At 43.3% G+C, this 288,358-nt stretch overlaps 1 protein-coding gene across 2 annotated transcripts; it reads right to left on the bottom strand.

Annotated features, from left to right (window-relative positions):
- Positions 1-90,381: 90,381 nt before the first annotated feature.
- On the bottom strand, positions 90,382-216,635 carry LOC146805461 (protein-lysine methyltransferase METTL21C-like). 2 transcript variants are annotated; one of them, XM_085622693.1, is made up of 4 exons: positions 216,325-216,635; positions 134,392-134,546; positions 114,050-114,167; positions 90,382-93,547 (listed from the first exon to the last, which is right to left on the bottom strand). In XM_085622693.1, the coding sequence occupies exons 1-4, from the start codon at positions 216,377-216,379 to the stop codon at positions 93,135-93,137; spliced, it is 741 nt and encodes a 246-aa protein (XP_085478819.1). In that variant the 5' UTR covers positions 216,380-216,635; the 3' UTR covers positions 90,382-93,134. The 2 variants fall into 2 exon arrangements, with proteins under 2 accessions (XP_085478819.1, XP_085478818.1); XM_085622692.1 differs by having other exon boundaries at positions 216,274-216,501.
- Positions 216,636-288,358: the final 71,723 nt, after the last annotated feature.

The raw sequence follows: 288,358 nt of genomic DNA on the forward strand, positions 1-288,358 counted from the left end.
CCCTCTACAAAGCGCTAACTTTTGATTTCTCCCAACAAGCTGGATGCTTCCTTCTAAAATTTGATCACCCAAAATTTTAAAAAAAAGTTAGATTTAAGATTCTGCTATCTGCAGTAAAGCTTTGGTCGCAGGTGAGCCGTCTTTTAAAAATTCCCTACTACAATGATATCACACCAGTTTGGGACTCTCCTGGGACTCCTTTGTGTCAGGAGGATGCTCTTGCAACACCTTTGAGGAGATATGGAATTAATACCTGGGGTCAACTTTTATTTGAGGCGGAACTTATATCCTGGTCCCATATATCTGTAATTTGCGAAGATCAGGTATCAAAGTTCAAATACTATCAACTGTCAAGCTGGACAAAATCTTCTAGAAAAGAATTGGAAGGAAATTCGAACTTGGCCTTAAAGATATCCACTCGACAAACACAAGTAAAAGAAGTGGCAGAATGGTACTAGCTACTTGTCCAAAATGGGGAAGAGGAGCAGGTCTTATTCATGGAGACATGGAGGAAAGACCTACCGGATAAAGACCTCGAAAATAGTGGGCAAGTATCTATGTCTCTTTTATGGTCTTGTATAAATGCTGCGCCCTTAAAAAAGAACCATCTCTTTACAGTCCATAAGGCTTACTGGACTCCTCGGAGATTATCGAAAATGGGAAGCCGTGAAATCAAGAAATGCCCTAAGTGTGGAGAAGAGAGGGCAAATGAGGTACATATGTTCTGGAGCTGCCCAGTAACACACGTCTTTTGGAATAATGTGGGTAAGATTATATCAGATATTATGGGTTTGGATATAAAATTAACAACTATGTCGGTCATTTTTGGGCTACTCCCAAGGGAAGTAGTTGGAGGGGTATTAACAAAAAGTCATCAAGCCTTGTTTTTTACTTTGACTCTACTAGCTCGAAGGGAGCTTTGTATTAAATGGATTTTGCCTTGCCCTCCCATGAAGGAGGAATGTATTCATTCCATTCAGAGGGTATCATCCTTAGATCAAGCTGGTAAAAGTACAAAAAAAACAAAATATTGGGAAATTTGGGATAAATGGATAGAGACAGAAGCTAGATATATATAAAGTACCTTTTTTTTTTTTTTTTTTTTTTTGCAATCTTATTGTATTTTCATGATATCCTCTCTTGTTTGTGATCTTTGGGTCCAATGATTAAAAATATGCCCCACAAAAAACCCTAGGGAAGGAAAAATTTCTCCCTGAGGAGGGAATTGTGGCTCTGTCATACTCTCAAGATAAAGGTTGAGGCCCATATGAGTATTTGAAGGTTCGGTTCTGGAGTTATAAGGCACCCTTTTCCTCCCCTCGGGGTATGACCAGACCGGTAAAAACTTGCCTTTAAATGTTCCAAAATTGGGTCAGAGAAACCTATCTATGAGTTGGAGCATATTTTGGTTAAATGAGGACTAAAAAAAAAAAAAAAAAAAAGATGCAATCTTGCCAAATTGGTCTGAATGACAGAAACCAAGTGGTGTTTAATTCTCGTAGACGAGGTAAACGAGTTGGACGATGCGCTCACGACACATCATCTGCAATAGAGTTCTTTCCATGGTGAACTGGGTATCGCTGGTGATTTGGCTTGCCATATCGCAGCAGTAGGAGAAAAAATAGTATCCCTGCAACGAGTGCTAAAAGGAGCGGCAGTCCGCCAAACACAGAGTGCATGAAATTTGGAAAAATTTAGAGGACTGCTTGAAAAGGTGCTAACAGTCCTGCACACACGTTCTTAAATACATGTACATTACCGCTCGTATCAGACTTGTTTAAGATACGACCTAACATTTCTGAGAAATGCACAGGGCAGTTTGTATATAAAAGGGTATGTATCTCCGCAGAAGTCCTTGAGACTTGGAGAGCATAGGTTTCCTTGGCAGAGGTCAAAGGCACAGTTTTTTTGCGAAAGAATGGCTTTCATTCTGCTTCGAGTATAAACTCGTATAGAAGAGATATTTAGTGAGGGCCATAAAGGCGACTTCCTGACTAGGTCCATTTGTGGAATCAAGACTTGCATACAGCAAGTGACCCTGGATGTAACCGTTACTAGATATCGGATACCTGTCAGCATGCCACAGCAGCTGTGATCATTCAACATAATGTAACTCCCGTTTGAAAGTTGATCAAAGATTGGATTAATCACTGCTGCCGGTGAACCGTGCAGGTGGCAGCATAAGTTTGTAGTGGAACTATCACAGGCCCCGTGTAAGGTAATACCCTGACAAAAGAGAGAACCGCTTAGTGCGTGTTCACAGTTTTCACTGCTAAATAACACTTCACGTCCCCCACTCCAACATCTGTGTGTGTAAGGTAAATCCCAGGATGTCTTGATGTATTCTTTACCCAACCTTTCATATTTGCCTGCTGGTATATTTTTTAGGCAATACTGAAAATTGAAAGTCGTAACAGGCAGAGTAATCTTACCATGTATGATCTACTCAGTAGCTAGTTTTTCTACCACCGTGAATGGTAATTTCTCCAGTTTTTTAATGCTCAGCACCGTATAGTCTGCTCCTCTTTGTGCCAGTTTGATCTGTCTGTCAGTGAGATTGAATTCTGCAAACAGTGAGGTAGTATTGATTAAACGCCAAGGCACATAGCCGAAACGCAGGTTTTGAAGCGTCCAGCCTAATAGCATGATAGAACGTAGTTGTGACTGACCATGTTGCAACATGACCAAGTCTTGTTTCATGATGTCTATGACAGAGGACACAATGCTGTCCAAAAAATATATCCTGGACGACAGAGTCGTTAACCCATTGTCTACTACAGAGAGAGATTTCTCTAAATTAATACGATCAATTTCTCATATTCGTTCTGCAGTCTCCGCTTGGGTGACCTTCCATGCTTCATTATAAGCAGCGTAGATACCGGCATATATGAAGCGTTTTTGACACGGTTTTCTTGATCCTAACAACAATTGCCTAAGGTCTGCGTCTTCTTGAAGTAAAGTTAAGTGTTGTTTTACATCCTCTTGTGTAGCTTTCTGTAGCCAATCAAGGCAAAGTTTCCCTACACTGCCCCCGGATGCTGTCTTTGGACATAACGTGGGTCTGACCTATGAAAGGTAAAACCTTGTGTTTTGTTCGGGAATCTATCTTGACAGTTGTTTGTGTCTACGGGCCAGAGCAACCATTTTTCCCATTCAGGATCTGATCTGTTGTGATGCAAAATAGTATGTACGTCGACCTCCCCCTTTGTAGTGCTTTCACTTTGTAGGTGCAGGTATAGACGGTGTGTTCATGTCTTTTATCTTCGCTAATCCAAGGCATGATGTTTGTTGGACAGTGTCGTTCAAAAACATAATTTGCTCAGGGATGATACAGTTTCTAAACAAAGCTTCTATTCCCTGTACTTGCCACTCTTTAGTACCCCAGACAGTTTTTGTCTCAATATTGTCTTTCCAAAAGTCGTAACCCTGTCTAGACAGTTGGGCAATAAAGGATGCAGAATAAATCTGTTTGGTGTTCGTTAACATATTTTTCATTCCTGTCTTGTTGATATTTTTAAAGTAAAATGTTTCTGCATTTGATACATTGAACCCTGAAAAATATGGAAATTTCATTGCACATGTTTTCAAACTACCCTTTGGTGGCGTCAGACAATGTTCCCATTGGTTATACATAAATACATTTCTGGGCATTGCAGATTTATGCAGGAAATGATGACCATAGTTGTTATAACAATACATTTGTTCATAGTCTGATTAACCTTGTAAATATTCATTATTAGTGAATGCAGTTGGCATCATTAGATCAGACATCATATTATTAACAGTCTCGAAGTCCCAATCATCAGAAAAGGTACTGGAGGTAATAAAGTCACTTAATGAAATTTTAAATAAATGTGGAATCTTCAATAGCTCCGACGGGCCAAAAATGTCATATTTGGTTTTGTCCCAAACTATACCATCCGGTATAGGTATCGCTGTGATGTTCACTGCTGACAAGTCTCTTGCTTCACGATGGGATGATTTGGGTGGCTGGAGAAGTAAGTTCACTCTTGTACTTGCTGTGTCCATTTGAATATATCTTCCATTAATCAGCGTACCCAGAGTTATTACCAGAGCTAACCAAAGCAGAAAGAAGATTATTCCCAAAACAATCCATAGTTCAATCCATGGTGAAACCAGATAAGTTTTTCCAGTAGATGAAAAAAGTCTGTTGCTTGTTCTTTGAAAGTTCTTTGTACTGACTTCGTTTCAGGCTCACTGGGATCCTCAGAAAACGTATCAAAGTTTATGAAATAGCCAGAAGCAGTTCTGTCAATGGTTGGAATTGCATCCGTAGTTGATGAAATTGCTTGAACCAGTTAATCACTTGTTACTTCGTTGTAGACAGGTGTGTCTGGACGAACTGTTATTTGGGTCTCAAGAGGTACAAGGTCCATAGCATTGTTGCTTAGTCCTCTATTTCTTACTGACGAATCTTCAAAGGTGATGAGCCTCTCAGTTTGAACCTCTTGGATTGTAGCTAGAGGAGTACGTCTGCTACATTGGTGGAGTCCACTTGGCCTACTATTGAGTATCAGCCACATAGTGTGGTTTGATCAGGTCGAAGGACACAAATCTTTTCTCCTTTTTACCAGCAAGGGGCAGCAAAAGTACTGTTCTTGATCCGTGGATTGCTAGGACAGGTACAGGTTGTCTGTACGAAGGCCCAAATTCCTTCTTATCTGCGATCTTTTCTCTGACTAGATCCCCAAGCTTCGGGATCCAGACAGGCCTTGCTGGGACAGCTGGATTATTCTCAGTGGTGGTTGGCTTCAGGACCACGTTACTTTGTTGTTGTCTTAGGTCATTTAAGTCCTGTAAAACAGCCAAACGATCTTTGATATCAAATTGTTTGTTTTCCACCACTGTGCCTTTCATATCTAAGTCCGGAACCAACATTCTAGTCCCAAACAGGACCTCATATGGAGTGACACCCCCTAGAGAACTTCTTGGCAAGTTGTTTAGTGCGCGCTAGACCCCATATAGATGTTTGACCCACCAATCACCCGAACCTAATACCCTAGCTGTTATAGACTGCTTTATGTCCCGGTTTTTTCTTTCCACAACAGAATTTCCCTCAGGATAGAATGGAGAAGAATACCGCAATGCTACGCCCAGAATGGCCATGGCTTCTTTGTAAGCCCTAGATCTAAACGCAGGACCCTGGTCAGAATGTAGTGTGCCTATTGCGTATGTGCTGATAAAGACTCGCAAATCTTTTATAACAGTTCGAGCGTCAGCTTATTGTTTTTGGGATTGTATTTGTCCATGAGGACGCATGCATATAGTTAGTCTAATGCTGTCTAATAATGGTGTCTGAACTGGGCTGGCTATTTTGTGGTCAGGTGCCTGGTGGCGTTCTGTACTGCGATCTCTATTTCATGCTATACAGTTATTGATGAAGATGTGTATGTGAGTATTCATCTATGGCCACCAGTACATCTCTTTTAACTCTAAAATTGTCTTTGAGATCCCCTGAGGTATCAGACCCTCTCCGAGATGCGCTTCGTAAATCAAAGCTGCTCTACGTTCCTTGTTTGGAATTACTCTATCCCCCACTTCAGGGATTCAAGCAAACGGAACGCCATTTACATCAATTATGTATGAGTATTTGAGTGGAAACTTTTTGGTTAATGCCGCACCGCTGCCTTTGCTTGATGCATTGACAGCCAGCATTATTTTGCTGTCTATTTTTGTTTTTGAACGAGTGATTGCAGCTACGGAAGCCTTTTGCACAGCCCTTTTCGCGGCTTCATCAGCCAATGAATTCCCTTCAACGTGAACGCCATCACGTTGGTGACTCAGCGTGTGTATCACGTGAGTGTTTTGTAGTCCGTTTCGCAACTGAACTACTTGTTCCCAAAGCAATTTGTGCTTAATTGTGCCACCTTTTGCATCTTTGAAACCATTTTGAATGCAATTCTGTAAATATTCATTGTAAGACTGAAAAAAAAGAATCGCACACTATCAGTGTGGGGAATTCGCGATCTGTATTTTCAAGTGCCATCTTAACCCCTTTGATGCGAGTGACGGAGCGGTTCCGTCATGCGCGTCGGTTGCGCTGTGCGCATGACGGAACCGCTCCGTCATGGCCCCGCCCGCGCACGAAACCTTCAGCACAGCGCGGTAATCCGCGCCGCGCTGAAGGGGTTAAAGGCTTATAGTTCAGCTCGCTGAGCTGTACAATCTCCTAGAGATTGGGTTTTTGTGACCATTGGTCTGAATTTGCCATCTCGCATGCGACCTTTAACGATAGCACACACTGCACTGTAAGCTTGTTTACTCACCGTAGCGGGCTGTGCAGATCCGTCAGTATAAATTATAAATTCGTACTGGTCAAGAGGGAGAATTTCAGTAGGCAGAGGACATTCGTGTTCATACTGCAGGAATGCTTGTGTTTTTAAATATGGATCAAAAACGTATTTAACATCAGTTGCAGCAAGAGAATTAACCCATTGCATCCATCTCGGATGTAAAGCTTTTGCATTTGGAATGCTAGCCTTTGTAACTGCTTCTAGGGCCGGTACAGGAGTCACAATCATAATGCCTGTGCTAGGGCTCTTTCTTTTGCTACAGCGGTTTGAACTGCTGTCAGAATTTTTTCTGTAGAAGTGAATTGCATTTCTGTTTGTGTATACAAGTGTGATTTGTGTGCAATTGGTACTTTTTCACCTTCGTTAAAAGTTAAGTAGGTGAATCCGCATTGACCCGGAATTATTCGGATCACTAAGTTGCGTACGTTTACGCATGTTTGCAAGTGTTTCGTTGCTAACATGTCTGTTTGGAGTGAATGCAAAATTTCTGTGTGATTTTGTGTCCATTGTGTGATCTTAAAATCAGGTTTGATTAATTCGTGGAGAGGTTTAACCCTTTCTGCATAATTTAAAATGTAAGTTCTTCCAAAATTCAGGAAACCTAGAATCGACTGTAAATTCTTCATTGTTTTTGGAGGTTGGAGCAGCGCACACTTTTCTAAAAAGTTGGCTGCCGGGCTTTTGACTTCACTTGATAGTTCATATCCTAGGAAAAGGACGTTGAGGTGGGCAATTCTTGATTTTTTAAAATTGAATTTGTAACCCCTCTGAGGCGAAGCCCAATATTATGGTGCTCACCCTGTTCAATTGCCTATCCAGGTCATCGTCTGTCAGATATATATCATCGACATATGACAATGCCTCGTCATCATAAGTTTGTAGTAACTCTGTTACCCTTGCTGAGAATAACCCCGGGCTGTTTTTGAATCCCTGGGGCAGTCGACCAAATTGACGCTGAGTCCCAATTATTGAGAAAGCGGTCAAATATCTGCTTTCTGGTGCAATATTTTGACAAAAGAAACCATTTGAAATGTCTAAAGTGGTTTTATATTTTTTACGCACAATGTTATTCATTAATGCAGTACTGTGTGCATTTTGCACTGCAAATGTTTTGCAACAAGAATTTAAGTGTCTGTAGTCCAAAACTAGACGATATGTATTGTCTGCTTTGGAGACAGGAAACAAAGGATTGTTCATTGATGAGGTGCATGTTTCAATCACCCCCTGATATTCAAGTTGATCTAAGATCTCCCTGACCTGTTTTTTAGCTTCTTGCTTAATTGGGTACTGCCTTTGTGCAGTAGGTTGACGTTTTAATTGAATTGTATGGTGAGGTGAGTCCTCATCCCATCCTACAGGATTTTTATACAGTGCTGGGGCTTGAGTTACTGCCCTTTTCCTGGCTAATGTATATTTTAAATGAACTGGCACGTGGTTGGAGAAGGCAGGCATTATGATGGCGTCGCCATGTGGGCACTCCCTGACAAATTCTGGTGGCCAGTCCTTTTATGCTAGAAGTATATCATAACCCCTTGAAAGATGCTCCCAAAAGAGTGCTTTCACTTTTCTTGGTATGTCTCCCTCCATCTGGAGTGTTATTTCATATAACCTATGTGGAGAACTAACCCTGGTGTCTACAGTCTCAACTTGTATTTCTTCATTCAAGTCCACTGTCTCCAGAAGTCCCTTCAGGTTCTGGTGAGCTATTGTAACTTCTGCTGCACTGTCCAGCATGATCTGGGCCCATTCTCCGTTCCTGAGTTGGGTTCTCAGTATTCTCGGCATGTCTGATCTTCAGACCTGCTACCTTTTTCTTGGTGAATTGAGGTTTTGCTTTATTTTTCTGAACGTGTTGATCGTCTTTGGACTTCACGCGTTCTTCCTTGTTTTCTGACCGTCCTCTTCTTTCGAATGTCTGTGACGATATCTGAAAGGTACGAGAGGAACGTGTATCATTATCTTGATATCTGTCAGGTTTTCTCAAATTATCCCTATTCCTGAGGTTTGACCTCCTTTCAGAGGGCTCCTTCTGTGATGAAGACCTGCCTCGGGAATGAGAACACTTCTCTTTGGAATGCTGTTTACTATTTTCCCACTTCTTTTTAGAAGTGGTAGGAGTGTTTTTAGGAAAGACCTTATCAGGACTTTCAGACAGTTGTGGTTTAACTGTATATTTCTATTAACTTTTGTATGTTATTAAGTAATTCTTTGTCCGACATTGATTCAATGTCAGGGTGAGGTGTATAGCCGGCTAAAATCGGCCACGTTGCTCCTGGTCTACCTAGTGGACCGAGCCTGGTAATGTGATTGTAATGTTTTAGGGCGCCTTTAAACCAGAGCTCATGCTCCTGGTATGTGAGTGGAATTTCAATATCCTCGAAAGGAATATATTCCTCAGGTGGTTCATCTTCTTTGTAGAAGTGAAACATATGTGTTACCGGATTTGATTCTGGGAATACTATCCATGAATAGAATACCTCTCTCTGGTGAGATTCATGTGCCTCTATCACAAAAACTGCTCTTCCACCTCTAGGTGTCAGGCCATGTTTTCTAAATTTTAGAGTGATGGCTCTCCTTAAATTTGGTGGAATGTGTATAACACCCAACTCGTTTTCATTAGGACCTGTAAGGTCAGTCGTAGCTTGACTGTTGTCGGCGACAGCATTTCCGGTGTCGGACATTGTTTAATGAAAAATTGCAGAGCAAGTTTCAAGGAAACAAAGATAAGGTGCACAATATTTTGGAACACTGTATCCTTCAACGTTGAACAAAAACAAACAGCTGATGCATAGGACTTTTGTCCTATTCAGCTGTGGCGAATATTATCCCTACCCACTCCAGACGTCTAATGGAGTTTTATGAGTAGAGGGTCTCTGAGAAAAGCACGACTGAGTTACTTCAGTATCTAGCGTTAAATTAACGCCTTACCAAACCGTTGGGTGCCATGTAGTGTAGTTCCTATATCCCTGATAGGCTCTGCGCATTGAAATAACATACACTATAGATTTGACATAGGACTAAAGTCAGTATGTCTCTATCGAGTATATTAAACTTAATTACTTGTGTGTGCCAGCTAACTCAGAGGTCACTAAAAAACGTCTCGAAATTACAAGGGATTAGTCTCTGACAACCGCATAAACATGACAACTTTGTTTCCCTTTAGAATCGGAACAGTCTCAGAATCGTGGAAACAATAGATAACAGTTTCACTCAGTCAATCGTGCATGCTTCGTTTCTACAGAGTTGCACAGAAATAGAGAGACAGGCGTTTTCAATAAAAGGGTTTATTGAACAGTCTTATTTCTCGTGCAAGAGATATGAATTGCTACAATCGTAAGACAGACTGCGAAGTACAATATGTACGAGGTTAGCAGTAAGATAAAATAATACTGCAATAGCATGGTTTGTAGATTTGACATATATCAATCAAAATACATACATAAATAACGTGCTAAAATGTGATACTCATCTGATGCTTCTAAATTGTTCTACCCCAGTGTACCTAACCTAAGTGCAGTACGAGGTTTGAAGCTGGTGCTATTTCTAAAGTATAGCTGGCTATATTTTAGTTTAGCCAAGAGTTGCCAAAAGTTTCTCTAAGTTCTAGTCCGCTCCATACCTGAGAATGAGAGAGGTTGGAATCTCTTTTCTGGACTCAATAGTCTAAACCCCCACAAGGGAAGTCAGAGAGCACTGGAGCTGGATTCTCTGCGAGGAGGATGACCGCGTCAGGTCAGTGCATCAGGCTGGAACTCGATTTCCTTCCGAACTTGCCGTGGCAAACCGCGTAGTCTAGGTTGGATCGAATCCTCCGGGAACCGCAATTTGACAAGGCAAGTGCTGGTATATTTATACCTTGAAGGGGTCTAGGAATGCCAGTATTGATGTAAAAGTCGGGCAGAGGAACGTCATGAATGAACCCCTAAGAAATAGATGTTCATGCATACTTAATGAGTTCTTGGAGAAATCAATATTCAAGCTGGGGGAAATTCCTTAAGGCTTAACAATCTGGTTTTCCAAGAAATCGTTGTGACGTGGATGGACGGATGTAGGTGGCCATGCCTGTATTTGGTTTGTACGGACAATGTCTAAATAAGGGCCGGATTTCTATGTCCAAATAAGGGCAATGTGATTTGTACCTATATAAGGGCATAAATCGGGATACCTATAAACGGAATCTAAATCTGCACACAACAGAGTGGCATAGAGTGGAATAGCATAGAGTAAAGTGGCGTAGAGTGAAGTAGAATGCAGAGGAATAGGGTATAATTGTGTGGCGTACAGTGGAGTGGATTGGAGTACAGTGGAGTGGCTTAAAGCAAAGTGGTGTAGAGTGAAGTGGCATACAGTGGAGTCACGTAGACTGGAGTGACGTAGAGTTAAGTACCGTGTCATAAAGTAAAGTGGGGTGCCAGAGAGTGGAATACTGTACAGTGTAGTGGCATGGAGTGGAGTGGTGTTCAGTGGAATACTGTAGAGTGGACTAGCATAAAGTGGAATAGCGTAGAGTGGAGAATTGTACACTTAAGTGGCTTAAAATGAAGTGGCGGAGAATGGAACAGAGTAGATTGGTGTGACGTAGAGTGGCGTAGCATAGAGTGGAGTAGTGCGGAGTGGAATGACATACAGTGGGATACCATACAGTGAAGTGGTGCAGAGTGGAGTGATGTTGATTGGAGTGGTATAGAGTGGAATAGCATAGAGTGAAGTTTCGCACAGTGGAAAAATGGAGCTTGGAGTGGCGTAGAATGGAATGGCATACAGTAAAATATCAGAGTGAAGTGGCATACAGTCAGAGGGCATATAGTGAAGGGACGTAGACTGGAGTGCCATACAGTGAAGTAGCATGTCATAGAGCGGATTAGAGTTGTGTGGGATGCAGTGGCGTGTAGTAGAGTAGGGTGGAGTGGTGTACAGTGGAGTGGCATAGACTGAAGCACCCTACAGTCTAGTAGCTTGTAATAGAGTAGAGTGGAGTGCCATAGAGTGGAGTGCCATAGAGTGGAGTGCCATAGAGTGGAGTGCCATAGAGTGGAGTGCCATAGAGTGGAGTGCCATAGAGTGCAGTGGCATAGAGTGCAGTGGCATACAGTGCAGTGGCATACAGTGCAGTGGCATATAGTGGATCACCATATAGTGCGATAGCATAGAGTGGAGATGCATAGAATGTAATAGCTTAGAGTGGAGTGGCATAGAGTGCACTGGCATACGGTGGATTGCCGTAGAGTGCAGTTGCATTGAGTGAAACAGCATTAAGTGGAGAGCATACAGTAGAGTGGAGAGACATGGAGTGGATTAGAGTACAGTGGAGTGGCGTACAGTGGAATACCATAGAGTGGAGTGTGTAGAGTGGAGTGGCATGTTGTTGAGTAGCATGTTGTGCAGCACAATAAAGTTCCATAGAGTGGAAGAATACTGTAGAGTTGAGTGGCATACAGTGGAATAGGGTAGGGTGGAGTGCTGTAGAGGGAAGTGGCATAGTGTGGAGCGGCGTAGGGTTAAATAGCGTACAGTGGAGTGGAATAGCGTAGAGTGTAGTGGAATAGCATAAAGTAGAGTAGAGTGGAGTGGAGTGGAGTACCGTGGAGTGGCAGAGAGAGGAGTGGCATAGAGTGGAATAGTGTGGAGTGGCATAGAGTGAAGTTGCCTACAGATGACTAGTGTAGAGTGGAGTGGCATTCAGTGGAGTGGCGTAGAGTGAAGTGGCGAACAGTGGAATAGGATGCAGTGGAGTGACAGAAAGTGGAGTGGCATAGAGTGAAGTGGTGTACAGTGTAGAGTGGAGTGGCATACAGTAGAGTGGTGTAGAGTGGAGTATTATAGAAGTGAAGAGCATAGAGTTAAGTGGCGTACTGTTATAGAAGGGAATAGCATAGAGTTAAGTGGCGTACAGTGGAATAGCATAGCGTGCAGTGGAAAGCAGTAGAGTGGCATAGAGTGGGGTGTCGTACAGTGGAATAGCATACAGTGGAGTGGAGTACAGTGTCATAGCGTGAAGCATCATGTTGTACGGGGGAGTGGCATATAGTGGAGTGGCATGTCATACAGTAGATTGGAGTCGCATAGAGTGGGGTGTGGTACAGTGTCTTAGAGTGGAGAGTTAAAGAGTGGGAGTGGCATAGAGTGAAGTTGGATGCGTTAGACTGGAGTGGTGTACAGTGGAGTGGCATGTCATAGAGTCGTGTGGCACATGTGGTAGAGTGTAGTGAAAGTCGTACAGAGTGGTGGCGTGTGTTAGAGTTGAGTGGAGTGTTGTGTCACAGAGTGGAGTGGCGTGTCTTAGAGTGGAATGTCAGAGAGATGAAAGTTGGCAGGAATGTAGAATATGGGGTGGATAGGGTACTTTCTTTGTAATCTAAAATGATTAAGTATTGTTAAAGTTATAATTCACAAAACCATAGGACCAGATTTATTAAAATGTCATGTATTGCAGCAAGACACCTTGTGTGGCAGGGAGCGGGCACGAATGCTCCATATCTGTCAAGATATGGTACATTACTGCCCATGCTCAATCCTTGGAATGCCTTCCCAGGGCAGAGAAACGCAAGGCAGCAACTTGCGGTGGCTCGAGTTACTCAAGATTTGCCAAGCAACGCAGGGCCATGCACAGTGGCCTTGCTTTGCTTGGTAAATATGACCTAAATATTGCATTGTGCATGTGGCAACATGCGTGATGCAAGGACAGCGTGATACAATGATAAATGTGGCCCTTAGTGATATATTGGGCCACAGTATGCCACGATAACTTCATAGTATAGTGCAGTACATGCTGATGTTGAGGCAGTATATGATTGGCTAATGGCTGCGTTTACAACAGTAAAAGGCAGCCATATTGTTTTTACCACACATTGACTGTGTATTGGATTAGGGCCTTACATATAGGTAAGTTGTAGCTTTTTTTGTTGTTCTCTATCCATTACCACTTTATTAAAGTGGTACTAGGTAGGGAAATGTATTCATATTTTTCAAAATATATTTTTTAAGTTAGTGTATGGAGTACCGTGCTAGTAGTATCTAGAAAGTATTGCAGTAGTTACAGACACCTAAAAAAAAACTATCCGAAAAATTTGAAATACACTGTAGTATACTCTATTAATGTAATATTGTGTAGTACAGTGTATTTTACATTTTTTAACAAATTTAATTCACATTTTTTTTATTAAGTAGCGCATTATTTTGCAGGTATTTCTGAGGAACTCTGTAGACTTTTCTGTAAAGAAGTAAATATGTAAAAAATTGAAAAGACACTGTAGTACAGTATGTTCATGAAATATGATAAAGTACAGTGTATTTTTAATTCTTTTTTTTTTCTTAAGTACCTCAGTACTTCCTATGTAGAACTATAGCCTTTAGCACCTTCAGGTCTTGGGTATTTGTAGTGAATTGTGCCTCTTTAGAATTTGCATAGAGTGAACACTGTTGTTAGTAGATACTTTTTGATACTCTGTGTTCTGTTTCTCATGAGAGTTTTACTGTCTGCAAACTCTGTGGTACAGAGTAAACTGTCTCCATGGTGTAAACAGTGTTTACAGTACCCACTTTTCTACTCTTATCCACTTAAGTTTTCCCTGTAGGTTTGGTGGCCTTAGTTATGCACCTGAAGCTGGAAATCTAGATGAACTTGGGTTTCCCTGAACAGTTGAATTCAGATTGAACACTGTGTGCAGTAGGGGTTACCTATCCACGTGTGGTTGACTGTTAATATGAATTCACCTACCCATGAAGTGCATGATATGGGACCAATGTTGCACAAAACACAAATATGCATCACCTAAGGGGTTTGTATGTCTGATGGCATTAATGATGCTTCATATTGTTCTCAGCTATTTTGCACTTACTTTTATACATCGAAGGACACACTTGTTTAGAGTAATGTGTAGAAAAGAAGCTTGGATCATGTCATCAGTGATGTCATTAATGATGTCATTTGAGATGTCAGTGATGTCATAAATGATGTCATTGGACATGTCATGAGTGATGCAATATATGAAGTCATAAGCAGTGCATGGCAGGGGCTCAAGTTATAGTAAGCTCTGCTAACTATAACTGGAGAATTTTTGTATTTCTTTTAGTTCAAAACGTTAATGATGTCACTGACATATTCACTTAACTATAACGTCACTTTAATGTTTGTTTTTTTCAGTGTATTTCAAAGGTTTGTTTTAAACAAAACCAGATCTTTTTAACACACGTAACTAACCCTGGGCGTAGTGGGGCTACGTGGAGCATCGTGTAGTGTGGCCAAATCTACGCACACTCGCACACTCCGCGTAGCCCCACTACGCGCCGCCCGCCTCCTGCCTGCCCTCATTTTAAAATAAATTAAAGTATTTAAAAGTAAGAAAATAGCTTACCTGAGGCGTGGCGTCCTGGGGCTCCCAGTTCCTCCTTCAGCGGCAACTTCTTCCACTCAAGGAATGGGGTCCCCTGAGTCTTTGAAAGCTTAGGAGGGGTCCCCTCTTCCCTTCATTGCACATTTTGACCCTCGGCGATGGGCTCCCCTGGTCATATAATAGCCCAGGGACTGGGGCCACTCATCCCTCTCCCTTATGGAATGTGGCCCCGGAGAATGGGCTCCCCGGTGCTTGGGGAGGGAGGCCATGCGTCCCCTCCCCTTAATTGAAAAATGCAGACCAGGGGAATGGGCTCCCGGGGCATATAATGACTCGGATGGGGGGGGGCTGCGCACCACCAACCCTTAATTAAAGAATGCGTTCCCAGACGATGGGGCCCCCGAGGACCAAAAGGGGCTCTGGGAGGGGGACCCCATTCATGCCCCCCTCCCAACATATTCATAATAAAGAAAATGGTGCTCACCATTTTCTTTTTTGTTTTTGCCGCGATCCCACGGACGTTCAGAGGATCGGAGAAAAAAACACCAACTTTGTATTATTTTGGCCCATGGGGAGGTTCCTCTGGGTCACCATCTAACATGGCCTGGGGGTGGGCAGGGTAGAGATACCCTACCCTCTTATATTTATTTTTTACAGTTCAGGACAGTGGACCATGTCCCTGAGTCACATAATGGCTGCCAGCTATGTTTGTCATGTTGCTGGCAGTCAATCAGAGTGCTCGCTCCATGGGAGTCTGACTGCTGGGGGAGCAAATTGGCTCATGAGAAAAAAAGCTCCATCGGGCAATCAGATTTCTCAATTTTTTCAAATTGGGTTTGAGGGACTCTTGCAAGAGTCCCTCAAACCCAACCGTCCAGATGTACAAATTTATTTAAACCGTAATATCTCAAAAACTGATTTACAGCAGATCCCAAAAAATGTTTACTTTCAGGACCAAGATCTAGCTTCTTGCCAAATTTGGTGTCATTCCATTCAGCAGTTTTGGCAGTAGCGCTGTCCAGTAAGTCTATGGAAAATGCATAGGAATTTCACGTTTTGGGGTTTTTCAACCCCCGCTTGATGGATCACCCCAATACATTTCATGCACAAACATGGCAAAAGAGAGCACTGTTTTGGGAAGTTTTGGGAAGATTTGTCAAAAGGCGGCCAAGTTATTAGCAAATCAAAAAAGGCATTTCGTATGGAAACACTGACTTAATTGTAACTACACAATTCCTATATATGTATATATATATATATATATATACAAAGTATCACCGTCCCGTCTATTCTCCAAATTCCGGAAAAAACAGGTACAGACCACAGCGTGTTGGAGAATTCAGTGCAGTTTTATTGCTCAAAGTTATCAGCAATTTTGGCTAAGTAGCAGCATAACGCGTTTCGACAGTAAACAACTGTCTTGATCACATGACATGCTTGCGGCCAATCAGAGCTTTTATATCGGTGACCAAACAGTGAAAACAGACATTAGTTGCCGCCAAATTTTTGAAATCTCATATGTAACCATAGTACAAAATATTATTTAACATATTATTGGAGATTTTACAAATACGTATTTGTATACGGACAAATGTGCAAGGATCGCAGTTTACAATAAAATAATAAATATGTAAACATAGTGAAAGTGCAAGTGCTAAAAATCTATTAGTTTATAAAAGATTAAATTCAAACACCGATAACAATAATTAAAATACATCTTGATAAAATATCCATATTAAAATCATATGAAAATTAATCAATGTAGAGAAGCTAAATGCCTATACTGTGCATATATGTATTATATAGAAAACTCATACAAAGGCAAAACTGGAAATGAAGTAAATAAATAAATGAGACTGAACGTTGCTCATATTCTATCTGCCTCCTGTGAGGTTGTGATATATACTTCACATACCAGCTATGTATATCATATAACGTGCTAGTGCTATAGAGATATATTTTGTAAAGTTGATAGTATAACGTGCCTATAGAGAGTTTACAAGTAATTAATACGCACAGATAATAGCAGGTGCTACATAAGTATAGAGCCAAATATATCTGCCTGTATCGGCGATCATATCATTAATAGATTGTTTAAAATCCTAAGTAAAACCGGAGCCCCAGTAAAACCTATGATAAAAAACACATCTAAAAATTCAATAAAAGCCTGATAACATAGCACAATATAAGGGTTTAAAACATGGATGGCAGATATACATCAGGGTATTAAGACAGTATTAATGTCCCAGATAAATAATACAGGAATAAGTTACAGGAAATGGTGCAATTCTTCACTGTTATTCAGACCATTAGGCATTTTGGAATCTAGAGTCAAGATGTAATATGACTCTAGTTGCCGCAGTTTTTTCTCCCTATTGCCCCCTCTGATGGATTTGGGTATCATATCTATGACGAAGTAGCTAAGGTCATTAAGATTATTGTTATGTACATGTTTAAAATGACGTGCTACCGGGTAACTGGGGTCTGAATTAACTATTGCTCGCAAGTGCTGTAGGATCCGATTGAAGACTTGGAGTTTAGTACTTCCTACATATCTGAGTTTACAAGTACATTGTAAGACATACACTGCAAACTCAGTACGGCATGTGAGCATTTTGGAAATAGTGATAGGATTAGATGTCACCATTCCTGTAACTTCCTGAGTATTGATGCCGAATTTGCAAGCTCTACATGAGCTGCATTTAAAGAAGCCTTTTTTGGTAGTGGTTAGCCAGTTGCTAGTGGCTTTGGTAACTTCTGGACTAGATCTTACTAATGCATCTCTCATGGAGGGAGCTCGCCTGAAAGTAATTTTAGGCAATTCGGGCACTAATTGGGACATAGTGAGATCTGTTTTAACAATAGGCCAATTTTTATAAATAATCCTTTTGATTTGTTTATTTTGTTGGCTGTAGGGTGTAATCAGTCTAATTGCATTTTCAGATTCTGTCTTTTTAGTAGTGGAAATTGTTTCATTATCTTCTACATTAGCACTGCATGTGTTTGCTTTGTTCATAGCTATGAGGAGTTCCTTTTTGTTATACCCACGATGGATGAATCTATTGAATGCCTCACTCTGGCATATCTTGAGGTCCTCAACAGTATTGCATATTCGTTTGATCCTCAAGAATTCTCCATAGGGGATGCTTTTGATCAAATGATAGGGGTGAAAGCTCGTAGCATGTAATATGGCATTACCCGCAGTGCTTTTTCTATGTAGTTTCGTATGGATAGAGTTGTCCCTGATGTAAATTTCTGTGTCTAAAAACTGTGTAGACTTTTCATTTATATCTGCCGTGAAATTCAGGTTCAGAGCATTGACGTTTATAGTTTCAACAAATTTGAAAGCTGATTCTTCGTTTCCCCTCCATATAACAAACACATCATCTATGAAACGCCACCATCTAATGACATGAGTGTCAAACAGCTCCTTGTGGGTGGCTCTGAGGACACGCTCCTCCCACCAGCCTACATGGAGACAAGCGTAGCTGGGGGAAAAACACGCCCCCATCGCCACCCCGCGTAGCTGCTGGAACACTTCCTTGTTGAAAATAAAGAAGTTGTTTGTTAAACATATGTTGATCATGTCAAGTAACATAACATTATGTTGATAAAACATACTGGGGCGTTTAGATAAATAATAATGATTGGCAGCTATTCCATCGGCATGTCCAATGCTTGTATATAGGGAACTAATGTCCATAACCAAAAAGATATATTCTTGATGCCATTCAATGGTATGTAGTTTGGATAAGAAATGGGTGGTGTCCCGAATGTATGAATCCAATTTTTCTACGTGTTCGTGTAGGAAAAAATCCACATATTTGGACATGTTTTCTAGGAGTCCCTTTTGAGCTGATATTATGGGTCTCCCTGGGACTGGATTGATCATTTTGTGTACCTTCGGGATAAAATAAATTACCGGGGTAATAGGATGGTCATTTTTAAAAAAATCAAATTAATTTTTAGTTAGCAGTCCCATTCTTTTCCAATTGGATAGGTCCTTGAATATTTTTTCTTTGGGTTTTTTCAAGTCATTGAAAGTTGCTTTGACATAGCATTCATTATCTCCCAAATGTCTGTGTGCTTCTGCCATATACATTTGCCGTGGCCATAGGACAATGTTGCCACCTTTGTCCGATTTGTTAATAATTAGATCTTCATGTGATTGAAGTTTTCGCATCAATTTGGAGTATTGTACTTCTTTATACTTTCTTTGTTTGTTTGTGCGTAAAGTTTTTAAATTCAATTTTTTTAAATCTTCTGTAACGCAGTCATTGAAAATATCAATCGCATCCCGAGGCATCATCGGGATAAATGATGAAGGTGGTCTGAAAGGTGTTGGGATAGTTGCATTGTCTCGTATGCCCATAGCTGACATGTCTTCTTGTGTTGTTTGAGTGGTGTTAAGTTCTCCTTGTGCTAGGGCGTGTACAGAGCGTAGTAATGGAATATCACATACTTGAAAGAGTGCATCAAAGGAGTTGGTGGTTTCAGTGGTGGTGATTTTTTCCAACATCTTGTTTTGTTTGAAATGCTTTTTCAGTTTCAACTTTCTTATGAATTTAAAAACATCAACTCTTGTTTGTGGGTATTTAAAACGTTCGCCTGGACAGAAAGATAGACCCAGTGAAAGTAGTTGTAATTCTGCTACCGTTAGTTCAATGTTGGATAGATTTATAACGGTGTTATCTGGGGCTGATTGATTTGATTCCGTTATTGCCATTTTCTCCCCCTGTTCCCTCTGCCTCTTCCTCTGCCTCTGGGCTTTTCTCCTTTGTTTTCTCCTGATGTTGTTTTCCCGGCATTTGTTCTCTCGGGATCGTGTGAGCGTAATGTGTGGTGGCGATCGTCTATGAGAAACCCCAATTCCTCCGAAGGGGTATAATCTGTTGGGAGTCTTGTTAGGTGGCTATTTGAGGCACTATCATCGGAATCACAATTACTGCTTGCAGGGCTAGTATCTGTGCTTGGTGTGTTGTTCCTCTCTTGGGCTTCATTGTTAACAGTACTATTTTTAGCAGTCAATGCTTGTCTTTTGGCATTGTCGAATTTTCTTGAGAAAGTGAATACCCTTCCGGTTTCATAGTCAGTTTTGTCCCTTGAAAACTTCCATATTTTTCTTGCTTTGATTGTTTCTTCGTGTTTGGTTAATCTCGTTTTTATGTCCTCACGATATTTTTTAATGAAATCCTTCTGCTCATGTGCATCCAATGTGATATTTACAGATTCAATTTTCTTTAGGATCTCATTTCTATCAATCTCCGCGTACTTTATTAAGATTGATACCATGTTCATGGATGCTTCCAGATTATTATTAGCCCATTCTTTCAGCATTGAGGGATTAGGGTTTTCAAATGAGGGTGCAGTTAGTATTCTAAGACCTCGTGGGACACGGCCCGCTTCTCTATATTTCTCCAGGCTTTTTTTCTCCCACCATTTGGTCAATTCAGTCTTTAGTAGTTTTTCTAAATTCCTTAACATCGTTTTAACGTCATGATCGGCATCTGAACCTTCCTTGTTTCCATTATGAGTTATATCGGTACTAGGAAGACTTGCAAATAGAGCATCTGCTGTAGCTTCTCTGGCTCGCAGCGCGTCTGCTGATGTAGCCATTTTGTAATATTAATGCTGCTGTGTGTGGCAACAAAGTATCTGCACTCCTGCGCTTGTTTGTTGTTGTGACTGAATTGCACTCAGCGCTGATGATGTTACAAACACGAATCTCAATCACCCGCTTGTGAGCCACTTGTGAGGTGTCGCTAATGCCGCTTACCCTTCCGGAGTCACTCCTTCTCGTCGGCGTCCTCCGACCTCCGTTGAGTCGTTGGCTGAGTCCGGGAAGCAGGGTATACGCGGGAAAGCGTTGACGTGCCTCTGATTCGGCTGCGGGGGGCTGGCTTGAAAGAAATACTCCTTCCGAGTTCCTTGTAAAATGCTGGCTGTAAGATTCTGCCAGCCCGTTACGAAGAGAGGGTCCGTAGAGAGGAAGACGGCCAAACTTCCCCAAAATGTATACAAAGTATCACCGTCCCGTCTATTCTCCAAATTCCGGAAAAAACAGGTACAGACCACAGCGTGTTGGAGAATTCAGTGCAGTTTTATTGCTCAAAGTTATCAGCAATTTTGGCTAAGTAGCAGCATAACGCGTTTCGACAGTAAACAACTGTCTTGATCACATGACATGCTTGCGGCCAATCAGAGCTTTTATATCGGTGACCAAACAGTGAAAACAGACATTAGTTGCCGCCAAATTTTTGAAATCTCATAATAATAATCTCTATATATATATATTCACTGAAAAAACCATAGGTTTCACACATGTTATAGTTAGCTGGACATTTTACTGATAAAAAAACCTATAAAATTCCCCCGTTATAGTTAGTGCAGGCAACTATAACTCACGCGACCGCAATCCTCTGCTGATGCTAATACTGTATTTAGACACTTATTTGCCCATGTCTTCTTCCATTAAATTTTAGCTATACATATATTACAAATATTTTTTTTTCATAAAGACACATATGTCATCAGCAGAGGATTGCGGTCGCGTGAGTTATAGTTGCCTGCACTAACTATAACGGGGGAATTTCATAGGTTTTTATATCAGTAAAATGTCCAGCTAACTATAACATGTGTGAAACCTATGGTTTTTTCAGTGAATTTGCAAGGTTTTTTAAATGCTAATTCCTAACTATAATGTGTGTGAAACCTATGGTTTTTTCAGTTAATTTGTACGTTTTTTTAAATGCTAAGTTACTTTACGCCATTCGTGGCGTGCGCGCCCACTTAACGCAGTTCGTTCCGTGCGCGCACGGTGCGCTTCGCGCACCGTGCGCGCACAGTGAGCACGCGGTGCGCTTCGCACACCGCGCGCCCACTTTATGCAGTTAGTGCCGTGCACGCAAGGTGGGCACGCGGTGCACTACGCGCACCGCGTGCCCACGTTACGCTGGATGGGCCATGTACGCACGATGCGCTTCGCGCACCGTGCGCACATGGAGGGCATATTACGCGCTTCGTTGTGCAAAGTAAACTTTTACATTTTCATTGAATACATATGCCATGCACAAAAGGTGTCCTTCGGCCACCATTTGCACACGGGGTGGGGAGAGTATGGTTAATTTTTTTTTTTTAAACATTTAGATTTTCATTGGTGATATATGCCATGCACAAATGGTGTCCTGCGGGCAGCATTGGGACATGGGGTGGGGAGAGTGTTGTTAATTTTTTTTTTTTTAATTATTTTTTTCCGTACGGTAAGCGTAATCGCCGATTTTTAGAAAAAAATAAATATTGACTTTTTGGCCTTGGGGGTTCTTTGGGGACACCTTCATCAAGGCTAGGTGGTTAGGAGCAGTCTAAACAGCTCCTTTATATGTTTTTTCCCTTTGTTTTTCCTCCCCCCCTCAGAGTGCGAGAGAGAAAATGGCGGCCGCCGCTTCCTGGTTTCGACCGATTCGAATGTTTACTAAGATCTAACAGCCAATCAGAATCGCGCTCGCGCACGTCACCGTACGCGTACGGTAAGCTTACCGTAAGCGCACGGTTAGCGCACCGTAAGCTGCCACAGATATATATATTGATTTAAATGCTATTTTCTCAGGAACTACTGAACAGATTTACACCAGACCTACAAAAGGCACTTCCTTGACCTGAGGACTACCTCTCTGCCAAATTTCAAGTAACTCTGTTCAGCCGTTCGGGCTGTAGCTGTGTCTAAAGGTCCTATGGAAAAATGCATGGGAAAAACGCGTTTTGGGACCCCCCTTTTTCCTCAGCCCCCGCTTGACGAATCCCCCAGAGACTTTCAGGGTAGGAGCGGAGCGTAGCGCCCCACCTATTTTGAAAAGTTCGCGAGGATTCGTCGACCGGCGCCAAAGTTATTCCAAATAGAATGTTGCGGATTTCCTATGGAAACAGGGTCCTAACTATAACTACCTACTGGCGACCGCCAGTAGGTAATATGTGTATGTGTGTATGTATATATGTATGTATATATATATATGTATGTATGTGTATATATATATATATATATATATATATATATATATATATATATATATATAACCTACTGGCGGTCGCCAGTAGGTAGTTATAGTTAGGACCTTGTTTCTATTCAAAAACCATTTTTTCATTTCCCAATAACTTTGGCGCCGGTTGATGAATAATCGCGAAATTTTCAAAACTAGTGGGGCGCTCTGGTCAGCTCCTGTCTTGAAAGTTTCGGGGTGATTCGGCAAGCGGGGACCGAAAAAAAAGGGGGGGTCCCAAAACATGTTTTCCCCATGTTAATTTCCATAGGAAACTTTAGACACGGCTACAGCCCGAACTGCTGAACAGAATTACACCAAATTTGGCAAAAAGGTAGCCCTTGGTTCAGAAAGAGACGCTTTTTTTTTAATGGTGTAAATCCGTTCAGTAGTTCCTGAGAAATTTAAAAAATAGAGGTCGGAAAATCAATTTCCCATAGGAAACTTTAGTTGCTGAGAAAATCAAAAAATAAAAGTTTCGATATTTAGAGGCACGGAGGATCCGCGGACCCTCCTGACCACGAGCTTTATTCTAATTGGCTGTCAACACTCCAAACCAGGAAGTGCTGGCAGCCATGTTGTGCCTCGGTAACCGAGGCACAAGAAAACAGGGAAACTGGCGCAAAAAACAAGAAAAGGGGGCAGGGTAGAAACACCCTGACCCCCTAGGCCTGCTCAGGGGGTCCCACAAGAACCCCCAGGCCCCAAAAAAGCATAAAATAAAAAAAATATGCAAAATGCGTGTTGGATCCGCGGATCCTGCAGTGAAAATTAAAAAAACGAAGCTCGGGCTACCGCGCTTTGTTATTAATTAGCCCCCGGGTGGGCCAAGTCCTGGAGGCAATGTTTATATTGTGGATGGGGGGCCCCCAGCCCCGGGGAATGCCACCCCGGGGCTTTCCTTACATTTTTGCGGGGGGCACATGGCCCCCCCTGTAGCCCCGGGGACCGCCACCCCCTGGTGCTTGTATTTTAAGTGGGTGGGGGCCTCCAAGGCCCCCCAAGCCCTGGGGACCGCCACCCCCTAGGGCTTTTCTTAAATATTTGCGGGGAGCACATGGCCCCCCGCAGTCCAGGGGACCGCCACCTCCCCGGGGCACTAAGTATGTAAATTTGGGAGTCCGTTACAGATCCCCAAGCCCCAGGGACCACCACCTCCCCGTGGCTTTGCCAATGTTGGGAGGGGGGCCACGCGGCCCCCCTCCTAGAGCCTGTTATGGCCCTGGGGACCGCCACCCCCCAGGGCCGGCTCCTGCAGTGTCCCGAGGTGCCCACCCCCAGGACACTGCTGTTTGCTATGGCAGGGTGGGAGCTTCGTGGCTCCCGCCCTGCCATAGCAAACTGTGGTTTGGATGTTGGAAGAGAGAGCAGGAAACCTGCTCTCTCTTCCAAAATCCAAACCACATTGCTTTTCCACACGGGGAGCTGCATGTCAGCAGCTCCCCATGTGGAAAACAATGCCGGCTCCCGCAGGAGGCGGGCAGCCGGCAGGGACCGTGGGGGCATTGGGGCTCCCCCCACAGTCCCCAAAGGAGAGGGCCAGCCCCGGGGGATGGAGTCCCTGGGGCTAGAAGAGGCCCGGGAGGGGGGCCACGCAGCCCTCCTCCCCTGTATATTAAATACATTTAAAAGAAAGGAGAGGCCAGGCCCCGGGAGATGGGGTCCCCAGGGTTATATTTGGCCTGAGGAGGGAGGCCACGCGGCCCCCTCACTAAAAAAATTAAAAAAGATGGCCAGGCCCGAGGGGATAGGGTCCCCGGGGCCAGAAGTGGCCTGGGAGGGGAGCCACGTGGTCCGCCTCCCACCCGAAAAAAAAATGAAATAAAGGCGAGCCCCGGGGGATGGGATCCCCGGGGCCAATAGAGGCCTTAGGAGGGGGGCCATGCAGCCCCCCTTCCTATAAAAATCAATATGTGTGGCCATGCCCCGGGGGATGGGGTCCCTGGGGTGGACTTGGCCATGGGAGGGGGGCCCACGCTAGGCCCCGCCCTTTCCCTGCAACACTCAGCAAACCCGCCCCCTGGCGCATTTAAAGTTGGGGAATTAATTCCCCTTGAATACTGAGGGGCCCTGGGGGCCAACTAGCCCACCAGGTACCTCCAGTATGCGCCAGGGAGCTGAGTTGCAAAGAGGTGTTCAGAGGCCACGCCCCTTTTTACACCGCTCTGCAACGCAGCTCTGTGGCGCTTACTGGAGGTACCTGGTGGGCTAGATGGACCCCAGGGACCCTCAGGATTCAAGGGGACTTAATCCCCCAACTTAAAACGTGCTACGGGGCGCGTTTGCACAGTGGTGAAGGGAGGGGGCGGGGCCTGAGGTGACATTTATGCAAACACACCCTGTGGCGCGTTTTAAGTTGGGGAATTAATTCCTCTTCAATCCTGAGGGTCCCTGGGGTCCAACTAGCTCACCACGTACCTCCAGTAAGCACCACAGTGCTGCGTTGCAGAGTGGTGTAAAAAGGGGTATGGCCTGGGCCACCTCTCTGCAATGCAGCACAGTGGCGCTTACTGGAGGTACCTGGTGGGCTAGTTGGCCCCCAGGGACCCTCAGGATTGAAGAGGAATTAATAGTGAAATGTCAAACTAACTATAACTTTCCCTAAAACCTATGGTTTTTTCAGTGAATATATATATATATATATATATATATATATATATATATATATATATATATATATATATATATATATATATATATATATATATATATTAAGGCACTAGTCCGTATTTACCCAAACTAAGTCGGTGTTGATATTAAGGAAATGTATTTTGAGCATTTAACCATTTTCATGAAATTATAAATTATAAATTATTCGTAAAGTAGTGGTACAAATTACGCACTAGTCATAATATACATTGTATTTTTGTAATTTTGATTCATTAATTATGTGACACAGGGCCACAGCGTTCACAACTGTGTGAAGAGAACAGTATATAATATTGAGAATTACTTATATGCTTTTCATAGCACATGCCTATAACAGTCTTATCATGAAAAAGGACGTATCAGTTCCGCTATGTAGTGACCATTCCAAGATGGTGCTCGTTTTGCCTGGTCAGTTTGACTAAAATAAGCCGCAAGTGCATCATCTATGTTTTGTACAGTTCATTTATACACACTTGTTCTTCAGTGAAACTATCGTGTGAACAAGACACCAGTGGGTGTTGAAACGCGTTACGAAGAATAAAAAAAAAATTGGGCAATTCTCTGTATCCTGAGTGCGCATCTTACTTCAATTTGGATTGTGATACCGATTTCCGGCGTTGGGGTACCTGCCGGTAATGCGCCACCCGACCATGGGATTAACCCCGGAAGGACCCTAAGAATCTTGGATATATATATGGATTTAACCTGCCGTGTGTGACCTTCTTACCTGGAGGCAACTCTTTCGTTTGTGATGTTTGCGGCTTGCCTAGCCGCGAGAGGGTCCCACTGCTTACTTTGCGGGACTACAGCACCAGTGACAAAGAGGTGCTGCAAGTACGACGGGTCCGTTTTGAGGATGGTTCATGGCAAGGCTTCGACCTGGGCACCCTTAACACACCCACTGGGGTTAAATATGGATATTGTGAAGGTACTGTGGCGCCCATTGTGGTTTTATTAAAATGTTGGACTACAAGAACCAAGATTCATAGCGCATACGCCCACTGGGGCGGGGACATTTAATGCGCGTAGCTCACCTGCCGCTGCTTCCTTCTGGCCAGTGATCAAGGGCGGGAGTACGCCCGAAACGCGTTTGGCTTTGTTATTTGTGTGAGGAACGCCAGGCTGTTTGCTTTTGTCATCCTCAGAATAAATGGATTTAACCTGCCGTGTGTGACCTTCTTACCTGGAGGCAACTCTTTCGTTTGTGATGTTTGCGGCTTGCCTAGCCGCGAGAGGGTCCCACTGCTTACTTTGCGGGACTACAGCACCAGTGACAAAGAGGTGCTGCAAGTACGACGGGTCCGTTTTGAGGATGGTTCATGGCAAGGCTTCGACCTGGGCACCCTTAACACACCCACTGGGGTTAAATATGGATATTGTGAAGGTACTGTGGCGCCCATTGTGGTTTTATTAAAAGGTTGGACTACAAGAACCAAGATTCATAGTGCATACGCCCACTGGGGCGGGGACATTTAATGCGCGTGGCTCACCTGCCGCTGCTTCCTTCTGGCCAGTGATCAAGGGCGGGAGTACGCCCGAAACGCGTTTGGCTTTGTTATTTGTGTGAGGAACGCCAGGCTGTTTGCTTTTGTCATCCTCAGAATAAATGGATTTAACCTGCCGTGTGTGACCTTCTTACCTGGAGGCAACTCTTTCGTTTGTGATGTTTGCGGCTTGCCTAGCCGCGAGAGGGTCCCACTGCTTACTTTGCGGGACTACAGCACCAGTGACAAAGAGGTGCTGCAAGTACGACGGGTCCGTTTTGAGGATGGTTCATGGCAAGGCTTCGACCTGGGCACCCTTAACACACCCACTGGGGTTAAATATGGATATTGTGAAGGTACTGTGGCGCCCATTGTGGTTTTATTAAAAGGTTGGACTACAAGAACCAAGATTCATAGCGCATACGCCCACTGGGGCGGGGACATTTAATGCGCGTAGCTCACCTGCCGCTGCTTCCTTCTGGCCAGTGATCAAGGGCGGGAGTACGCCCGAAACGCGTTTGGCTTTGTTATTTGTGTGAGGAACGCCAGGCTGTTTGCTTTTGTCATCCTCAGAATAAATGGATTTAACCGGCTGTGTGTGACCTTCTTACCTGGAGGCAACTCTTTCGTTTGTGATGTTTGCGGCTTGCCTAGCCGCGAGAGGGTCCCACTGCTTACTTTGCGGGACTACAGCACCAGTGACAAAGAGGTGCTGCAAGTACGACGGGTCCGTTTTGAGGATGGTTCATGGCAAGGCTTCGACCTGGGCACCCTTAACACACCCACTGGGGTTAAATATGGATATTGTGAAGGTACTGTGGCGCCCATTGTGGTTTTATTAAAAGGTTGGACTACAAGAACTAAGATTCATAGCGCATACGCCCACTGGGGCGGGGACATTTAATGCGCGTAGCTCACCTGCCGCTGCTTCCTTCTGGCCAGTGATCAAGGGCGGGAGTACGCCCGAAACGCATTTGGCTTTGTTATTTGTGTGAGGAACGCCAGGCTGTTTGCTTTTGTCATCCTCAGAATAAATGGATTTAACCTGCCGTGTGTGACTTTCTTACCTGGAGGCAACTCTTTCGTTTGTGATATATATATATGTATATATATATTTTACCTACTGGCGGTCGCCAGTAGGTAGTTATAGTTAGGACCAAGTTTCCTTAGGAAGAGCATTTTTTGTTTTGCTTATAACTTTGGCGTCGTTTGATGAATCTTCATGAAATGTTTCAAACTAATTATTTGTTCATATCAGCTCCTATGTTGAAAGTTTGGGGGTGATTTGTCAAGGGGGGCCGAGAAAAAAGGGGGGTCCCAAAATGTGTTTCCTTGATTTAGACATCAGAGAAACCACTTGCACAGGCTTTAAAGCCAAATCCAAGTATATTCCAACTCTAGCCAAAGACAATATTGATGTTTTTAGTGACTTGGTAGCACAAGATTTTCTTGAGCTCCTTAAGAGAAAGAATACACAGAGTAATAATTTGACCAAAACTCAGTGGGGGGCGGTTAACAGTTTACAAAATGATCAAGAAATAGCGATTAAACCCTCCGACAAGGGAGATAATGTTGTCATCATGACGAGGGCCATGTATACAAGAGAGGCACTACGCCAACTTAATGACCCGACCTGCTATGGTAAAGTAGACCGAAAATATATAAGTGAACTAAAGAACATCTATCATGATAAACTTCAGGTATGGCATGACAAGAGCCTATTATCGTGGGATGAGAAGCAATTTCTCAAAAACAATACTCCCACTATCCCGACACTCTACCTTCTTCCCAAGGTACATAAAGACATGACTGAGCCTCCAGGGAGACCCATTGTCTCCTCAAAAAATAGTCTGCTTGAAAACACTAGCACGTATGTCGATCATTTCTTATTCCCTTTTGTGAAAGATCTCTCGTCCTACCTCAGAGATACCACCGACTTCCTACAAAAAATTAGGGATGTGAAATTGGGAGCAAATCACTGGATGGTATGTTTGGACGTTGAGGCATTGTATACTAGTATCAGACATGATGACGGTATAAAAGCTTGGCAAATTCTTTCTCAAAAAACGTAGAGTCGAATTTTTGGAACATACTCTTATGCTTTTAGACATGATAACGATCTGTCTGAAGGAGAATGTTTTTATGTTTGAGAGAGAGTTTTACAAGCAATTACAAGGTACTTCAATGGGCACCTGCTTCGCTCCCAGCTACGCCAACCTCATGGTGGGCTGGTGGGAGAAGCAGGTGCTCTGGAACAATCAAACTGAACATTGGACTTTATGTGTATCTAAATGGCTAAGGTACATTGATGACATCTTTTTTGTATGGGAAGGAACTGAGAATGAACTCAATTTGTTTATTAACTGTCTAAACCAGAATTATGTCAATTTAAAATTCACTAGACATTATAGCCAGGAATGTGTTGATTTCCTAGATCTGAAACTCAGGAATGACAACGGCAGAATCAGTACAAACCTTTTCAGAAAAAAGACAGCAGGAAATTCTATCCTGCATGCCGCCAGTTCTCATCCACCAAGTTTCAGATGGGGAATACCTTATAGTGCATTTTTGAGAGCGAAACGCAATTGCAGCACTACCGCAGCATATGAAATCACGAAGCAGTAAATGAAAATAAGATTCAGGGAAAGAGGGTACTCTAAGAAAGCAGTATCTCAGGCTGAAAAAAGAGTGGAGAGCCAATCAAGAGATGAGATTCTCAACAAAGCCGAGCATACCAAGACTAATAAGATTACTCCCAAAAAAACAGTGAGGTTCATTACCAAATACTGCAATCAATCTAACCAAATGCGTAGCATCCTGAAAAATAGATGGGATATCCTAAAACAGGACCCAATTCGAAGAAATGAGATAGGGGCTACTCCATCTGTAACATTCATGAGAAGCCCATCTCTGAAAGACATGCTGGTACATAGCCATCTTCAAACTAAAGAAGCAAGCTGGCTCCAGCAAATGAAGGGTTTCCGAAAATGCGGGAACTGCAAGGCATGTAAAAATAGCAGTAATGTCTCAGAAGTCACACTAGAGAGAACAAAAACTCTCTGGAAGATTCCCAAACTCATCACATGCAATACTGACTTTGTGGTATATGCAATAGTATGTCCCCGCCAGTTCTGGTATATCGGGTCGACTACCTTTCCGATGAAAAAACGCTTCTTGGAACATTGGCGAGCGATTACTAATTGCGATCAAACCTACAGCACGGCAAGACACTTCTCAAGGGAACATGGGGCCGACTGGACCAAAGCCAAATATTTTGGATGGGATACAGTCCAACCCAAGAGGAGGAAACCGCATTGCTGCTTTACGCAAACTCGAATCACGTTTCATCCTCCTAGCAGGCACCAAATTCCCAGATGGCCTGAATCAGGACGAGGAACTATATTCCCACCTTTAATGAGACATAGCCAGATACAGAAACATCAAGACCTTGGTGGGCTATTCACGCCCGACCCATAACTCTCCCCCTTTTAAAGTAATTTTTAATCTATAGTTGCACCTTTTCCCTTTTTTACAATCAAATGTAACCAGTTAGAGCTAAATATAGCTGTGATTATTAATAGTTTTGTTTTTGATAAACTATGTCGCTAATCAAATCTGTTTTTTCAATTCAATATAGGAATACCACCATGAACCTTCTTGTACTTCACATCTGTGCTAGAATTACGAGCACCGGAGTCACCTTCACTCCAAGTCAACATTGAATATATGTTATGGGCACTAGACCTTTCATCACATCGATTGTTCAACTTATGATTTACTGGAAGGTATCCTCCAAACCACTTAAATTCATCACATAGCTTATCAGAAAGGCACTAGTCTTCTATTGATAATTCAACACAGTCAGCAATGCACTCTTGCGCAAATCACCGACTCTACCCTGCTACAAACAATCAATGAAATATAATTGTATTGTCACGAAATTACCTGTGTCATTTGAATTGTATTTTGTAATTTGAATTAATATGATTTGTATCACTGTATGGAGTAATCCATCAATTAAGTATTTCTTGTATGTCTATGAAAAAAAGTGCACTTACCTTGTATAAAACTGTGTAATGGAGACAATGGTCATGTGACCAAGACCACGGACGTGGTCGAAACACGTCGTCCCCTTCTGCCTTTTGAAAAATAAACTGCCACACTGATCGAGGGGGCTCGTGTGGGTGATTCTTTTCTGACTGGGATCGACATTGTGTGAAATATATATATATTTTACCTACTGGCGGTCGCCAGTAGGTAGTTATAGTTAGGACCAAGTTTCCTTAGGAAGAGCATTTTTTGTTTTGCTTATAACTTTGGCGTCGTTTGATGATTCTTCATGAAATGTTTCAAACTAATTCTTTGTTCATATCAGCTCCTATGTTGAAGGTTTGGGGGTGATTTGTCAAGGGGGGCCGAGAAAAAAGGGGGGTCCCAAAATGTGTTTTCTCCATGTTAATTTCCATAGGAAACTTTAGGCTACAGGTTAAACGGGTGAACGGAATTGCCCCAAATTTGGCAGGGAGAAGGGTCTTGGTCTAGAAAGCACGCTTTTGTTTATTTGGTGTAAATCTGTTCAGTAGTTTTTGAGAACTATCAAAATTTACAGATATCGATATTTGGTAGTTCTGCCATCTGATTGGCTGAGGCGTTACGAGCACGAGCTTGCGGCTTATTGATTGGGAGCGCTGCGAGCGGTTGCAACTAGGAAGTGCTGGCCACCATTTTGTGATTCTGTCGAAGCGAGTAAGGGGGAAAAATGGGCAAAAAAAAGTAGGAAAGAGGACGGTTGGAGCACTGTAACCTCTGTGGGGTGTTTAGGGTGTGCTATAGAGGGGGTGCGAAGCGAACTACTCATACCTACCGGCCTGAAAGTGCTGGGTACGGAAATTAAGTGAGGTATTGCGTAGTCTAATGCTGCTAAGGTGAGCTGCTGCGCGAGTCAGGGATGAAAGCATGAGCCTAAACTGTGTGTATTATGGTGTGAAGTCATGTGCCCTGGCCGCTGCAGCACACCTGTGGAAGTAGTGTCAGCATGTGTTTATACCTACTAGGACAAACTACTGACTACTACTGGTTTGAAAGTCCTGGGGTACGGAAAATATGTGAGGTATTGTCTAGAGTCTCATGGTGCTAAGCTGAGGTGCTGCCGGAGTCGGGAATGAAAGCGTGAGTCCAAACTGTGTGTCATATGCTGTGAAGTCATGTGCTCTGGCCGCTGTGCCACATCTGTCAAGTAGTGTCAGCATGTAGTTATACCTACTCGGAGGAACTTTTGTTTCGACCATTGTAACTTGTGTATGGTGCTTAGGGGGTGTTGTACAGGGAGTGCGAAGGTAAATTTGCGCGTATTAAATCAATACGGTATTTGTAAAGCGCAAACTACTCACCCCTATGGGTCTGATGGCCCTCGAGGCCGGCGTGGAAATTATGTGAGCTATTGCCCAGAGTCCCATGGTGCTGAGCTGAGGTGTCCAAAGGTGTCCTTCATAAGCATTTCCAAACCTACCCCAGTCAATGTGCCTCGGTCATTTCCATCACAATGCACAATCATGAGGTCAGGGTGTGGAAGATGCGAAGAGGTTTTAACCAAAGGTAGCAATTGGTGCCACTTCAATCCTCTCTGTGCAAACTATTTAATGTCCACATTTTGTAAACCTAGGTCTAAGTCAATACGTCTGTGTTCTGCATACCTCTTGCACCAGAAAATATATCTATGTCCTACGATCCACACTAGCATTTTGAAGGTATGGAAAGATGTCTGTAGCTCATGTAGTTCCTTGGTAGAATAAGAGATATGTTTAAAGATGGGGAACTACTTTTTTTTGCCATACAAAACGATACGTGATTGGGAGATGAAAAGCATTATTTTTAAAAGTAGGGTGCACATTCGTTTTGTGGAAAAGCATCTTTGTGATTGGTTAAGAAAAAGAAGTTTCAACGTGGACTACATATCATAGGATAAAATTTGCTCAACTGAACCACACCTGCTACTTGCATTTGGAAGGCACTGTTCGAACTTAAAACAATCATGAACTTTTAACCTGCACGTGCCGTTAAATGTTTGAGAAAATGTTGCAAAAAAATAAAGTTTAAAAAAAATTGATGAACTTTTAACCTGCACGTGTTGTAGAATGTTCTAGAAAGTGTGTTGATAGAATACGTTGCACTTCTGATTTCTATGTGTTGTTGAATATAAAAAAATACGGTTTATATGGAAAATTAAAAAGAAACCAATAGAGAGAAGTTTTAAAACCTAAAAGAATCAAGGAACTATTCTAATTTGTTCTTCACGTGTATTTATGTCTGGAGCAACAAAATTATAGACACAACAGCACCAGGAAGAGGAAGAAGCAGGGAGTGGGGGGACGGGGGGAGATGGGCAGAATGACACTCATGCACATTTAAGTACAGCACAAGTATAGACAAACAATGGCCAAAATGAAACACACCAACAAGGAGCACAAGTCACACAACCCGCCAACATCACACCACTGAACGAGAATAGAAGTGAAAACCATGCTGCATTCATACAGGATGTGTACAAAGGCCGGTTGATGGTGTTGTGGGATGTCTGCGACCGTGGTCATCATGGATGAGATGCCCAACACGTGGCACATGGGCGAGTTCACTGTGCGTTACGTTGCCAAACAGCTGCTCCTCCCTCCCACGAGCCCCCACACTTTTCTACGGTGAGCTGTTGTATCTCATGCACTCGTACGGCACACCATTGTAATGCCTATTCGCGCATGTCCTGCTACATTCCAAACTACACCATCACAGTGCCGTTTGGACATGGTGCATGCCACTTTACAACATTGAGTGCTGCGGCTCTTGTGGCAGGCCATACCAGAACACAGAGACACACTTTCTCCACTTCCTGTACATGGACATGTCCGAGACACCCCGTTCCCCTTGCCGGATAGGCACACCCCTGCGCTGACCTGTGCACCCCAGACCAGCACATGCCGGTTGTGCATGCAGGAGGATGCATGCGTAGCTACATGTCCAGGCTCACTGACAACACTGAGGTGACAGCACACTGTGATGTTGCAGGGCTTGTGCCTATCATGTTAAGACAACAACCACAGGGACACACTTGCTCAGATGTGGGTTTGGGGGGCGTTGGCGGTCTTGGAGTTGTTGTGATGTGTCTTGTGGCCCTCATGGGTATCCCTGTATCATGCTCATTGACTCTATGTCACCTGTGGGTGTTCTGGTGTGGCTCTTGGCTGTGTTCCCTTTCATGGTGCAGGTAGTCGTCCTGCTTAACACCAGCAGAAAGCAGGTGTAAAATCCTTGGGGTTCTAACGTGGCTTATCGCTGGAATTTGTTTCGCATTGCAGTTGGTGTGAAAGTTGTGATGTGATTTTTTTCTTGTGCAGAACAATATACGAACTGAGCAGTGTCTCTCGTCAAGATCCAGCACCTGACGCACTATTCCCAATCAATATAAATACAATGAGATTTCTTAATTGATTTTGTGTGTACACTGTAAGTGCAGCCACTACCTCAGTGCAATTCAATACAGGATTTTAGTATTTAGAATAAATGGCAAAGGTGCACCTTGTGTCTTTTTGCACAGTAACGGCTAGTCTGCATTTCATTATCAGCACTTTAATGGAAGTAAAATTGAGATAAATCTAACACACTATTCAGAAGTTGGTGCAAACTGCAGACATCACCAGTATTCCGCCGATAAGTGTCCCAAAATTTAACACCATGGTGGACTCCATCAAATAACAGTAATAAGAACAAGAAAGAGTCACACAGCAATTAAGAGAACAACCAAAAACGGTATTCGTTTTTTTTTCTCCAAACTTTATTTTTTTATAAACATATATATATAAACGATAAACTGTTTTCAAACTTTATTTTTTTATTAACATATATATATGAACGATAAACTAATAAACAAAATTTAACAAAATTATTAGAAAACAACAAGGCGGAACACCCCTGCGGGGACCATGGATGTCGACGACAGAGCCTGGAAAATAAAGCACAAAATAAGGACGTGTGTAATGGGCATATCAAAGGAGAGAGAAACAGAGAAGGGACAAAAAAGCCAGAGAGAAAAAGAGAGGGAAGGAAAGAAAGGGAGTGAGAAAGGGAGAAGGAAGAGAGAGAGTTAGAGAGATAGAAGGAAAAGAAGGAAGAGAGAGAGAAAGACAGATAGAGAAAGACAGACACTGCCGCCCCTGCACATCCATGAGCAAATAATTACCTGGTGCCACCGGAGTGTGCAGCAGTGGGCACTCCATGTGCCCGTCAAAACTCTGCACATCCAAGATATGTCGCTGAGTTCTGAGTCATGAATGGGGGAGACCACATCAGCTTCTCCGCGGATCTCACAGATGTCGCTGAGTCCTGAGTCATGAATGGTGGAGACCACATCATCTTCTCCACATCCCGGCGTATCTCACACATGTCGCTGAGTCCTGAGTCATCAATGGCGGAGACCACATCAGCTTCTCCGTGGCCCGGCAGATCTCACACATGTCGCTGAGTCCTGAGTCATCAATGGAGGAGACCACATCAGTTTTTGAGGCCGCTAAGCCTGTGGAACTCAAGTCAGTGCCACGTGGTGGTAGGCCCCTGATGGCCATATGAGCTTAGGGTGGTACTAACCCTGTGCATCTGAAGTCTGCGCCAAGGGGGTGGTAGGCCCCTGATGGCTATACAGATCAGGGTGCGACTAACCTTCTGCGCAACTTTCCAAAGACTCTTTATGGTTGAGACACGTGGAGCGTCCGCCATCTAGTCAGCACCGGCAATAAAGGATGTGACGTTGTCGATCTATTATATTTGCGTGGTCACATGGCCTGTGACGCATGTGCCGGATGGGTGTGGTGTGTGTGCAAACCTGCCCTGAAGGAGTGGCCGTGAGATGTTGAGAACTAGACCACTGACCTGCACACCAACAGCGAGTACGCCTGCGACAGGAAGCTATGTGGGGCCAACGTCGACCCATAATCGGAGTGGCGTGGCGTACGACTGAACAGGGCAGGGATAGCTACAATGACGCGGACTGCTTGTAGGACTGCATCTGTGAGTCGAGTGGACGGGCCGCAGCTGGCCCTCTGTGAGCCTGGGTGCGAACTGTTCATAACTCACACTACATAAGCATTGAAAAACCATTTTGTGATTCAGTCAGTCAGCTGGCATTTGTCCGAGGCATTTGTGGAAAACAATCGGAGTTCTTTCTGTGATAGATACCCCTTTGAAGCTGCCTCTCCCCACATCAGCAGGTAACGCACCCTCTTCCCACATTACCATCATACCCCCAACAATCTTCTTGGGCCTGGAAGTGTCCCTGTGCGGTTGGACAAAGAAGAATCTTAGTCATGTATAGATTTACATATAAAAAAAAATATTTAAACAAAAGAACAACAAATAAGACTGAAAGGAGTCTGGTGCTGTGGTCGGCTTGTCTTAAAGAGGGTTAGTAGGACTACGTGTCGCCGGCCTTGCATATGGAAATATGCCTCACTGATCAGAGGGAGTCTGGTCCTGTGGTCGCTGCCATGGACTTGGGCTGACTGCTATTTAGGACTCAGGACACAGTTACACATGTGGGATCAGCTTGTGTTAAAGAGGGTTAGTGGGACTACGTGTCGCCGGCCTTGCATATCGAAATATGCCTCACTGATCGAAGGGAGTCTGGTGCTGTAGTCGCTGCCATGGACTTGGGGTCACTGCCATTCAGGACTCAGGACACAGTTACACATGTGGGATCGGCTTGTGTTGGACAGTGTTAGTTGGCACCACATGTCCAAAATTCAAATTGCGAGGTCTGCTGCCCGCAGTGTAGACTGCTGAGTGTTCGTTTGTACTTGAAAATGAATTTGGTGATTGTACTAAAGCTATAGCTGATATAAAAAATGTTCAAGAAGAAAGGATACTAAAAGGATATTATGTAGATTTGAGGCCTTTAATAGTTACTTGCCTAGTGGACTCTGTAGTTAATGAATGAAGAAATAATTTTCATTGTGAGCCCTACTGAGTGCAGTGTAGGTGTATGATGAAAAGCTGCAATAAGTATAGAATACATTGACAAAGTGTTGTATTTTCTGAGTACAATCTTGTTGTTAGAAATTAGCATTTAAAATTGGAATTGCGAGCTGTACTGCCTGTAGTGTAGACTGCTATTCCATGTTAGTTTGCATTTGAAGATTAATTTGGTCATTGTAGTAAAACTATAACTGATATAAAAAAAAACGTATTGAAGCGAGGATACTAAAAGGATTATATGTAGGGCGTAGGACTGTGATAGTTAGTTGCCTACTGGAGTCTGTAGTTGCATATGGAAATACCCCTCACTGATCAAAGGGAGTGTGGTGCTGTGGACGCTGCCACGTACTTGGGGAGACTGCTATTCAGGACTCAGGACACAGTTACACATGTGGGATCGGCTTGTGTTGGACAGTGTTAGTTGGCACCACATGTCCAAAATTCAAATTGCGAGGTCTGCTGCCCGCAGTGTAGACTGCTGAGTGTTCGTTTGTACTTGAAAATGAATTTGGTGATTGTACTAAAGCTATAGCTGATATAAAAAATGTTCAAGAAGAAAGGATACTATAAGGATATTATGTAGATTTGAGGCCTTTAATAGTTACTTGCCTAGTGGACTCTGTAGTTAATGAATGAAGAAATAATTTTCATTGTGAGCCCTACTGAGTGCAGTGTAGGTGTATGATGAAAAGCTGAAATATGTATAGAATACAATGACGAAGTGTTGTATTTTCTGAGTACAATCTTGTTGTTAGAAATTAGCATTTAAAATTGGAATTGCGAGCTGTACTGCCTGTAGTGTAGACTGCTATTCCATGTTAGTTTGCATTTGAAGATTAGTTTGGTCATTGTAGTAAAACTATAACTGATATAAAAAAAAACTTATTGAAGCGAGGATACTAAAAGGATAATATGTAGGGCGTAGGACTGTGATAGTTAGTTGCCTACTGGAGTCTGTAGTTGCATATGGAAATGCCCCTCACTGATCAAAGGGAGCGTGGTGCTGTGGTCGCTGCCACGTACTTGGGGAGACTGCTATTCAGGACTCAGGGCACAGTTACACATGTGGGATCGACTTGTGTTAAAGAGGGTTAGTGGGACTACGTGTTGTCGGCCTTGCATATCGAAATATGCCTCACTGATCAAAGGGAATGTGGTGCTGTGGTCGCTGCAACGGACTCGGGGTCACTGCCATTCAGGACTCAGGACACAGTTCCACATGTGGGATTGTTCGGCTTGTGTTGAACAGAGTTATTGGCACCACGTGTCGCTGCCGTTGCATGTGGAAATATGCCTCACTGATCGAAGGGAGTCTGGTACTGTGGTTATCTCACGGATTTGGGGTCACTACCATTCAGGACTTAGGACAGTTCCACATGTGGGATCGGCTTGTGTTGAAGACGGTTAGTGGCACCATTTGTCGCCGGTCTTCCACAGTGTAGGCCAGAGGTAGCGGTGAGCAAGGGCCCACAGCCACGTGCATATGTTGGTGGCCCCACCGGCCTGCGTAGTGCAGGTTCAGTGACACCACGTGTCGCCGGCCTTCCATATGGAAATACCCCTCACTGATCGAAGGGAGTCTGGTGCTGTGGTCGCTGCCATTCAGGACTCAGGACACAGTTGCACATGTGGGATCGGCTTGTGTTGAACAGGGTTAGTTGGCACCATGTGTCGCCGGTCTTCCACAGTGTAGGCTGGAGGCAGCGGTCAGCAAATGCCCAGAGGCAGGTGACGTTGACTTGAGCTGCACAGATTGAGAGCATTTGGTCTTCTTAACCCATTATAGTCTCTTACACAATTTGTGTCGCTACTTATCTTGAATTGTGAACCGTGTAACCCCAGTGTAGGGCGGAGGCAGCGGTCAGGATGGGCGCACAGCCATATGGCATTGAGTTGAGCTGCACAGTTAGTGGCACCTGGAGTACTCAGCGTGTGCGCACCCTGCGATGATACTTTGTCCCGGCGGGCCGCACTGGGAGCAATGTGTTTTGTCTAATGAATTCTGCCTTGATGAAGCCACGTGGCGATGACTTATGGTGCAGTGAGTTAGTAGCACCTGAAGCACACAGCGTGTGCGCACCCTGCGATGATGCGTGGTCTGGGCGGGCTGCACTGGGAGCAACGTGTCTTGCGAACTGGACTGTGACATCTGCAATCGCCACTGCATCTGAATTGTGAGCCCTGCTGTCCGCAGTGTAGATCAAAGACAGTAGACAGTACAGACATAAGTCTGCAGTGCTGTGCCGCTGGGTTCACAAGGGGCCTGTGTCGAGGAGGCCCGCAGTTATGGCGGCAGCCACGTGCCAGGGTGAGGGCTGCCGCTGTGACAGACTCGTTGGACTTCCCTCAAGTGAACCACGCCTAGGGCCTGGCCTATTTATTCATTCTCCTACGCTGGAGTGGTGTACGTTGGAGCAGCCCACTCCGCTTCCGCTTCCAGGGGGGGACAATGCAGCTACATGACCAAGATCTTCCCCACTGCCTGAGTTAACATGGTTGCATCCACTGTGCACTACACTACAAGTATCAATAGTATATCTCCACATGGAGAGGTTTGTGCTTTGCATAGTGAGGTCTGTGTAGCACATCAGCTTTACACTTGGCATTGTGTGCTTTATTGTTGATGGGTGACTTGCCTCCTTCATATATAGTTGGTTGCCACATCTCCCAACATTCAGCTATTGTGTGGCTGAGGGGCAGTGCGTTTTGGGAATGTCCGTTGTCCTGTTTTGCACTGCCTTGGTGGTAGTAGGGGGGAGTGGTGTGGGGGGGAGGTTCTGGTGGTGTTGGCGCTGGGTGTTGTGGTCTTGTTGCGTGTCAGACCTGCATGATCAGTAGCTCTATCACGTGTTGGTCTTTAGATGTGGCTGTGAGTTGGGTTCAATTCACGGAGTAGATAGTCGACCTCCTTACACCAGTTAAAGGTTGATGTTAATTTGTTACTGCTAACTCGGCTTATCGCCTGCTTTTTGGATCGCATTGCAGATTTGGCTGGTCGTGGAAAATATGGGGAAGTGGTGTTTTCGTGTTTATTTTGCATGGGAACGCCTACTTTGCATTTCATTAGCGTTAGTTGTGGCTCTCGTTTGTGGCGATTTTGTTGGCGTAAGGTATCGATGGAAGAGTGGTGTGATTTGCAGTTTTCACCAAGTTGAGAATGGGTTGATAATTAAAAAACACAGAAAAAAAGATAGGTTTAATGAACATTATAATTAGAAATTAGCATTTGAAAAACCTTTGAACTTCACTGAAAAAACCATAGGTTTCATGCACATTATAGTTAGAAATTAGCATTTAAAAAACCTTAGAAATTCACAGAAAAAAAACATAGGTTTCAGGCACGTTATAGTTATAAATTAGCATTTAAAAAACCTTAGAAATTCGCTGAAAAAAACATAGGTTTCAGGCACGTTATAGTTAGAAATTAGCATTTAAAAAACCTTTGAAATTCACTGAAAAAACCATAGGTTTCAGGGATGTTACAGTTAGTTGGACATTTCACTCATAGAAAACCATAGAAATTCCCCTGTTATAGTTAGTTGAGATAACTATAACTTGTGCCCCCGCAATGCACTGCTGATGATGTCACATATTACATCATTCATGACATGATCAGTGACATCACTGATGACATCTCAAATGACATCTCAAATGACATCACTGATGACATCATCCACGTCAAAATCTGATGCACCTCATCAGACCCTAATATAATACTTGATATACCCACTCTAAAATACAGACTATAATTTTCGAAACCATGTACACACCAATACCAGTTAGTACATATCCACTCACTAATTCCTAGGTCTACACACACATCCATTCATTCACCCATACAGTCACTCATACATACAGTCAGCCATCAATACAGCATTATCATATCCAGTCACATATGTATACAGACACTCACACCCCGCCTCTCATTCATAGAGTTATTCACACACCTAGTCAGTAATGGAAATAATCAATCACACTTCCATTTACTCACCTGTACAGTTATACACATACCACGTCACTTATTTAAACATATACTAACACATACTTACACTCTAATACAATAACTAATGCAAGCACACACTGATCCATACAGGCACTCTCACAATCACTCACTCTCACATATAGTCATTTATACAGTCCAACACTCATATATACTGTCTTTCACATATGGAGTTACTCACTCACACATGTACCACTGAGGCATCCATTCACTCACCAAGACACTCATACACACACTCACCCAGCCATACAGCCCTTCACAGATACAGACTTGAACACTTATACCCAGTAAATTATCCACTCACACATCTATACACAGAGTCACACCCCCTACCCACCTACACAGACACTCAAGAACCCATACAGGTACTCAGACAAGCAATCAATAGCTCATATAGATCCTCATTTAGTACCTAACCAAACCATGGAACTGCTTACACACCAACTGACAACCTAAACTGTGTGAATGTCTGTATCAGTCGCTAACACATGAATTAAGCAAGACACAATTAATCACTCACTTATACAGTCAGTCACACACCTACTTAATCATTCATCATGACTCTTATACACCCATTCATTCTTCAATACACCTTGGCATATATATATAAAACATATTTACATTTTATAGAAACACTAAGCCTGGGTAAAGCACTACTCTATGTTTGCGTAGTTTGCGAAGTTTGCGCTACTTCGCACTACGCAAATTGCACGTAGCACAGTGCAAACACGTGTAGCGTAGCGTAGCGTTACGTAGTGCAGCGGTCATTTTTTGCTTGCTCGCGGTCCTCAACGTCAAGTTGGCGACCACGAGCAAGCAAAATGACATCCCGGCGAGACTTTTTCCTCGTTCGCGATCAGCAACATCAAGTTGGCGATCGCGAGCGTGGAAAATAAACCTCCTGGCGAGATTCTCAACAGGGGGAGGTAAGGTTTCTCATTGCGACCGCTCGCGATGAGAAACTACCAGTCCGCGTTGAGAAAGCTGCCGCTTGAGTAAAAATCTACTCGAGCGGCAGAAAACTACAGCTCGCACTGTGCAAGATGCCGTTTTCAATGATTGCACAGTGCCGGATGCTTGTCCGCACTGTGCAATCATTGAAAATGGCATCTTGCACAGTGCGAACAGGGTACTATGCAGTTCGCGAAGTGCTACGCATAGCTCGCGTAGTGCACTTTGCGTAGCTACGCGTAGCGCTACTTCGCGAACTACGCCTAGGGTTAAGAAACACACATTCACTGGATGATGTTATCAGTGATGTCATCAGTGATGTTATTTGAGATGTCATCAGTGATGTCATCAGTGATGTTACTGACCATGTCATGAATGATGTAATATGTGACATCATCAGCAGTGCATTGCGGGGGCACGAGTTATAGTTAGCTCAACTAACTATAACAGGGGAATTTCTATGGTTTTCTATGAGTGAAATGTCCAACTAACTATAACATCCCAGAAACCTATGGTTTTTTCAGTGAATTTCAAAGGTTTTTTAAATGCTAATTTCTAACTATAACATGCCTGAAATCTATGGCTTTTTCAGTGAATTTCTAAGGTTTTTTAAATGCTAATTTCTAACTATAACGTGCCTGAAACCTATGGTTTTTTCTGTGAATTTCTAAGGTTTTTTAAATGCTAATTTCTAACTATAACGTGCCTGAAACCTATGGTTTTTTCAGTGAATATATATATATATATATATATATATATATATATTTTATCTACTGGAGGTTGCCAGTAGATAGTTATAGTTAGGACCTATTTTCCATAGGAAATCCGCAACATTCTATTCCCAATAAGTCTGGCGCCGATTGACGAATCTTCACGAAATCTTCCAAACTTTTGGCCAGCTCCGCTCCGCTCCTACCCTGAAAGTTTTGTGGTGATTCGTCAAGCGGGGGCCGAGAAAAAAGGGGGGTCCCAAAAACGCATTTTCTCCATGCAATTTCCCATAGGATCTGTTGTCGCAGCTACAGCCCGAACTGCTGAACGGAATGACACCAAATTTGGCAAAGAGGTAGTCCTCAGTTCAGACTCATGCCTTTTGCATAAATGGTGTGAATCTGTTCAGTAGTTCCTGAGAAAATTAGGGTAAAAAAGTTAGTGATATCTATGGCCGCGGAGGATCCGCGGACCCTACACCCACCATAAGCGCACCCTCCCCGAACCGAGCGCGCACCCTCCCGATCGCATGCTGAATGCTAATTGGCTGTCGAGTGTCTCTCTACATTCGAAACCAGGAACTGTTGGCCGCCATTTTCTGCCTCGGTAGAAGCGAGGCTGAAAAAGCAAGGGGAATAAGTGTGTAAAACATATAAAGGGGGCAGAGTGGAAATACTCTGACCCTCTAGAGGTGCTTAGGGGGTCCCAGAAGGACCCCCTGGGGCCCCCTTTTTAAAAAAACCCAAAAACGGTGAAATACAAGCACGGTGCGCGCATCCTAACGCGTTGGGTGCACGGATTCTCTCGCGTGGGGTGCGCGGATCCACAGCAATGTTTTTTGAAAAAAGACAAGAAATCATTGGTTGTATGACTACTTTCTACAGTGAAAGGTAGGGTGTATATTTCTGTTTTTTAAAGGTATGATTCTTATTGGTTAACAAAAACAGATTGTAAGGAACATTAAATATGATAAGCTGATATGTTGAAAAGTCAAGCACACTTCCTGTCTTGATTAGCAACATTGTGTGCTGAACTTGTGACTTGTGAGCTCAGTGCAGTGTTCCATGACCTGTTTCTATGGTAACAGGCAGAAGGCAGATTGGGGGAAGGGTTGAAATGTATTTCAGTTGGAAAGGGTTGAAATGTTTAACCAATAGAAATGTGTGTTTGCTTTTGAGTTTATGTGTGAAGGATTGTGATTTGATGTTTACATGTATATGTGTGGAAAATGAAAGGAAAACTTTTCCATTCTTTGTTTTTGCTGAAAGGTGCACAAGTGCAGAGATTCTGTAAAAGAAAATATGGTGAGTGATTGATATACTTCTTAATCTACAAAAGAACTTGAAAGATGAGTTATTTAATTGTGAGGGGATGTATGTAGACTATTTTGATTTTAATCAGACTAATGTGTTTCTCCTGCTGTGTAGGGAGTACTTTTTTTCTCTACAATGTGTGTGCATGTAGAAAACATTCCGTGATAAGCATTTGTGTTTTTCATGTGTTTGTAGACGGATAACTGTGCTGTTTTTATATTTTGGTAGAATTAGACACCAGTCATTGTTTATGAATTTGTGAAATGAGTTATGTTATGTTTCTATACTAAAATGTAGTACTACTTCTGGATGAAGAAATGTGTTTTGGTATAGTGCAAGGGATAGTGTTGTTTGTCTAGAATCACACAGTGAGTCTGTGTGCATTTGGGAGCCACTGTGAGAGAAGCATTTGGTAACATCGTGTATTTGCTGACAGATAACTGTTTTAACTTGTCATGTTGTGAAGTTTTAGTAGCATTAGAAGACAGTTATGGCATATGATTTGATTAAATGAGTCAGGCTTTGACAGAAAAGTGCAGTCCTGAAATATGTAGATTGTGTGCAGTTCCCTTACCACTTCCACAGTAGTGAATGATTTTTGGTAAACTCCTGGGTATAGTGGTTGTTGTCTAGAATCACAGTGTGTGTGCATTTGGGAACCACTGTGAGAGAAGCATTTGGTAACATCGTGTATTTGCTGACAGATAACTATTTTAAAACCTGTCATGTTGTCAAGTTTTAGTAGCATTAGAAGCTAGTCATTGCTTATGCGTTGATTAAATGAGTCAGGCATTGACACTAAAGTGCAGTTGTGAAATATGTAGATTGTGTGCAGTTCCCTTACCACTTCCACTGTAGTGAATGAGTTTTGGTAATCTGCTAGGGATAGTGTTGTTTGTCTAGAATCACACTGTGAGTCTGTGTGCATTTGGGAACCACTGTGAGAGAAGTGTTTGGTAACATCGTGTATTTGCTGACAGATAACTGTTTTAAAACATGTCATTTTGTCAAGTTTTAGTAGCATTAGAAGACAGTTATGGCTTATGCTTTCATTATATGAGTCAGGCATTGACAGTAAATTGCAATTGTGAAATATGTAGATTGTGTGCAGTTCCCTTACCACTTGCACTGTAGTGAATGAGTTTAGGTAAACTCATAGGGATAGTGGTGCTTGTATAGAATCACACTGTGAGTTAGTGTGTATTTGGGATCACTGTGAGAGAAGCATTTGGTAACATCATGTATTTGCTGACAGATAACTGTTTTAAAACCTGTCATGTTGTGAAGTTTTAGTAGCATTATAATCCAGTCTTTGCTAATGCTTTGATTATATGAGTCAGGCTTTGACACTGATGTGGTGTACTTAAATATGTAGATTGTGTGCAGTACCATTAACTCTTCCAGACTAGTGAATGAGTTTTGGTAAACACCTAGGATAGTGTTGCTTGTCTAAAATCACACTGTGAGTCTGTGTGCATTTGGGTAAGGATTGTGAGAGAAGCATTTGGTAACATCGTGTATTTGTTGACAGATAACTGTTTTAAAACCGGTCATGTTGTCAAGTTTTAGTAGCATTAGAAGCCAGTCTTTGCTTATGCTTTGATTATATGAGTCAGGCTTTGACATAAAAGTGCAGTCCTGAAATATGAAGATTGTGTGCAGTTCCCTTACCACTTCCACAGTAGTGAATGATTTTTGGTAAACTCCTAGGTATAGTGGTTGTTGTCTAGAATCATACTGTGAGTCTGTGTGCATTTGGGAACCACTGTGAGAGAAGCATTTGGTAACATCGTGTATTTGCTGACAGATAACTAATTTAAAACCTCTCATGTTGTCAAGTTTTAGTAGCATTAGAAGCTAGTCTTTGCTTATGCATTGATAAAATGAGTCAGGGTTTGACACTAAGGTGCAGTACCATGTACTATTCTGTTCACTGTGGCAGAACTGAAAATGTAAAAGTTTTACCTAAGCACTGTCCTAGAAGTAGTCTTATTATTTAGTCCGTTTCTAAGTACCAAATAGATTGCTTCAAATGTCTATGCAGTATGCATGTAGTGTTCTAACATACTATACACTTGTCTTTTACACCTTCAATTCCCTAGTCAGTATCCATACACTTCCAGGAAACATCCTGTCACTTCCTTTGCAGTCTTCTAGAGACCCATTCAACAGCATATACTAATCCATTCACTGTGCCAAAACCCAAACACTTATAAATTCACCAAGACACTCTCTTTCCAGTACTCTAATGATTCAGTCACTGCCTAAGTATTCATGCACTGAGCCAGGTCTTAGCACATGGACTTCTTCAAACCCCTATCCACTATGCATGCAGTCCTCTAACCACCTACACACTTGTCTTTCACACCTTCAATTCCCCAGTCAGTATCTGTTCACTTCCAGCAAACACCCTGTCACTGCCGTTGCACTCCTCTAGTGACCCATTCAGCATCATGGACTAATCCATTCACTGCGCCAAACCCTAATAAATTCACCCAGGCACTCTCCTTGCAGTACTCTAATCATTCAGTCAGTACCCAAGTACTCATCCAGTGACCCAGGCCTTAGTATATGGACTGCTTCATACCCTTATCCACTATGCATGCAGTCCTCTAACCACCTACACAATTGTATTTCACACCTTCAGTTCCCTAGTCAGTATCCATACACTTCCAGGAAACATCCTGTCACTCCCTTTGCAGTCCTCTAGTGACCCATTCAGCACCATGTACTAATCCATTCACTGTGCTAAAACCCAAACACTTATAAATTCACCAAGATACTATCTTTGCAGTACTCTAATCATTCAGTCAGTGCCTAAGTATTCATACACTGAGCCAGGCCTTAGCACGTGGACTGCTTCAAACCCCTATGCACTATGCATGCAGTCTTCTAACCACCTACACACTTGTCTTTCACACTTTCAATTTCCTAGTCAGTATCCATACAGTCCACCACTTGTCACTGCCTTTGCACTCCTCTAGTGACCCATTCAGTACCAAGTCCTAATCCATTCCCTGTGCGAAAAGCCTAGCACTTATAAATTCACCTAGGCACTCTCCTTGCTGTACTCTAATCATTCAGTCAGTGCCAAGTACTCATGCAGTGAGCCAGGCCTTAGCACATGGACTGCTTTAAATGCCTATGCAGTATGGATGCAGTCCTCTAATCACCTACACAGTTGTGTTTCACACCTTCAATTCCCTAGTTAGTATTCACACTCTTCTAGCAAACACCCTGTCACTCAACCAGTGTGTCTCCTTATAGCACTGTAATCATTTAGTCAGGTAGCATGTAGTCTTTTAGTGAGGTAGGCTTTAGGGCATGAACTGCTTCAAAGTAGTATGCACTATGCATGTAGTGTTTTACCGATCGTCACACTTGTGGTTCAGGGCTATAGTTTCTTAGTTTTTATATAAAATGTGTTTGTACAGTAATGGAATAGTATACATTTGAAAGTTATTAATATACATTTATTTGTGATTCTTTTTTACAGATACAGAACAGGAGTGTTTCTCATCTGTTTGCACTCTTCTCGTGCAAGATTGTTTGGATGAAGGGTCCTTAGGTGTTTCATCCTTCTTGCTGTGCCGCACGAGTATTTTTTGTTAGGATCCCCTTGTAACAGAACTGTTTGGCAAATCTTGCGAGTGACGAAGGTGGCATTGGTCTTTGTTTGCCCATTGGGAAAAGTAAAACATTTCCTCACCACTGAAGAAAAACGTGGGCGTGGTGCCTTCTGCAAAAAAAAATCCTCAGATTCGGTAAATTTTTGAAAGCGGCAACATTTACAGTTTTTGTAAGTTAAACTTATAAAATGTTGTTAGCTGTATGCATTTTATATATCTGTGATTTGTTTCTTGTGGTATTTTGTTGAGAATACCATGTTGTTGTTTTTTTAACAATCTTTCTGATTTTCCAGGTCTGTCGTCGACATCCATGGTCCCCACAGGAGTGTTCCGCCTTGTTGTTTTGTATTATTGTTGTTACATTTTGTTTATTAGTTTATTGTTCATATATATGTTAATAAAAAAATAAAGTTTGAAAATAGTTTATCGTTTATATATTTATTATTATAAAAAATAAAGTTTGAAAAAAAAATTAATAACGTTTTTGGTTGTTCTCTTAACTGCTGTGTGACTCTTTCTTGTTCTTATTACTGTTATTTGATGGAGTCCACCATGGTGTTAAATTTTGGGGCACTTATCGCTGGAATACTGGTGATATCTGCAGTTTGCACCAACTTCTGAATAGTGTGTTAGATTTATCTCAACTTTACTTCCGTTAAAGTGCTGATAATGAAATGGAGAGTAGCCGTTCCCGTGTAAAAAGACATGAGGTGCACCTTTCCGATTTATTCTAAATACTAAAATCCTGTATTGAATTGCACTGAGGTATTGGCTGCACTTACCGTGTACACACAAAATCTATTAAGAAATCTCATTGTATTTATATTGATTGGGAATAATGTGTCAGGTTCTGGATCTTGACGAGATACACTGCTCAGTTCGTATATTGTTCTGCACACGAAAAAAATCACATCACAACTTTCACACCAATTGCAATGCGAAACAAATTCCGGCGATAAGACACGTTAGCACCAGGGATTTTACACCTGCTTTTTGCTGGTGTTAAGCAGAACAACTACCTGCACCATGAAAGGGAACACAGCCAAGAGCCACACCAGAACACCCACAGGTGCCATAGAGTCAATGAGCATGATACAGGGATACCCATGAGGGCCAGAAGACTCATCTCAACAACTCCAGGACCGCCAATGCTCCCCAAACCCACATCTTAGTGTGTCCCTGTGGTCATTGTCTTAGCATGATAGGCACGAGCCCTGCAACATCACAGTGTGCTGTCACCTCAGCGTTGGCAGTGAGCCTGGATGTGTAGCTACGCACGCATCCTCCTGCATGCACAACTGGCGTGTGCTGGTCTGGGGTTCACAGGTCAGTGCAGGGGTGTGCCTATCCGGCAAGGGGAAATGGGTGTCTTGGACATGTCCGTGTACAGGAATTGCGGTAAGTGTGTCTCTGTGTTCTGGTGTGGCCTGCTGCAAGAGCCGCAGCAGTCGATGTTGTACAGTGGCATGCACCACCTTCAAACGGCACTGTGATGTTGTAGTTGGAATGTAGCAGGACATGCGCAAATAGGCATTACATTGGTGTGCCGTACGAGTGCACGAGATATAACAGCGCACCGTACAAAAGTGTGGGGGCTCGTGGGAGGGAGGAGCAGCTGTTTGGCAACATAACACACAGTGAACTCAACCATGTGCCACATGCTGGGCATCTCATCCATGATGACCACGGTCGCAGACATCCCGCAACACCAACGACTGGCCTTTGTACACATCCTGTATGAATGCAGCGTGGTTTTCACTTCTATGCTCGTTCAGTGGTGTGATGTTGGCGGGTTGTGTGACTTGTGCTCCTTGTTGGTGTGTTTCATTTTGGCCATTGTTAGTCTATATGTGTGTTGTACTTAATTGTGCATGTGTGCCATTCTGCCCATCTCCCCCCCTCCCCCCACTCCCTGCTTCTTCCTCTTCCTAGTGCTGTTGTGTCTATAATTTTGTTGCTGCACACATAAATACATGTAAAGAATAAATTAGAATAGATCCTTGATTCTTTTAGGTTTCAAAACTTCTCTATTGGTTTCATAGAAGTCAGAAGTGCAACGTATTCTATCAACACACTTTCTAGAACATTCTACAACACGTGCAGGTTAAAAGTGCATCAATTTTATAAAATTTAACGATATTTTTTTGTAACATTTTCTTGAATATTTAACGACACGTGCAGGTTAAAAGTTGATGATTGTTTTAAGTTCGAACAGTGCCTTCCAAATGCAAGTAGCAGGTGTGGTTGAGCTGAGCAAATTCTATCCTATGATATGTACTCCACGTTGAAACTGCTTTTTCTTAACCAATCACAAAGATGCTTTTCCACAAAACTAATGTGCACCCTACTTTTAAAAGAGAATGCTTTTCATGATATCTTTAGAGATAAGTTATAGATAGGAAATAGCATTTAAAAAACCTTTGAAATTCACTGAAAAAACCATAGGTTTCATGCACGTTATAGTTAGGAATTGGCATTTAAAAAACCTTTGAAATTCACTGAAAAAACCATAGGTTTCAGGCACGTTATAGTTACAGAAGTGACATGGATAAAATTAGTGATACGGTTTGCACCAAACGAACCGTTCTTTTCAGGCATGCTTAGTGCTAGAACAACGATGTCATACTGTGCACTAAACAATGGTGCAGTCACTATGTTTGGATAGTGAAGTGTGTTTAGGAACTGTGATCGGTGCTCGGCGTAGGCGGCGAAAAATAGAATAGGAGCTATCACCATGTTTTAAACATGGTGATAGCTCCTATTCTATTTTATAAACACACTTCACTATCCAAACATAGTGACTGCACCATTGTTTAGTGCACAGTATGACATCGTTGTTCTAGCACTGAGCATGCCTGAAAAGAACGGTCCATTTGGTGCAAACCGTATCACTAATTTTATCCATGTCACTTCTGTTCTAAATTTACATGCCTGGCCTCGTATTTACAGTGTTTTCCCTTCTCTCCCTTATTTTTTTCCCAACAAATGTCGTTTGTATGTAGCATGAAAGGCAAATTGTTTATAAATCCAAGACAAACATGATTTATATATTTGTCCTGAAGATGATGCCATTTATTTTGTTTTTCGGCATCGAAACGTTGTCGACACAATAGGATCATATGTACTGAATATGCTTGTGAATGCCATGCACAATGGTCACTCAAATTCAGTGACGGCCCGTGTAGGGCGTTTTACCGGGGCGGTGACGTGGCGCAGAGGAGGGGCAGGGTGGGGGGTTGCAAAATGCGGCAAACGGCCGATTTCAGGTAAGTTACGAAAAAAATTAATAAAACTAATTTTGTTGCGCGCGCTGCATTGCATTTGGCGATGCAGCGCGCGCAACGAAATTCTATCACCACTTTTGATGCGTTAAAGTGGGGTTAATTCGGAGATAAATCCTTGTGAATATGCCCCAGAATTGTTTTAAAATAATTATTGTCAGTGTCTGGCTACGTCTTCGCTTCGAGGGTCAGTCAGCCAAGCCCTGTACGGCAGCACAAATAATGGTTTTTACGTATGGCACGCAAGATATGATGCCATGACGCAGGACTTACCTCTTTAACAGCCCTTTTGTACAATCTAAGTGGAGTTGAAATGGTTTCAGCGCCTTTGCGCAGATATACTGTAGCCCCGGGGCGTGGCAATGCACAGTCCTGTATGAGGCCATGAGTCACGTCAATCTTCAGTTTCCATGCAAATCTGATCCTGTCTAACATGGTAGTCACGCAGGCGGCCCGAGGTCTTCCTGCTTCCGGACTCCTAGAAGAAGAGTGATCCCAACCTGCCCAACTGGACTGGTGCCATCTGCACTGATTGTCAACCTGCACCAGCTGGACATGGACAAGCCTCATGCCACGCTGATGCAGGCTGGTGGACGCCATGCAGGACACATAGGCTCTAAGAAGGCTATGAAGGGCAGATTCTGCTTTGGAAAGGTCAGTGGGGCCGGGTCAATGAAATGTCACAGACATTCAAGAGGGTACCAATCTGAAACTGTCTCTTAACTTTACTGGCAAACAACGGATTGTTTTCAAAATATGCAATGTGGAAAGCGTCAAGGTAACCCTAATCAGCGATTTAGTTGTTTTTTAATATTTACATCTTTTAGTTTATCCTGCATTCCCTAAGAGTTTTAACTATTTGCAGCATGTATATCTCCATTTATTTCCGAGTAGTGCATTACCCTTGTGCAGTGCATATTTTGACCTCAGTGGCCTCCTGGTGTTTATAATGGGCCACAGGGAGCTCTGGAGTTGGGGCTGAAGGCTGGTACAAGTTTCTCACTGGGCCTGTCGGTCGGGCATAAATTAGTTCAGAATACGCACACCTTCATTCATTGGCCTCTTTGATGGCGCACAGAACAATTGTCATGTTTTCCAGTTGAAATTGTGATTCTCTGCAAATGCATGTGAAGGAAGTACACATTCGTCAATATATTGACAAGGCAAAAGTAAAAGAAAGTACAGTGCTTCCAGGTAAGTGGGTGTGTTGTGCGCTTGAGATTGGTGATTTGAAAAAAGCAGCATACGCGACTCACGAGACCTCCAGACTCACTGACATAAAAGCCTGCCTAATCAACTGCAGGTCTCTACCTAAGCACGCGGACAATGTCTGCCAATCCCTTGTGGACAATGCATGGGATATTATGCTCCTCATAGATACTTGGTTAAGGTAAGAAACTAGCCCTGATGTGGCCCTGGCGATTCTCCGAGGCTATCGTATTGTGTGTGCCAACAGGGGCGGAGATAGGTATGGGGGTGGGATGGCCGTTATCTTTAAGGATTCTTGGGAGATTTCCACTTCCAACCGGGGCCAGATCGGCAACATCCAGGGCCTAATATTTTGTATTAAAATATCCCCCTCTTTCTCCTTTGCTGGGCTGTTGCTTTAAAGGCCTCCAGATTGCCCACACAGCCACACAACGAAATTGGCAGGTTTAGAAGCCCAGATATCCTTATGCTTTGCCAATTTTACAGTGCTGGGAGATCTTAATCTCCACGTCAACGACCCCAGCTGTCTTCTCTGTGTTCATTTTGTGTCAGCACTCAATGGTTGTAATTTAGCCCAGCTGGTCACTTCCCCTACCCATAAAGTTGGCCATGTGCTAAATCTTATCAGCTCAAATATGCAGGAGCTGAGGGTCGAGGAGCTGCTGTGTATGGTTTGGACTGACCATTTTTTGGTTCTGTTTAGGCTTAGTTTTAGGGTCAAAGATGCAACAAATATAAAATTAACTGAAGAAGAACTGGAGCAGGGTCACCACTAACACCTTGGGGCTAGTTCTTGATGGATCAAGGCCTAAATTATTTGACAATCCTGATCGTGACGCCGCCTGCTTTAATGCTTGACTGACGTCTGCGCTCAGTACGATTGCCCCACTGAAGTTAGTTACCTCGTCCAGATCTCCTCTGTCCCTTGGTTCTCGGAGGAGATTGAAGAACCAGGATTTTTAATCCCAGCGGCGCAGGGGACATGCCCTCAGTCTTCGGGTTCACCTGTCTTAGAGTACAGAGACACGGGGTTCTTCTGGTGACATCAAAGATCATATTTATTAGCTGCAGCCAGTAACAGAGATCCTAGAAGTACAACACGGTGTATGTTCTCAGGAGACTGCTCAACATAACAGAGCGGAGCGTCGTCTTTTATGCCAAAAACCACATTCCTGGCTAGCATCAATTACTCACAAACTTGACCAATCAGAGGATGATATTTACAGAGGCATCACAGAACGACAAAGCCACTTTCAGTTATCCAACCCCCCGCCAACGACATGGCATAAATCCAGCATTCTTGCTCGAACAGGCCGGACGGGCCCATCATAAAAGACCTCAACCCTAATCAATAATTAGGCCATAAGGTCATAAAAGTAAGGAGCAGAAATAGATGAGGAGAAAGATAGAGGGGTGTGTGCGTGTGCCATAGAATAAATAATGTCCTGCTCTTTGATCTCTATCTGACCAGCTGCTTAACAAGATATTGGCTCAACAAGTTTAGCCTCGGGCAACAGGGTCAGTTGACTCAGGTCAAACTGAAGTCAACACGAGCTCAAACTAAGGTGTATGCGTCCCTAGAGGCTCGCTTGGCCACAGTCATCCTGTAGTCGTTAGCCTATGTGAGGGCAACCACAAAATGGCGGTTATAAACAAAATGGAACCCATGGGTGCAGACTAGATCGTTAAATACACAGTGAATCCATCGGTGTAGCATGACGAAAATGCTTACGCGTACCGCACTTGTCAGTCGCGGTTCGCTGATACCAAAATCATCACGATACGACAACCTTCATTAAATGGGTTCAGAATTCACGGAACCACAGACCCTACTTTTGCCCTTACATAGGCAATAACCTAAATTCACGTCAATCTGAATCCAGGTCTATGTTCATCAGATCATTGAGATGTTGCTGTAGCATCATCCTGGTACTTAGTAACTCTCTCTGGACAGGTCTCCTCGAACACGAGGTAGCAAAAAGGCCACATATTACGGGAGCACACTGTACACAAAGACAGAACAGGAAGAGGGTAGCTAATACCATCCCAATGACCATCAGGATCTTCCATCCCCAAGTGGATAACAATCCCCAGAACCATTCCATAAACGACCAATCTCCTTTGTCTACATGTATGGACTCGGAGATCTTATGTAACTTGGAGATGGCTTGGAAAACTGTCGGAGCGTTATCTGGGATGAAAACACAACAGCTCGATTGGATCAATTTACAGACCCCCCTCTATCTGCAAGTATGACATCCAACGCAACTCTGTTCTGAAGAGTCATAAGGCGATCCGACTGGAGCTCAGCAGTCAAGTTACTAAGGGCGCCGGCAGTTTCGACTATGGTGGACTCAACTACTCTCGTCAATTGCCGTATGTTCCTGCTGTTAACCATAGGTCCCCAAAATGGCAGAAACCCCTTCACGGAATCTCCCAATTCTTGTCCTGCAGTATCTTCCTTACTGAAGACACCTCTAACGACTCTCGTTTTGTGGTAATCTGCCGCAGCGGTAAATGTAGGAGGCAACAAGAACGAGACAAAACATGTGCCCGAGAAATCAGGGGGCAACCATGTATATGCTCTGTCATGGCAAATGAAGTAGGTACCCTTAGCTGCTAAAAACGATGGGGAAGTCTGGGATGCAAAAACATATGTCTCAGTGCAAACACTCTTCCCTAGCTGAGCTCTAGGATTCTTGCCATTTCCTTGCAGACAGTAATGACCCCGATGGGGTACTATCCAGATTGGGGAGGATCTCTTCGTTCGCTGGTTCTCACTCAGACTAACTCCATATCCAGTGACGTTCCATCCAATATACGCTAGTGTCTCATCTCTCGGGATAGCCTCATAAGAGCTCATTCCTCTAATCATGTCGACTATTCCCTTGATCAGAGCACTATTCTTTGGGCTATCTTTCAGAGAACGTAGGGGGTTAACTTCACGGGCATAAATGAACATTGTTCTGTATGCCCACACAGAACCATTGTAGCTAAATGGCAGGACCAGGTAAGGAATACCTTTCTCGGCAGTATGGGGCATAAGGCCACACACCCAACAATTAGTTGTGTTCACTACTAGCTGGTGTTGGTGCACAAGCTGAACAAAGGAATTATTAGCGAATTCCATTCTCCTAATGGACTCATGTTCAGGCAGAGGGTGAAAAGAATGCGAAGAAACAGTAGGAGGAGGCATAGGTTGTGTAGTGGGCATGAATGTCGCTTGAATAGAGAATGTCACATATCCAATTAAAAACATTATTAAACTCAACAGTATAAACAGACATAATATTAAAAAACGTTTTCTACTCATTATTATACACATTTTGCTCTTGAAGCTCATTCTTTTAGTAGGTCTCTCCATCTCGAAAAACTCCATCCTCTAATCGTGCTGCTCGCGGCGGATGGGTGTTCTGTGCTAAGGAATGCGCCTGTCGGTCCAGGGAACGCCCTGAGACCAACCAGAACCGTCGACCTAACGTCTTCGGCTTGCACTCCAAGGACTTCGCACCGCGACCCTACAGCTGAACCCGGATGGTGGTTCGAAAAACAAAAATCAAAAAATAGTTTCTCGGAGGGGAGCCAACCAAAAGAATAGCAAAGAAGGGACTCAGTTTGTTATTCGTCCCACGACTCTCGGTCGCAAGTTATAGCGCTCTTTACCAGGCAATGTCTGTTCTGGGAAGAGTAACTCAGGTTCAAAAGTGTTCAAATGATTTGATGGAGGTACAAATTCTTGGAGAAGTTTGTCGCTTTCTGGCTCAATGTTTGTTCCAATCAAACGGGCATCGCTAAAAGGCAGAAAACGAGGCACGGTCTCAGTCTCAGACTCAGGAAGTCCTCTTTGGACCCACCGGTCGTACGGCAGAGGTAAAGGGACCCTCTTACAATGTACGCCGTGAATCCAGTTCTTTTTACCGTGCACACGTACCGCAGAACGGGTGGACAATAACACCAGATACGGTCCTATCCAGCGGGGCTGCTCGTTCCGGGTTCGCTGAAAGTTCTTCACGAGCACCCACGCTCCAGGTTCAAGGGTGTGCCCTGGATCTTCAGAAACCTGTGGCAAAGTATCATGAACACGCAATTTAGCCGTCAATTCGTACAGGTAGTCAAGCAATACAGGGTGTTCTATCTCACTAAATTTTGTCGGCCGCGGCACTCCCCAAATACTTGCCGGGCTACCGAACACAACCTCATAAGGACTCAGGCCCATTCGCGAATGCACAGTTATTCTTGTGGACAGAAGGGCTAACGGCAAAGCATCAGGCCATTGTAGACCAGAGCTCGCTTGAATTTTGGCCAATTTCAATTTTAACGTGCCATTGTAGCACTCAACTAGACCAGCTGACTGGGGATGATTGGCTGCGTGGAACTTCTGCCGGATACCCAACCCATCACACACTCTCTTCATCACTTGACCCACAAATTCACTCCCATTGTCATTCCAGACCACCCTCGGCAAACCAAACCTAGGGAAAAATTCCTTAATAAGGGCTTTAGCTGTGGACAAGGCAGTGTTGTCCTTCAGAGGGTAGGCTTCCACCCATCTAGAAAAAGAGCAAACAACCACTAAGACATACTTCAGGTTGTTGCACCTCTCCATGTGGATGAAATCTAGCTGCAAAGCCTCAAACGGATACGTGGGGGGAGCAAAATGACCAGCTGGAGTTGGAGTTCCCTTACCAGGATTGTACATCAAACAAACCATACAGTTCTTGACCAAATTCTCTGCACACTTAGGAATGCCAGCATTTTGCCATACTGGGGCCAATGACTTACAAATCCCTTTCACACTAATGTGAGCCATCCCATGTGCCATGGTAACCACTGGAAGTACATACGCGTCAGGCAACAACCATCGCTGATGCTCTGACAACTCAACCCAACAACCATTCGAATCCAATTTACCCTTGCTTTCTCTCCATTCATTCACCTCTTTCTCTGTAGCTTCAGCTTGGATGGATTTCACACTCTCAATTGTATCTTCACACATACTCCTATCTGGAATCCATCTCGCTGGACCCGCAACATACATTCGACTCATCACATCTCTCGCAGTCTCTTTCGCGACTTCATCTGCAAACGCATTACCACGACCAACATCGTCCGTGACTTTCTTATGCGCACTGCATTTCACGATCGCAACTTGCAACGGCAAAGTAAGAGATTCAAGAAGTTCATTCACCAATCGACCATGTTGGATCTTGGTCCCATGCGAAGTCAGAAACTCACGTTCTCTCCACAATTGTCCAAAGCTAAAAGCAACACTGAACGCATACTGGCTGTCAGTGTACACAGTCACTCTTTTCCCTTTCGACAACACACACGCTCTTGTCAATGCAATCAATTCTGCCGCTTGTGCGGAGTTGTGTGGGATACGAGCAGCTTCAACAATCGTATGCAAAGTCGTAACCGCATATGCCGCAGTCGTATCACCGTTCGGAAGTTTAAAACACGAACCATCAACCCATAATGTACCATCACATTCTGCAAGGGGAGTGTCCCTAAGGTCTATCCTCCCTTTCGTTTCTTCCTCAGTCCTGAGGAAACAATCATGCTGTTCTGTATCATTTGTCTCAGTTGAAGTCGGCAACAACGTGGCTGGATTCAACGTGTTGCATCTTTTTATATGTACATGACTTGCTTACAAGGTCAATTCGTAACCTGACAACCGAGCACTAGTTACGTGCTGTGTCTTGGTACGGTTCAACAAGGTATCCACTGCATGTGGAACCATCACAGTCAGTGTATTGTTCATCACCAGACCAGCGGACAGTCGGATCGAAACAGCCGCTGCCGCTGTAGCTCTCAAGCAACTCGGCAACGCTCTAGCTACCGGATCTAAAGTTGACGAAAAATAAGCACATGGACGTTGCCTATCGCCAAACTGTTGAGTCAAAACTGACAATGCACATCCCTCTCTCTCGTGGACATACAATGTGAAATGTTTACTGTAATCGGGAGTACTCAACACAGGAGCTGAACAAAGGGCGTCACGCAATTCTGAAAAACTCTTCTGACATTCGTCAGTCCAGGGAATAGGATTCGGGGTATCCTTAACAGTAAGAGCTATCAAAGGTTTTGCAAGCAAGGAAAAATTAGCAATCCACTGTCTACAGTACGATGTAATACCTAGAAATGCACGCACTTCTCTCTGTGTCGTAGGCACACTCATTTTCGCAATCTCTTGGATTCTCTCTGGGGTCAATCTTCTTCCCTCCTTCGATAAGAAGTGACCTAAGTAGGTAACTTCTTGTCGGCAATACTGCAACTTTGACAGAGAAACTTTATGATGGAATTCAGACAAGTGATGTAACAATGACATAGTAGCCTCTCTACAAGTCTCTTCATTTTCAGCGGCGACTAAAAGATCGTCAACATACTGAATAAGGGCAGCGCCATTGGGTAAAACCAACGAATCAAGTTGCGTCTTTAAAGCTTGACTATAGATCGATGGACTCTCACAATTGCCTTGAGGAGCGCGTTTAAACCTGAAGCTTCGGCCTCCTAAAGAGAAGCCAAAAATATCTCTACTCTCTGCGGCAATCGGGATGCTGAAGAAAGCATTCTTCAAATCGATCACCGAAAACCACGTGGCTGTAGCCGGAATCAAAGTCAGTAGAGCGGTGATATCAGGCACAACAGGGAATTGTGGAACAACGATCTTATTCACCTCGCGAAGATCGATCACAAACCTATATACAGGAGGCTGAGAAAAATCAGTTCGTTTCAGAACCGGCAAAACCGGACTATTGCACACATTACCTCTCGTTTCCTCAATCACACCTTTCTCAATCAGATCAGAGATGATCGCCAAAAGTGCTTTTTCACCATCACTTGAGATACGATACTGTGGAATGCGTGGTAATCTAGCATTCGCCTTCAATGTCACAACATATGGTGGAATCTCCAAAAGACCCACATCATTAGGACCAGTAGCCCAAAGAGAATCAGGAAGAGAAGACAATTCAGCTGGGAGTCGGTCTTTAGACAAATACATCGGAGAGATCACTCTCTTTCCCAATGTAAGCTGTACTCCTGAAGGAGAACAATAAAGCGTCGCATACAATCTCTTCAACAAGTCCAAGCCCAACAAGTTCTCACCACAACCTGTCGTCAGAATGAGGGGTGCTTCGAAGTCACAAGGTCCAACAGAAAGAGACAAAGGACTAGGAATCGGATTGCTAACCGGGGCGCCAGAAAAACCTACTGAAACATTCGTTAAGCCGGACAAAGGTGCGCCTGGGAGTTTGGTGTGCATGATAGAACTTTTCGCAGCACCAGTATCCAACAGAAAACGTTCAGACACCCCTGATGCAATCACTTCAACATAAGGTCCACTCTGATCCACTGGAACTGAAACAACTCCCTTTCTTTGTCTGTGGCTGTCCTAGCAATCATTACCTTCCATACTCTCTCCTTCAACGTAATAATCGTCCGCATAATACTGAGCCGTCCTACCAGAGGCACCATTCTGTTGATCAAAACAATTCATCGAATTCTGCGGAGGCAACGAACGCGCAATCTGAGACACACCACGTCCTCGACCTCGCGGAGCTTGTTGAACACCTCAACCTCTCATAACAGAAACACCATTCGTGCGCTGTATTAATCTCGGGCAATTATTCTTGAAGTGACCTTCTTCTTTGCAATACGCACACTGATTGGGGCCTACAGGGAAACGCGGTTGAGAAGACTCGACCATTTGCGAGCTTCTCTGATAGTGTTGTGGTTGCTGATAATCACGCTGGGTATTGCGGGGCGGGTATGCTTGCTGCAGAAGAACCTTAGTCTTCAACTCCTTAGTCTTTTTGTCCGCTTTCTCTATCTCATCTTTATTTCTATTCTCATAGTACTGGGCAGTAGCCAATATCTGCGCTGATGAAGAAACAGCCCAAGCACTTTCAGAATCCTTCAACCTATTGCACAACTCGGGAAGCAAATTATGCACAAACTTGTCAACGAACAACCTTTGACCACCTTCTGTACTCATGTCTTGACCACTGTGGTCTACAAATGTCTCTTCACATCTAGTGAAAAAGTCGGACACAGTTTCGTCTTTCTTCTGCTTGCACGCAGACAATGTGTCCCAATTCACACGTGTAGCAGGCATCAAAGTCTTCATATAGTCAATAATTCTACCAGGGAGATCAGCAATCACATTTTCGGGTTTAGCACCACCTATTTGTCTTTCATCTGTAGTTCTAAGATTATTCCATGTATCACCTAATTCCTGCACATGATCCGTATGACGGATTTTACTCCATATAGGCTGTGGAACAACATTCCCAAATAACATATCTATATCAGCCAAATTCATAATACAGGAACTCGCAGTTTGAGATAGCTCCTTATAAAACCCCGCAGGATTTTTACGTGGATCAGGCAGGGTCTGCTTTAGAGCTAGTACTTCGGCACGCTTCCATGGAACATGTACCCAAACGCGCTGGAAATGTGCCAGAACAGGTGGATTAGCATTCGCATCACCAGGTCTCCAAACGGGAGGAACCTCACGCATCGGATATTGACGTGCCTTTCTCCTAACTGAAGAATCAGGCTCAAATAATGACTTAGAAGGAAAATCGCTCCTAAATGACAACAATGTCGCGACTGCTCTTTCTACATCGAGACCCACTATAGTTCCTTTCGCGAACTCGGACTGCACACAGATCAACTCAGGCGGAGCCCGTCCTACCTCACTATCTTCCCACTGTTCACGGAGGAAAGAACACATCACATCAAATACATATCTTTGGGTTGGTGCTTCCCATTGATGGAAAACATTCGTAACACTCTCCAGATCATAGTGTGAAGGATAGTTAACCCATTTACTTGCCAAGTGATCCAGCACTGTCCGTTCATCAGGTCCAGGCAATTGACTACGCAATTGCTTACGCTCTACAACAGGAGACATACCTAAAGAACCCATTAGAGGAGAGAAAAAACTAGCAACCGCATCAGTCATTCTTCGTCGGGCAGAAGGAGAAGGTGACAAAAGAACAGAAGACAAAGCGGAATGAGAAGGAACCGAAGTCGGAAGAGTGACAGAAGGGACAGAAAACACAGGTATAGAGGTATTAAGAAGGCTGCGCCAAAGCAATAGTAGTAGCCAGCAAAGGGAGAGCTGGATGTTGAGGAACCGCTGGCGGTAAAACAACCGGAGGTTGCGCAACTACAAGTTGCGGAGGTGCGGTAGCACTCTGAGCATAAGGGGGTGGCGAACTTAATAGATGCGACATTAAAGGATCTTTCACAAGATCTCCCTTTTCTTCTTGCTGTTGAGGTGGCAAAACTGGATAACATTTGTCTACCGCTAATTTACGTTGCCTAAGCATCTGTTCGCTTTCCTGCTCTTCCTCATTATCCCTAAACTGTATCGCAGCGTGCACCATTGACATACCTTGTGCACGTTTATTTCGTTTCGCTAACTTAATTTCCTTTTGTTTAGATTCCTTTCGCCAAATGCGGAAGGAGTCGAACATTGCCGGCCGGGCTTTCTTTTTGAAGAGTCTGACTTCTAAATTATCTAAAATTTCCGTGTCGTAACTACCATATTAGGGCCACTTTAGGACACCATCGTTCCTAGTATACCTAATCCATACCTCATTATACGTGATGGGGCCCACGCCGTGTTTCAAATAGAGCTCATAGTTCGGAGTTCCGATCGGAGGCACCGGACACGAGTCCTCCAATCGGGAATCCTTTTTACAACCATAACAAAATATCTTTCCAAGTCTGCTAAGACCAGGCATCTTCGCTCACTAGTCTAGCTTCAAACTTCAAGGGAATATCAGAAACGATAGCCTCGTGAATACACGAGTCCCTCGGCTTTGGGGCCTGCAGGTACCAAATCAAAGCGACTCCGAAGGATACCAAATCAAAGCGACCCCGAAGGATACCAAATCAAAGCGATCCCGAAGGATACCAAAACAAACTGGGAGACGCTCCACTCATACTTAACTGAAATATCGATGACGTCGCCAGAAGACCCGTCTATCGCCTCGCTTTACAAATCATCAAAGGGCTCCAAGACAGGGCGACAGTCAGGGCAGCAGTCCCTCGTAGCCGTCGGAATGCGGGGAACTTCGCAGCAAAGACTTTCGGACCACAACGACATACAGGGGTCGATGAAGTGGTAGGCCTCCCTCCAGAATTTTCACATGAAGCTCCTCACGATCTTCAGGCTTGGACCGGTACCGCTGAAGTCGCCCCACGTTGGGCGCCAACTGAAGAACTAGGATTTTTAATCCCAGCGGCGCAGGGGACACACCCTCAGTCTTCGGGTTCACCTGTCTTAGAGTACAGAGACACGGGGTTCTTCTGGTGACATCAAAGATCATATTTATTAGCTGCAGCCAGTAACAGAGATCCTAGAAGTACAACACGGTGTATGTTCTCAGGAGACTGCTCAACATAATAGAGCGGAGCGTCGTCTTTTATGCCAAAAACCACATTCCTGGCTAGCATCAATTACTCACAAACTTGACTAATCAGAGGATGATATTTACAGAGGCATCACATAACCCACTTTCAGTTATCCAACCCACCGCCAATGACAAGGCATAAATCCTACATTCTTGCTCGAACAGGCCGGATGGGCCCATCATAAAAGACCTCAACCCTAATCAATAATTAGGCCATAAGGCCATAAAAGTAAGGAGCAGAAACAGGTGAGGAGAAAGATAGAGGGGTGTGTGCGTGTGCCATAGAATCAATAATGTCCTGCTCTTTGATCTCTATCTGACCAGCTGCTTAACAAGGTACTGGCTCAACAAGTTTAGCCTCGGGCAACAGGGTCAGTTGACTCAGGTCAAACTGAAGTCAACACGAGCTCAAACTAAGGTGTATGCGTCCCTAGAGGCTCGCTTGGCCACAGTCATCCTGTAGTCGTTAGCCTATGTGAGGGCAACCACAAAATGGCGGTTATAAACAAAATGGAACCCACGGGTGCAGACTAGATCGTTAAATACACAGTGAATCCATCGGTGTAGCATGACGAAAATGCTTACGCGTACCGCACTTGTCAGTCGCGGTTCGCTGGTACCAAAATCATCACGATACGACAACCTTCATTAAATGGGTTCAGAATTCATGGCACCACAAGATCAGACAGGAGAAAAACAGCTGGAAAAGTTTGGAATGCAAGTGGAGAAAGTTCTATCTGTCCGACGCAGAAAGTGTGTACAAAGAGGCCCATAAGTATTCCCTAAACTACTAAGATGTAAGAGACAGTACAATGTAAAGAATCAAAACAAATATTCAAAACAAAGCATAAAACACAAGGTATTTGTTATACTCAGTGTTTAATTCACACTGGGCAACGATCTCTTAATGAAAATATTTTCGTATTATTACATGTGACAATGTCCCTAGGCGGGAACATGGTGAGGGGGAGGAAAAGGGGGGGATGGGCGGGTGTTGGTGGTTTTGTGAGGATAAGGAATTGATTGAGGGATAGAGTGTCAATCAGAAACAGTACATTACATAGAACACATGAGGCTCATTCATCAAGCCTGTAAATCTCAATTTCAACAGAAAACGTATACAGCCATGCTATCAACAGTAGCACAATATGAAATATCTGTTGTTAGTGCTGGCTATGCAGTAAAGTGCTGACGTTTCGACCCCTAAGAAACTGTAGGCAGTTGTATCCCTTACGTCAGGGTCTTCATCAGGACAAGGTGTGGGGGTAAGGGAGGGTGTGATCTAGGAACGGACATGAAAATAGCCTTTAGAACCATATTCATATGAAGCAGGATTCAATAATTAAGAAAAGGAGATTAAATCCAGTAAATATTTTCCTTAATAGATCGTTGCCCAGTGTGAATTAAACACTGAGTATAACAAATACCTTGTGGTTTATGCTTTGTTTTTAATATTTGTTTTGATTCTTTACATTGTATTGTTACTTTCTGGGACCCCTGTCCTTATGTACTGCCTCACACCCACGTCCCAGAGACTAGTTTTGGGTATACCCTTCTCAGGTAACAGATGTAAGAGAAGCGAATACCTGGCTTGCCACATTGCAAGTTCAGAAAACTCCACAAAAGAAGTTTTTAGGATCATTAGATCTTTACCAATCCCACAGCGCTAGACCGCGGTTTCCGCTCCTCCCAGGCCTTATGCGCAAGCCTATCAGATTTTTTTGAAGACAAGATACTGCAGCTGTACTCCTCCTTCACACAAGTGACAGAGTCCAGGGAAAGCAAGGATCCCCTAGTTCCATTGAACAGACCGCAGGTATTCTCGGAATTCCTCCCGATTACAGCAGAGGTGACTCTGGCCGAACTTAGGAAATCTAAATCAGGATCTCTGGAAGATCCTTGTCCGGCCCGGTGGTTCAGATTACTGCCCATGTGGCTCAATCCCGTCCTAAACCAAATCTGGAATGCATCCTTCAGGACGGGAATTTTCCCAGCCACTTGGAAACAGGTCTATTTATTACAACTGCTGAAGAAACCCAATGCTGACACAGAAGTTCTTAGCAACTTTAGACCAATTTCCCTCATATCTGCACTGGCCAAAGTGTTAGAGAGACTGGCTCATCAACAATTAGCCAACTATGTAGAAGCCAATGACCTCTTACACGATTCTCGATCAGGCTTCCGGTCAGGTTACAGCACTGAGACAGCGTTACTAGAAGTAGCCAATGCAGTGAGAATGTCGGTGGATGGCGGCTCTTCTGCTATGCTAGTGCTGTTGGATCTGTCGGCAGCATTTGATACGGTGTCTCATGGAAAGACTAAAACACATAGGAGTGCAGGGAGTGGCACTTGAGTGGATTCGATCTCATCTTGAAGACCGTAACAAACAAGTTTTCCTCCGCCCTTTCTCATCATCAGTCAAACAACTTATATGCGGAGTGCCCCAGGGTTCTGCCTTAAGCCCGTTGCTTTTTAATATCTGCATTGCCCAACTGGCGGCCCTCATTACTAAGTGGGGGGTCAAGCTAGTTTCCTATGCAGACAACACCCAACTGGTGTTCTCCTGTAAAGAACATTCCACAGCAGCCTTAGATAAATTCAAGGAATGCTTGAAGGACATTGCTGGCTGGATGAATGAAAATTGCTTTAAGCTTAACCTCGATAAGACGGAGGTCTTATTCTTTAATCAAGCATCGCCCCCGGCCTTACTTTTGGTGGCATAAGTAACTGGGTTCCCCACCCATCCCTAAGGACTTGGTTAAAAACTTTGGAGTCAGATGGGAGAAGAACCTTGCCTTTATGCCACAAGTCCATCAAATCTATGCTGCCTGCTTTGGGAAAATAAGATCCATCAGGACATTTTTAAGCTTCCTGCCAGAAGAGAGCCGCAGGATCACGGTTCAAGCATTAGTAATATATATATACATATATATATATATATATATTCACTGAAAAAACCATAGGTTTCAGGAATGTTATAGTTAGTTGGACATTTCACTCGTACAAGGCCATAGAAATTCCGGTGTTATAGTTAGTTCAGCTAACTATAACTCGTGCCCCCGCAATGCACTGCTGGTGATGTCACATATTACATCATTCATGACATGGTCAGTGACATCACTGATGACATCACTGATGACATCATCCAGTGACTGTGTGTTTCCGCAAAGTTTATATTTGTGTTATATATATATATATGCCAAGCTGTATTGAAGAATGAGTGGGTGTATAAGTGTCTGGATGGAGGATTTAGTAGGTACATGACTGATTTTATAAGTGAGTGATTAAATGTGTCTTTCTGAATGCATAGGTTAGTGACTAAACTGTGTGAAAGTCTGTATCAGTCAGTCTGTTGTGTAAGCTGCTGCATGGGTTGGTGAGTAGCTGCAGGAGTGTCTATATGGGTTACTGATTGCTTGCCTGAGTATTTGTATGGCTTCCTGATGGTGTGTGTGTGTGTGTGTGGGTGGGTGGGAGGTGTGTGACTCTGTGCATATATGTGTGAGTGGAAGATTCACTGGGTGTATGGGTTCAAGAGTGCATGTGGAAACAGCTGTATGGGTGGGTGAGTGTGTGTATGCGTGTGTTGGTGAGTGAACGGATGTCTCAGTGGTACATGTGCAAGTAAGTTCATATGTAAAAGGCAGTATATGTGAGTGATGGTGTATATAAATAACTATATGTGAGAGTCAGTAATTGTGAGAGTGGCTGCATGGATGAGTGTGTATTTGTATCAGTGATTCTATAAGAGAGTAATCATGTGTTAGTATCTGTATGAATAAGTGAGGTGGTGTCTGTATAACTGTATAGGTGAGTAAATGGAAGTATGATTGATTCTTTGCATGACTGACTAGGTGTGTGGGTAACTCTGTATACCTGGCAGTGTGTAAGTGTCTGTATAGGTGTATGAGTGCATATGATAGTGTTGTATTGATGAGTGACTGCATTTATGAGTGACTGTATGGGTGAATGTGTGGATGCGTGTGTAGACCTAGGAATCAGTCAGCGCGTATTTAGTAACTGGTATTGATGTGCCTATTTTTTCGAAAATGGTAGTCTGTATTTTAGACTGGGTGTATCAAAGGTTATATTCAGGTGTGAGGAGGTGCATCAGATTTTCACATGGATGATGTCATCAGTGATATCACCAGTGATGTCATCAGTGATGTCACTGACCATGTCATGAATGATGTAATATGTGATGTCATCAGCAGTGCATTGCGGGTGCGCGAGTTATAGTTAGATGAACTAACTATAACACCAGAATTTCTATGGTTTTGTAAGAGTGAAATGTCCAACTAACTATAACGTTCTTGAAACCTATGGTTTTCTCAGTGAATTTCTATGTTTTTTTAAATGCTAATTTCTAACTATAACGTGCTTGTGACCTATAGTTTTTTCAGTGATTTTCAAAGGTTTTTTTAATGAAAATTTGTAAATCTAATGTACCTCAATCCTATGTTTTTTTATTTTCTATACATATATATATATTTAAAAAAATTGTGAAAAATTTTTAGTTAGGAAAACTATATTAATTTGTTTTTGTTGTTGTAATATTATACAGAAGTCGCGCACCCTTCGCGCATTCTACACGATGGCTGCACGCATTCCGGTAGCCATTTTGGAAAGTTGCGTTGGGGTCGCGACTTTGGCGTAATTTGTAAAGTATGAAATATCTTTAAATTAATTATAAATAAAAGTTTTCCTTTAAGTGTTTGTCTAAATGTATTAATAAAAGTATTTTTAAAGTATTATTTTCAATATAATTTTGACGAAACTAAAGTTACGAAATGCGCGGTGTAGCCGCTTAATGTGCGCAACATCTCCCCACACGTATTTCCGGGGTCGTGCCGTGATCGCGCTGAGATCGAGTCGAAGTCGAGACTTCGGCGTAATTTTAAAGTTGAAAAAATTACTATAGAAAGTTTGAATATGATATTAGACTGAACAATGTTGTTAATATACTTATTAAAAGTTTATAGAAATTTGTATTTATAGTGTATAATGATATATATGATTTTTGCGGGTGCGCGAAGGGTGCGTGACGAGTGCGTGCACCCTACGCTACTTCATGTCAGCAAAAGAAAAAAGGAATCTGATTGGTTGAAATCAATTTCATTGTGAAAGAGGGAGGATCCATCCTTCTGATATTTCCCTTACTTTTTGTCCTTGATAGAGAGAAGACCTGTTTCTTACTTCTCTTTATATTGATATACCTTTTTTGTGTTTGTTTATTTTTAATACAACTATGGCTTCTACTTTTGCCGAAGTTGATCCACTTGCAGTAGAGGAGGAAGAACAGATGGTGTAGCAGAAGAAGAAAAGAAAGGAAAGCATTGTTTGTCCTTTGTTGGTGTACAAGAGGACCTGCGATTGATACCGCTTCTGCCTCCCGTAACCTAGAACGGCACAGTACGGTCAAACTGCGGTGGGACGCACACTCGTTGACCTCTCATGGCACTGCTCCACACTTCGGGGAGGATGCTTTTCATTAGCTGTGTTTTCTGATGACTTGTCGCGCCGGCCCAGTCCAACAACAGAACTCCTTTAGATCAAAATCGACTCTTCCACTCTCTCACCGGAAGTGAAACCAGGCCACGCGAACACTTTCACAATACAACAGCCGGGAATGCACTATTCGGTAAAAAAACAAATTCCTTCCTCCTAATCAAATATAAGACTCACAGAAGAACAGGGGCCAGCTTCGATCGGTAAACAGCTGTTACAACAACTTTTTTACTTCGCAATACCATTACAACGCATGCATTGCCATGCATGCGCTGTACATCGCAAAGTCATTACTACGCATTTTTTTAGAACGCATGGTCATTTACCATGCATGCCTTTACAACTAATTTCATTGTAAAGGTATGTATGGTAAATGACCATGCGTTCTAAAAAAACTGTAGACGATCCACGTCGTTGTGAGGAAACATAGGCTGTTCCGTTTCCTCACATTCTGACATGCACCGCCCCTCAGAGATGACGTGAAGCAGGAACAACGAGGAGTGACAGGTAAGGGGGATTGAGCATGGGGTGGGGGGTTACTTTTCTAGGGTGTAGGGTAGTGCAGTGGTGTTTGGGTAGTGTAGGGGGTCGTGGTGGGGGTAGTGTTTTTGGGTTTACGGTAGTGCAGTGGTGTTTGTGTAGTGTAGGGGGTCGCGCTGGGGGTAATGTTTTAGGGTTTAGGGTAGTGCAGTGGTGTTTGGGTAGTGTAGGGGGTCGCACTAGGGGTAGATTTAGGGTAGTGCAGTGGTGTTTGTGTACTGTAGGGGTTGTGCTGGGGGTAGTGTTTTAGGGTTTAGGGTAGCGCAGTGGTGTTTGGGTAGTGTAGGGTGTCGTGCTGGGGGTAGTGTTTTAGGGTTTAGGGTAGTGCAGTGGTGTTTGGGTAGTGTAGGGGTAGGGCTGGGGGTAGTGTTTTAGGGTTTAGGGTAGTGCAGTGGTGTTTGGGTAGTGTAGGGGGGTCATGCTGGGGGTAGTGTTTTAGGGTTTAGGTTAGTACAGTGGTTGTGTAGTGTAGGGGTCGTGCTGGAGGTAGTGTTTTAGGGTTTATGGTAGTGCAGTGGTGTTTGGGTAGTGAAGGGGGTCGTGCTGGGGGTAGTGTTTTAGTGTTTAGGGTAGTGCAGTGGTGTTTGGGTAGTATAGGGGGTCATGCTGGGGTAGTGTTTTTGGGTTTAGGGTAGCGCAGTGGTGTTTGGGTAATGTAGGAGGTCGTGCTGGGGGTAGTGTTTTAGGGATTAGGGTAGCGCAGTGGTGTTTGGGTAGTGTAGGGGGGCATGTTGGGGGTGGTGTTTAAGGGTTTTGGGTAGTGCAGTGGTGGTGGGTAGTGTAAGGGGTCATACTGGGGGTAGTGTTTTAGGGTTTAGGGTACCGGAGTGATGTTTGGGTAGTGTAGGGTGTCCTGGTGGGGTAGTGTTTTAGGGTTTAGGGTAGCGCAGTGGTGTTTGGGTAGTGTAGGGGGTCATGCTGGGGATAGTGTTTTAGGGTTTAGGGTACCGCAGTGGTGTTTGGGTAGTGTAGGGGGTCATGATGTGGTAGTGTTTTAGGGTTTAGGGTACTGCAGTGAGGTTTGGGTAGTGTAGGGTTTCGTGCTGGTGCAGTGTTTTAGGGTTAAGGGTAGCCCACTTGTGTTTGGGTAGTATAGGGTGTCGTGCTGGGGGTAGTGGTTTAGGGTTGTGCAGTGGTGTTTGGGTAGTGTTTGGGGGTTCGTGCTGGGGTAGTGTTTTACAGTTTAGGGTAGTGCAGTGGTTTTTGTGTAGTGTAGGGGGTCGTGCTGAGGATAGTGTTTTAGGGTTTAGGGTAGTGCAGTGGTGTCTGTGTAGTGTAGGGGGTAGTATTTTAGGGTTTAGGGTAGTGCAGTGGTGTTTGTGTTGTATATGGGGTCGTGGTTTAGGGTAGTGGTGTTTGGGTAGTGTAGGGGGTCGTGCTGGGGGTAGATTTATTGTTTAGGGTAGCGCAGTGGTTTTTGGGTAGTGTAGGGGGTCATGCTGGGGTAGTGTTTTTGGGTTTAGGGTAGCGCAGTGGTGTTTGGGTAATGTAGGGGGCATGTTGGGGGTGGTGTTTTAGCGTATTGGGTAGCGCAGTGGTGTTTGGGTAGTGTAGGGGGTCGTACTGGGGGTAGTGTTTTAGGGTTTAGGGTAGTACAGTGGTGTTTGTGTAGTGTAGGGGGTAGTGTTTTAGGGTAGTGCAGTGGTGTTTGTGTAGTGTAGGGGGTCGTGCTGGGGGTTGTGTTTTAGGGTTTAGGGTAGTGCAGTGGTGTTTGGGTAGTGTAGGGGGTCATACTGGGGGTAGATTTATTATTTAGGGTAGTGCAGTGGTGTTTGTGTAGTGTAGGGGGTCGTGCTGGGGTAGTGTCTTAGGGTTAAGGGTAGTGCAATGGTGTTTGGGTAGTGTAGGGGGTCATGCTGGAGTAGTGTTTTAGGGTTTAGGGTAGCGCAGTGGTGTTTGGGTAATGTAGGGGGTGGTGCTGTGGGAAGTGTTTTAGGGGTTAGGGTAGCGCAGTGGTGTTTGGGTAGTGGAGGGGGTCGTGCTGGGGGTGGTGTTTTGGGGTTTTGGGTAGCGCAGTGGTGTTTGGGTAGTGTAGGGTGTCGTGCTGGTGGTAGTGTTTTAGGGTTTAGGGTAGCGCATTGGTGTTTGGGTAGTTTAGGGGGTTATGCTGGGGGTAGTGTTTTAGGGTTTAGGGTACCGCTTTGATGTGTGGGTAGTGTTTTAGGATTTAGGGTAGCGCTGTGGTGTTTGGGTAATGTAGGGGGTCATGCTGGGGTACTGTTTTAGGGTTCAGGGTAGCACAGTGGTGTTTGGGTGGTGTAGGGGGCGTGCTGGGTTGGTGTTTTAGGGATATGGGTAGCGTAGTGGTGTTTGGGTAGTGTAGGGGGTCATGCTGGGGGTGGTGTTTTGGGGTTTTGGGTAGCGCAGTGGTGTTTGGGTAGTGTAGGGTGTTGTGCTGGTGGTAGTGTATTAGAGTTTAGGGTAGCGCAGTGGTGTTTGGGTAGTGTAGGGGTCGTGCTGGGGGTAGTGTTTTAGGGTTTAGGGTAGCGCAGCGGTGTTTGGGAAGTGTAGGGGTTATGCTGGGGTAGAGTTTTAGGTTTTAGGTAGCGGAGTGGTGTTTGTGTAGTGGGTCATGCTGGGAGTAGTGTTTTAGATTTTAGGGCAGTGCAGTGGTGTTTTTGTAGTGTAGGGGGTCGTATTTTAGGGTTTAGGGAAGTGCAGTTGTGTTTGGGTAGTGTAGGGTGTCGTGTTTTAGGGTTTAGGGTAGTGCAGTGGTGTTTGGGTAGTGTAGGGGGTCGTGCTGTTGGTAGTGTTTAGGGTAGTGCAGTGGTGTTTGTGTAGTGTATGGGGCAGTGTTTTAGGGTTTAGGGTAGTGCAGTGGTGTTTGTGTAGTGTAGGCGTCATGCTGGGGGTAGTGTTTTACGGTTTAGTGTAGTGCAGTGGTGTTTGGGTAGTGTAGGGGTCGTGCTGGGGGTAGTGTTTTACAGTTTAGGGTAGTGCAGTGGTGTTTGGGTAGTGTAGGGGGTCGTGCTGGTGGTAGTGTTTTAGGGTTTAGGGTAGTGCAGTGGTGTTTGGGTAGTGTAGGGGATCGTCATGCTGGGGGTAGTGTTTTAGGTTTTAGAGTAGTGCAGTGATTTTTGGGTAGTGTAGGGGGTCGTGCTGGGGTAGTGTTTTAGGATTTAGGGTAGTACAGTAGTGTTTGGGTAGTGTAGGGGGTCATGCTGGTGTATTGATTTACTGTTTAGGGTAGTGCAGTGGTGTTTGTGTAGTGTGGCAGCGCATGCGCTGCATCGCTAGGCGAGACCTAAAAAGCATTGCACCAAGATGGCTGCCAACACTTCCTGGATTGAAGTGTTGGCAGCCAATTAGAGCCAAGCTTGTGCTTGTGTAGTTAGGTCCCGCCTAGATATATAAAGATTTTTTTCCTTTAATATTTCAGGAACTACAGAACGGATTTACACCATTTAACAAAAAGGTCTCTTTCTGAACCAAGGGCTACCTTTTTGCCAACTTTGGTGTAATTCCGTTCAGCAGTTCGAGCTGTAGCCGTGTCTAAAATTTCCTATGGGAAATGCATTTTTCGACCTCTTTTTTTTAAAATTTCTCAGGAGCTACTGAACGGATTTACACCATTTAACAAAAAGGTCTCTTTCTGAACCAAGGGCTACCTTTTTGCCAAATTTGGTGTAATTCTGTTCAGCAGTTCGAGCTGTTTCCTATGGAAAATAACATGGAAAAAACACGTTTTGGGACCCCCCTTTTTTATCGGTCCCTGCTTGGCTAATCACCCCGAAACTCTCAGGATAGGAGCTGACCGGAGCGGGCCATAAGCTTTGAAAATTTTGTGAAGATTCGTCAACCGGCGTCAAAGTTATTGGGAAAACAAAAAACGCTTTTCCTATGGAAACCAGGTCGTAACTATAACTATCTACTGGCGACCGCCAGTAGATAATATAGATATATTACCTACTGGCAGTCGCCAGTAGGTAGTTATAGTTAGGACCACGTTTCCATAGGAAATCCGCAACATTCTATTTTGAATAACTTTGGCGCCGGTCGACGAATCCTCGCGAATTTTTCAAATTAGGTGGGGCGCTACGCTCTGCTCCTACCCTGAAAGTCTCGGGGGGATTCGTCAAGCGGGGGCTGAGATAAAAGGGGGGTCCCAAAACGCGTTTTTCCCATGCATTTTTCCATAGGACCTTTAGACACAGCTACAGCCCGAACGGCTGAACAGAATTACTTGAAATTTGGCAGAGAGGTAGTCCTCAGGTCAAGGAAGTGCCTTTTGTAGGTTTGGTGTAAATCTGTTCAGTAGATTCTGAGAAAATAGCCTTTAAATCAATATATATATCTGTGGCAGCTTACGGTGCGCTTACCGTAAGCTTACCGTACGCGTACGGTGGCGTGCGCAAGTGCGATTTTGATTGGCTCTTAGATCTTAGTAAACATTCGAATCGGTCGAAACCAGGAAGCGGCGGCCGCCATTTTCTCTCTCGCTCTCTGAGTTGGGCAGCAAAAACGAAGCCCAAAAATGTCTAAAGAGGCAGTTTCTTGAGATCCTAACCACCCAGCATTGATATAGGGGTCCCCAAACAACCCCCAAGCCCAAAAAATTTTTTTTATTTTTTTTGGGAAAATCGCCGATTATGCTTACCGTACGCGTACGGTAAAAAAAATAAAAAATAATAATTATCCACATTCTCCCCACCCCGTGTGCAAATGGTGCCCGAAGGGCACCATTTGTGCATGGCATATCAGAGCTATGAAATTAACAAATGTGCGCACGGTGCGCGAAGCGCATCGTGCGTACATGGCCCATCCCGCATAACGTGGGCACGCGGTGCGCGCAGCGCACCGCGTGACCACCGTGCGTGCACGGCACTAACTGCGTAAAGTGGGCGCGCGGTGCGCGAAGCGCACCGTGCACGCACGGAACGAACTGCGTTAACTGGGCACGCACGCCACGAATGGCGTAAAGTAACTTAGCATTTAAAAAACCATACAAATTCACTGAAAAAACCATAGGTTTCACACACGTTATAGTTAGGAATTAGCATTTAAAAAACCTTGCCAATTCACTGAAAAAAACATAGGTTTCACACATGTTATAATTAGCTGTACATTTCACTCGTAAAAAACCAATGAAATTCCCCCGTTATAGTTAGTGCAGGCAACTATAACTCACGCGACCGCAATCTTCTGCTGATGACATATGTGTCTTTATGAAAAAAAATATTTGTAATATATGTATAGCTAAAATTTAATGGAAGAAGACATGGGCAAATAAGTGTCTAAATACAGTATTAGCATCAGCAGAGGATTGCGGTCGCGTGAGTTATAGTTGCCTGCACTAACTATAACGGGGGAATTTCATTGGTTTTTTACGAGTGAAATGTACAGCTAACTATAACATGTGTGAAACCTATGGTTTTTTCAGTGAATATAGATATATATATAGTTCACAAGCAATACTCCAGTAATGCCCACACTCAGGGGATGCCGCTAAGTGCAGGTTTATTGATCCAGTCGTTACGCGTTTCAACAGCACATTGCAATTTCCATGCATCAACAAGTTAGTCCATTGTCGATTTCTAAACACTGGCCAATCCAATTAATACACGTCTGTTCGTGTTTTCAGCACATTCTGAATATTTCATTTTGAGTGTTCTCCCTCTCTCTCTCTCTCTATATATATATATATATATATATATATATATATATATATATATATATAGCATGCAGCACTGGTCCGCTTCACCGTGGCGGGGCTTCCTTCACACGGCAGGATGGGCTGTAATCAATTCCAAACACAGGGTAGTCCCATTGAAAGGAAGCCTGCACACTGGTGGGTATTTAACAGCGTTTTATTGATTGCAGTTTAACAGCAAAGTAGAGGGACTGTTCAACCAAATTCAAAAGCCTGACGCGTTTCATGCTGCCATAGCACTTTCTCAAAGGCTGTACGGGAAATCCAGGGCCGAGCACAAGAGCACCTGATATAAATCATCAACCCCTCATGTGGGCGTGGGCAGCATCTCGCTCTGCCTACTGGTATTTGTGGTGTTCTTTAATAAAACTTCAGTGAGCTGCTCAGCGTGGTGTTGTAATCCCAATATAACACCTCAGTGGGTGGGCGGAAAAGTCTCTTCAACCTTCGCTGCACAGTGACCCCACAAACACGCACCTCCAGCCCAGAAAACTGCTTCCTGCCCAAGCATGCAGCACTGGTCCGCTTCACCGCGGCGGGGCTACCTTCACACGGCAGGATGGGCCGTAATCAATTCCAAACACAGGGTAGTCCCATTGAAAGGAAGCCTGTACACTGGTAGGTATTTAACAGCGTTTTATTGATTGCGGGTTAACAGCAATGTAGAGGGACAGTTCATCCAAATTCAAAAGCCTGACGCATTTCATGCTGCCATTGCACTTTTTCAAAGGCTGTATGGGAAATCCAGGGCCGAGCACAAGATCACCTGATATAAATCATCAACCCCTCATGTGGGAGTGGGAAGCATCTCGCGCTGCCTACTGGTATTTGTGGTGTTCTTTAATAAAACTTCAGTGGTCTAATGATTATAAGAATCAACCCTAGTCCTGTCACTGCAATGATGATTGTTTTTTTCAGCACTGGTCTCTTTAAAGATGTAAGCACGTGGTTCACACACACCAAAAAAAAACAAAAAGGGAAAGGAGGAAAAGGAAACGGAGAAAAAACTGTAACCTTTAAAAAGCAATGCCAATGGTTGATGCGCGTCATGTGATCAAGTCCCCAGGGAGGGACGAAACGCGTAGTGGCTGCCGTTTTGTTTGTGAGAGGAATTCAATAAACCGAGCGGTATTTTATGAATAACGTGGTCCGTGCTCCTTTTTGTCCAACTGCCAGAGAAAAGGTGCGGCTGTGGAAGAGTGCTTCGCGATTTACACAAGGCAGGTTCTGACTCCTCCTGCCTTCTACACGGACCCCTCTGTGAATTTGGCACACCAGATGCAAAGGAGCCATCGCCCGGCAACGTGCGTTTCCACAAAATCAGGAAGGAATACTGGCAAAGCAGCCCCCCAACGGAGCGAGAGACAGGAGCTGAAATTGGACATCCCGCAAACATGCAGGTAAGCGGGGGACGCGTCGGAGGACGTGGCTTGCGTGTTACCGGTGTTTAGGGGTTAAAAGCAAGCCCTGTTATTTAGAACTCCGAGTTGGGTACACAGCTATTCACATTGTTCGGATTTACGGCTAAGCTACAACGTAGTGCCAGGAGAATTCTCCATCAAGCCGTGACCGCACAAGCAACTGCAATAGTAAATTAACTAATATAATACAACTCACAATCAAAACCATGGCAACTGACGCGCTCAGAGAAAGGGAGAAAGTGGCGGCATCGATGTTTAGTGACGATAAGGCGCTAATGAAAGACTCAGTTACCCAGAAATCATCAACATTGGGAAAAAATGCAGGCATTAGAGACAAATGCAAACAACTGGAAAAACTGATGAGAACTGAGCAAAAACGCTGGTGGGAAGACAAGTCCTTGCAACGTTACATAGACGTGGGGAGAGTTCCCCGCGGTCTAAGGATATTAATCGCCCCCAGTTATGAAGCACCCGACCGTGAGATGATGCGGGAATGGGCAGAAATAAATTTGGATTCATCGCTCAAACTATTATTCACATTGGTCAAGTATGCTGAAAGGGACTGTACAAAACTGGCTGAGGATATTGAAAACCTCAATAAGGAATTGGAAACAATGGAAGAACAGGAGGAAATCGAGAAATTAAAAGTTGACATGAAAAAACGTCTAAAAAAAGAGGAGGACATTATTAGGGAGCGAAAAGCATTCAAATTTCATCGGGACCGATGCGATTATGAATACGGAAAAATCTTCACATTCTCCAAAAAGTTTGAGGCATTAAAAGCTGGCAAAACCAGTACAACACAAAGCCAATCATATGGGGGAATTTGCAACCAGATCTGACCTCTGCATCTGAGTTAAGCTCTGCAGTAGAAAGCTGATCTGAAGCTGAAACTCACACAAAAATAAAGCAACCGGCAGTTCGCAGACTAACTGAGGAAGTGGATTTTTTATGCAGAGAACGCCTCCAATCGCTCAGACCAAGAAAACAACAAGCAAATCCAAATCGAGGTGAAACAGAAAACGGAGGGAAAGAAGGAAGGCAAACAGAAGAAGTAACAAACAAAAGGCCACCAAAACATCAGCAGAAAAGATTCTGGAAAAAATAGGGCCAACTAACATAGAAGCAACCAGTGAGAAAACAGTGATTAATCTAACTGACACAGTTTTGAACACTGCAGAAAAACAATTACTTGCCTTGGGCTTATCCTTCTGCCCCGAAAGCTCATTTAATTATGCCAAATCGCGTGTTGACATATACAAGAGCGTTAGAAAACTTAAGCTCCTTAAATATAATGCACAGGCCAAACCATCTAAACCTGATAATGTTGAATCAAATGCGACTGGAGACAGCTAACCAACACAAGAAGAACATATGAAATCCACAAACAACCAAGAATCACAAAATATGATGGATACCTTATATGACTTAATACATGAGGAGGATCATATAAGTGAAATTAATGTTGGCAATACACTCACAAACAAAACTGTGTCAGACACCATTCAGGCCACCCTCCACATGTTATCCACCAATGATCAAGGATACAATTGATATGTTTCAAGAGCAAGTAACTATCGGTTTAAAACACCTGAACAAAGCCATACATAAAGCAAAAAACAAAGTTACTAAAAACAAAAAAGAGCTTCAATACCACCAACTTATGACGAAATTAAAAACCAATAAGGATATAGTCATCAGAAATGCAGATAAGGGTGGCAACGTTGTACTGTGGAAAAGAGAAGACTACTTAATGGAGGCAATGAGTCAACTGAATGATAAATCCTGCTACTGCAGCAGTAACAGAATGACTCTCAATTTGGTGCAATCAACGTACAAAATGAAATTGATGGGCTGGCGTGACACCGGCCTGATAACAGCTGATGAATATACATTTTTATGGACTGCTAATCCAACAACTCCCATTATGTATTTTATTCCTAAAGTACATAAGGATTAAAGAAACCCCCCAGGGAGGCCGATTATATCGGCTAGAAACAGTATTTTCGAAAATACCTCAATTTATGTAGATTTCTTTTTACAAGAACATGTCCACAAACTAGCCTCCTATATTAGGGACACGGGGGACTTTCTAGCCAAAATGACAAACTTCCCTTGGCAAGATGATTATCTTTTGATCACGCTTGACGTAGCTTCGCTATACACCTCCATCAAACACAAGGATGGATTAAGAGCTTTGCAGTACTATTTGTCTAGAAGAGGGGCACAATATGCTGAGCACACTAAAATGATAGTTAACATGGTGGAAATGTGTTTAATGAATAACATATTTATGTTCCAAAATGTTATGTTCCAAAAACTACGAGGAGTAGCCATAGGAGCCAGCTTCTCCCCCAGCTATGCATGTTTACACATGGGCTGGTGGGAGGAGCTGGTCCTCATGGATTACTATTTGGAAACCATAACCAACCATGTCAAATGCTGGTGGAGATTTAATGACGAATAATTTTTGGTATGGCAAGGTACGGAAGATGAAGCAGTCATGTTTATTGACACGATTAACACCAATTAATTGAATCTAAGCTTCACTGCCAACATCAGCAAAACTAGCATAGTATTTTTGGATGTTGAGCTTTATGTCAATCAGGGCAAATTAGATACCAAACTACATAGGAAACCTATGGCAGGAAATGCCATTTTACATGCCAGTAGCTCACATCCAAAGCACTTAGTGCAAAGCATGCCATATGGCGAGTTACTGTGCTTAAAACGCATATGCAGTAACAGTATAGACCTAGAACTAGCACAATTGGAATGTCTAGCCAGATTCAAAGAAAGGGGATACAGCAACAAATGTCTGGCCAATGCATTGACTAAAAGTAATCTCAAACCAAGGGAAACTTTATTAAAACAAAAGATGCAAAAATGTGACCCTGATAAAATTCCAAGTAGTTTCAGATTTATCCTGGAATTTAATCGACAGGAGTCAGCAGTACGTAATATTATTAATAAAAATTGGTATCTGATCGTATAGGACCCAATATTCGGCAACACAGTCCCCAAACGACCCTCCATAACATATAGGAGGAACGTCTCAATGAAAGACCCTTTAGTGGACAATGATCCTTGTGGTCCTTTAGTCAAGGGATTTTGGCTAACCCAAAGATTGGGGTTCTACAAATGTAAAACCTGCAAAGCTTGCCAGCACGGGGTGTCAACCACCAGCTATGCGACCCCCTTTGGAGGACCGGATAGACAAATTACAAAGGCCTTAAACTGCAAAACGTACCATGAGGTGTATTTGCTGGAGTGCCCTTGCAAACTGAGATATATTGGGAGTACAATCCTACAGGGACACAAGCGGGTACTCCAGCACATACGTGTCATCAAAAACAATGATCAGGCCTAGCCGGTGGCCCGCCATTTTTATGAATGGCATGAGAACAATCCAAAGGACTTTAAATATTTCCTTTTGGATTCTGTTCCAAAAAACAAAAGAGGAGGAAACAGGGAAAAGATCCTTCGTATACTAGAAATGAATTATATTTTAAATTTAGATACGAAGCAGCCCAATGGATTAAATAATTCAGAAGAACTACATGACAGTTTACAAAAATAATGGCCCGCAGATTTACTATAGTTAACCCTACCAGCAGACCCTTTCAGCAAATACGTGACCATAAAGAATAAATGAATTTCAAACAATTTGTAACATTAATAGTGATTTAAGTCTCAGAGAATTTATTTAGAGATTCCGCAATTAGCAAGACAGTTATACATGCTATAAACCTCCCTATCAAAAAAAGTTTTACATTTTTTTTTTAAATCACCATTTTCTTACTATTTAGGTACACTGCACTTTTTTTTAATATGCACATTATTTTCCACTTTGTCAATTGGCAACCAACAATAACATTTTTACACGTGACCACAAAGGACAAGATTCAGACATTAATTTAAGTTTAGACCTAGGCAAAAGATGAGATTCATAGAATAAGCATAATACCAATAAAATCGCCACACATCAATTAACAACTAGGCATCTATTCATGGTCAACAAAAGATCAACATAAATTTCATATATACAGAAAAATTTACTGGGGTCAGCAATAATGCTGCTATAATGATAATGGATTTATCCAATTATATTTAGATTTTATGTATTTATTTATTTATATGCTTTTATATATTTAAATAATGAAATTCGTTTAACCATTACCAATGCTTTTACAGTGGCTACAAAATTGGTTTGTTTATATATATATTGCCTATATATGTATTTATGTATTTATTTATTTGCAAATGTGCACATTGAACAACTAATCCAAATTCAGGAAACAAATCCTGAAATTAAGTTCGATTTTTTTTGGTCTAATGATTATAAGAATCCACCCTAGTCCTGTCACTGCAATGATGATTGTTTTTTTCAGCACTGGTCTCTTTAAAGATGTAAGCACGTGGTTCACACACACACCCAAAAAAAAGGGAAAGGAGGAAAAGGAAATAGAGAAACAAAGTGTAACCTTTAAAAAGCAATGCCAATGGTTGATGCGCGTCATGTGACCAAGTCCCCAGGGAGGGACGAAACACGTAGTGGCTGCCGTTTTGTTTGTGAGAGGAATTCAATAAACCGAGCGGTATTTTATGGATAACGTGGTCCGTGCTCTTTTCATCCAACTGCCAGAGAAAAGGTGCGGCTGTGGAAGAGTGCTTCGCGATATATATATATATATGTTTATATATATGTTTATATATATGTGTATATATATATATATATTATCTACTGGCGGTCGCCAGTAGATAGTTATAGTTAAGACCGAGTTCCCATAGGAAATCTGAAAATTCTATTTTGAATAACTTTGGCGCCGGTTGACGAATCTTCGCGAAATTTTCAAAACAAATGGGGCGCTCCGCTCAGCTCCTACCCTGAAAGTCTCGGGGTGATTCGTCAAGCGGGGGCTGAGAAAAAAGGGGGGTCCCAAAACGTGTTTTCCCCATGCATTTTCCCATAGGACCTTTAGTCGAAGGTACAGCCTGAACGGCTGAACAGAATTACTTGAAATTTGGCAAAGAGATAGTCCTCAGGTCAGGCATGTGCCTTTTGCATATATGGTGTCAATCTGTTCAGTAGTTCCTGAGAAAATTGCAGTTAAAAGTACATAAATATCTATATGCGCGCACCGTGCGCGCACGGTGCGCGCACCATAACGTGCGCGAGCGTAATTCTGATTGGTGGTTACATGTCAGTCACCATTCGAATCGGTCGAAATCAGGAAGTGTCAGCCGCCATTTTGTGTGTGACAGTGAAAAAGAAAGGTGGAGAACGTGAAAAGGGGGCAGGGTAGAGAGTTCCTGAGCCCCTAGCCTTTGTCAGGGGGTCCCTGAAGGACCCGAAGGGTGAAGTTGGGGTATATAAATCACTATATGTGAGAGTGAGTGATTGTGAGAGTGGCTGTATGGATGAGTGTGTGCTTGTATCAGTGATTGTATAAGAGAGTAAGTATGCGTTTGTTTCTGTTTGAATAAGTGATGTGGTGTGTGTATAACTGTATAGGTCAGTAAATGGGAGTGTGATTGATTCTTTGCATGACTGACTATGTGTGTGAGTAACTCTATGGATGAGTGGCGGTGTGTGAGTGTATGCATAGGTATATGAGTGCATATAATAGTGCTGTATTGATGAGTGACTGCATGTATGAGTTACTTTATGGGTGAATGAGTGGATGTGTGTGTGTAGAGCTAGTAATCCGTGAATGCGTATGTAGTAACTGGTATTGGTGTGTCTATGGTTTTGAAAATGGTAGTCTGCGTTTTAGAGTGGGTGTATCAAAGGTTATTTTAAGGTGGGAGGAGGTGCATCAGATTATCACATGGATGATGTCATCAGTGATGTCATTTGAGATGTCATCAGTGATGTCACTGACCATGTCATGAATGATGTAATATGTGACGTCATCAGCAGTGCATTGTGGGGGCACGAGTTATAGTTAGCTGAACTAACTATAACGGACGAATTTCTCTGGTTTTGTACGAGTGAAATGTCCAACTAACTATAACGTCCCTGAAACCTGTGTTTTTTCAGTGAATTTCTAAGGTTTTTTAAATGCTAATTTCTAACAATGTCATAAATGATGTAATATGTGACATCATCAGCAGTGCAATGCGGGGGCGCGAGTTATAGTTAGCTCAACTAACTATAACAGGGGAGTTTCTATGGTTTTCTATGAGTGAAATGTCCAACTAACTATAACATCCCAGAAACCTATGGTTTTTTCAGTGAATTTCAAAGGTTTTTTAAATGCTAATTTCTAACTATAACGTCCCTGAAACCTGTGTTTTTTTCAGTGAATTTCTAAGGTTTTTTAAATGCTAATTTCTAACTATAACGTCCCTGAAACCTATGGTTTTTTCAGTGAATTTCAAAGGTTTTTTAAATGCTAATTTCTAACTATAACGTTCCTGAAATCTATGGTTTTTTCAGTGAAAATAAATAAATATATATATATATATATATCTATATATTCATCGTACACGTACAGAAAGGCTTCTTGCTATGCTAGAAAAAAGTTCTGAATCCTACACTCCTTTTTTTAGGGGGGCGTGGGGCTTATTTCCTCATGTCATGACGGCTGGCTCTATATGCAGGTCAAAGACAAGTTGAGTGCCTAACAGTCAGTCTGCAATTTCTCAAGGCTTGGTAACAGTGAGAATTACTGAAAATCATAAAAAACACACATTCGAATGGAGAGAAGAAGATTTGGGGCGACCAAGAATGAATAACGTATTTTGTTGTACACGATTGCTCCGTAATATTCACAAGAAGTGGCTTTTTTAATATGGAGAGATCTTCATTTGCCTGGTGCGAACTGAATACCATCCAAAATTTGAAAACTGACATTTTCATTTTAAAAAACCTGAATGTTTTCGTATAGATTCGGAAATATAAAAGGTACCCTGCCGTTTTTTTTGTAAAATGTTTGTATTTTGTAGTTTCACTTTTTAGGACTGAAATGGGAATACAACGTTCAGAATCAAAGTTTTATTATATTTTAGAATATGGACTGATGTGCAACACAGAATTACTTCAAATTATCCATTAAAAGAAATTGATTCACCTTCGATGGAAAATATATTTTTAACAATAAATTCAGTTTCTATATTAATCTTTTTATACCGGTTTGACATACTCCACATGTAGCGCTGCTGTTGCGAACACTGAAAGGTGCCACCAAAATGCCCAGCAATTTATAAAAGGTTTGTTGATATGATTACACTCCCAGTTTGCTTTCATCCTTGTAAACTTTTCATTTTTAGGTACACGTTTCCGACCATCAACTGAATTCTGTTCATGCACACTAGTGTCCTGACTCCTGGTTTCTTCAAGTTTCGTTTGATCATTGTGAAATTTACTATTGTGATTTCTAAGGTCAAAATATTCTCACCCGTCTGTTTAGTGAATGATTATATTAAACAGTATTACAAGCTGCGCCAAGGGACATGAACAAGTGATTTGTAACTTATTTTTTTATGGATTTGTCTGCTAGTGAATGCTGAAAGGGCATGAAATTAACCATGGGAGTATGTGTGCCCGGTACACCAGCAATCTAGTGACGCATGCCCAAGCCATGTCAGGGCAGTTCCAGATGGCCATCGGTTATCGATCAGAGAAGAACAGGGCACACCAGGACGCTGGCTGCAAGAGACTTGTCCAGGATCACAAGCTTCAAATTCCAGGGTGCCAATTTGCAAGGGGGGCGTATCCTGCTCCCTATTCAGCTTATTAAAATGGCGACAGTCTTCTGCAAACTGCAACAATAGCTATGTGTTGAAAAATTACATATTCAAGCCAATGCTTACAGGCGTGAAACACCACTTCTCACAAACACTGCAATATGCCACGCCCATTCCGACACAATGTTAATGTAATTTAATTGTATTTATTGGCCAATATGATACAAGAGGAAGTGAAATGTACCTGCAGAGGGAGCGGATGAGGCATAAATGAATCGTGGGTTTAACGCGGGGTGGGGGGGAGCGCAGTATCCCAAGCGTGAGAAGTTAGTATTTTGATAGGAGGATGTCCAATTAATGTTCGGTGTACAGGAACATATGCACATTTATTTTATGTATTGTTCATATGCTATTATATATATTTCATGTATGTATATTTTTCATACGTCCTTGCTTTTATATATAGTTTGGGTACATGTTTGACATTCTTGTACATTTGGTTTATGTTTTTATTATGTGTACTTTAAGGTATACCTTTTTAAAATTTATAACTTGGTCTCTTATTCAATATATTATGTTGGCCCCATCTTTCATAAATGTATTTTTCAACTTATGCATATTTTCAATTATGCATGTTCTGTGCAAGTTAAAACGCCCATGGCTGTTTAGGAGGTGTGTCTGTCAATGCATTTTATGGCACGTTTTTGATATGCCTGCTTTTTGCAATATTTTGGAGGTATTCTTTTTTTGTACCAGTGCATCTATTTAATCCTGTCTCTGTGTTTATGGGTACCCTTTCCTGTATTTGTGAAGTATGAATTTACCTGCCTTTATTTAAGTACGCTCTCGTAGGTATACATTTTTCTAGTTCTATATGCATCTTTTGCATGCGTTATTTGTTTATTTCTAGGTATGCACCTATGCTTTGATAGGTATGTATATTGTGTTTGTGCCTTCTTAAATGCATATGATTGTGCAGGATATCATTTTGCATATTTAGGCATGTTTTTATGCCTATGTTCCTTTTGTGGATTTTCTATATTCGTATGTACGATTATCTGTGCTTTGTGTGGCAATGTTTATTGTCTGTGCATGAGTTTTCCATGTCTAAATGTATCTTGTGTATCCTTTTTAATGTATGTGTGATTTTGTATGTATGCTTTTTGTTGTAACTGTATGTAGTCTTTCCGAGGACTGTGTCCATATGCCATGAATATGCACTTCTGTGTTGTAACTGTATTTGATTTATTATGTCTATGGGCTGTAGAGGGCCTGTTTTTAAAGTGCGTGTTAATGGTGCTTGTGGTGTCTGACCGTATTGCACTTGTGCATGTGAAAACCACGCACTTCTGCCGAAAGCCGCAGCTCAGCCAGGCTGGGCTGGGATCTGCAGTGACATCAGGCCGGCTCCGGAGCAGGCAGGGGACGGTGAAGGAGGGGGCGGGGCAGGGCTTCACCTCATCAGGTGAACCACCTCGGATCCCGCAATGCGCATGCGCCGAGCCCCATGCAGCCAGTAGTCTAGGTGTGTCTCTCTGACTTAGGGCGCAGTTAAAGAGGCAGCAACTGGAGGAAAACAAGCATTTGCAATGCAATAGGTCTCGCCTTTGCATAAGTTTGAGCTATTGGCATTGTAAATGACAATGCCTTAAATTTATGTGTTTTGAAAACCTGTAAGGGGTGCGTAAACACACACTTTAAACTTATAGTCTTTGCTTACGAGACGCAAGACTAGCAGTAAAAGAGGTGCAGTTACTGCCAGCCTTGCTTTTCGTAAGCAACGACTATAAGTACAAAGTGCGTGTTTACGCGCCGCTTGCAGGTTTTCAAAACACATAAATAAAAGGCATAGTCATTTACAATGCCAATAGCTCAAACTTATGCAAAGGCGAGACCTATTGCATTGCAAATATTTGTTGTTCTTTGTATTTTGAACTCTACAGTTGTTATGGCCAGGTGTTCCTCATGTACCACCTGCATTTCTCTGGGGGAAGCCTTGCTGCTTGAACCAACCAAGGTTAAACCAGAAATCTCCGCAGGAATCAGTTTGCCTTTAGCCTTTAAGAAGCTTGTTTGGGCTTTTGTAGAGGGGGGTGCGGGGCGGCGGGGTTGGAGTGATCAGCAACAGGAAAATTGCATGGCTCCCCATATTACCTAGAGTTACATTTACAACACGGAGTGTCTATTGAATAGTTTGATCCATGTCATTTAAATTACAGCAAATATAAATGAAATTGTCTTAATTTTATTTAACAGGAAATTAATATCAACAATTGAAAATAGATATAAAAATTGAAAATGAAAAACAATAGCAAAAAAATAGAATGAAAAGGTCATTAAAAAAGGAGATGGGAAAATAGTGTAGAAATGAGGAAGTGGAAGGCTAGAAAAGTGTGTCAATTGAAAATAGATATGAAAATGGAAAATTAAAAACGATAGCAAAAAAAATAGAATGAAATGGTCATTAAAAAAAGGAGATGGGAAATAGTGTAGAAATGAGGAAGTGGAAGGCTAGAAATGTGTGTGTAGAAATATATTTTCCAGAAGAAGAAGAAAAGGAAGGATCTGAAAGGAGTAAGGCCATGTGAGAGTGTATACCAGAAGGGAGATGGGAGGATGAGCAGGTTAGGTAGCCAGGGAGTTCCTGTTGGTCCATGATAGGTATACGCCTACAAGTCCCAGCATGCATAGATTTTGTAAAATGGAACCCCTGGACTGGATGAATGCCGTCCTCGGGGCACAAGTCTGGTTGGCAGCGACGGCTCGCTCCGACTGGTGCTGTCCTTTGACCAGATGTGTGACCTGCGTCTCCTTGCTTGGTGCCCTGCCAGAGGTGCTGCGCCCGATGCCCGCCTCTTTCGGGGTCTGATGGCGGCAGATGTTAGGAGAGCTGGAAGCGAGCCGGCCCCCAGCCTGGGATGCTGGTGAGAAGCCCCGAGCATGCAGAGGCGAGCAACCCTGCCGGGCCGCAACGCTCGCACCAGCCAAGAGCTAGGCCCCGGAGCCTGGCCGCACAAACTGGGGCATCTAGTCGCCTCGGGCTAAAAGTACTTTCAGCCTTTTTTCTTTCTGGTGGAAAGTAAATAATTGTTAAATTAGTTTTTAGAAAAAAGCATCTTATTTGCACTGGGGATGAATGAGGGACTTTCATCTTCGCTTAAGTAACGAGTCAGTGGAACTAAAAGCCAAATCGTATAAAAATTATGATGGCTTCTCGGATATTTTTTTACAGGCAACCATATGACTCAGAGGTGCAGAACAGAGCACTGGTGAGCAGCAGCTCGTTGCACCACAACCAGAGTCAGCGGAGCTTCTTAACTTTCCACAAATGCTCCCTGCTGTCTCTGACGCTAGAACCTTCGTTTTACAGGCAACCAGGTGACTCGGAGGTGCAGAATATTGAAGGAACGTTTAGGCGAGTGCTCTGTCTGGGACCTCCAGCCTCGGGAAGCTGTGCGCAGAAATGAATCAGGCAGCTGGTGACGTAAAGTGGTTGGGCATAAAGCAAGTGCGAATGTGGAAGTAGGACCGCGCTGCAGCCAATCTGTTGTCTTTATGGGGCCATGTGTTTGAAACACATGGCCCCATAAAGATAAGAAACCTTTTGCGACGCACTGAAGGCAGGCAAGCCAGTCCAAGTGGGACGGCTCAAAAAGCCAAAGTGAACATCACAAAGAGCTCTTTTCCAATGGCTGGCCACCGTTTAGCATAAACGGTGACACCGGCCAATGGGAAAGAGGGGCAGGGCTTAAAGCCTTTTACAGAAAATACCCCAAAACATAAAATCTCGCCAGCCAGACTGCGCATGTGCGCAGCCCACGCCAGCCGAGACCTAAAAACAGCCCCCAACACCTGAAAACCATGGCGCTACTGGGGAGGACTGAATGGCAGGTATGTGCCTTTAAATGTGTACCTCAGGCTACCCTCCCAGTGCCAGAGAGTTTCCAACTTCCAGGGAGTGTGAAGGGACCCGCGGTAGTGGTGGTAATACTGTAATTTTGTGCCACGAGGGCCGTGGAGGCGTGCAGGGACCGCAGGTCCTGTCTGTGGCCTCGGAGGCATCCGATCCTCAACCTTTTTTTTTTTACACAAATAATTATTTCACGTGCGTTAGTTCAGTTGCTTTAATTGACTCAAACAGACTACAATTCCCAGAGTGCACTGATTTGTTAAAAAAAATACCAAGAGGGCCAGCGTAGTGTCCAGGTGTGGATGTAAAGTCATCTAGCAGCCCTAAAAGGACCCAGGGCTACTTCCCTTACCGTGATGTCAGCCTCGTAACTGATGTAATAATTGGGCGGTAACAGACTGGCCACCAAGTGGCCCTGGAGGTGACCTGTACCCCAGTGCTTGTTACCAGTTCATCTGGGGATAGTTTAGTTACTACGTCCCTGAGGCAGAGAAGGTAACACGGGTGCCAGTGGAAGCCCCGTCCCTGTGACGGTGAAACCGCCTCCTGCAGAGAGTCCAGATGCCTTCGGTCCAGTCCCTCGGAAAGCAACCCCGTTCCCTTGGAAGTAATCCGGTTCCGGTAGTCCACTACCTGTAGTGCCGTGCCGTCCCTGCGGCGGTAACTTAATCTACTCCACCAGGAAGTAACCACGTGCCCTTCCGAGTAACCCAGTACAGGTAGTCCACCCCTTGGTGAGGTAATCTAGTCCTGTGCATTTACCTCAATCCCCGTGGCAGTAACCTAGTGCTCATGCAGAGAGTCCGGACAGCCTGGCGGTAAAATAGCCCCCGGGCCGATAGTCAAACTTCTATGGCCCAGTCCCTCTAAAAGTAACCCCGTAACCTGTGAAGTAATCCAGTATCGGTAGTCCACCCCAGGTGGCGGTGATCTAATCCTGTGTGTTTAGTTCAATCCCTGTGGTGGTGGTAACCTAGTGCTCAGCCTGGAGGTAAAATAGTGCCGGGCCGATAGTCTGACATCTTCGGTCCAGTCCCTCTAGAAGTAACCTGGAGGCGTTCAAAGTTATCCGCGTCCGGTGGTCTGTCCCCAAGGTGGTAATCTAGTGCCCTAGTATATGGCGGAATACTGCTTAGATCCGGTTTTTTCTATGAATGCCCCGAACGCTGTGTATACAGAGAAGCTTGTTGTTCAGCGCTGAGAGGCCTCACTCGTTGCAATTCAGGAAGTCGGCCCCGTGAGCAGCGCATGGGTTACCACATTGGCAGTCAATTAGTGAATCTTAATGAGCTCTCAGCAGGGTTCACAAAAGTGCGGCTAGGGTTAAAAGCGCAACGAAACGGGCACTTGCAAGCCGTAACGAGAATTACTTGCTTTTAGGTAGCGTCTTGATGTTGAGGTGTTGCAATGGCAGGTTGAAATTAACAAGCACATTCGCCATTTGAGCGCTTCGGCACTGCATAGAGGAGTGAAGCGCTTTGTAAATGTTACAGTATGAAAGAAGTTCCAAGTAACTGCCACTGGAAAAAATACTCTGTACAGTACTTCAGGAGGCCAAAAACAATTGCGTGGTGTGCAGACTGTGAGAGGGGTTGGGAGGGTCCCCTACCGCATATCAGTGAACGCTACATAGCGCCTTATTTTACCCTACTTCCACTCAGATTTACTTTGACCGAAGGACTGGAGTAATTCAAACATTTTCAGATAACAATGGAAGAGTGTCTGTCCGCGGCTAAATACAACGGTGTAATACAACTCTCATTAGTGAAGTGACCAGAGGACCTGTGGTGGGCGCTGTGAGCATGCTAACCCTTCCAGGTGTTGCAAGCTTCTTGGGGGTCCTACATACCTGCACTGATAGACGCCCCTCCTGTCTGAGTAGCTTTATGTTACAAGATAGGTGCGAGTTGTCATTCTGTTCTCCCCACAGTTCTCTCCAGTTCATTACGCGGGGGTCATCATCAGGCCTCTTTGAGCCACAGGGATCCCTCCCTAGGGGGCCGGGCTGTCCGTAAATAGAAGCCCCTGGGATGTGTGAATCATTGCAGCCCAGACACATAGCCCTGCCTTCAGTGTGTGTGTGGCAGGGACTAGTCCTGTATTCACTCCCCCATGCACGGGAACCTGTTTGGGGACTCTCTGTCCCGGCATTGCGCTGATTTCAACAATTACTCGCCCATCTGCACAAGCCCTTATCTGAGACAGCATCGGATAAATGGATTGCGACAATGAGCGAATTCCACCGAAATTATAAAAACAAAAATGCTTTTTTTGGCCTTGGGGTCCTTGTTGGAACCCCTAAGCAGGCCTAGGGGGTCAGGGTGTTTCTACCCTGCCCCCTTTTCTTGTTTTCACCTTTGTTTCACTGTTTTCTTGTGATTCGGTTCTACTGAGTCACAAAATGGCTACCAACACTTCCTGGTTTGGACTGTTGGCAGCCAATCACAATTCGCAAACTCACCGCTGCCCTAGATATCAAAACTTTTATTTTTTAAATTTCTCAGCAACTATTGAACAGATTTACACCATTAAAAAAAAACAGGTCGCTTTCTGAACCAAGAGCTACCTTTTCTCCAAATTTGGTGTAATTCCGTACAGCAGTTCGGGCTGTAGCCTTGGCTAAAGTTTCCTATGGAAAATTGATTTTCAAACTTTTATTTTTTGAATTTCTCAGGAACTACTGAATGGATTTACGCCATTTAACAAAAAGGACTCTTTCTGAACCAAAGGCTACCTTTTTGCCAAATTTGGTGTAATACCGTTTAGGAGTTCGGGCTGTAGCTTTGTCTAAAGTTTCCTATGGAAAATAACATGGGGAAACGTGTTTTGGGACCCCCTTTTTTCTCGCCCCCTCTTGACGAATCAACCCAAAACTTTCAATACAGGAGCTGAGTGGAGGAGCAGACCACTAATTTTGAAAATTTCGCGAAGATTCGTCAACCGGCCCCAAAGTTATTGGGAAAACAAAAAACACTTTTCCTATGGAATCTAGGTCCTAACTATAACTACTATATACACATATATATATATATATTATGTTATTTTTTTGACATTGAAAAAGCCAGTCGGCGAAACGCGTCTGTCAGCGTTTCGGGGAAAGGGAGGGGAACTTGCTAAATAAAGCATTTATGCTTTAAGAAACATCTTTCCTGGATTTTGCTTGGAGTGCTCTCCGTTTTTACACGTTTTACGTGTTTGGTTGTTTTATATATATATATATATATATATATATATATATATATATATACCATGCCAGTTCCAATTACTTGCACAAATTAGAAACCCACACCAGATAAGATACCACACCACTCGTTTGGATTTGCGCTTGGATTTATTCCGCTGTAGCGCGTTTCAACATTACTGCATTGATCACAAATCAAGCGTTTGTTTCACAGCAATTATTTAAAAACCATTGGAAACTCCTGGTCACATGGGTCGCATCAACTGTTGCCACTGAAGAAAGACTTTGCTTTACATCGGTATCCACATAAGTGTATCTGGTGATGCTAACATTCGTTCTTAAACCCCATAAATTGTTTTAATATAAAAAATAATTCATTTTCTTTTTGGCACAAAATTTCATTCATTAATATCAATCAAAAGTTCATTGTGCAAGTGTTAAATCACTAAATCATACACATTAATTTAATTCAATTCGAGTGAATATTTAATTCATTGTTAGAATAAAATGCAAGTGCATTATGCATATATTTTTCTCTTAACATCATACCTGCTAACTAGCCAGCGTTAAATAAAAAAACAATTAATAACCATGTGTAAGCTAGTGCCTGCTTTCATTGACAATTCATCTTTCGCTGAAAGTTGACATTGGTATTATTTCACAATTCTACAGTATTACTACTGGTTAATTCTTTAGTTTGTCTGCTGTCATCAAACTTATATCACCACAGAGAGAGAGAGAGAGAGAGAGAGAGAGAGAGAGAGACAGAAAATCCGCCATACCCCCTAACATAAAAAAAATCATATATACATACATGCATATATATACATAGCAGAGCTTATTGTACATTAGCCATTATTCCTCGCAGGACATAAAGAAGGTTTCCCAGTGTCTCTCAAATTTGTGATGGGTGAAGTGTTTATGTCCAGGGATGAGCTTATTTGTCCTTAGTAGAGAGTTTGGGGGGGCAGTTGATGACTCTAGTTTCTCGGTCTCAATTACTCCGAAATCTGAGTCTTGGTAACTAAATCTCAGTAATCTTGAACATTGTATATTCTCAAAAAAGAGTGGCTTTAGAACCGGTTTCTAATACTGATCAAAGCAGATTCCAAATGTTTGAAAAAGCCATTCGCTAAAAATTTGCAACTGACTAAAGTGGAGGAGGAGCCATTTCAACTACTTCACTGGGTGGTTGAGCTCTGTATGAGTGGAAGATGACTAAAAACAAACACTGCTTCCTTAATATGCAAACTTAAAAAAACCTATTGACAAAGCCAGTAATGCGCCGTTTTAGAGCTGGGACCTATTGGCAAAGACAATTTGTGTTTCTTTTTGGAATGGGAGAGATTGATCGCAGACCCTTGGGTGCTGCGGAGCACAAAGAAATGGGTTTTCTGGAAGATTTTCCACCACCCTCATTGCTCCATACAAAGATTTTTTGTAACTGTTACTCTGCGGAAGATGGGCTAAAGTTTGGTTGCACTTCCTTGTTTACTAGATGTTTCAGTATCCCTGCTTTTTCTACAACTGAAAAATCAGAGGAGCACTTCTGGTGAGATCTTCGAAAGTATTTCAAGTGAAATGAAAATTAGAATCTTATGTACAGTATATTTTTTTTGTTTGGGACTGTGTAACTACCAAGGGCAAGAAGAGGGCAGTGAAAGCACAGCAACCACCATATTTAGAGAGGTGGTACTGGCATGACGCGTATAGTTTCATTTTTCTGTCCGAAGTGTAAAGTTCAGATGATTTTTTTTTTTCTTGAGCATATAAAGTTTAAAGAGTATTTTGCTTGCTCTATGAGCTTGGCTGTGGATGAGATTTATTTAGTTGCAACTCTTGGCTTAACAGTCCCAACATTTAGACACTGGTTCACATGTTGGTGGGAAACAAACTTTAATGACGGACCGAAGATTGCAATTCTGAGAGAAGAATCCTTCAGACTGCTTAACCATCAAGACCAAATAGTCATGCACATCTTTGTCAGGAAGGATGCTCATATTGGGACTTATGGTGAATGCTGTTCAGAAAAACAAAGAGTTATCATTCCATTGACCTCCGTTGGATCTCATAATGAGTGGTCTACCTCTTACTGCATTCCTTCCTCCAACAGAAGTCTAGATACCACTCCTCATCATTCCCCTATTCAAAAATCCCATTGGTAGGAGCTTTTTCTTTATACAGACATGCATGCTCTGGAACATGTTGCCGAAGAGAACTGAGAACATCAGCACTCACTTAGAAATAAGACGATAAAGACCTGGACAATTCCCAAACCATGAAGTAAGTAACTTCAGGCAGTGCATTATACTGGTTTGCATAAGCAGTCAGCGAACCGATCCCACACTCATTGCATCCTATTTCATGCTGCTGCGGCATCTGGAGCACTCTTCCGAGCATCACGCATAACATCAAAAAATACTACTCATAGGTCAGACTAAAAAAGAACACTGCTCCAACCATGCACAACAAACTCTTTCATGCAACGGTTGACTGCATATACTTATGGAGTATAATGTATGTGTCACTGGTCCTTATATGGCTGTATTTGGCTCCTGTGGTTCGTCTGGGATTTAAGTCTTGAGAGGCGTGAGCAGAGTCAGATCTAGAGGGAGGTTTGATTCAAATCTTGCTGTTTCGCGTCAGTATGAATGCTTGTATCTACAGATTTTCATGCTACTAATTCCTTGGGTTGCCCTCCACTGGCACTGCTGTTGCATAAGAACTTACCATTTTAGTTTTGTGGCTTGTAAACGCAGAACACTTTGTGTAAAATATTGCCAAAAAAAGCCTTTACATAATCCTGTTTATGTGTTTCCCTCTCTTGAACCCACATTGTAAAATTATAAACTCTTCTTCCATTTTAAATTCCACTGTTAATGACCTATGTCTTTGTTTTCAAAGGTTCACCTTTTGCTGTGGCCTTAAACACCTTCACTTCCAGGCTTGGAAATTCTGCCAGCACTGTTGTATCAAATGCAGCGTTGAATTTTTCCAAAAACTCAAAATCTGTGTTTAGTCTGAACTTATTTGCCCATAGTAACACTGTCCCTGGCTGACACAAATACTCCATGGTTGACAGTAACTCATCCACAAAGTTATGGTAGTAGACGACGTCCGCAGCCAAAACGTAGTCATAGAGACAAGTATCTCTTGGGAATGCCCATTCCACGTCACTTCCCCACACCAGCTCTTTTACTTCCGGTTTATGTATACTTTTGTTTCGGGTATTCCTCAATAGGTTGAATTGCAGATTGCCAAGCACATCTGGCATATCGGTTGCTGTAACATACCCTCCTAAATGAAAGAAGAGGAATTGTTAAATATGGGTGCCTCTATTTTCTTTAATAACTTTTCTAAAATAAATACTTTTATTTTAAATTTTACGGCCGATACTATTTCCGTATTATCAGCATTTATCGGATACAAGCACACATGTAAAAAAAACTACACATATCATACAAAACTACATAGTTTATACCATATCTGAAGAGAATTTTCATTCGACATTTTTAGATATTACAAACTCTTTTAACCATATAATTCCAAGAAAGATAACCAAATAAATTCAAACTTATTCTGCGCTTCTATCATTATAAAAGATTATTCTTCCACTGCAAGTTATGCACTCATGTCTGACAGCCGGATGGCGATATTTATAGCACATGTGTTTTTAGTGTCAAAAAATCACTTCAAGTGCTGTTACCACACTTGTTCAGATAAATCATCTTTCGGGCATCATAAAAATATCGAATACAGGGGAATTAGCAGCCGCCTCAGAGTCTGGCGTAGCCCAAAATAAATCGACAGGTCTCAGCCCCAATAACATAGCTGTGAGGTTTCTAATCTAGCACCTAAAAGTCCAACACATACTGGGGGATATGTACAAGGGAGTTGAGGAGAGAGGCGTTAGCCTGTCTGGCTTAACTCCTCTCTCCTTCACTTCTGAAACGCAAGGCTGCACCATATTTACAATAATGTGGTGCAGCCTTGCGTTTCCCCCTGCGATGGCGCTAAGTTTAGCAACTTAGCGCCAACGCAGGCACCCTTGCACCAGAGTGCAAAGAGTTCAAGGGTGTCTGTGTGCAGGGGAGGATTGTTTATGTGTAGGAAGGTGGCCCTTCCTGCACAAACACAATCCTAGAAATGCATTCTGTCACTTTCATGCAGCACACATGAAAGTGACAAAATGGTGTGTTTTTTACAGTTTGTTTATGTACAGGAAGGGACACCTTCCTACACATAAACAAACAATGGCATTTTCCTTTTCCATGTGTGCTGTACAAGGCAGCACACATGGAAAAAGAAAAAACGAGGAGAAATAATGCATTTCTCCTTGTTTCGCCATCTTAAGACTAGTTTTTACCTGGTCTTAATTTTGGCGATGCCTCCTATGTACGCCACCCTTGTACATAGGGGGCAGTGTGAAAATGAATAGATGTTGCTGTGGAACGCCCACCACCCTCCCCTTTCACGCCAACCATAGCGTGAAACAGGTCCTTATGTACAAGGCAGCGTTAAGACAAGTTAAGTGGCTTAACGTTCTCTTGTATATAAGGCACAGCCCCTATCACCATCACAAAGTCAATATAGGTGACGTTGTGGTGGCGATAGGGGCTTGTACGTATGCCACACTGTCTCGCCTGATATCTCCCTTAAGCATCTTATCAGAAGACCATTAAATTCTCGGTAAAGACTTGGGCCCAGATTTATGAAGCCCTTGAGTTGCCATTGAGTTATGCAAGGCAGCGTAAGGCAACGCAAGGGCTTAAGTGAGATTCAGTAAGCCACGCAAAGCCACCTTGCATGGAGTTGTGTGACTTAGTAAATCCAGAATACCGCAGTGCAATGCCTTGCGTGACTCTGCCATGAGAAGGCGTTCCATTGGTGGCGCATGGATGTTCCCACACATCCACCCGTGGCTTTTGGCACATTCCCAGATTTCCTAAGATTCGTAAACCTGGGAATGTACCAAAATGTTATGTATTCCCTGGTGCGGTGTAACAGGGACAAATATGTTTATTTCTCCACATTTTTTACTCTTTTAAAAAAAAAAAAGTCTCAGAGGATTGTTTTTGTGCAAGAAGGTGTCCCTTCCTTCCCCAAAACAATCCTGACTGTAACACAAGCACCCTTGCACCATGGTGCAAAGGGTGCCTGCATTGGTGCTTGGTAGCACATAGTGCGCCAGCGGAGGAAGAGAGCAAGAATGCATCATATCTTTTTTTGTTTGAATCTGTTTTTATTTAATTTTCCTTTTGTGTTGCACAAGAATACAGCATCATGAAAAATAACATACATCACAAACAGTTGACCTGGCAGCTAACCGCAAGCTGGGCAGCCTACATCAAACATTCATTTGGAGGCGCTGTGGACGCAGCTGTAAATTGAGTCTCGGCAGATTGTACAAGTTCCATGGGGATAACAGCTTGAGTGTATTTGGCTTGGTTCCCTTTGTGCAGAGTCTTCACGGATCAAACAGTTCGGGCAAGTGTACAGACGTTATGATCAGAAGAAAACAACCATTAAAAAGCAAAAGCAAAAGCAAACAACAGCAGCATACATCGGTTCTCAGGCGTATGTGTTGTACCCTGTCTCTTCCCGCCTTGCATCCCCCCTCCCCCTTGTCCCTCCCCCCATTTAGAGGACAATGTCGCGATGAGTGTGCGGTGTCCTAGAAATTGTCCTGGTGGGAGCCCCAATTCATCTACCAGAGATTCGTAGGGTATGAGCCTGCCATCTCGGTACAGGTCTCCCAATGTGTGTACTTCAGCTTCATGCCAGTCAGCGAGCTCAAGCGTTGTAAGCACCCCGGGCCTGCTGGGGGAGCCCGCTAGTGGTATGGCCGGCGCGTAGGGGATCACCGTCTTGGTGAGATACAGGCAGCGACGATAGCATCTATAAGCCACCGCCAGGAGGAGAGGAGTAGGCACCGGGGCCTTGGCGGCCGGGTGGAAAAGTCTAGAGATAGATGCAAGAGAGTGGGGGGGCCTCTATTTGCAGTGTCTTCACGTCCTCTGTCAGCGAGCCAACGGGCTATCCACTGCAGTTGTGCAGCCAAGTAGTAGTGTTCGAAACAGGGCGCAGCTAGTCCTCCTTGATCAGTAGGCAGGTATAGCTTCGCCAGAGCTAGCCTGTGACGCGCACTGCCCATTGGAAGTCCCGTAGCAACTTAGTGAGTGTGGCGAAGAAGGCCGCTGGGATAGATAGGGGTAGGTTAGCAAAGTAGTACAGTAGTCAAGGTAAGATCACCATCTTACATAGTGCCACCCTGCCTGTGACTGTCAGGGGTAACGTGCTCCAAAAGTTCATTTGTGATTTAATGGCCGTCACTGCCCGTCCCAGGTTACCGTCGAATAGATCTGTCAGTTGACAATAGATCTGGATACCGAGGTAGTGGAAGGTGTCCGCACTCCACCGCACCCTCGTGCCCTCTAAAATATAGCCCGGATCTCGTGTGTCTCCTCCAAAAGGGTAGAGGCAGGACTTGTGGGCGTTCACTCGGAGGCCCGAGAGAGCGGCAAAGTCACGCTGCGTGCGCTCCAGCTGGGCCGGTATATCTCCCACGTCTCTCACAAAGACAAGGAGATCGTCTGCGTAAAACGACACCGTTATAGTTAGTTCAGATAACTATAACTCGCGTGACCGCCTCTCTATCACAAGGATGATGTCATCAGTGATGTCATGAGTGATGCCACTGACCATGTCATGAGTGATGAAATATGTGACGTCATGAGCACTGGATTGCGGGTGCGCAAGTTATAGTTATCTGAACTAACTATAACGGTGGAATTTCATTGGTTTTTTACGAGTGAAATGTCCACCTAACTATAACATGTGTGAAACCTATGGTTTTTTAAGTGAATTTGCAAGGTTTTTAAAATGCTAATTCCTAACTATAACATGCGTGAAACCTATGTTTTTTTCAGTGAATATATATAGATATATATATATATAGATTGTTGTTTGTGATTTAGGAAATCAAGTTTTTGTTGTTGTGTATTATTGGGGTTTTTCCTTTTTTTAAATCACTGATGTCCTGTCCAAGCTATATTTACAAGTTTCATTCTGCAGGAATCATACCAGGTTATATGTCACTCCTTTGCCCAGACAAATTGATGATGTGTTTTTTTTTCTATGTATAAAAGGTGAAATACAATGTGAGCATTAATTAGGTTTTGTTAATTTATTGTATGAACAATGGCAAATGACAGTCAAGCTTGTTCACTAAAATTATTGGAGGAGCAGTACAGAAATCACATGTCCTTTGATCTGGTAGTATCCCAAGATTGGACATCACATGAATTGTGCGTCCATAGACCCCACGAGATGTACCATCCTAGTGTCTATGACCATGATGAAACTGTAGTAAGAGGAAGAAAATAATTCCTACAATTGTGTAAAACCAATATTTATCTTCATTTTCTTCAAATTAGACATAATAGGGAGTGCAGGTATGACACTTGGTATTCGACTGTCATTGTCACTCAAGTTATCAATTATGTTGCCACACGATCTAATCTTGAGTTCCTTGCTGATATTTGTGGAGGGTGGTGGTGGTACACAAAAGTGTCAATTTTTCATTTCTTGTTACTGGTATACATTCTCCAAAACATAAAGATTTCTAGGAAGCCCATAAATAGTGCAACTGTGTCAAATGATGATCCATAAATATCGGCCAAGTGAAATCACATTTTTAAAAAATTTCACTTATTCAATTTTTTCTAGTGCAGATGCACCGTTTTAAAGTTTGCACCAATGGAAGAAAAATAAAGTTAGAGCTTTTTTGTTTTTAAATGGATGACACTTTACACTGTTGTGGAGATCACTGTTGCACACGTCAAGGGCATGCTGTCCTGCCAATAAGCCCAGAAGAGTCCGATTTATTTCGTGGTCGCATAGGCTGCCACAGGCACAAGGGGATCCATGACCTGGTGTATGTTCTTAAGACCTTTTTAAGGGGTGAACAATCTTTTTTTTAAATATGTTTATTGGCATTTTTTTGTAAGAACAGCCATTTAATATATAGAATGACTTCCCAGTAAATGAACATGTGGCCCACAGGCATTACATGATAGCTAACAATGCATCAAACATAGTCACTCATGATCAGCCCTAAAAGGCGTTGGAGACATTCTATTCAACTCAATCAAGGCAACAGGCTGATCTAATCATACCCCACAGTGTGGTCACCAACTCAGCCGAGGCAGAGCTACTGCAATCGCATAAAAGTGTTATGTTCCCCGTTGTCTGCAGACCCCGGGTCAAGGGGGAGAGGTTGGGGGGGGGAGTGAAACATGGAAATGAACATTAAGTAAAAAAGAAAACTGAACTGTCTGGCAGGGGTGATAATTGCAGAGAATGAGTAGTCTCAAGTGAGGAGTGGGTAAGCCGGCATCAGTGGGCCAGACTTTCCAGTGTATACAAAGGTGTTCCTGCCATATCCATGGGGGAGAGTAGGGGGTGCGCAGGGTCAGCCATGGGGGCTGTCGCATGTATGATGCTTATGATCCTAAAGAGGAAAATGAAAGAGCTCATTCTTAACAGTGCGCATTAGTTTCAGTGCCTGGTTCTACGCCCTGATTGCTATCAGCCAACCTAGTTTGCTCTTTGGGTTCTCATCCCATATCACCCTTCAGGTGTTCCCAGTTCTTCAAGACCTCAGTCCACAGACCAGCAATTGGCCCTCCCCACACCCCTTGTCCATCTTCTCTAAGCAAGACCCTCTCCTCTAGCCCCCATAGTGACATCTTTCGCACACGTCTCCAGGACTGGCCCTACCGCAGACTTCAACACCATTGAAATTTGCCTGTTGGCTAACACAAGAGCTAAATCGAAGTATTGTATGGCTACTTTCTGCGGTTTAGGTCTGGGGAACCCGTCACCCCCACCCACAAAAAGGAGGCAAGTCTCAATCGTGCACAAGAGCGTACGGCCTAGGGTGTTATGCAGTCAAAATATTACCGCATTCCAAAACAGCTGCGAGGTGGGGCAGCTCCAAGTTATTTGGCCAAAGTCTGCATCAGGGTGTTGACACCTGGAGCACTCCTGGGGTTCACCCCATAAATGACTTAAGATTATGGGGCATCAGGTCGGTCATGTGAGTGTAATTCAATTGGATGCACTTCAGCCTTTAGTTTCTGGAGACTCTCTTTTTTGTTATCTTACACCATTCCAACCCTGGAACACCTGGTGCTGAGTGTTGGTAAGGGTGAGTGTATCATCCAAATTTAGGGCCCTGTAGAGCCATGTTACCAAATTCTGATCCGATCCCATAGACAGCAGTAGTTGGAGTGCTGTGTAGGTACCTGGTTTTTCCCGACCTTTGTCCCAAAGGGCCTCAAAAGTTCAGGACTAGGGCCTTGTAAATCAAGAACTGTCCCAGGGAAAAAGCATGTTGGGCCGACAAGTCCTCCAAAGGCATGAGAGTGCCCAGGTGGTAACAGTCCTCGATCGACCGAAGTCCAGCTTCCGTCCAGCCTGACAACTGTTGGATCACGAATCAGACAATAGGGTCCCCATGAGGCAGTCCCACCAATGGCAGGGCTGGGGCATAAAGAGGCATGTTTCCAGTCTTCACCATGCAGTGTTGCCACAACTGTCAACAGCGTTCTGGTCTGTGGAATAACAACTGCTCGTTTTAGCAGCAGTGCCATCAGCAGGTCTTGGTGAGGTGCTAACCCCAAAAGGCTTAAATTGTCTGGGGGGGTTCCCACACAGGCCACCGGGCAACCCACTTCAGCTGTGCCGCTAAGAAGTGCAGCTCAAAGTCAGGAGCCCTTCATCTGATAGGTGCTGCAGAACCTCGAGTCACACTCTATGTTGGCCTTCGTCCCAGATCGAATAGCGAAGCAGGACATCCAATTGTCTAAACCAGGCAACCGGCACCCGGACTGGAAGGCTCAAGAAAAAATATATGAAGCGAGAAAGCATCACCATCTTGGATACAGACATCTGGGCAATGATTTGCAGCCCTAGGGAGCACCAGAAAGAGACACAAGATTTAAGGGATCGAAGAGCCCCACCCAGGTTAGCCACATGTAGATCTTCCAGAGTGTGGTACACCTTAGCACACAGATATCTAAAGGATGAGGAAGATCATGTTAGACCCCTATGAAAGTCTAGTGGCTGGTGGGTTCCCTGCGTTATCAGAAACAGGAATGTTTTGGCCGTATTGACCCTCAAGCCTGAAAGCTTTCCAAACCCCTACAACCGCCAGATCGCTCTTGGGGCACCAGTAGGGCCGTCAGACAGATAGAGCAGGAGGTCATCTGGATGAAGTGAAATTATTTGTTCAAGGCCATACAAGACTATGCCACTGCCCCTACCTTCCAAGTGAAATAGTTCTGCCAAAGGATCGATGGCCAAGGCATAGAGGAGAGGGGACAATGGGCAACCCTGTATTGTGCCTATAAAGATGTCATATTGGCTGGATAGCGTGTTGCCCTTCTTGACACTTGCCATCGGACTAGTGTACAGCAGTGTGACCCACTTGATCCAGCCCTCTTCCAGCCCCATTCGGCACATGACCTCAATTAAAAAATTTCACTGAACCGTGTCGAAAGCTTTTTCAAGGTCCACTGGCATGAGCATTGCGCTGTAGGGTTATAAAGAGGATATAGACATCTGAGGTGAAGTGAGATACTGCGAGCCGGGATAAAGCCATTTTGATCCCTGTGGACCAGGGCCAGCATGTGAAGTAGTTATTGAGAGGCCAGAACATTACTAAGACTCTTGAAGTCCATGTTGAGCATGGACAGAGGCCTAAATGTAGATGTAGGTGCATCTAGCAGTTTAGTCTTATGAAAGGGAACTACAAGCATGTTTCTCATGGATTCGGGCAAGGTTCCTGATCTCAATGACTCTGCGTAGATGGACTCCAACTGTGGGACCAGGAGTCCCTGAAAAGTGGAGTAAAACTCCCCGTGAATCAATCAGCTCCAGGTGTTTTACCAGTGGCCATCTCTTTAACGGCATGCCTAATCTCCTGGACCATTGCCCGACCCCTCCTTCCTGCAATACCCACGTAGTAGTACCTAGTCTTAGAGGACCCTTACCCTCATGGCACTAGGTACTATTACCTGGGTATGTCAGGAAGAGAGGTAGGTCCCCTCTTGACAATCTTTTACTCGCTCATTTGAATTAAGTATACAGTCTTATGCATCAGCACTGATGAATGCCAAGACCTATATAGGCTGTCTGAAGGGCAGAAGCATGTCGGCACCTCAGAGGTACGTAAGGGCCATAATATTCACTGACGTCCTCTGACAAATTCCCTTATGGTATTATTTTTGTCAAACCTAGGGTACCACAGTAATAAAGGACACTTTTTGGTCTACCCTAAGGTATTTTAAATAGCACCAACTGGATCTGAGAAAATTATTCAGAAAAAAGTAATTTCTAAGAACTCCCTCAAGATAGTCCAACTTGAGGTCGAATCCACCCTAGTAGTACCATTTCAACAGCATGTCACATTACGTGAGTGAGCCCACCTTCTCCAATTTCTGAAATTGCCAGTGTCTTGTGGTGTGGCACAGGGGCCAGAGCAGCTGACTCCGGAGCGTGGGGCTCATGGTTCGATCCCCGGCACTGGCGGTAGCTCACTTCAACATCATGTCACTCTGGACAATAGCTCACTTAATTTCCCCGACTGCCCCCAGTGCCTGAATACCCTTAGAGGTGATAAGTGCATGCTTTACAAATGGCAAATTATTATTATAAATGTGAGTAGTGAGAGTAGCAGCAGGGTGACAGGATCTCAAGAGAAGCACCTGTAGAATTTTCTTTTCCTGGTGCTCGCAAACAGGTTACCACGCCATCTTTGTGTTTCAACTTTACAGTGGAGGCAGCCGTGGGCCTCTTTCAGCCTCTATTTCTCCCCTTATGTATGTGATCATGGAGAGAGTCCCTATAGCAAACATCTTCAAGAGTCGTTGGGTTAAGCCTCCACATCGAAATCACCGGGCAATTGGCCGGAACCCCAGCTGCAATGGACTATGGTCAGAGAGTGTGCGACCAAGGTATTCCGAGTGGGCTGTGTATTGGCTCAACCTACTGGAACAACCAAATTTGTCCAGTTGTGTGCGTAGTGCATATATGTGAGAATAGTAAGAGTAATCCTGTTCCACCCTGTGTTGGGTCAGCTAATTTCCAGTGTTGTAGCCATGCACGGAGGCCCTCTGCTATTCTATGTGCCTGTGCCCCAAGTAGAAGTGTTTAGCGGTCCAATAACACATCTGTGACACAATTAAAGTCACCTCCCAGGAGCAGACTGTTGGTCATAAGTTGTCCCAGCGGCGCTGAGAGGGCCACATGCAGGGTTTACATTACTTTTTTCTTGCCTCTTATTCACTAGTGTTTCATGTCTAAAATTTTGGGGGATATGTACAATGAAGTGGTGGAGCGTGTCGTTGGCCTCCTTGGCTTAATGACACGTTCCGCCACTTTGGAAACGCAAGGCTGCACCATATTTACAAGAATGTGGTGCTGCCTTCCGTTTTCCCTTGCGATGGCGCTAAGTTAAACAATTTAGCGCCAACACAGGCACCCTTGCACCAGAGTGCAAGGGTGTCTGCGTACAGGGTAGGATTGTTTATGTGTATGAAGGTGTCCCTTACTGCACTTAAACAATCCACAAAATGCAATTCTGTCACTTTCATGTGTGCTGCTTTATGCAGCACACATGAAAGTGGAAGAATTGCATTTTCTTAAAGGTTTGTTTATGTACTGGAAGAGACACCTTGGCATTTTGCTTTTTTCATGTGTGCTGCACAAGGCAGCACACATGGAAAAAGCAAAAACGAGAAGAAATAATGCATTTCTCCTAGTTTCGCCAAATTAAGACTAGGGTTTTCCTGGTCTTTTAATTTTGGCATTGCCTCCCATGTATGCCACCCTTGTACATAGCGGGCAGCGTCAAATACAATGGGTGTTGCGGAGGAACGCCCACCGCAACACCCACTGCACGCTTCTTTCACGCTAACTATATCGTGAAAGGGTGCATTATGTACAAGGCAGCGTTAAGCCACGTTAAGTGGTTTAACGCTCCCTTGTACATAAGGCAAGGCCCCTATTGCTTTGGGAACGTCACAAAAAGTGACATTCCCGTGGCGATAGGGGCTTTTACATATGCCCCTATCACTTTTAAAAAGCACTTCTCAGTGCAGTGCTATAATGTCACATATTAATGTCAAAGCTTCCTTCAACATGCTAAAGAAATACAGATTTTTGAACTTTGAAGAGACATCATAATATTTTACAGAATGTTTGTTTTAGGATTTAAAACAGCAAACATTTGAGCACTCAGCTCATGCAGGGCGCTAAGAGCCGAGCCAGACCCTTGGCTCCACTTAAGTTGTTGACTCATACATATGCCATATCTACTTTCAAATGAGTGGTTTGCCAGTGCTTATAGCAGGTCAGGATTGAGAGCTCTGGATTTCAGGCTGCAGGCAGTGCACATTCATCACAGTGCCTGCCAGTGGGTCAAAAGGCTGTTCGACTAAATTGTCATCCATTGTCATTGCTTTGGCCTCTCAGTCGGGTGCACTGAGCACTGCATTTTTTTTAGACAGTTTATTGAGTATAAACCTCCATTTGTAATCAATTCGGTACAATAGCACTTAGTCAGGGGCTTCAGTCAATAATTTCTTTTACATATTGCATTCAGGAGTGATGTCTTAACAATGGGTACCACCCCACTCCTCATTTCTTGCAATTAATAATGCAATACAACTCTGGATTTATGTAACGCACAATAGTAAAATCCTATAAGCAGTGCACTATACTACCCTCCCCCAACGGCGCACTGAGCACTGATGACGCTAGAGGGCAGCATTTTAAATGCTGCTGGATTGAGAAGCAACCAAGACCATGCTATTGAAAAGTGGTCTTTTATCCAGTACATACGTTTTGTGTCTAGAAAGGAAGTTGTCTAATTAAATTAAATGCTTGCTTTCTACCACGTGTATACATTTTAGAAAAACATAAAGTCTTATGTGTGGAAAGCAAGTTGCCTACTCTAATTCAATTAGGGGACTTGCTTTGTACACACAGAACCTACATCCGGGATACATGACTTTTTAAGAAGCAAACTCAGCCGGGCAGGATTTAGAATGCTTAAGCTGCCAAAGGACCGGCAAGTGCCTAATTTATTGCCTGCGGCGCTATGTGCTCGCCCTCTCTGTCTATTTAGTATCAGCACTGCTGCTGCTACTAGAGAGAAAGAGAGATAGAGCAAATAGCGAGAAAAGGGGAAGAGATCGACTGGACAAGGACAGAGAGAAAAAGAAATGAAGTAGACGGGAGAGAGGAAGGGAGGGAAAGAGAGGAAAGGGAGGAAAAGTAGTACAAAGAGGCGTGAACCCAAGCTTGAAGAAGACTAGTTGTAACAACTTCCCTCTACAGTCTTGTTGTTGTCCAGTTGGTATTGCACTGGACTGGACATGTTACACACCAACAGTCTGCTGCTCTTCTTCTCCACGAGCTAGCAGCTTGTGAAATCCCCTCTTTGCTGGAATGCTGTAAACAGCACTTGAGGCGCAGAAGCTTGCACAGTGCGTGTGTCTGTTTATAGCAGGTCTCCTGGCCTCACAGAGCCATGATTTGAGTCTCAAAACTCTGTCATATCAGGCCCTTTTCTGAAGGCTGCAACCCCTCCCCTTCCCAACTCGTCACCCTGCGACGACTTAGGAAAGGGATGGGTGGTGGGAGGCAGATGTAAATAACTGACAAGCAGCCTCAGTAGTACATGGCAGATACTGTCCATGCCCGGGGATGCTTCAGAATGTAAAGCTTTTCTGCGTCATTAGTGGGAGGTTCCTGGAGACCCCAAGCATTGCACACCCGGGTTGGCAGAATGTGAGCCCATATGATGTTTATAATTCACTGCTGCTGTCATATAAGAGGCACATGCGCACTAGTGCAGGTGCCTAATTAAAACTGCCCGATGTCCGTTTCGGAGAATGGACGAGGTAGGTCAAGGCTGTGGATGCACATGATATAATTTAAATTGGATGGTGATTGCTTTGGGCAATTACCATTCATAGCCCATGCTCAGAAACCGCTGCTTTCTGCCCTCCTTGAATACTGGGGGGAAGATTTATCACACAAGGGGGCGCTAGGGTGTCACAACTACTAAGTCAGATTTATCAAGCTACGCAAGGCCACCTTGCGTGGCTCTGTGTGGCTTGAAAACATCTAGAGTAACGCAACACTGAGCAAATCGCTGCACACAGCAGCACACATGGAAAAAGCAAAAACGAGGAGTGTGGGTGTTCTGACGCAGACCGGGGAATGTTTCAAAATGCTGTGCCTCCCCAGGTGAGGTGTAATGAGGAGAAATATCTATTTCTCTTAGCTTTTCGTCTTTCTTTGTGTGCTGCATTCCACAGGACACATAAAAAGAGGAAAATACCTCTGAGGATTGTTTTTGTGCAAGAAGGTATCTCTTCCTGCACAAAAACAATCCTGTCTGCAGCCCAGGGACCCTTGCACCACGGTGCAAGGGTGCATGCATTGCTGCTAGGCAGCACATTCTGCGCCAGTGTCACGAAAGGACATGAATGTGCCGTATCATGTTAATTATGGCGCATTCCTGCCCTTTCACGCAGCACAGCAAGGTGGCTTTCTGCACTACATGAAATAATGATCGATCTGCCCCTGCATACCTGGAAGATAACTACCAGAACTTGGTGTCCCCATAATTGAAAGATACATTGGATATCCTGTTGTTATATAGAGCCAAAACTGTGCAACTGTCTGCAGCAAGAAAGTAAGTAAATTTCAAACAACATGGTCATTAGGAAGGCTGTTGAATATCACCTATTCTGATGCTTATTGTAGTTGTGAGAAATTGGGTAATTAGTTGTGGAGGACGTTGAGTCCTGCACAAGTAATAGGCCTATAATTGTCTTATTACTGCGAACTAAGTATCCCATTGTTGCACCTGACTCTCTTACGGCAGTGAAGCAGACCAGTCCAAGGCCTACTAAGGGGAGGTGTTGTGGGCTAGTAATCTCCATTACCACTCACTGGCATCACATCATTCAATACATTATTTTCCAGTCAGTGCTTTTTCTTTTAGAAAGGAAAAATACATTTATTACGCACACATTACTAAATACTACACACTAGATTACAAATATATACATTAAGGTAGATGGGAATACCTTTGGTGACATCCTCATGTCATAATACAACCCCTATAGGATTCTGAACCCCATATTAACAATGCTCTCACACTTATACTAGATGTAACATCACCCTATAAGAGTATGTCAGATTTTATAATGCAGACCTACTATCTTGGTCAGGGGTCACCATACCAATACATAAGGCATGCCTATTGGCTTTGCCAGAGGGACACCAGATTAATATGTATAAGGCAGATTTAATGTCTTTGACAAGGAGTCGCCACATTAAAATAAACAAGGCAGGCCTAATGACTTTCATAAGGGGTCACCCCATTACTAAGCAACGTAAAGCCTTTGGAATTAATGAAAGCACCATAGTATTAGAAATCATTGGCTATCAATGAAAACATTGCAGTGTTCATCATAATACTATCAATAAAGCTTTGTATGGTAAAGTTTTTCTTCCACTGCTTTAAACCGCATAATGTAGCCATAGCACTAACAATAGGGGCCGGTGGACTCCACAGCCCAATTGCAAAAGCTCCAGTTCTAGGATTACTTAAACTGAATGAGAACCTTTCCTGGAGTTGTGGTCTTTAGACCTCATGTGACATAGGGTTTATTCTTTTGAACCATTTCTGGAGGGGGTGTGCTGCACTCCCTGCAGCCCCCAAAAAACTCATAAAATACATTGGTCGTGCTCCTGACCAGATTGGGGCAACCGAAAAGCAATACAAATATGGAAATAAGACCCTCTCAGGGCATTATGGGGCACTCCAGGCTGGGAGTAATGAATATTTTAACAACGGGTCTCCCCTGCTTTTCTTTTGCCTCAGCAGCTTCCTTTTTCTTTAGTTTTTGTTTTTTAAGGGTGGTCGAGGCTCACCTGGGATACCTTTGGCCTGGCAAGTCATTGAGGGCCTGCAGGAGGAGCCCCAAAGCTCCCAGCTGGGTTCCTGCATGCAGCTTCTATGCTGCGAGTGAGCCAGCATCTGTTTTCCTTCTACTGTAGGAAAGGTAACATATCCTTTCACTGGTCTCATGGCTGGAGACACCCTCTGTGTCTGGGGGTGCAACCACTCCTCAAGGTATGGGCACAGGGGCAGCAATGTGCCTACTGTAAGTGCCTCTGCCTCAGGGGATGGGGTCTCTGTAGTAGACAATGATTCACACTATGCGGTGCATTGCTTTTTATTTCTTCACACCTGCCCCCGGGGCAGATATTGGATCTGACTGTCTTCAATGTGCCAACTCACAGACATTTACAAGTGCTGTTTGCATTTGCTAATGCTGTTTACATTTTGTATGCACTATCTTGCTCCATTAGCTTTGCTAATGCTGGAGAAAGGTAAAAAGAAGTTACTTCCTGCATGGAATGCAAATAGAAGACAAAGAAATGAATGTGATACACTGTGATGATTGAAAAATGTAGTTCCCATGTAAAATAATCCCTCATGCAGTTTAATAGAAGGACTTTCTGGAAAGTGGTATGCTACACAAAATAGCCAATAGCATGAGGTGAGAGAGTACTAGACTTATGGGTGGAGCCAAAGCTCATTCATACATTTATTAATATACATACAAAAAAAGGAAGACGGGAACCCTGGGTAGTTCCCATATTTAGGTGGAGAGCAGCTCCTATATAGAATACCCCCAAAACACCAATGACACTTTAAATCTGCTCACTGCGAATGTCTGCTTTTCTAGCAAAGTTTTTAGTCATAGGATTAGCACAGTGCCATCCATGCCAAGCTAGAAAGTGACAAAGTATTTTGCTATTTTTACAGCAAAGCATTTGATAGAGCGTCATGTTATTCTGAAATTTGTAGGGGTGCATCATATTCACTGTTAGTCAGCACCCACATATTAATCGATGTAGTTTGTGTGCCATAGAAATTAAGATTAGCATTGTTTAACATAGAGGTGATTAGAAATGTAACCATGCTTTTATGACAAGTAATGTTGCAGATTATCGTGAATGTACTTTAGTAAATGCATAATGATTAGTTTTCATGTAATGAAATGTATTAGGTTAACGTGTGCCATGTTAAAGTTGCACGTGCAAGTTTGCTTATTCACGTATAAAGAGTAATGAACTAATGCTTAGAGTGTGATTTAGTAATGTCTTTAACAGTGTAAAGGCCTGATCGCATATACGTTTAAAGAGAAGGCCTGTTCATTTTCTTATGTTAGCTAAACGTTGTAGGACGAAAATGATTTCCCTTGGTAAAGGCTTTGGGTTGCAGGATGATGCAAAATCTTAGAGAAGAGAAAGGTTTTTTGTTCCCATGTTTCTGTTGCAGGTGCAAGGACATTTAGCTCGCTAGAGAGACTAGGTCTTTGTTTTAGGAGTTAGGATGGTACCAGAAGCCAACAGGGGAGTACATTGGAATGTGCGGATGATACTTCCAGCGGAGAAGGTGCCTGGGACCCAAGGTCAAGCTAACCGTCGTTTCACTGGAAAAGTACTGGAAGAAGACCTGCCAGAAGAGGTGTGCCGAAGGGCGTGTTCTGCGTTTTGGGGAATTTGTATCAGGGACAGTGCCCCGTGGGTTGAGCAGTTGAGGTTTAGACGGGAAGCTAGAAGGAGCATCTTAGAACGAGCTCTAACTAAGTGAACGTACTTCTAAGGAAGTCTTCACTTCTGACACCTTTTTATTCTCTTGCCTGGAGTGGGAAATGCGAAGTAGGGATGTCACCTTAGAGATAGAGTAGGGAAAGACTAACTGATTTTCGTTTAGGCTAATGATTCCTAATGTAGACATTGGATTGACCATTGTATTTCTTATGCTTCTAGAGCTTGTTATTCTTTTTGTCCTGAGTCGTATGAGACTCTTACGTAGACTTGCGTTTGTTCTAGTGCTCATTTATCTTCTTCACCTTGTGCTAAGGTGCCTGTATGTGCAGTTATTTTTGGTTGTAATAAAATCCTACAAATTTTAGATTCGGGGTCAGTAGTCCTCCCTAAATGAGATTTGATTCTGATGATTGTGCATTGAGATTTGAATTTTCTCCCCTCTACACAATTTAGCAGATAAAAAGATCCTGGCGACCTGAGAGGATTCGTGGAGATAATCAGATAGGCAAGAATCCGGTCCTATTACCTTTAAGCATAGGATTAGCTAGAGTCATCCATGCAGAGTTGAAAAATGACATAAGCCTTTTACCACCCGAGGCACAGTATTACAGCTTTGGATTTGTAAAATACCATTCAAGCCGACGTGGAAAGAATAAAAGGAACCCCTGGCAAGTGTTTCGCTCTTGTTATAAGCTCTTCAGATAGGTATAACTTAGTCCAGACACAAGGAAGTACCTAGTATAAGTCAAATTAATACCCTTTCAGGCTTAGAGTGCTGCATTGCTGTGACTTATACTGGGTGCTCCCTTCTGTCTGGACAAAGTTAAACGTTTCTGAAGACACTCACTTGACACATTTAATTCAAGACTGTTAGGAAACACACAGTAAAAGGTGGCAAACACTGTGAATAACCAATGCCAGACAAAATCTTTAAAACATTAGACATTAATGAAAGGCTTGATCGCCCAACACAGATTGCCCAACACTTATTTCCTTAAGCTATAAGATCAGCTACAAATTCGCTTTGGCTTGAACAACTATCCAGCAGTATCTTCCTATACTGGCACCAGTCCCTCCCATATTTTGGAATGTTATGGTGGACACCCCCCAGCCTGGTGAACCTGCAACTCTAGTGTGATACAATGATCCGTACTTTTTCACCAGGCCTCCAAACATTGGGGACTCACCATCAGCCACCTGGTGATATCAGGCTTGGCTGTCACCAGGCCAGCCTAATCAAGATCTTCTGTACTTGTTAGAGACAGCGTCAGTGTTTATGTGTAATAGTGTAAATATTTCCAATCCACCGTCATATCGAAGACCTTCTCAAAATCATCCAAGGCGTCTTGTTGAATCGCCATGGCCAAGGCATCATAAATGATGCCATATGTTATGTCTAGTAGTTCTGTCTGGCATCAATCCTGACTAGTCAGGGCAAACCAGAGGGCAGTTTAATTACACCAAGTGATTAGCCAGGGTTTTTGCTATGATCTTTACTTTGATATTTAGGAGTGAGATGAGATGTTAAGAGGATCACCTCTCGGTGACCTCCCGGGGTTGGGACTCACCACAATTTCTGCTAGTATCCAACCAAACGGAAGCTCTCTAATGATCATTGCCTCCTGCAACAAACTCTTAATAAGATTCACTTTTTTGGTTAAGAGGCTTTTAATAATAATGAATCGGGGAGCCCATATGGCCCTGTGGGTTTTACCTGGTTGTAGTTGACCCTTGACAGCCACAACCTATTCACTTGTAATGCCGACTTCCAAGATCTTGCACTCTCAGAGGATGGACGCCAGTGAAAGATTATTCATCAAGCTCCTTTAGAGCTTCAGAGATGGGAGATTCCTTCTGCTTGTATATATCCCCATAGTATGATGTAAACGAACATGCAATATCACAGGTATCAGTGGCCAGTATATCTTGTTAGGCAATCACTTAAGTAACGTGACTGCGATGTTCAGAATTATGGAATAACCAGTAAAGCATTCTGCTGGCTTTATTGTCTATTGACATGTTCGACCCTGGGTTGCCAGGCATATTGCATGAGTGTCTTTGATAAAGATTTGTTGGAGTGCAGTCTGAGTGTGCCGTATATTGGCCGTTATTGCCATGTTTGGTGGTGTCTCAACATATTTTGCTTCCCAAGCCAGGAGATATGCCACCAGGTGAGCAACATTTTGATGGTTTCAACTTCTTCCCATTGTATAGGTAAATAGTTCACCTCTCATAGTGGCCTTATAAGTCAACCAGAGTACACCAGATGAGTCTACTGTATCTCAATTGCAGTCAAATTACTTGTTTCTTCTACTATGTGAGATTTACACTCTGTGTCCTTTAGCCACTATGTATTAAGATGCCAGACAGACCTTTTCAACACAGGTCTCAATTCTATGGTCAGCACCATTGATTGGTGTGTGGTCTGATGCGGTCAGTATCCAGATATTAACTACTTTCTTCACATCAGTATTCCGCACCAACAGGTACTCTATTCTTGAAAGCATTTTATGATTGCCGGAGTAAAATGTAAAACATTGTTATTTGGGGTGAAATGCTCGCCAGACATCTGCCAGACTGAGAGCATTGAAGAATCTACCAAGAGACTTTGGGCCTCGCTGTGTGAGACCCAAATTTTCTTATAATCTAAGCAACAGACAACCACCTTATTGAGATCCTACAAAATGAGCCTTAATATCCCGACATTTTATTTTATTTTAAGGTAAAACAATGATAAATAAGGATGGCCACCTTCGTTAAGCCCCAGGTCAACCCTACATGGACCAGCTGGGAGAAACCGTATCTCATCAGAAATGGGCACCCACTACCCAATAAGTGGATTTCCTGATAAAATGTATGTCTGTATTAAGTGGCTGATTTAGACTTTGAAGTACAGTAATTACTTTGTTAGGATGACAGAGTAAAAAACTCAGCCGCTCTGACAGAGTAACCATAATCTGAATTTAGAGATGTTCGCCGGCCCGGCAGTTTAACCCCTTCAGTGCCCGCCCCTTTCCCCGCCCTGTGCCGGCGCTTTCATTAGCGGGCGGGGTCTATGACGAGCTGGACTCGTCATGGGCACAGCGCAACCGCGGCCCATGACGAGTCCAGCTCGTCATGGGCACTGAAGGGGTTAACAGACGGCTCCGTCAACATGAAGATACATTACATTCCATTTTTAGCATGTTTTTGTAGTTTCCAAAAGAAAATCTCAAAGAGGGATCTTGGTTTTGAACAAAAAGAAAATAAACAACTGGGCCCCACACAATGGGAGTTCTCTCCCACGGTGTAGGGGCCATTTTGCAGTTTTCACTGCCCTTACTGCCAGGTTTGACCCAGTAGTGATGGACAGTGGACGACCACCCACTATAAATAGGGTGGGTAGTCGAATGGCCAAGCCTCTGACAACCCTTACTCCGTTGGGTCATAGTATGAGGGCTGACTAAGAGACTGGGGGAGAGGGTACTCTGATGCAATGGAGACAGAGTACTTTATATACCAAACTAAAGGTCTGCCTGCCATAAGTATGTCAGCGACAGAGATTACTCGCTAACATACTCCTCCGATGGCCCGATGGAGTAAGGGCCGTTGGAGGTTTGGTGATTTGACCGTACACCGGATTTACAGTGAGCAGTCGAATGGCCAGTTTTCACTGCCGGTTAGTGCCACACAAAACGTAAAACCTGGTGTTAGGGGCATCAATAACTGTAACATGACACCCACACCATGGGCAACAACAACTGAGGTGTGAGCTTTCATAAGTTTTTGTGCTTCAAAAATAAAAATCACGCAATGGGATTTTGTTTTTGAAAATAAAAAAGCATGGTAAAAGTCTCAAGGACTGTACCATTATTTAGATGGTAAACTTTTACTACATTGACAGAAACTATTGTCAAGGCAGTTCGTGCCAATGTTAAGAGACGACTCTGGGCTGGCAGATATCTTTAAAGATTTGGCAGGCGTGGGACCCTCTGTATGGTGGGGGTAAAGTACCAAAAATCAATTTTATAAGAGGGTCAAGAAAAGGGGGACTTAGTTTAAGGACTAATACACCTCCAATCCCAGCTAGACACTACAAAAAACTAACAGAAGGCGCACAGTCCGTTCAAAACAGAATAGCTAACCAATAGTTATTGTGGAGAAATGCATGAGATCCTACGAGTAATTGAGACACCACCTCGCAGGAGGTAAGAGTCCATCAGCCCACCCTTGTTGGCGGAGCATCGTCATTTGGAACCCTAAGGAATCACTGTCTGAGCCCGGGGTCGCAGATCACCAAGGACTCTACCTGGTGCGCAGGCCAGTGATACCCAGAAAGAGAATGAACTCCTGCCAGGGTGTGTACCCAAAAAAATCGAGGGCTCAAGTGATGTGCAGTGCTAGTGAGTGATGTGAAGTTAAAAATTAATACTTGATCAAAAAATGTGTTTAATATGGATCAACTAAGTTTCATATCTAAAAGAACCTATAGTCTGATTTGATTTACCTCAGTGTGTCAAAGTCTAAATCATGCCCTATGCCAGTGATGGAGACAAAGTAGTCTCCTTTGATGACATATTTAAGGACCACCCGTCTGTTAATTAGACGGGTGGACCTTTCTATTTGGCAGAGAGGGTACCCCGTCGCCATCTTTCGAAAAGCTAATGAGAGACCCAGTCTAGTTGTGTAATCACTACATAACTCCACAAACCATGACGTGATAATGTTATGTAGTTAGTTAACAATGACTAAAAATATTGAGTTGATATATTGCATGAGTTATTGATTCAAATATTTTGTTTATTCCATTAACTCAATCCATGGCCCTTGACTTGTGACAACAAACTAGTTATCTTTCTAAATACTATATTTAACATCTTAAAACCAGTAACAATACAAATATACCATTCTCTATTCACGATATTCTTGTGAAGTAGCATAGTCATTGAAAGAAGAATATGATGCCATGGTGGTATGGTGGTGGTTCCTGGATAAAGACAAAGAGCTGTGTGATGGATGGCAACCACTCTGGCAACATGATGATTCCCAATGTGCTTTCGGGTAACAATCAATAAAATTACATTGATTTAGCATTGTATTTATACTGACCTAGCATGCTCGCCACAATGGCTACAAGACCGGTTCCGGAGCCGATTTCAAGTATTTTTTTGTCTTTGAGATCAAGTTCTTCTCTCTTTTCTTCTAGATACTGGCATAAGGCCATGGCCTGAAAGATACAACGAATTTCAAGTGGGTTATTCTTGGAATGTTTCTATCCTGTAAAGCATGGACACCAATGGACTATTTTATGGCAACACCAAAAACAAAGTATTTTCCGAACATGGACTTCAAATCGAAATAGCAGTCTACAATTTCAGTAAAATCTTTTTAAAATCCTGTCAAATATTTATTACACATTTTAATGTTATTGATATCTCATGGCACCTTATCTAGATCCTACACGATTCAGGTACTCTTGCAAATATGCATCTTGAATCTGTAGTCGAAACACATGTAAGGTGCCAGATTTTCATTAAACCCCAATCCCCCCTTCTTCCTTTATTTTGCATATTTCATACTGTTCCTCGGAGGACCGAAATTCAATATTCAGAATGATGAGCCATGCTTTTGACGTATAATCATGTGTCTGAATCAAATATTTCAGGGTGACGCCTAAAAGTGAAACTTTCAAGGGGCAGCTGAATCGCACTTACCAGATTGCTTTTCAAGCTGTCCCTCTTGAGCACCTGACAACAGTCATTCATCCAGGCCAGGCACTTAGAATGTATGGAGATTATTAATTATGTATGGATGGTTGCTGTATTTGAGCCAATTTAATTAAACTCCTTTTCCCAGTTCTGTGCAACAAGGTGAAGTTTCCCAGGATGCCTGTTTCCGGTTCAGGGAAGACCTGGCTTGGCAGTTCGGGCTGGACTGTTCCCATGAGGCACAGGGTCAAAACTGATTTGCATATGGCCAGGTCTAAACTGGGGTGGCATGGTGAGCTAAAGAATGATGATGGGTTCAACCCAGATCTGTGACGGGGGGTGAGTGTCTGAAACGTTTCAGCGCTCCGTCCATCATTTTCTTGTGTTTGCTAAGGTGAAGATTGGCAGCAGGAACCTCTAAGCATATATAGAAAACACTCCAGTGACTAGAAGTGTGCATAATGCATGAGAAGACAGTTCAGGGTGTTGAGCACTGACTGCAGACATCAGTGTGCGATATGCAGTTGATAGGGTTTGAATCCAAAGGTTGCTTTTAATCCTCAGCAGCTCAAAAAAACTCTAGCAGAAGTGAGATTTGTAATAGGAACCCCCGTTAATTTCATTGCCACGAATTGAGAGAACTATGGCAGCAGGAGCTATATAAATACACTTTAGTAATGTAAGATGGGAATGTTTCATTTAATTTCTATGCCTGATTTAACACCACTGATTTAACAAGCATGTGACACACTATGGCACTCTTTGGCACAGATTTCCTGGCCTCCAAGTTGATATTTTCCTATTTTTTATGTGTTGCTTCTGTGGCTGCTCCACAGCACTGAATATAAAACAAAAGAGGCCATTGTATGGTGGCATTTTCACATTTTCTGAGCACTGTGGAGGGTAGCAGTTTGGCTGAGATGGTCGCTGTTCCTTCCCATGTTACTTTGCTAGCCATTGATGCACACATGCACCACACCCGGGTACCACTGATGCAAGCATCATGTGGCAGATTATCCACATGTACATCATTCATGCTCACATCTACACTATTCACATCCACCTACAATCCATTCAGTAGGCCAAAACACTCCTGACTGTCTGGGGAAAACAGAAGATGGACAACCGAGGGTATAGAACGCGCCCCTCACTGTGTGAAAATGAATCTATTATTAACAACAGGTGCAAAGCTACCTGAGGATATCCAGATGCCAAATGATAGCCAATCAGGACCACAGTCATAAACTGAAACAATAATTATAAGTGGTTGGACACAACTGGAGTATCAGTTATTTTACCATTTATTATTCAACAGTCCACAAGAAATAACAAACAACAAAAGGCCAGCTCAATAAATCCATATGCTTGTGTCTGCATTATTGGAACTTCTAGGTAAACAATAACAACGTTTCTGCCGACATGTAGCCCTCTCGGTCTTCTTCAAGGCTCATAACAGAATAGTATGTAAGTCACTGTATTATGATTAATTAAAACCATTACAAACACAGGTAAAAAATACTTACAAAACATATATAGCTAAGTTGTGATTAATGACTAGAATTAATCTTAAAAGTTAAAAGTTTAGAAAGACTAGGTTAGCTAGCATGAAGGAGATTCAAAGAGTTTTTAAAAAAATTGTTTTTTTAAAATATTTGCATAACAACAAAGTTCAATTATGTCTTTTGTGTTCAAACAGTGCTTTGCCGCTTTATTGCAGGTAGTTAAGTTGTTCATCAGCAGTATCTGTTTTAAGTAGATTTTCATCTCCCTGCTGACCAGACTTTATGAATGAACGGCTCGTATTTATAATTAGAGAGCCAGCATCTTAACCCCTTCGGTGCTCATGACGGAACGGTTCCGTCATGAGCCACGGTTGAGCTGTGCTCATGACGGAACCGTTCCGTCATGACCACGCCCGCGCAAGAAACCGTCAGCACAGCGGCGGAATTCGCGCAGCATGGAAGGGGTTAAGGCAGGGTATGTTTCTGAGGACCATGATGCTCTGTGCTTCTTTATTGGGCACAGCATGAATTTTATTGAGAATAACATGAATCTCATTCACATTATTTTCTGCCGTACTGAATTATGTATATTTGCATTGAAATAGTATCAAGTATTTAATAAATTACAGGATTCCAAGATTAATGATGAAGAAGTGTTCTTGGCGAACACAAGGGTGTCTTCTGCTCGACTTATCAGCATCAATTGGGTTTTAGGAATGGATTTAGGGGTCAATCTTGGGAGTTTCAATACTCAAGTTTTTTTCAACTTCCAAAAATAAGTTAATTATGTACTTCAAGCTTCCCTTCTTTACCCTGGTGACCAGATGATAATGTTTTACGAAGTCTGCTGTGCGGGCTAAATCTTGCCTTTGTAAACCAAACTCCAAGCGCAGCTGTGTCCTCAAGGAGCTAATTGGCAGATGGAATTGTTTCCTATATGCATTACATTGCACCTGGTCGAAAGTGGATACAATCCAACGCTTGATGTCCATGGGACAGGGCTGGGAGGAGTTTCGCTCTAGTTACTATTACGGTTATAGAGGCTGGGGGGCTGTAAAGTGTATTAACACTAGAAGAGATCCACAGGTCTAAAAGGCCCAGGAAGTTTCACACAAATTTCATGTCAAGTAGTTATGATCCCATGAAACAATGATTAGGAAGGAAACAAGAAAATATAGAAAATTCTGTGAAAATCCTAAAAGGAGGACTGATTCCCATCACTCACCTAGGTGACATGCTTCATCATCTGTGATCTCCTCCTGGTTACACACTAAGGTAACCAGGAGCTGTGACCTCCTGTCTGTCAGAAGGGAGCTCACAAATGTTTTTATTCACAGTATGATGAAGGGAGCTCTGCAGTACCTATTCCGAATGAAGAGCTAAAGTTACAGAGTGACGGGCGCAGTGCAAAAAAGGAAAATACTTAATGATGATAAGTGCAGATTTAAAATTGAATATCAAAAGTAGAGATATTTTAATGGGTATCTTCTAATATCAAAACTAAAAACAGTGCAAGAGCAGTTTTAACAAAAAAACTGCCGGTCTGTAAAGTGAGGCTTGAAGTCTGCATAATCCAAAGGTGAGACCAGCCTCTCTGTACCGTAAGTTTGATATTTGAAGCTTAGAAGACCATTTCTCTGTAAACCAGATACCAAGGTAGCTATACGCAGTAGTATAACTCAAACTTGCTGGGCCAACATACCATTTTTTCTAGGCTTTACTTGCATATTTCCCAAAGATCATTGGGGCATATTATCAAGCCAGGCGATAAAATTATCGCCGCTTTAGCGGCAGAAAACTGTTGCTAAAGCGGCGATAATGGGCTTGATAATATGCTCTATGGAATTCCAATTGAAGCCCATGTTAAATGTGAAGGACATCTAACCTGGGCTTCAATTGGAATTCCATAGAGCATATTATCAAGCCCATTATCACCGTTTTAGCGGGAATTTTCTGCCGCTAAAGCGGCGATAATTTTATCGCCTGGCTTGATAATATGCCCCATTATCTTTAATATAGATTCATTTAGAGTAAGCTTGTTGTTAAAATTGAATCTGAGCAGTTTATCTTATACTCTTGAAAGACGATGTAGGTTTGATCTAGTAGTATAATGATTGGCATATTGCAGAAATGTAATGCAATGATTATGTATTCTTGGCAGAAATACATCACCAGTATCAGCCGTGTAGAGGTTAAAGAGAGCAGGAGCCAAGATGCATCCCCACTTTAATCCTCTATTTGTAGGTATTTTCGTTGACACCCGGTATCCTTTACCAATTCTTATCTGCACCCAAGTGTATGAATAGAAGGATATTAGAGTTCGTAATAATGTAGTTAGAATCCTCACATTAGTGCAGTCTTTTCCCTAGCATCCTAGTGTCCTTATCCTAACCATATCGATAACCTTATCGAGAGCAGCGGAGTAGAGGATGAAGCTGGCAAAATGGGGAGGTTCTTCTTCATGACAGCCTGCTGTGCCAAAAATGACACTCTCACTATGTTGTCTACGGCGCTGCCCGGAAACCTGATTGGTAGAATGGAATAATTTGTTTATCCTCGATCCATGCTTCTAATTCTTTTAATAGATTTCTGGTGTATGCTTTGCCGTCTCTATCCAATAAGGCAATGAGGTGGTAGCAGGTTAGGTCCACACGATTGCCTTATTTGATAAGTGGGCATAGAGAAAATCCTTGCAAGAAGTCTGTAAATTAAAACAGTTTAAATTATTCTTTGCAGAAGGGGGTTAGCCAGGGTGATCAAAAGTCCAAGTCAGCCTTTAACACTGATTAGAACATTGGAATGTTGGGAGTGCCATTGAAGACAATGGAGTGCTCCGGGCTTATAATGGCTGGTATGAGCCCGGAGCTCCAATATTCCAATGCTTCTTTGGTCACAGCTCTGGCTGTGAACAAAGGCTTCATGGAGTCTGAGGGGATTTCAATCCCCTCGCGCTCCCCGAAGCTTTTCTTTTATTTGTTAGAACATTCTACCCTCTAGTGGCAGAATGTTCTAATAGCCTTATAGCCCTTCGTAGCTGGGCTATACCGGCTATTAAAGTCCCGATGCCTTGTTAAAGTCCCTCGCCTTCGGCTCGGGCCTTTAACGCTGCAGCGGGCCTTTAACAGCTAGTATAGCCCGCTACGGCGGGCTATAAGGCTATATTAGAACATTGGAATGTTGAGAGTGCCATTGAAGACAATGGAGTGCTCCGGGCTTATAATGGCTGGTATGAGCCCGGAGCTCCAACATTCCAATGCTTCTTTGTTCACAGCTCTGGCTGTGAACAAAGGCTTCATGGAGCCTGAGGGGATTTCAATCCCCTCGCTCTCCCCAAAGCTTTTCTTTTATTTGTTAGAACATTCTACCCTCTAGTGGCAGAATGTTCTAATAGCCTTATAGCCCTTCGTAGCTGGGCTATACCGGCTATTAAAGTCCCGCTGCCTTGTTAACGTCCCTCGCCTTCGGCTCGGGCCTTTAATGATGTAGCGGGCCCTTAATAGCCGGTATAGCCTGCTACGGCGGGCTATTAGGCTATTGTGAGGTTTCCCACTGGGACCTGGGGAACCACAACATGTGCCTTATTTTATGGCAAATCTTATACTTTGCATGTTAATGTTAATTATGTCTCTCTTGCAATGGAGATTTTGATCTCCATCTTCATCAGAGTACATATAATTCCAATAGATGGAGCTCCCATGGCACGGTGCTGACTCAATTTTCTGTTATCGAGCTGCGACAGTGGTCTAGTTTATTAATGAAATTCCAAAATGTACTATGGCTTTGAATGTGATATTTTTGTAGTGATTTTATTTGCCAATAAAAAGAGGAGTCCAGAGCCCCTGTAGGTATGAGGCGCTTTTGGTTTGCCAATTTCCATTTTTAAAGGTTTTAATTCCGAGGTGAACAACTTTTATGGTTTACTTTGCTCCGTTTGAACACAACATAATATAATACCTCCTGCACAAATATCCAAGTCTGAACCCACTGCAGTTAATGGACACCTAAAAACTACTGTGTGATGATTTCAGCCATGCTAAAAATATTCCAAGTGACTAGCTTGCGTATGTTGGGAAGGTTGCCAAGATGAGGTAGTGAGACTGGTATTCAACATACCAGCATATAAAGTTCCCTGCACATGTGCATTCGCGAATATGTGTGGCGCGGCTGAAATCGTAACATGTTGTAAATGTTGCCCTGAAAGACTCGATGAAGCAGAAAGACGTGCGGGGATTTATTCAGAAAGAAATTTCTGATTGATAATTTCTTCGCTTATTAATATAATAAATGCCAAATAACCGAGTAGTGTGCCAGCTTCTTATAACTACACCCGACAGACTATTGTGGTTATGTGTCTGACACATTTCTAATCAAAACGAGTCTGGGTTTCGTGTGCTAGAATTGCAGACTCCTCTTCAAATAAACCGGCAATCCGATTCATTCTTTCTAAGCATAGAGTCCCTGAATTTCAGTCAGAAAATGGCGGCGGCATAAACTGCATACACATGCTGCATACGTGCGCATTGCACAGCCTTCTAGCGTTCCTCTATCCTGTCGTGATAGGGAAGGTGTGAAAAATGCTAATATTGTTTTCACCTCATAGTCCGACGGATAGGAAGACATTCTTCTTGCTAAGTTAACCCTTATGACAAGATCTTGAAAGGAAAATAGATTTCCTGAGAGGAGTCATCACCCTGGCTCGGATACAGGAATCTATGCAAGCTCATGGTGTCAGCGGGCGCCCTCACTGAATGTCTGTACTGTGAACACAGAGGAGTAGAGGGTAAAGAGATATGAAAATCCTGTCTCTGGGCTATCATTTATTCCCTTCACGCGGGTGTGATGTCCTCTGCTGATGCAATTTCATCTGGCTTTAACCAAGTAAAAGTCATCAATCGCCACCGGTATGCCTTGCTGCTTGGGCTGAAGTCTATATAAAGAAAGGGATGGGAATGAAGGCAGCGAGACACAGTTGGAGTGACAAAGAGAAGAGAGATCAGGAACACAGATACGTGTACTGTACGTGTAGCCCATGCACATCAGCAGCAGAATTGACTACGGCAATGCACTCTACGCCAGCATCACCCAGGAAAAACTCCTCAAGAAACTGCAGAAAATTCCGAACGCCTCCACCAGACTCATCCTCAACATCCCCCACTGCAGCCACATCACCGGCCATCCGAGAGATCTCCACTGGTTCCCAATAAACAAAAGAATCACCTTCAAGCTTCTCACACATGCCTACAAAGCTTTACACGACGTGCGACTTGCGTACCTTAATCACCGCCTTGCATTCCATGCACCCACCAGAGACCTCCGCCCTGCCCAACTGGCCCTAGCTACCGTCCCACCTATCCGCAAGACCACGGCCAGAGGGATAGCTTTCTCTCACCTCGCCTCAAAGATCTGGAACACCTTGCCTCTCCACCTCAGGCAATCACCATCACTGCTTCAATGCAGGAAAACCTCAAGACCTGGCTCTTTGACTGAATCACAGTGCCTTCAGCGGACCTGCTGTTTCCCCTCCTCCTACCCCCTCCCACCCCCCCCCCAGTGCCTTGAGACCCTCAAGGGTGAGTAATCCTGCTTTATAAGTCACTTGATTGATTGTAGCAGCCAATCAGCAGTGAAATGCGGCAGAGGGCATAACAGACCTTAAAAATGTAATTTGACTGGAGATCTGTGCAAGAAAATCTTAAACTATCCTTATGAGGTTTGGCTTGACAGCATAGCTGTCCGCAGAACTTATTATTACGAAGTTTTAAAAAATATACATGTAGGGGGGCTCTGGATCCACCAAGATGAGTACTATAGTGTTGTTATGTTTGAGGCAACACAATATGGGACGTCGGAAGGAGGAGGAAGCGGGATAACAGCCGGAGGGCCTCAATGGTTTTGGTATCGCCTGTTGTACGCATCAGGTCCTTAATAAATAGCCCATGGAAAATGGGAGTCGTCGGTTTTAGAGACCACAACTGCAGATGTACTATGTGTCTCCAATTATTCCTGCCGTAGCTGCGCCACCAGAAGACTAGAAGTACTACCCTCTGTCGATATGCTGTTGACTGTTGGTGTTATTCTGCCTTTTCAAGTGTTTGCATTGGAATGCACAGGAAACTATATTATATCTATAAAAGTAAATCAATCAACAAACATTTACATTTTTATCTCTTGTATAAATTGAATGAAGAAATCAATTCTTTTTGCAATTTCCTGCAATATGTTAAATGTTTTTGTCAGTTCTTTAGTCCATACTTGACCTTTAGATGAGTACCTAAGTGCTTTATTTTGTTTTCACACAGGTGTGATTCTTTAAAGTCGTTACTAACATCATTAACATTACCACCATTGCACCTGTTGCCAGCATTACCACTATAATTACCACCACCACTGCACCCATTACAATTATCATTACTATCACCCTTACTACTTCCATACATACCATTATCATCACCATCATAATCACCAATATTACCACTAGCACCGTCCGTATTACCATCCCCACTTCAGAACCATTCTAAACACTACTATAATTCCCAATACCAATATTACAGCTACCACCACAATAGGCATTACTATCTCCAAATTACAATCACCATCACCATTTCCCCACCACCACGTTTACTACCACCAATATCCCCAATACTACCAGTATCGCAACCACCATTGCCCCCACCAACATTCGCATCACAGCTAAAGCCAACAGGTCTGGCTTTACTGAGATAACACATGCAAATACAGCCATGAACAAAAACTGTTTGCATGTGTTACCTCATTAAAGCCAGACAGGATAAATCACTAATTCATCAAATGTAAATTAGGCTGCCACACTGATGTACGGTACATGGCATGGTCGTACTTAAAAATGAGACGTCTCTTTATGGTTCACTGTATTGGACAATCAATTGTGGATACCTCTGAAGCCATGGGAAAATGTTGAACTTGAAAACAGTTGAAACTGTTTGACACTTTCACTTTAAATAAGATTTGGCGAGACTAAGTTCATAGCAAGTACAAGAGTTCAATATTGTAGAGGGAAAGAAAGTGTGTATTTTAAATTGTGGGCAGCTAGAGTTAAGCCTTTCAGTAGAGGCTTTCAACCACAGATTAATTGCAGAGATAAGCACATATATTGGAAAATGTTCCAACGAAGGAAAGATGTTATTTGTTTGTAGTAAAGTTGCAGGCAGGAGTCAAAGATGTCTCTCACACCTGGAATACTGCACTGAGATTTTCGTTTACCAGAATATCTCAAACTCTGCCCAGCACCTCTTGAGTTACAGAGAGTCCACCAAGCAATGTACAAAGTAAAGAAGTCTTTAAGATTGTCAATACGTATGCCCTTCCCACCCCATAACCAACCTTTGCTCCTAATGCACAAGCAATTGCTAATATCACCATGCAGAGGTCCTCGCACTCTGGGTATGCATGCCACCAGGAAGGTAGGCTGAGCACTGACCACCTCCAACTGGATAGTTAATAGAGTACTCCTTTAGGACTCCTAAACTGAGAAAAATCCTAACTTTAAGACTTTCGGTATTCACAGAAGGCATTTAGGAGTCCTAAAGTTAGGAGTCCTAACTTTACTACTCCTAAACTGAGAAAAATCCTAACTTTAAGACTTTCCGTATTCACAGAAGGCATTTAGGAGTCCTAAAGTTAGGACTCCTAACTTCTGTGAATACCGAAATGAGTAAGTGCCTTCTGTGATTACCAAAATGAGTAAGTGCCTTCTGTGAATACCAAAATGGTAGTAAGTTTAGGATTTTGTCTTAAGTTAGTTCTGTGAATCGGGCCCTTAGATAGGACAGTTCTCTCACCAACTACTTTTCATGGAATTAAATGAGTGGCACTGGATTACCACCCCACTGAATTGAGGAATCAATGTTGGAACTTATCTGCCTAAAAGGAAACTTTTATACAGACACTACATGGTCTTTCGCCATGGTGAATTTTTATAATGTTTTGGTAAATTTTTATGGTTTTGAAAACGTAGAAGCAATTAATTTTATCGTACTTAACTTACTTATTGCAATGCTATATGGTGGAAAAAGATTTTCCTTTTTAATTCCTATTTAATCAGAATACTTAATTGCAGCCTAGCTTGATGATACAGAAAAGGAATACGTTCTCAGTAGTCAGAATCTCATCGCCATGTTCCAAGATGGTGGTTTGCCCTTTTCTTTGCCCATTTATCCTGCTAAGATTTCTTTCATCAATATTCTTTTTTGGGCATAAATCGCCATTAGTACTTGGCTCTTACCTTTAGTGTGTTCAGCTCCTCCTTTCATCCATGGATGAAAACGTCTGCTGAAAGACTATGATTCATCAACACTATGGACCCCATAATAAGCCAACCGGTATTCCCGGTTGGTAATACCACAGTTGTATTAATGATACCAGAATATGGGTAATTCCAGCTCCCTCATTACCTGGCCTCATAAATTGATCCCCTATACAATCCTATGGATGGAATAGACCGCAACTACCGGAAACTGTTCTAGTGCACCAGTTTCTAGAATGCGAAGCCCAAATGTAGGGTATTTTATCGACCGTAAATTTCTCCTGGTATGACTTAAAGTATTTATCTGTGGGATTACTACACCCAGGCATACTGAGTATGGTAAAACTGTGCCACTTGTAATTTCGTTTTGGCTAGACGTTGGCGTTTTCTGCCAAAACGGGAACACCAGACTATTCACAATGAAGGCCTTTATGGGGCAACTCTAAAGCATGGACAGTCTCTCCCTCTCAAGGGTTAAACACTGTTATTACTCATACTAAAATACTTTACTCCTGGTCAGAGCAATCTGACTTCTGGAATGTTCTCTGACAGCTGCAAGGGGCTGGCAGCCTAAGTAGCATTTGATAAACTGATACTTTTAAGAATGGGTGCTTTCTCAGCTGCTGGGGGTTGTGTTCACACTAGATTACAACTAGCAGTCCAATCAACATCAACAGGTAGTTTACTGCCATACCTTTGACAAGTGCCAATACACATTTAGAACCGTGTTCCGTGTGCCTCATCTCTCTTGTGATTGCCAGCTGTGCCCGCTCCCTTAGGCCGCCTTTCATCCCTTTGAGTGCCTGCGTACTTTGTGCCAATCTCCACACCTGTGTAGACCTAGATAGCTCAGTCTGTGCCAAAGAGTAAATACTCTGTCAATGGAGATTGATGATCCCTATTGTTAGACCTGGCATCTTTTGGAGTGTTTCCATTGTCTTTTTTGCTTTCTAACCTCGTGGTATTGACTCCGTTTTTGTTGGTTTAGTGCCTCTGTGCACTTTCTCACTGCTGTTCGGTGTTAACGTGCAAGTGCTCCAACTGTAAATTATGGTATGTTTGATTTACTGGCACGTCCCTAGTAAAGTGCGCTGAGAGTGCCTGGGCCTGTAAATCAAATGCTACTAGTGGGCCTGCAGCACTGCTTGTGCCACCCACTTGAGTAGCCCTGAAAAGGTAACTCAAGCCTGCCACTACAGTGTCTGCGCACAGTTTTTGCTTGCCGTGTCAGCCCTAACTTTCCCTTTTATTACATGTAAACCACGCCTAAGGTATGCGCAAGGTACCCCATGGGCAGGGAGTGGTGTAGATGAGAAGTAGGACATGTACTGGTGTGTGTGAGACATGCCCTGATAGTGAAATTAAATGTATTTTGTTTTTCACAATTGAAAGGCTATCTGTCTAATAGGATAGAATAGGAGATAATTTGTAACATCTTACAAGTATAACTTCACATTTGGACAAGATAGAGAAATAGAGTGTAGTATGCCTGAGCTCAGAATGTAAAAACGCATCTTTTGGTAAAGATTATTTTTATGGTGTGTTTGATAATACCACTTTTAGAAAGTAGGTATTTTCTTGCTTAACCATTCTAAGTGCCTCTGCTGGGTTGTGGATTGAATGTCTTGCTTTGGAGTGACAGGGGATGGGGCTGTGTATTCACTGTAGACAGCCACTGGGAGGCTGAGGTGTGTTCTGCCTTTCCTGGATGAGTCAGGGCTGGGTTGAATAGACCTGGGCTGAATTTAGAGCAGTGGGAGGAGATTCCCTTGCACTTGATTAGACCTGGTCTGCCTTGGACAATGCTGTCTCCACCTCCTGCCAGGAAACTGGGCCAGAGTGGACAAAACTTGTTTGGACTGAGCACAGACTCTGTCACAAGAGAACAAAGGGAAATGTGGTATAAATATGGAGACCCAGACCCAGAACTCTTTGGACCAAGAAACCTGCCAAGAACAAGAGCTGGAGAAGCTTTGAGGAGGAACTACCACTTAGCTGTGTGCTTTACTGTGTTGGCCTGCAGTGGCTGCTTCTGTCTTGGGCAGAGAAAGGACTGGACTGAACTTGCTGCAACTTCTTTATTTGAGTTTCTCTAAGGGCTTGAGTTAGACATTGCCCTTGTTCAAGAAGTCTCAGGAACAGCAAAGATTTCAAGTTCATCTGCTGCCAGCACCGGGAACGGTGTGTTTTGTGCTGCAACAGAAGAAAAAGAAACCTGATGCCGTTAATGATGCCGCAGCCGGCTCTGTGTCTGGAAGACACCGCAGAGGGCACAGCCACACTTCGCACCGCAACCCTAGTCTCACAAACGATGATGCCACCGAGTTTCTGCTTGCACCGCGACCTGTGGGCACCACACTTCACAAGGCCTTGCTTCACAACGCCGCTCTGGTATCCCCGACGACGCTCCACGCAGACATCGACGCCACTGCTTGCACCGTGTTTCAAGGGCACACTCGTAAGTCACACGACGCACTGCCCTCATCCCACACCGCAGCCTTGACCTACCAATGCCGGCGTCATTTCGTCCAGTTCGTCAGCTGATGACAGCGCTTCAGCAACAACGATGCCTCTGCGTGCACCGTGACCTGCCAGCTCTGCGACTCGCACCGATGCAGCTGGACGACCGTCACAGAGTCACTGGCTGCACCATGTCCTGAGGGCACCGCACACAGCACCGCTGCACTTCGCACTGCAGCTCCGACACCTACTGATGCTGGCGCTCCTGACTTCAACCGCGAGTAGTTCGATCTGCTACACGTGTGACTTCAAGGGCCTGACGGATCCTGCACCAAACTCCGGAACTGACGCCTGGCCACGCTAGCTCTTCAGAGCTCAACAAGAGATTGCCAAGGCCCTGCATTTCTAAAGGTACTGTTTTACGGGTCTCCCTGATGCTGTAGCTGGCCCACGATGCCACAGTCAGCCAGAACTGGTTGGATTTGTTGTTCACGACACCATGATAACCCCGGACGGAGCTATCGAGTTCAAGGAACTGTATTTTAATTATGTTTGTGAGTATTGATAATTCTAAGCACTGTATGGTGCATTTTTTTTATCGTTTTGGTCTTCTTTTGCGCAGATAAAATATTGGATATTTTTCTAAAACTGGTGTGGTGTTGTTTTGTAGTGTTGCCACTGTATCACTGTTGGTTATGCACAAATATTACACACTGCCTCTGAGATAAGCCTGACTGCTCACTCCAAGCTATTAAGGGGATAAACAGGGGTTATTTCAGTAGTATATCCCCTTATCCTGACTAGGAAGAAAGGTCCCTATTTGGACAGGGTAACAACCTGCAAATTAGAGACCCCCATTTCTAAGACCTATGCTTTTCTGAAGCCAAATTCAGGTGCATGAGCACACATTAACTGGCTGTCTGCTCTATGTTTACATTGTACACACCTTTAGTGAAGGACAAGACTTAATTCCTCTATCCCAGCTAGGATGTTGAATACTTTCCTGGGGCTTGTTTTCCTGAGCAGGGTAGAGGTGCATGCTGTGCACGTTGGGGATTGGGTACTAGTGGGAATGTGCGAATGTACCTTTGATGGGGAGGTCTTCCTTCAAGTTTCAGATCCAGGGAGGAGCTGGCTTGGCAGATCGGGCTGGACTGTTCCCATGAGGAACAGGGTCAAGACTGATTTGCATATGGCTGGGTCCAAACTGGGGTGGCGTGGTGAGCAAAAGAATGATGGATTAAACCCAGATCTTTGTGACTGGGGGTGAATGCTTGCATTGTTCAGCATTCCGTCCATCAATTTTTTCTTTTGCTTTTGTCACCCTAAGTGGGAAGGGTGTGCCCAGATGTGAGTCCCGTGCTCACTGCACCACTGAATTCAAGCAAGCCTGGCTGATGAGGGGTGATGCCCCGAAACCAGTCCCAGGATGCTTGTTTCCCATCCAGGGAGGACCTGGCTTGCCAGTTCAGGCTGGACTGTTCCCATGAGGAACATGGTCAAGACTGATTTGCATATGGCTGGGTCCAAACTGGGGTGGCATCGTGAGCAAAAGAATGATGGATTAATCCCAGATTTTTGTGACTGGGGATGAATGTTTGTATTGTTCAGCATTCTGTCTATCAATTGTTTCTTTCGCTTTTGACCATGATTCCAGCATCTCCATTCCTGGATGAAGGAATGCACAAGCATCTGCAGCCACATCCATCATACTAAAGTGCTCTAGTGCCAAATAAAGTGGGCAGAAGCGCCTGTTGCAGCTGAGGGACCTTTCTGTAATAAGGCCCCAGATGTACGTTTTACCTCTACAGTTTTTGGCTGGCGCCTTCTGTTTTGTGTGCTTTGTCATCTTCTTTCAATGCTATTCTTCTGCAGGGGGTTTGTTTCATGACCCCTTTATATTGGTTTAAGGACTCTGTCTTCTGTGATCACTGATTTAATGGTTCATCAAAAACTAGCTTAACCTTCTGGCTAGTGTTTTTGATCCAGTTGTCAACCAAGGGTTTTGAGTGGTTCCATGACTGCGCATTCGGGTCGTTCCATGACTGGACTCTGTCCGCTATATCCTCATGATGTAAAAACTGGATGATGAAAAGTGAAGAAGTGAGAGCAGTCTGATTGGCTGCAAGGGATACCTGTTACACTGAGCATTACGCATTCTTGTCTCAGTCTTGGGTTCCAGCCCTTCTCTGCGGTCTGTGGGGCAGATTTACAAGGAACTGACGCATCTGCATAGATGTGTCAGTTTCCTTGCGCCACCAGCAAATGTCCTTGCGCCACCATCCTAGTGCGGGTTAGTGGGTATTAATCAATGCAGTTTGTCCGTGGCTTAGAAAAACTTGAGGCATAGCTGTACACTTGAACATATACTTATTTAGTCATCTACTTTTATCTTAATTTGGTATTGAGTGGATTGAGAGATCCACATTTTATAATATTAAAGAAATAACGAGAGGTTCGCCAAGGCTCTGTGTCACATTTTAATTTGTTTTTTTATGTGAAGTAAATCTTTTATTCCAGTTAATAAAACCATACAATTCCATGTAACAAAAGTACAGCCTTTTCAAGAAAGTGCCTAGCTTAGACAAAATGCAACCAAATGAAATTCGTACATTTATCAGCAAATCGTGCAAAAAGCAAGTTGTTACAATTGATAAAAGACATTACAACCTTTCTACATATTCTAAAACCAAAAGTAAAATAAAACTCAACGTAAACAGCCAAGACCTGGTCGTGCCTTGTTTCGGACGAAAAGCGGTGATAATTTTATTGCTTTATCAGCAAGGTCACGCTATCGCATGAAACCTTGCCTTATCGCCATTTCCCTTAACGCCCATCTTTGCATCTCTAATGAGATGCAAAGAGGGCGTTCCTCCCCAGGATATCGGGAAAAATGTCGCTAAGCGACATTTCTCCCATTATCAAGCCTCACGCAAAGCAGCATAGTGACAAGAAAAGTAGCGATAACCTCTGTTATCGCTACTTTCCTTACGCCTGCTTTGAAACTGACTTAGCCATGATATCCTATGGAAGGTGGATATCATGGCTAAGTATGTGAGGCCCTATCAGCAAGCTATCGCCAAAAGTTGTGTGATTATCGCTGGATTTCCAGCGATAATCGCACATTTGGCAGCTTGTGCACTGAATTTTATCGCTTTGGAGATAAGCGTTGCTAATAGCACGCTATCTCCGCAATAAAATTCAGTGTCGGCCGGCGATAATTATCCTCACGCTAAGAGCGCTGAGCGATAATTATCGCCGGCCCTTGCTGATATGCCTCGAAGTTCGTATACAGGTCAGGCATACGTCTAGATGTAAACTTCCTATATGAACATGGAAGTCTTGTAGTGCTAGCTGCCTAACCCCAAACGTAATAATTTTGCAATGAACAAATGCTTCCTATATTAAACACATATTCCCAATTATTGCTCTTTTTCAGTTAATAACTTATCTACTCTTTCATGCATTTTATGAAACGCACGGTCACCTCCCAAATTCTGCTTGCGTACAAAAATTACTGCTTGCCGACACGTTCTGATACCAAATTGATTAAAAACATTATGGAGCCACTATTTACGTCCGTTCAGCAGAAAGGTGAAACTGCATAACAAGTGACGTAGTGATTCTTGTTGTTTTAGGTACAGTCTACATACTCCTGCATTTTGATTTGGTTGTTAAAGATGGTGATTAAGTGCATCCCAGATATTTGACTAGGGCCGACTATCCCACAATTAAATGAATCTGAAATTTGAAATACAATCACCTCAGTTTAAAAGCACAATCTTAGGCTCATTCGCAGAATGTGGGGTCTCAATAACATAATTGTTTACATACATTTATTCCACACCGACCAAGTCAGTTTGTTCTACAAACATTTATAAGAGTGAACAACGCTATAACCCCAGAAATAATGTGGGTGAATCTACTTAGAATAGTGGGCTGGAGAATAGCTTTTTTCCCAAAAAGAAAAAATCTAGTTTAAAAAAATGGCCAAAAAAGAAAAACTGGCTGTCGCAAAATCGACACTGAAGAAAGGCTGCAGAGAAACAAATGCATTAGTGGTTACTTACGAAAGCAAAACAAATTTTGGGCCTCGTGTTTGGGTTTTTTGCTGTAGGGCAGCTGCCCTACAGCAAAAGAAAAGGGCAGGAATGCGAAGTATCTATCAGATACGGTGCAATTCTGTAATTTTCCCCTGAGCCGGCACACAAATGGCTGCCGTGCGCCAATGCAGGGACCTTTGCTCCATGGTGCAAGGGTGCCTGCATTGCGGGGATGATTATTTTTGTGCAGAAAGGGACGCCTTCCTGCACAAAAACAATCACAAGAGGCTTTTTCCTCTCACACACAGAAAAAGGAAAAAAAGAGCAGAAATATAGATATTTCTCCTCGTTGCACCTCCCTTAACGTTTTTGGCTCTGCTTACAGATTTTAGATTTCTCATAAATCAATCAGGGACAGTGTCAATCAGCCATGGGTGTTGCTGGAAATGCCCCCAGCAACACCCTTGGGACTCCCCGTTCACGCAGTTTTCTGAGTGAAAGAGGCACATATTTATAAGTCCATGAAAAGCCATATGCTGTTGCACATTGTGCCACTGAAACATCAAAAAGTGATGTTCCGGGGGATCAATGAGGCCCATTGTTTCCTGCAAAGGGGAAATTGGGAAACTTCATAAAATGTTTAGTCCGAGGTCTTTAAAAAAACTCAAATCTCTGTAACTAGCCCTATGTACAATTCTCAGGGGTAAATCAAGACAGTAAGGAAACTTCTCCAGCCATTAACAATATTCAGGTCATTGTAAATGGAGTCACATTGTGATGTCTGTTAACATTCGCATTCATTCAAAATTATACTCAATTCCCCTCTCTTGTGTGCCTTTTTGAATGTTATCCGCTTTGTAACCAGCGTTCACTGAAAGTAGAATTTCTGTTCGCAATTTATTTAAACTTCGTTTTTTTATTAAAAGAAATTCTGTACTGCAGAGGGATGTGCATTTCTTATTCTTATTCCATTTGGCCCTTATGCTGCTCTTTCTCTCAGTTTTAATGGATTCATTATGCCTACAGGCAGTCATATTTTGAAGCATTGAGCCTGTGTCCTTGCTTTTATCACCACTTTTCTGGGCCGCGTACATTATGCAAGTATTGGGCTGGCGCTCCATAATAGGAGTTGCCTTCGTAGTGCTGAGTGCACTTACGATGAAAAACTATAAGTGACGCCTCTTAAAAGCTGTTCATGTGCAATCTCATCAGCTATAACCGAAAAAGTAAATGTGCAAATTAGTTAGTCAAAATTTGATAAACGTTCACTAAAAATACAGTAAGGGTTAGCCACCCTTTAATAAATACAATGGAATCTGATACTTAGAGGCCCATTAGTATGTCGGGTGGATCGCCTCCGCGCGCATGGCGGTGGCGATCCGCCCAACATTTCCTCCTGCCCGGGTGTAAATTCCCCCCCGCCATATTACTATGGCGGGGGGGGGACACCGGCGGACAGAAAGACCGTCCGCCGGTTTTCCGCCTGGTGGATGAGTCGACCGGGCGGAAAAGCTGTTAATATGGTGGCGGTGTCTGGTAGATTCATGCGGGGTTATGCCTTTCTGCCACCGAAAGGCATGCGGTCTTCTACATTGGGGGCCCGTAGCAGGCCCCCGTCGGGGGAGTCAATTCTAGTGGCTTTCCAGGAGGCATAGATGTAAGATGCAACTGGCATGAAAATTGTATCAGTCAGCTCTGAGACATACAGACAAAGCAGTGTGACAGTGTTTGATGTTAAATCTAATAAAAAGGCGTCGTAGGTAAGACCTTACTTACAAGGACATCTTGCAAAGTGGAATAAAGTGCAAATATAGTTCTGTCACCTCATTGCTCACAATTGCAGGAGGTTGAAGCCATTCTTTTCTCAGTTCAGTTTTTGGTAGAGCTCCTAGCTGGCAATGTGCCCAGCCTAAACCTGATTTATGGCGACCTTTTCAGTTCAGGAAAAGCCGGTCCATGTACTGTACAAAGTGTAAAGATGATTTAAAATTAAAAAATCACGTCATAGGTTCTCCCCACTGCCTTGCTTTTATGCGAAACCAATATTTGCCCTTAATATGTTGCACAATTGCAAGCGTGATTCCTCAGGGTTAGCCCAAAATTCCTTACAGTCTAGAGATGATCAAGTTTTAGCAATGTGGCTGAACCAAGGCAAAGTTTTCGAACTATTGCTCTTCCAGATCTCATGAAAAGCTTTAAAATACTCAGCGAGCCCTTGGTTGTCCAAATTCATAGCAGATATAAAATTGGTGTCAATGCTAGTGAGTTTCCAATTGACTTAATACCCAGGTCCAGCCTGGGAGCAAGAAAAATATTTCCATTCGGGTCACTGACCACCTCTAGCTTTATTAATCGGATTTCCCTTTAAACTTTGAAAATAACACTTCTAAAAATAACACTTCCCAATTATTAGTTCTAAAAAGAAACTTTTTGTAAATACCTCCCAGAGTTTGTTTTTTCTAAAAGATACTGACATAAGGATAGTCTAAAGCGTTGAAAAATTTAAGAGTTAGGGGTTAATAGCATAGGGCATCGGGTTAAAGGTATAGGATTACCGGTTTAGGGTTCAGGATTAGGGTATAGGGTCAGGCGATGTGGATTAAGACTACATGGTATAGGAGTTAAGAGTATGGAATTAGGGATTAAGGGTTTTAGAGTTGGTAGTAAATGGTATATGATATAGATTATGTGACTAAGTGACTAGAAGTTAAGGGTTAGGAGTTACAGGTGTAGGATTAGGAGTTAAGGGTTGGGGTTAGGTTATAGGGATTAAGGGTATTGGGGTTAATGGTATTGGGTTAGGTGTATGAGGTTAAAGATTAAAAGTTTAGGATATAAAGTTAAGGTGTTACAGAGTAGGGGTTACGGGTATAGTAGTTAAGGTCATGGGGTTAGGGTTTATTGGTTCGGGTTATAGAGAAAAGGTGTTATGGATAATGGATTATGGGTCAGGGTTGAGGGTGTAGGGTGAAGGGTTTATGGTTAAGGGTGTAGGAATTTAGTGTTTGGCAAAGAGGGGAATTTAAAGCATGAAGCGTAACAGGTTAAGGATATAGGATTAAATATAAAAGCTTTGGGTTTAAGGTTAAGAGTTGAGGTAAAGGATTAGCACTACAAATGCATTTGTTCAATATCACAGTTGAAAATGTGTTTAAGACATGTAGATGACAATTACAGTTTTTTTCTTAAAGTTACAAAATATCAAAATGTTGCTTTTAACATTAAAACTGTAGTTAATTAATTTCAATAGAACATACTGCAGTTACGATGTATATAGTTAGAACCTTTAAAAACCTAAGTTTCAGTACAAAACCAGGCACGACCAGTAAGGTGATACCTGCAAATGACAATTGAGATAACCAACATCATAGTTATGTCACTGCCCTATTACACATGCTATGTTAAAATCATTTTAGTTGTAAAATGTAAAAAACAGTACGAAAAATGTTAAACTTACTCCTGGCCACACAACAGCTCCAAAGCTATCGAAGGATTCTTGTATCTTGATTTCATAGCCTGCATACCAGAAACTGTCTTTATTGGGAATAACGTAGAAGCTGGAAGTCCATGGGTTCTGTGGCTGAGGAGATAGCTTGGAGTAGTGTATAATATCTGCAAGAGTAAAAGAGGTATAGGTTTTCATCAACTCCATTACAGAAGCTACCACATATTATCCCAACAAATGACGGAATAGGTATAATTAAATAGATAAATAACACCTATTCTGTTGTCTGTCGGCTTCCCCCCTGCCGCGCCCTGCCCCGCCCTACCGCACTTAACTGTGCCGGCCGCTGCTGGGACCAGATAATACTGAGTGAAGGTAATTGCATGCAAGACTCTCTAACATTGGTCTTTGAGGCTCAGTCTAACAACTTTTCTGATAGGTGGTGCTGTGCTTGTCACACTTACTTGTTGATGCAACTGATTGTAGAGCAATCCTGATTTGGAAACAGATTCAGAGTGGCAAATTGTGATTAAGACTAAGAACTTGATCTAGAATTAGGCAGTAACAGGCCAGTGGCCAAAATAAAATGGATGCACCATCTTCCCATCTCTGGGTTCTCCTGACCCTTTTAAATTGGGGGGGGGGAAGTTGCCTCCTTTATGATGTGGTGGCCACTGCCTCTGTCATCAAGAACACCATGTGCAAGGGAGAGGTACTGCAAAGATGACAACAGAGTAGTCTCTTGATTTGGAGATGCCGGTCAGCTGCTATTTTTAGTGGTGCCACTTTAGTGAAAGACCACAATGTATGCCATAGTAGATTTTCACAGAAACACAAACAAGTATGTTGGACTTGTGGCCAGCATGCTAGGCACACTTTAAAAGTAGTTCCTGAAAATGTGCATCAAATTTGGAGATACATTTCCAGGATGATATTTGGTCGTGGAAGGCCGGCTGTGAAAAGGGTGAGGAGTTAAAATCCGAGTTTGGTGAAAGGGACCAGAGTCACGTGGTGGACAATCACACCTCTATTCACATTATTGCTGAAGCAGAGGGGGTACAGAGAGAGGCTGTAGGGCTGGGAAGGGTCTCACAAAGAGTCTGCAGGTGTTGCGGGGCACACAGAGTGTCTGCAAGTGGAATGAGAAGACTGGAGCTACAGGGGGCCTAAGTAACATAGAGGGGAAGGAGGGTGTCACACAAAGGGGCTGGATTAAGGCAAGGAGCTCATACAGTGGGGTCGCAGGACAGGCAGAGCACACTTAGAGGGGCAATAGGGTGGCAGAGGTGTGTACAGAGGTGTAGCTGTTGTAGGGTATGGCAGTTCACAGGGTTCCAGGAGGGACATGGGCAAACAAGGGGCTGCAGGGGGCATGAGCACTAAGAGGGATTGCCCGGGAGAAGGGAAATATACAGATGGTATGCAAGGCAGATGTGGGACCAAACTAAAGAACTGTAGGCGAAGAGGGACACAAAAGAACACGGAGGGGTTGGCTTGGGGCCGCAAAGTGTCTCCAGGAGGTACAGAGTCACATGCAGGGGCTGGGCGGTAGTGAGGGGTCCAACTACTGGATGAAGTGGAAGCAGAGGACACACAGAGTGACAGCGGCAGAAGACGTCCATCAATCATTTCAACTAATGCAGACATCAACATAGCGACCATCATATGTCAACACACCTACCATCATAACTCAACACAACCAGTAACCTATGCCAACATACACAAATTCCGCACAACCAACATTATATAAACAACGCTCCCACCTTCATATGGACACACAATCAAGATCATACGCCAACACACCAACCACCATATTTCCACACAACCATCATCATATGCCCACATGAATATAGCACGTTAAAACGCGTGCTTTTACTTCGCAGTATTTAACAATGCGGTTGTTACAATGACCGTGTTGTTACAACACGATGCCATTACTACGCAAGTGATTACATCAACTTGCAGTAGATGGTGCCGTAACATTAGGAATGTATAATTTACTATTCCAACTCCAGCCTATGCAACAGTAGGGAAGGAGTTAGAATAGTAAATCATACTATTCCTTATGTTAGAGCGCCATCTACTGCAAGTCGATGTAATGATTTGCGTAGTAATGGCATCGCGCTGTAACAACGCGGTCGTTGTAATGACCACGTTGTAAAGGCATCGCGGTCTAATGACCGCGATGTAAAGGTTGTTTCCCGCCCACATACCTATATTCAACACACCAGCCATGAATCCCACAACTTACATTTAAAAATCAATGAAATCCCTTTAAAAACCTGATATTGAAAAGGACCTAAAGTTAACTAACATGTTAACAGTGGTTTAACCGTAAACAATAAAAAGTCATACAATTCATGCATTATGGTGCTACCTTCATCTCGTGGCTCAACCTCACCATGCGAAGTCAAACTTAATCCCAGCACACACTCTTCACCACTTCACACATCTTTTCCAACAAAATATAAAACACCTCACAATATAACATATCATTAATTACATCAGACAGTAAAATACCCACCATCAAAGGCCATGCAATGAACATCATATATGACTGCACATTTCTATCATATCATCATACAACCATTAATCATCAATATATGGCCCATGCCCTATAAAACAAGCATACAGTCATGTCCATAAGCCTTCCCCATCAAAATGCATTTATAAACACACCTTCACACACCCACTCAGGCACCATAATACACCAACACTCCTGTGTTCATATAGCCAAACACTCACCCTAGTACAAGCTGACCACCACCAACATTTCGACCATTAGGCATTCACACAACCAAAAGTGCTCTATACTGTTACTTCATGCTGTAAGTCACAACATCATACAACCTTTTACACACATAAACATAATTCACAATTCTGTGAATTTCTTTTTCACTTAACCTCCACCCCTGTTATCAAGGTTGATGGTGGCGTAGGTCACAAGCTGAAGGTAGCACCTTAACTCATTAGCCACTGTTAACATATTAGTCAACCATAACTCATTTTCAATTTTAGGTTTTTATATGGGAATATTTATAGGTACATACATAGGTAAATAGTACATGTGCATAAGAACAGAACATAATGCATCATACTTATTTGTGTCCATTGTTGCTTATGGGACAGTCATGACTTACGAGAGGCAAAGCCTCAAGTGAGTCATACTGCCCTTATCCTGTCTCTACTGTAGTGTATTAACTAGGTATCGGCATCTTTGGTTTACATCATGCCATGTGTTAGTGCAGTAGTACAAACATTGGTATTTAATTATAACCAGGGGTCAAGGAGTTACATTTGGATAGTGAGATTAAAACACAATAACTTCCTAGGAGTTTCCCAAGAAGGCGGAGGGGATTGATGGCAGGCGCAATTTGGGCAGTCTGGGTGAGGCTTGCAAAGACTGGTTTAATATATGATGTAAAAGCTTTACATCTACTGCTGATGGTCGTAAGTTGTTATTTTCTGTTTGCAGAATTACTAATAAAACATTTTTTTAATGCACACCAAAACTAGGCCTTGGATGTGTAACCCCTGCTTTTTTTCAACATTTATTATTTTATTAAATTCATACATTGTTACTGAACAGAATGTCTGTATCACATTTGGCATACATATCCATCTTATGCATCATTCATTGCTTTTATGACATAATGGCGACCTCAAAAATATCACAATACACAAATATGGAGGTATAAATATTGTGGTATGAAATACTGGGTTTATATACATACAATATGAACTCCAAACATATCATCTACAAAATATCATGGTACTAAGTATTGAGAATATATAGGTAAGTATATATTTAAAAATATTTGAAATTATAATAACTTAAAAATAATTGATACATATGTATATAATAAAGGTAATACATTGTTTAAGAATATTATACTTTAAAATACATTTAAATAAAGAAATATACAATAAACATTATAAATCACATAAAAACAATATAAACTCCCAAAACATGCATAATAAACATTTAAAAAAAAGAAAATTAAACAACGTAATTATTAAATATGTAAGGTACAACTGACACAATATTAAAACTCATATTACTGAAAATGTAAAAAAAACAAATACATTATAATAAAAATAAGCTGTAAATTAAAATCAGAACATTAATAAAAAAATAATAAAAATAAAAAAAATGAAAGATGGCCAATTTCACAAACACTAATATAACAATATTGCAACCATTAATAAAAATAGATCTATCTTCAACAAAAAACGGAAAGCATCTTTTAAATTCTACATCCAAAGTAATAAACATAATACATTCAAATAAATATCAAACAATGAATCTCAATTAAAATAAATATGAAACCAAAACATAAATAAAACAGTTAACATTCAAAATACTCCCAAATATGTCAAAAAAGTTACATTCAGAGGAATAAAATTTGCCACTCCCACTTCAAACTAAAAAACAATGAGTTCCAATTTAGAAGCATAAATGTATTATTCCCACTCCAATCTAACTACAAACTAAGCAACAGTGGGGAATGCACTAGACTTTGGGGGGGAGGGGTAAGATTTACGATACTCAGTTTGACCTAAGCAACAGTAGGGATTGAGTTTGATTGTACAGCGGTCAGATTTAATTTTCCCACTCCAATCCAAACAACTTTAAGTAAAGCGTTGAACTTTAGAGGGGTCAGATTTACTAGTCCCACTCCAACCAAAGCAACAATAGGGAAAGCGCTGGACTTTGAAGGCTGAGATTCATTATTACCCCTCCAACCTAAGTACCAGAAAGGTAAGTACTGGACTTTGGAGGAGTCAGATTTGCTGTCCTCTCTCCAACCTAAGGACCATTGGTGATAGTATCAGACTTTGCAGGAGTCCGATTTACTATTCCCCCTCCAACCTAAGCAAGAGTAGGGAGAACACTGTACGTGGAGGGGTCAGATTTACTATTCCTACTCCAACCGATGCAACACTAGGGTCAAAGTGTTGGACTTTGGTGGGGTCAGATTTACTCTTCCACATCAATCCTAGGCAACAATAGGAATGTTGGAGTTTGGGGTGGGGGAAGTTCATAATTAGTGTTCCCACTTCAACGGAAGCAAAAGTAGGGAAAGCGCTGGAGTTTAGAGGTGTGATATTTACTATCCCCACTCTAAGCTGAGCAACTGTAGGTAAAGTGTTAACCTTTGGGGGGGAGGGGGGCAGATCTAATATTTCCCCCATACACTAAGCATTAATATGGAAACTTTGTGAAAAATATATATTTATTGTCATAAAATATTTCTTAAAAATCACAAAAATATTTTGTTTTTAAATATCTATATGAAAAACCTCCTATTTTGAAATAATTGATTAAAATAAATACCAAGTTAAACTATATTTACCAATCAAAATCAGTAAAAGCATTTAAAGTAAAATGCTTACTAACCTACTTCCCTACACTCAAAACAGCCTGGAAACAAAATGTGAAATAATACTAAAAATATTTAATTACAACAAAAATAAAAAAATTGAAAATCTTGAAAAAAATATATAACATATTAAAATAAAATAAATAAATTATTCAAGGAAAATAATAATTAGCATGATTAGTAAAATAATTACCAATTAAAATACAAAATGAATTAACAAGTTACGACGCATCATCAAATAATTAAAGAATTAAGAGAGGTACATAGCTAAGAATCTAATTAACCAGTTGATTAAACGATTAAATCACTTTAAAAAAAATGTAACTTAATAATGTAACAATTGATCAATTTAAGTAATTATTCGTCTAATTAAATAGTCAAATTTTACAAAGTATAAAATATTAAACTATATATTAAAATATCTTTCCACACTACTCCCTTATAAACCCAGCCATTGAGCACTGATTAACAAAAACCTAAAATAAAATTAAAAACTAAGCTTTAAAAATATAACAAAAACTATAAGACAACTACTGAAAAGGTTGCAGACAACTAAACCTAACATAATAATAACTTAAAACATACAAAGTCATAAAACATTACAAAATAATACTAAATCTACAGTATATGCAATTATATCTGAAACACAATAGCAAACATTTTAAAACACAATTGGCTTGATTCACAAAGTTAAACATTTTAGTTTTTTTTGTATTTACAAACTATGATTTAATAGTAAGTTTACGACTGCAGAGACTCTGCAGTAGGGGTGGAAAACCTTGCACATAAAAAGACAGGCCAGTCCCTGTGCCCTATGGTAACTATAACTTGTGCCCCCGCAATGCACAGTATTGTCATTAATTATGTTGTTTCAGATGCTGCAGTGATGCTGTCATCGATGTCACAGAATATCTCATAACTGATGTAATGTCTGAGGTATTTAGCAGTGCATGGTGAGGGTATAATTGTTACTTGAGGCTACGAGTTATAGTTACTTGAGATAACAATAACTCGTGAACTCTAGTGGTTTTGTTATGTTTGAACCGGCATTTTCTCCTAACTGTAGGGTCCCTTTAAGCTTTCTTTTTTGAGTGAAATTCTAACAATTTATTTAATGTGAAGAAGCATGTTAAAACAATTCCTAACTATAACATACTTTAATCTTTGATTTTTTTCAGTAAACCATTATTTTTTTTAATCTAAAGAAAGATGTTGATTACTGTGTGTAGTGTGGGGTTGGGTGCCAAATCTGGCCTGCTACCAGGCCTGCATCCAATCCCCACTGGTGCCAAAACCTCCACTGGACACAGCTTTCGGCTGTCCGTGGCTTGGGGTTAAGTGCGCCCATCCCCCCGCTAACGCCCAACCAAGTGCTGTGCACAGCCTTTGGCCACATCAGGTTTGGCGCAGTGTGCCAAATCGACACAGGCACCCATGGCTGACTGTGATGTTGTTAGTAACATTCCAATTTTAAGGATGACATTTTAAGTAAGACAGTCCAACGGACTTTGTCAAAGGGTCAGAACATCAAACTATAAAAAGTGGGCCTATTGGCTTTATCAACGGCCCCAGGGCATGGGGTCGGAAGGGATATCTTCCGGCACAAAAAACAATTCTGAGAGGCAAATTCCTCTGTCTATGTATGATGCAAAATGCATCAAGCATAGAAAAAGGAAGTAACCAGGAGAAATAAACATATTTATCCTTATGACGCCATGGTTGGGGTGGCGCACCATTTTGGCACAATCTCAGGTTTACTGATTTCAGTAAACCTGGGATTTACTTAAACCTGGGATTGCTTCAAATTCTAAGGGTAGATGTTTCGCATTATAATTCTTTAAAAAGTCACGCAAGGCTTCGAAAATCACCCCGTGCGCGGCTTTGTCAATTTCACTCTCGCCTTACGCGACGCAAGGACAACTCAAAGACTTAATAAATCTGGGCTTAAGTATTCATCATAAGGATATTAGCATGCAATAAACTAATGTCCAACCAGTGCTTTATCTTTAAAAATGGAAAGTACTTCACTCTTGGTACAATGGAATACCACACATATATTAACCAGATTGTGTATGTACATAGTGTTCTGCAGCAATCAAGGTCCTTCACTAGAAGCTTGCTTCTAGTGAACAGGTCCCACCTCCCACCCTTCTCCATGTGGTTGTTTTGAATGCTGCTTCGGACCAGCTTGGGATTTGTTGTCCATGAAAAATGCTCTTCTTAGGGACAGTCTTCCCAACCTCTGTCAAAATCTTCCCTCTTGGAAGTACCCTGCTCAAATGCCCTCTAGCTGAAAAGGTTTGAAACAAGCATTTAGGTTTTGGTTCAATGTCTCACCTTTTGGACTGGGCCGCCACATGCCAGGTGTGCCCATGAGCTTTGAGCCAGCTCCTTTGGTTAGGAGCATATATATGCAAGCTGCTCTTAGTTTCCTGTGATGGCTGGCGCTGAGAGAAGGAAGTGAGTGGAGCACACAGCAGCTCTGGACAAATGCCAACCACAACACTGCCATTTCTTCCAACTGTAGATATGGACATAATCCATGAGCGGTCACCACCCAAAGGATCGAAGAGCCACCCCAAAAAGTCAGGAATCTAGTTTAAGTGTGAAGTTTTACAGGAGTCCAGTGGGGGCTAGAGTTTGCACTAGGTGTGGCCGTAGAGCTGTGGTGGTGAACATGCTTTCAAGTACAAAGGGTGGGGGTGGGGGGGCAAGCCGACTGTGCTCACAACTTAGGGCCCTATTAGGATGGCGGACGGACTAAAGTCTGCCCGCCACCCTAGCGGTGTTGGGACTGGCTGCCAGTGGTGCAGCGGTGCTGCACCGCAAATTAGGATGCAACCGTCACCGTGGTGGTCACAGTCCGTATCTTTGACACTGCGGAGGGTGCTGCTTACAGCAGCACCCGCCGCAATGCCAAAGAGGCACGTCGTGCATTGCCATGCACAACGTGGCAGGCACCGCGCGGTGCCGGCCACCTTGAGCATGACAATCCCAGGTCCGGCGGTAGGGGTAGGTCTTCGTTCCCACGCGTCCCTTGACGTAGGACCCACGTTAGGAGTCCTTTATACCCGCCGGAGACTGTTGCAAGATTACCTTGCTCACACAAGAGGTGACTCCTGAGCACCTCTTCGGAAAGTAGAACACACATACCTTGTTGTAGATAGTTTTTGTTTTCCCTGATCCTGATGAATTGCCGTGACCAATTACTGGCCTGAAGGGCAAGAAACATGTTGATCCTCCAGAGAGTAGGGCATACACAACTAGCATCATAATCACTAGTAGCTATCCCCACCTCACTTTCCTTTTAATTAGGCTGTTTACCACTTTATTAAACACAATTCTTGTGGACTAACAGTACCTATTTTATTCGTACACCACATCTACACATCCTAGGGCCCCTTACCCCCACAGCACCCTTCGGCAGGAACAAAAGATCCCCGCCAAAGAGCCCCAATCTTGGGAGCCCGTCAGGTATTGCAGCGCCGACCTGACGAGGGGCAGGCTCAAATGATGAAGCATGACACCTAGCTTGCTGGGTGTGTGAGGGCCCTAGTTCCAACTAAAGGGTTTCCCCCGCCTTTTTCATGGCAAACGACATTTTGTGCTGAAATCACTACTTTTTCTTAACTTGTCTGAGGAACTTTGTACCCTTTTTTGTCTTACTAAATGTAGGGGGGTACCATTGGTACCCCCAAAGTGCAGCCCCCTACTGCCCCATCCCCACCGGTGGCCCGCAACGGGCCCCCAAACCAAATTCCCGCCAGCGATGCTGCCATGGAAAGGGCCTGAAAACCCGGCATCATAATATGGATGGTGGTGCCTTCCAGGCACCGCCACCATATCATGCCCCAGTTCCGCCCAGCCGGCAATCGCAACGATTGCAGACTGGCGGAAAAACGGCGGACTGACTTTCCGTCTGCCGTGGTACCCCTGCCATGGTAATGTGGCGTGGGTAAATGATGTTGTGATGGTGGGCGGATCGCCACCGCCAGCTGGGCTGTAGTGATCCGCCTACCATCATTTTGGCCCCCTAAGACTCTGTGATGATTATGTAGGTTACTACCTCACAGCATGAGCTGGAAAAAACAGTTGCACCCTCCATACACGTAAGCCTCCATAGGAGGCCAAGCATATTTCAAAAGGTTACACTTCTTAGCTGTACAGAAACTATTGAAAATGTACTGTACATGTAACTCACTAAATACCCTTCAGTGTCAGAAGCATATAGCAAACTGTCACACCCGTTGGATAATGTCTTCAGTGATGTAGTCAATGATGATGTCATTGAACATGGCATGAGTGATGTAATAATTGAGGTCATAAGCAGTGACTGGCACGACGCAAATTATATTTAGTTAAGTAAAATATAATTGGTGAAACACAGTGTTTTTTTTGTTTTAAACAATACTTTTTATATTATTACAGTACCTAACTATAACATTACTTTAACCTTTGTTCTATGAGTGAACATGTGTTTATATATATATATATATATATATATATATATATATATATATATATATATATATATATATATATTATCTACTGGCGGTCGCCAGTAGATAGTTATAGTTAGGACCGTGTTTCCATAGGAAATCTGCAACATTCTATTTGGAATAACTTTGGCGCCGGTTGATGAATCCTCGCGAAATTTTCAAAATAGGTGGGGCGCTCCGCTCCGCTCCTACCCTGAAAGTCTCGGGGGGATTCGTCAAGCGGGGGCTGAGAAAAAAGGGGGTCCCAAAATGCGTTTTTCCCATGCAATTTTCCATAGGGACCTTTAGTCCAAGGTACAGCCCAAACGGCTGAACAGAATTACTTTAAATTTGGCAAAGAGGTAGTCCTCAGGTCAGGGATGTGCCTTTTGCATATCTGGAGTCAATCTGTTCATTAGTTCCTGAGAAAATTGCAGTTAAAAGTACATACATATCTATAGGCGCGCACCATGCGCGCACGGTGCGCGCACGGTGACGTGCGCGAGCGCAATTCTGATTGGTTGTTAGATGTCAGTAAACATTCGAATCGGTCGAAATCAGGAAGTGTCGGCCGCCATTTTGTCTCTCGCAGTCTGAGGCAGTGAAAAACAAAGGTGGAGAACGTGAAAAGGGGGCAGGGTGGACAGTTCCTGACCCCCTAGCCTTTGTCAGGGGGTCACTGAAGGACCCCCAAGGGTGAAAAAAACATTATTTTTTTTCCGAAAATGCGCGGGGTGCGCGCACCATGCGCGCACGGCACGCTCAACGCATCGTGGGCGCATGGTGCGTGAAGCGCACCGTGCGCGCACGGTGAAAAACCTGAACAAAAAAATATATTAATAAATACATAACTTAGCATTTAAAAAAACGTACAAATTCACTTAAAAAACCATAGGTTTCACACACGTTATAGTTAGGAATTAGCATTTAAAAAACCTTGCAAATTCACTTAAAAAACCATAGGTATCACACATGTTATAGTTAGCTGGACATTTCCCTCGTAAAAAACCAATGAAATTCCCCCGTTATAGTTAGTGCAGGCAACTATAACTCATGCGACCGCAATCCACTGCTGATGACGTCAGATATTACATCACTGATTACATATGTGTCTTTCTGAAAAATAAATATTTGTAATATATGTATAGCTAAAGATTAATGGAAGAAGACATGGGTAAATAGGTGTCTAAATACAGTGATGTAATATCTGACGTCATCAGCAGTGGATTGCGGTCGCGTGAGTTATAGTTGCCTGCACTAACTATAACGGGGGAATTTCATTGGTTTTTTACGACGGAAATGTCCAGCTAACTATAACATGTGTGATTGGTTGTTAGATGTCAGTAAACATTCGAATCGGTCGAAATCAGGAAGTGTCGGCCGCCATTTTGTCTCTCGCAGTCTGAGGCAGTGAAAAACAAAGGTGGAGAACGTGAAAAGGGGGCAGGGTGGACAGTTCCTGACCCCCTAGCCTTTGTCAGGGGGTCACTGAAGGACCCCCAAGGGTGAAAAAAACATTATTTTTTTTCCGAAAATGCGCGGGGTGCGCGCACCATGCGTGCACGGCACGCTCAACGCATCGTGGGCGCATGGTGCGTGAAGCGCACCGTGCGCGCACGGTGCGCGCACGGTGAAAAACCTGAACAAAAAAATATATTAATAAATACATAACTTAGCATTTAAAAAAACGTACAAATTCACTTAAGAAACCATAGGTTTCACACACGTTATAGTTAGGAATTAGCATTTAAAAAACCTTGCAAATTCACTTAAAAAATCATAGGTATCACACATGTTATAGTTAGCTGGACATTTCCCTCGTAAAAAACCAATGAAATTCCCCTGTTATAGTTAGTGCAGGCAACTATAACTCATGCGACCGCAATCCACTGCTGATGACGTCAGATATTACATCACTGATTACATATGTGTCTTTCTGAAAAATAAATATTTGTAATATATGTATAGCTAAAGATTAATGGAAGAAGACATGGGTAAATAGGTGTCTAAATACAGTGATGTAATATCTGACGTCATCAGCAGTGGATTGCGGTCGCGTGAGTTATAGTTGCCTGCACTAACTATAACGGGGGAATTTCATTGGTTTTTTACGACGGAAATGTCCAGCTAACTATAACATGTGTGATACCTATGGTTTTTTAAGTGAATATATATATATATATATATATATATATATATATATATATATATATATATATATATATATATATATATATATATATATATATATATTATCTACTGGCGGTCGCCAGTAGATAGTTATAGTTAGGACCGTGTTTCCATAGGAAATCTCAAAATTCTATTTTGAATAACTTTGGCGCCGGTTGACGAATCCTCGCGAAATTTTCAAAACTAATGGGGTGCTCCGTTCAGCTCCTACCCTGAAAGTCTCGGGGTGATTCGTCAAGCGGGGGCCGAGAAAAAAGGGGGGTCCCAAAACGCGTTTTCCCCATGCATTTTTCCATAGGTTCTTTAGACGCAGCTACAGCCCGAACGGCTGAACAGAATTACTTGAAATTTGGCAGAGAGGTAGCCATAAGGTCAAGGAAGTGCCTTTTGCAGGTCTGGTGTAAATCTGTTCAGTATTTCCTGAGAAAATAGCATTTAAATGCATATCAATATCTATACGCGCGCAGGGTGCTCGCACCGTGCGCGCACCGTGCGAGCACCGTGCGAGCGTAATTCTGATTGGTGGTTACATGTTAGTCAACTTTCGAATCGGTCGAAATCAGGAAGTGTTGGCCGCCATTTTGTTTGTTTTCAGTGCGAGAGTGAAAAAGGAAGGTGGCGAACGTGAAAAGGGGGCAGGGTAGAGAGTTCCTGACCCCCTAGCCTTTGTCAGGGGGTCCCTGGAGGACCCCGAAGGCAAAAAAAAAATATATATATATATTTTTTTAAATCGCGGGGTGCGCGCACCGTGCGCGCATGGTGAAAACCCCCCCAAAAAATTTTTATACGTAGTTTATTGTAAAATAAATATATAAAAAAAATAATAATACATAAATAAATTAGCATTTAAAAAACCATACAAATTCACTTAAAAAACCATAGGTTTCACACACGTTATAGTTAGGAATTAGCATTTAAAAAACCTTGCAATTTCACTTAAAAAACCATAGGTTTCACACATGTTATAGTTAGCTGGACATTTCTCTCGTAAAAAACCATTGAAATTCCCCCGTTATAGTTAGCACAGGCAACTATAACTCACGCGACCGCAATCCTCTGCTGATGACGTCAGATATTACATCACTGATGACATATGTGTCTTTCTGAAAAATAAATATTTGTAATATATGTATAGCTAAAGATTAATGGAAGAAGACATGGGTAAATAAGTGTCTAAATACAGTGATGTAATATCTGACGTCATCAGCAGAGGATTGCGGTCGCGTGAGTTATAGTTGCCTGCGCTAACTATAACGGGGGAATTTCAATGGTTTTTTATGAGGGAAATGTCCAGCTAACTATAACATGTGTGAAACCTATGGTTTTTTAAGTGAATTTGCAAGGTTTTTTAAATGCTAATTCCTAACTATAACGTGTGTGAAACCTATGGTTTTTTAAGTGATATATATATGTATATATATATATATATATATATATATATATATATATATATATATATATATATATATATATATCCCAAAATTGAAAAGCAATCCAAGTGCGCTCTCAGGAGACAAACCACAGACACGGAAATGCAGTAGAGGGTTGTTTAATCCACAACGCGTTTCAGCTAGAAAGCCTTGATCACGTGGAAGATCGTGTAAAACAAGGTAACTGATAAAGTTGTCATTCATGAACATGGACATAGGACTAAAGGTACAGCCCATAGACACAGAGATGGACTGTGGCAGACATATTGGAATATGCAATGCTGAATAGCATATGTCTGGGTTTACATCCAAGATTCCCATGAAGCTTGTTCAAATAAACAATGCAAGAAAAGTAAAGTAAACGGGTGTAAATATCTACATGCCACACATGAATACATCATTTAGAGTCACAGGCGCTACATGATAATGTAATGGTTACAAATGTGAGTGCTCAAAATAGAACGAGTTGTAGCGCTGTTTCAAGTAAATGCACAGTGCATGCAAACTGAATAAAGGTGCTAGTGCCTAACAGTTTACTCATAGGAAAACAAGTTGGATAAATAACCCAAGTGGGTTACTGTAGCGAAGTGCAGCAACGTGTGTATCAGGCAGAGTAATCAATGTGTGTGTGACACAAAATTAGGGTCAACTACCCAAGGATGTGGGTAAAGTACATGTGTCCCACGGACATCCAATAGTAATGAAAAACGAAATACATCAGTTACCGTGCTCGAAAAAGTGAAGGAACAGAAGGAAGGGTAGGTGGCCCATGTGGGGTGAGTGCCAGTGAGAGGGCACCTTCCTTTCTTCCTGAAATAAAAGAAACAAAAGAAACAATGTTAAAATTGCCGTAGCAAATACTAGAAAAAGTACTTGTAAAAGTACATGGTACACAATCAAATGAGGAGAAGAAAGTCAACCTATGGTCCAATAGACATCATAAGGAGAAAGGGAGAAAGAGAGGGCAAGGTAACAGATCCACATATATTGAACATAATGTCACAAAATTGAAAACATGATTATTCCTTTAAATGAACAGACAGTTCCTCATCGTAGTTAAGGCCCCCTGGGTGTTTGGTTTGAAATTCAACTATGTATTTGGATTCGCGTTGCCTCAATTTAAGTACCCTGTTGCCTCCTCTGAAATTTATTGTGGTTTGTTCTAGAATGAAAAAAGTGAGGAGTTCGGGGTTGGAAAAATGTATGTCTTTAAAATGTCGGGCCACAGGATATTTCTCGTCTTTGTGTATTATGGCTCTGTAGTGCTCAAGGACGCGTTTTTTGGCAGGAAGGGTGGTGCTGCCAATGTACCATAACAGGCAGGGACACTCAATTACATAAATGACAAAAGTGGTGCTACATGTTAAGAATTCTCTGATTTCTTTGGTAATGCCATTGTAATTGAGTTTATTGCGGAACTTGCTGTTCTTACAGGCTTTACAATGGCCGCAAGGATAAAATCCCTCAAGGCCATGTTGCTGTCTGGTGGGATAAATGGTGACATCACTTCTCACTACCATGTCCCTGATACTCCTGCCTTTGCGGTAAGTGATACTGGGTCTGTTGGGTATGGTCTCACCAATGATATTGTCGCACTTGAGGATGTCCCAATTTTTGGCTATGGCTTTGTGTATATTGTTGGAATCAGAGTTAAAAGTCATGATCATCCTGGTAGTATCATTGATGTCGTCAATGGTTTCAATGGGTTTGTCAGCAATAGTGAGATCCCTGGGTATGGCATTTGCTCTTTCTTTGGCTCTCCGGAGAACCCAGTTAGGGTAACCCCTGAGCTTGAAACGTGACATCATCTCCCTACTGACAATTTCATACGTCGCTGGGGTGCTGCAATTTCTCTTTGCCCTCAACAGTTCACCGTAGGGGATACTCCATTTGAGTGTCTCAGGGTGACTGCTGAGGGCATGCAGAACACTATTACCTGCAGTTGCTTTTCTGAACAGGGTAGTCTGTATGGAATTGTCAACGATCTCTACCTTGACGTCTAAAAATTTCACACTGTCTTTGCTGATGTGACTGGTCAAGACAATGTTGTTGTCACTGATGTTGAGTTTGTCAATAAATTTGATGGCTTGTTCTTCATCGCCATTCCAAATGACAAACAAGTCATCAATGTAGCGCATCCATGTGGTGATTTGGTCGAGATCATGTTTGTAATCAGGGTTTGTGAATACTCGTTCCTCCCACAATCCCATAAAGAGATGGGCCAGACTCGGGGCAAAGCAAGAACCCATAGCGATCCCGACCACCTGTCTATATATTTCACCATTGAACAGGAAAATATTGTTGGTGAGACAGTAATGGATCATCTCGATAATCATGACACTGTGGTCTCTGAGGCGTAGGGGTCTGGTTTTGAGATAGTATTCACACGCCTCTATGCCCTGACGATGTTCAGTTTGCATGCACTGTGCATTTACTTGAAACAGCGCTACAACTCGTTCTATTTTGAGCACTCACATTTGTAACCATTACATTATCATGTAGCGCCTGTGACTCTAAATGATGTATTCATGTGTGGCATGTAGATATTTGTACCCGTTTACTTTACTTTTCTTGCATTGTTTATTTGAACAAGCTTCATGGGAATCTTGGATGTAAACCCAGACATATGCTATTCAGCATTGCATATTCCAATATGTCTGCCACAGTCCATCTCTGTGTCTATGGGCTGTACCTTTAGTCCTATGTCCATGTTCATGAATGACAACTTTATCAGTTACCTTGTTTTACACGATCTTCCACGTGATCAAGGCTTTCTAGCTGAAACGCGTTGTGGATTAAACAACCCTCTACTGCATTTCCGTGTCTGTGGTTTGTCTCCTGAGAGCGCACTTGGATTGCTTTTCAATTTTGGGACTAAATTTACCAGCACGCTCCGCCGGAGTGTGCGCCACCTCCCCCTGGGTCGCTGCAGTCAGAAGGAGCAATTTTGAGCCTGTTCGCATACGGAGGACTGCAACTGACCGGCCATCCATGGTACACCTTGCAACTTGCTGCAGCACTCAACGACATCGACAAGGTGAGTCCGTTTCTTTTCTCTGCCTTTACGGGTCTGTACGCGATGTACTTGCCATGGTGAGACATTCGCGTGCGGCCCGGAAGAAGCAGTTTCTTGAATTGGATTCCCTCCGTTTGTACGTTTACTGTGCCCGTTGAGACATTGTTACGGAGCCTCTAGAGTGAGCCGATTTTCCGGCTGGAACACTGCATCATTTTTCATCAGACTGTTTGCATTTTCAACCTTATGCACCCTAGTGCACATCTTCTACTTGTCACGGTTAACGAGAGAAGTCCATGCTTGGCAGGAGGAACCTGTGAGTCACGCAGGGGGAGTCTTACCACAAACACTGTTTACAGACTAAGGGGTTGTTTATAATGAATGAGGAAGAAGAAAGAAGGGCAGCTGCCCAAGTGATGTTTTCTAGGAAACCGAGAGGCAAGATCACCACTGAACCTACAGTGAGTCACATCTCTTCAATAGATGAACAAATGAAAACTCTTGAAAAACTCAAAAGATCTGAGATCTCCAAGTGGTGGGAGGCGACTTCACTTCAGAATTATGTGGACCAAAATATGGTTCCAAGGGGCCTACGTATATTCATAACCCCGACTTATGAGACACCAAATCCCAACATGCTGACTGAATGGTCTGAGAATTCGGCTATCAGTTCCAAAAGAATGTTGGAAATCTTGATCAAATATGCGTGGATTGATAGAGACAACATCCTCAAACAGATACAAGAACTGACAGAAGATTTACAAAAATATCATGACACTGCGACTGTAGAGAGTTCTATCACTACCATGAAAGAGCGCCTGGCTAAACACGAAGAGGAGATCAAAGCGCGCAAAGAACGCAAGCTGAATAGGGATTATATGACAGCGGGAGGATTCTCACTTTCAGCAAGAAATTTGACCATCTGTACAATACCAAAGAGATAAACACCGTACCTGCAAGTGAGAACCTTTTAATCTCGACAGCATCAACCTCTACAGCCAGTGGAACAGAATCTGATATTTCAACAGAAGCATCCCCAATCACTGACATCAACAACAGACCCGTGAATTTTTTAGAGGAGTACCGCCATCTGCGCCGGAGCAGGAGGACGAAACAAGACACTCCGGCAACCAGAACACGGGGACAGAGGGGGAGAGGTCGCGGCAGAGGCCGAGGAAACGACGAAACAGGAACAACAGACGTCAGCAGCGATGGCAGAAGAGGCAGAGCCAGGGGCACCATGGGAACAAGAACTCGCCCAAGAAAGAACTATTAATGGATCCCATCACGGTAAATAAGACAGTTGTCAACCTTTCTCAGAGAGACATCAATGAGACTGAAAAAGCGACTTTATGCCTAGGCCTTTCATTTTGCCCTTCTGCCCCTTTTAACTTCACTGATACCAGAATCGACCTTTTTAAGTTTGTGAAAAAACTTAAATTAAAAAAATGGCACAAACTTAAAAGACTGAGCAACCCCAGAAAGAACTTGTCCGACACATCGCATCACCTGGGTAACATCACATTAGGTGACATTGACATACTGAGTGACATGATAATTCTTGATCAGGATCACATTTTTGGAACTGAGGGCACCAGCAGTGAAGAACAGCTTAGCACAACACAAGTTGCAGACATAGCCGGTCTCACCACTGATAATCATGCCTCTTCAGGCTTCAAACCCAAATCCACCTTCTTCCCCACATCTCCTTATGATCCCATTGACACATTTCATGATTGCGTTACTAAGTCACTGTGCACTTTGAGACACAGCAAGAAGAAAAACTACTGCAATAATCTAACATATACACAAAGACAGTCACTCAAATCATTGACTGAGGACAACAATATTATCATCCGCCCTGCGGACAAGGGCGGCAATGTTGTCATCTTAGATAGGGACAGGTACATCACTGAAGCTATCAGACAACTTTCTGACACCAGATATTACGAGCATATCAAGGTGGACAAATACAACACCAGTATCACAACTTTGTGGGACAAGCTCATCATGTGGAGAGAGAAGGGTTTACTTGAGTGGGAGGAATATACCTATTTGAAGAATGATCATCCCATCCTTCCTGCCCTATACCTTCTACCCAAATTGCATAAGGACCCCATTAATCCCCCTGGGCGTCCCATTGTATCCTCCAGAGGCAGTGTATCAGAACACGTCTCTAAATACATTGATCACTTTCTCAGAGACTATGTTAGCAATCTTCCTAGTTACATCAGGGACACGAAAGATTTCCTTAAAAAACTCAGTAACATCACATGGGAGACCAACTCTTGTCTAATCACTCTGGACGTACAGTCACTTTACACCATTATTGACCATCGTCAGGGCATAGAGGTGTGTGAATACTATCTCAAAACCAGACCCCTACGCCTCAGAGACCACAGTGCCATGATTATCGAGATGATCCATTACTGTCTCACCAACAATATTTTCCTGTTCAATGGTGAAATATATAGACAGGTGGTCGGGATCGCTATGGGTTCTTGCTTTGCCCCGAGTCTGGCCAATCTCTTTATGGGATTGTGGGAGGAACGAGTATTCACAAACCCTGATTACAAACATGATCTCGACCAAATCACCACATGGATGCGCTACATTGATGACTTGTTTGTCATTTGGAATGGCGATGAAGAACAAGCCATCAAATTTATTGACAAACTCAACATCAATGACAACAACATTGTCTTGACCAGTCACATCAGCAAAGACAGTGTGGAATTTTTAGACGTCAAGGTAAAGATCGTTGACAATTCCATACAGACTACCCGTTCAGAAAAGCAACTGCAGGTAATAGTGTTCTGCATGCCCTCAGCAGTCACCCTGAGACACTCAAATGGAGTATCCCCTACTGTGAACTGTTGAGGGCAAAGAGAAATTGCAGCACCCCAGCGACGTATGAAATTGTCAGTAGGGAGATGATGTCACGTTTCAAGCTCAGGGGTTACCCTAACTGGGTTCTCCGGAGAGCCAAAGAAAGAGCAGATGCCATACCCAGGGATCTCACTATTGCTGACAAAACCATTGAAACCATTGACGACATCAATGATACTACCAGGATGATCATGACTTTTAACTCTGATTCCAACAATATACACAAAGCCATAGCCAAAAATTGGGACATCCTCAAGTGCGACAATATCATTGGTGAGACCATACCCAACAGACCCAGTATCACTTACCGCAAAGGCAGGAGTATCAGGGACATGGTAGTGAGAAGTGATGTCACCATTTATCCCACCAGACAGCAACATGGCCTTGAGGGATTTTATCCTTGCGGCCATTGTAAAGCCTGTAAGAACAGCAAGTTCCGCAATAAACTCAATTACAATGGCATTACCAAAGAAATCAGAGAATTCTTAACATGTAGCACCACTTTTGTCATTTATGTAATTGAGTGTCCCTGCCTGTTATGGTACATTGGCAGCACCACCCTTCCTGCCAAAAAACGCGTCCTTGAGCACTACAGAGCCATAATTCACAAAGACGAGAAATATCCTGTGGCCCGACATTTTAAAGACATACATTTTTCCAACCCCGAACTCCTCACTTTTTTCATTCTAGAACAAACCACAATAAATTTCAGAGGAGGCAACAGGGTACTTAAATTGAGGCAACGCGAATCCAAATACATAGTTGAATTTAAAACCAAACACCCAGGGGGCCTTAACTACGATGAGGAACTGTCTGTTCATTTAAAGGAATAATCATGTTTTCAATTTTGTGACATTATGTTCAATATATGTGGATCTGTTACCTTGCCCTCTCTTTCTCCCTTTCTCCTTATGATGTCTATTGGACCAAAGGTTGACTTTCTTCTCCTCATTTGATTGTGTACCATGTACTTTTACAAGTACTTTTTCTAGTATTTGCTACGGCAATTTTAACATTGTTTCTTTTGTTTCTTTTATTTCAGGAAGAAAGGAAGGTGCCCTCTCACTGGCACTCACCCCACATGGGCCACCTACCCTTCCTTCCGTTCCTTCACTTTTTCGAGCACGGTAACTGATGTATTTCGTTTTTCATTACTATTGGATGTCCGTGGGACACATGTACTTTACCCACATCCTTGGGTAGTTGACCCTAATTTTGTGTCACACACACATTGATTACTCTGCCTGATACACACGTTGCTGCACTTCGCTACAGTAACCCACTTGGGTTATTTATCCAACTTGTTTTCCTATGAGTAAACTGTTAGGCACTAGCACCTTTATTCAGTTTGCATGCACTGTGCATTTACTTGAAACAGCGCTACAACTCGTTCTATTTTGAGCACTCACATTTGTAACCATTACATTATCATGTAGCGCCTGTGACTCTAAATGATGTATTCATGTGTGGCATGTAGATATTTACACCCGTTTACTTTACTTTTCTTGCATTGTTTATTTGAACAAGCTTCATGGGAATCTTGGATGTAAACCCAGACATATGCTATTCAGCATTGCATATTCCAATATGTCTGCCACAGTCCATCTCTGTGTCTATGGGCTGTACCTTTAGTCCTATGTCCATGTTCATGAATGACAACTTTATCAGTTACCTTGTTTTACACGATCTTCCACGTGATCAAGGCTTTCTAGCTGAAACGCGTTGTGGATTAAACAACCCTCTACTGCATTTCCGTGTCTGTGGTTTGTCTCCTGAGAGCGCATTTGGATTGCTTTTCAATTTTGGGACTAAATTTACCGGCACGCTCCGCCGGAGTGTGCGCCACCTCCCCCTGGGTCGCTGCAGTCAGAAGGAGCATTTTTGAGCCTGTATATATATATATATATATATATATATATATATATATATATATATATATATATATATATATATATATATATATATATATATATATATATATATATATATATATATATATATATATATATATATATATATATATATATATATATATATATATATATATATATATATATATATATATGTTGAAGTTATCCCTTTCCCTTGCCCGGGGCCCTCCATGTATGGTGTTGTCATAAATGATGTCATTTCAGATGGCATCAGAGATGTTATCAATGCAGTAATTGAATATGTCATGATTGATGTAATATGTTAGGGTATAAGCAGTGCATCACAAAGGCGCGAGTTAATATAGTTACTTCATTTAACCATAACTGGTGGATTTCAGTGTTTTTTGTGTGCAAAATGTTATGTTATGGTAGTATAAAATCTTTATTCGGTTTAATAATGAACCTTAAAAGCACACGATACAATACATTATAGCCACAATAGAAATACTTAAGCTAAAATTGTTACATATAAAAAAAATATAAAATAATTTGCTCTTTCATAGTCAGATGCCAGGCACTTAAAATCAAATATATGAGAGGAATTAAGAATAGGGTAAATGGCAGGCTTTAGCCGCAGAATACAAAGTGCATAAGTTCTGTTACAATTACTGGACATATCTATAAGTGACTTCTGAACTGTGCCCTATGACATACAGTTCCTATCAATAAATTGACCATATCCCGGATCCATAAAATTAAATCACATATGGCACTGAGATAAACACTTTATCGGCCAAGGATGGTGAGTTAAAAGACAAGGACAGCACAATATAAAGTGCAGTAGTTACAATACAATTATTAATCACTCCTAGATTCCATTATGATTGTAGACAGTTAAAGACCAGAAGTAAAACATTTTCTAATCAAGGACAGTAACAAGAGCTTAGGTCATAGAACTATGACAACAGCAACAATGGGGTACAACACATAATCAAATTCATAACATAACATACCCCTTCATTTATGATAGCATACCTTAGGAGCACTAACAGAGGACCTCTCACAGCAAAAAATATAAAGTGACAGCATTAAAGTGCAATACAAATATACTATGATAATGCCCTCAGGCCTGTACCGTGTGGCATACATTTCCTATCAATGCATTGGACTGGAAGGGAATCCTCCTAAATGCAATTGCCCGTGACTCTGAGAAGAACGCTTTCAGAGCCAGGGGGAACGAATTAAAGGATAAAAACAGAAACAGTACAATAATGTGCAATAGTTACAGTACGGTTTTTAGCCATTCCTTTGATTCCAGTACTGCTACGGTTTATTATGATGTGAGACAAAATTTAAACAATAAAGTGCAGTACAACTGTCATTAGACCATATTGGATTTGCATTATACCCAGTCATTTATGGCAAAAACATGCAGTGAAAAACACTTTTAAATGACCCTACTCAACAAGAATCCTGGGTTTGTAACATTGGAGTGGAGTGGGGTACATTTAGTACTGTGCAAATATTTCCCAACCACTTTAAGGAGTCTTACAGAGGCTGCAATAAACCTATATACTGTATGTGATACTAGTTCAATTTGTTATAATTGGATATAGAACAGGACTGGGCTGGATGCTCTAATAGTAAAAGATCTAAGTAGTGGGGCCAGTATGGTATTTGTAGCTTCCCTGTATAGATTGCAGAAAAAATCTAAATGCAACTGTGTTTGAGTTATTGAGCCCCACGGGCTAGGTGCTAGTTCTCTATCACAGTAGGCCTTTGATGGGTATGTGACCAGCAGATGGGCCCTATTAAGGCGAAACCTTTTTAAGTAGTACCTCTGTGAACCAGGAATAATAAGCAGATGAGGTTCTGTACAATTTGTACAGTGAATACATGAGGAACATGACAGTTGTTCCTCATGTATTCACTGTACATATTGTTTTTCTTTAAAAAATATATATATATGATGAGTATGATTTTATATATTTGTTTGTAAATTTAGCAACCTGGTAAAATTTGTCTTATTACATTTTAGTGTATGGCCTTGCTTAATCAAATTAACTAATGTAATTAGAGGATCTTATCCTCTTGTTCACAGAATAGAAGGAGAAGGGAGCTTTGTTGTTGTTTCACTACGAATATCCTACCAATCATTTTCACTGGGGAATCGATAAGTGATATTGGGCGGTAACAACACGGGTCCCCTCTATCCCCTTCTTTGGAAATAGAGACTATGACTGCATTTGACCAGGACTTTTGGGAACCAAGGACAATTGCACAGGACGTTAACTAATAGTGAGCCCACAGATCAATATTGTGCTTGAAAAGGTTAATAGGGACCCCATCAGGTACCGGTTTTGTTGCTAGGACAACATCTTACTGCCAAGATGACCTCATCTAGTGAGAATATCAATTGCTAACCAATCTCTAGAATGGGGATGGTGTCCACTAAATAATTGCCCGCATTCTCTAAACATTTGGTTTGGAATGCCTTTGTGAAGTGTGGAGGACTTACAATATAAGGCTGGTTCACCACTTTCCAGAACAGGGATGCATCTTTAGTTGCACTTGCCCTCTCAAGCTGTTCCCTCGTCCCCCTCCATATAGTTTCTTTCCTTGACCTAATTGCAGCTCTAGAGTGGTCTCTACAGTGTTGTATTTTTTCAGTATCCCAGGGAGCCTTCTTAAGGGCATTTTTTGAAGACTATGTGTTTCTGAGCACGATCTGTCCAACCACTTCTTTGGCCTTGCTACAGGAAGTATCAAGGGGGCTGTTAACAATTTTGAAGCCTACTGGCAAATGCCAGAGTATGCCTCCAGTATGGCTGATGGACTGATATCACAATCAAGGAATATCATGTTATGTTGCAACTGACATTGTCACCTAACTATAACCTCACTAAAACATTTGTTTTCTGTAGTGAATTTCTAAGGTGTTTTTAATCATTTAACTATAACTGTCACTTTAAACTTTGTGTAGGAAGCTGACTCTGTATATGGTATACCACTAAGTGATTATATCATGCACAGAGTCCAGGAATTCCTTCAGGAGTGCACAGGGCTCAATGTAGACCCAAAGTGCTCTATTTGTGGTAGTGTGGGCAAGCAGCCTTGGGCCTAACAAAGAGGAGTGTAAGATATTAGTTATGCACACAGTGAATAATAAATGGTGAACAACTCAAAAAGGAGATTCACACTAATTTTAGAAAAATAAGCTTCTGTCAAGATTTATTTTAAGACAAAGATATTCGCAAAAAGGTAAGTATGTTTTTCAGGAAAAATACTTTATACTTTAAAAAGTGGACACAGAGGGGCGTGGCCAAGATGGTGGCGAGGTAGGGCGCGTCTGGCTGTCTCTCCTGCCCGCTGCCGCAATTTAACACTGTACCTGGGCGCTCTGCGGCTCCGCTGTAATTCTCAGCCTTCACCACCGCACCGGTTCAGGTTCACGTAGAGACTGTATCCAGCGGCCAGAGGACCATTAGTGGCGAGCGGAGGACCACAGGGAAGTGAAGCGGACCCATTGACAGCTGCCAAGACGTGGGGGAGGATGGCGGAGACTCCCTGACTGCCGCCGTGGCGAAGCGGAGGAGCGGAGATCACCGAGCTCATGTAGCGGCAACGCAAAGGCACACAGAGTGTGCATGCGCAGGACGGCCCCCGCAATAGGCCAAAGAGGGCCGATATCAGGCCCGGGAAACATGAATGGCAAGGCAGGCCGCAGGGCACACTGCTGCAGCAGAGATCGTGGATGGCCCCTGATGGAGGCATGCGAGGGGAGCTGAGGCATGCGAGGGGAGCTGAGGCGTGCAAGGTTCTGGTGGAAGCAGAGGACAGCAGCCCCAGGAGGTCTGATATACAGCAGGTGTTTGCAGAGGGTCCTGACCAGCAGGAACGATAGGCCCAGTCTGTCAGAGGAGAGGCCCACAAGGGAGCGCTCCGGAGCCAGAGGAGCAGTGAGTCTGGTGGTCAGCCCTGGGGTCCTGGGCATGTTCAGGACATCGCTTTGGAGCCGAGTATTGTACCACCGGAAACAGAGACTTGACGGGACCCCAGTCATTACGTGAGTATAAGACATTGTAAGGCCTGAATGTGGGCAGCTGGACAGGCCATGAAGCTCTTGGATCATGCAACGTGAGACGCACTAGTTAGAGAGCGAAAGCGCAATACCCCAGTCCTGTTGAAGAGTAAGATGAGAGTCAGTAGCGGCCTTGGAGGCAGAAGACATTAGTCTTTGAGCTAACATTGGAAGTTCCAGAAGCCCCCGGGGTGGACACCTGAGCGGCAATAAGGAGGGCTGGCTAGGCCCTGAGCGGGAAGCAGTTGCTGGAGGCTTGGACTCTGAGCACAATCACTGGCAATAGCAGTTCTGGAGAGAAGGGAGTTGGTAGACATTCAGTGGTGGGAGACATTACAGCCTCATGGCTCGTCTTAGTGGCTTAGGGAGAAGCTGCAAGGCAGTGACACCGGCGTGAGTGGGACTGGACTGCCCTGGATTTGTGCAACGCCACATAGACCGCAGAGTTAGCGGAATCCTGACTCGACCAGAGAGGGGATAGCGCAGAGTAATGGCCGCCGGAAGAGGAAAGAAGGATCGCTCCCTCAAAAACATGCTATTGAAGCCTGGCGGTGGTGGGATGATGGAGCAACCAGCCACAGATGGAGCGCGACAAAGCCCACTGGGCACAACAACGGAGGAGCCACTCACATGGGTGTTCATGGAATCACTCTTTTCGTCGCTTAAGGAGGACCTCCAGACACTCAAGAGAGAACTCACGGCCAAAATAAAGGAGATCAGGAGGGACACATATGCTCTTGGTGACAGAATGGCAGAACTGGAAGACATAAGTGCCACACATGAGGAGGAGGCAAAGGCCCTGAGGCAAGAGGTCATTTGCCTCCAAGAACACCAAGTGTAACTGCAAGCACACCTGGAGGACCTTGAAAACCGATCCAGCCAGAACAATATCCGCATACGGGGAGTGGCGTCGAAGACAGAGGGGTCTGATCTGGCTGGTTTCATAAAAGACCTTTTTAACTACATACTCATACTCAGCAAGCCACTGGACTCAGAGCTCAAGATGGACAGAGTTGGAGCATCCCGCTCAGACAAGGTGGCGCCAGCAGACATTTTGCTCTGCATACACGATTTCCAAAGCAAAGAGGGCATACTATGCAAAGCAAGGGCGATGCACCCCATTGTGTTCCAAGGCCAGAATCCTACTCTATTTCAAGACTTATCTGCCTTAACGCTGCAAAAATGCAGGGATTTCCGCCCAGTGACCACCCATCTGCAGAATCAGAACCTTCCTTACTCTAGGGGGCACCCCTTTCGAATCATCTTCCGGTGGGAGGGAAGGCTAACCCAGCTGCGCTCAATGAAGGAAACCTGCCAGTTGCTGGGCTTAGAGCCACCAGGAGAACATGGGGATGGAGACTGAAGTTCTCCAGCACGAGATGAACACAGGCCCCTGTGGCGGATACAGGGCAGACGCCGAAATTTGAATCGACCAGACTTAGCCAAAATCGCAAGAGGACAGCAAGCAGCGCTAGAAACCTTCTCCTGAATGGCCTGAGAGATCATTGGACCGATGGCAGACTTCACGCCCGGTACACTTGTTCATGTTGTTAAGGGGACTTTGTTCCTATGTTTTGTATTCTTGTACTTCACATGTTCGGGGGGCAATTGTTGGGACTTCCGTTCACTCTGGCACACTCCCACGCACCTTACTGACCACACACTAGAGGTTCTGATAGAGTCAATTAGGGCATAATGGAGGCTGGACGGCAGGGAGCCACGCATCAGGCGTACAGTACATAACCCCACTTATGCCTCTAGATTTAAAATCCTCTCCCTGAATGTGAGGGGTCTTAATAAGCCGATTAAATGCCAGGCTGTGCTCTCAAACTTAGCACAGACACAAGCAGACATCTGCCTGTTGCAAGAAACTCATATTTTGGCCAGGGACTGTCACAGACTTAAAACGAGAGTATTCCCTACTCAGATGTTCTCTTCTAATTCAACTAAAACAGCAGGGGTGGTTATACTGGTGTCACGCACCTTTAAGGGTAGAGTGGTCCAGAAAGCAACAGAGATTAGGGGTAGAGTGCTTGCGTACCACTTTGCAATTGGAGGTCAGGGTTTCATATTAGGCACGATTTATGCCCCGAATGAAGGACAAGAGGGCTTCCTGCATGACGCACTGGCAGAGGTCTTAGCTACAGACAAACAACGCATTTTAACAGGCGGAGACCTCAACCTAGTTTTTGATAATACGATTGACAGATCTGCGCAGCGACATGGACAAGTGGGCGCGTTGTCCAGGGAAGGGCTTTCTAGGCTGCAGGACCTATGCCTGATTGATCTTTGGAGGGCATCCCACCTACATGTGAGGGAATACTCTTTCTATTCCAACGCACATAAAACTTATGCCAGACTAGACTACCTGCTGGGCACCAGGGACATTCACACCGTGGCGACAAACACTGAAATACTCACAGCTTCCCTCTCCGATAATGCAGCAGTGGTCCCAGACATTTCGCTCCCGCCCCAGACGATCCCTCGCAGACAGTGAAGACTTAGAGACACGGTGCTACAGCGTCCGGAGGTTGTAGAGCAAAACAAAAGCACTATAGAGGACTATCTAGCCCACAATGATACAACAGAGACCGCTATAGCAACACTGTGGGGTGCCTTTAAATCAGTGCTACGTGGCGCTTTCACCGCGACCTCTGCAGCGGGCAACAAGCTATGGAAGAAAAACGGGATAGCTTGGCACTGCAGGTCAGGGAGCTGGAAAGTATACACAAAAGGACTGAGGCGCCCAGGGTATGGCACCAACTGTCGGCTGCTCACGCCCAACTGGCTGTACTAGACCTGGACAAAGCGGAATATGATGCCCTTCGGCTGCGGCACTCCTTTTATATGGGGGGGATAGATGTGGGCGACTACTGGCAAATAGACTCCGCGAGAACCCGCAACAGCAGAGTGTCCACATGATTCTGGACTGCACAGGAGAACAAGTGTCAGATTATGCTGGGATAGCCAAGACGTTCAGAGACTTCTACGAACAACTGTACTCGAGAAAAACGCTAAGTGACATGGACTGCACTAACTATCTTGCGGATGCACAGACACCCAGACTTTCCCCTGATCAGGCCTCGCTCCTAGACGAAGAGATCCAAATTGAAGAAGTGATCTCAGCCATCGCCTGATTGAAGCTGGCCAAATCACCCGGCGAAGACGGCTTCACCGCCGCTTTCTACAAACCCTTCCGTCCAGAGATCGCCTCCCTCTTGACCAGGCTCTTCAATTCCTTTTTGGACCCAGGTGCTATCCCGACCTCTATGATTGAGGCCATAATAACAGTGATCCCCAAACCAGGGAAAGACACCACACGCTGCAGTGCCTACCGGCCCATCTCGCTGCTAAACATAGATCTCAAACTGTACACAGGCATATTAGCAAAGAGGCTGGGTCAATACATGCCAGCTCTGATTGACCCGGTCCAGGCAGGCTTTAGCCCCCAGAGACAGACGAGCGACAACACCAGGAGGGTACTACATATAGTGGACAAGGTCTCCAGATTCCCAGGCAGCTACAAGATGATGGCAATTGATGCCGAGAAGGTGTTTGACTGGGTGCGCTGGCCCTATCTAGAGCAAGTGCTGTCACATTTTGGACTTGGTGAACGATTCTGCACCCAGATCTTAAATTGTTATCGCCTTCCCACAGCGACAGTGAGGGTCAACAGCCTCAGATCGGCCACGCTCCAAATAGCTCAGGGCAAAAGGCAGGGGTGCCCCCTATCGCCCCTGTTATTTGCACTGTATATGGAGTCGCTAGCACACAGGGTAAGAATGCACTCACAGATTATAGGAGTTCTCATTGGGGGGGATGAACACATTATATGCGGACGATGTCTTAGTGATTCTCAAAGAACTCGAAACGTCTCTGAGTGCTTTCCTCAGGAAGTAGGTGAGTTTGGCAAAGCCTCGGGGTTCAAAGTCACTGTGGAAAAATCGGTTGTCCTTAATCTTTCGCTCCCCCGCAAACGGTGGTACGACTTAAAAGGCAGCACCCATTTCAATGGTCTCAGGACGCTATCTCCTATCTTGGAATTCAAATAGCCGCCTCTACACATTCTACGGCCCTTGCTAACTATACCAAGCTTCTCCGGCAAGTACGCGCTGACATACTCTGGTGGAAACCCCACCCGATTTCTTGGTTGGGAAGAATACCTGACATTAAAATGACATTACTCCCCAAAATACTCTATTTGTTTCAAGCACTCCCATTGGGCCCACCCCCACGCATGATCCCCAAATTGACATCAGAGATCATACAATATATTTGGCATGGTCGTACTCCCAGATGAAAAAGAGCCTTAGTGTCCTGCCCCCGTCTGAGGGCGGACTGGGAGTGCCCGATATACAGCTGTATTATCAAACGGCTCAGCTGCGGCATTTGGAGGAATGGAGCCGAACAGAATCAGGGAAACATTGGCTATTTCAAGATAGAGCAGTGGCAGGCACATCACTAATGAAAATTCCCTTTTCAAAGAAAGCCCGTAGACCCCGGAGCCTATATGTCTCAGACATCACTCAGACGATGATGTCGACATGGGACCAGACTAATATAAAACACAATCTTAGTACTTTCCCGTCACCACTAACTCCATTGCTATATAATCTGGACTTTGGGCAAGGTATGGGGGAGACAAGCTTTATGGCGTGGCGCCAATCCCAGTGTCACTCCATAGGCCACTTTTGTGACATAGGAGGGGTACTCTCATTCCCGCAGATCAAGACAGACTTTGGCATCCCAGAAACAGAGCTTCTTCGGTACCTACAACTAAGGCACTGGGTACTACAACCACATAGTCGAACCGCGGCCTGCCGACACCTCACCCTCTATGAAAAATGGCTTCTGTCAAAGTCCTCAGACAAAGGAATAGTCTCGTACTTATACAAAATTCTGATCAAGCGCAACGTATATACACATAGGAACCGATAGGAACCGCAATACAGAACATCTTGGCACATAGGGGTTCCCAGCAAACACCCACACACACAGGGTGGCTGTCCCAGTCATGGCACATTTTGGGGATGGAAAAAATAACCCACACACTTTCCAGGAAAGATGCTGATTTCCAGGAGGCTTGGCTCCCCTTTCTGTCCCTACTAGCGCAGGAGTTCCGTGAGCTTACATGTCCTAGATTCTTACGCCTACTATGGTTGCCAGAGGATGCAGTACCCCCTGCCCTGGAACTACAAGGAGGTACGATGACTTGAGATGTTCAGTGCTGAATGGAGGGTTGAATGGAGGGTGGGAGAGGTTGGGAGAGGTTATGTTTCTTAGTTGTACATATATGGTTTGCTAAATGGTATATTTAGGCTTTGTGTAGCCTGCGACAGCTTCTCACTGCCTACTGGTGGACGTCTGAGCACTGTATACTTTTGTTACCTTCTGTTTTTTGTGGAAAATAATAATAAAACAGATTTAAACCATAAAAAGTGGACACAGTGTAATTCTCAAGCTTTGCAATGTTGACCTATGGGAGGAAAACAAGAATGAAGTTTTTGCAGGTGAGTATACAACTTACAGTTCCAGTCTTCGGGGTTTCAAGTCAACACCAGGCAAGGTGCAGATTGGCACTAACAGCGGCACAGGAGTGGCTGGGTGCCCAATGTTAACCAATAGAGACTGGGGGTGCTCGAAGATATGTGGCTCACAGATGAGTGAAGCAGTACCAGGGGTCAATCATTTAGGCGGAGACCCACAGGGGTCAACCCTCAGTGGAATCTGGCTCAGAGTTGCTGGGGAACCTTCTCAGGACTGGTGGGACACTTGGACTCAGGCCATGGGCATCGTTTGCAGAGGTGGATCCGGAGGTGGTTTCGTGGTCCCACAGGACAGAGTTCTTGAGCTTTAAAGTTGGAGTCTTCTGGACAGGTCCACTGTCCACGGGAGATTAGGAGTCTTTTTGGAAGCCAGGCAGTGCTCACAGGGTTCTGGAGGACGCTGGGCTGTAGGACAAGTAGCTCTCTTCAGCAGGATCTTTGAGGGCTGCGAGGACGCCGTTTCAGCTGAGGCCATGTCAGTTGGTGTCTTCAGTCTTCGCTGCTGCATAGCTCTTCTTTGTCCTCTTCTTCGTAGGTCTTCACAATCTTATTTCAGGGTCTGGATTTAGAGATGTTACAGGGGAGTACCTGGTAGGGACCAATGGGTCTTTGACCTGGGGTGTCTACAGCCACTATTATGCCATCCTCCTATGGGAGTTGGGAATAGGCTTAGCCCTGATTGGATAAGCCACACCATCTTCAAGATGGCGGGCACTGAAAAATGTGCTTAACTTCACCTCCAGCATCTGGAGGGGGGCACACCTCCTATTGTAACTTAGTTTTTCCCCCCGGTTCTCCTGCCAAAGTTGGGAGTTTGAACTGGGGGCTAACATCTTCTGCTAGCAGCAGAGGCTGGTTTCTCATTACAAAGGCGACAAGGTCTTTAAAGCTTACCTCTCCAGCACTGTGCTCATCCTGGGGGTCAAATAGGGCTTCACCAGTGGCAACTTCGTAGTTCTCCCCTACTGGTGTAGAGGGTCCTTGGCTCACTAGAACGGTGGCTAACAGTTGCTCACCTTTCCTACACTTCTTCTTTGTATTTTCTTTTGGGGCTTACCTTCACTAGCTGCAGGTTCAGCCCCCTCAGATTCCTTGGGTGAGGCCTGGCATGGGACCAGTACCTCACTTTGTCTCAGACAAACCACTGGGCAGCCATTCCCAAGGAGACAGTCAAGGATGTCTTTACTGACTACCACATTTCTTCAACTAAGGGTCCCAGCTATTTATATGGGCACTACAGCCACATGAATAACAGTGACCTCCCCTGGGATAGCCATTACTAATTATATCTCACCTGGGACATACTGGTTTGAGAGTAACAACCTGTTATTCACCACAGTGTGACTGGCACAGGTATCTCTCAGGGCAGTGGCTGGGATCCCATTTACCAGTAGGTGGTGGAAGTGTCTACTCCCCTCTTGAATCTCCAACTCACCTTTTGGGCCCACTTTACAGTTGAAGGGTAGGAGGACTTCCTCATCTGAGGATCCACTCCCAAAGGCTACACTGGCAAGCCCTGAAGTTACACTTGGGGTCTGGTTTTTAGGACAGCAAGAGTCCTTGGATAGGCACCCTGTCTTGTTGCATATAAGGCACCATGCCTTCTTGGGCCCCTAGTTCTTACCCTGGTACCCATTTTTATTTTGTGAGCAGTCTCTGGGCCCACCCTCCTGGACAGGTTTATGGGGGCCTACAGGGGATGCTTTACTTTTGTCTTTTTCAGAGTGCTTCACTGTTTTCTCGGTGGGGGGGGGGGGGCTTTTTGGCCTCATTCTTTTGGTCACCCCACCATATGTAGTCTTGGACATTCTGTTTTTTACCCAGTGATCAGCCTTCTTTCCCAACTCTTGAGGAGAGTCTGGTCCCTGGTCTACTAGGTTTGATGCAACTTTTCCTGCACACAGTTACTTAACAGATGTTCTTTAATTATCAAATTATAAAGCCCATCATAATCGGGCAATCACCTGGCCTTACCCCATCTCGGGTGTTTAAAAAGGAAAAAGGCAGGAGCCTGCCTTTTTTGTGTTGCTGTGAAAAAGAATACTGTTTTGGCATGTGAGGTCCCCTCTGGGACCCCCACTAGGCCTAGTGGGGCAGGTTATCCTACCCTACTCCTCTATATATATTTTAAAATCTATTTATGGGACACAGGACTGAGTCTCCAAGTCCCAAATGTCTGCCGCCACATCTTTGCTGATGTGGTCGTAGCCAATCAAGTATTATCTTAGATCTGTTGGACCTGTGGACTAAGACTGTTTTAATAATCACATAAAGTTACAGTTTCTGGAATGGTTGCCTCTTACTAGAGATTCCGATTCCTATGCCTGGGTATGTTGCAGACTGAACAAACCTAATATGTGCTTCTTTGTTCAGACAAAACTAAGGGAAGGAGCCTATACCAAATTGACCCATCAAAGAGATTTAGGTATGTCCCCTCTGTACAACTGAGACCATTGTTTGGAGGAGTTACCTGACAGTCAAGGAAAGCTCCTGTTGTTCATACACTTGGCTGATCCACATGACAATCAGGGGAAACCAGGTTTTGGACATGGCTAGCCAGTAAAACTTACATTCAAGAGAAGCACAGGCTGTGAGTACCATTGGCCAGTCCATGTACAGGCACTCGGCTGGGAAGGACAGACCAAAGGAATGCAGTCCAAGCACCAGAGCTGCCCATCAGCGTTGAGCAGAGTTGAATGTGCTGTGGTTCTTACCATGTCCTGTGTGCACGTATCTGCCTATTGTGGGAGGAATCTATGGCACAGTGCATGTTTGCCAAGTTAAGCATGCTACTGCTAAGAGGTCATTGTGCTTCATGTGTACTTTGTGGAAATACTGCTACTGGAAGTAGTAGTATAATTATTAACCTGAGTAGCAGTAAATCAGCTACTGTCAATTTCAGTATCCTGGTTGCACTATTGCCTGGAGGTAGTTAATCTGTGTCCCCATTCAGATCTAATCTGATCTAGTAAATTGGATGATCAAGTGGTACGTAAAGGATGGTGGCGTAGCGTTGCTGACCAACTCTAAATCAAGTCTCGCATTCCTTTCTCTCTTTGGCACTCGACTTCCTAATTGTCATGTGAATGTATATTGGTTTGTACGTTTTGGTATTTGGAGAGTGCAAACCTAGCTACAGAGCAAAGCAGAGGTGAACAATGGCAGGATTATTTGCGAATAAGTAACAAGTGAGTGGTGAATGGTGTAGAGAGTTTTGCATAGGTGCTTGGGTAGCATAGCACAATACAAGAGTACACTCACTGTCCCACGTGAGCGCTGACGCAAATGTTTAGTAAACATGGGCCAAATGCACAAAGCATTTTTCTGGTCGCAAACGGCCCGATTCTCTCAATCAGGCCACTTGCAATCAGAAAAATGCACTTCCAAATGTACAAAATGCGATTCGGTCATTTGTTACCGAATCACATTTTGCATTCGCGATTCGGTATTTGGAAGGGGTGGTTTAGGGCATCCCTTCCAAATACCAAATCAGTATGATATGTATTACCAATTTGTGACCAAACTCCGGTCACAAAACAGGCCGGGGAAGGCAAAGCCGGACCCAATGGAGGCCCGGGCCAAACGCCGCCTGGAGGCGGGAAGGCTCATCCCCCCTTCCCCCCCCCCCCCCCGGGACACAAACCCGGGAAAAAGGGGTGTCCGCGACTGTCGCCCCAAGTGGAACTCGGCCTCCCCAATCAGGGGAGCAGGCCCCAAGCCGTGGATGGGGATTAAGAAGAGGGCAAGCAGCCCCCCTCGAGCATTCAATCCCCTCCGACGACAAGAGAAGAAGGAATCCCACCCACCCACTCCAGAGAAAGGCAGGAAGGCGGGTGTCGCAGCCGCAGGGGGTTTGAGGTGAGGCGGAAGTCAACCTAGAAGGATAGGAAAGGAAGAAAAAATTGATAGAAGTAGATGGAAGGCTCACGCAGTTTCCTTGGGATGCCTCACGGCATGGACACGGAGGGAGCAAACAGTGGCCAGTAACCACGGAAAGAGTAGATGGAAGGCTCCCAAAGGGTCCTTGGGATGCCTCACGGCAGCAGTACCAAAGGATCGAGATGTATAACTCAGCCGCAGGCTGGATAGAAGAGGTGCTCACATGGGGTCCTTGGGATGCTACACAGCAGGGACCCGGAGGAGCAGGGAGGGGCCAAAATGGCACTGAAGGCAAGCGGTACGGCACTTGCTGCCTGGGCAAGTCTGGACGGACACCCACCAAGTCGGAAGCAAGTTGAAGTCTAACCCCCTTGGCAACAGTGGCCGTGGTATTGGGGCCCCCCTCCAGAAGGTGATTTGTCTGAGAGCAGATAACAACCAAAATGGACTGAAGGAGCCACGATGGCAAATCATTAAGCAAGGCAACAACATTTTTATCTATGTCCATGGAAAACAAATGTATAAAATGTTTAAGCGTTTTAATAAACTGCTACCTTTTTTGGCACCAAAGAAAGTTGTACATGATGTGTCTAAAGGTCAAAGGGGCGCAGATGGAAAATAACTAAGGGAGGGGGAGGCAACTCACCGCCTGGGAGGGTTTTAGAACCCACCAAATTGCTTTCCATTGGTTGGCTTTATTCTCACTTTCATTTGCTAGCTTCTCATTTGTTAACTTGTGTCGGCTTTCCTTCCTCTTCCTTGTCCCTCACCTGGAGCATGAATCCATTACTTGTGTTCTACTGCTTGCAGTTCAATCACAACTTTCTTCTTTTGGGTTGAGCACACCATGAGGGTGCATATATTTATCATCTGTCTCCCTCATGTGCTTCTCTTGCCCAGCAACACTCTATGTTGCTTTCTGTTGAACGTTTATTTCTCTCCCCCATGCTTCGCTCGCCCTTGTGTATTTCTCCAAGTGTTGCCTTATCACCTGTGTGCTTCTACGTCGCCATGCTTCACATTGCTCTCTCTCGTCGGTTGCTTCTCTTCACCATCCACGCCCTCCATGGTTCTTTTCCGCCTCCCACATCCTCTGTGTTGTTTACCACCATGTACCCCCTCCCTGTGGTTTCCCCCACCTGAGTCCCTTGTGATGCTTCCTTTTTGTTTCTTCCCTATCCTTCTCCCTCTGTGTTGCTCTTTTCACTGGTGCTCAAAAAACATAAATAAAACTCTTTTGCAATACGTAGGTATGTGTGCTAATCCACCTCTGGAAATAAAAAAAGGCTTTGTGACATTTTGTAGTGAGCATGAGTGATATACAGACGTACAAACTGGCGCGTCCATTGCATCAGAGCGCCATTTCTGTTTTTTATCCATGTTGCACAGCATCAGGGATGCTATCCAGCACTGTAAAAACCAATAGGTCTCAAAGGGGAGACTTTGCCAATGCTTGTTTCCAGTCTGTGATGTCCTGGCGCCTTTTTGGTTCTGCCCCTGTGAGATAGTTGATTTCTTAGGCAAGTATGGCTGATCTTCAATAACAGATTTTTTGTAGATCTCTGTTACTTTCAAAATGACAACTGCATTTTTTCAGGTCTCTCGCATTCCCACCCTTGACTGTTTTCTCTGGATGATGACTAGTCTAACCCGTCGTGTTCTCAATTATGTCCTTTGCGTCTGTGGAGAAAGTATGAACAACCTTTTCCAAACGTGCCTACGTTAGGGAACCTTGACTTTATCAGGAAGGTGACAAAAAGGTAATGTCAAAGTACATCACGTGCATGGAGTCGCCATCGAAGTTTATTACTCACGCCTATTTACAGCCTCCTAAACTCGAAATCACTGGGCACTACCCTCTGAATTCCTGAGAGAGCACATCATGGCCGACGGACGTAAACATATTACGCCACTTCAGAAGCACTGCCCAGAAACCCAAGAAGGCGTTTGTGGGACTTCGAACACTCATTCAGCAGCACGGCCTGGACACTTTATTTATTTCTGTTAGACCAATAAAAAGCATATGCATTTTTAAAGAGAACACGTGCCACTATAAACCTTGGTTTGAAAACATTGCTCATGCTCAAACGTATTTTTTTTTTTTATAAAAGAAAAGTTATTTTGTGCCCCCGGAAGTGTGACATTTGACCCGGAGCAAATAATGAAAATGAGCCAACCTTTTATCTTTTTTGGTTAGTTAGTGCAACTTATTTGGTGTGCAGTGGGTCGTCATGCACGGGGGCCCAGGTGCCACTGCACCTACTGCACTAATGTGAGCCAAATCACCAGTGGTTATTCTATAGTACCTATCACGACTTGATAAACATGTAACTCTTCAAATAAGGAGGGCTTACGTTTGTAAACCGGTTATGGCAAAAGCGCTGCAGTGTGTGCGCGCAATTCCATATTTCTTGAAATGTTTAAATGTCACATGGCTGGTGCTAATGAGGTAGCTTTTACAGTGATATCTGAAGAATTTAAGGCAGATTTGGTCGCTCCTGTTCGGGATCATCGAAAGACAGAGACAGAGTCAGAAGTAGAGACAAGCATTTACAATGCAATGGTCTCGGCAATATTATAGGTAGAGCTATTGGTATTGCTCATTATTATTTTTTTATTTTTGTATCCCTAAATAAATAATTTGTCATTTCTATTGGCATTAGCTTTTTTGTTGCATATGTGATACCTATTGGGCAGTTCCAAAATGTGCTCTTTCTGCACATTTTTAGTTCAAGGGAGTGTCCATACTAATTTGAGAGTGATTAAGCTATTGACATTGTAAATAACAATGCCGTTTCTTTAAATGTTTTAAAAACAAAAACATAAACAAAAAAAATGTCATGAGCAATGCCAATAGCTCTAACTTTAACAATGCCGAGACCGTTGCATTGTAAATGCTTGTTTGTCTTTACCAAGGAAAACTTAAACCCTACTTTTTATCTTTCATCTTCTCTTTTCCTTGTTTATTTGTTTTCCTGGGCTCTTTCCTACCTTTAAGTCAACTTTTTAAGACTTTTTATTGAGATTTTTTAGATTTCTTTTTTTTATAGAAATGTTGGTTTTCGCATGTTATGGTAGAGAACTAAAATGCCGAGGTAATACAACAGTGGCTGAATAAGCAAGCTCCAAACAAGCATTGCCAAAGCAAATAGGTCCCACCTTTCAAGTGAAACTTTCAAGCTATTGGCCTTGCTAATGCTTGTTTGCAAAGCAATTTGAAAAAAAAAATACTTAAACTGGAACCAAAGCAAACCTATCTTCAAGTACTTAGGAATGTAACACTGAATTCAATATTTTCAAGCATTACGAAAAGCAATTTTTGTTTTTCAAAATGTGTGCAGAAAACTCTGATTAGGATCTAAAAAGTCATTGCACGTGAACCAGCATAAAGACAGCACAGAGGAATGTTTGTAGGTACTTAAAGAACATAACAGCTGTCTGATGAAGTGTCAAACTGTTTGCCATTAATTAGTTCCCTGATGCGAGACGTGCAAGGATGCAAGTCAACGAAACAAAAAGAGATTTAAAAAAATGTTATGCCCCAGATTTAAAAAAATGTTATGCCCCAGAACTGGAACAAACACAAAAAGACAAAGGAAGTAGGCAAATGAGAGTGACAAAAAAAGCAAACAAAAAGCTGTACAAAAACAAAATCCTACCACTTTGAGTACAATCGCGGCCTCTTTTTATTCTCCTACTGACCACCCCCCCCCCCCCCATTCTCCATTTAACTTGCCAAAATCACTGACTCTGCTTTTTCGGTTGCTCGCCCCAAACATCTCTTCTCACCAACATACCACACCCCCACCTGGTGTTTCTGCTCTTTCTTTGATGCTGAATCCAATTTTCTCACACCAGGTAATGGACAACTGCACCCCAGCGGAGGCGCATAAACAACATCGTACCTCAGCACACGGACCTATACACACAGTGCTTTGTGAAGACCTGGAACACACGCGGACACATTTTCCTCTTTCTATTGACAAACAGAAGTCACATTTAAACCTACAATCTTCCCTAAGCAAACACAACTACACCCTTGCCAGAGCATCTGGAGCGGAAGAGCTTGGAGAGCCGGCGGAACCCAGGAGGGAAAACTGTTTCAACATACACAGAGCACGTCTGGTCGGGTTGTTGAAGTTGTGTGGTTCTGTAATAATGACTAACTCTAGGGGGATACACTCACCATCAGAAACAACACTACGCAGGGTGGGTGTGGCATCAAAAGCACTACAATGTATGGAGCCTGTGATTTGATGTAGGTCGATGCATTTCTCATGTTTAAACTGCATTTTTAGAACATTTATAAAAAGTTTTTTGGGTTGTTGTTTTTTTTTTTTAACTGCACTATGACCAGATAGCGCCTTAAAGGCATTCCAATGGCAGAAAGGCGGTATCAGATGTTGAGAACATAGCCAGTTATAAATAGAAACTCTGTATTGCATAAACGCGATGGGTGCCTGTGGCGGGAGGAGTCTCGAGTTCCTACAAACATTACATTGGCGGTGGTTCTGGGGCTCACTGCAGGCTCGAAACCAGTTCTGCTGCAATGCGAGGAGCGGTTTGGGAATGTGCCTTCGGTGGGGGATGGGAGAGCAGGAAACTGCAGCTACAGGACTCGGCCGGTCATTGGAGGGAACACCTCCTGGCAGAGAAGAGACGGAGCGGGGAACCACGGCTTCTGGACAGCGCTAGAACCCAAAAAGAACACACATTCGGGGATTAACTGCCTGCCATTCCTCCTCCCCCCCCCATATCATGCGACATTTGAAATACGTCCACCTGCCGCCGACAAACATTTCACTCAGCCAACGACTGCAATATAAGGGCTATTTTAATGAACAAAGCGTCTTCTTTCTGGTTGGCCTGCTTCTAGGCGATCCGTTTTTTTTCGCAGACAATGAAATGTAATTTTCTTTAATCCCAAATGTCCTAACAGACCACAATGTGTGATCCTGGGCACATCACTTTAGCGCTTAGTTTCTGGAGATGCCGGCGGGGGGCAGGCAGCGGGGAATGGGATGGAGAGCTCGAGACAGGACATCCCCAAAACTCAGCAATTTTTAAGAAATTCAGCTTTGGCAAAGACAATAGCTTTGGCTTTTGCACAGAACAGTACCGGCGGCGCTGGCAATAACGTCATCACACTGAAGGCAGTCCTAAAAAAATGGCGGATGGAAGCTTCGAAACTTTTTCGGATTCGGGGGCGTGTTCCTGCTGTTCGAGAAAGGGCGTGACTAAAAAGTGGAAAGAACAGCAAGGAACACGCCCCCGAATCTGAAAAAGACGGAGCCTATTTTGAGGGACGGCTCTCTCCTCCAATGGCTGGCCTCCGTTTAGGAAGCCAGCCAATGGAGGAGAAGCTAAAAGAGAGGCAGGCTAAATAGCCACTCTAGAAAACATAAAATCTCCGACTTCCGGTTCTGCCTTCGGCAGACCGGTAGTCCTCGACCTAAGAAAGGACATCTTAAAGGATCTTGAGGGCCCGGGGCCAAACGTATTTTCGGCAATTTCAGCTCTTTCATGCCCTCCTTGGCCAGATCACTGACAGAGCACAAGCACACTGGCCCATATTCTAAATGTGTGTTATGTTTAATATACATTGATAGTGATGTGTGTTTTCAATATTGTAACACATCAGCGGCTCAATAATATTTACTGCAAATCATCTTTGAGACAGCCTCCCATTTTTCATATGTGAGGTCCTGTTTTAATCTAAAAGAAATGTTATTATGGATGTTGCATTAAACATACACACAACATTTCTCTGCAAAATGTATATAATAGTATCTCACACATCGCCTACATAAAAAAATATACTAAAGGAAAACGGCATTCAAAACAATCTCTTTAATAATGTTTCAAGGTCATGAGAGCAAGAATCTGGATAACAGACCTGGCTCTATCAGGGGGCCCCTGAAAGGCTGAGGCCCTGGGCCAGAGCCCACCTCTTGAAAAGTCTCCCTGTGCCAGAAAAATCGACAAAGGTAGGTTTCAGATAGAAAAAGATTTCATAACCATGGGGTCCTTGGAAAGTGGGGGTCCTGGGCAATTGCCCACTTTGCCCATGCAGTAAAACGCCTCTGAGCTTTTACCCTGGAAAGAGTGTTCTTGCACTAGTCAAGTAGGAAAAGCTGGAACCGAAAGCCTCAACAGTCCGAAGTGTGATCGTTATACGGACAGCACACTGGTAAAGTGCCAAGTATCTAGTCGATTTCAAAGAAGTGCATAAGAACATGGTGTCTTGATGGAGGTGGGAAGAGATATCCTGGCCTTGGCAGTGATAAGGGAGAGGATGGGCTGGCCAAGATCGACTGTCTTCACACAAGTGGCGACAGGATCTTGGCTGAAGCTATGGTTTATAGTGTTTCAAAAAGTGTTGACAAAGAAAGATGTTTGTAAGTCATGTACGGCTCGGAAGCAGAGGCAGAGACGCTTAGGGCTAGGTGTATAAAGTTTTTTTGAGGTCGCGCGAACCGGGCCGTTTCCGTACGTAAAATGTTTTTTTTTGTTGTACAAAGCCTTATTTGTGATTTGTAACCTATTATCGAATTGTAAATTGGGCTTGCTATTCGTTATAAGGAAGGAGCGTGTATAGGGTGTCCCTTCCTAATACCAAATCACAGTGGTGTATGTGAATGTTTTGCGACCTAAATGCGGTTGCAAAAGGTTCATATTTTACCATCTACTTCAAGTAGGTGGTTACCCATTCACAAATAGAAAGGGGTCCCCAAGGGACCCCTTCCCCTTCGTGAATGTTTGTAAAAACATTTCTTAAGAGCAGGCAGTGGTCTCACGGACCACTGTCTACTTTTGAAAAATGAAAAGAAAACGTTTCATTTTCTTTTTGAAACACGTCCCGTTTTCCTCGGAGGAAACATGGTTGCATTTAAAAAAAAAGATTGCTTTATTTAAAATCAATCACATACATGGTGGTCTACTGACCCCAGCAGGCCACCATCCCTATGATTTTTGCGATTCACAATGGGATGCAAACCAAGACCTACTTCATGAATATTAATGGGGTAGGTCCATCGGCGACCCACTGGGAATCGTAGGAAGTGTAAAGCACACTTTGGTACATTGGTGTTTGCAATTACCAAATTGGTGAATGATAAAAATCTGCTATTTGGTAATCGCAAACCTTTCCCTACAGACATCTGGCACTTCGTCGCAGATTTACATAGCCCTTGCATAGCCATTCCGTCACTCAAGGCGGTGCTAGGCAATGCAAGGGCTTCAGTGAGATTTACTAAGCCATGCAGAGACACCTTGAGTGGCTCTAAATCACGTAGTAAATGTAGAGTAAAACAAGGCAGCACAAGTCACAGACTTGCGTTGCTTTGCTTAGAAAAGGCATTCCATGGGTGGATGTGTGGGTGTTGTATTTTAGTGCATTCCCAGATTTACTAAGGCTAGTAAACCTGAAAAAGCATCAAAATGGTACACCTTCCCAACAGAAGCATAATGAGGAGATATAGCTTTAATTCTCCTTGTTATTTTCTCTTTAGATGTTTGCTGCATTTTACAGTACACATAAAAAGAGGAAAATGCCTCTGAGGATTGTTTTTGTGCAGGAAAGTGTCGCTTCCTGCACAAGAACAATCCTACCTGTAACGTGGGCACTCTTGCACCATAGCACAAAAGGGCCCGTGTTGGTGCTAGGCTGCACTGAGTGCACCAGTGCAGAGAGAAAGAGCAGGAATGTGTCATATATTCGTAAATATGGCGCATTTCTGCTCTCTCCATTTGATACAGCTCCGCACAGCAAGTTTTCTTGCTGTGCTGCGTTGCACAAAATCATAGTAAATCTGGGCCGTAGGGTCTAATTCACAAAAGTATTTGCACCCGTAAGTGGTGAGCCGGACTGAGGAATCAAAAGCAAACCTTTCAAAAAGCTGACACCAGCCTGCTCCCTTTGGGGTTTTTTACATGTTTCAGTGGTCCTGGAGCAGGCAGCACACCACCGCTCCGCTTCAGAACTGCCACCCGCCCGCCAGATTACAAGTAATATTTTATGGTCTGGCAGGCATGCGGCTGGCGGTCCCATAGCGGTGCTGTTTAAAGGCTCATTGTGAGCCTGAAACAGCACCGCCAAGGGACCGCAAGTACACGTTCCTGCATGGGAAGGAATGCACTATGTTGTGCAATACTTCCCGTGCAAGAACTGGGGCTAAAAACTACAGGGGCACAACATGTGCCCCCCTGCATGCACCTCTGTGCATAGAGAGCCTCTTTTTTGCCCCACCGCCACCCTTTTCATGGCAGTGTGACCACCATGAAAAGGGTGGCGGTGAGGCAACTAAAAATATGCTTGGCGGTGTCGCTGTAGCACCACCAGCATATTTTGACCATGAGCCGCTGCCAGACTGCTGTAGGATCCTTGATCCGCGAGGGTAGAAACGGTTCAGTGGCAGTCCGACTGCCACGCTTATAATACTGCGGGCGGTCCCGCAGTGTGGCGGTGGTCAGACCACCACAATGACTATGGCGGTCCAATGACCACCATAGTCATAATAATTTCCTTGGTCTCCTGGTGCTATCTCTCTCTTTTAATAGATCCATTCTCTTGCTCTCCTTCTCTCCTCTCTCTTTCTTCCCTCTCTGCTCGCTTTCTCTCTCCCTGTGCCTTCTGCAATTAGTCTTGGAGTAAGAGACCGAGGAACCTGTAACACCCTTGGCTTTCAAAGTCAGCCTTCACAGGCTCCAGCTCACCAGTGAAATGCCCAGTGGAATAAAAAGGTTGTCTGGCTCTCTGTTTTTTTATGATTGAAAATAGCTGGGTTTACACCTGGTAGACATTCACAAAAGGTGACATAGCACTTGTTAATCCAATTACTCTTGGGTACTCTCACACCATGATGAGTCAGTAATACACAGGATTAACACAGTTGCAAAGTGTTAGGGGGAAGTAGTCCAAGGTGCGGTGCACCATGACTTTTGTGAACACCCACAAACGTGTAATTTTGTGTACATTAACAAACTTCCCTCGACCTTTCTCACTTGGAAATAGTCATAGATGTGTTCCTGTCTAGGAGTGGAGTACATCTATTTCCAGGTGGGAAGAGGAACAGAACACCTCCAAACTTCGTGAGGTGTAGCAGATTGGGTTTCTCCAAAGGGCGCAATATTTTTCCCATGGAGCAAAACATTGTGTAGTTGCAAGCGGTGCTGCATTTCGATAATGCAGAACTGTACTATATGTACATTTCCACACTGGGGATACATTACTACATGCAGTAAACAGATTACTTTTCTAGGAGTAGGCTTGTATAGTTGTGAATGGAGCAGCTTTCCAGATGTACTACTGGTACTTTTCTAGGAGTAGGCTTGTATAGGTGTGAATGGCGCAGCTTTCCAGATGTACTACTGGTAAGTTTTGTAAATAGACAAAAACCTACATCTGTGCATAGCAGAGTGTGTACTGAAGTGGATTTTCACATCTTCTTTGTGAAGTGAGCCCTTAAAACTGCGGCATTTGCGAATTGGCCGCCAACGAAGAGTTGCCGGATACGAGGAGATTCAATATCTTGTAGTCTAAGCAGAGGGTCAGACTAGCCACAGCATTTTGTGCTACTTGGTTGTGGGACAGGATATACTTTGGAAGCCCCATGTTCGGCACAGTACTCTGGATGATGGATTTCCAGGAAGAAGATGGAAATAAATGAAAGGCTTCAAGAATAAAGAAACAAGTACAAATGGGATTTTAAGGGGAAAACAATGAGTCAAGGGGCATCAAGATTATGAGTGGCGTACAGGTTATCATGACTTCAGTTCTCAGACCAAATGGAGAAGTGGTCACCGAAAATAATCACTTAAGTTGCATGAGAATATTCATACTTATTGCCTTAGAGCATGGCACACAGTACTCCATTCTTCCAGGTCAGCGGAGGGATTACCTCCTCTGCCTTGACAAACTACAGACCCCATATTTAGAGACCTGTACCAGGCATGCGGAGAACTCAGGGACTTCTGCAGTGCCATCATCCCACTAAAAACACTACTAAAACTTTGCTGGGTGGCCGCCATGTTTAATGAGTCCATCCAGTCAAGGTTTTTCTTCTACAAAAACAAACTCGCAAAGTGGAGCTTGTTATTGAAAATTAAACAATATAAGTATCCTTGACATGCTGGAAGTTTTCTCTCTGCTTGTGGGGGTCATTACTCATATTTCTTGTTTGGTACCACCAGGCGTTTCCTGGTGGTCCCGATCAGGAAAAAAGTGTGTTGGATCACCTGCCATAAATATATTAGAATGAGCGACGTACAGGGCCAGCAAGTGAACTGGAACCGGCCCTGGCAAACTGCCAGGCCGGGCCCCCCTGGGGGGAAGGAGGGTGTAGCCGAGCTGTTTGCTGGGGCCAGTTTTGGCCGATTCTTTTTACAGAGGGCAATATTGCCAGCCCCCGATAACAAAAACAGCCCCCAGGAGCCCAAAACCGGACCCCACCCAAACGTCCGGTGCCCGCTATGGCCAGTCCGACCCTGGCGACTTAGACCAACAACCTATTATCCAACGGGTTGTCGATCAAAGGTTTCCACCGAAGGAACCAGAGTAGCCTACACCATCGGAAACATGGTGTTTCACCTCCTCTAAATAGAACACAGGAACTGTGAGTTCGGAGAATGGGATACACTCACGGATGTGCAATTTTTTTTTACTTACTGGCTCTGCACTGCCAGGCTTTCCCTGGTGACCCCCATAAGAAACATTGTTCCTAAATGTCCGCTGTAATTAGCGTGGATGGACTGAGATATTTCGCCTGACTGCCCAACATCTAATGGGCTGTTGGTCAGAGGTTTCTGCCAACTAAGCCCGCATAGGCTTCACCATCAGAAACTTGACAGTTTTCCTGGCTCTAAATGGAGCGGTTTGGCAGACATGATACAAACAACATTTTTGATACATTTTCCTTTTCGCCAAACTCTAAATGAGAGTCTTTTGAATCTTCTTTGGAATCATGGAGTGAGGAAATGGCCGTAAGGCTGTTTTTGAAATGAATGCTGGATCTGCTGGTGGCACTGCTCATGGGGACAATGAGATGTATGTCATCAGCATAAGTATAAAAGTCTGGATAAGTTTAATAAGAGGGGCCACCTAGATGTTGAAAGAGTAAGTGTTAGTAATGGGGGTCTCTAAATGGCAGAGGCATGCACCTTCGTCCAAGTAGGACACTTCCTTCTAGTCAGGGTGAGGGGATTACACACTTTAGATAACCCCTGCTCACCCCCTTGGTAGCTTGGCGCGAGCAGACATGCTTATCCCAAAGGCAATGTGTAAAATAATGTACACCAAACACACAGTAACACAGTGAAAATACCACAAATGGACAGCACACCAGTTTAGAAAAATAAACTATCTTCATCTAAACCAAACAAGACCAAAACTACAAAACAATCCAACATACATGTATCAAGTTATCACTTTTAAACTGATTACTCCAAAAATAGAAGTGTAGAGACAAAAATAGCTCCAGCTGGTGCTATTACGACATTGTGACAGGTACAAATCCAAAGTACGGTGCTGACCATGAGGTGTGTGGGCTTGGCACAGAGTCACACGGACCCCCAAACAACAGTACATTGAAAAACGAAGTCGACAGGCGATACACAGCGTCGTGGAGGTGAGGCGTCGGTGCTGAGGCGGAGCCGGTTCCCTCTGCCATGGGGGAGGCGAGGAATCGAGTTCGTGAGGATGCGAGGTGCCGAGAACAGGACAGGGAAGTTAGGCGACATCGGCGGTGAGGCATCGGTTCAGGTGAGGTGATGTGACATCGAAGAGTTTGTGAAGTCACCCTAGTTGGTTATCGGCTCCATGATAATGTGAGGCTGGTGCTGGTGGTGACGGCGTTGGTGCGAGCGTGGGCATCGGGAAGGCTTATAACTGCAGGCGGAAGCAGGCACGAAGGGCGTTGGAGCTGCAGTGCAGACAGGGCGGTGTGTTGTGCACTTCACGACTGGTGCCCCCCGCATCGGGACAGGCTGTGGTGTCACTGGCGGCGTCACTGACGGCATCAGGGTTGTTTTTCTTGCTTTGCAGCACCAACCACACAATTCTCAGGGCCCAGGAACTGGCATTGGTGCCCTTTTGAATACAGGAGTCCACAGAGGAGTCCGGGTGCTGGTCAGTGGGTGCAGGTGAAGTCTTTGTGGCCCTGAGACTTCAGAACAGGAGGCAAGCACACACAAGCCCTAGGAGGTTCTTCTTCAAGCAGGTTCACAGCAAAGTTCCAGTCATTGTCCTCTCCTTGGTAGAAGCAGCCACCGCAGGCCAACCCCGCAAAGATCACACAGCAAAGGGTCAGTACTACTCCTCCTCACAGCTCTCCAGCTCTTCTCCTTGGCAGAGGTTCCTCTTGAGTCCTGAAGTGATCTAATTCACTAGGGTTTAAGGTCAAATACTTATACCCAATTTTCTCTTTGTTCTCATAGTGGCAAGGGTCTCTGAGCCCACTCCAAACCAGTTCTGTCCTCTCTGGTGCGGTATGACCACAGGAGGTGGAGACAGCATTTTTTCAAAGGGGACACAGCCTTTTCAGGTGCAAGTAAAACTCCTCCTACCCACTCTAAATGAAGCCAAGGTCTATTCAGCCCAGCTGTGAGTCACCCAGGAAAGGCAGGACACACCTCGACCTCCCTGTGGCTGTCTACAGTGAATACACATCCCCAGCTCCTGTCACTCCAAAACCAGACAGTCAATACACAAAACAGCAGAGGCACACAGAATGGTTAAAAAAGAAAATGCCTACTTTCTGAAAGTGCTAGTTGCACCACTTAACAAAGTGTGGTGTCCCTCCTATAGCCCAGCCACTGTGTAGCGACGATGTCGTAGGTTAATCAAAATGTTTCAAAGGGGTAGGGTTGAAAATTTTTTTTATTAGTGGTAATCCACTACGAGATAGTCTTCATTGCAGTCATGAGGAATCCTGAAAAAATGTAAAAAGATATAGGAGTAAATCGAAGCGACCATTAAGGGTGTTAGTATTGAGGTGACTGTTGAAGACACACATATCTTTTTACGTTTTTTCAGGATTCCTCCTGACTAAGGGTATCTCATACCTGAAATGCATTGAAGGCTTTTCCTTGAACATCGAATCATTGAATTGTTTACTTTTTTGAGATGCTCATGACTACAATGAAGACTATCTCGTAGTGGATTACCACTAATAAAAAATGTCAACCCTACCCCTTTGAAACATTTTGATTAACCTACGACATCGTCGCTACACAGTGGCTGTGCTATAGGAGGGACACCACACTTTGTTGAGTGGTGCAACTAGCACTTGTATCATTTCGCCTTGGTTTAGAGGACGACTCCTCCCAGCACGCCTTGAATCTTCAGCTTTTCAGCAAAATTGAGGCACAACCTCGGTGTGCGTGGTAAACAACTTCGTATACTTTCTGAAAGTAGCATTTTTAAACCCTCAATTTAAAAACCATCTTCCTAAAAGATGTGGTATTAAAATCTGAGTTCAGAGAGCCTAAACTTTATTTCTCCTTCTTGTCCCAATGGAAAGTTATACTTTTAAGATGTTACAAAGCAACTTCCATGTTAGCCTATGGGACAGCTAGCTTTTCAATAGTGAAAAACGAAATGGGCAGTATTTCACTATCAGGACATGGGACACACACCAGTACATGTCCCACCTTTCACATTCACTGCACCCTGCCCATGGGGGTACCTTGGGCCTACCTGAGGGGAGCCTCACATGTGCAAAAAGGGAAGATTAGTGGCTAGCAAGTGGGTACACTTGCCATGACAACATGGCAGTTTACAACTGCACGCACAGACACTACAGTGGTAGGTTTGAGACTCATTTACAGGGCTATTCAGGGTGGCAAAACCAGTGCTGCAAGCCCACTAGTAGCATTTGATTTACAGGCCCTGGCACACTCAGTGTACTTTACTAGAGATGTACCAGTAAATAAAATAGGCCAATCAGGGATGACAATCATAATTACAATTTACAAAGGAAGCACTTGCACTTTGCCACTGCTGATCAGTGTAAAAGTGGCCAAATCATCTAAGCCAGCAAAAACGAATTTCATCACACAGTCAAAAATGCAGGAGGCAAAAAGTCAGGGGAAACCACACCAAACATGTCAAGTCTAACAGTGAGGCTAATGGTGGAGCTCTGATGAACCCCACTGGAAACAGTCTTGAAAGAACAGTGGAACAAATACTATGGCACAACTTCCACTTTGTCCATAAGAAAAGAACCTAAGAAGAATATAGCCAAACAACAGCTCAGACTCTCACTCTGTTCCTGTAGAAGTGCTCTATTGGAATGGATTGGGAGACAATGCTGAATAACGTGGAAAGGGGAAAAAAAGATGAGGGTGACCGTTTCCCCTCTTTTCAGAGATGTCAGAAGTTCACCAGAACAGGGACTACCTCAACTTTCCAGGGTTTAGGTTCTACCCCTGTGATCTGCTTGATGTTATTGCATTATCATACAAGTCACTCTCTTGTTGATGCTGAAGTTCCGTTTTTGGAAAATTATTTTAAAGACTTGGGTCATCAGAGATGATTCTGCTTTATTCCTCAAAAACTCAGCTCTGCTCTCCTTTGAAGTAAGAAAAAAGTCTCCCAGTGAACGCAGTCCTGTGCCCTGGGAGCCTGGTACAGAAGCCATTCACCAGGGAAAAGATCACACTTAAGGCTCTCATAAATTTCTCTAAATATCAAGATGAAATAACTATCAATTGGAAGACAATTAGTGTAACTGGTGAGCATGCTGATTACTAAGTGTGGACAACAATTGCCTTGGACAGTTTTGAGCCTAAGCTGCTGTGACAGAAATTGAGTTAGCTTTAGACAATGTTAAAGTGCTTTTGTAAGCTTGTAGTTGTATATTGCACTATCTTAAATATGTATTTCTGTATGCCATACTGGTTTGAGCCTGTCACTCTATTGCATCTAGTTAAGCTTCATGTCTAAGACCCACTTTGACATAATCTTTAACAACACTAGCATGAGTACAAGCTTATTTTCCCTTTGCCCTAAGTATTGAAAATAGTTTGAAGGCTGTTCTTAGCTAGAATGAAACAAGAATATCGTTGTCAGAATATCATCACGCAAAAATATCTAATCCTAAGAAAATCTACACCTAATGGGGCAATATTACTGTAAACGATATTTAACACCTGATATTTATGTCAGAAAATAATTCTCTATATGATATTCTGTCCTACAACCTTCGAGCTGTGGAAAAAATGTACTTTCTGATTGTATTAAGTTGCAGTGCCTAAAATGTCTCTCTCTCATCCATTTCTACTAAGCAAAAAATGTATGTACTCAAGAAGATACCACCATCCTATTCTACACTATGGTAATATTCGGGCAGAAGGTCTGATAGGAGCATTCAGCCATTTTGTTCTAGGTTTGCTGACATATTAGGCATCAAGTTCCTTTTCACCTTCTCTGTAACAAGAGAACACAAAAGTAATATTCTAATTAAATCTTACATATTTGTTTTATTAGAGGGTGGAAGAGTGTTAAAGTTTCACCTTACACTGTATCTATAGTAATAGTTCTTTTTTTTTTTTTTTTTTTTTCTTTTGTCCTCATCTCACCTATAAACTATTTGCAGGGCATAACTGGTCAGTTTAATGATGGGGCGCCCTCCGACCACCTGCACTTCTTTAGGTTATCCAACCAATCCCCTTATATCGTCCGGGATTTAGGTGTTAATCATAGGACCATGGTATTTATCGACCCTTAACATCGACAACAGGGGATCAGCAGAGTCTCAATTCCTGACCCATACGTATAAAGGGTACCCACAATGTAGGGGGGCCAGAGCTGGTGCTCAAAGATTCTAATCGGGCCATAGCAAGTGCGGATTTTAACCAGTCCTCGATTTTCAGAGGGAGGGTGTCCTTCCATCTTAGACAGATCTCCCTTCGGGCCAACAAAATCAGACATAGTAACAGCCCTCTATCGGGTTGAGCCATACTGGCAGTGGACACCTGATCATTAGCAAAGAAAATCAGAGAGCCGTTCAACACAATGTCGGTTCCAAAGGACATACATAAATATCCGCACACCCCTTCCCAGTATGATCCTAATATGGGACAATCAAAAAAGATATGTATGTCATTGGCTTTAGGGAGCAAGCACCTGGGACACCTTGGTTCGGGATTGGGGGCGTATTTCGAGATCTTCTCCGGAGTATAGTAGATTTGGTTGGTGACAAAAAAATGATTTTTCTTCAGACTAGCAGATTTGGTGTATTTATAAAGCAGGGTCACGGAGGGTTCCAAGAGATTCCCGATATCGGCTTCAAATGGAGAATTGTTCCAAGCTGACACCTGTTGGGGGATACCGACATCATCTGCGTTGATCAGTAGCCTATACCATATGGAGATCTCCTTTTTCCGATGCTGAATGTTTTTTAATGCAGCTTCAACCTCTCCATTTCCCCTTAAATTCTCCTTTTCTGTTTCAAACCAGGATTTTAGTTGGATAAACTTAAATCTTGATAACCCCATACCAATTCTTGCTTTCAATACCTCCCAAGGATGTATGCCATTTTCATCCCCCAACTCAGACCAGATCTCGACCCCAGCTCTTTTAATTGGAAGGGCCAAACTATCCTGGAGGCAGGGGGGGGTCCCCGGGGAGTCCCAAATCGGTGCCTGGTCGGAGTAGTAGCCTATCCCACATCTAGAGCGAATGAAATACCAGACCTCCAAAGCATTTTTGATCACCTTCAACCTTACTCGTTTAAAAAATTTTGGTGAACCAAACTTGTAGAGAAACCCAACTCTATTTCCACGGCCTTCTGAGTTAACCAACTCCCCCAACAGCCTACCCCAAGAACATGCAGTTGGTTCTACTAGGAGCATCCTAATGGCCTTAAACTGAAAGGCGACCAGGTAGCACTGTATATCTGGGAGAGCCAATCCCCCTTTGGCTAGGCGACGTCTCAGTTTTTTCCAGGAGAGCCTAACACCTTTCTCACCCCAGATAAAGCTCCCGATTTTACTTTGCGCCTTCGAGATAGAGTGTTTAGGAAAACCTAGAGGTATTGCATTAAACAGGTAGGTTAATTTTGGGAGGATTGTCATTTTGACTAGATTCACCTTCCCAAAGATGGTCAAAGGGAGGTTCCTCCACCTTACAAATAACTGATCAATTTCCTTTATTGTTTTTTCTATATTGATAGATGGGATTTTTTCAAGATCTTTTACGATGACAATACCAAGATATTTAAATGTATTGCTGGTGGCCCCACTCCACTGATCTATGTTCCAGCACATAACCTCCGTCTTCGCGGAGTTAGCTAAATATCCGGAGATTGCCCCAAACTCTTCCAGCAGAGCCCCAACCTTTGGCAGTATTATCTCGGGGTTATCTGTGTAGATAATTATATCGTCCGCATATAATGCGATTTTAGAACGATATTGCTGAGTCTTGAACGGGGTTATAGTCTCATCTAGTCTTATAGCCTGAGCGAGAGGTTCAATGTAAAGATCGAACAATAAAGGGGAAATAGGACAGCCCTGCCTAGTCCCTCTTTGGATATTAAAACTAGGGGTAAGTTCGCCGTTGATGAGAATTCTAGCTGAGGCATCCTGATAGCACCTTTTCAGAGTGTGTATAAAAATTGGACCAAATCCCATCTCCTCCAGCACCTCCCAAAGATAGGCCCAACATACCCTGTCGAAAGCCTTGGCGGCATCTAACGCGACCACCGCCAAGGGTTCGAGTCTAGAGATCGCCAGATCAATGTTCCCAATAAGTAGCTGGGTTTGTTCCTGAATGTGTCTCCCAGTAATGAACCCTTTCTGATCTGCATTGACCAATCCCGGGGCTAATTTTCCCAATCTCCCTGCCAAAATGCCCATGAAGATTTTATAATCTGCATTTAGCAGGGAGATTGGGCGATAAGAATCCGCTGTAGCTGGATCCTTCCCTGGCTTAAGGATCAGAACAATGATAGCCTCCCTCCATGAATTAGGGACAAGGCCTGTTAGGCTGTAAATTGAATGGAACAAGGAACCCAGAACCGGAATGACTTCCTCGGAGAGGGATTTATACACTTCATTTGGGAGGGCATCGATACCGGAGGCTTTACCATTTTTGGAGATCTTTATTTGGGTTCTTATTTCCTGCAACGTGATTGGGGAATCAAGGAGGTCTTTATTAGCCTGTGTTAGCGTGGGGAGGGATTTTGAGCTTAGCCACCCACGGATTTGTTGTTTGGAGGGGGATAAATTCTCCCCGTAGAGATCTGCAAATAGAGTAAGTATAGTGTTTTGGATGTCACCGGCATCTGTGGATCTATCCCCTCGGTTATTTATCACCAGCTCGGCTATATCATTCTTCGAGCGTTCGGATCTCGCTTTCCACGCCAAAAGAGCCCCAGCCCTCTCTCCATACTCATAGTTCTCCATTTTACTCCTTTCCCATTGCTTCTTACACTTCTCTTCTAAAATACCCCTGTATCTTTGTCTTGCTTGTTCAAGTTCAAGATTTACCTGCAACACCCCATGTCCGTCTGGGGATTTTAATAGCCTCAAATGCTCGACTTCTAGCAATCTGATCTTTTCTTCGCCCGCCTTTAACGCACTCCCTTCAGAGCGATTTTTAAAACATATAAGATTATGAAATCGGCCTCTCAGTGTAGCCTTAAAGGCGTCCCATACTACCTCGATGGCTGCTGAACCTATATTGATGTCAAAGAATTCCAGAGAGGACGTTTTAATAGCCTGAATTAGGTCTGAGTCATCTAACCTTCCCCTGCTGAGAGTCCATCTCGATTGGGATTTTATTAGTAATTTTTTGATGGAACAGAAAACAGGGGAATGGTCCGAGAGGTGGCTGGGGAGAATAGATATATCAGAATCCTTTCCAAATAGAGACTTGCTGGCTAATAAATAGTCGATCCTAGAGGAATGATGAAATCTCTTGCTGTAGAAGGTATATCCAGCCCTATCGCCTTTCGTGACCCTCCACACATCGACCAAGCCGAGATCATGAATCAGATTCTTCATTGCCCGTTCGACAAGGGGAGTTGAGATGGAACGCACTTGATTCGACCGGTCCAGAATAGGATCTAATAGGGCATTGAAATCACCTCCAACAATTATTGGGGGAGCCACCAGCATAAGCTTGGATTGTAGCTTAACAATATAAGAAGGGTCATCGATATTCGGCCCATAGAATGAGGCGCACGTCAAGACAGTCCCCCAAAGTCCAACTGCACTATCACCCATCTCCCTGATTGATCCGTCTGGATGGATTTAACTGAGCAGGTTAGTCCCCGTTTAACTAGGACGGCCACCCCACGGCTATTCATACATTGATTCGAGACGCCAAAGGTTTTTATCCAGGGTGCCCCTGAGAATAGTTTATTCGACTCTCCTGTGGTTAGATGGGTCTCCTGTAGGAGGCAAACCCGAGCTTCTGAAAGCTCCAGGTATTTCATAATCAGCCTTTGCCTCCTGATACATCGTAGCCCATTTACGTTCCAGGAAAGAAGACCCAAACCGGCCTGATCAGTAGTTACATTTGCCATCCATATTCATCGCCCTCCCGCATTGATGTCATACTGAAAGTTGATTCCCAAAAGTGAGATGAGGTTATTTTGGTTTTTATTATTTTTATTTTTATTTTTATTCTTTGCCCACCCATAGTGACCCCCCCCCTGGATCCCCCCCCTCCCACAACCCCGTGCATGCCCCTGATCCCTTGAGGAACCCTCCCTTAAAGATGGGTGAACCCATTAGGTCACGCTCACCTCGGGTTTAAGAAAGAAAAAGAAAAATAATGTACTGGAGGAAAAGATTGGAGGCAGGATAAGAAAAAGGGGGTGCAACGAAGGATATACTATCCTGTGGAGAGGCCCTCGCTTGTTTAGATGAAAAACCTCATTTTGCCTGCTCTGCCCTCCTTAGTCCAGCCATGAAGTGGTCTACTTCTTCAACTGTGTGGAATAAGTGCATCTGATTGTTATGCATGGCGCGCAACTGTGCCGGAAATTTTAATTGTACCTTAACACCCAGAGACCTCATTTCCTCCATTCTACTGCCCATTTCCCACTGCCTTGTAGCCGTTATGTGAGAAATGTCAGACCTTATTTGAAAGGTAAATGAATCCGAACCCTTGGGGGAAAAAGTTAAGGAACCCTCCTTGAGACCAAGTGATAAAACTAGATCTTTTACTGAGTATGAGAGGAAGTTAACCAAAATCTTCCGGGGTTTCAGTCTTTTCGGATTTTTCCTGTAGGGGTCCCGGTGAATTCTTTGGATTTCTGACATCAAATCAATGTCAGACTGATCTTTCAAAACAGACCCCTTTAAGATTGAGATGACAAACCCTTTTAAGTCTGAACCTTCCAAGTTCTCGGGAATATTGAGGAGCCTTAGGTTATTCTTCCTTGAGTGGTTTTCCAACCTTTCGATGTCTTCTTTCAGAGCCTTTTGTTGTAAGGCTAACTTCCCTACTTCCTTTGCGGCCTCACTTATGTTTTCTTTAATGCCAGGTATTTCTGCTTCGAGAAGGTCCGTCCTTGCAGCCACCTCGTCGAGCCTCTGGGCCAGAGCTTCACAAGAAGCCTTGATCGCCGCCTGATTGGCTTCAGAAACAGAGAACCTTCCCGCAAGCTCTGCTTGGTTTAGTTCTGAGACCTTAAATCCACTAAGCATCTCCTTCTTCATGGTGATTAATATATCCGACAGAGATCGCACTTCGGAGCCCTCTGCTGCTTCCGAGCTTCCCGCTATGAGACACCGAGGGGGCGCTTTTATTGAGGAGTCTCCGGGGGGATCTTTAAACGGTGCGGGTTCTTCCTCATCCTTGGTCCCAAAACGTAGAACCTATTCGAAAGGGTTACATCTTGTTGTGGGGCCTTAAGCACTGGGGAGTCAGTTGGAGACTCAATGGGCCGCTTAGTGGATTGCTTAGCCCCCCTTTGTTTGCATTGAGAAAACGGGGTCACGGGGGAGGAGGCTCCCCCATCACTTACAGCTAATTTCAGTTTAGACTGTTTAGACTTGGGTTTTACTTTGGAGAAAAACCCCTCCGTATCTTCAAGGGTCTCTTCCGTGGTTTGATTGGGTTCCACTGTGGTAGCCATGACTCTATAGTAGGTTTTTAATGAGGGGGTGATTTTTGAAGTAAGTACGGGTTTCTTTTTTACTCTAATTTTAGTTTTGGAAACCCCTCTCTGTTTTAATTCCTCCTCCTCTTCTTCACTCTCCCCGAATCTAGCCCCGGACCTCCTTAACTTTGCTTTAGTTAAGTTAATAATGGATGTCTTTTTTTGGATTGCAGAGACGTGTGTAGCCTCTAGATTCTGCAGAGAGTAAGCAGCTCTTGTTCTTAGGGTATAGCGACCCACTCTAGGAGGTGAAACAATACCATTTGTATAACCACCTTCATTCACCTCCATACACTTACTCAGAATGTCAATACCACCTCCCCAGAACGCCGGGACCGAGCCCACCAAGCTTAAAACTTCGTTGTTGCACCTTACCGGAGATTCGACCCCCACTGATGCTTGGATAACACCTCTATTTTCTTCTATGGGATGGCATGCAGCTCTCGCCTTTAATATCTCAGCTGCCTGCTCGAAGTGCTTTCGATAGGGACCCTGCTGCCGCTCCGGCGTCACCGCTGCTTGTGCTGACACTAGACCCGGAACCAAAGACAGGCAAAGACCCGGCGCCTACGGAGCCTCGCTGCCTCCTCCCACCTCCAGCCGAGAGACTGACTGCTGAGGCCCATCGAGTCCGGGCGATTGAAACAGAGGGGGACTTGCCATAAACTGCACGCACTTCACCAGGCAAAGAAAAATAGCTCACCGGGCCCCGGAATGCCTCTCCTACCTCCCTTCTTTCCTCCTCATCCTGTGAAGACCCGAGGTGAGTGCGGCCGCGACCGTTATCTGCCGGCCGCCTTGTTCCCCGCACCGTCCCACCGCACTGTCTATATTAATAGTTCTGCTATAAAAAAAACATAAGCTTAGTGTTCATCCATTGGCACATTATTTACAGAAACAGGGTGCCCAGGGATTCTGGTATTTTAAGTAGTTCCATTCCAGGAGTTGTCTTTTTCCTGTTTCTAGATTTATTTCTTTGCTTCATTTCTACCTAATTTGTGTACAAGCATCTTACTTATTCTTTCTAATTTGGTTCCTGACCTTTGCCTAGCGTTTAGATGCCTAACGTATAGGTTGTGCACGATGCTCTAGTTGTGCTGGATGGAAAAGCTACCTCTTTGTTGGTTCATCAAGTTCCTCAATGGCATCCAACCCAGTTGAGCACTAGGACCTAATATCTATCTGGTGTGCACACCGAAAACTAGCCCCTGGAGTGATTCTTAGCATTTCTTTTGGGCGGGACACAATTCATGTAGGTGGATACCTTAAGCTAAAGGGGACTATCCTGATTCCCATACTGTTAGACCATGAATCAGTATGTTGAGTGCATCCAATTATATCTTAAATCGGTGGCATTTCTAGACATGACACCTAACCCGGGTGCATAGAAAAAAGAATGGTTACATTTTACCTAAAACTCAGCCTTTTTTCTAAAGAAAATACCCTTTCATCCAATTTGTTCATGCTGAGTTTAATGTGCAAGACTCTCCATCAGGGTTATCAAAGGTACTATGAAGACAAGTTTAAGATCTAAGGGGCTCATCAGGATGGGGGGACGATCGCCACTGCCAGGCCGGTAGTAGCGATCCTCCCGCCATCACAATGTGATTCACTCCCGACAAATTAGGATGGTGGTGGGAAGTACATTGGTTCCGCGGCGGACGGAAAGTCCGTCCGCCATGGTCCCAAAAGGTGGTCCTTTTCCGCCCGCCTTGCGGAACTTGGAACCAGGGCATCATTGTGGCGGTGCCTGCACGGCACCGCCGTAGTGATTAGGAGGAGCCCTTCCACCTGTCTTTTTGCGCCGGATATCCCGCTGCAAAAAGACAGGCAGAGACTGGCTTTGGGGGCCCGTTGGGAGGGGTGTACTTGGGGGGTACCCATCATACCCCCCTTACATTTCCATGCACAAGATGACAGGCACCGCATGGCGCCTGCCACGTTGTGCATGGAAATGCACATCGTGGCATTTTCACATTGCGGACGGTGCTGCAGCCAGCAGCACCGTCCACAATGTGAAAAAGCCAGGATGCGCCTGCCAGTGTGGCGGGCGCATCCTAATTGGACTGGTGGGACCACCGCACGTCTAGTGGCTGGTCCCATCACCGTTATGATGTCCGCCCGCCATCATAATGTGTCCCTAAAATAGCTAATAATTGAATCTCCCTCTGGGGAAAAACGTTTAACTATTCCTTCACAGCCCATTACCAAAGCTCAGGAATGATCCATCTCAAGACTTGGCCTTCCCTTCATTAAAAAAAATATATAAATGGAAAATAAAAACACATCTTTTTGCCTAAAATAATGTGCCTTTCAAAAAAACAGTAAGTGTATGGCCCCAGTATTTTTCTTAGGAGCCCGTTGAAGACACTTCCGCATGCCAGGGTTACTGACTACCAAGACAGCCCAGGCTTTCTCCTTTTGTTGCTGTTTCCCAATCTTACTCTTCCTTTTCCTTTCTCCCTTTTCCGTCCTTCCCTCTCATGCTATGGGTGAACGTTTGTTGATGAAAAATAAGTCATGGTCCCCAAAAACGCATGTTTATGCTCAACACCAGCAACTGCTAAGATAGATTGAACCTTGCACTGAGTGGTTCTGATCACACCTTGTAATATGTATATGACTCCTGCTTTTTACCCTTCAAAGCTTCCCAGTGTCTATGGGCTAGGCCTATACTCTATAGATGGATAAAATGTATCCATCTATAGAGTACAGATTTAGACCAGACTAAAAATACACACAGTTCTTAGAACTAATAAATACGATTCTCATGCTTTCACACAGGCAAGACTTCTTTAGTTGAACTGTACTTATCAAATGAAAATAATATTTTACAGAATCCAATTTTTCGAGCAATTTGTAGAATAAAAAAAATACTGTTTTTTGTGCGGGTGCCAAGGGAAGAGGAGGCTAATATTGTCAGAACTGTCACAGAATTCCATATTGCGTCTGCTACACCAGTGCATTGTATCTTTTATGCAAGTTTCCTGACCTTTTGACAAAGACAAAAAAATGTATGTGACAGGGCACTGACAAAACCAAATAAGTCGGAAATTGGCTGCCAGACTTTTGGTTTGTCAATACTTATTTTTTCATGTGTTTTTTGCATAACCTCATTTTTGGGGTGTCTGCCAGACCCTCATCAATAATAAAGAAAAACATTGGCTGAAAGTAAAATAAATGTTGGTCTTCAAAGAGCACACATTGCCATAAAAGCCCCTGGCACTGGATTGAACTACTTTATGTGTGAATGTGCGCCTTGTGACAGGACAGAATGCTGCCACTCATGGTGAACTTAGCGAGTGACTAAAGTGGGCTGGCCAACTGCCCCATGGTTTATGCTACAGTGGGTGGAAGAAAAATGTGAATGACACAGTAACGGGCCAGTTGGTGAAGAGGGGCTATAAGTAAGTATAGTGTGCCTACATGTTCAGTCAATTCAAAAAGTCTTGGCTAATCCCAGACCCAAAAATGTGGATTTATCTGACAATCTCCTAAAGTTATAACACACAGACTCTGGGATTTTCTAGATTGAGCTTAATTGGCAACTGTGCAGTAGACTTGACGCAGGAATATTTTAGTCCATGCTAATCTGCCAAAGTTGTGTGTAAGCCCCTAAAAGAAGGTAGCCTTTTCTAAAATTACTGCAACTGGAAACCAGAAGCATCTGGTCGGTCTATGCCTCCCTGCTAATGTTGTGGGCACGCTGATGCAAGCATAAAGAAGGTAGCATCTTCCAGTCTACCAAAGTTGTTGATGACAACCGAGAAGATGTATGCCATGTTATGTTCTTCTGCCCTGCCTACCAATTGATAAGGAAACATTGGTTGATCCCATTATGGAGGAACCTTGGGTTTAGACATTGTATACAGGCATGTAGGGTTTTAACATATGATACTCATCCCCCCATTGTTTTTGCTGTCTCCCGCTTTTTACTTGGTATGTGGCGAAGAAGGAAAAGTTTTGGGTAAATATTGCCGCCTTTTATTGACCCTGTCTTTTGATAACCATACAGTTTAATTTGTTTTTAATAGTATATTAACTTGCTTTTATTTATTGTTTTAATGATGTGTGCACTCTTGTATGTATTTTTTCTCTTTGCACTTTTATGGTCTCTGACCGAAAATAAAGTTATCAAATGGATGAGTGGCAGGAGAGAAAAAGAATTCAGGTTGCCCCTTTCAATCTCCAGGCATGAAGGTGCAGGCTCTGGAGGTGGGGGAGAAGAACCTGCCCCTGCGCCAGCATTCCGCGGAAAGTTTTCCTACCTCTCCACACAGACGAGGTCGTCACAATGCCATGGCTCCGCACGACGTCACTGGAGCCATAAGAGGACCACCTCGCTCAGATTTCCCCTGTCTTCCTCAGATGACTTATGAAGGAGCTGTTTGGCAGAGCCCATGAGGCATAAATATATCTACCCAGGAGACAAGTTGCGTTGGTAGATTTCAGCGCTATGCTAGCTGAAGAAAAGACCTTTTTCGCAGACTGTTCCAGCTTCTTGGAATCCCTGTCTGCGGGAACTTGCTTTTTCATAATTCACTGAAGCCTCAGACGGACATTTTATGGGCAGTGTTGTCTATGTGGTCTGTTCTCTTAGGAAGTGGGAATCAGCTTAGCATGGAAAGCTTCCCATTGGTGAGAGGCAATGTCAGTTTCAGATGATCACATAAGTCCTCATACTCGCCTCTTCCATTCAAAGACTATATGTTCTATTTTAACTCTGCTCATCATGAACTATGTCGGATGTATGCCTATGACATTCAAATATTACTGAATTTATAAATGCAAAATTAAAGTTGTGACTAGGCCCTTGGTAAGGTTTAGGTCTAGATGAAACTAAAGTGCACGGTGTGGAGAGTCTTTCTATTTTCAGAATAGAGCAATTAGTTGTCTCTCTGCCAATAACTTGTAGTCAGTCAGAGCGTAAACGCTGAATGGTAATGGCCCAGTCTGCAGGAATAGGGAACCTCAGGACACCTCTGATGTAACAGAGACTTCCTACCAAAATATCTGCAAGACACCTCCAGCAAACATCCGTCATGGCTGGAAAGATGCAATGTAAGCGCAATGGCACTAGGCGGCATTGAAATCTAACTTTACATGCCGACTACGTGTAAGGAATGCTTCTATATACTTTAGGAACAATGAACTAATGTGTCATGTTGTCCATGCCTCGTTTGTTACCCTCTCCCACCTTTGTTGATAAGGTAATTTCTTTATTTGGTCTCTTTCTTTCAATACCCAGTATATGTCAGAAATAAGTTCTCCTGGTAGGGATTTGAGGCAGGCCATTCCCCCTCTGTCTCCAGAGACTATTAGGACCTTTCGCAGAAGACATTGTCTTCCCTGTCCAAAATGAAGTCCATCAAATGCATTGGCATAGCCTGTATGTCTAATAATGAAATACTGCCTTAGATTGCTTGGAAAACATATAAGCCCCTTGGTAGTATATTCAATTTTAAGAACATGTTTACGCCCCACCCAAGAGATACAGAGGGGCAAACTTGATAGTTCTTCATAGATCTGGTTTTGGGTGCTGACCAATTAGCCTCTCTTCATTCGGTTAGTTTTGCTCCAGCCCAGTCATCAAATTAAATGTGATTCCATTTCAACAGTGAAATGGACTGTAGTCTAGGCACCTTTTGTGGCGGGATCGTCATTTTAAGAATCACAGATTTTAGCTTTTTGGCTTCAAAGCCAGACACTCCCACAAACTGGTCAATCTTCTCACGTTCTGCTGACAGGAGCACTCTGGGCCCATAAAAGAAAGGAACACATCATCAGCAAGGAGAGACAGATTGTGCGCTTTTCTAGTAAATGGGATTCCTCTAATCTTGGTCTGGGCCCTGATCTTTAGGGCCAGTGATTCCACCACCAGGGCAAACAGAAGGGGAGTGAGTGTGTAACCCTTTATAGTGCCCCCTTGGAGGGAAAACTGGGAAACCTCTGTCCATTCACCTGCATTGTCACTGTTAGCCACTTGTACCTCATTAGGATCCACTCCTTAAAATTCTTTCACCCAGTCCTATCTTGTCCAGGGCTGCTCCAGAAACTCTCAGTTTACCCGAACTATTGATATCTCTGTATCTAGTGATTATAGTATAGCCAGTAGTTTCATTCTGTCAACTGTCTCCACCAGGTGGGCCAGTCCCCTAATGATGTCACTCCCTGTATATGTTTAATAAAAGCCAACCTGATCAGGGTATATCAAGATCAGCATCAGGTTCTCCAATCTATTAGTCAGAACTTGTGTGAATATTTTTGCATCTGTGTTTATATAGGTCTGTAAGAGGCACCCTCCTCAAGGCTCTTTCTGGGCTTGGGTATGAGGTTTATATCTTCCTCACACATTGTAGAGGTTAAGTGCAAGCGACATATGAAAGTATTAAAGAGGGCCGCTAGTGACCTACTCAGCTGGGGAAGAATGTATTGTAGAAGGATACTGGGAACAGTCCTGTCTTGGGGTTTGTTTGGGGAGGGGGTAGTTTACAGGCCTTCTCAGACTTCAGTCATATCTAGGGGCTCTTTGAGGAGTCTCTGATTCCCCTCCAAAGGGGCGTGTGTCCTTAGATAAGCCCAGATATCATACAATCAATCCATGCCACTATTGTAGAGGGCTTTTAAAAAGTCTCTTAATGTTACTTAGCTGTTCACAAACTGCCCGAGATCCATCTTGTCTCCTAACTCTAGCAATATGTGTTTTGCGGTTTGAAAGCACAACTTTCTAGAGAGTAAGATGCACATTTTGTCTCTCTTTTCTTTTAAACTGGTCCCAACCTCAGGAGAGGGGTTGCTTCTCTATTTATCTTAAACTTTGGCCCATTATAATTGCCAGGCCATGTCAAGTTTTCAGTGAGTTAAGTATCTGGAGTCTCCAGGTACATGAGTTCTGCTGTGAGGGTGTTTTCAGGTATCCTCTCCTTGCTTGTGATGCCGGCCATCATACTGATGGCCAACACATTGTTGCTTCGAAAACATGGTGGGAAGGTATCTGAGGTCATGTTAGCCTTAAGTACTCCTTTCCCCCCCCAAATGTTTGTATTAAACACTTATATAACCAATTAGACCAGCCGCGGTCCATGCAGGTAACAGCGGTGGGGCTGTGTAAGGTGGAATTTCGAGGGACGATGCAGAGGGAAAATTAATTATTTATTTAATTTTCCCTCATCATCGTCCCTCGAAATCCCCCTTTACCCAGCCCCACCGCTGTTACCTGCACGGACCGCAGCTGAATTACATAAGACAGAATCAACCATCAGACACCCTCCCAGGGTGCTGCAGCGGGTGTTTGTCACAGGAGTGCATAACCACAATCATGGACTCAAAGTGACATGTTTCAAAACATCAAGAAATTAATTTAACCCGTGACCGCTTCAAACTTCTCTTAGTGAACTGAGTCTCAGAAGGTGCTCACTTGCAATCTCAAATACCTTTTTCATGGACCCCCACTTCCCTCCTAGGACATCTTTAAATAAGCACAATCGGAGATCGATATGTAAGTGATGGACGCCTCTGATAGGAAAAGAAGAAAATATGTGATATAAATATTTAATTAAAAATATGAGACATGCACATGGGAGTGTAATGATTAATCCATAACACTGGGATAGAGACAACTCAATGGATCCATCATCTTCAAATCTGTCACTCCGCTGTTTACTCTTCCAGAAATAGCCCCTGTGGTGGAGAGTGATTTATGGGTACTACTGAGTTTGGGATCTCGTGTCAAGTGAAAGTCTCCCCCCACCCCCAGTTGCCCCTATACAACAGCAAATAGACCATGCAGGACTACAAGTAAGAATGATTATTGAGCTGTGTGTAGATTTTAGACATTTATGAAAACAGAGGTCTTATTATGAAACCTTGGTTGGGCTCTGATATAGCACACCCTTGTATCTCTCTTAACCCTAAGCCCCTCCCCTTCTACATGCCCGTTTACAAAACACTGCACAACCTGCTGTTTGTGGATCAATAGCGGCCCAGGTCTGCAGGAAAGCAACATCTGTATCATGCTGCCTCGCTAGCATAACACATATTTGTTGCCTTTTACCTGGAGAAATTAAACTTTTTACATTACGAGATAATAACTTGAATGGAAACCTGACAGTGGGCTTTTGTAACTCCTGCAGTGTTATGCCTCGTCTCAATTCCACCAACTTTACACCCACAGTTTTGAGACAGTCTAGGGCCAAACACCAATCCAATCTCCACAACCAACCTCAGAAGTGGACACTAACTACCATATGGCAAAATACTGAGCAAAGCAAAAAAGCAAAACCAAAATGTAAATGGAGAATTCTTGAATTAATCTCAGCTACTAGTAATTGTTTTTGATCACTTTGTCATGACAGAATGGGAGGTACCACGTGGAAATCAGCCATCATCCTGCTCTCATTTTACCTTTTTGGCTTTTCTCCCCAAAATTAAAATGTATTTCGAAGAGTAAGGTGAAGCTGTTAAGAGTCCTCATGAATTCTTCAGAATAGAAGAAAAGTTCATCACAGCCCTATGCACGACAAAAGCCATCACTCACATGCATACACTTAACAACACTCTTGGCACCTGCTTTACTTACAAAGTTCAGAAAATGAGACCCACCATTACCATCCACACATCTGTCCTGCCATCCTACCACAGCAATGATCTACAGTGGCTTCTCATTTATACCACCTAGTACAACAGAAATCCTCATACCTCAACAACCATTCGCCATAAGCTTCTCATTCCCTCTCCCAACCCAACAAAAATATTGTCATTACTAAAATGCCTCTAGTCTAACAAAGACTTAGGTAACCCATGCCCATCTGCTATTGTCTGTGCACACACATGGCCTATCACAATAACTACCTTCATACATAGCTGCCTCAAAGTGGGTCATGCCCCTGCTGCCTTTCAACATGCTAATATGTAGGTTTGCCCCCACTGTGAGGAAAGCGGAAATGTTTTCATGCTTCCTCCATCACTCCTGTTAGCAGAAGAGTTTCTTCTTGTCACACGCCTCAGGCGGTCTCATTCTTCACTCTACCGTTTTTATTTTTGAGACATAGTCTCCAGCTAGGCCAGGTTGCTACCTTTGTACTGATGAAGTCCGTACCAAAATTCTGTCTTTTAGGGTCGAAACGTTGACCAATACTCCTCAACCACGCGCTTATTTGCTGAAAGGACCAAAACAACTATGCGATGACGAGATTTTATATTATCATATATTGAAATTTCTGCCTGTTGGTTGCGCTTTTGTTTCTGTGTTATGCCCACTGTACTGTACTGTACTGTATTTACTTAAAAATAATTTCACTTGAGTTCACTTGCACTACGCAGTCACATGTAGCACACTGTTACCTGTTGAAATTGTCAGATGAGTATTTTATAATATGATTCATCCAATCGTTGCATTTTAATAACTTTTTCATATTCGTTTACCTAGCATTTCTTGCTAGTAGGAACTGCTATGCCTACCCATCGGATAGATCCATGTAAATAATTGTCTTTTGGACACTTTCTATAATAATGACTTGAACACCATGTGTCAGAATTACTAAAAGCTTGCGTGGCTCTGTATGGTTTAGTAAAGCTAAGGTAACACAAGGCAGCGCATTTCGCTTCCATGCGTTACATTGCAGCAGGGAGGTGTTCCATGGGTGGAGTGTAGGTGTTCTCATGCATGCATCCATCCATGGATTGTGGCACATTTCCAGATTTACAAAGAGTTGTAAACCTAGGAAAGCATCAAAATGGTACCAGACCCAGGTATAACAAGGAGAAATATCTTTATTTCTCCTCGCTAATTCCTTTTTCCATGCATTCTGCATCACACATAGTAAAAGGTAAATGCCTTTAAGGATTGTCCTTTGTGGAGGAAGGTGTCCCTTCCTGCACAAAAGCAATCCTGGTCATAACGCAGGCACTCTTGCACCATGGTGCAAGGGACTCTGGATTGGCGCTAAGCAGCACACAATGCGCCAGCGCAAGGAGGCAGCAGAAATGCACCATATATTTGTAAATGGGGAGCATTTCTGATGTCTCCCTTTCACAAATGCAGCGCAGCAAGTTGCCTTGCTGCACTGCATTGCGCGAAATGTTAGTAAATCTTCCCTCATGTGTTAACCCTAGCCTAAAAAAATCCAACCTAGATGCAGCAGAATTAAACCACTGATGCTTCAAAGCTGGCCTCTCATGGAACTCACATATTCAGGAAACGTGTTATTACTAACCCCAGTTGCAGTTTAAAGCTAGCCAACCTCCAGGCAGCCCCATACTGGTCTCATACACAACCAGTCACAGAAGCAGCTCCAGTTACCATTTGGAATCACATAATAGGAAGAGTAGATGATAGATGCAACTGCATATTGATCTTCCTACAGCTTTTGCTGCCTCTGACGTGGTGAACTTCAAATTCTCACTCCTCCACCTCCTGCCAGTGGCCACTATCTCAATGGAGTACTTAAGTGATTCAAAAACTCAATTTTGGACCAGAGTCAAAGAATAACAATAGGCGATCGATCCTTCCTGGTGCATCGATTCACCAGTGTAGTGCCTCAAAGCTCCCCTTCGTCATCGCATCCTTTCAACATTTCTGATCAATCCCTCAGTGTGGTGCAATTAGAATGATAGTGCAGTATTGTGATGTCGTAGGGTCCTGATGTGCGATCTGAGAGTCATGGTGAGTCGCGACATTGGAGTGGTCGCGGTGGCAATATGGTATAGGGAAGTGGTAGTGAAGTGTGGGATGGGATGGGTAGTAGCACTATGAGGTTAGAGCAATGTTTTTGCATAGTAGGGCTGAGTACACTGGTGATGTTGTGGTGGCTTAGGGGTGATAATGGAAAGGTGTTCGACAGGTACTGTGATTATATGGAATGTCAATACAGTGCTGGGATTCGAATGCAGAATTATGCCTGATGGTTTAGTGCTTAAGTTAGTCGTTTGGTACTTGGTGATAGTGTAGAGGTGATAGTGCTGTACTGATGTTTGATATTTCTGATTTAGAGGGGTGATGCAGTGCTAAGCGGTAGTATCATGATGAGGACATTTTTGGTAGGTGTTAGTGCAATGACAAACAAAGATAGTGTGGCAACACGAAGTGATCGTGTGGTGGTGGAGGAGTGGCATTACAGTACTGCAGTAATAGGATGGTTAGTAGTCTCATTCCAGTGACACAGCAACAATGGAGACTCATGAACAGAATTGCTGTCACATTGATGTTAGTCCCAGTACCTGACCCCAACATGGCTGAGAGAACTAGACTGCGACTTATGTGTGGTGCGTGTGCATATGGCGTAGCCGCCAATCACAGCAATCAGAAAGCTACACTGTAATAGACCAGTGACAAATCATAAAAGCTTTGCTGACCAGATGACTTCTCCTAATGCTCTAGAAGAAGTATTCACTCTATAGGAGGTACAATGTGGCTCGCTAGACCAAAAAATGCAGGCACTTGAAGGGCTTACAGTTCATAAACAACCAACAATGGTTTTCTGCCTGGCCCCTTTCCTGTGTGTGTAACTGAGTGGTTGGCTCGCATGATTATAAGGAGTTAAAATGTTCTACTTGGTGTGCATACTGTTGTTTAGAGTTGGGCCAGAGGGGGCGTGGTTTCGCGCCGCGACAAGATGGCGGCAGACCCGTGAGCTCCGCTCGTACGCGGAGGTTTTATCTCGGCAGCAGCCTGTATTCTGGCACATGAGGACCCCCCAGGATGATTTCGAAGCGCTGAAGGGTTGGAGCGGCGATTGTGGCCGTCCTGACCCTGGATTCTGCCTTCTTTAACCCGGGGACTGTTTTCTCTACAATAATTGCGAGCGGCAGCCGCCATTTTGTGCGGACTGCTCGTGCCTTGATGCATCTCCTGAGGTAAACCGGCGTTCTGATAATGAACGCGCGGCAACGTTTTTTTCTTCTTTCTTTTTGCATTACAAATAAGAAATGACTATTGCATGATACCTCCTAATACAGCTGATGGTAATTATGATCATCTCCTCATCACTGCATGTCCAAGCTGCAGCATGTTTCTCGCAATAGTATTTTCAGGGGTATTGCCAGCTGCGCTACTTTCTCTTCTTCCTGGCTCTTTGCCCTATTTTTAGTATGTGCTTATACTTCCAAGCCTCTTGGTGAGTTTTTGCTTGATTTTTTTTCTCTTTTTTCTCTCAACTGACACGCTGTTTAGCTCATGAGGGCATGCTATTGCCAGAGTGCTGACGAAAGGTGGCACTAGTTACTTGCACATACTATCTCTTTTTTCTTTTTGTTTTTGTGCATTTGGTTTCCGAAGATTAATTCAAAAGGATTTTTCATTTTTGTGGCGGATGGCCAGACGGAAGTCCTTATTGAGAATCACCTCTCGACCTTCTTATCATTCCAAGATGGCTAGCGAAGTTTCACATGTGGCTAGAGCTGTCTCGTCTGGTACCAAACCCAAGAGAGCCAAGAATGACCCTCCTTCACCCATTTTATCCTCTCAAAATCCTGTTTTAGACACTATTTTGGATGAAGTTCGGGGTCTTAAATCTTTCATGGCTACTACTAACGAGAAGCTCCAATTAATTGAAGATCTCTGGATTACTATGGAAGCCAAGGTGTTCGACATGGAACAACGCATTAGTGATGTTCAGGACATTTCTACTAAAATTCCACTTTTGGAACAAGAAATTCATCGTCTCAAACTTCACACTGAGGATCTTGAAAATCGCAATAGGCGCAATAATCTGCGCCTTTATGGTCTACCAGAAAATATTGAGGGCCCGGATCTGCTTCTTTTTCTGAAGAAATTTTTGTCTGAACTCTTAGGCATTGCCCCTGACCCTGCATTAAATATTCATCGTGCTCATCGGCTTGGTCGTTTTCAACCTAATGCTTCTAAACCAGAGGTATTATCATGCTGTTTCTGGAGTTTACTGACCTAATGCGAGTCCTCTCAGCTGCCAAATCAAAACGTCATCTTACTTGGTCGGGTCACAACATCTTTATTTCACAAGACTTATCGAAATCTACAAATGCACGAAGAAAAGAATTTCTGGCACTTCGTCCTCAAATGAGACAGTTGAATATTCGCTATGGCATCCTCCATCCATGTTTGTGTAAAATCACGCATGATGGCTCCACACGTTCTTTTGATGACCCTCTTAAACTGAAATTGTTTCTTCAAAACCTCTCATCACTTCCTGCAGCTGGCTCTTCCTCTGTTCCTTAATGTCCTCTTCTTCTTTTGCTCTTTCTTCAAATATGGCTGTGTAGTAATGTTTTTATTTTTTGCCTTGGTCTTAGCCGTCCGGTCTATCGTTGGTGCTGTTACGCCCCATGCATCTGTTTCTGTTATTGTCTTTTAGGTCTGGATTTCTTTCCTTGATCTATCTTTTTTTTCTGTCCTTGCTTTCTTTCTTTGCTTTGTTGTTTTATCCCCTCGTTTGCAATTTTACTTACCTGGTGTTAGACCGTTTACTGCTTATGTCCTTTGGAATTGTGTATTATGTTACCGTTTCTGTCCCGTATTCTGATCAATTATGGTGTTTCTTTTTTTCTAGCTGTTTTCCTGAAGTGTCTCACCTCCTTCCATATTGTACCCCACCGTTCCTCCAGTATGTGTAAGTTTGTTACATGGAATGTTCGTGGTCTAGGCAACCCCGTCAAACGTCAGAAGGTACTTTCTCATTTATCCAAACTAAATTCTCAAATATCTTTCATTCAAGAAACTCATTGTAATGAAGAAGAATCTCTTAAGTTGAAAAGACAATGGGTTGGTCAAGTTGTACACTCTCCTGCCTCTAGTAAGAAAGGGTGTGTTGCTATATTTTTTCACAAATCGTTGTCTGTGCAAATTGTCTCTACGCAACATGATGATGATGGAAGATGGGTAATGGCCAAGGTTGTGGTACAGGGCAAGGATTTGATCTTATTGAATATTTATGGTCCGGTTAAACCTGACCCCAAATTTTGGCATGATATTAAGGTTCTACTTTCCACCTTTGATTGTCCCAACATTATTATCGCTGGTGACTTTAACCAATGGATTGACCCCTTTTCTGATAGACAATCTAAGTCCAAATTCCAACCAGACAAGTCTCACAAGGCTTTTCAATCGGCCATTACCTCTCGTCCTCTATTTGATGTTTGGAAAACATGCAACCCGGACTCTCTTGAATTCACGTTTTTTTCCAATGTACATCTTACGAGGTCCAGGATTGATTATATTTTAGTTAGCAAATCCCTACTTCCGTCTATTCAATCCTCGGCGATTGGGTCCATTTTTATTTCTGATCATGCACCTGTCCTTACTGTTTTGGATCTCTCGTTAAACCTTCAAAAATCTAGTCGTTGGAAGCTTAATAATGCTCTATTATCAGACACTACTTTCATTTCAGAAGCCACTGCCTTTGTCAAAGAGTTTTTCATGTTTAATAATCCTTTAGCAACCTCTGTTTCTAATAATTGGGATGCTTTTAAGGCCTCCTTTCGGGCATTTACCATTTCTTATGTGTCTAAGAAAAAGAAAATTGTTCGGAACAAGTATCTAGCTTCTCTTCAAAAGCTTAAATTATTAGAGCATAATTATTATACCTCCAATTCACCCTCGGCTCTGCTTGAGCTCATTAAAGCTAAATCTGAACTTAATAAACTTGCGACTGTGGAAGCCTGTAATATTCTTCTCAAAATTAAGTCTAAATATCATGGGGGCCAAAATAAAGCTGGCAAGATGTTAGCCAATTATTTAAAGATCAAATCTGCACGTAAAAACATTGGCCCCATTTTAGACAAATCTACTAACCGGTTAATGTCCTCAGACAACGACATTGCAAATATCTTTCATGACTATTATGAGGCCCTATACTCTGATGACACCAATCCTTCCAATCAAAATTTAGATATCTTCTTTTCTGGCCTTCCTTCTCCCCCTTCCTTACCTAGTGAATTTGATTCATTGGAGGTTGTGGTTACTGCCCAAGAGATTATTGATGCCATTAAATCCTTAAAAAAATCTAAGGCCCCTGGACCAGATGGCTTTTCGGTCGGGTTTTACTCTACCTTTACCTCGCTTTTTGTCCCTAAGCTGCTGACACTGTTTAATTCCTTTATTAATGATGCAAAGGCCTCTGGCTCCTTTATGGACGCTCTAATAATTATCATTCCCAAACCTGACAAAGATCATTCCTTGTGCAAAAATTATCGCCCTATTTCATTAATTAACTATGACTGTAAGATATTTGCAAAGATTCTTGCAAGTCGTCTTGAGAGTCTTCTTCCATTATTGGTTAAGACTGATCAAGTTGGCTTTATTAAGGGTAGATTAGCAGCAGATAATGCTCGAATGTTTGCTAATATTATATCTCATGCAAAAAAAATTTAATCTCCCCTTGCAGCACTGTCTCTTGATGCCGAAAAGGCATTTGATCGTATTAATTGGCAATTTATGTTTAGATCTCTCCAATGGTTTGGTTTTGGTCCATCCTTCATTTCATATGTTAAACTATTGTACTCTTGTCCTCGAGCCAGTATTTTTGTAAATAATCGCTTTTCTAAATCTTTTTCTTTGTCTCGTGTACCACACGCCAGGGATGTCCTCTCTCCCCTTTGTTATTTGTCCTGTGTCTCGAACCCTTCCTTGAGCGTATTCGGGTCAATCCTCATATATCTGGCTTTACACATAACTCATTAGAAATCAAATTGTCCGCATATGCTGATGATATATTGGTGTATATGGCTAATCCAATTACATCCCTTCCCCCCTTCATGGATGAGGTTCGGTTATACTCCAGCATTTCTGGTTATAAGTTGAATCTCTCTAAGACAGAAGTTTTACCCCTGAATTTGTTATGTTATCAATATATGTTTAATGATACTAATTTTACATGGTGCCCCACGAAAATTAAATACCTTGGAGTTTGGTTTTCCACGTCCCTATCTGCCACAATTAAATTTACATTTGCTGCATTAATCACTAAAATACAATCTTTGCTTCTTATCTGGTCCCATTATACCTTTCCTGGTGGGGTAGATTAGACACTATAAAAATGATGATTGTACCTCATGTCCTTTATATATTGTCTATGTTGCCTGTTCGCATTCCCATCTCCTACCTGTCACAAATTAATTCCATTTGTGTAAAATTTTTATGGAATAAGAAACACCCACGTATTTCCCTTCTCAGACTTAAACGCCCTAAGACTGAAGGTGGAGTACGTTTTCCTGATTTTAAGGCTTATCACTCAGCTTTTATGATTAAACAGTCTTTTGCTCTATCCTTTGACTTTGCTGATACTCCTGTACCACGGTGGATTGTTTTTGAGCGTTCCTCTTTAAAGGATTTTTCTTTTCAGAATGTGCTTTACATGTCTAATTGTTCTTTCATCTCTACTAACCCTATTATAAAATATTCCCAAAATGTATTATACAATACATTTACTAAAGGTTTAACTCCTTTTCAATGCTTCCTATCTTCCACTATCTGGTATAACAAATTTCTTCGATACAAGGGCAAATCTTTTTATTACAAACACTGGAAGGAGAAGGGCATTATTTTTGTTCATCAATTAATTTTTCAACACTCTGTTATTCCCTTCCTGGATTTGCAAATACGATTCCAATTACCTGACACCTCTCTTACCGAGAATCTTTTAGTCTCAGCTGCTATACAAACATAGTTAGCCTCTTTTGACTCTTCTACACCCGCACCATCCCTTACCCCCCCAACACCATTATACAGTCTATTTTCTTTGCATAAACCTAAAGCCGCTCTTGTCTATAAACTATTGTTGTCACATATAACCGAGAGATCTAAGTCCTCTTCTGAGCTCGCTTGGGAAGTAGATTTATCTCTTAAGTTACTATAGATGTTTGGGATAAATTATGGTCAAAGTTATTTAAAGTCTCGGCGGCTGCCCGCATAACTCAATCCTTGTATTTTTTTTATAATAGAGCTGTTATTACTCCTGTTTGTATATCCAAGTTTTCGCCGTCAGCGTCCCCACTTTGCTGGTCTTGTTCTGAACATACTGGCACTTTGAAACATCTCCTTTATGACTGTTCTAATGTGTTGACTTTTTGGAAATCAGTTTGGTCAAAATGTATGATCATTTTTTATTGTAATCTAAGTTTGTCATTTCATAATTTTTTTTAGGTTCTTCATCACCTGATTTGGATGATTCCACGTCTGTCTCTTTATTGTTTGATCTTTTTATTGCATTAGCCTTTAAAGTCATTTTATGTTCCTGGAAAGACAATTCGAAAATATCTTCATTAATGTGGTGGAATTTTATTTGCGATGAACTTCGGATTGCCAGTGTCTCCTCTTCTGTCATTTCCCAAAAAATTAAATCTGATCTTCTCTGGCTACCTTTTACATCTTATCTCTCCTCACATGTTCCTCTTCCTTAACTTGGTTCTTTTTTCTGATATCTTATATGGTCTAAGGACATTTGCTATTCTCTGATTCGTATTTTATAATTTGTGTTCTCTATTGCTTTAATTTTTTCTCTCCTTTTACTTTTCTCCCTTTTCTCTCTTTAGTTCTTTTTTCTTTTCTTCTTTTCCGCTATTGTTTGTTCATTCTATGGGTTTTCTCTTTGTATATTGCTCTCATTAACTGGTTTACTATCAACTGTAAGTACGATTTTGGTTTCTTATTTGATTATATTCCTTTTGTATTTTTTGTGTTTTACCTCTTCTAAAAACTCAATAAAAATTTCTTAAACAAAAAAAAAAGAGTTGGGCCAGAGTTGAGTGGCCCCTAGAGAAAGAGCTTACAGCATCTTAGCTTCCGTTGGATGAAATAGTATCCTCAAAACATGTGGGGTCAGTATGACTCTGCCTCAAACGAGGAAGACACACCTGGCAACCTGTTATCTGACATTTTTCTGCTCTGCTGCACAGAGAAGTGTTACATTGATACAGCACACCTTCCCTCCAGACCCACAGATGTCTCCAGTGTGAGGAAGTGGAAGTGAGAGTGTAGGAAATAAGGATCTGCTTCTTATGGTTACCCCCACTTTTTGCTCCCACTGTTTTGACTAATCTGGTTGGGATCCTGCTATTCAGGACCCCAGCCCATCTGCTTTATCCTCTAAATTGATATGCATTTACTTTGGTGCAACTCCAGATTGGATACTGGGGTGCCCTTATCAGTCCCTAGTATATGGTACCCATGTACCCAGGGAATGGGTACCCAAGAGGCCCCCCATGGGCTGAAGCATGTATTATGCCACCTATGAGAGGTAATGCAAAATGGAACCTCAGGTCTGCTACTGCAGCCTGTGTAAGCTGGTGCTTGCACGACTTACGAGAGATATAGGTTCACTATATCTATATATATAACTACACTTAAAACCTTATAAGACACCCCTAAAGCAGGCCTTAACAATCCTGAAGGCAGGGTGATGGGTATTACGTGAGAGGGTGATCCAGCATGAGCAAGGCCCCTCTGAAGGCTTCAGAGACCATTCTTCGGGGCTGTACGGGATACGGCCAGCACATATAGGTAGAGGTGCATTATAACCTCACGGTGAATGCTATCTCGAAAACAACTGCAACGAAGTAAGTTGTGTTTGGTGTCAAACACCTTGAATCATACCTCCACACTAGTAACTGGTGTGGGAGGTATGATTCCTCCCCTCAGAACCGAGGTTCTGGGGGTACCTAAGTCTACCAGTACCAACTTTCTCGAGCCTTACAGCACAAAATGGAAGCTGCCAGCCACAGACACGAGTCTGCCCTCCTGCTGCTGAGCCAAGCTCACGCAGAGGAAGGTCAGACAATAGGTATCCTGTCACAGGGAGGTGTGACCACCTCCAAGACTGGATTTAGTGTATTGGGGCTGGGTGGGTGCACAGTTCTGGGAGCCATTTGCTCCTGCTCTGGCGCGAAACTGGACAAAGGACATAGGTGTAGCCACCCCTCTGTCCTGTCCCTCCCCTAAAAGGGTCCCTGGAATCTTTCCAACCCTTTCCCATGGGTATAAAATGGGTTACCTGGCTACAGGACATTGGAATTTACGTGGACATGATTCTGCAAGAATATACCACTACACGCTGGACCTCCCTTGGGCTCGACTTCATCTTCCCTTGCTGTCCCGAGTCTCATCACTGTCCATGATCCATACAGGCTCTGTGCTGGACCCTGTGGACCTCCAAGAAAACAGAAGAATCTCCCTTGGGGTGAAGGAGTCACTCCCCTGCAAACGCAGGCACTGAAACTCATCTGACCAGTTTGCTGCTCCAGAGCTCCTGCAGACTCCGAAGTCACCAGCAACACAGGAGGTGGGTTTCTGAAGGTCTCTGAGGTTGAGCTGCCCTCTCACTGAGTTTGAGGTGGATATCCCTCGTGGGGACCGTACACCCGTACTCCTGTGCACCGCTTTCATTTGCAGCTGCACATGCTTGTTGTCGTACAACAATTCCGTGCATTGGGCCATTTGTAGCTCTGACCCAAGTGCATCTTTTCTGAGAAGGACTCCGGCATCCTTGCACTCTGTGCCCTGCTAGCTTGTATCCTGTGAAACCGCCTGCGGTCCCCTTGCGACTCCTGTGCCTTTGGCCTGTGGGTCCACTTGAGGGTCAACTTTGCTTATTTGGGCTCCCCAGGTTGCTCCAGGCCTGCCCTGACTCCCCTTGCCTTGGTGATTCCCCTGGTCCTTGCTGGGCCAGATCAACACCGAATTTGACCATCTACATTGTTTGCCGCTGCCAAGGCTTGTTGGTGCTCCCGCCGGACACTCGACACCCATGTTCACATCATTCAAGCCCTTGCCATACTAAACAATTTTGAATGATTAAAGTTTAAGATACAGGAGCACCAAAGGCAGCTGAAGGCTCGAGCTGCTGGCATCTGTCAAATACTACCACAAAAAGCTTAAACATGCATTGGTAAATCCATTTCTTTTTTAAATTGAATCTAGTTTTTATAGTCTGGCAATGGCACTTTACCTACAGCTCAATGTCTAACCAGTCCATTCTCCCAATTATAAGAAAGACACAGGCGTGACTTGGTGATTATTTAGTGAACTATTGCATATTAAAATAAGATATATGCACATAGAGCATTAACTGTAGCTTTGACTACCGGATATTCATAATCATGAAAACTCCCCTTTCACCGCTGTATTCTTTCTTTATCAGTCAAAGCAACACACAGCAAAGTGAACTAAAGATAGATTGGATTGATCTCACCCACAGGCTACCTCTTGCCTAAAATTCCAGTCCAAACCACCGGTCTTAGGATCTTCATCATTCTTTTGGGTGAAATTCGATTATTTCCTCTGTAACATAACATGTGTATTTGTAAAGCGCACATTCATAACTTGACGCTGAATAAAAGATGTTCATTGGCATCGAACTCAATGGCACTCATTTTATCAACCTCAGAAGGATGAAAGGCTGAGTGGACCTGCTGGGATTTGAACCAGGGACGATGAGGTTGAACAGAGGTCCTTACAGGAGGAAGCATTAGTCCACTAAGCCACCAGACCCAAGTAACCTAAACACGGCCTTAATTCTATTTCTCTGCCTTTTCCTCCTTGTGCTCTTTCTATGTGCACCTATCTGGCTAGATAGTGAACTCCAGCTCTGCCGAGTAAGAGAATTGGGAGGGAACAAAGGGCAGAAGAGAAACAGAGAGGAAAAGACAGTGGTTAAGCGAGAGAGGTGAAGTAGAGGAAGAGGGGTAGGCATATACATGAGGTAGAGAGATAGGTGAGGTAAGGAGAGACGCAGGGTAAATAGAGAAAGGCTAGGGATTCAGAAAAGAAAGTGAGGTAGAATGAGAGAGAGGCACATACAAAGGAAGACATATATAGGTAAAGTTGTAGAGTGAGGTAGAAAGTTTGAATGAGCTAGAGCTAGGAATAAGAAAATGCTGAGAGAGGGGGTGGTGTATACAAAGGGCGAGGGAGGAAGAGGTAAGGTAGAAGGAGGGGGGATTTAGAGGCAGTAGAGGCAGAGTGAGGTAGAGAGATGAGGTGGTGAGAGAAGTACAGAGAGATACACGGTAGTCAGGAGTGAGATAGCAAGAGCAGCAAAATAGGAAGGGGTATAGAAAGGCAGTTTAGAGAAAGACTATTGACCCAGAATAAAAGATATATAGAGCGAGTGAAGGGTAGACAGAGACGAGGTGCTGAAAGAAAGAAGGTGAAGTAGGGAGACAGAAGGCCGGTTTAGACAGAGAGGAGAGGTAGAGGTAGAAAGATGCATAAGGAGAGAGAGGAAGAATGAGAGGTTAGCTAGAAATATAGAAGGGGTGGCAGAGAAAGGCAAGATAGACAAAAGACATGAGGGAATGATAGAGAAAACGAGGTAAGGACAGAGGTAAAGGTACAAGTAGCGATAGAGAAGAGGTAACAAGAGAGGAGTAATGTAGTGAGAGAGGTGAGGTAGAGGGAACAGATGCATCTGTAACTAAACTGGTGCTCACATAAAGCGCCCTGATACCTGATCTCTCAGGTCTAGTTCACGCTAGATAAAACTCTAAAAAATAAATTTAAAAAAAAGATTTAGACAGCGAGTGAGCGGAGGTGAGGAGATGAGGTAATGATGAAATGGAGAAGTAAGTTGAGAGGTTCGGTAGAGAGAGAGAGAGATAGAGAGAGAGAGAGAGAGAGAGAGAGAGAGTGTTTGGGTAGAGAGAAATGAGGTAGTGAAAGATGTGAAGTATAGCGAAACGTTGGGTAAATAGGTGAGGTACAGAGAGGTGAAGCAGAGAGAGGACTCAAAGAGAGGTAGACGAGGTGAGGTTTTTAATGATGGGGAGTAAGAAAGGTTAAGTAAATAGGGAGATGGAATTGATAGGAGGGTGGTGGAGAGGAAGAGGGTGAATGCATGGAGGGGGGAGGGAAAAGAGCCATGAAGTTCATGGGTAGTTTTCATTTGTGCAGCAGGTGCAATGGCCTCAGGGCCCAGTGGTATGAGGGGCCCACTGAGCCTGAATGCTGCTTTATTTTACTACACATTGAGTAGTCATGGCCCAGTCCCTTTACTTGCACTGGGGCTAATAGCACACTAACTACGCCACTGTGAAGTGTTGAGAGGGGGCTGATGTAGAGAGAGAAGAGAGGCAGAGAGACATGGTAAACAGGGGGATGTAGCAATAGGCTCAGAGAGTAGTGAAGAGTTAAGTAAGAGCATGAAAGTGAGGTTAACAGAGGTGGGGTACATAGAGGAGTATTGTAAGAGTGAGGTAGACATAGGCAAAGTATTAAGAGTTGAAATAGCTAAAAGGGGTAGATTGTAGATCTGTAAAGAGAAAGAGAGAGAGAGAGAGAGAGAAGTAAAAGACGAGTGGTGAGGTGGAAAATGTGAGGTGAAGTAAGTAGAGTAACATGAAATAGAAAAATAATTTGTAAACATAATTGCCAACAACTCCCTGAGAGCACAAGAGTTAAGTTTGGGCAAGCAGGGCATGCATTCTAAGATTCTATGTAGTGACCATGCCCAGCTGTTATTGTAGATAGGAATCTGGGGACAGATTTATCAAAATGTCACACAACCCAGACCAGTAAGACACCTTGCTGCGCTGCGCTGTGTGACAGGGAGAAGCAGGAATGTGGCATATTTAACATTATACGGTGCATTCCTGTCCTCTTCTTGAGCTGGCACACTATGTGCTGCATAGCGCCAATGCAGGCACCCTTGGGTGCATGCGTTGCAGGCAGGATTGTTTTTGTGCAGGAAGGGACCTTTTTGTGCACAAAAACAATCCTCTGAGGCTTTTTCCTCTTTTATGCTCTTTTACGAGTGCACACATAGAAAGAGGAAAAAACGAGGAGAAATAAACATATTTCTCCTTATTACTCCTTTCCTGGGAAGATGAAGCATTTTGATGCATTCCCAGGTCTACTACTCATGGTAAATCTGGGGATGCGCTAAAATCCATGAATGGATGCGTGGGAGCACTCATGCTCTACCCATGGAACGCCTCCCTGGGGTGGAGTAATGCAAGGCAGGGACTTGCACTGCCTTGCATTACCCCTGATTTGCCATGCAGGGCCGCGCAATGTGGCCTAGCGTGCTTGGTAAATCTCATTCTAGGCTTTGCATCGTCCTGCGTCCCCTTGTGTGTTGTAAAGGTGACACAAAACCTTTGCTAAATCTGGGCCCTGCTTTTTTATGCTCGCTCTCATCATGGTGGGACTTCTGGGACATCCTGATCACTTTTGGAAGGTGGTGACCGCTGGCAGATGCCCACTTTGTCCGTGGCCTGAAGCGGCTCTCGATTTGTCCACAATTAACTTATTCAAGAAAATACAGATAAAGACAAGTGAGAATGTAGATTTTGGGCACAAAGCTGAAGCCATTGGTGAAGTCTTGGAAATATAATCCCGGTGATATAATTTTAAAAAAAATCGGCGGTGGGGGACAAAGGCTGAAAAACGGTTAAGAAAGAAATACATGGGAGGAGCCAAGATGGCGACCGGGACGGCAGCGTAGACCCCCGGCTCCGTGAGCCTCCGCATCCCGCACGGATATCCTGCCTGAGATCCTCACTTGTGCTACGTGGTCGTGTTTCTGAAGGAGAGGGGCTCCCGACTGTGTGACTCCGAGGTTTCTAGCCGTGCTATCGCCGGAGAAAACTGCATCTGAACTTTGCGGCCTGTGCGGCCCTGGAGCCGGGACATCGAGTGGACGCCGTGGCCGGGTGGCAGTGCGACAACAGCGGCCGGTGGTGACTGGGTGGAGTCGGCCCACCGGAGCGGTGCCAAACTCGGCCTCCATTTCGGCGTGGTCACTTCTACTGCCCGGTGTGGCTGACCGAGTGCATGACCGGGGGTGCAAATCTTAGATCCTCCGGTGACTGCCCCTGCCTTGCTGGTGAGCTGCCCGGCCGCCGCCCGTATCCTGCCCCGATCATTGCGGGCCGCCCCCGGATTTCCACGGGAGCTGGTCCGTGGTGGGGACGACTGTTGCCCGTGACCACGGATAGTTTTTTGCCTGCCCCCGGAACCCGGTCACCCGCGACGGGGTCATCGTGACGCTTGCCCTGGGGTCCCGGCCCCGGTGAGGGTCGGGCATACTTGGCGGCCATCTTGGGTCGATGAAGCCTACCATCCTGTCCGCTGGGCCGCAGCGGGCCTGTGAGCGTACGATTTTTGGGAGTGTGGCGGCGAGATCACAGAGAGCTGAGCTGGGGTACGGCGACCTCCTCGAGGCTCTTGGTACTCTTCACTCCTCCTTGGTTCATGGTTTCGTGATCTTGGGGAGTAAGCTCGATGGTGGGGCGTCGGAGTTGGGGCAGTGGCGGCCCGCCTGTCCGCACGAACACGGAGTCTACCCACACTGTGCGCAGGAGGACGCTGTGGCGGCCCCCCCTGAGGTTAGTACACGACTGGACGCCCCGGCCAGTAGGCTACAGTGTGTTCGACCTTCTGAGGGCCTGATCTGTCCCGGAGGCGTTGGACCTGAGTGGGATGTGGTGGCCTCATCCCGTGCATGCCCTCCTGTGACCCAGAGACAACTCCGGCAACTAATGTCTCTTTTGGCTGCTTCTGCCTTCCTGAACCTTGCGTGCAGTGCAGATCCTAGGGCAGCACTTGGAAGCCTGTTTCCTCACGCGGCGGACTGTGTTGATGCTCAGAGACTTCCACCCCACCTGTGTACATCGCTTCTCTGTCGTTGTTGGATATTCCTCTGCCTAGGAACATTGGGTATGGTGCTGGGTCGAGGGGTTGGCATGGGCAGAATTCCACTGAGTGGTCAGGGATGAGGCTGACCCCTCGGGGGTGGTCGCGTAGTGGACGGGCGGGCTTGGGGTGGTGTGCTCTCCTGACATGGCTACTGGCACAATAGACGCATAATGCTCCCCATCGTGGTTTGAGAAGATTGTTTTTGTGCTGTTCCTTGTTCACTTTAGGGGAACCTTACCGTGCGGGAGGGAGAAGCCGGGGGTCTGTTATGAAGGCCCTCCTCCAGTTTATAAATACTTTCTCTACCCCCCCGTCTGGTGGGGGTCCTTTCCTACTTCTTTTTCCCTATTCTCCTACATTTCGGGTCTGGTTCCAGGGCGACAGGCACACTGCTGGGGGGGGGGCCGTACTCATCTGCAGAGGTGCAGGGTGGGGGGTTGGGGGAGGGGACTCTGTATTCCTTTATCTTTTTCCATGGCCTCCTTTTTCTTCTCTGATTCTTTTTGTCTTTCTTTTTCTGGGATCAGCGTGATACACCTCCTTTTGCCATGCCTCGTTGCCGTTCCATGTGTTCACAACTTCTGGGGTGTTCTTGGGGAGTTCTGGCAGGGGACTGTGGGCGCAGCTGTAGACTATGTTTTTCTTCATCCTGATGTTCTTGTGTTTGCGCCATTGACCGAATAGATTGCTGTAAATCGCTGACGTTCATTACTCTGCATATCCGTGATCGTTGTTTTAAAATTGCTTGTCACCTGATCCTTCTGCCTTGTTTCATCATAAAATGAAAACCTTTTTCTCCGGGTGCCCTACTTATGCTGTTCACAGTATTAGTTGTACGATTTTGCTCCCTGAAGTGCTGCCTGTGTTTATACTTGTCGTTATTGCTCTGATTGCTTAGCGGCCGGCCCCGGGGGGTTGTAGGCCCATACTTGTGCTTATTGAACTGTCAATAAAGGTTTTAAAAAAAAAAAAAAAAAGAAAGAAATACATGTATATGTTGATATGCCTCATCAATCAATTTATAAACGTAAAAGGCTGCTTACTAAAACTAATAATATTGTGAAAAATGCACTACTATCACTGCTAGGAGTACTCAGTGCAGTAAATGTAAGCATCCAGGAATGTCATTTCCACTCTTACTACACGTGAGTATTATCTCGACAGCTAACTAGTTAGTAAAATACATGTCAATTTTCTCTGTTAATATTATTTAAAACATTTATCACGAACAATGTTGTCACAATGCATAACATTCAACATGTATTCTCACCCAAGGCAATGAAGTGCAAAGTAATAACAGCAACAAACCTAAAACTGCATGAACTATAATAGCTTACTAAAAAAATATAGTAAAATAATCATAAATATACATGACAACTATCTGTAAAAGGTAAAGTAAAAGGACTGCATGTATATTACCCTTCTGGTTTGGGGGGCAAGACTCTGTGCCACAATCGGGGTTTTCCTGACCTGTTTCTGCCTCTTGAGTACCATTCACCTCTTCTTCAGGACGCCGAGCATCCATCGCTAGATAGCTGTACCGGTGAAGCAGACAGGAACTGCGAGGCAGAAGACAACACAACCAATGCGCGTGCCCCGTTCCAATGGGTGTTCAGCCTGCTAGCCTCCGATTTCGCTGCTTCCCCCTTGTTTTATAGCTCGCCACCTAACGCGGACGACACCTGCTCCCGATCACGTTGAGCGGCAGAAGCCCCTGCATTTCCTAAATACCTGCGGGCTTTTCTCTAGTAGTCACAGTGCCTGTGACTGTGGTTGTCGGTGGGGGCGTACGGTGGGCACAGGGGAGTCGGGCATGTTTTTCTCGCCGCTGTAATTAATAGCGCTCCACGGCAGTACCTGCCAAATGTATTCTGGGGATGAAATATGGGCGTATATTCATTTACAATATTTACAAGACAGATGGTCAGTCCTCCCTTCTGAGGCGCGTCGTGGCGTGTGTATCTGTATTCCTGCTGGGCTCTCATTCACACGTACGACGCGTGTTTGTATGAGGCCATCCTTACCTTACATGCCGTCTTCATAGCGGTTATCTGGCAGCGAGCGCCTATACCGTGTGTCGGGGCAGTACAAGTGTGCGACGACAGAGGTTTCTGTCAGAAGTCTGACGCAACTGCCTTCTTACAGAAATATCGTAGGTGCATCTCGGGTGATCCGGGAGTAGACACGAGCCGGCGGCCCAGCCAACTTCCAATTAGCCGAGTGGTAACAGCTACTTAAAAAAAAAAGTCATCATGCACTTACTTAACCTCCTTGGCCGACAGGCTGTTTGTTTTTGCACTTCGACGGATATTTCTGTTTTTACTTCCCCCGAAATGAGAGTTTTCTATTGGAATAAATAAAGGCACGTTTGCGCCGCAGGGACGTCACTTTTTTGAGTTCCGGTGGCGCAGTGTGCCATGGCACATTTATAAGGCCATTTAAAGCCACTTTAGGTATACATTTGTGGCCCTTTCACGCACAACACTGCGTTCCCACACAACACCCATGGGACCTGACACATTCCCAGATTGATGAGAAATCGTTCGTAAAACTGGGAATGCGTCAGAAACACTAAAGGAGGAGAAATGTTTTAATTTTTCCTCCTGCTTTCCTTTTTCTATGTGTACTGCAAACACATAGAACAAGCATTGGCATAGCCAATAGGTCTTGCTTTTGGGACCTTATAAGTATTTAATTATGCAGTACAATATCCTTGGTGCAACATCAACTGTTGCATAGCTAAACACTTATAAGGTCCCAAAGAAGAGACCTATTGGCTATGCCAATGTTTGTTCTGGTCTGTGGTGAATGTGTAATCTTGCACGCCTGGCATTTGAAGATAGTTGAACTTGATCACCTGGGAGGAGCTCAACTATGGCGCTTATGTATGGTAACATTACAAAATATATAGCGTTTTTTTTAATTAAGAAAGGAAACCTGAATATGGGTGGACAGTGCTGACACTGGGGCATCGGAGGCACTGCCTCAGCAGAAGCCCACCAGCCAGAGGTAGAGTTTGCCTCAAGTGGGGCTGAGATTTTTCACTGAAAGTGCTCTGCTGCAATGACAGTGGTACATTTATATAAAATGAACATTTAGGGCAGCCGCCATGGCATGGCTGATCCATCCAAATAAGGGTTATGTGTTTTATTAAACTAGTACACCAAGGCCCCTGAAATGATAGTTTTCTCCCAGCACATATGGTTAGGTTTCTCCTCGTAGGGCCCGCCAGGCCGTGCGCGAGGGGGAGGAGCTAGAGAGTGGAGTGCAATCATTGTGTGCTATATACATTTTACGTTTGTCAAACGGTGCTATTAATGTCTGGCATTTCCCACCAGTTGGCTTTTAAAATTTTGTTTTTAAACATATTGCCACCCAGGAACATGTCTTTCAAAACCACAACGTTTTTTATCTTCTATAGTTGTCTTGGGGGCCTGAAAGCAGACGTGAAACAAAGACATCAATACTTACACGTTCAGCCTCCTCCTGGTTCCCATCGTAGAAAGGCCAGCGCTGGCAGGGAGTCTCTAAATATTTGCACATTGAGCTATACTCTGAGCCCTGTTCAGCGAGCCCATAAATTCACATGCTAATCATATGTGCATGGAAGGGGTAAACCTGGAATTCTAGCGCGGTCTTTGGAAGCCAGGCCCAGCAGCTCAACACCCACACCCAAAATGCCTGCGGGGCCCAGCCGCCAAATGTGCTGACGTATTTCTTCTTTTAAAAAACTTGGACGAGTGCCACGGAATGAAGACACGTGAAATTAATTGTATTGTTTCTGATTCTCTCGATTTAATAAACTTTATTCGACAATTAAGTCATGAAAGTATCATACATTTGCCAAACTTCATACACAAGCTAAAACATAAGTTAAGACATAACATATTTCCATAAACACATGATTTTCGGACTTACACCTGTACTAAACAACAATTTAGGTAAACAACAATAATATCTAGTGAAGCAATTAGTAAAAAAAAAAACTTCCTAGTTTAATTTAAATTAAACAGATAAATCCGAAATTAAAAGATAAAAGATACATTATACATGACTTCAAATCAGCGCTACTAAATTGGCACTATTGATATTTGTCTGCCTAGAGCGTATTATCCAGGCCCACTTTATGTACTTTGCCATTGCAATTGCAATTAGTGGGCTTGGGTCAGAACACAAGATTCTTAATGCCTCGACATATCTTCGGGTGCCTAAGAGGCGACAGACAGGTAAAACCCATTTTTTCCGTGGGAGCTCATAAAGGGGACAAAAGAGAACAAAGTGGCTCATAGATTCGATCTTGTCCCTACATATTGGACATTTGTCCGAGGACCCTCTTGTCCATTTTGATGTAAATGAAGTAATAGGGAGAGTGCCTAACCTGAACTGAAAATAAAGTTTGCGATCAGTTGGTGCCTCTATCAAGTCCCAATAACGTTCCTGACTGGGATAAACCTTGATCTCTAGGTATCTAGCTGTTAGCCGGGAAGTACACCCCTTTGCAGCAGATTCTATGGCGATAAATTCCCAGTATCTGGTTTTGACAATTTCCTTTGAGGGGAAAACAGCATTTAGGGGATCGTCCCAAAGGTTGCTCCAACCCAGTTTGTATAGTAACACCTTAATGGACCTCAACCAGTCTATTCTATGGAAGTGATCTTTCTCCATTATTTCTTTTAGTCCCAACGCATAATGTTTTAGCTCCTCAGTTGACCAGATCCTGCGCCAATAAAGCAATGGTCGCAGATTGGCAGTGTCTTGTATGGTTTTCAGACCTAAGTCCCAAAAAAGTGGTAACAAAGGAGTACTTTGCGGTACGCCAACAACTTTCCTTATGAACTCACTCTCCATGGCGATCAATCGCTTTGGGTTACTTCCATATCCCCATAGCTCAGAACCATATAAGGATGAGCTGCGTACCTTCATCGTATAGACCTCGAGGAGTGGGGCTATTGGCTGGGTCTGCGAGGTTTTGAACCTTTTTAGAAGGAAACCTGTCTGCTGTTTAAACTTCAGAATAGAGGAGTCTATTTGGCTTTTCCAGTACATATTCTTCTGTAATGTTACTCCCAAATAGGTAAAGGCGTCCACCTGTTCCAGGGGGGAGCCGTTCATTACAATTACGCCACTAAAGGGTTTGTACGATCTACACGGGTTCGGGCCATTTAAAACCATAAACTTGGTCTTGGAGACATTAATCTCCAAGCCACGTAGCAAGCAGAATTCTTCAAAGCGCCGGAGGGTCAGCTGTAGGCCACTCGGGGTTTTCGAAATCAGCAGAGTGTCGTCCGCGAACATAAGGACAGGAATGCGGGTACCGGCCATTGCTGGTGCATCTGAGGGGACCCGGGAGAGGAACTCGGCCACCCCGTTCACGAAGAGTGAGAACAAGGTCGGTGCCAAAACACAGCCTTGCCGCACTCCTCGCTCCACGGGGAAAGACTCCGTAACCTCGCCCTGCCTTCCCCACCGGACCCGAGCAAAATTGCCCTCGTGCAGGCGGACGACTAATGCCAACAACTCCGGAGCCATCCCCAAACCCTCCAGCACTTGCCACAGCTTGCCACGTGGGACCAAGTCGAAGGCCGCCCGCAGGTCGACGAACACGGCATACAAAACCCCTTTTTCCAGGACCACTGTCCTCCAATAGAGGACAATAAACCTAAATACCTGGTCTATAGTGCTGGTTTTAGGGCGAAACCCCGCCTGCAATGGACTTAGCACGTTACCTGATTCCATCCAGGTCTGGATTTTGCCCAAGACCAGCCTGCCCAAAATCTTTTGTAAAGCATCTATCAGGCTAATGGGTCTATAGTTGCAAGCCAACGATTTATCCCCTTTTTTATATATTGGGACGATTTCCGCACCTTTCCAAGAGTACGGGATCGGCATTCCCTGTGCAATAGCATTTGCTAGGTGCATAATATATAATGACCACCTCTCTCTTTTGTACAAAAAAACGTCGGCCGGGATACAGTCCATGCCGGGTGCACGACCCGGAGTCACCTTGTCGAGCGCAATGTCAACATCCCCGACACTAAACACTGGAGTATCATAAAAAGGCCTTACCTGAGAAGACTCGCTAGCTTCCACAGGGCCTATCGAATATTGAGACTTAAAAAAATCTACCCAAGAGCTCTGTGGTACATGATTTTGAGGGCTGTCAACTATTTCGCCCTTTTTCCATTTAAAAATGTTCCAGAATTTTTTCTGGTCTTTATGAGCACATGCTGCTTTTAAGTCTTGCCACTCACTTTCATTCCACTCCTTTTTTGCTTTCCATAGGGCTTTTTTATGAATATTACGAGCAAATTTAATCTTGCTCGGATCTTTTGATGTTAAAGCAAGTCCCAGCTCGGTGCGAGCATGTTTGCAGGAGGCGTTATACCACCCCTCCTGCTTACTTCTTTGGGCTTTCAGCACTACGGGGGGTTTGCAAAAACAAGATTTTAGTTTTCCAACTAACTTCCCATGGATTTCCTCAAATGTTACTGGGAGTTGTCCTAAATTACCTACTGCCGTAATTGACGACAGTGCCTCTTCAACGTGGGACTCTATACTATCCAACAGGTCTGGGTGTTCTTCTACGTGGCGCCATTTAAGGTGGCGTTCGTTATTTGATAGGACTACCGCTGGACCATTCTTATCGGGTATTTGATCTTTGCTAGCTCCCATTCTCAAATCAAACGCAGCTATTAGGGGATTGTGATCACTTTCAATCCGTGGCTCAACCACCATATCCACTAACATATGCCACATCCTCAAATGGACTAAGAGATAATCTATATTGCTTGCCCTTGTGCCATTGCTATACGTTTTATTACACATCCTATCTGATTTGGTTCTGCCATTGGCTGCCCTCAGCTGGTTACCCAGGCAGAACCCTTTCAGGTACAGGGCCGCCTCAGTCCATTTGCTAACAGTCTTCGCCTCAAGCTGTGGGACACCCCATTTTGCATCCTCTTCCTCTGTCAGGAGCATGTCTTGAGACCCAAGTGGCTCGAAGGTCGTGTTAAAGTCTCCAGCGATAAGTGGGAGCACATCAAAGGGGCTAGATTCTACAATGGTGTTTAATGCAGTTATCACCTCAGATTTTTTCCCACCTGGTAAGCCCCTTGCATATACATTGAAAATGTCAATTTTGAGGTTTTGCGGACTGGTCAGCCTAATTCCCAATATATCGGGGTTCTGTGTTTGGATAATTTGAAATTTACATTCCAAATTCTTTTTAACCCAGATAATCAGGCCTCCTGATGCCCGTCCCCTGGGCATTTTCACTGCCGGAGCAAAATAGTTCAAATATCCCAGCATGAACACCGGATCCACTGACCATGTCTCTTGAAAAAGACAGATGTCATGCTTACTGATAAAATCCACCCAGAGGGGAGATGCTAGCTTAGAGTTAATACCCGCCACGTTCCAAGATAAAAACAATACGTGGCTTGCAGAATTGGATCCCTCTTCCATACTCCCTGTGATTAGTATAGGAGAAGGGACTATATCTTGACCAAGACAAGGCCTGGAATTAATGCCTAAGATTTCCTTCTGACGTTCAACATGCATGCCTTGTACACTAGTCCCAATCATGTTTACTTGTACAAGGGGTGCATTAACATCACTACCATTAGGTGGATCACTATCACACGTACCCTCATCTGGCATTAAGAGCACATTTATTTTACCACATGTGCCTGATGATAGTAAGGATACACATGGTATGGCAGCGTTAGAGTGTATACTACCACTAAACAGTCAGTCACAGTCCGCTAACCCAGAGAGTACATCGAATCTATTAATCGATCTTATATCCTCAAAAAAGGTTCCGTTAGTCAAGGGGCCCCTGCATGTATTCCCACCTGTAAACTGTGGCTTGGATACATAAAAGTAAGACAGTGGCATTGTGCTTATCACAGAGGAAGAAGCGGAAACGTTTTGGGGCCAGGAACAAATGTATTCCACACACCGCCTATCCCTAAAATTAACAACCACACAATCCCCCTTAGATGATTTTGTATTTCTGCCCACCCAGTTTACACGCCTTGCATATAAGATCTCAGCACTCATCTGGGCCGGCAGTGGTCGTTTGGCATTAAGCCAATGAGTGCATTTGTTCTTCAAATCCCAATAGGATTCCCTTGCCCCCTTCGCCAGGCTGGGAACCCCAGTTAAAATCACCACATAGGGGGCAGCTTCAGGGGGTAGATGTAAATCAATTAGGCCTGAAGAGGCCTGTGCTCCGGACTGAATGGATGGAAACTGCCTGCCAGTTACTTCTCTACTATCCCTAGGGCTGGCTGATAACGGGTGTGGGGAGAGATGTTCATCTGCTATCCTAATGTCCACTGCTGGGGTCTGGTCAGGCTCATGGGGGATAGGCCGTTTATCTAGTGTGGAGTTAGTCAAATTACTGACTGTAGATTTGGACACAATCCGTTGGCCTGTTATGCCAGAATGCTGTTTTGACGAGCTCTGGTGTTGTTTGCCACCCCGAGAATTCCCCGATGCGAGTGAGAGTTCCATACACACAAGTCTACTCTCAATAGAGCCTAATCTTTCGTAGATGGGATCACATAATTTCTTAAGAATACTTTCAATTTTAGCCCAAAAAGGTACAGTATCAGTTACTTCCACATCCGCCATCCCCAACAATGGTGATGGGTGTGACCTTAAATCAGTTGTTTGGGGTTTGGGATGTGAGGCAAAAGCCTTCGGTGGAGCTGTGGCTAGGGATTGACCAGCCTTGGTATTAATGGTCTTCCCAGCGGCTTTCTTTTGGTTACCCCTACAGTTTTTTTTCAGGGTAGTGGCTGGTTGTTGCTTGCCGGAAGCCGCATTTAGGTTGCTGGTTGAGCGAGTTTTTACACCTAGCAAAGGTTTTGAAATGGAGACCCCGTTACCCTTATTTGCATTATCAACATTATCGTCCGGTATTTCAATGAAAGACGTAGGGCATATCATTGACTCGTTGGTTTGTTCTTCCAACACGGGCGATACTGGGCTCGAAGAATCCAACCTTACGGGCTGACCACAGGGAGGTGATTTTGAATTGACCATACTCCCCAAAGAAGACCTCTTGTCGCAGAGAATGTCTAATGAAAGTCTTTTCTCCGTTAGTTCAATGTCCTTAGCAAGGACTGTCTGCACTCTCACCAAGAAATTGTCCAATGTTCCCATTAGGGCACCCCCAGTCGATTGCAAGATAGGACCATCCCTTTTCTGCGTTTTATCCATTTTTGTCATCCGGTCACCACGTTTTAAAACAAAGTCTCTCTGAGTTACAAAGGAGCTGTAATAGGCTTGCACTTACCAGGCTCCCAGAGTTACAAGCAGCAAGTGTTAGAGAGGGGTCCCGTTCCGTTCTCTGGCGTTCTCGGACGGGCTCAGACGGGCCCGCCCTTGGCCCGGGCTTCGCCCGGCGCGCGCCCGCGCGCGTCCCGCGAGGCGGGGGCCGTGAGGAGTGTTATAGCGTCAGGGCGGGAGGGCGGGAGTACGGGAAGAGGACACAGCTGTGTTCAGGCACGGGGCTGCTGGTCCTCGCAGTCCCGCTTTACACTCTCTTCCTCAGGTGACAGCCTCCAGCAAAGATTTCAGGCGACTCCTCCGCTGCTCTGCCTTGGATAGACCCCTCCGTTTAAAAGCTCATCAATAAAATCAATGTCCAACTCCTTCCACGAACGGCACCCGCGAAGCGGGGGCCGTGAGGAGTGTTATAGCGTCAGGGCGGGAGGGCGGGAGTACGGGAAGAGGACACAGCTGTGTTCAGGCACGGGGCTGCTGGTCCTCGCAGTCCCGCTTTACACTCTCTTCCTCAGGTGACAGCCTCCAGCAAAGATTTCAGGCGACTCCTCCGCTGCTCTGCCTTGGATAGACCCCTCCGTTTAAAAGCTCATCAATAAAATCAATGTCCAACTCCTTCCACGAACGGCACCCGCGAAGCGGGGGCCGTGAGGAGTGTTATAGCGTCAGGGCGGGAGGGCGGGAGTACGGGAAGAGGACACAGCTGTGTTCAGGCACAGGGCTGCTGGTCCTCGCAGTCCCGCTTTACACTCTCTTCCTCAGGTGACAGCCTCCAGCAAAGATTTCAGGCGACTCCTCCGCTGCTCTGCCTTGGATAGACCCCTCCGTTTAAAAGCTCATCAATAAAATCAATGTAATCAATGTCCAACTCCTTCCGCGAACGGCACTCTCAAATTCGAACCGCTTTGAAGTTTTCTACCATCTCTGTCTCTGAGCTCTCTTGTTTCCATAAAGTTCAGCTCTTGGTTCAACTGGAATGCAGCTGCAGAGTCCCGCGAGTGGTGCGTGCGCGCTCGAGTAAAATCTGACACATAACAGATAGCACACTGTGCGCCACTGCTCATAACCGCAAGCCGTAGGCCGTGTCAGATACATTCCCTGGGAAAGGTGGGACATGCACCCGCCTTTGCCCAATTGCGTGCTGTCTTTTACTGTCTTTTTGGAAAGACGCACGCAAAGCCCAATAGTAATAATGCCGGAAAAAAAACACACGCACGAGCGTGTGAAAAGTCCAGAGTGATACCAAGAGATCGTTTCCCTAGAGCAGCACATGCACGCTACGCTAGGCTCGCCCTAAAAAGGAAGTCACCTGAATTGATTGATTTTGTGCAGGAAGGTGTCCCTTCATGCACCAAATCAATCAGCCCCACAACCAGGCACCCTTCCTTGCACCATGGTGCAAGGGTGCCTGCATTGGCGCATGGCAGTCATTGTGCGCCGGCGCTTGGGAGAAGGACAGAAATGTGCCATATCACATAGATACGACTTATTCCTACCCTTTTGTTTTGACATAGAACAGCGGAGCAAGATTCTTTGCGGCGCTGCCTTACGTCAAAACCTCATAAATGAGGCCCAAAGTATTTATTCTTGTTGGAACATTTCGCTCCGATGGAGCAGAATGTTCTAAAGCTTAGGGCCTCATTTATAGGGAATTGGCGTAGTGCAGCACCGCAAGTCTTCTAGCTGGGCTTCTCTATGCCAATGTGAAAGGGCAGAATTTCATGTTGTTTATGATATATACGGTGCATTTCTGTCATTTACCCCTGTCCTGGCAAACAATTTGCTGCCTAACCCCAAAGTAGGTACCCTTGCACCATGCTCCCAGGGTACCTGTGCCGCTTGCAGGATTGTTTTTGTGCAGGATAGGATACCTTCCTGCACAAAAAGCATCCCAAGAGGCGTTTTCCTCTTTCAATGTGTGCTGCAGAATGAAGCACAAAGGTAAAGAGGAAAAGTCAAGAAGAAATAACAATATTTCTCCTCGTTATGCTTGCTCTGGGGAGGCGTTAGGTTTTGGCGCTGCCCCAGGATTACTTTATTAAGTCATTCTGGGGCAGTGTCAAAATTCATGGGTGTTGCATGGGAAAACCCACTGCTACGTCCATGGAACGCCTCCCTGGTGCAGTGTACGGTGACGTAGTAATTAGAGCTGCGTCGCCTTACTCATGATTAATGAGGCCCCTCAAAGACACGCAGGGTGGCTTTGCGTGGTTTCATAAATCTTTATAAGAGCCCTTTGTGAGTGAATGTACCACTTTACGTGGTCCAAAAGTGATGCAGGGCTCTCATAAATAATCCCCTTAGATTCCACCGCAGTGGGCTACTCTGGGCAATCAAGTCTTTTATTCTGTGTAATAGGTCCACAAAATGCTGGAGCAGACCTTTACTTGCTGGCCTAGCCAGACGCTGCAGAGTTTAAGGCTATATCAGAACATTAGAATGCTGGGCTCTCCGTAGAAGAACCACGTAGGGAGAGGGCAAATAATGGCTGATGTGGACCTTCGGTTTCAACATTCTAATGATTGTCTTTCTGCTTCTCCCTATTCATTTTAGAATATTCCATTGCACTCTGTGTTCATTTAAGCTGCCTTTGTTGCCTGCCTGCTCTATTATTATTATTATTAATTAAATTTGTATAGCGCACAGCTACCCTTGACAGGGTTTCCCGGCGCATGTGTGTCCACAACTGTAGACTAAGTAAACTGAGCTAATTACTGAGTGAATAGCCAAGTTTTAAGATCTCGGCGAAACTTGAGATAAGAAGATTCATGTTTCATGAGATTAGGGAGAGAATTCCAAAGTTTAGGTCCAAGAGAGGAGAAGGATCGTCCACCCATTCTGGTCTAAACACTGGTTTACTTTTGAGAGGAAGTGTACATTGGGGAGTCTGCATCGTATGGAATGCACTCCTTTCTACATGATTGCTTTCCTTTGAGCAGGTGTCTTGAAGGGATTACCACTATATACTCTGAGAGTCCGATGAGTAGCTATCATGACCTTAGAGGGAGTATGGGCTAATTATGGCTAGGTTCACACTTCTACTCCGCATTGCATATATGAGTTCGACATCCATAGATAGGCAAAATGCATGGCAGGTCCAGGTAGGGTTCTGAATTTCAAGCTCTGCATAATGCTGGGACATCTAGTTGAGCCACTGAAGGTGATTCGGATGGTGTGCACCCTGAATAGCGAATTCACAATATCGATTCATGTGCCAAAATATCGAAGACAAAATATTGAAGAAAAAAAACATTGACACTTAGTCTAGATATTTTACACCTAACTCCTGATATATGTACATACCCATACAGATATCTTCAAGGTACTTAGATGTGGACCTAGGAATAGGAAATCTGTACTTCCCTATATTCATTGACTTTTCGATATTTCGGCACTCGATATTCTGTCCTTGATATTCTTGTACAGTAATATTGTTGGTGATGATTTACAGCAGTACAACTGATTCAGATGATTTCCACCTCAAAAACCTTATTTTTTGCTGGCGATGCCCTTGGCAATGCTTGTAGGTGGGTTAGGTTCATTGGTTGTCCATCAAACTAGCCGTAATGCTTATCAAGCGTGTTACTTGACTTTAAAAGGCCTTCCTCTATTGCTGGTCTCTCATTGCATTGAGAAATGTTTAGTCTTCTACCTCACAGTTCACCTGAAACACTACTACTGGAGATTTGAATAGCCACATTTTTAAATCCTAACGCATTTTAGTAATTGTAGTTAATCATGTGGTAAACGTTTCCACACATTTTACTCTCCATTTCACTTTGTCAGCAGCTCAGCAGAGGAGGGTAGTTCTTTTTGTCTGTTAAACATTCATAATGCCTCAGTGCTTCCTCATATAACAGTCTTTACTACAGTGGAATATCTTTGCTGATGCATAACCAACAATTTCTGGAAATTAAAATGTTTAATCCAAAAAACATGAGTTGCGGCTATATGTGAGAAAATCAAATTACGGACCAAATTGCATCCAATCATTGTGCAATTACTTTCTGTCCTACCTTTGGGGTGTGATTTTTGTGCAGAAAATGCCATTCACATCGAGTGCCATGACCGCTCTTGGTGAACGAAAACACGTACCCTCCTGGATTCATGTCTTTGACGTGGTTCTGACCCAATTCCTGTTTGTTCAACCTTATGGAAGTTCTATAGCTACTGACCAATGCTCAGAAGATATTTGGCAACTTTTTTAAAGTAGAGTGCTAAAAGCATACTGATTGACCATTCTTGCTGACTGTCCAAAAATTCCAGGAACCTCTTGGGTAGGTAAATCCTTCAGTATCCTTGACTCAAACTGATGGAGCAAACTTCCACTCTCTCTGAAATACAAACTAGCCATCCTCAAGTTCATTAAAGCCTCTAGAAGCTGGTTGTTCTGACTTTATACTTGATCAGGGAAAAGTCCTTTTAGCTCTAGTGTTAGCTAATTATTTCTATTTTTTTGGTCTTTCTACCTTAGTGGGCACCTAGTTTCAGAATGCCAAGAGACCTCTTCTGTGCAATGCACTATACACCTTACAAGTGGACAGAGAGATAGATAGATAGAGACAGACAGAGACAGAGATAGATAGATAGATAGATAGATAGATAGATAGATAGATAGATAGATAGATAGATAGATAGATAGATAGATAGATAGATAGATAGATAGATAGATAGATAGATAGATAGATAGATAGATAGATAGATAGATAGCCAGCACCAGGATATACACTCCACTTGCACTCAGATTGTTCTGTGTCTGTTCAATTTGGGAGGGAGAGTGAATTAATTCAGTTTTTTCTTCTACCTTCAATGTTCACCGGAACTGTGTGTTGGACCATTTTCTTTTCAGGACACAGCTTAGAAAGTTATCTTATTTTCTTGATTAGATCCGAGCAGATGTTCCACAAATTGATTTTCCTTCATTATTGAACACTGGCCTTTGGGCCCTTATATGTAATTGTCATTGGTGGATGCCACACAGAGTTCAGCTAGTGCACCACTAAAAATTAGTGGATGTATTTTGCAGTTAGAGGGAGATGAGGTATTCCTTTTCTTCATATTAATAGTAAATACACTTTCCTTTTTAGGTTGCCAACCTTTTCTCTTATTGTATGCCCTGATGATGACCCGCAGTTAAGGTCTTAATTTGCCCCACTTATTATCCTGGTCGAAATGTCAATAAAATCGCGCAAGCCTGGATTGGATTCAATTATCCTTTAGATGGATGTGCTTTGATTCATCGGCCACCTGTTCTAATACAGATATATTTTTAATATATAAAAAAGAGTTTTGGACAGGCTTACCACAGTGCCTTGATTCTGCTGCTGTCTTTACAGTTGTTTGTAACTTTTATATTCATTACTCTTTCTTTTTTCACAGAACTTTCACACTTTCACACTTCTGTTAGCACTTTCTCATGCACCTTACGGAGCAACCGTAAGATTATTTATCAAATGTTTACATCATTAACAAAAAAAATATATAAACTGAATTGATTTTCAAAGTCTATTGTGTATTGGATTAATGTTCTCTCTCTCTCTCTCTCTCTCTCTTTGATCAATTTATGTTGATTCAAATACGGTATTGGAGAACGTAGATTTGTTTATTTCTCATACAAATAGGAACATTTGTTGCTCTCATTGAGTTTTAAATCAGGCTCTTACTATTTAATAGAAAGTTAATACAATAGGATTTAGGGTTTTATATTATTATAGGGAAAAATAAATAAATAAATAAGGGACTTGAGGGTTACCCCTACCCCTCAAAAAATTATATAAAAAGGAGAGTTTGGGGGTACATCTCAAAACATAAAAAAATTAATAAAGAGAAATGCATTATTAAATGACTATTTGAAATGTATTTACTAAATAAAATATTTGAAAAAAGACAATCTAAAAAATTTATGTTTTTTTTTAAAGAGGAGGATATCATGGAAATAGGGGTTGATGTTGGCAAGTGTATTCATTTATGGGTATTTATTTTACGAAGATGTGGGAATTTGTTTAGTGAATAAGTGTCATTTATTTGAGTTTAAAAAAAGTATAATATAAACATTATTAAAAATAAAATAAAAATGTTTTAAGGAATGGGATATTAGGGTTATAAGGAATAAGGGTATATTCATTCCTGGGTATTTTAGTTTATGGTCTTTTATCTTAAATGGGGGAGGAAATGTATCCCTTTGAGAAATTGGTGTAAAATATTTGGGTAATTAAAAATTATATACAAAATGAAATCGTATAAAATATAATTGCCATTGTTTTAAGGAGTAGAATAGGGAGTGTATTAATTTATGGCTATTTTAATCGGCTGTTTTAATTTATGGGCTTTAATTTTAAGGGGATAAGGATGTTTATTGTTTTAGGCATAGGTGTAAAATGTTTGGGTAATTAAAAATCAATATACAAAATGAAATTGAAAAAACACAATGAATAATTTTTAAGGTGCAGGGTATGAGGATTATGGTCGATAAGGGAGGGCATGTATTAATGTCTGAGTTTTTATTTCACGGTAGTAGAGCCATTTCTTTTTAAATTTAATGGTGTAGATTATAGGGATAATAAAAATAATTTAAAAAAGCAATTTAAAAATATCAAAGGAACAGAATATTATTATTAATTTCCAGGGGCTACAGATGAGGAGTGCAGCAATTTAGGAACATTTATTATAATGACGTCTGTGCATTTGTTAAAATTAAGATATGGGTTAAAATTATTTTGAGTTTTCTAAATTTGTGTTTCAAATTTGCATACACATTAATACTAATGCAATTAATTATTATATATTTTGTTTGTGAAAAAACACCTACTCTTAATAATTAATGTCAACTATTGTTAATTTTATTAAAAGGTTGCATTCAATAATGTTTTTAATTAAACAATTATTTATTATAATTAAATGTACAGAATCTTTTTTAAATGTATAATACAATTCAATTAAAACATCCTTTAATTAATAACATGGCTAAAAACGATTTAAAAGATGGAAAAATGTAGTTATAATTCGAAACTTTTTCCATTAGTTTTTTTTTTAATTCTTATTCTTATTGCTGCCCACTCGTCTGTTATTACCCCAGGAATGTGTAAGGAAGGAAACAAGCTGAGGGTTTTATCTAGCAACATCGCTGGCCTAAAAAACAAATTATGGATATACAGCAGGCAACACAATCATGAACAATTAATGAAGGACTCTCACCCATGTCATGAAAAAAGTGTATGCTTTCATAGCTGGATGAAGGATGAGTGTGAAGTGTGTATGCGTGAGTATGTTAGGTCAGGTTGTGATGTGTTGTGAGGTAGTTGTGGTGGAAGGTGGATTACAATTTGGGGGTATTTCATACAAAGTATGCACATAATGTATACCAATTGGAAATGCTGAAATAATGAATTGTATATAGTAATATAGTACACAGAAACCCCCAAAAATTGTAAAAAAAAAAGTCATGTATGAATTCAAAAAATAAGAATGGATTTGAATAAATACATTGTTGTAATCACTGTGACAATACAACAAAGGGGAGTCCAGTGAGCTTTTTCAAGCCACTAGTGAATCAGACATAGGTCGAGTGGTAGTGGTCTTGTAGCTTTTGTAGTTGCTGAAAAACAAACTGTCCTGTCCCGATTGGGGGCTTTTTGTGGACCAATATGACATATGTATGTTCCAGGAAATCTGGGCACGAGAAGTCCCACTGAGAGCGGGGTTTGCGTCGTTTGATGTCCCTGCCACTTTGGTGGGTAGAGGCAGACCATCTGGGGGTCTCTGAATCTGGGTGGGTTCTCACCTAGGTTGCCCGGTCGAACAGATGGAATCTCACTCCAACGGCATTCAGTGTATAGCACTTGTTTTTTCTCCAAATATAAAAATTGCTTTTATCAATGTTTATTCCCGGCCCGTAAGTTCTAGCCAAGAATCCCTGACCTTTGACCAACTTGTTTTTTTCCTCTATACAATCCCTTCAACTATGTGCTTGGTAGTAGGGGGGGATTCCAACTGTCAATTTAAGCCCCTTGCTGATTTTAGTGATTCAACCCCTCTATGAAGAAGATTTGCGATGGGTAATACCACACCCACAAATTATGCCAATCAGAGCTTGGTCCCCGCTGGCTCTTCAGATTAATGCATTACACTGACCCACTCCTTAAGAGCTTGTAATGGCCGCCCAAAATCGGACACTCTGGGGAAGCTAACATTTAATAGAGTGGCCAATCTTTCCTGTTAGATTACATCCTAGTGGAGACCAGGCTATGGCACAGGGTTATTGACTTCGCTGTCTTGCCACGGCATGACAATGATCATAACGCCCTGATTATGGTGCTGGAGAATCCCGTACCTGGGGAACTCTTTGGCCCACTATACACCCCCAGATGATAGATTAATACTCTCTAACAATAGAAGAACAATATGGTGGGGGGCATTCCAACAGTCGCTATGCTGGCCTCGTTATACTTAACAATCATCCTGACCTTGTTGGAACTGGGGAAGGTAATAACCTCAGACGGTACTTTAACAACTCTAGATAGAGTGGAAGAGTTTAATGTAGAACTGTCTTTTAAATTGGCAGAAATATTTTACCCAAAGGTAATTCTCAGGGGGATAAAAAGTGCAATGGCAATTGTCGATTGGCCAAACGGGCCGTTCTAGACGCCATCAAAGTTAAGGATTAAGGCCAAATTAAGTAAAAAAGGGCACTGTATAGAGATAGCATACACAAAGCTAAAAAGACTGGACATATGGGAGGCAATAAAAACTGCTCTAGTAAACAAAGACATAAAGATTTCGTGGACTTTAGTTAGCGCAGGCTGCAGTGAAGGGAAGCCAACTATAGAGCCAAACATACTAATGCAGAACACAAGCGGTAGGGCTTACAACACTAGCGCATTAGGTGTTTCCTATGTCAAGTAAAATGTTTTGTGGTCAGAAAATCGTGCTCACTTCTCGTGGTTTACTGCTGATAACCCACACTAACTAAAGCTCTATTATAAAGAGAAGGAGCAACACAATTTAAATACAATAATATCAATATAATAATGGAGTACTTTGAAAGAAAAAGTCATTAGGCAGATGATTCTTGATTAGATCCTTCTTCTTTATTATATTTCAAATCAAGTTCTTTTCATTAAATATCATTCGATTTTTCAATATTGGACTTGCAGATTTGCTGCATGAATTAAATCATCCTTTGTGGTATAAATTAAATCAGCCAACGCGTTTCGTCCTGAAAGGACATCATCAGGGATTAGTGATTTAAGTTGAATCTTCTCGTTATATTATTCAAATGCACCGCATAAATTGAACTGAAAGATATTAAATTCTAAGAGTACTCAAACTATTATTGGGGTCTCATATATTACATGCCCGCTATGTTTGCGCATCTATTATCAAAATAGTTGTCTTGTTTATATCTTGCAATGAAGTGGAGTTCTCAACCAGAGTAGTAGGAAGCGAACAGCGTCAGCGCGACCTGATAAATCCTGCTGCGGGATTTATAGGGGATGAGACCCCAATAAGAGTTTGAGCAAACCGCTCGACTATAGGTAGGCTGTTCCGCATACTGAATTAGGATGCGACCACACATGGTGCGGGTGCAAACTTCAATTTTACAATGGGAGCTTGTGAGGTGGTCCGAAACTGCCCACAGCCCAAGCTCCCGTTGTAAAATTGAAGTTTTTGTATATCCCTGCATGGTGCCAGCTACATGGTGCAGGGATGTGAAGAGTGGCACCAGGGCCTCAACCAAAGGGCCAGGGGAGAAGGGGGCCCTGAAAGGGGCCCACCAAAGTTGCTCTCTGACAGCCTTTCCACATTAGAAAGGCTGACATGGGAAGCCTGTCAGAAATCAAAATCATAATCCTGACAGCGTAAACTCTGTCATTAAGGGAGTATGAGAGGCTTCCGACTGGCCTGTCGGAACCCAGTCATTTTCCCTGGCCGGTTTACACCCCGACTGCCGACATTATAAATCAGCAGTCGGAATGTAAACCTAGCATGTTGGTCGTTAAGCCTCCGACGAGCGTTTGGTGGTTTACTGACTGACATCGTAATTAGGCCCTCCGTTCTTAATTTTGGTTTGTGAGTACATGGTGCTACACCGTAATTGCTATATTAAAATGTTTTGGTGAATGGAAATGTAATCTCACCAAAATCTGTAAAAAAAGAACACATTTCCAGGTAAGAAAACAAAATGTACATTTTTTACAAGGGTACATAACATTTACATATATTTCTTAGAAAAATACACTGTTACCAAATGCGATATTTGCAAATTATTTTATTAAATATGAGTCAGTGTTAGTATTTAAATATGTTAGAGGTGTCAGTAATGCAATTGTATGCACTATTTTTCAGGTAGTCCGCAATTCTCCGCAGTGTGAATTGTTGTATTTTTGAAGGTAGTCTCTCATTCATTTCTTTAGGTTTGTTACAAACTCTAGGACTACCTGTTAAAGATTGTGCCTGTGTCATCTCCTGAAAACATTGTTCTTTTTTTTTTACATTTCAAGAAATGATAAAAGTTAGGAGTCTCATCTCTAGAGCGCTACAGAAAGAATTATACTAACCCTCTAGTACATTGTCAGGCTTTGCATCTTCCTCTAAACAAGTAGAGTAACAGATGCTCCATTCAAAATAAAACTCACGGTCGGCGGTTCTGCCCGACCCATTACGATGCAACTAAACCCTGTTCGGTCGGATTTCCATTGACTCCTATGGGAGCCCGTGTTCTGCCCGACAACACAGCCTCCTAGGTGGAAATGGGGGATGTGCGCAAAACTCTGCACCCTGACGCTGGCACCCCACGATGCCTGCCACACAGTGCAAGGTTTTACAGGGTGTTCCCTTAGGTACCTCCTCGGTTCACAACTGGAGGCTGCAGGATGAAGGGGGCCCTGCCAGGGGTCCCAAAAGTCAGTTTCTGACAGCCTTTTCGTGTCGGACAGGCCAACTCGGAAAGGTTGTTGTAAACCGGCATTGCTTGGTCCGAAACGCAGTCCGTAGAGCTGTACGATGTAACCAACACAAATTTTCTGAGTGCCGGTCGGAACCAATACGGAAAGACCGTGCAGTTTACAATATGACCGTGAACATTGTAATCGGTCGGGCGGATTGTAAACCAACTGAGTCGGTCGGAAGGGTTCCGACACGGTCCAGGGGAATCCGCCCGACATCGGAATCTGCCCCAATGTGTTTAGAAAGCTAATCCAGGTAACTTAAAAGTAATTTAGAAATTACACCAATTTTTGTAATTTTGGGAAAATACACACAATCAATGATGTTTAGGGCTTAATTACCAGTTTGGCGGCCCATGGACTGCCGAACCCATGGTGGTAGTCCCTGGACTGCCAGCTTGGCGGTCCACCTGCTAAATCAACTACGGTGGTGGGACCACTTCAACCGCTGGAGATCCCTGATCCCGGGGCGGTGGCACAGTGGTCTGAGGCTGTGATATGCTGGTGGTGCCGCTGCGGCACCTGTGAGCATATTATGACTTTCCTCACTGCGACCCTTTTCATGGCAGTGAGCCCACCATAAAACAGGTGGAGGTGAGGAAACTAAGGAGGCCCTACAATGCCCCCTGTTTCCTCTGTGAATGGGGATGCATGCAGGGGGGGGCACATCTTATGCCCCACTGTATTTTTGCACCCCCTGTTCCTGCAGGGACAGAAATGCACAACATTGTATGGGCTGCAGTGCTCCTACGGGGGTGCCTTTCCAAGGCTTTCCTATGAGCCTTAGAAGAAACTGCCATGGGACTGCTGCTGCAGGGCAGCCTGCCAGGATTGCAACGCGTAAGCCGGCAGGCGGAGTGACTATGGTTTGTCAGTCTTGCAGCATGGCGCTGGCATGGCAGCCCGTTCCAAGACCACCAAACTCGTAATCAGCCCTTTGTATCCATCTACATGTTCAGGAGGCACAAAGCATAACACAGAATGTTTTTTGTTCATTCAAATTGAAGGTTGCTATCAGACATATTTTCTTCTACAAGGAGGTTTTTTTCCACTGCACCTGGGAAACATAAAAAATAATCCTTGCATTTGAGTTTCTAGATTTATTGTTTTAAATTATACTGATAATGCAGAATCAGTTATTATATTTATAGGACATTTGCTGATTTTTTTTTATTATTGCTAAAATTCAGTATATATAAGTTTTATCTGGTAGCAAAACCTACGTCGTAGGAAATGTAGTGTCATTTATATTACTATGAATAGTGTAACTCTGTGAGATTGAATGAAGTGTTGTTTTGAATGCCCTATCCATCATCAATATTTCTCTATTCTGCAGTCTTACAGTATTGTGATGTTGATAAACATATATAAAAATGTTGTTAAAACTATCATTTTAGCTATGGCAACTCTGCCTGCAAGAGATAGTGGAAGTTTAGACCATAATCCTATTTTCTCTTCCAACCACTCCACCGCCCTTCCATAATTCAACCTCCAAATCTCCTGCACATAGCTACTTAACGAGAAACCCAGATAACGGACCAGCCCATCTGCCCATTTGAGGGGGAATTCTATAGGAAACGGTAACGTGTTTTCAGTGAAGGGGAAAAGCTCCGACTTAGCCCAATTAATGTGCACTCCAGATAGCCCTCCGAATTGTAGTATCTTGCGTACTATTGGGTGCAGATTTTCTTGCGGATTTGTTATATACAATTTTATGTCATCTGTAAAGAGCGAGATGACCAGCCCCCTTGTGGATTATCCTATCCCCCTGGCAGCATGATGTTGTTTGATCCTAGCCGCTAGTGTCTCCATTGCGATAGCAAAAAGCAGTGGCGAGAGAGGGCAACTCTGCTGTGTGCCTGTCGTGATCCGGAAAGGGGAAGAGATCATACAAGACTTTGATTAATTTGATAAAAGTAGGACTAAGTCCCAGTCTGGTTAATATAGCAAATAAATAAGACCATTCTAAGGAGTCAAAAGCCTCGGTGGCATCAAGATACCCTTCAGCGGCTTGTGTTTGTGGGTTCAGGTAATGTAATACAGCAAAGAATGTTCTTAGATTATGTGCAGTAGATCTGCCTGGGATAAATCCTGATTGATCGGGTCGCGCAATCAACGGGAGTATGAGTTGTAATCGGTTTGCCAATAATTTCACGTATATTTGTGTGTCTAAATGTATCAGCGAGAGGGGCCTGTAGGAGTCTCCCTCATTAGGGGGCTTGTTTGGTTTAATAAGACTAGTATTGTTGCCTCCTGCATAGTTAGGGGAAGAGAACCTGTCTCGAGAGCCTCTTCATAGACCAGTAAAAGGTGAGGGGCCAAAATATCCGCGTGGCATTTATGAATCAGGTGCTTTGTCAGCCCGCAAACTGTATCACCCGAACTATGTCCGCCGCTGTAAAGGGTACATCCAGAAATTTTCTGTGAGCATTGCTCAGCCATAGTAATTCAATAGAGTCAAGGTAGGCCTGTGAGTTCTCCCTAGTTCTTTGGGAGTGGGCAGAGGAGTATAAATTTGAATAAAATTGGAGGAATGCATCATGTATGTTTTGCGACCCTCCAATCGGATTGTGCCTGTTGTCTAGTAGTTAGGTGACATATGTTATGCGAGTCTAACAAAGTGTTTTGGCTAATGTCTTGCCCGGCCTGTCTTCCTCCCCATATATCCTGGCCTGAGTGTACGTTCCGAGAATTTCACTTCCCTCATCACCTCCTCTTCATATTCAACAAACTTCTCCCTCAGTCTTGCAAGCAAGATTTCGCTTTCCGAGGCATAATGCCGCCGCTCAAGGTCTCCTATGTCCGTCTCTAACTTTGCAAGGGATTGTCATATGGATTTCAGAACTCCCGCCTGTCTGGCTATGCATTTCCCTCTGATAATTACTTTAAACGCCTCCCATAGAGAAGCATATGAGGATACTGACCCCACATTTATTTCAAAGTATTCCTTGATGTCCTTCCTGATCTCTTCTCTGAACACTGCATCTAACAACGCGTTTGTGGGGAGTTTCCAGCTAAATATCTGTTTTTGTTCATCTGAGATCTCTATTTGTATGCAGCATGGTACATGGTCTGATAGCCTTTTCTGCAGATGCTCTACTGCAGCTGTCCAGGTTGCTAGATTTTCTGATATCAGCCAGTAATCTAACCTGGACCAGGCCTTGTGTTGGGTTGTGATATAAGTACCTTTGAGTGTCTCAGGGTGTCTAGTACGCCAGATGTCTATCAGTTTACCCTCTGAAATTATACTGTTCAGAGCAGCACCAGATTTAGGGTGCAGTCTCCGGGAAGTGCCCTGCTTGTCCATACCCCCGTGAAGAATGGCAATGAAGTCTCCTCCCCATATCACTGTATCCCCACCCAACATAGTAATTTCAGTCCAAATATTTTGAAAAAAGTCAGGGCAATCTACATTAGCCATGGTTATGCGTAGTTGGCCCAACACACCTGACAGGATGCTGTATCTGCCGTCTGGATCTATGTGTGAGTCTGATAGGGTCCAGTTCAGCCCTCTTTGAATTAGGATAGCTACCCCGCGAGAATAGTTAGAATCAATAGAGGAATATATGTGGCTCCATCTTTTACGTTGCAGTTTAAGTGTGGAGGAACTATTTATGTGCATTTGCTGTAGAAAACATATGTCTATGTTATGTCTGCTTAGGTAGGCCTGTATTAATCTTGTTTATCTATGATCATTTAATCCGCGGATGTTCCATGTAAGAAACTTGAAGGTTTTCACCTAGAATACAGTGGTGATGGGTATGCCGTGTACACAAAATTAATGTGTCTTGTTCCAGTTGGCATAATACCGGGACCTTACAGTTTTTACCTGACATGAACCATCTATAGTTTGCCATCTTTAACGTTGTATCGCTCAATGGCCTGTAGTTATATCTTCTGCTGTGTTCGTATGTGAGGTAACTGCCTTGGATAACGCCTTCAGTCATTGTCACTTAGCCTGTCTGCGAATGATCTGTTACCGTTTGTGGCTTGCGGGCATTTCTTGTTTCCCACGTTTGGCAAACTTCATGGCAGATTTTGCGCCCATGAAGTAGTGAGAAGTGCCTTCAAATGACACTTTTAACTTGGCGGGGTAGAGCAGAGTACATGGAATTTTCACCTGCATGAGGAATCTTCTGGCAGGCAAGAATTCGCACCTGGCTGCCTGCACCGCTGGGGTAAAATCAGGGTAGAACGAGATGTTATTACCATTGTGTATAATAGAGTGCCGCTTCCTGGCTCATCTGAGGATAGCCTCCCTGTCACGATAATTTAATATGACGGCGAGTATGAGCCTGGGGCCTAGAGTGCGGTGAGCTCTCTCCACCACGAACATGATTGACAGGTCAGCCCCGAAAATGTCTTGCAGCAGCTCTTCCACATACGTCTCCATTTTTGTTATTGCAGTGGTCCCTGGAATGCCTGTGATACGGAGATTATTGCGGCGAGACCTGGCTTCAATGTCATCATTCTTTGCTCTGATAATATTTAGCACTTTGTCCATTTGAAGTAAATGCTCTTTAGTTTCAACTTGGAAGTCATGTGCTTCTGATGAGCAGTTTTGAAGCTGGTCTAGTCTTGTCTCATGTAAGTCTATTTTCTTTTTTACCAGGTCTAGCTGAGGGCAGAGTCTGTCTAGCATGATGTCTATCGTTTTGAGACTGGACTTCATCTCTAGCAGTAAGGCCCTGAGATCTTCGTTCTGACCTTCTGTCTCTTTGTTAGATGCTTGCTCCGTCTTTTGGTCATTCTCTGTGTCCTTTTGTCTGGTGCCACGTTTACTATCAAACGTTAGTTTGGTTTGCTTGGGATCGTGTTTTCCCATGGTGGTTATTGTGATCCGACCGACCCAGCAATTGCACCCCAAGAACCTGAACCTTTCACCTTATGATTGCTGTGTTATAGTTAGTGGGAGGGTGTTAGTTTCTCAAGCTGATGTCACAAGACACCGATAGCCGGTTTTACACCCCCTGAGCTGGGTATAACCTTCGGGTGATGTCGAAGGACTTGCTCACCGTCTCCGGCCATGTGTAATGGGCGCACTATATCTTGTTACTCTTGAGCCAGCAAGTTTCACTTGCAAAGACCACTCAACGTCCCATACGACAGCCGGCTGGTTACTAGATTATCTGTCAGTGTCCCACCTACGCAGCTGGGCCTCCAAAAGTAGCCAGATGTCTTTGGGACACAGGCCATCCAGCCACCCCAGTATGCTCTTAGTGAGGATCTATCTGCCGCCTATCATGTTAGCTTAGTGTTCTGTAATAGATCCACAACTGTCACCTGGGGGAAAGGCTTCTCAGGATTGTCATAAGGAGAAGTGCTGCAGAGAAGAATGTATATACTCTATTGCAGACCTTCTTCACTGCCCGCTATGCCACTTTGCATGCCTGCGACACCCAGTATCACTGGTTAGCTCTCAATAACCCATCTTCTCTCCATCACCAGAGCCAGTCAGTGGGATTGTCGTAGCGGCCCTTGAGATGCAGACCAGCAGTGTAAGCTCCCTTATCTCTCTGGGCGGGGGCTGCGCCGATGGGCACAATGGTCATCCTGCACGCAGATCGGCAGCCGATCGCAAGGCCTCCATGTACGTACAGCAGCCCCCAGAGGAACACACACTGCTTCCACCCAGCTGCTGCCACCAGCCCTTGGATTGCTGCAGTTGAATGTAGGGTAAGGGATATAGTTACTGGGCTTGGGGCCACTAACCTAGCCCCCAAGTCCACCTAGGAAAAGCAGCTCAGGCTGACTCGCACTGTACCTCTGAGCAGAGACAGCACGCGGACCCCAGATCTCTTTCGCCGACGGCCGGGCATCAGTAGTGCCCCCGGAGCACACCCACTGCGACGGCCGCCTCGTTCACTCCCAGCCTTGCTGCGCCTGGTCATAGTGACCACACCGTCATCCGCTCCACTCAACACGTATGCACAGACGTCACCCAAAGATTACACTGACACATTCGTTATGGGTGAAGAACTGCTGCAGGTTTATTTCATACAACATAAGTATGAGGATAGAGTGGGTTATCTTACGGGCGATCCAGGGCAAGCAGCCCCTCGCTGCTCCGCCCGCCTTCCGAGCCGGCACGCACGGTGGGTCTATGCCCGGCAGTGCGGCACATTTTTTCAGATCCTCCTTTGGATCACGTGATCTGTCTAATACTCCCGCCCCTTTTAACGGGGGCGGAGCGTGTTATGGCACACCCCCGGTTGGTCAGGCCCCCCAACCGCCCGAAGGACTAACGGGGCACCGTCGCGGTCTTCCCAGAACCTCCTTCGGCTTCCGGACCTTGGCTCGGGCACCCTTACTGTGCCGGCAGGGGTACCCTTACTGTACCGACTGTCGCAGAGGTACCCTTACTGTACCCTTCTGCCTCCAGATCGCCCTGTAACTCCGCCTGCAACACAAGAAAAAACATTATAACATTCCAGTTGCGCGCTGCCTACGCCGCGCAGGGTAAGCGGAAAGGGTGGGATCTCGCGCTGCCAGGAGTGTACGCAGGAAGCAGAGGGCGATCTACGGGGGCGGGAGGCTTAAATAGGGCCTGGCCCCGCCCAGCCCAGTGGCCCGCCTCCCCCAGCAATGCCCATTGGGGGCCTCTCCTCCCCAAGGCGCGGCCTCTCGAGGGAGATGGACCAGGTGGGGGGGGCTCCGACGGGTGGCCACTAGAGAGCTGCCCTGCTGAATGTCCCCCTGCGTGGGACGCGGGCAGCGGCATAGTGACCACACCGTCATCCGCTCCACTCAACACGTATGCACAGACGTCACCCAAAGATTACACTGACACATTCGTTATGGGTGAAGAACTGCTGCAGGTTTATTTCATACAACATAAGTATGACGATAGAGTGGGTTATCTTACGGGCGATCCAGGGCAAGCAGCCCCTTGCTGCTCCGCCCGCCTTGCGAGCCGGCACGCACGGTGGGTCGATGCCCGGCAGTGCGCCACATTTTTTCAGATCCTCCTTTGGATCACGTGATCTGTCTAATACTCCCGCCCCTTTTAACGGGGGGCGGAGCGTGTTATGGCACACCCCTGGTTGGTCAGGCCCCCCAACCGCCCGAAGGACTAACGGGGCGCCGTTGCGGTCTTCCCAGAACCTCCTTCGGCTCCCGGACCTTGGCTCGGGCACCCTTACTGTGCCGGACAGGGGTACCCTTACTGTACCGACTGTCGCAGAGGTACCCTTACTGTACCCTTCTGCCTCCAGATCGCCCTGTAACTCCGCCACAGCTCTGGGGAGGCTCCCGTCGCTGCCAGAGCCCCCCCTTCCTCCCTTCGCTGTTATAGGTGCCCTGCCCCTGCGAGCTAGCTTTAGTGGGCTAAATTATGGATCCTGTTCTGTAATCCCGTAAATAACAGCAATAATGTGCAACTTTACTCACGAAACCAGAGCAGACTAACAAAGGAGATTTCTACCAAAAGCAAATTGACGCAAGGATGTTTTTTGGCCCCACTGCTGTTCAGCTTATACGTGAATGATGTTCCTAACTTTCTTTGCGCTGCAACTGCAGATCATCCGAACATAATTGTGTGAGGATCTAAAACCTACATTGTAGAGCCAGGACTGAACCATAGCTTTTTTTTTTTTTTTTTTTAATTCTTCAAACCATCTATACCCTTCATTCCTTGAACATAATTTTATAAACAACGGAAGAATATGTTCTCTGCAGGTAAAGGTGGATGTATTTTCGGAAAACAGAGTTTCTTTCCAAGCACGAAGCAGGTTTCATTTTTCACTTTGTCTAAAAAAGGTGATGTATTGCTAGTGTTTTATGGTTCCCGAATTGCTGCTGCTTCGAGGTTTGCATGATTTTTATTTTTTTTTGCAGGGCAAAAAATTTAAAGCTGACTGCTAACAGATGAGAATTTGCTTCTGAAGGATACATATCTTTCAGCTCGGGGACCAAAATTTGTGAACGTTTCAAACTCCCTACGCTACAAGGAAAGACTGAGCGGAGAAGGGCAACACCTAAATCTGTTACTCAGGCTGGCAAATATGGCACGGTAACAAGGCATTGAAATTAGCGTTTTGGACATGAAATCCTCTTGTGATTTTCAATTGGGCCAAATTAGGGGCCTACTGGCTTAGAAGTGTGTTTCCAACAGCTACAGCACCATAAAGCATGATGAAGGTAACGTGTGGGTTAACTGCCTTCCCTACGTTTATAAACACAAGTTGACATCATGGGTATCTAATGATGGGATGGGCACTAAAAGCTGTGAACATCAGACAGTATGGGGGCAACAGCCTCTGTCTTTGTACTCTCACCCAGCACACGGAAGACATATGCTCACTGTCCCTGGCTGCTTCCTGTCACTGTCTCTGAATGGTTAATGCCACAACCTTAGCTAGTGACAGCATTAGGCAAGTGATTCGTTGAGACAATCTCACCTTCCTACAGCATGCTGATACAAATCAATGAAAAATCGATAAAACTGCTAACTCTGCCGTATTTACCTTTTCGGCCATTGACTCCCTACTTTTGCTTCCTTTCACATTGTATTATTATCCTATTGTTTACTTCAAATGACCAATATCTCAGCAACATCTCCTTGTTTTAGCCTTTCTACTGCCAATAATGACCTAGCATTCTGGGGATCTATCTTAACTAACCAGATAATGCAGGTTTTATTGAATATTCTTGCAAATTAAGTTACATTAAATTAGATGATGGAGTCCTATTCTAGCCTTGTTGTTCAATAGTTCATATAAACTCAAACTAGATAAATATTATTGAAATATTCCGGTTCATCCCTACTTTTTAATTTACTTAAAATTAAAGCTTATTTCCTGAAGACGACATGTAATTTGAACTAATATTCATAGAAATCAAATCAGTTTTAATAATTAAATTGGCTCAGCACCTCCTTCCCTTAATTCAAAACCTAATGCTAACCACAACAATTGTGAACCTATGTGCAAATGCCATTTTTTTTTTTCTCTCTCTCTCTTCAGGCACTGAAATTATATACCGTTTGTTTAATGTTTGTTATATAATGTTGTTAATTAATGTTATTGACTGATACAACTTGAACTGCAATTCCTTAGAATTGATTTTGTAAAACAATGTAACCGTATCTCACCTTTAACCATAACAGTTAGTCCAAAATATCGTTAAACTTGTTGACTTCTATTTAATTAATTTCAAAATAGTGTAATTTCTTTTTCATTAATTGTTTATTCCAACAGTATGGCTTGCTGTCACCTTGTGTTTTATAAGAACAAGGGTACCCCGAAATGCGAACCAGGGGTGGTACATGTAGAAAAAGACAATGGTTCTTAATGGCCTAAAAAGGTCCAGTTTTAGAAAAACCTTGGAAAAGGTAGGGGTTTAATAAAGGTTTTTCAAAACATGATTTTGAGTAAGGAGAGCGATAGTTAATATAGAGAAGGGACAATAAGGTCACGGTATGACAGATATTTATTATACACAAAAATGAATTTCAAGTGCTCACATATTCAGTGACAAAAAGCGTGATATGAGGGTGAGGGTGAACTTTAAAAAACATCGCATTGACAACAAACGTTGAACCACTTTCTACTATGGCTTAATATGAGGGGTTCATGTTGTAAGCGGTCGACGACGTTTCGAACTCAGTTATTTGAGTTCATCTTCAGGACAATTGTGAGCATTTAGAATTGTCTATGTAGACAAGAAATGAAAGGTCCGAGATAGGAGCGAGGTTTTTGTAACTGATCAAAAGACCTGCCGGATGCAGTTAATTGCAAATTAGAGGGGCCTTTGTCAGAGCGGTAGGCTTGAACAGCGCGCTGTAATCACTGGGCCGGAAAATGATGATGTTCATGTGCCCGGGAATTTAAGTAATTAGTTAGCCGGTAAAGATGCACTGAATGCGAGCCTCGGGGCGGGATTGATCGAGAACTGCTCTGGTGCTGCTTCGCGCTGGGACTGACTGCAGGTCTTTTGATCAGTTACAAAAACCTCGCTCCTATCTCGGACCTTTCATTTCTTGTCTACATAGACAATTCTAAATGCTCACAATTGTCCTGAAGATGAACTCAAATAACTGAGTTCGAAACGTCGTCGACCGCTTACAACATGAACCCCTCATATTAAGCCATAGTAGAAAGTGGTTCAACGTTTGTTGTCAATGCGATGTTTTTTAAAGTTCACCCTCACCCTCATATCACGCTTTTTGTCACTGAATATGTGAGCACTTGAAATTCATTTTTGTGTATAATAAATATCTGTCATACCGTGACCTTATTGTCCCTTCTCTATATTAACTATCGCTCTCCTTACTCAAAATCATGTTTTGAAAAACCTTTATTAAACCCCTACCTTTTCCAAGGTTTTTCTAAAACTGGACCTTTTTAGGCCATTAAGAACCATTGTCTTTTTCTACATGCTGTCACCTTGTGACACATCCTGTGTGGTTCCACAAGCTCTGTTTCCAATCTCTCAGTTTGTGCAATAAACACGTTATGTTCTGCTCCTAAAAGATTATGAAATCCAATCCAACATTTGTTATGTTATGTTATACTAAATTTGCAGGGCACACCTACCAGATTGGTTTCCTGGCGCTACTCTGAAACCTGTTAGAGTGGTATGTTACTCATATACCTGTCTAACTAGCCATGTTTTAGGAGTTTGCGGGAAGTCATGAGGTCTGTGCAGGACCTAATCTCTAGAGGTGGGGAGTTCCAATATCTGGGACCTAGTGTGATAAACCTTGTTCCACCAAAGTGTTTCCATTTAAAGGATCCCTGGGGAACACCATATGTAGTTTTAATCTTGGGGGATCGTGACGTGGCCAAGGTGAACATTTCACGTCAACACATTAATATCGTAGAATGGATAAAAGAGAGTAATATTGTTTTTTTTTGTTGTTTTTTTTATTCCAAAACAAAATGACTTTCGAGATTTTCCACCATAACCACTTGATGCGCCATTGGCTTGCCTGTTTGGCAATGTCCTTTTCGAAGGAGTACAGCTCTCAGATATCATTCACCCAACACAGGGCATCTATGAGCGACACCAAATATTTACAGCTCCTTGTGCTTACTAAAATGGACCCGATCCTTAGTTTCCAGAATACAATGCACTTAAATGTCATCTGGCCCTGGTGCCTATCAAACAATTGTGATAGCATCTGTCACCGTCATAAAATAAATAAACGAACTTCAAAAGGTCGCAGAAGAGGCACGCCAGGCTAAGTCTCGGTAGACCATGTCATTCTAGGCTTTACCTTGCCTCCCTGTGGAACAGGGAGAATAACCTTAAAGATGTTTCGTATGACCCACAAACCCAGGCCTTCCGCTTGTCTCACAACAGCTCAGGCTGCTGACTTTCCTGTATAGACTAAGCTGCCACTATGACTGTGAGTTGAAGAAAACATTACACCAGCTGTGTCCGAATAGCAAGGCTAAAGATGAAAGGCAGCAGCATCTCTTGACTTAAGCGTGGAACTCACAATAATAAATACCTTCAAGATGTTATGTATGACCCACAAACCCAGGCCTTCAGCTTGTCTTCAAAACAGCTAAGGCTGCTCACTTTTCTGTATAGACTAAGCTGCCACTATGACTGTGATTTGAAAGAAAACATTACACCAGCTGTTTTCGAATAGCAAGGCAAAGATGAAAGACAGCAGCACCTCTTGACTCAAGCGTGGGACTCACAATAATAACTCGGTATTCCAAATCCAAACATTTAACCAATATTTGATCACATGTGACTATCTTAATCCCCATCAGCCTAGACCTGCTTCCTTATTAAAATGGCGAGTGGCTGGCAAGGGTACGTTTGAAATATCAAAGCCATGCATATTCAACATGAAGCCAGGGATCGAAGGAAAGCTTGGGGACGATAGTGCGAATAGTGATGGTGGCATCTGGTTCACGGCTTTCAGGAATGAAACATCCTTCAAGTTAAGAGAGACCACTAACTCAACTCGAGCTTGGGAACTGCCTCATATGCTGCTTGCATGGATTGTAGATCCACCAGTGGGTGGGCTACAATAAGAATTGCATTACAGGGACCAATATGCGCATGGTGTTTGGACAACAATGCCTATATATATCTTACCCATTCCCGCGTTCAGTGGCATCGCATCCATTGCCCAGGACCCCGCGGCCCGCTGCGTGCCCCCCTCGCAGCCGGTGGGGGGGGCAAATGCCTTCTCCCTAAAATAAGCACGAGGAGGCGGCACAAGGGTCGGAATTGCCCTTGCACCTGATAAAGAAAGTGCATCCCCTCTTTGCCCTTGCTTACCCTGCTAAACATGCCGTATAAGTAGTTCTCTGTGCAAGACACGTATTAAAGATGGCACCTGTGGACTGCGCCTTGTGAGCAGGCTACCTGCATAAAGCTGTTTCTGTCATTGACGCGACCCCCCAAAGAGGTTCGCAACATGCGCTAACAGTAGGGTTCTTATTGTGCATGTTTGTATAGCGCGGACAAGAAGGTATTGGAGCGCTTTGCCTAGTACCGTATTTAACTTTAGATAGAAGCACGGGGGAATGTTGTGCGTGGAAAGCATAAGTTTCAGTAGGTCAAGTTTGAAATCTGTTATTTTCTGCCCGATAAACAAGTTTCATTGGGTATCCCTAGAAAATCATTCTTAGTTGCCGGAAATAATTCGGTTTGTATCCTGCGCTACGCTGGTTATGATTAATGTAAATCAGCACGCCCTAAAAGTGTTGTAGAACTCACGCACTCTCGCTGTAAACGGCGATGCCGGCCTTGGCGATGGTGGCGCCCTGTGCAAGAATGTCGTAGGCGCCCCCCCAATGCCGCCTCCACCACAGATTCTCCCACTAGCCCCCTTTAACAGTTGACCAAGTTTCCATAACCACGCTCTCAGCTGCATTGAATTAGTTATATAGCGCCACTCCTACCAGTGTAGGGTGTCCGAGAACTTTGCATTTCACACAAAAACCGCCGAGCCAATCAATCATATGCATGTGAATCAGTGTATAGGAATTGTCACCTGAGCCAAAGGACTCAAAGTGTAGGAGACGCATGTCATCCCTACTGGCAGGGAGTATAGTTTAAGGTTGCTTGGTGTGGAGAAGCACAAGCTCAGTCGATTTCTAGCCAAATTAACCCTCTTTGCAACATTAATCTGTTCTAATAATGTATGCTTAGCGGTGTGTATGCAGCTCTAGGATGAGCGTTCGTAGCTCACTGTTGACTATTAGGGCTTTAAGATATACATTGCAAGTAACAAAAGGATGCCTCTTTTGAACCAGTAACCTGCTGACCTATTTACATCATCCGCCTCTGAAATCTACTTGGCACACGTTCTTTGCAGCGGGCATATTAACCCTCTGCACTAACTACACCGAAGTCAAAACCTCCACTATACAAATTCCTGATCTCTCTCCAGGAAGATAACGAATCACACGAGTTATCTTGACATTTATGTGAGGCCTGGAATTGCCGCGGAAAGAGATGGAGCATCCCCTTCGACCAACTGCAGAACAATGCGCTCCCAACTACGTAGGCACCCGGCCTCGCACCCACACTCGGCGCCCTTTGCACACTACCCAGCCGCTCAGCATTAGTCTTGCTCCCATCTGCCCACCTCCCGAGCCTCACCAGGAGGCCATGCCCAACGCGGCTGCTCCCACCGCAAACCAGCACACATCCAGGCCAGCGAGGCTCGAGGACAGGGGACAACAAACACTCACCGGGATAACAGGGGGCACAATAAACCCGACGCCATACCAGACGATCAAAACGGCGACGTGGTGAGGAGACATAATTGTCTTAGGAGAGCAGCGCCTGCCAGGGGTGAAGGGAAGTGTGCAGCCTGCCCTCGAATTTATCCTGTCTGGACAGTGTAGTGGGGTTCAAAGTCACGTTATGGAAGGGTGGACGCTTTACAGCGAGGTACACTCAGCGGCACCGGGGCAGTAGGAGAGCAGCGCCTGCCAGGTGTGAAGGGAAGTGCGCAGCCTGCCCTCGAATGTATCCTGTCTGAACAGTGTAGGGGGGGTGCAAAGTCACGTTATGGAAGAGTGGACACTTTACAGCGAGGTACACTCAGCGGCACCGGGGCAGTGACGTATGCGGGGTTTGGTTCTCCTCTACTCACCTGGGGTAGCACTGACAAGGGGTGAGGGCCATAAAATTGACCAATTGACCCTTGAATAGGTTCAAATGGACTGACCGTGAGCCAGAAGAAGCAACCCTTTCTATGATAATGACTGGTTCCTAACCCCCCCCGCACCCTCAGCAGGCGCGCAAGCAGCGAGGCGGGGTCGGGGGGCCACGCGTACTTAAATCAAGCTTCATTTTGGGGGGCGACCGCGAGGCTCGAAATCCGCAACCCCACTAAATACTGTCCTTTCAGTCCGTTATATGGCGTGCACCCGACCCGCCGGTCCTGGAGCGCTGTACCTAGCATCGTCCTTACATTACATACTCAGACCCGGGGAGGTTAAGCGATTAGCCCCCGAATCACCGGGCGTGGATGCGGCCACGGGGGACGCACCCTGGTTTCCTGCACTGAGTCGGTAGTGCGGCCGGCGGACCACATCGCCCATGGAAATCTCGACCCGCGGGACCTGGAGCGCTGTACCTGGCACCGCATTTACATTAAACCACAGGCACAGGGTGATTAAGATCTTTTGCCCAGAATCACCGGGTATGGACGCGGCCACGAGGCTCGAACCCTGGTTTCCTGTACCGAGTCGGCGGTGCAGCCAGCGGACCACTTCGTATTTACATTACGCTGACCCACGTGCACAACACGCACTCTGTAATCTACTCGGCACACACTCTTTGCCGCAGGCACATTAACCCTCTGCGCGAAATCCACCTAATTCAAAACTCAACTATACAAAATCCCGCTCTCTCTCCAGGTAGTTAATGCATCACACGAGTTATCTTGGCAAAATGTTAGTATTTATTTTTTAGTTGTATATTTATATAGCGCGAGCTCGACCCGAAGATATTGGAGTGTTTTACATTGCACCGTATTGACATTACACCTTCAGGCACGGGGAGATTAGGTGATTTGCCCTGAATCACAGACCTCAAGGATTTCATTAGAAACTTTTGCGAAACAGTGGAACTAGAACACAATTGTTCTGACTTTAAAATTTCTAACTGTGCAATTGGAACCTGTGGTAGCCATGCACATTGAACAATTCTTTGCCAAGTGAAACTCCATTTCACGCAAGATGAGAAACAACAACTATTAAACTTGAGGCTTTAAAAGCATCACAGTGAAACTAGAACACAAAATTGTTCTGACTTTTAAAATTTTTAACTGTTCAATTGGAACCTGCAGTAGCCATGCAAGTTGAGCAATTCCTTGCCAAGTGAAACTCCATTTCACGCAAGATGAGAAACAACAACTATTAAACTTGAGGCTTTAAAAGCAACACAGAGCGTAAAACCCCCCGGGTACACAAGCAACCACAATCAAACTAATCCCCCCGGCTACTCGCCGCGCTTCCAGAAACCCTGAGGGAGGCGCCAGACACCGCTGCCCAGGGAGCGCACGCAACCATCGGCACCTAGCGCGGGGAAAGGCCGGCAAAGTACACACACCTCCCCGCGCCAACCACCGGCAGCGACCACACGCTCCCCCGGCCCCAGACACCTCACCTCGGGATCCGTTCCGCACCGCGCCCCGCCGCGCTAACTCCGCCGACCACAATCCAACGCGACGCTGCCACGAAGGAGGAGACGGAGACGACCACGACGACCACGACGACCACGACGACCACGAAGATCTCGCGCGGCCAGGAGTGTACGCAGGAAGCAGAGGGCGATCTACGGGGGCGGGAGGCTTAAATAGGGCCTGGCCCCGCCCAGCCCAGTGGCCCGCCTCCCCCAGCAATGCCCATTGGGGGCCTCCTCTCCCCAAGGCGCGGCCTCTCGAGGGAGATGGACCAGGTGGGGGGGGAGGCTCCAACGGGTGGCCACAAGAGAGCTGCCCTGCTGAATGTCCCCCTGCGTGGGACGCGGGCAGCGGCATAGATCATTGGGCGCGGCTGACATGCCAAAGGGCCACCACCAGGCACCGAGGTCCGCTTGTTGGGACAGCGCTGGGTGTTTAACAACGTATTGCGGCTGACAGATAAGTTGCAGACGGCCGGGTTTCACTCACCACAGGTAGGCTGCAGGCCATGCCTCCATCGGTGGGTCCCGGGTGGGAGGCCCCGATGTCCGGCACAGGCGGGCAACTGTGTACTCCGCAGCCCACACGATCGGCAGGGTGCTCCCAGCCACAGCTCAGTTTCAGGGTCTCAGCACAGGATCACAGTAGCTCACCGGGCCCCTTCGATCCTGCCGCCACGCCGCACGTCCTCCACAGCACAGTCAGGCCGCGCCCTCTCTGCCCACAGAACTGATGCAAGGCAATAGTTCTGCCGCTCGGTTTTAGGTTCAGCAGTGACCGCAGCAGTTTCCTGATACTATGCTGCCATTTAATGTTGCAGATGGTTTCTTCAGTGGAAGGATTCTGATCGGATGGTGATACGGCCGGCAGAGCTCACTCACAGAGTGGCCATCTTGCAGCTCGGCTCAGCCAGGCCCCCCCCTGACCGCCTAATTGTGATGCGACCCCACATGGCGTGGTCTCATTCTCACATTTCCCAATGGGGGCATGTGTCAGGGCCATAAACAGCCATAACACAAGCTCCAGTGGGGAAATGAGAGATCGTGTTAATCCCTGCATCCCCGTGGCAGGCACCTCAAGGTGTCTGGCACAAGGTGCAGGGATTAACAGGGGGGCACCCTAGGTGCCCCATTGGCCCCCAACCTAAGCCCGCAAGTGAAAAGGGGTCCTACTAGGGGCCCATAAACACGCTTTTCGACAGGGTTTCCATGTCGTAAAGGCCAACATGGAAACCTTGCATCGTAATCTTTGAGTTATATAGAAATAAGACAGAGATTCTTATTCTGAACCACACTAGCGAAGATTGGTCAGATTGCTGGTGGTCACCAATTTTGGACCCCCTCCTGCCCATATTATAGTTCACTTAGACAAAACCCTAAAGCTTAGTCCCAAGTTAGCAAAGTCATGACCACATTTTTAATATAAGAGAATGCTTAAAAAGATCTCCCATTATCTCCAGTGACTGTCAAAATGGATTTATCAAGCAGCGACTGTCTCCAGATAGGAAGATTGTCCTATAATGTCCCACACATGGGATCTCCATAGGCATGACTTTCTAGATTGTAGTAACTGGTTCAAAACTGTCCATTGCAGGCTATGTTTAATCTTCTAAAATGATTTTCTGGTTTTCTTTTCAGTTTCAGCTCCATTGGCTCCCCACTGAGCAAAGAATAGTATTTAAAACGGCTGGCATCACTCATCATGACTTTCATTCATTGGGGCTGAGATTTATTCAATTAAACATGACACAATATACTCCAGCTAAGTTCCTCTAGCTAGCCTCTGATTTAAACTGACTATTCCTCATTATATAAAGGAAAGACAGAGAGGTTAATCATTTTCAGTTCAAGCAGGAAAGCTGAAATCTCTGAAGGGACTACTTTTTCTAAGCACATGTTGCAGGGACAGGTAACAGATGTTCCATTTCTTAACCCTTCAGTTCCAGGACTCACTCTCAGGTAACAATTGTGCTGCAAAACATTATTAACAAAACCTCTAGGTTGACAGAGTGATGTTTGTATTTGAAAACTAATGTTCAGATGTTATTATACTGACCTCATCCCTGCTTCTCTGATGTGAAAGTTGAGAGACTTCTATCTTAACATTGGACTTCGTTATACCAGACACCTTTGCCTGATTCCAGAATTACCTCTCAGGTTTTACTGGGCCACACTTGTTTTGAGGTACCTTGGAAAGCCACTATGTTGCCCAGGAATTGCCCTATTAAGTTTACCGAACTGGAAATTGCAAAGGGAAGATTTTAACTTCAGAGAAACAGTTCTTACTCCAATACAGATAAAACCCTGGTGTAGCGTTCTAATAATATCAAGATAATATGGTTTATAATAATGTTCATAATTAGCGTGTAGTCTTTAATGAAAAATACAATGTGTTTAAATGCAAAAATTGTAGTAGGCAACCATAGTTACCCGCATTAGGCCTCACAGTGACTGAAGCAACATTGTCTGACAAGCTGACAATACTGGAAAATGCTAAGGGGCCTATTAGGATGGTGGGTAGACTTCCGTCCGCCCGCCACCCTGGGACCGGCCGCCAGTGGTGTGGCGGTCCCGCACCAGCAATTAGGATGCCACCGCCACAGTGGCGGTGGCATTCCGCATACATTGCATGGTGGCGGGCGGTGCTGGAAGCAGCACCCGCCACAATGCAATATATGCATGTCGCACATTTGCATGCACAACGTGGCAGGCACCGTGCGGTGCCTGCAACCTTGTGCATGCAAATGCAGGGTGGTACCATAGGTACCCCCCATGTGCACTCCCCACCCCCAACAAACTGGGGGCCCGCAATGGGCCCCCAACGGAGAGGACGGCATGCCTTTCTATGGCGGCAATGCTGCCACGGAAAGGCTGCTTCCCGCTGCCACAGTAATATGGATTTCGGTGTCTAGCAGACACCGCCACCATATGCAACCCTTTTCGGCCCGGTCGACTTGTCGACCGGGTGGGAAAGCCGCAGATGGTCTTCCTGTCCGCCGCGGTACACCCACCATCATAATATGGCGGGGGTAAATGGGAGGTGGGTGGGGGATTATGTCGGGCGGATCGCCACCGCCATGTGGGCGGTGGTGATCCACCCGACATACTAATGGACCTCTAAATGTGCATAAATTGTTCCTTCCCTGACCTTTGCATGAGCATGTTTTTCATAATGAATGAAAGTTGCATAAATGTTTTCATCTAATGCTGCAAATGTTCCCTCTTACACAATTATCGCTGCTAACAAATAAATACGTTTTGTTATTTAGAATGGTTGGGGTGAAGATTCCATCAAAGTAGTTCTGAACAAAAAAAATGTTGTAAGTAGAAAAGAGAAAACTGCTAGGTGATCACAAATAGTTACAACTCTGTGAGCTGCTATATAGAGGTATTGTGTTTTTGGTGAGAAGACAAGGTGCGAACCTGTTCCAATGAGAGCATCACAAGATGATTAGCTGGCTGATGAAGAAAGACTGCAACCTGCAGCACTGATAAAATGTGTTGTCTCTAATAGTGCGAATTCCTAGAATTGGTAAATCATTTTTGCACATTTACCCAGACTCTAATGCCACGTTGCTGTGAGACTCTACTGAGTTTCTACTTTTATTGGCGTTTGATCTATTTAGCTGGCTTTCATGCAAAAGCTTTATACTTGTGCTCTCTGACTCTCTCTCAAACTAGAACTCTTTATGGGTTCTGACTGATACTATTTTTGCTTTCCTTTATGGAACGTGCTTTAATGCATTTATAATGATTATTTAAATAACTAATATTGATTTTCGATTTCTGTCATAAATTGATGATTGAGATTATCACAAATTAACTTGTGACTTGCAATAAAGATGAACTACTAAAATAATTGATTAAAACCCTTTAACTCATTATAGACTGAAACTAGATTAGAGATTGTGATTATAATTTTACGAGAGATGCGCAGCTCTTGATCTGGTCTAAAACAATGGCAAAGATCCATTGGAGATCAAGGAGACCAGAGAAAGCGAGGACTAGCCCTGATGTTGGTAAATCACAATATTTCACTGTAAACTACATCCCCGCTCCAACAACCCCATTCCAATCTGTGAACTATAAGAGCCACCAAAGCTCCAAATGGGAGAAACATTGTGGGATAGATCGTCTGAGCTCCTGCTGCCTGTGTAGTGTATGTGTCACATGATCAAATCAATCGAGACATGTTATTGGTCCAGGCTAGCCGCAGTCCCGTACGTACCTAGTGGGTAGAACATTACGTCCATAGTTTTAACTCTGGGCTAAAGGAGCCTGGTCCAAAGAAGTGAATTGGCCCCACTACCATGCTGCAAACCTTTGACATTTTACTATTTACTCATATGGATTAGTTCATTTTAAAACTGAACACATCACTCAAATAATGAATAGTTTGAAACAGCAACCGGCTATTGCAAGCCAAAATGCCAGATGAAGTTTGGTTTCACCTACCCCAACACCATAACTTTAGTCATACTGGAATTGGCAGTGAGAGTATTCTAATTCCATTTATTAATCCCAGAGCACATTGTTCATCATGAAAGTCATCTTAGTGCTAGAAAGCACCCATCTAAAAACATGGACTCTTCACAGAAGTAGTATGCTATAGATAAAAGGATCTAGAATGTCAATCAGAATAACAAGGTTTTAAGTATCTTTTATTACATATACCCCCATTTCATCACCTCAATAACATTGTTCAACCACCACATCTGTTCATCTCTACAAGTTTGCCTGACCACTACATCCCCTGACCATAACATGAACTAGGTAAGCAAAAAATGTATTTTCGGAGATGCATTAATAATACTTTTTTTAGTGCCAAATTAAATTGGTTTAAATAGTTCGGAGGTCAGGGTCATGAATGAAAATGATTTTCAATATAATATATGAAATAAGATAAGAAAAGAAGGGGGTTCAGAGGTTTTCCCAGCCTTAGAAAGTAAGAACTTAACTATCTAAAAATGAATCTAATTAATTTTGATTAAAATATTTTGGGGTTAAGGTTATTAATAGTGGGCCTAATTTACAGGGTTTTGATACATGAGATATGTTGCATTCCTGTCCTTTATGCCTGTGCTGGTGCACAGTGGGGTGCCTTTTGCAAACGTAGGCACCCTTGCGCCATGGTTCAGGGTGTCTGCATTGTAGGGGTGAATGTTTTTGTGCAGGAAGAGAGACATTCCTGCACACAAACAATCACGATAGGTGTTTCCCTCTTTCTATGTGTGCTGCAGAATGCAGCACACAAAGAAAGTGGAAATAACGAGGAGAGATAAGGATATTTCTCCTCATTGCGCCTCCCTGACACCACCCCTGAGGTGGCATTAGAATCTGATGTATTTCCAGGTTTACGATTCCTGCAAAATCTGGGAACGCTTCAGATTCCATGGGCGTTGCATGGGAACACTCAGAGCAACACCCTTTGAAATGAAATAAATATAATTACAATATAAAATAATAAATAAAAAGGAGACACACATATCAATACAATACAATAATTTGAAAAATAAAAAAATAGAAGCTACATTTACCTTAAAAGAATAAAATATATTCATATAAAAGTAAGTGCATTTATGAAAATTTAGGGATATTTTTAAAAAAATAAGTTAATTTGAAATTGGTGTTCAGTTAGTTAATAAAATGTATTTGAAAATAATTAACATGTGCCTGAAAGGTAAGAGATTTAATAAAAAAATAAAATAATTAAATATCAATGAATGACACATATTATAGTTCAGGATGAAATTATGCATAGTAATTCAATGGTATAAAAGGCATTAAAGAGAATGCCCCTGTCAAGATACAGGCCTAGTCCTTTTTTCTCAGGTAGCAAGGCAGCAGAGTGGCAGTCCTGCTTGCAGAGCAGGACAGAGGTCCTTCTGAGTCTTCCACAGGTCCAGAGGTCTACTGTGGAGTTGGGTCTGAGGGTCCATTATTTATACCTGATGCCAGGTATGAAGTAGGAGAAGGTTCTAGAGGGGTCCACCCCGAGAGGTGCCTGGAATTGTCTGCCTTCCTGCCCTGTCCCCAGCTTGTCTGGGATAAAAAAAAAAGAATAGTGTCAAACCCTTTGGGAATGTGCTCAGGCAGAGCTTTTTTGATGTGCAAGTGTGGTATGTGACAGCTCCTCCCCCCTTTTGAAGTCAGAGTGACCCATCCTGGCAGATGGAAATGGCAGTTTAAACTGCACACACAGGCTGCAATGACAAGCCTGAAACATGTTTAGAAGGATACAAAGTGAGTGACACAATTAGTGCTGCAGGCCCACTAGTTGCACTTAATTTACAATCCCTGGGTACATGTAGTTTCACTCTACTAGGGACTTACAAATAAATTAAATGTGCCAACTGTGTGTCAGCCAGTTTCACCATGTTTAAAGGAGAGAGCAAAAGCCCTTTAGCACTGGTTAGCAGTGGTAAAGGGAAAAGAACCGTGCAAGCCAACAAGAACGGGTTAAGTAGAAAGGAGGGTGAGGCAAAATATTTGATGATGGCACTGCAGAATGGGCCAAGTCCAACACCTTTCGTATATGGTATGTCAAACAGGAATTTGCTGTGTTAAAAGATTGCACAACTGTAAAGGTCATTGAGTCATGCTATTCTTAAGCCATCAACTTCCATGACCTTTCCTATTCAGGATGGGTACGTGGTCGTCGCTACCTTAACTTACCAGCCATTCAGAAACAATGTCCAATCATGAAACCTCAGACTCCAATAAGACATAGTGCTTTGGTTAGCCTATTATTCTGGGTCAGAGTCATCACAGGTCAGGAGCAACTTACATTTGATTCACATTGCTTCAGCCTACACTGGCCAGCTGTGAAATATAGCCTGATGGGATAACTGCTGCTCTTGAAATCTATATTTTGTTTGCAGGAGCCAGATATGTTGTTAGGTTAATCTGCTTGCTACAGAGAGCTGCAACTACCCCAATCAGCAGTACTGGGACTCCGAAAGGATCAAATATAGCCTGCCATGTCACAGAGGGCTGCTATAACAGAGTATTTATGTTTCAAAAATGGTTTAAGCCTGTCAGGGTCAACAAACTTAGGATCCACCCCCTTGGACCAAATATTGTGCTAACGATAATTAGGGCACCTAGTTTTCACCATTGCTGCAGTCGTACAATGTTTAAAACACACAGGTGCATATTTACAAGCCCCAATCGTCAAAGGAACATCACTTTTAGTGATGTTCTTGTGGCGATAAACCCTTCTCGTTATTTACAAGGCAGAGTTCAGCCACTTAATGTGGCTTAACGCCGCTTTGTAAATAAGGCCCCCTTTCATGTTTCACTTAGCGTGTAAGCGGCGTGTAAGCGGCGTGCTATGGGTGTCGTGGTCAGGGCTGGACTGGCCGTAGTGGGCACCGGGTGTTTCCCCGGTGGGCCGCTAGGGTGGGGGCCTGTTTTGGGCCCCTGGGGGTGGGCGTTTTTCTTACCGGCAATATCTGCCCCCTGCAACAAAATCGGCCAAAACCGGCCCTTGCAAACAGCTCGGCCGGAGCCCCCTTGACCTCCCGGGGGGCAGGCTGAGCAGTTTGTCAAGGCCTAATTCGGTTCCCAGTCCGGCCCTGGTCGTGGTGGGCGTTCCACTGCAACACCCATTGATTTTGATGCTGCCCCCTATTTACACAGGCGGTATAAATAGGAGGCAGCGCAAACATTAATACCAATGAAAACCTGGTCTTAACATGGCGAAACGAGGAGAAATTCTCTATTTCTTCTCGTTTTTGATGTTTCTATGTGTGCTGCATTGTAGAGCATACCTAGAAACAGCAAATCACCATAAATGATTGTTTATGTGCAGGAAGGTGTTCCTTCCTGCACATAAACAATCATTCAAAAAATGACGATTTGCAACTTCTATGTGTGCTGCACAAAGCAGGACACATAGAAGTTCAAATAGCTATTCTGGATTGTTTATGTACAGGAAGGGACACCTTCCTGTACATAAACAATAATTCCCTCAACACAGGCACGCTTGCACTATAGTGTGCACATATTACTGTAAATATGGCGCATCCCTGCGTTTCTAAAGTGACAGAGTGCAGCGTTAGCAATTTTGAAGCTAACCCGTACTCCGCTACTTTGTTATACATATGCTCCCAGTTTGCCAATAATTTCCCAAAATGTTCTTGATGGATATGATCCAAGCTCTTTATAAAGTCGTTTTAAATTAGTGGCAAGTTAAATTAGAACTACACTTACTAAGTTGGTTGGAATTAAGAAATCCCATCCAAGCATTCCACCCATTTTCTTTTGTGTGCTTGATGTACCGGCTTAAGTGGGACAGGTATGCTCAGAGGGGCGTCCCATGCTCACTGTGTCACTGGAACCAAGCTGCACCTGGCTGATGAGCCCATAACTAGGACAGAACCAGTGACACAGAACCAGTTGCTTGTGTTCTGGTTCAGGGAGGACCTGACTTGGCAGTTTGTGCTGGACTGTTCCCTTTACAGCAGGGTCAAGACTGATTTGCATATAGCTGGGTTCAAACTGAGGTGGAATGGTGTGCAGAATGTCAATAAATTAGGATACTGCTTGAGTAATTACTAGAGGCTGAGATTAATTCAAGCATTCCTTCCTTCACTTTTTGTATACTTTAGTATGTCGCCCTAAGTGGGACGGGTATGTCCAGATGTGGGTCCGGTGCACACTGTGCCACTGGAATCAAGTTATACCTGGCTGCTGAGCCCATAACAAGGGCAAAACCAGTCCTGGGTTGCTTGTGTTCCAGTTCAGGAAGGACCTGACTTGGCAGTTTGGGCTGGAATGTTTCTTTTGGAGGAGGGTCAAGACTGATCTGAATATGGCTGGGTCAAAATTGAGGTGGCGTGCTGAGCAAAAAAACCATGGGTTGGGATGCTACCCGAGCGATTGCCAGTGGTTAGACAGATTTTAAGCATTTCTCCCACCACTTTTTCTGTGTTTCATTGATTTAGGAAACTCCACACTTTACGAAGCAGAAGAAGCTTCCTAAATTTACGCAAGGTAAGGTTTATCCTTATGGGCCTTCCAGGTGTGATGATTTCCTGACGCAGAATGTTTCAAGTAGGACATACTCCAGTACACAAATTTTGATTGTGGAGGCTGGATATACACCACCTGAGGTAAGAGGTTTGGTAGGGATGGCTTTGAGCTGAGGCCAGCTAATTTAAAAGAAAAAAACTTGATAAGTTTTGCATTGCACAAAGCTTGAACAGTTGAGAAAGTACACAAACGTGCAAGTCAGACTTTGCACACCTCTACTTTAAATCCCATTTAATTGTAGGATTTAAAGTTAGATTGTGGAAAGTTGATAGAGCAAGCTTTAACATGTACCTTAAAAATGTACATAATCCTTCACACATGGTGTGCTACAGAATATCAAAGCCAAAATATCAATGGCACAGAATATTAAGGACAGAATATCATATCCAAAATATCAACAGGCAAGTAAGTATAGATTTTCTACATATATATATATACTTATATATATATTCACTGAAAAAACCATAGGTTTCACACATGTTATAGTTAGCTGTACATTTCACTCGTAAAAAACCAATGAAATTCCCCCGTTATAGTTAGTGCAGGCAACTATAACTCACGCGACCGCAATCCTCTGCTAATGCTAATACTGTATTTAGACACTTATTTGCCCATGTCTTCTTTCATTAAATTTTAGCTATACATATATTACAAATATTTTTTTTTCATAAAGACACATATGTCATCAGCAGAAGATTGCGGTCGCGTGAGTTATAGTTGCCTGCACTAACTATAACGGGGGAATTTCATTGGTTTTTTACGAGTGAAATGTACAGCTAACTATAACATGTGTGAAACCTATGGTTTTTTCAGTGAATTTGCAAGGTTTTTTAAATGCTAATTCCTAACTATAACGTGTGTGAAACCTATGGTTTTTTCAGTGAATTTGTACGGTTTTTTAAATGCTAAGTTACTTTACGCCATTCGTGGCGTGCGCGCCCACTTAACGCAGATCGTTCCGTGCGCGCACCGTGCGCGCACAGTGAGCACGCGGTGCGCTTCGCGCACCGCGCGCCCACTTTACGCAGTTAGTGCCGTGCACGCACGGTGGTCACGCGGTGCGCTGCGCGCACCGCGTGCCCACGTTATGCGGGATGGGCCATGTACGCACGATGCGCTTCGCGCACTGTGCGCACATGGGGGACATATTATGCGCATCTTTGTGAAATGTATTCTTTGTTAATTTCATATGTGTTATATGCCATGCACAAATGGTGCCATTCGGGAAACATTTGCACACGGGGTGGGGAGAATGTGGATACTTTTTTTTTAAAAAATTTTTTACCGTACGCGTACGGTAAGCGTAATCGGTGATTTTCCGAAAAAAAAAATTATTATTTGTTGGGCTTAGGGGTTGTTTGGGGACCCCTATATCAATGCTGGGTGGTTAGGATGTCAAGAAACTGCCTCTTTAGACATTTTTTGGCTTCGTTTTTGCTGCCCAACTCAGAGAGCGAGAGAGAAAATGGCGGCCGCCGCTTCCTGGTTTCGACCGATTCGAATGTTTACTAAGATCTAAGAGCCAATCAAAATCGCGCTCGCGCACGCCACCGTACGCGTACGGTAAGCTTACGGTAAGCGCACCGTAAGCGCACCGTAAGCTGTCACAGATATATATATTGATTTAAAGGCTATTTTCTCAGAATCTACTGAACAGATTTACACCAAACCTACAAAAGGCACTTCCTTGACCTGAGGACTACCTCTCTGCCAAATTTCAAGTAATTCTGTTCAGCCGTTCGGGCTGTAGCTGTGTCTAAAGGTCCTATGGAAAAATGCATGGGAAAAACGCGTTTTGGGACCCCCCTTTTATCTCAGCCCCCGCTTGACAAATCCCCCCGAGACTTTCAGGGTAGGAGCGGAGCGTAGCGCCCCACCTATTTTGAAAAATTCGCGAGGATTCGTCGACCGGCGCCAAAGTTATTCAAAATAGAATGTTGCAGATTTCCTATGGAAACAGGGTCCTAACTATAACTACCTACTGGCGACCGCCAGTAGGTAATATATGCATATATATATATATATATATATTTGTTGCCAGCAATGTGATCCTTAACTTCTATGCGCTCCAATGAACGGGTGCTCTGCGTAGGGGCCGGATCCTGGCCCAATTTTACTTCAATTTAGCAACAAAGGACGCACAATTAACAGCGTGAAGTGCCAGCGAGTAATGATACAAAGATATGGCAAATGGTCAAATAATGTTGGTCGTTATTTGTTAGTTGGTAAATATAATTGTGCACTACAATTCCCATAACGCCACATTGAGGCAAAAATGGGATAAATGGTGGAAACAAATGATGTCTCACTTACCGTGAAAAAAGCCAAGGATAGGCTGAAACGCGTCGGGCTGAGCAGTTAATGCACGATTAAATAGTTTAAAGTCAAGTCTTGAGTGCCGCGTCCTTTGTTGCAAAAAAAAAAATATATATATATATATATATTACCTACTGGCGGTCGCCAGTAGGTAGTTATAGTTAGGACCACGTTTCCATAGGAAATCCGCAACATTCTATTTTGAATAACTTTGGCGCCGGTCGACGAATCCTCGTGAATTTTTCAAAATAGGTGGGGCGCTACGCTCCGCTCCTTCCCTGAAAGTCTCGGGGGGATTCGTCAAGCGGGGGCTGAGATAAAAGGGGGGTCCCAAAACGCGTTTTTCCCATGCATTTTTCCATAGGACCTTTAGACAGGGCTACAGCCCGAACGGCTGAACAGAATTACTAGAAATTTGGCAGAGAGGTAGTCCTCAGGTCAAGGAAGTGCCTTTTGTAGGTTTGGTGTAAATCTGTTCAGTAGATTCTGAGAAAATAGCCTTTAAATCAATATATATATCTGAGCCAGCTTACGGTGCGCTTACGGTACGCTTACCGTACGCGTACGGTGGCGTGCGCGAGCGCGATTCTGATTGGCTCTTAGATCTTAGTAAACATTCGAATCGGTCGAAACCAGGTAGCGGCGGCCGCCATTTCGTGTGTTTCACTCAGAAAAAAAAGAGTGATAACAAGAAAAGGGGGCAAGGAGGAGAGTTACAGACCCCCTAACATTTGTAAGGGGGTCAAAGAAGGACAGAAAAGTACAAAGAAAACATTTATTGATTTTAAAAAAAATCACGGGGTACGCGTACGGTAAGCGTACGGTAAAAAAAAAAAAAAAAAGAAATGAAAATCAGATTTAAGTGTTTAGATATTAGGGGGCTCTAAAAAGAGCCGTTGTGTTTATGAAGTGATTTTTTTGTGGTACCTACAAGTAAGTACCGATGCAGAGTGTAAGGTTCAAGAGGAAGACTCTGTTCCCTTCATCATTGAAGTGCACACCATCTCCTCTATAAATGTCTTGCATGTCATAACGCAAGTTGTTGTGGTAAATGGAACCCATACCATAGTCACGGAGGAAAGCAGAAACAGATTTGTTGACGTGCTTTCTTGCTTTGTCAATCTGCGGACAGAAATGATTGGACCAGTTCCATTTTTGCCTTTGGCATATGTTAGAAAACACAAAGGCAGTTTTAGGGAAAAGTGAAAACAGTTGTGCAAAGGTCTACTTCATAAGCATTTCCAGACCTACCCCAGTCAAAGTGCCTAGGTCATTGCCGCCACAGTGCACTATTATGAGGTCAGGGTGTTGGATGTGCATGAAGGATTTCACCAATGGCATCAATTGGTGCCACTTTAACCCTCTCTGACCAATCCATTTAATGTCTACATTTGGCAAAGCAAGGTCTCTCACCATACCTGTTTTCTCTGCAAACTTTTCACTCCAGAAGACATAGCTGTGCCCTACAATCCACACTGTGAACATCTTCAAAGGAGAACTGGATGCACTCAGGAGGTGTAATTCAGTAGAATGGCAATATGAAAAGAAAGACAGTTTGGAAATGGAGGCATACATATTTTTTTCATAAAAAAAAAAACTGATTGGCTGTTTCATACCATTCTAGAATAAAAACTAGGCTGTATGTGTAAATTAATAGAAGCATGTTTTGTATTGGTACAGAAAAATGTGTTACCAAAGAACAGTACTATGGATTTGCTGTTAGGTTTGAAAAGTCAAGCACTCTTGCTCTGTGGAATTGAAACATTGTTTGGCGAACTTCTGACCTGACTCCACACAGCAGTGTTCCATGAGCTGTTGCTATGGTAGCAGGCAGAAGTCAAGTTGGGGGAAGGGTACTAGGCAGAAGTCAAGTTGGGGGAAGGGTACTTTTGGAAAAGGGTTGGTTTTCTACCAATAGAAATTTGTGATTACATTTGAAAAAAAGGGGCAAGCACTGAGATTTGAAACTAACATGTAATAGGAATTACAGGCAGAGATTTATTGCGTATTGCTCTGGTGATTTCACAGTTGCATTAGATGGAAAGGGGGAGCCTTTTTTTGGTGCAGAAGCTGACTCTTAGCACACAGCTAGCTACTTACCATGTGGAATCATGCACAGTATTCACAAGCGAGTGGGGTTTGAGGTTTCAGTCAGTAATGCAAACACATTCAGCATCACTAAGGCTGGTTGCCCTTGCTGGAGTGTAGGCAGACACCCAGGTTACACATGTTGCTGGTCTCAAAAAGCTGTTTGGACATGTGCTGTTTTCAGAATCTGAAAAGTGGATTCATAATGTGTCAGTCTGTAAAAGTGTTTATCACTTGCCAAAAAAAAGAGCAGTAAGTGTGCTTTCAAATTGGCAAAGAAATTTCGTTTTGTGACTAATGTGAAAACATGACTCTGTGTGCAAATAGGAATTACAGGCAGAGATTTATTGCGTATTGCTCTGGTGATTTCACAGTTGCATTAGATGGAAAGGGGGAGCCATTTTTTGGTGCAGAAGCTGACTCTTAGCACACAGCTAGCTACTTACCATGTGGAATCATGCACAGTATTCACAAGCGAGTGGGGTTTGAGGTTTCAGTCAGTAATGCAAATACATTCAGCATCACTAAGGCTGGTTGCCCTTGCTGGAGTGTAGGCAGATACCCATGTTACAAATGGTGCTGGTCTGTAAAAGCAGTTTGGACATGTGCTTTTTAAAAAATCTGAAAAGTGGATTCATAATGTGTCAGTCTGTAAAAGTGTTTATCACTTGCCAAAAAAAAGAGCAGTAAGTATGCTTTCAAATTGGCAAAGAAATTTCGTTTTGTGACTAATGTGAAAACATGACTCTGTGTGCAAATAGGAATTACAGGCAGAGATTTATTGCGTATTGCTCTGGTGATTTCACAGTTGCATTAGATGGAAAGGGGGAGCCATTTTTTGGTGCAGAAGCAGACTCTTAGCACACAGCCAGCTACTTACCATGTGGAATCATGCACAGTATTCACAAGCGAGTGGGGTTTGAGGTTTCAGTCAGTAATGCAAACACATTCAGCATCACTAAGGCTGGTTGCCCTTGCTGGAGTGTAGGCAGACACCCAGGTTACAAATGGTGCTGGTCTGTAAAAGCAGTTTGGACATGTGCTTTTTAAAAAATCTGAAAAGTGGATTCATAATGTGTCAGTCTGTAAAAGTGTTTATCACTTGCCAAAAAAAAGAGCAGTAAGTGTGCTTTCAAATTCGCAAAGAAATTTCGTTTTGTGACTAATGTGAAAACATGACTCTGTGTGCAAATAGGAATTACAGGCAGAGATTTATTGCGTATTGCTCTGGTGATTTCACAGTTGCATTAGATGGAAAGGGGGAGCCTTTTTTTGGTGCAGAAGCTGACTCTTAGCACACAGGTAGCTGCTTACCATGTGGAATCATGCACAGTATTCACAAGCGAGTGGGGTTTGAGGTTTCAGCCAGTAATGCAAACACATTCAGCATCACTAAGGCTGGTTGCCCTTGCTGGAGTGTAGGCAGACACCCAGGTTACACATGTTGCTGGTCTCAAAAAGCTGTTTGGACATGTGCTGTTTTCAGAATCTGAAAAGTGGATTCATAATGTGTCAGTCTGTAAAAGTGTTTATCACTTGCCAAAAAAAAGAGCAGTAAGTGTGCTTTCAAATTGGCAAAGAAATTTCGTTTTGTGACTAATGTGAAAACATGACTCTGTGTGCAAATAGGAATTACAGGCAGAGATTTATTGCGTATTGCTCTGGTGATTTCACAGTTGCATTAGATGGAAAGGGGGAGCCATTTTTTGGTGCAGAAGCTGACTCTTAGCACACAGCTAGCTACTTACCATGTGGAATCATGCACAGTATTCACAAGCGAGTGGGGTTTGAGGTTTCAGTCAGTAATGCAAATACATTCAGCATCACTAAGGCTGGTTGCCCTTGCTGGAGTGTAGGCAGACACCCAGGTTACAAATGGTGCTGGTCTGTAAAAGCAGTTTGGACATGTGCTTTTTAAAAAATCTGAAAAGTGGATTCATAATGTGTCAGTCTGTAAAAGTGTTTATCACTTGCCAAAAAAAAGAGCAGTAAGTATGCTTTCAAATTGGCAAAGAAATTTCGTTTTGTGACTAATGTGAAAACATGACTCTGTGTGCAAATAGGAATTACAGGCAGAGATTTATTGCGTATTGCTCTGGTGATTTCACAGTTGCATTAGATGGAAAGGGGGAGCCATTTTTTGGTGCAGAAGCAGACTCTTAGCACACAGCCAGCTACTTACCATGTGGAATCATGCACAGTATTCACAAGCGAGTGGGGTTTGAGGTTTCAGTCAGTAATGCAAACACATTCAGCATCACTAAGGCTGGTTGCCCTTGCTGGAGTGTAGGCAGACACACAGGTTACAAATGGTGCTGGTCTGTAAAAGCAGTTTGGACATGTGCTTTTTAAAAAATCTGAAAAGTGGATTCATAATGTGTCAGTCTGTAAAAGTGTTTATCACTTGCCAAAAAAAAGAGCAGTAAGCGTGCTTTCAAATTCGCAAAGAAATTTCGTTTTGTGACTAATGTGAAAACATGACTCTGTGTGCAAATAGGAATTACAGGCAGAGATTTATTGCGTATTGCTCTGGTGATTTCACAGTTGCATTAGATGGAAAGGGGGAGCCTTTTTTTGGTGCAGAAGCTGACTCTTAGCACACAGGTAGCTGCTTACCATGTGGAATCATGCACAGTATTCACAAGCGAGTGGAGTTTGAGGTTTCAGCCAGTAATGCAAACACATTCAGCATCACTAAGGCTGGTTGCCCTTGCTGGAGTGTAGGCAGACACCCAGGTTACACATGTTGCTGGTCTCAAAAAGCTGTTTGGACATGTGCTGTTTTCAGAATCTGAAAAGTGGATTTATAACGTGTCAGTCTGTAAAAGTGTTTATCACTTGCCAAAAAAAAGAGCAGTAAGTGTGCTTTCAAATTGGCAAAGAAATTTCGTTTTGTGACTAATGCGAAAACATGACTCTGTGTGCAAATAGGAATTACAGGCAGAGATTTATTGCGTATTGCTCTGGTGATTTCACAGTTGCATTAGATGGAAAGGGGGAGCCATTTTTTGGTGCAGAAGCTGACTCTTAGCACACAGCTAGCTACTTACCATGTGGAATCATGCACAGTATTCACAAGCGAGTGGGGTTTGAGGTTTCAGTCAGTAATGCAAATACATTCAGCATCACTAAGGCTGGTTGCCCTTGCTGGAGTGTAGGCAGACACCCAGGTTACAAATGGTGCTGGTCTGTAAAAGCAGTTTGGACATGTGCTTTTTAAAAAATCTGAAAAGTGGATTCATAATGTGTCAGTCTGTAAAAGTGTTTATCACTTGCCAAAAAAAAGAGCAGTAAGTATGCTTTCAAATTCGCAAAGAAATTTTGTTTTGTGACTAATGTGAAAACATGACTCTGTGTGCAAATAGGAATTACAGGCAGAGATTTATTGCGTATTGCTCTGGTGATTTCACAGTTGCATTAGATGGAAAGGGGGAGCCTTTTTTTGGTGCAGAAGCTGACTCTTAGCACACAGCTAGCTACTTACCATGTGGAATCATGCACAGTATTCACAAGCGAGTGGGGTTTGAGGTTTCAGTCAGTAATGCAAACACATTCAGCATCACTAAGGCTGGTTGCCCTTGCTGGAGTGTAGGCAGACACCCAGGTTACACATGTTGCTGGTCTCAAAAAGCTGTTTGGACATGTGCTGTTTTCAGAATCTGAAAAGTGGATTCATAATGTGTCAGTCTGTAAAAGTGTTTATCACTTGCCAAAAAAAAGAGCAGTAAGTGTGCTTTCAAATTGGCAAAGAAATTTCGTTTTGTGACTAATGTGAAAACATGACTCTGTGTGCAAATAGGAATTACAGGCAGAGATTTATTGCGTATTGCTCTGGTGATTTCACAGTTGCATTAGATGGAAAGGGGGAGCCATTTTTTGGTGCAGAAGCTGACTCTTAGCACACAGCTAGCTACTTACCATGTGGAATCATGCACAGTATTCACAAGCGAGTGGGGTTTGAGGTTTCAGTCAGTAATGCAAATACATTCAGCATCACTAAGGCTGGTTGCCCTTGCTGGAGTGTAGGCAGACACCCAGGTTACAAATGGTGCTGGTCTGTAAAAGCAGTTTGGACATGTGCTTTTTAAAAAATCTGAAAAGGGGATTCATAATGTGTCAGTCTGTAAAAGTGTTTATCACTTGCCAAAAAAAAGAGCAGTAAGTATGCTTTCAAATTGGCAAAGAAATTTCGTTTTGTGACTAATGTGAAAACATGACTCTGTGTGCAAATAGGAATTACAGGCAGAGATTTATTGCGTATTGCTCTGGTGATTTCACAGTTGCATTAGATGGAAAGGGGGAGCCATTTTTTGGTGCAGAAGCAGACTCTTAGCACACAGCCAGCTACTTACCATGTGGAATCATGCACAGTATTCACAAGCGAGTGGGGTTTGAGGTTTCAGTCAGTAATGCAAACACATTCAGCATCACTAAGGCTGGTTGCCCTTGCTGGAGTGTAGGCAGACACCCAGGTTACAAATGGTGCTGGTCTGTAAAAGCAGTTTGGACATGTGCTTTTTAAAAAATCTGAAAAGTGGATTCATAATGTGTCAGTCTGTAAAAGTGTTTAGCACTTGCCAAAAAAAAGAGCAGTAAGTGTGCTTTCAAATTCGCAAAGAAATTTCGTTTTGTGACTAATGTGAAAACATGACTCTGTGTGCAAATAGGAATTACAGGCAGAGATTTATTGCGTATTGCTCTGGTGATTTCACAGTTGCATTAGATGGAAAGGGGGAGCCTTTTTTTGGTGCAGAAGCTGACTCTTAGCACACAGGTAGCTGCTTACCATGTGGAATCATGCACAGTATTCACAAGCGCGTGGGGTTTGAGGTTTCAGTCAGTAATGCAAACACATTCAGCATCACTAAGGCTGGTTGCCCTTGCTGGAGTGTAGGCAGACACCCAGGTTACACATGTTGCTGGTCTCAAAAAGCTGTTTGGACATGTGCTGTTTTCAGAATCTGAAAAGTGGATTCATAATGTGTCAGTCTGTAAAAGTGTTTATCACTTGCCAAAAAAAAGAGCAGTAAGTGTGCTTTCAAATTGGCAAAGAAATTTCGTTTTGTGACTAATGTGAAAACATGACTCTGTGTGCAAATAGGAATTACAGGCAGAGATTTATTGCGTATTGCTCTGGTGATTTCACAGTTGCATTAGATGGAAAGGGGGAGCCATTTTTTGGTGCAGAAGCTGACTCTTAGCACACAGCTAGCTACTTACCATGTGGAATCATGCACAGTATTCACAAGCGAGTGGGGTTTGAGGTTTCAGTCAGTAATGCAAATACATTCAGCATCACTAAGGCTGGTTGCCCTTGCTGGAGTGTAGGCAGACACCCAGGTTACAAATGGTGCTGGTCTGTAAAAGCAGTTTGGACATGTGCTTTTTAAAAAATCTGAAAAGTGGATTCATAATGTGTCAGTCTGTAAAAGTGTTTATCACTTGCCAAAAAAAGAGCAGTAAGTATGCTTTCAAATTCGCAAAGAAATTTCGTTTTGTGACTAATGTGAAAACATGACTCTGTGTGCAAATAGGAATTACAGGCTGAGATTTATTGCGTATTGCTCTGGTGATTTCACAGTTGCATTAGATGGAAAGGGGGAGCCTTTTTTTGGTGCAGAAGCTGACTCTTAGCACACAGCTAGCTGCTTACCATGTGGAATCATGCACAGTATTCACAAGCGAGTGGGGTTTGAGGTTTCAGTCAGTAATGCAAACACATTCAGCATCACTAAGGCTGGTTGCCCTTGCTGGAGTGTAGGCAGACACCCAGGTTACACATGTTGCTGGTCTCAAAAAGCTGTTTGGACATGTGCTGTTTTCAGAATCTGAAAAGTGGATTCATAATGTGTCAGTCTGTAAAAGTGTTTATCACTTGCCAAAAAAAAGAGCAGTAAGTGTGCTTTCAAATTGGCAAAGAAATTTCGTTTTGTGACTAATGTGAAAACATGACTCTGTGTGCAAATAGGAATTACAGGCAGAGATTTATTGCGTATTGCTCTGGTGATTTCACAGTTGCATTAGATGGAAAGGGGGAGCCATTTTTTGGTGCAGAAGCTGACTCTTAGCACACAGCTAGCTACTTACCATGTGGAATCATGCACAGTATTCACAAGCGAGTGGGGTTTGAGGTTTCAGTCAGTAATGCAAATACATTCAGCATCACTAAGGCTGGTTGCCCTTGCTGGAGTGTAGGCAGACACCCAGGTTACAAATGGTGCTGGTCTGTAAAAGCAGTTTGGACATGTGCTTTTTAAAAAATCTGAAAAGTGGATTCATAATGTGTCAGTCTGTAAAAGTGTTTATCACTTGCCAAAAAAAAGAGCAGTAAGTATGCTTTCAAATTGGCAAAGAAATTTCGTTTTGTGACTAATGTGAAAACATGACTCTGTGTGCAAATAGGAATTACAGGCAGAGATTTATTGCGTATTGCTCTGGTGATTTCACAGTTGCATTAGATGGAAAGGGGGAGCCATTTTTTGGTGCAGAAGCAGACTCTTAGCACACAGCCAGCTACTTACCATGTGGAATCATGCACAGTATTCACAAGCGAGTGGGGTTTGAGGTTTCAGTCAGTAATGCAAACACATTCAGCATCACTAAGGCTGGTTGCCCTTGCTGGAGTGTAGGCAGACACCCAGGTTACAAATGGTGCTGGTCTGTAAAAGCAGTTTGGACATGTGCTTTTTAAAAAATCTGAAAAGTGGATTCATAATGTGTCAGTCTGTAAAAGTGTTTATCACTTGCCAAAAAAAAGAGCAGTAAGTGTGCTTTCAAATTCGCAAAGAAATTTCGTTTTGTGACTAATGTGAAAACATGACTCTGTGTGCAAATAGGAATTACAGGCAGAGATTTATTGCGTATTGCTCTGGTGATTTCACAGTTGCATTAGATGGAAAGGGGGAGCCTTTTTTTGGTGCAGAAGCTGACTCTTAGCACACAGGTAGCTGCTTACCATGTGGAATCATGCACAGTATTCACAAGCGAGTGGGGTTTGAGGTTTCAGTCAGTAATGCAAACACATTCAGCATCACTAAGGCTGGTTGCCCTTGCTGGAGTGTAGGCAGACACCCAGGTTACACATGTTGCTGGTCTCAAAAAGCTGTTTGGACATGTGCTGTTTTCAGAATCTGAAAAGTGGATTCATAATGTGTCAGTCTGTAAAAGTGTTTATCACTTGCCAAAAAAAAGAGCAGTAAGTGTGCTTTCAAATTGGCAAAGAAATTTCGTTTTGTGACTAATGTGAAAACATGACTCTGTGTGCAAATAGGAATTACAGGCAGAGATTTATTGCGTATTGCTGTGGTGATTTCACAGTTGCATTAGATGGAAAGGGGGAGCCATTTTTTGGTGCAGAAGCTGACTCTTAGCACACAGCTAGCTACTTACCATGTGGAATCATGCACAGTATTCACAAGCGAGTGGGGTTTGAGGTTTCAGTCAGTAATGCAAATACATTCAGCATCACTAAGGCTGGTTGCCCTTGCTGGAGTGTAGGCAGACACCCAGGTTACAAATGGTGCTGGTCTGTAAAAGCAGTTTGGACATGTGCTTTTTAAAAAATCTGAAAAGTGGATTCATAATGTGTCAGTCTGTAAAAGTGTTTATCACTTGCCAAAAAAAAGAGCAGTAAGTATGCTTTCAAATTGGCAAAGAAATTTCGTTTTGTGACTAATGTGAAAACATGACTCTGTGTGCAAATAGGAATTACAGGCAGAGATTTATTGCGTATTGCTCTGGTGATTTCACAGTTGCATTAGATGGAAAGGGGGAGCCTTTTTTTGGTGCAGAAGCTGACTCTTAGCACACAGCTAGCTACTTACCATGTGGAATCATGCACAGTATTCACAAGCGAGTGGGGTTTGAGGTTTCAGTCAGTAATGCAAACACATTCAGCATCACTAAGGCTGGTTGCCCTTGCTGGAGTGTAGGCAGACACCCAGGTTACAAATGGTGCTGGTCTGAAAAAGCAGTTTGGACATGTGCTTTTTTAAAAATCTGAAAAGTGGATTCATAATGTGTCAGTCTGTAAAAGTGTTTATCACTTGCCAAAAAAAAGAGCAGTAAGTGTGCTTTCAAATTGGCAAAGAAATTTCGTTTTGTGACTAATGTGAAAACATGACTCTGTGTGCAAATAGGAATTACAGGCAGAGATTTATTGCGTATTGCTCTGGTGATTTCACAGTTGCATTAGATGGAAAGGGGGAGCCATTTTTTGGTGCAGAAGCAGACTCTTAGCACACAGCCAGCTACTTACCATGTGGAATCATGCACAGTATTCACAAGCGAGTGGGGTTTGAGGTTTCAGTCAGTAATGCAAACACATTCAGCATCACTAAGGCTGGTTGCCCTTGCTGGAGTGTAGGCAGACACCCAGGTTACAAATGGTGCTGGTCTGTAAAAGCAGTTTGGACATGTGCTTTTTAAAAAATCTGAAAAGTGGATTCATAATGTGTCAGTCTGTAAAAGTGTTTATCACTTGCCAAAAAAAAGAGCAGTAAGTGTGCTTTCAAATTCGCAAAGAAATTTCGTTTTGTGACTAATGTGAAAACATGACTCTGTGTGCAAATAGGAATTACAGGCAGAGATTTATTGCGTATTGCTCTGGTGATTTCACAGTTGCATTAGATGGAAAGGGGGAGCCATTTTTTGGTGCAGAAGCAGACTCTTAGCACACAGCCAGCTACTTACCATGTGGAATCATGCACAGTATTCACAAGCGAATGGGGTTTGAGGTTTCAGTCAGTAATGCAAATACATTCAGCATCACTAAGGCTGGTTGCCCTTGCTGGAGTGTAGGCAGACACCCAGGTTACAAATGGTGCTGGTCTGTAAAAGCAGTTTGGACATGTGCTTTTTAAAAAATCTGAAAAGTGGATTCATAATGTGTCAGTCTGTAAAAGTGTTTATCACTTGCCAAAAAAAAGAGCAGTAAGTGTGCTTTCAAATTGGCAAAGAAATTTCGTTTTGTGACTAATGTGAAAACATGACTCTGTGTGCAAATAGGAATTACAGGCAGAGATTTATTGCGTATTGCTCTGGTGATTTCACAGTTGCATTAGATGGAAAGGGGGAGCCATTTTTTGGTGCAGAAGCAGACTCTTAGCACACAGCCAGCTACTTACCATGTGGAATCATGCACAGTATTCACAAGCGAGTGGGGTTTGAGGTTTCAGTCAGTAATGCAAACACATTCAGCATCACTAAGGCTGGTTGCCCTTGCTGGAGTGTAGGCAGACACCCAGGTTACAAATGGTGCTGGTCTGAAAAAGCAGTTTGGACATGTGCTTTTTAAAAAATCTGAAAAGTGGATTCATAATGTGTCAGTCTGTAAAAGTGTTTATCACTTGCCAAAAAAAAGAGCAGTAAGTGTGCTTTCAAATTGGCAAAGAAATTTCGTTTTGTGACTAATGTGAAAACATGACTCTGTGTGCAAATAGGAATTACAGGCAGAGATTTATTGCGTATTGCTCTGGTGATTTCACAGTTGCATTAGAAGGAAAGGGGGAGCCTTTTTTTGGTGCAGAAGCAGACTCTTAGCACACACCCAGCTGCTTATCCTGTGGAATCATGCACAGTATTCACAAGCGAGTGGGGTTTGAGGTTTCAGTCAGTAATGCAAACACATTCAGCATCACTAAGGCTGGTTGCCCTTGCTGGAGTGTAGGCAGACACCCAGGTTACACATGTTGCTGGTCTCAAAAAGCTGTTTGGACATGTGCTGTTTTCAGAATCTGAAAAGTGGATTCATAATGTGTCAGTCTGTAAAAGTATTTATCACTTGCCAAAAAAAAGAGTAGTAAGTGTGCTTTCAAATTGGCAAAGAAATTTCGTTTTGTGACTAATGTGAAAACATGACTCTGTGTGTAAATAGGAATTACAGGCATAGATTTATTGCGTATTGCTCTGGTGATTTCACAGTTGGATTAGACGGAAAGGGGGAGCCTTTTTTTGGTGCAGAAGCAGACTCTTAGCACACAGCCAGCTACTTACCATGTGGAATCATGCACAGTATTCACAAGCGAGTGGGGTTTGAGGATTCAGTCAGTAATGCAAATACATTCAGCATCACTAAGGCTGGTTGCCCTTGCTGGAGTGTAGGCAGTCACCCAGGTTACAAATGGTGATGGTCTGAAAAAGCAGTTTGGACATGTGCTTTTTAAAAAATCTGAAAAGTGGATTCATAATGTGTCAGTCTGTAAAAGTGTTTATCACTTGCCAAAAAAAAGAGCAGTAAGTGTGCTTTCAAATTGGCAAAGAAATTTCGTTTTGTGACTAATGTGAAAACAAATGTAGTAATATATTTAAATAAAATAAAGGAATTTTTTTTTAGTTTTTTTCAGGTATTGCTGAAGAGCAGTGAACAAAATTTAAGATGCCTACAAAATCCAGAGTAAAAAAAGACCACAAAAAAACCTATATTTGAAGACAACTGGAGGACCTAAGTTAGTTGAAGATGCTCATGTTGGGAAGAAGAAAAAATCTTCTGGTAAGCAAACAAAAGATTTTCTAAGGAACATATTCAAAAAAAGGAAAAATGTACAAAATGTCTGTACTGGAAAGAATGATTTCAATCGAAAAGGACAGGAAAAAATTGAGAATTTAGTTAATGCAAATATACCTTCTGCAACTAAAAAGATAAACTTAAACAGAAAAACAGCGTTTAAAGAGATACGTAGAAAAATGTTTCAGAGGAGAGTTATGTCCAATTTGATAAAGGATGTGAAGAAATATAAGCAAAAGGCAAAGTTTTATAAGAGAAAAAAAGAAATTGAAGCCATTGCAGCAAAGGCATTAGAATTAAAAAGGAAATTATTCATTTTAATTTTGAATAGGATGCGTACATTAGACAAAATGGTTAATGTACTGAAATCACATAGCAAAAGGAAAAGAGTAGTGAACAGAACAAACTTTTGTAAAGTGTTTTTAGGAAAATGGATGCATAGTTCAAGTAGTGAACCTTTTTTTAATGAAGAGAGTTATTTTCAAAGTAATAGTTTGCTGCATGCAGTTGACACCAGAGGTCGTGCTTATGAAGTGAAAAATGGTTGCATAATGGAGAAGGAGATAATGGTTCCAAGAGATGAGGTACAAGTGATGGCGGATGAGGCTATGGGGAGACGTCCTAAAGCCCCAGTGTACACTTGGAATTGTAGTAGTATTTGCACTGTGCGTCAGGAATCTATTGGTAAATTTCGTGAGTTTCTAAGAGAATATAGCAAAAAAAGTGTAAAACAGAAGATTAAGGTGCTTCAAAGTCTGGATCCATGCAGAGTGAGAGAGAATACTGGTTTGCAGGGTCATTCTCTGGCTTGTCTATCTAGAAAAGTGTGTAATAGTGTTTTCCATCATTTTAGGATGCTGGCTGTTCATCATACTGAAATGAGAAAGTTTGTGAGACGGTTGTATTTTGCTAAAAGTCCAGCAATAAAGTTAGATGAATTGAATAGGGCTCTGTTCCGTGGAACGGTATCAGATGTAGAGAAGGTTGTTGATGAAATTCAGTTTTGTTACTTTGGTCCTGAACAAAACAGTGCAGAGAAGGACACAGTAAATGAGGAAGAAGTGGAAGAAAATGTAGAACCCTCTGTAAGTAAGACATTTAATGATCACATAACAAAATTTGCAATAATCTCTAATGAAAGACCAAATATTACTTGTATTTGTTGCCGCAGAACTCATTATAGAAAACAAACCAGGTATGTTGATCTCTACAGAAAGAGTGAAAATGAAGATAATTATAAGTGGAAGGATTTTGCCACCTATATATTTCTTGAAAATTGTTTTGAATTGGGTGAAGTTCAGCGTATTTGTAAATACTGTTACAACAAGTTAGAGGAAAATAGAATGCCGACCAGAGCTGTACATAATAATTTAGAATTGGATGCTATTCCTGCTGAACTTTCTGAATTAGATACATATGAGTCTATACTCATTCAATGTGTTCATCCGTTCCAGACCATAGTACGTATGGAGCCCAAAACTGGTAAATTACCTCCTTCAGATTTACTGAGAGGTTTAAAAGGTAGAGTGGTGTATTTGCCCTTGGATTTGAAAAAAAATATGGAAACTATTGATGCGGATACTTTGGAAACTGAACCATTAATTATTCTGGTTAATGGTGTACCTACAAAGAATAAGAAGATTTGGCAGGAGCTGGTAGATGTACGGAAAGTACACAGAGCAAATTTGTATTTGAAAAGGAATAACAAATGGTATGAATCAATTTATATAGAAGAAGAAGAAGAAGAAGATTTACAAGAAGACACAGAAACACCAACTGGACAAATTGAAAAAGTGGACAAGTCAAAGGAAGAAGAAATGTATGAACATTTTAGCATACATCCTCTTCATTCAAAAGAAGTTATGGGAGACAATATTGATCTATTTCAGATGAAGAAAGCAAAAGGAACTCCCGTGAGTGTATGGGAGGAGAGCTTGGAAGCTCGATGTTTTCCCCAGCTGTTTCCTAAAGGAAAAGGAGGACGATACGATGAACGTCCGGAACAGATTCCAGCTTCTGAGTATCGGACTACAAGACTATATGCTGAAGATCCCAGATTTCGACAAAGTATTCCTTATTTGTTCCATCTTTTATTTGAAAGCGACTTGTCTGCACTGTCTTATGCAGTAAATCACATTTTAAAAAGTGGAGTACATTTACAAAATGTGTCTGCTAAGGATTTTATGGAGAAAGTGCAGCACCGAGATGATCATTTGGAAACACAACTGATCAATCTGATGGCTTGTCAGCGTGGGACAAATGAATATTGGTACCGACGCCATGGTGAATTAAAATGCATGTTACGGAATTTAGGAACTCCAACATGGTTCCTTACCCTAAGCTGTGCCGAGTACGCTTGGGATGATTTACTGGATTTTCTACGAGAGGCAAATTCAAACATTAAAAACATCGAATACAAGACAGCAGGAGAACTGTGCTCATTGGATCCGGTTAATGTTTGCAGATATTTCAATCATAGATTTGAGGCTATGATGTCCTTCATCTGCAATAAAAAAAATCCACCTCTAGGAGAAGTAGTGGATTTCTTTTGGAGAAAAGAGTACCAGGCAAGAGGTGCTCCTCATATTCATATGCTGTTGTGGATCAAGGATGCCCCAAAGTTTGGAACAGATACTGATGAAGCAGTGTTATCTTACATTGAAGAATATGCAACATGTGCTATACCAAAAAGCACAGAAGAGAAAAAGTTAAAGGAGCAAGTTTTACGTTTCCAAAGTCATCGGTGTGGAAAATACTGTCGACGGAAATACAAGAGCAAAGATAAATACTACACTAAATGTCGATTTGGATTTCCTAGACCTGTTCTTTCAAATGGAAGAGTTAACAGTTTTATGTCATCTGTGAGACATACTATCACAAGAAAATCACCTAAGAATACCTACAACCTTAAAAGAAAAGAAGAATCAAAAAATATAAATGACTACAACCCAGTGATTGTATCCATGTGGAACGCTAACATGGATATACAGTATGTAGCTGACAATTCCATTGCTGTTGCTCGATATGTAACGTCTTACATTACGAAATCAGAAAAAACAGAATTGAAGGAAATGTGGGAAGAGATTTCTCACGAGAAAACTGTCAGTAAGAAGCTGTACAGTTTCAGTTTGAAGATGTTATCGCATCGAGAAATTGGATCCTACGAATGTTCAGATAGGTTATCTTCTGCAAGTCTCTACTCGAAATCAAGAAGAATAATTTGGGCAAGTTTAGGCCTTGCAGCAATGAGAAATCGGGTACTGAAATCTGTTGGAGAAATTGAATATTTGGCCGAGAATGACCCAGAAAGTACAGATATTTTGAAATCAAACATGTTGGATACATATTACCCAAAGAGAAGTCCTCATCTGGAGAACATGTGTCTCTATGAAGTGCTGCAGAACTACATTTATTCACGGAAAGCCGCAGAAGACATCAACAATGGAAAATATAAAGTCATTGGTGAGGAAGGATGTTTGGTGAAGCAAACAAAAGGAAGTTTGATAAATCACCGGAAGCTGAGTTGCGACACTACTGACAAAAAGGAATTTTACTACTTGGCTCTTTTACAGCTGTTTAAACCATGGCGTACAGAGGATGAACTACTGGGAGAATTTCAAAGCTATGAAGATTCTTTTAATGCTTGCAAAGACAGCATACAATGCAATACATTCACAACTTATCTGCAAATGTTAAATGAAGAAATTGAACAGGAAACTACAATTGCAGCAGAAATAGCTAGAGACAGTTCTCAGGACAGCCAAAGTTCAGGAACACTCAGTCAAGATCCCCTAGGACAACCAATCGTTGAAAATGAAGCATCAATAGCCATGAATGAAGTGGAAACGGCTATGTATCAAGCTCAAGGAGAATTTATAGATTTACAAAATTTGGAAAGACAACTGAACGAAGAGCAGCAACAAATTTATGAAGAGATCAGAAACAAAATTGATCACGGATTTCTACATGAAAAAAAAGAGTGCTCATGCACATCATTTCATCCAATCAGGATATATGTAAGCGGACAAGCTGGAACTGGAAAAAGTTTCCTAATAAAAGTCATCAGAAGCTACCTACAGCAAAAAACGGATTCTACTTTGTCTTGTGTGGTTACTGCTCCAACTGGGTTAGCAGCATATAACATAAAAGGAATCACTTTACATCGTTTGCTAATGTTACCAGTGGAGCATGAGAACAAAATACAATACAACAAGCTAACTGGAGAAGCATGCTTGGAAGTTTCAAGAGTATTGAAGAAGATGCAAGTTCTCATTATTGATGAGGTGAGCATGGTATCGAACTTAATGCTTGCCTTTGTGCATTTAAGAATGCAGCAAATCCTGAAGTCAGACTATGACGTGTTATTTGGAGGAAAACACGTCATAGTTTTTGGAGATCTTTTGCAACTTACTCCAGTTAAAGGACAACCAGTGTTTAATACTGTGACACATGAAGACACGAAGAAGTCATTGGGAAGCATCGGTAATACACATATTTGGTCCTTCTTTGAGTACAAGGAACTTACAACTAATATGAGGCAAGCAAACGATGAAGAATATGGAAGTATTCTGAAAGATATCAGGATTGGACTACTCACAGAAGCTGGCAAAAAAGCATTACAGACTCGGCTGCTACATAATTTATTTCCAAAGGAAGAAATAGTTGCAGAGAAGATATACAAGAACATTGCAGAAAACAAAAGTGTCATCTGCTTAATGCCAACTCTACGTGAATGCTCAATATTCAATGAGGAGCTTTTGAAATTGGAAAAGGAAGATATCAGGAAATTGGAAGCAGTGGACAAAATTGAGGATGGAAGAATTACTGTCACATTAACAGGCACACTGAAAAATAAATTGGATTCACTAGAGAAGAAGATTTCCAAAACAGCTGGATTAGAAAAAAATCTATATGTTTGCATGAACTGTAGAGTATTTTTAAGGAGAAATTTGGATGTTGAAAAAGATTTAGTTAATGGAGCTATGGGAAGAGTTGTGGGTTTTATTAATTATCAGAAAAAAGATGGAATTGAATGTTTAAAAATAAAATTTGATCAGATAGAAGAAGTTAAAGACATTTGTCGTTGTACAGTTCGTTTCATGCTTGTGAAAGACTTATATGTACGTAGGAAGCAGTTTCCGTTTTCGCTAGCATATGCTGTAACTATTCACAAGTCTCAAGGATTGACTGTAGATTGTGCATTTGTGAACATTGGTTCAACTGTGTTCAAAGAAGGTATGGCATATGTTGCTTTGTCACGAGTGAAAACATTATCAGGTTTATTCATGATAGACTTTGATGATTCAAAAGTTAGTGCTGATACAAATTGTGTAAAGGAGTATAATAGATTAAGAAGAAGCTATGCTCCTCATTTAGGTCAGTATCCTGTGTTGGAGAAACGTGTAGTTTCTCGTAAAAGGAGAAATGAGAATATCTGTAATGAAGATGTAGAGAGGAGGAAAAAAAAGAGGAGTGATGTAATTGCAAGCAAAAAGAATAAGGAAAATGAAGAACAGGTTGTAGGATGTTATTTTGAAAATAGCTCTGGTGTCAACTGCTACGCTAATGTAGTGCTGAATGTTGCATTTTATCTGGAAAGTTTGCAAGAGCAGATAATAGTAAATCAGGGAAAAAGATTCTGTACTGTGCTGAGTCTCCTTTTTGAAAAGCTGAGTAATGATAAAACTCAAATAGAAAGTGCTACTGAAATTAGAAAAGTTTTAGATGTATGTTCAGGACGAACACAGTTTTCTCAAAATGTACAGCAAGACGCACAGGAATTCTTGATTTATTTTCTTCAGGTACTGGAAGAAGAAGGGGTTAACATTGAAAATTTATTTGGTCTCTCTTATAAATGGGAACATAGTTGTGAAAACTGTTATAATATATGTGGCTCTAATGTTGATTCTGAAAGGTTTATTTATTTAACATTGCCAGAGAGTAAAACAGTCACTTTTGCTAAATTAGTTAAAGATGCTAATCATAGCATGCAATGCGGTGAGTGTAAATCTGACATGTTTTCAACATTAATTTTAAAGGAATACAGACAGTATGTAATTTTAATGATGCAACGATGTAGAGCTGATGGTTCAAAATTGGATACTTTAATAAAGAAGTTTACAGGACAGCAATTATCAATTTCAGGAAAAACTTTTGTAACAGTTGCAATAATTTTCCATGATGGACCTACTGTAACTTCTGGTCATTACACAGTTCATCTTAAATGTGAAAAAGGCTGGACACTGTGTAATGATTCCCAATTGATTTTTAAGCAACGTTTGCCTTTTGATTTAGCAAATTCCTATCTAATCTTCCTGAAACCTAAATTTTAGAGAGATTTGACAACATCTGGACAAAACAATTTTACCATTTTATTGGATTACCATTTGGAATTTACAAATAAAAAGATTTAACAAATTATCATTTGGCCCAATGGAAAGGTAACCAATTGTAATGTGGAATTTTTCCATTTTTTAAGGAAACTTTGGAAAACCAAAAATTTAGAAAAAATCGGTAACATCTGCACAATTTAAATTTTGGAATGTTATTGGATTGCCATTGGAAATTTTTTCAAAAAAGATTTTTAAAATTACTATTTGGCCATGCGGAAAAGTAAACAATTCTATTGTAGACTTATTTAATTATTAATTAATCTTTCGGAAACCAAAATGTTACAGAGAATCGGTGACATCTGTACAATTTAAACTTTTGTTTTTTATTGGATTACCATTGGAAATTAAACAAAAAAAGAATTTTAAAATTACTATTTGGCCTAAAGGAAATGGAACCAGATGTATTGTGGAGTTATTTGACATATATTATTGTGATTATACTTCTGAAACAAAAATATCAGACGGTATTTTAAAGAAATAAGTATTGATATTAGATGATATTTTTTAAGAATATTATGCATTTCTATAAAGTTATGTTTATGCAAAAAGAGATTGTGGGCTTTTTTAAAAACAATCTTTGAGATTGTTAATTTTTTTTTGCCTGCTGTTAAATGATGAATGCAATTGCTTTCACAATTTATAGTGAAATGCAATATTTTCTGAAAACAGCAAAAAAAAGGCAAAAATATTTTTTGAAAAATATGTAAATATGTGTACTGTATTATTAAATGTTTTATTAAATATTAATACTTTTTTCTTTTTTTTCAGATTGAGATAGAACATTTTCGAAAACTAGAACCATTTTAAAAGCAATTAAAAATAAATTAAATGAATAAATCTTTTTTTGAGTGGGTATGGTAAGTCAATAATGTCATGGTCCCTTTTTTCCACTTCTCTACAATCACATTTGCAGTTTTTAATTGTAGTCTCTCAAGGACCTTGTAATGTGATAATTGATTTTTAGTGTTTTTTAAAAAAAAAAAAAAAAAATTACGGGTACGGTAAAAAAAAAAAAAAAAAGTTTTAAAAAAAATATATAAAAAATAGATGAAAGGTAAGGTTGGCTCTTAAAAGAGCCGTTGTGTTCATGCAGGGACAGAGGAAAGAAAGAATGGGAATATTAGACGGTACGACAAGTGTGCTGATCTATTTTATTGTTCACTAGGGACATACTGGTCTGCCTATAAGTAATTAGATCGTGACAATTGGCGCACCGTACTTCAACCCTCGCAAACCGAGGGTTAATTTCCAGAGGACCAGAAAAAGGAGATGCTCCCCCCACAGATGAAGGGCTCACCTGACCTGCAGAAGAAGGACTCGGCTCTGCAGATGATGGTCCAGGCTGAGCTGCTGTGGATGTGCTTGGTTGACTTACTGAAGGGTTACGTTCAGTAAGTCGAGCATGTGTCCTTCTGTGTACATCCTTAAGGTGTCTCATCATGGTGTGATTCCCAAAGGAATACTTCCTGTCAGGATTACCTCTTGAAAGTACACGCTTACACAGCTTGCAAGTCACTAAGGGTGCATTTACCTTTTGCTGGCCTTCTGGAAAAGTAAAATACTCCCATACGTAAGAGGTCTTTTGTTTCCTCGCTCTCTGCCTCAAGGTAGTGCTGCTAGCCTCACTCTCAGAAGAGCTCTGCTGTTCTGCCATCGTATCACAAAGACAACCCAGCTCCTTCTCCTAAGGGATCACAAGCAGAAATGAGAGGAATGGGTGTGGTGTAGGAGAGTTCTAGAACTGAAAGTAGTTTCAACCAATCAAAAGTTGTGTTTCATGATCACATGACCTACCGTACGCTTACGGTACGCTTACGGCAAAAGTACGCATGCGCGTAAAAAAGACACGCGCTTGCGCGCATGCGCATAACAGTCACTTCCCGACACTTCCGCGTAACGTGCGCGTGTAGCGTACACGCGTACGCGCCCCACGCGGAGTACGCGCGGCTACGCAAATTGCGTAACTATACGCAAACAGCGTAGATAAATTACGGACATTGCGTAAACCGTACGCTTACCGTAAGCTTACGGTACGCATACTAAAAAAAAATTTTAAAAAAAGGAAAAAATGTATTGCTAATAAATTTCACCTGTTTATTTTATAAAATATGTTAAAAAAAACATATTGTAGAATTTAAAAAATTTAACCATAGTCTTTAAAAAAGGATAGAAAATTAAAATAAAAATATGTAAAAAAAAAAGAAGAAAAAAAATAAATTAGCATTTAAAAAACCTTGCAAATTCACTGAAAAAAACATGGGTTTCACACACGTTATAGTTAGGAATTAGCATTTAAAAAACCTTTGAAATTCACTGAAAAAACCATGGGTTTCACACACGTTATAGTTAGGAATTAGCATTTAAAAAACCTTAGAAATTCAATGAAAAAACCAAAGGTTTCACACATGTTATAGTTAGCTGGACATTTCACTCGTAAAAAACCAATGAAATTCCCCCGTTATAGTTAGTTCAGCTAACTATAACTCGCGCGCCCGCAATGCACTACTGATGACGTCACATATTACATTTCTCATGACATGGTCAGTGACATCACTCATGACATCACTGATGACATCTCAAATGACATCACTGATGACATTATCCTTGTGACAGAGTGGTAGACCTCCTCTCACCCTAATATAACCTTTGATACAAACATTCAAAAATAGAGACTAAAATTTTCAAAACAATGGACATACCAATAACAGTTACAACAACCTATTCAGTAATTCTAAAATCCACACACACATCCACTCATCCACCAACAATCCTATACAGTCACTCATACATGTACTCACACATCATATGTACTCATACACCTAAACATCCTGTAACACAATCCCACTCATCCATAGAGTTACTCACACACATAGTCACTCATGCTAATAAAGAATCAAACATCCATTTACTTGCATATACAGTTATACACACACCAGCACACTTACTTTTACAGAAACTTACACATACTTAGTCTTTTTAACAATCACTTATAGAAACACATACTTATTCATACAGGAACTCTTCCAATCTCTCACTCTCACATATACTCACTTATAAACACCAATAGTCACATATACTAGTTTAAAACATATGTAGTTACTTATGAAGACACTATTGAGACAGTCATTCACTCACTAACACACCCATGCACACACTCATCCACCCATACAGTCCTGCACACATGCTGTCTTCAACACATACAAACAGTGAGTCACTCATTCATGCATCTATGCACTACGTAATACCCCCCACCGCACCATGAAGACACTCAGACACTCATACTGATACTCAAAAAACCAACTATTAACCTATATAGACACTCATGTAGCTACTCACCAACCCATGCAGCCACTTATATACAAAGTGAGAGACTGATACAGGTATTTACACATTTAAACATTACTCACTAAGCCATGTATTCAAAAAGATACACTTAATCAGTCAGTTATACAATCAATTTTTCAGAAACAAATCATCAATTTAGACACTTATATACTCATTTATTCTTCCAGCGACCTTGAGATACACATATATAAAACATATTTAATTTTCAGAAAAACACACATTCACTGGATGATGTCATCAGTGATGTCATTTGAGATGTCATCAGTGATGTCATGAGTGATGTCACTGACCATGTCATGAGTGATGTAATATGTGACGTGATCAGTAGTGCATTGCGGGCGCGCGAGTTATAGTTAGCTGAACTAACTATAACGGGGGAATTTCATTGGTTTTTTACGAGTGAAATGTCCAGCTAACTATAACATGTGTGAAACCTTTGGTTTTTTCATTGAATTTCTAAGGTTTTTTAAATGCTAATTCCTAACTATAACGTGTGTGAAACCCATGGTTTTTTCAGTGAATATATATATATATATATATTCAAGGTATGTAGATATGGAGTTAGGAATAGCACACTTATACTTCCTATATATGCACTTACCTTTTAATATTCTGTCCTCAATATTCTTGTACCAAGATATTCTGGGGAGGGGTCATTATGTAGAAGAACAAACAGTATTTGGGAAAGAATGCACCTAAAGAACACCACTTTAATGTGTGATCATAGCTGAGTGCCATGTCTCCTAAAAAGATACTTCTGGCTACGGCGGAGGTACCCAGGTACTGTAAATTAAATGTAGCTCAAAACCCAAGTCCAGACCTGCACTACGGCAGCCTGCAATGTAGTTTTACCACTACCATTTTGACTTCGCAGAATAAACACCTGCCAAGCCTTAAACCTTCCTTTTTATTACATGTAAGACACCCCTAGAGTAGGGCCCGTTCAGTTCAGAGGCCAGGGTGCTATGTAGTTAAAAAAGAAGGACATATGTAATTTAAGTTGTACATGTGCTAAGAGTGAAAATCCCCCAAATTCGACTTTCACTGTTGCAAGGCCTGGCTCTTCCATAGACTTACACTGATTCACCTTTGTGCAGTCCACTAAAGGCTAAAACCAGAACGGGAGCAGCTAGAGAACTAGTTATTTCACGTACTTGCAATAGAATTGGTAAAGTTGGATTTTAGCTCCTAATATTTTTTCTGCCTCCAGTCTCTGGAGCCTTTCCTGTTTGTAGTCTCCCCAGCCTGGTGCAAGACAATAGGGGCTGGCTGTGCTAAGTGGTGAACACTTGGGGCAGGAGGAGGGGGTGGGGCTGACACTCACACCACTTACAGTTTCATGGCCCCTTCTCCATACTCACACCATGACCCACACATCAGGGTTCAGACATCCTGGCATCTCAGGAGAAGGAGAGAGGAACTGGGTAGGACAGGCTTACGTGTCAATACTCTGCCCCTACTTCAAAGGTTTGCACCTGGAGAAAAAGGCCCAGCTTAGAGACTGCTTGACATCATCTTTGTACTAGAAACCGGAAGACATGACCGCACAGTGGTTTGCCTTGCTGCATGAGAGGCTGGACCTGCTCATCTCTTCCATGTCTCCTGAGTGACTCCAAGAAACAGTGGGCTGGTTCCCTGCTAGAACTTTCAAGACTACAAAAAGTTCCAGAAGCCTCACTTGCTGTTCCCTGACCAGTGAGAGTGGGTAGAGTGACATAATACAATGAGGTCAAGGACTGCCGTCCCTTACCGCTCAGAGCACAATGATAGAAGTTGTAATACCAGGTAAAATGGAGCTGTTCCTTTTTATATTTCTGGATCATGGCCCACAATATTAAAAAGACTAAAATGCCATCAATATAGGTAATATATTTTCCTGGCAGAAAAGGAGATACTTTCAGTTTCAAGTGCATATTAATATCTCTCTATTTGGATGGCCTGTTGTAATTCACACTGGAGATTACATCAAATGCTGTAGTACTGAGCAACCGAGTACATAATAATTTACTCCTACCTGCGTCCAAATTCAGAAGCAACTGAAGCAGGCACAAGCAGTAGCCCATCATGCTACGGCAGATCCAGTAAGTGCTGCCACAAAGAGCACACAGTTGGGGTTAGTCAATAGGGAAAATTTATTTCATGGCCATGAACGTTAGTGACACTAGACTTAGAGCAACGTAAATATCGGAGTAGATGTTGAACATTAGACAGAAGATTGGAATAAGCAAGTTACGACTGGAGACTGTTCCCTTCCAATTTCTTGTGCACCGAAGTGCACAGAAGAGGGGAGATGAAATGATCGAGTGGAATGCACGCTAGATATACCCATGGTTCCACTTCATGGGCACACGTCAAATGCTGCCAGGTCTCCTCAGACTTTCATCTTTCCAAGTTGGATAACATGAGAGCCATTGAGTTAGGGGAACAATAAAGATTTGCTATTTTGCGCCACAATACCATTCTGAGTAAAAGTGCGCTTTACAAAAAAAAGCCATATTATTTTGAAATAAGATATATTTTACGTACAATTAAAGACAACACGTGTCTGGATATTACATGGTGTTGAAGGGTTGAGGCTGCCTTCAGAAGTAGTATTCCTGGCCGACCACAGATTCTGGGTGTTGAGCCAGGCAGGAAATGGGCTCCCTGTGCTGTGGATGCCAGCGAACATAGGATTTTGTAGAAAGAAAATGTATGTGTAGAAATATATTTGTGTTTGTGGAAGTGAAGAGGAATACTTGCCTAGAATCACACAATTTGGTAACGGTGGAAGCCTAGATTGAATACAGTGTTTTAGGTTTCACGTGGTGCAGTTCAGTGAAGGAATATGTATGTGTTTATGTACAGCTGTGTGTAGCCTTCAAAATATGAGACAACCAGAGATTCGTAGGAATAAGATTACCACAGGTAGCCACCACATACCCCAGTACTAGGAAAATACAAAAGAATAAATTATATGTGCAGATATAAAGAAGATTTCAATGTTAAAGGACGGTATGCATAGAGTAAGCATTGCTCAGTATTGCAGTGTTGTCAGAATAAAAGGTGTGAATTTAGAGAGGCCTTCTAAAATTAGAGTTGCAGATTTTAGAGGTGGTTGCATATATCTTGCAGTTCGACCACTACAAGTTTTTATCTCTCTTAAAAGTTTCTATCTTCTGTTTGGGTTCTTCTTTCGCTTTCTTAGTTAATGAATGATTAGAGGTTATTATTATTAGATTCTTTCCTGCGTCTCCAAGAAGTGTATTGGATTTCCTGTCTTCGGGATGTTTGCTTACATGGGCTCAATGTTATTGTTTTCATCACCTCGTGTCTGGTTCGAAATATAATACAAATAGGGAAATTTATCATACTCAGGCTCAGGCCTACCACATTTTCCCACACGTTTGGATGACAGCTAGACCATGTGTCCATTTTGATTTAAAAGCAGCAACAGCTTTCAGCAATGCCTGAACGGACTGATTAAAGGTAATACATTTAGAGAAAGCAAAAATAGTTTATTGCCCATGGATCACTCTGTTTTCACTCACAAATATTACAATATTCTGACAACAACTTAACGCCCCATATACTTCTACCTGATCAATTAATATATGTATAGCTCACATCAGCTAGACATCAAAGTGGCATTGAAATTATGTAAGAGGCATGTTTTTGTATAAATGAACACCCGCTGTGAAGTTCCTTTCTACTCAGGTATTCAGGCAGAAGGGGAAGGTCCCCATCTTTCCTGAGTCCAAAAAAGAAGAGGACAGGTGATCAGCCACAACAGGAACACCACCATCGTCACAAACAGATGTTCTTCAGAGTTGGAGAGAATATGGGAAGAATAGATTACAGTGTAATGTGGAATGTGCTAAAATGCATTCTAAATGCAGTGCATTCGCCAGGGACACAGAGGATAGGAGTAAAGAAAAGTAGTAATGTTGTGTTTATATTATGTTTAGGTATTGATCATTTGTAATCATGTGCTTTGTATT

The sequence above is a fragment of the Triturus cristatus genome, chromosome 8 (genome assembly GCF_964204655.1).
Source record: "Triturus cristatus chromosome 8, aTriCri1.1, whole genome shotgun sequence".
Classification (NCBI taxonomy): Eukaryota; Metazoa; Chordata; class Amphibia; order Caudata; family Salamandridae; genus Triturus; species Triturus cristatus.

Excerpts from the sequence above, each read along its gene's own strand:
- LOC146805461 (XM_085622692.1), bottom strand. The coding sequence starts at position 216,379 with ATGGATGCTCGGCGTCCTGAAGAAGAGGTGAATGGTACTCAAGAGGCA. Across the intron at positions 134,547-216,273 it reads TTGCCCCCCAAACCAGAAGG|ATATTATACACTACTCCAAG; the intron begins GTAATATACATG and ends TTACTCTTGCAG. Across the intron at positions 93,548-114,049 it reads CATTGTGGCGAGCATGCTAG|GAGGGTATGTTACAGCAACC; the intron begins GTCAGTATAAAT and ends TCTTTCATTTAG.